Genomic DNA, 288,358 nt, shown 5'->3' with positions numbered 1-288,358 from the left:
TATTTCTAAAGCCCTAAGGAAATTTCTAAAGAGTCTCAGCCCTAGATATCTCTTATTATTTCCTTTATTGTCAGTTTTCATTTCAGGTTTCCTTTCATAAACTTAAAGCACCTTTTTCTGTGTGTGTTGCGGGGGTCAGATATTTGGGAGAAATGGACATCAAGATTTAGCTGGTTTTGTTTCTTTATATCTGGAAATGACATTTGTATTCCACACATTACTGCAAATATTCCAATCTGATAGTCAAATACTTTAAGATTAGTGAGAGAATCCCACTGCACCTCCTTTCCTGGGACATGGAAGGTGATTATAGAACACAATGCTGGAGATGTTTTCATTTTAGTTCAGGCATATTTTATTTCATCATCTAGTCAGTAACCATGGTTGACTACACAATATTTTTGTACATCGCGATGCAACCATTTCTTCACATGGCCTTGAGAAGTAGTATCTGCATTGCATATCCAGCTGAACTGGTGCTCCTATGAACGATGGCAGCAAAATTTTAAAATATGATGGTTTAGAAAGTTATATGTAATAGTTTTCATTTCATAAATATCTAATTAAAATATTTTAGTGTGTCTTATGTAATATCTTGCATTTTTATGAACAAAATATATCATGTAACAAATATATAGTAGAATGATTTTTTTTTTAGCATTTGGAGTTTTCAAAGCCTTTTTATATGCTATCTTAATAACAGTTTAAATTAGCTATTGGTAACAATACACAGATGAAAAACCTGAGGTTGAAGGAGCAAGTATTTTATCTGAAATCATAGAGCTGGCAAGTACGCAAAAATGTAAACCCAGGTTATGACTCTAACATCAAACTCTTTCGCTATTGTGTGAGGATAGCAGACAGGGAGGTAGTTCTTTAGGCAGATATGCAGACAAAATGGCCAGAGACCACCAGAACACATGGCATTTCTTCACCTTCTTATAGAGGAAGCCTGAAACAAGATGCTGCTCCCTCAATTCAAAATCAATGAGAAGAACAAATAATTTTATTCACAGATGAGTCCCCAACACCTGTTGTGTTAATCCTCTTCCTTTTAATTCCTTTTATCTCTCTAGTTACAAGCACCCCAGACAAGATCTTAACTTTGTGTTTCCAGCAAAAGTTCAGATTCTTATGGGTAAATCCCTTCAGTGTTTCACAGGGCTCCCAAGTTTCTCAATGAAAGTTGCATAGCTTCTCCTTTGTTATCATCAAGTGGCATGCTTATAGGAGAGATAAACCGTACAATTATGGGATAGAGCTATAATTACTTCTGCTTTCTAAACCACAGTGTAGGATCTTTATGCTACTTCCTTTTTGAATGTGATAGAGTCAATTGTTATTAACTAATAAACCCAACTAAGCTACCTGGTAATTCCAGAATCACTGCATAACAAAGAACCTGGAGACTTAAAGCGTGGTCAGCATTTATGAAATGTGTGAACTGCCATCACCACTGTTGTAACCCATCAAATTGTTGTTGCTCACGTTCAGCCGGGGATTATAGCTCTCATAAAGGCCGTAGGGGCAGTGCAGCATCCTGAGCCTTGTTTTGAAACACCTGGAATATCACACAGGCTTGAAGCCCTAGCATGGCTGACTCAACAATGCAATGTCACTTTCTGGGCTGTTTGTGTGTATTTAGGAAGAGAGTTTAGCACTGGAGTTTTGTATGCACATATGGACTCGGGGCATGTGGGGAAAGAGTAGGAATATCTTTATATTCAATCAACAGGCAAGCCTGCTATACTAGTAATGTTATGTAGTAGAGAGATAGAAGAACTGGTTTGGAAAAGTTAGAACTCCTGTTTATCCCACTCTCTCTGACCTATCACCCAATTTTTTGGAAGTGTCTGGAGCCAAAGTTTTGGAATATTTTCTCCCTCCTTGTAATGAACCTTTGAGTTGTAGAATAACAAACAAGTATCTTTCCAATTATACATTGTACCTGGATCTATGAGTCGATGTACCTTCATATCAGTCTATCTGGGTATCTTTATATCTATGTACATGTTTATTTGTGAACTTATGTATCTCCTTTTATATCTTTATGGGACATGCTGGCATGGATAGGCCCAGATTACTAACTCCAGACTGGAGTTCATTGATAACAAGAGGAAACTCGAAAAGGGCCTACATAGTGTAGAGCCTGAGGCTTTCTGACTTTCCAGAAATCCTGGAACATTTTTTCTCCCCAACACGTAGCTTCTGTGATGTCTCCTGTGTCTGTCTGCTCCAATTGCATCTATGCCAGTGGAGTTTTTTACTCACCATCAACTGGAATGTTATGACAGTATCACAAACAGGCTCCCTGCCTCCTCCCATCTAACATCCTAAACCACATGTCCTAAGTCCTGTTGAAACACTGTTGGTGATTTCCTAGAGTTTATCTGGCTGTCCAAAGCCTTCTGCGAACTTCCTTCTATTTCCATTTCCAGCTCTTTCTCGTTATGCCCTGGTCAGGACCCTTTAACTCCCACCAGAGTGGCTGCTGGTTTTGAGATATGACGTAGCACCTTCTTTTGCTATGCCTTTCAATGAAAATACTTTTCCACCCATCTGAATATTTGAGCCCTTCTTGAGTGACATTTCTGATGTAAAAATGTCTTCTTTGATTTCCCCTGAAGAAATTACCTCAGATAGGCCTTATATGCCCTAATTGATGTCATTCTGTTACAGTCATGGACTCTCTCAATGTTACAATTCTAAGTATGTCTCATGTGGGGTTTTTCCTTCCACCCTCACTGCCATTGCTTTAGTTTAGGGGATTGCTTATTTTCTGTAGTATTGCAAATGATATTCCTTATCTCCTATCTTCCAACTATCCATGCATATTGTTACTATATGCGTTTAAAATGCTAATATAATCATTTATTTATTGACTTTTATTTATTTAAAGTGCTTCCCAGTTTAGGGTCTAATAAAATATCCCTTGGCAGCTCTAGTAGTCTCTCTTCCCGATTTCCCGTGCCAAGTTGTCAAGCATGTGCTGAGCGTATCCTATGTTCTAGGAAATGCTAAGAGCTGACTTTGGATAGACTGATAGTAGTAACGCAAATCCTAATGTCTGCCCCCACCCTGTCCAAAACCCTTAATGAATTGCTCCTTGTAAAAGAATTAAATTCAAATTGCATTGCATGACAGTCATAAAATCTTATATGACTGACATTTTTGTTCAATAAAAAATTTTTGTTCTCCTTATACATGAAATATTCTTTTTGCTTTGCCAGACCTGATATCATGTGCCTTATTTAGCTCCCTCCTTCATGTTCTAACTCAAAAGCCTCTTTACCACAAAGCTGAATTTGATCACTTCCAAATTGGGGGTTTTATTTTCTCATGGACTCGTCCATTTTTTACCACATATTATTTTTGTTCATATCTTATTTTATCTATTGACTATAAAACAGTTTGAGGACAGGGTTGACATAGGGCTCTTCTTCCTATTTGCTAACATGTTTTGCACTTAATCACAGGTATTCAATAAAAGGTTGGAGAATGGGTAAGTAAGTTAGGGCAATGGGCCACTTAAATCACTTGTCATAACAATTCTAAATCAACCAAAAATTCAGGAATGTTTTTTCTGGTGTCTACTTGTGATTATGGGAAGAAATACAACTCATGGCTCATTGGGCTGGGGAGGGGAGAATAGGGGCTGTGAGATTTTTTGATGGTTTCCTTTTGGATCAATGCATATGACTATATTAGCAACTCAACATCAAGTCTCAATTGGCAAAACATCAAGATAATTAATGTAGCAGTATTATAGTCCAGTTTGTTCTTCATAACCTTATCCTTTGAGAACTACCATTTTAGGAGATGAACAAAGACCTAGATGGCTTGATAACAAATAAAGACATTTGATTGGCACATGCAGAGTACATTTAATTTTCTTTCAAATAAATATTATTAGTAGGTGTCTTTAAGGTCATGGAAGTGGGAAATTTTGAAGATATTTTAGAAACTTAAAACTTCATTTAATAAAAAACTCCCAGCTCTGCCAATTCCTAGCTAGATGACCTTGAACCTTAACCAAAGCCTCAATTTTCTCATCTGTAAAATAGGAATAATTATACTCCATATTGTTGTAGGAATAACAGTTATTTTTAATTAAATTTTTTAGTCTAGTACTTTTTGTTATGCTAGTAAGTGTTTATTTAATGTTTAACCATTATTATTACTATATACCACAGCTTTAAAAATATTAAATTTGCTTTTTTCCCTCTTGCTTGATTTTAGGCTATGTGAAACACTTATTTGCATGTTGCAAGTGCTCAGACTATATTTGTTCTCCAAACGAGTGAGTCCTGGCCTTCTCTCATGCCTTGTCATAGGAGAGGCTTGGACTGGAAAGCGTCCTGTAACAGTGAGTAATGTTAAAACACCAAAATGAGAGACTGAGGAGGAATGTTTTCACGCAGGTGTTCAGGGTTAGGATAACTTATTTGTGTCATCTTAGGCAGAATCTTGGTAGAAGCAGCAGAGAAGACTAGAAGGCAAATGAAGTCTCATCTATTTTATAATTTTAAAATTGCAAATATAAATTATTGAACAATATAGATAATTCTGTCTCCCACCACATTTCTGGTACCTAAGTTATCTGCTTGGAAGAATATTGATGAAATACCTTTAAGGCATGACGCTTGCTAGACTTCTATAACCTAACATTCCAAATAGCAGGCTCCTATTTCCCTTAATATTGAAATATAAGACAAGAACTGGCAACAAAATACATAAAAAATACAAAGGCAGTCACTTAAAGTGCTGAGAGTCTGCTTCATTTCCAAATGTACCCTCTTCTGGTTGCTTCAATGCCTGAAACTCCGTAGTTATAAATCTAATCTTTTGGGGTAACTCATTTGACCAGAATTGCCTCTTCCAGGGGTATCAAACTCATTTTCACTGGGGTCCACATCAGCCTTGCAGTTGCCTTCAAAAGGCTGAATGTAATTTCAACTCCTTAACAGTTAAGGAGTAGTTACATTTATACAGTCCTAAAATTACTTCAGCCCTTTGAAGGCAACTGAGGGGCTGATGTGGCCCCCGGTGAAAATGAGTTTGACAGCCCTGGCCTATTCCTTTTTAATTTGATGTTAGTACAAAGAGGGTAAACTTTAGTCCCAGAACCATTAAGACCTTAGAGATGCTGTCTCAGCAGTGAGAGATGAAAACAGGGCATGGAGAAAATGTTAATTTTCCATGAAATAAGGAGGAATAGGATACTATTTGGCTAGAGGACACAGGACTTCTTATGCGGGTAGGCCACAGTGATTCAGTGTGGCTTTGGTAGGCAGAGTTCAGGGGGAGGCAGGTAAAAGTAGAGACAAGAGGACTGAGGAGGAGTTGAAGGGAAAATCTCTGGCTTCCTGCTGTTGCTGAAAGCCAGATCTCATGACACTCATACATCAAATAAAGGTGTTGAACAAGAAACAGTGCTTCTCAATCCCTTTGTATTCTGACCCTGCACCTTTCCCTGGATGAAGAAATGGAGGAGAGGTTTGGGTGTGCGTGTGGGTGGGATGAAAACCTGGACCACAGCTATGTTCAAGGTGGAGGATGCACATGGGTCCTTATTTTTGCAGGTGCCTGCCTTCCATGTCTGTGTGGGGGGATGAAGATCCCTTCTTGCTATAAACCACTTGGATTCTGTATACTGTTCTCAGCACAATATTCTGCCATGTTGTTGTGCTAAGTACATGAGTTTGATTGAAATTTCTGACCAGAACTATTTTCAGTAACTTAAAACTACCACACAGGTATATATGCATGTGATGCCATAAATGGAGCCCATTATAAACCAACACTGGAAAAACAAACACCAGGAGAATTTAACACTTTTTCTTTACTTACCTCTCTCTATTTCAAGTACCAGAGGTTTTTAGGATCTGATTTAACTACATAATTGTCTCAGCATTTCCCTTCAATTTCTCTGTGGAGATAACTCAAATTATGGCAACACTGCTAATGCCCCTCAATTTCTCTTTGGTTTCAAGATAATAAACATTTCCTAACAACTTAAAAAAAATTGAGATGCCCCTTTCACTTTGACCGTACAGATAGGAAAATTGTAAATAACAGATTCTCGACATGCTTAAAAAATAAAAAGTGATGAAGAGTCTAGTTGTCTGATTACAATTCTCCCAATAAAATCTCACCTTACCTATTCTTACCCCAGGGGTAAAGGGCTGTGCACATTACGGACTTTATTTTCCTTTTGAACATACTCATATCTTGTCAAGATGCCATCAATACAAAGACTTTGACATTTTTAATGCAACAATTGGGAAGCAGGTTGAATTTTTCAATCCTCCCAGCCAATATAAGTCAGTCTGAGATACTTAATTTCTATTTGAGATCCTTCATTTCTATTATAAACAGATCCCTCAGTGGAAGATAAATTTCGTGGTAACAGTTTGGACTTTTTTATGAACCGCCTGCAAGTTTTCTGCAAACAACATGTTTTATGGGAGCTCAAGGCAATGTTCACCCATCAAGACCTGACAGTAAGAGGAGGATGGATGGGGCCTTATCTCAGGCACACATGTAACCTTCCTTGTCCCCTGGCCTGACCTCCCTCTGCACTCATTTATGAAAATGATTCATCTTTAAAGAGCTTCCTCGCTCTGCCTGCAGGCTGTAGATCTTTTTGCACTGGACTTGTATAGGCTGAGGTTATAAACTTTAGTGTGTGAGCCATTTGGGGGGGCTTAATTTTGAATATTGGAAGGAGGAAGGTGTACAATACATGCGTTTCCTTAAAGAAACAGTCCTGGGAGCATCTTCTACAGAAAGATGCTCCAAAGGGATTCTATTGAAAAAGCTTTGCTGGGATTCAACTTTTATTTATGTTGCTGAAGTGTCCTTACCATTAGCACATGTAAGTAGAGGATTGATTGAGCTTGGAAAATAGTGCTAGCATGGTGGCGACGTGCACATGCCACCCTCTGTATGCAGAAGGAGACTGCACGTGCTGTTCTGCACTTGCAGAGGGCACCGCAGAAGTGTTTGTGTCAGGACTAGTGGGGATTGCTGGGTTCCTTTATTTCCACCATTCTCAGGAATTGGGTCACCCATCAGAATATGGCAGGGCACCCTGGGAGATAGTATGTGAGGGAGCTTGGAGTTAAGAGAGAGAGAAGCTAGAAAATGTGAGGCAAGTCTTAAGTAGAAATGAGATGTCCTCAACCAGAGGTAGGCAAACATTTTCTGTGAAGGGCCAGATTTTTGCAGGCCATGTGATCTCTGACACTACTACTCAACTCTACCATGGTAGCCTGAAAGCAGACATAAACAAAATGTAAATGAATGGGAATGACTGCTTTCTAATAAAACTTTATTTATAATGACCTGAGGCAACCTGGGTTTGACCTGCTGGCTACAGTTTACCAATCTCTGTCCTAAACTACTCTCTTTTATTATCAAGCTTCAAACAGTCCTGAGACTGTTTCCATGTTCCTACATGGAGACCAGTGACTGAAGGGAAGTAATAACTAAGGAGTAGCATTTTGCTACATAGCAAAAATGAGTCCAACAAGATGCCAGATGATAATTGGTATTACTTAAGATTTCCACGGCTAAGTGAGTTTGGTAAACGTGGGCAAGTCTTCTTGGGAATTTTACTTTTTCAAATGCATTGAGAATGTCTAAGGGGAGATGGATGCAATATTTCCCAAACCTCTTTGTCCATAGAACCTTTTTGTGCTCATGCCTATTACCATCTTTGGGACCCTAGGGTTCCTCAAACACACCTTTAGACAACAGTGCCCAGGTAGATTCTCCAGGGAGGTTAGAGTCTCTTAGGATTTTCTATCTGCTCTGCCACAAGACAACAACTGGATTATTGCTGTAGGAAGCCAGATATCAGCCCTACACAGTTGCCTCAGACCATTCTCTTAATCTCTGGAAGGCAGTAGAATAAAACTTTTCCTATGTCTCCTGTCCTGATGGCTGTTTTTCTTAGGCCAGTTTACCCTTCTCTGATTGGTATTTAGTCATGTGCTCCACTGGCCTAACTGAGAGTTGCAAAATAGAAGTAGAAAATAGTTATTTCACCCTATATTAACTCTTTCTAAACTACTTATTAGAGATATCATGAAAAGACCCAGAATGAATAGCCTTTTGGAAATCTCTGATGATGTGATGTCCTTTCCGAGAAAATATATCTTAAAGGGAATTTGCTCATCTTCATGGAGAGCAGTAATCAAACCCAATGGCTTTGAAAATTCATAAAGTATGATAATCGTTCTCTTGTAGTACGTTCTGTGTTATCTCTACCGAGAACCCTCCATGTTCACAGCACAAAGAAGCTGCTATGGAAATTAGTGTAATTAATAAGATATTGTTCTCATCTCTGAGAAGATCTAAATTATACAGGTGTTAATGAAATACACTTGAGCAGTAGTTTTCAAATTGGGGATCTCTGGATGTCTAAACCCAGCTTCAATCAGAGTAGTTCTGATGTTATGTATTTTATATACTAGAAAAGTAAAAATCACAGGAGTCAAAAGACACATCTCTTCTACCTACCATGATACCACTTAACTATTCTGAGCCCATTTCCTTATCTATCAAATGTGGAAAGTACCCAGGCTTCACAGATTTGCGGTGAAGATTAAATGAACTAGTGCATATGAAGCACCCAGGTCAGTTCCCAGCACATGGTAGGGACTCAGTAAAAGACAGCTAAGATAATAAAGTCAAATGTGAGAAAAGCTAGAAGAAAATCATAAGATGCCCCATACTTCATATCAAGAATAGTTAGACTTAGGAAATATTTGTTTAAAAAATTGAATGAAAGAATTAAAAACAGAATAAATGAGAGAAGGGACCGGCAACCTCTGGCTGGGGGATCACAGAGGGTTTCATAGGAGTCAGAACATTTGAACTACACTTTTCCCCCAGCTCCTGAGTATAGATGGAGGGTCTTCTGCAATCAGTTAACCTTAATAGAAGGATGACACATGTAGTCTGGACCACTTAGATTCCTTAAAATCTATGGGAGTCACCTTTAGTGTTTATAAAACCTGGAGTCCCTACAAAATGGCAGGTGATATTATAAAAAGATTTTCCTAGAAGAAGACAGAAAATGATGGAGGTGTTGGGAGGAGAGAAAGAGACAGAGAGAGACAGAGAGAGACAGAGACTACAGTTCTAAAATATAAAATAACACCCAGGTGGAAACTAGAAATATCTGGGGGAACTCTGTAAAGTATATGATTATCTAATCACTCCGCTGTATACCTGAAACCAATACAAAATATTATTAAAAGTAGATGATAAATGAAAAATAAGAAAATAAAAATAAAACTTTATAAAATATAATTCTAACTTCACTATTTAATTTTCCTTCTAAACAAGTGTATTAAATTTGCTATGAGTCTTTACTGTGTTATCAAAATAAGTGGGCTTGCAATTATATTTCATAGTTATCAAATTTCTTCTTGGCGAGTACCTCTAACATAAAAATTTTGACAAAATACTTTTGAGGTCTGGTACTGAATTTATTCCAAATCCTCATTTCCAAAGTATCTAATTGAATGGGATAGCTCTTTTTACTATACACATTAAACAAATTTTAAGGTAATATCATAACATCTGATGGTGTCGATGGACAGAGGCAAAGGTAGGGAATGAAGAGTGGAGGGAAAGGAAGAGGTGAGGCTGAGAAGGGTCTCCTGGTTTTAAGGAAAGTGAAGGAAAGCCATAGCACTCACTGCTGTCTCCTCAACTGAGAAGTAGAGCAGTTATTTTATGATTTTCCTTCAGTATTTACCTATACGAAGTATATCTCCTCTCCCAAACTCATTCAGTGAATATCATTAATAATTGTAGTTCATTTGCTATCATTTCCTTTTACAAAATAATTATTATGGCAATATTGTAAAATAAAAAATCACTACCGGAAACCTGGTTTTTGTTGGGTTCTATTCCCATCTCCTTTTTAACTTCCTGGACCAATTACTTCCTCTCCTCCCCCATGCTTCCTCTTTAGAACTGGAAAATTTTAGGGATATTTCACATTTACTTACAAAAACCCCATCTATGTGCCTCACCTCAGAGTTCGGGAATGTCTAACTTTCATCCAGCTTCAGTCTGTTCCTGACTGGCTGCATCTTGCCTGCTGGGGCCCCTGCCGCTCTGGTCATGCATTACTAGGACTGGTTCTGACATGACATGGTCATGACTTCTGGGCACCCTGTTCAACCAGGAAATACTGCTCCTGCAGATCTGCCTGTGTTCTAAAGGGCTTCAACCGTGCACTCAGTGCTAAAGACTGCCTCTTTCCTCTTACCCTGTTACCATCCCAGGCTGACAAAGTGTCTTATGGGGGTTAGGCTGGTAGGTAAGTCCATGTACCAGATGCCATGTGGTCAGAATTGTTTGATCCTCTAAAATTAAGGCTTTCTAATTGGGCCAAACTTGTTTGTATAATTCTTTCTACTCCATGGAATAACCTTTTAGCAGGAGTTTCCTCAGCTTTCATGCAGATAATTTTTTTTGCCATATCATTATTTCTGTAAGTATACCCAGGCATGTCTTTAAATTTTTGTTGTAGTTAAAGCTCAATAAGAGATTTTTTTTTACTGTATATAAGAATTAAGAAACTTTTAATTGCAGTAACAATGGTACCATTTCCAGTTAGCTTGCTTCAAATATTGGGTAATACAGAGAGACAAATCTTGGAGTTATTTCTAGATTCACAAATACCTATTTTAGTTTAAAAGAAAATAAATAGAATCTGAACATTAGAACTAAAAAGGATCCTAGAGATTATCTCATGAAACACTCTAATTTTACAAACAAGGAAACTGAGGTCCAGAGAGACCACATGTTTTGCACAATGTCCACCAGCTATGTTATTATAAGATTGGGCCCAGAATTCAGGTACTTTAATACTTGGTCCAACAAAATTTTTCATTACATTGTGTTGCCCATCAGAATTGTGTAGGCACCCATTGTTCTAAGGATTTTATTTAACATGTAGGCAGAAAAAATGAAGGCTGTTCTGACGCTCCACTTTTTCAATTAAGCAGGCATACGTGCAGGGTGATTTGTAGTGCTCTTATAGTGGAAAGTCTCCTAAAGACTCAAGGCCAGGCTACCTCACTGGATGCTTACCTAATGACTCCTTTCTCCTCCTCCTCCTTCAGACTCATTGGCTTTTGCCTAAGTCTTCATTGTTGCTTTGTACTTCAACAAGAGAAGAGTCAGGGGAAATAAAAAGAGATAAAAATCAAAACAATATGTGCAGCTCTTTGGGAGGACAAGCCTTGTGCAAAGGTTTGGGTAACCTGCAGAGTGCAGTCAGCTGCGTTTGCTGTGATTACGAGGGAAGAGATATGAAAGCTGAGATCTGAGCACATCAGTCTTTAGCTGCAGACCTCATCAGTGAAGACCGTGGCTTTTTGTAAGAAAATGTAATCTAGAGACTTCCGATCAAGATGGGGGCATAGGTAAACATGCATTGCCTCCTACTATGACCACAGAAAGAATTACAACTAGACCTCAAAACAAGTAATATCCAAACCATCAGAAAATTGACCTGTATGGAAGTCCAACAACCAGGGATTTAAAGAAGTCACATTTATCCGACAGGGCAGAGACGGCAGAGATGGGTGGAGTGGCGCAGAGACGTGGTGTGGTGTGGAAAAGCAATGGCAACAGAATGGGCAGTCCCATATTCACGTGTGGTGGATAAAAATTGTGAGGGATACCTTGGGAGTGAGTGATCCCAGCCCCAGGCCAGAACACACAGCCCAGGGTTCTAGCACTAAGAAGATAAAGCCCCAGAACTTCTGACTGTAAAAACCAGAAGAAACGGCTGGATTTTCAGGAGACTCTACTTAAAGGGACTGACTGGACTTAAAACATATGCAGATCTATCCCCTCATGGATTCAGCACTAGGGCAACAGCTAGGTAACTGCTGGGTAAACCTCCAGAAACCAGGCAGTGTCATGGTCCCCTCTCTGAGCCCTCCCCCAAAACAGAGCCACAAAGTGGTGAATGAAGCAGGTTGCCTTGCACTGATGATTACTTAAGGCTCTTCCCCACACAATTTACAGGTCCCTTTTCTACAATAGGCCACACTACTAAGACAGGGAGTCAAAGCAGCTCTACCTAATCACAGGAACAGACACAGGGAAGCTACCAAATTGAGGAAACAAAGAAATATGGCCCAAATGAAAGAACAGAACAAAACCCCAGAAAAAGAATGAAACAAAATGGATAATCAACAGATGCAGATCAGATGCAGAGTTCAAAACACTGGTGACCAAGATGCTCAAAGAACTCACTGAGCACAGAAACAAAATAAAAAAGACCCAGGAAGAAATGAAGTTTACACTAAGTGAAATAAAGAGAATCTACAGGGAACCAAAAGTGGAGAGGATGAAGCTGGGATTCAAATCAACAATTTGGAACATAAGGGAGAAATAAGCATTCAATCATAAGAGCATGAAGAAAAAATAATTTAAAAAATAAGTATAGTATTAGGTGCCTCTGGGACATCTTCAAACATACCAACATTCAAATCATAGGGATGCCAGAAGGAGAAGGGGAAGAGCAAGAAATTGAAAATTCATTTGAAAAAATAATGAAAGAAAACTTCCCTAATTAGGTGAAGGAAATAGACATATAAGTACAGGAAGCACAGAGTCCCAAACAAGTTGGACCCAAAGAGAAATGCATCAAGGCACATCATAATTAAAATACCAAAGGTGAAAGATAAAGAGACAATCTTAAAAGCAGCAAGAGAAAAGTAGAGTTACCTACAAAGGACTTCCCATAAGACCCTCAGCTGATTTCTCAAAAGAAACTTTGCAGGCTAGAAGGGACAGGCAAGAAGTATTCAAAGTGATGAAAAGCAAGGACCTACAACCTAGATTACTCTAGCCAACACAACTATCATTTAGAATTGAAGGCCAGACAAAGTGCTTCCCAGACAAGAAAAAACTAAAGCAGTTCATCATCACCAAGCCATTATTACAGGAAATGTTAAAGGGATTTATTTAAGAAAAAGAAGATCAAAATTATGAACGGTAAAATGTCAACAAATTCACAACTATCAAAATCTGAATCAAAAAAACCAAAATAAGCAAACAAACAGAACAGAAACAGAATCATAGATATGGAGATCATTTGGGGGGTTATCAGCTGGGAGAAGGAGGAGGGAGATGGAAAAGGTGCAGGGAATAAGAAGCATAATTCGTAAGTACATAATAGATGGGGATGTTAAGAATAGTATGGGAAATGGAGAAGCCAAAGAATTTATATGCATGACCTATGGACATGAACTAAAGGGGGATTACTGGAGGGAATGGGGGTACTGGTCTGAGAAGGCAAAAGGGGAAAAATTGGTGTAACTGTAATGTCACAATCAATAAAATATATTTAAAAAACAAAAGTGTAATCCTTAAAACCCTTAGCTTAATCTCACATTCTTTCAGGTGTAATGATTTATACTATAAAGAGGTTATTTCTACAAAAATTAATTCTTAGAATAATTCTTTGTGTGCAGTGCACTTTGCAACACACATCTGTTCTATAAGGTGAGATATTCTGTAATCAGTAGTATGTTCTGCTCTATTTACTTCTAAGGTATTTCTTTCAGACCCTTATTCTTGGCTTTGAAATATCCATCAACAAATCTCCCATCTCATCACTGTTTTTGTACAATTTGCACAGTGCCTTCCTTCTTTCCAGTGATCTATGCTTCATTACTGATATACAGAGCTGTGTAATTGCTGTGTAGGAGTGAGTTGAAAATTGACACAGAATGATAGAAAAACCTGCCCATACACTGGCTGCGAAAATGCTTTTGCCTTCGGTCCAGTCTCAGTGTTAACAACGGCACTCTAGAACTTTCCTGGTGCTTTTCATCCTCAAAGTTCTTTGCATACATTAACTAATTTATATTTATTACATGCTTGCCAGGTAAGAGGTACACTCATGGTGGATTGGAATATTAGGGGATCCAGAGGTCCCCACAATATTAGATACCCAGTATCCTCAATAATACTACCTCTGAACAGAAGTCCCTTCAATGGTAACTGAGTCTCTACAGCATTGTGCTTTCATAGCAGATGCTGTCTTTGCTTGTTACAAATTTAAGCCTCAAAAAAGTGTGTATTTTAGCAAGACCACAAACTATTTACCTGTAAAATATCTACCTTACTGAGTTGCTAAATATTGTTATACTTTTCCTTTCATTAAAAATTTTAGCTATAATTTACATAAAGTATAATTCACTCTTTGTAGTGTGTGTCTCTGTGTGAATTTTCACAAATGTATGTAAGTCGAGTAACCACCATTGCAATCAAGATATAAAACAAGTCCATCACCCATTCCGATTGCCCTGCCAACCTCTCCTCCTGACCCCCAACCCAGGTAATGCTGTCCCTGTGGTTGTGTTTTGGCAAGACTGACATATAAATGGAATCATATAATATGCAGCTTTTTAACCCTGGGTCCTTTTACTTAGCATTGCTTTTGAACTCCTCTGAGTTGTTGAGTGTGTTAGGAGTGTATTCCTTTTTATTGCTAAATAGTGTACCATAGTACGGATGTACCGTTGTTAGTCTGTCCATTCTGCATCTCAGGGACATTTGGATTATTTCTGGGTTTTGGTGAGAACAAATAAAGCCACTATAAATATCCACGTTTAAGTTTTTGTGTGGATGTAAGTTTTAATTTCTCGTGGGTAGGGTTATACTTAAAATATTTTTTCAGATGGAAAAGTAAAGGTAAATATGGCACTTGAAACAATATACAGGAGAAATTGTTATTGACACCTGATATTTAAATTTTTGAAAAAGAATTTCTTAAGATCTTAACTACAAGGCACCCAGAACAAAGAAAGAAAAAAAAAGTGTGTCTTCAGATTGCTTCCAAATACTTGCTAACTTAGCCACTTTTCCAGTCACTCAACAAATATTGACTGACTACTATCTGCCTGCCACTCTCTAGGCACTATTCTTGACAATGAAGAGACACGGATGTTTCTGAACAAATAAAGATGCACATTTGCGGCCTTTATATACCAGTATTCTCTATTCCCATTACTCTTTTTAAAGTCTCTCATGCAGAGAGAGAGAGAGAATCCTTTCTCAGAGATCCCTTGTATCTTGTAGTAAGAAATAATTAATTGCATTTCTAGTATCTGTTAATTCCTTGGAAAATTTTGGAAAGCTTTGTTTAGAAGCATGCACTAATCTCTCTTATTCTGCCCTTCTCCCCAAAACTGGCCGATGGATTGTGAACCTATAGCCAGCTGGTGATAGGAATGTCATTGGAGTAAGTGAGGAGGTGGCTGCCTACTAGTAGGAGGAGAGATCCTTGGGAGGGTCCTACCAAGAAATTGCATCCCTACTGTCTTGTCATAAATGTGTGAGATACTACTATTAGATACATACTGTCTTGTGTTAAGCATTATTATAATTTATTGAAATAAAATATCCCATTGTACTGGAAGAAAGCATATATACACTAGCATTATTTTATTCATGTAAACTGAGAGAAATCTGAAGTCATGAAAATACTTCCAAGGAAGTAGCTATGAGGAGGGGAGAAAAGAGAAGAATGTACTGGGAGTTTAGTATGGGGGTATATACAGGTAAACTCTGTCTATTTCACATTTTTGCCTATGATTGGTTTTCTGGAGGGGGTGGAGTGGAAGGGTAAAATTCTGTGTCCAGTGATCTGTCTATTCAGTCTCCAAAGTGCTTAATTTTACAGTCAAATCAAGACATTAGCTGGGCAAGTAGGTTCATTGTCAAGCCCTCAATTCATTGAATAATTTTGTGGTTCTAGAAAAAAAAATAAAGTATTTAATCAAAGAGTTATTACATTTATAATAACTGGTTTGGGAAGCAGGAAAAGCTCTTAACAAACCATTAAACAGAATGTAGAGAAGACATTTGAAATTATGGGGGCAGCCTCACCATGAAAGTCGGGCATTTACTTTTTAGTTAATGCACACTGAAGTTCTGCACTTGGTGTGAACATGTCCCATTGAGATACTTAATTATCTACAGTTGTCTGGGCTGTGATTGTTTGTTTTCATATCAACACACTTGAGAGCCAATTTCTTTCATCCAAAGGGCCAGGATCCTTCTTGCTATTCAAGCCCACGGGGACTAATATTTGTCTCCAGCGATATGGAAACCTCAGGGTGACAAGTACAGCACTTTCTGGGAACCATCACTTACTCCTTTTCCTGATGAATTGTCAGGCCCTTCTGAGAACATAACCCATCAGTGCTCTGAAATAGAGAATCAGATAACTCAGTCATGCTCAGCTGATTTGCCAGCCGATAAATGACTACCTGCCCACAAGACTTTTGAGAAGAAAACGGCCAGAGTCGGAGATAATGAGGCAACAGGACTTAAAACAGAGTCATGGTTTTCCTTGGCCCACAGAGCAATAGTGGTAATTTCCACGTATTCATCAGCATCCTATTTGTACATTTCACTGGCTCAGCAAATGCTGCTATAGCAGACGTGACTAGAGAACATCACGGTGCCAGAGACACAGTAAATATTCAGTAAGCAGTAGAGAAAAGAGCTCACAGTGGTGATGAGAGCTGTTCTCAGTGGTTTAAGTAACGCAGCATTCCACACATGGCCTGATAATGAAAACCTGTAAGATAAAATGTGGTTGTTCTCATTCACAGAGGTTCATCATGAAGGTTCATCATGATGGTTTTTGTATCTCCGTATTCTTCCACTGACCTATGAGCATTGCTAGCAGCATCAAAAAGCTAAGGACAGGCAAGTAGAATGTTGGTAACTTGCAGATTTGAAGGTGGCCCATTTCTGCAGGACAGCTTGCTGGAGACACACAACAAGGATTTTGTTAGGTGCTGTGCAAGGGAGATTTTTTTTTTTCCTAGGATGGTGAGAATATGGAGTAAGTAGAATTTTTTTTGGGGGGGGAGGTATACTTGGGGTGTGATAAAGCAATAATACATAATGAGGAGAGTGGGGAGGTTATTACAAAATCTTTTATGTTTACCTCCAAGGTACTCAGTCAGCAGAGAACTGCAGAGGTGAGCTTCAGGAGAGGTATTATTTTAACGTTCTTACCTGGGGCGATAATAATGTTGATAACAGTAGCAGTAATAATAATAGTAGTAGTAATAAGAGTTAACATTTATGGAGAGTTTACAGTGTGTTGCGGAGCTGTGGTAATTGCTTAGCATGTATTATTTAATTTAATGCCTACAACAACCACCCCCATGAAATTACTGGTATTACAATGAGGAAGCTGAGTCAAGTAAACTGCCCGAGGCCACGGAGCTTGTTAAATGGGGCGATTCACACTAGATTCTGAAGTGGGAGTGTGTGGGTTCGAGTGACATATAAACAAGAGTGACGGACACCAGTTTTTAGGTTAAAATAAAAACAATGTGAATATGGCAGAAAAAGAACATCGTGATTCACATTTCTTTCCAAATGTCTTCGTTTTAACTTTCTTTCAGTCCTTTTGAGCTAAGGTCAAGAAACTATGGCTTGTGGGCCAAGCCTGGCCTGACGCCTATTTTCATAGGGCCTGTGAACTAAAAATGGTTTGTATTTTTAAATGAATAGGGACAAAAATCACAGAAAGAATATTTCATGGCTCATAAAAATAGTATGAAATTCAAATTTCAGTGTCCATAAGTAAAATTTTATTGTCAAATAGCAAAGCCCTTTGGCCTGCAAAACCTAAACAGTTACTATCTGGCTCTTTGCAGAAAGAGCTTGCTAACCCTGCGTTTGATTATTTATGGTAAAGGAGTTGAGAAGCTGGGCTTTGACGTCTCATGCTGGGTTTGTATCCTGTGTCCCTCACTTGCTATGTCAGCTGGGAAAGGACTGCTTCACCTTTCTCTGCCTCTGTTTTCACACCTGTACAATGGGGCTAAAGGCACCAACCTCAGATGGTTTTAGTAAGGATATGAAATGCGATGCTCCATGGAAGGGTTTAGTAAAATGCCTGGTGCATGGTAAGTACACAAACCAATAGTAACTATTACTGTCCTTATTATGCTAGCAGGTTTTCCCTACATTTGATACAGATCATTCTTAACACCAAATAGCCCCAAGACTGATTGTTCAATTAAGGAAGGCGAGTCTCTTCTCACCACATCTCATTGACCTACATTATGAGAGCTGGAATGGTTGGTTTCCTTGGCTCTTCTTGCCTCAGGTCAGGAGCTGGTGAGGCACAGGTAACAAATTCACACCTTGAGGATTTGGAGGCTAAAGCATGACTTCGTAAGTGTGTTCAGAAGTCCAAAAAGCAAGGAGACTTAGAAGGCTTTCCTTGGGTCTATAAACAATACTAATGGAAATGGGCTGTTTCTATGAGGTAAGTTTTAGGGGCTCCATCACCAGCTAGGCCATATCAAATCCTTAAAGGTTAAGCAGGGGGTTAACTGACAATCTCAAAAATTCAAAGTCATCTTGAAGGTTAGTGACTGAGTTGGAAACTAGGACCTATAAACCTACTGACTGTCATTCCCCTTCAAGGATTCATTGATAAGGAAGGGACACCTGGAAGAAAGAGAGGGAGTCAGCACTAAATTCCAGTTTTGCCCATGTTAGAGTGTTGTGGCCCAAAGTGTTAAAAGCAAAGATGATTTCCTCCTTAGAGCTCCAAAGATGGAACCTTTCTAGAACATTATGAATCTGACTGTTAAGTAGGGTAAGGACCTGACATGACTATTTCAAAATAGGTCATTACCAACTAATTATAGTCACTATAACTGGACTGCCCATTATCACAAAAGAGTAGTGAAACATTCTAGTTTGTTAATCAAAATCCACCATCTACATTTATCCAATGTTTTATTCTGTCTTTTGCGGACCTTTGTTTTGTTTTATTAACTAGAATGGAATTGGGAGACTTGGTGTATAGGTCCTAGATTCCAACTCAATTACTAACCTTTAAGCTGACTTTGGATTTTTCATATTCTCAGTTAACTCTCTCCTTAATCTTTAAGGAGAGAAGGGAATGCATACTGAGGCATTGCGGTTAAATGTATGGACTCTGGATTCAAATCTAGTTTACCCAATTCATATCTTCATGATCTTGAATAAAGAAAGTCACCTTTCTGTGTCTCAATGTCCACATCTCTAAAACAGGATTGTGGGGCTGTCTCTCCCATGAGACTGTTGAAAGGATAAGTGAGCTAATGTAGGCAGAATGTTTAGAATGGTAAGTGTCATCAGGCTGTTTGTTATTGTTGCACTATTACCTCCTGAGGAGCAGTCATTCTGCTTAGGTCTGAATATATTATTACAATGAATCTCTGCAGTGGCCATCTGAGATTGATCTTAGTCCAATAGATGAAATCATGGCTTTGTGAGGTTGAATATTTGCTTAAAGTCACACAGATGGGGAGCAAGAGAGCTGATATTGAAACCTAGTCTGATTAACCGCAGAGCCCAGGCACTTTCTGTGAGTACTGTTACAGTTCTAAGGTTCACTGATTCTACACTCAGATTGACTCTAATAATGTAAGCTATGTTAATTACTTGAATACTTAATAAGGAAGCACACTATCACTTGAATATTTTCATGTAATGTGTTTGCCTTACATTCCGTTTATTAAGAAGTTAAAATGTGAAGTCAAATAGTGAATTATGTTTAAGATTAAGCTACATGACTTATAGGACTAAGTTTTTAGGTTTTTCTTTTCCTACTGCCAGACACTCAGCAGGAAAGCTATAGACATTTTATTTCTTATCTGTCTCCTGTGAGTGCCAAGCAAGTGAAGCTTATATGAGCTTGTAAACTCAGAGTGAGAATGTGTGGCCACGTGGAACATGTGATTGAATGTTGGTGGAAGTGGGAGTGGGAAAAGAGAAAAATGTAATTAATTGCTACCAGAGGAAAAAGTTGAAGTGGGTGGAGGTTCAGAATGATTCATCTGGATCTTTGACTCAAGGGACTTAATGAGTTTCTGCAACGCCTTCTGATAAAAGTTTGGCCAAGAGATGGTATTTTGTTCAGGGTGTAACCACTCCAAGCCTTGATTACTATTCAGAAGCAGTGACTGCCATTTTACAAAATGATGATTCAAAGATGGAAAAGCAAAGAAGAATGGCTCGTTTTAACTGGATTGCTGATTGAGGATTCCAAAAGCACAAGCTTTAGCAGATTAACCTACCAAGAATAAAATTACATGCGTGTGTGTGCATGTGTGTGTATATGTGTGTCACATATATGTCTTAAAAATACCCAGGAGCTAAACTATGTTTTTAAAATGGGGAACAACAACCCAGAAGGTAGAAAAACAGATCAAAGTAGAGGAAACATGCCTTTGTTACAAAAGCATCCAACCCAAACAACAAAAAGTGATGGAAATAAATGACCTACCTTCCATTGAAAAGAATGGATTCAACAAGCACTGCAAGTCTTTTATAAGATGTTTTAAATCATCGTCCATCTTGCTTGTACTTGGAATCACCTATTTAGTGTACAAAACTTGGGTGATATCCCTTGCTATTAATTTTTGAGCTATTTTTTTGTTATATCTAATTCCATTTTATGAATGTCCCAGAGGGGAAAGTCGGATGGTCCTACTCACCAGAGGTGTCACTTACAGTAAAACAACTGTATTAAGACTTTTCTTAAAAAGCTGTAATGGTTTGCACTTGAAAAATAGAGTCAACAATTATTAGCATGACATTTCAATCTTTTAAAAACTGGTGATGGCTAGTTTTTTGCTTTGTATCTTATCATTTCTTCCTGCAAATTCTATACTTTAATCACTCTGAGGTATTTGACCTTTCCAGGAAAGTGTTCTTAAGCTTTTGGCCTCTCTGCAGCCGAGACTCCTGCCTGGAATGTAATTCCCAATTTTTCCCACCCGAGGAATTTCTGTTTTTCTTCAGAAGCCAGATCCTAACTCCTCTAAAAAGTTTGTGTGTTAGATGCATTTCTTCCTGTGTCCATTTAGTGATTTCTAAAAACATTTTTTTTTGGTGTGGTTAAATAACAGTATGCATATATCAAAATGTATTTAAAATTTTCTCTAATAAGTAGAGAGTTACCATTTTTTCTCTTCTAAACATTTCACAATAAATAACCTTGCACACAATCCATCTGAGCTTTACTGATATATTTAAAAATATTTTAAAAGTAAACTAACTAGATTAAAGAGTTTTCATACTTTCATACCCTTGGTACATATGCCAAGTTGCTTTCTGTAGAGGTGGATCCATTTACATGTCCACCGGTAACACAGCAGTACTTGTTTTAACAGATCTGCCTCAGCTCTGGGGCTCACTTTAAAAATAAACAAGGAATGAAAGAGAAAGAATTTGCTTATATTGTAAACAAAAGAGATGTTCACATTTTATATGTATTTCTTTGACTAGTAGTCAGTCAATGTTATTTTTCTATGACTAATGAACATCTGTATTCCTTTTTCCATGAATGATCTTTTCTGACCATTTGTCCAGTTCCTACAGGACAGTGTTTATTACTCTATGTTAGCACTCAAGCAAAAAAAATCTTTTGAGTTCTTATAATATTTCAGATACTTTTCACTGATTGTATCTCCTCATAATCTCATGAAGTACACACTATCAATTATACCCACTCTGAAGATCAGCAGGTAGATGCACAGAGCAGTTAAATAATCCCGTATGCTGACATGGTCAGTAAAGGGGGTGGAAGAAATACACATTCTAGCAGCCTGACCTGAAAACATTTACTATTATCAAATACCCTAGGCTGTGTCATGTAGCTCTTCTTAAAGTTCGGCATGCTGAGATAGCATCCATATTTAATAAAATTTCTTCTTTTTAGGTGTAAAGCTCTATGCATTTTGTCAACATATGTAGTTATACAACCAGCACCTTGGTCCAGATACAGAATACTTCTATCACCCAACACTTTCCTCTCGGTCTTCTCCTCGCCCACTCCTCGGCAATCACCTATCTGTTGTCTGTTAATATAGTTTTGCCTTTTCCATAAGTAATATAATGAATATAATATAATAAATATAATATGAATCATACAGTATACAGCTTTTTGGATCTACCTTCTTTTACTCAGCATCATGCTTTTGAAATTCTTCCATATTGTTGCACATATCACTAGTCCATTCCTTTTTATTGCTATGTCATACTCCATTGTGTAGATGTAACTTATGTTTTGCCGTGGCTTTATTTTATTATTATTATTATTATTATTATTATTATTTTAATCCTTACCCAAGTATATGCTTATTGATTTAAGCAGTTGCTTCCCCTACATGCCCCGACCGGGAATCAAACCTGAAAGCTTTTTGGTGTATGGGGTGATGATCCATCCAACTGAGCCACTCAGCCAGGATGTGGCTTTATGTTTATATTTCTACCTCTCATTAAATTGTGTTCTCTTGGAGCACACAGATGGTATTCTGTTTATCCTTTTGGTCTTCAGTGTCGATACAGCACTTGGCACACAGCTGTGGTCGGTAGATTTCCACTGTGTGGGTGAAGTGGTAAAGGATCGTGGTGAACGACATGCAGTCTCCTCATGAAAACTACACAGATTCTAGGTACTTTTATATGTCAATTGACCTAGCAAAACAAAGGGCCATAATTTAAAAAAATCATTGCAGGCTGGCATATAGGGGGATGCACATTCATTCATGACTGCCGTGGTGGGCAGTTATAACTTGGTTGTGTAAATGTATACAAAAGAGAAATTTAAGTGAAGATATTCTTGGAAAAACTATCTACAACGCCCTTAAGCTTATTATAAGCTATTCAAACACTTCCAAATTAGAAAATATGTAAACTCACTACACTTTTATAGCATGACTGAATATTGTGTAGATTAAAAATATTATGACCATTGTTACATAAAAATAAGGAAGGTCAAAGTACTTAGGATCAGTAAGATTTTACTAATTTTTAAAATTTATAAATACTTCAGCTTATAATTAAAAAAATAGATGTTGGAAAGTTGGTTCACCAAATCATATTTATATTATATGTATATACATATACATTTTTATTACCTGCATTATTACTTAAATATGATTACTAAAGTAAAATAAAAAACCTCTTTGTGGCAATGATAATTCTGATGTTAACATAGATAGTTATATTGGAACAAAAGACCATTTGGAAAACAAATAACACCATCTGATACTGTGGCTCTGGCAGTTACAATCTGTATCAAATCAAAGAAAATGGTATTAACTTTACAGATTTTTCAGGTCAACTTCCTTATCTACATCTTTTCTCATATATGTGTTTACCTTGATTACCAAACATTTTGTGTAAGATAAACAAATTAATTAAACATGTATTTTAATAAAAAATAAACAAACAGGACAATGGACCTCAATATAGTATACTTTCTTAGAAAGATTTCATATTTGCTTCAATATTTATTTTTATTTAATTCTAGGTCCTTCCCCCTTGGAAGACTCTGCTAGTTTGATAAGGGCCATTCAAATTTCTTCTGCCTAGGAAGCCCTGAAATGACATTCCCTGAGAACATTCATGCTAAGGGTTCAAGCTGTATGAATGTGAAACCAAGATACATCATGTTATAACATCTTTGATGCTCTAGCCAGCTTTATCCTTTGTAACCTCCTTCTTTCTAAATATGTTTGAAGCATATTAGAGATTTTTGTTTATTATGGTGCAGTCCATTTTGATTCTCATGGATTGCCTGTCAGATCAGTCATTTGTTTGGGTTATTACAAGGGGAGATCCCAAAAGACCCCCAAAATTTATGTATAAAAGACTGTGTACTTATTCTTACATGTTTAAACTTCAGTCACCTTTAAAGTACTCTCCATTTGATGCAATACACCTATTGAGACTTTTTTTCCTCAAAACAGTTTTTGAACTCATGGATTTTGATGCCTTTAGAGCTTCTGCCGTTTTTTGTTTCACCTCTTCCACATCGGCAAAATGTTTCCCTTTGAGGACTTTTTCATTGTGGGAAACAAAAAAAAGTCACTCAGGTTGAGATCAGTTGAATAGGGAGGTTGGGGCACAGGGGTCATGCCGTTTTTGGTCAAAAACTGTTGAACACTCAGCACAGTGTGGGCAGGTGCACTTGTAAATCACCCATCATGAAATGGTCAAACGTGTTGAAAGGGTCTTCAAAAAAAATTCACTGAAGCTGAACACAGCCTCTCATAACAACGCCAGCAGGTAGAGTGATACAGATGGGTTCATAGAACACTCACCCAGCAGGGGAAGCCTGTCCTATAGGGGCCCATCCCCCAGAAGATAATTCTGGTTTTTATAATATGACTCTGCAGAGCTAATAACAATCTGACGAATTCTTTCCCTCATAGATGAGAAAACTGAAGGGTTCGACATGACTTGTTCAACATAAAAGAAGCAGCCCTAGATTAGGGTGATATCATTCATATCTTTGGTCGTAAAGACCTGGTGGTCTCTCCATAGGGCACATTCTACTCTGCCCTCCTGTCAATAACAACCCTTGCTAGATGGAAATATAATGAACAGTCTGTCAGTGTTATGTGAGAGTGAAGGGAGAAAGACACCTGATGAACTGTGATTCCCCGGAGCTGTGGATGTGAACAGTGAAAGTGATAATGGCACATCTTAGATAGACTTCTGTGAGCCTCATCTAACTGCTTGTGAATGTACGAGGTCAGGGGTAACTGAAGATTAAGAGAAGTGATGCTTTCCCAAGGAGTTCAACGTTGATGTTGGGAGACATTATAAACACATGCCTCACCCTCACAATATTTATTGACAACATTCCAAAATGTGAACACGATGCACATCATTTAACAAATACATCGCAGAGTCCTTAGTGCAGGGTAAGACTGACTAACATACTAATTTGGGAAGATTTTCTGAAATAAACACAATTTGTAATATGCAACAGAATGGAAGACAGGATATTTCAGGATGAAGAAAACTATGTGCAAAGACGGAGGCTTAGGTAAATGCAGCTCACCTCATATAACCGCAGCAAAATTACAGCTACAGTACAAAACAAATGTCACTAAGAACCATCAAAAAATCAAGCTGTATGGAAGTTTGACAACAAAGGAATTAAAGAAACCACACTCATCCAGATAGGTAGGGAGGACGGAGGGGTGGAGACACAGAGACGTGGAACTGGCTGGTCCCAAACTCACATGTGGTAGATATAAAAATGGAAGGATATATTAAGAGGGAGGGATCTGAGCCTCACACCAGACCATCCAGCACAGGGTTCCACTGCCAGGAAGATAAGTCTACATAACTTCTGGCTGTAAAGACCAGTGGGGATTGGGTCAATGGAAGAAACTGTGGTTCTCAGGCCTCTCCTCTTAAAGGGCCTTGCACCACACATGACTTTCTCAGATTAATTCCCTCTGGGCTCCAGTACCAAGGAAGCACCTTGAAGGGCACCAGTGGCATACAAGGAGCTACTGAGGGTCTGGCATCAGAGCAAGAGCTGAGGGACAGCTTCCTTCCAGACAGAACTGCAGGCAGCAGCCATCGTACCTTCTCTGAGCCTGCCCTGACCCAGAGCTACAGTGCAGTGCCACCATATCTGAATTTGCATCAACCTGGCTTACCACGTTAAGACCCGCTCTGACAATTTTATCTAAGGGTCTGCCTCATCCAACTTACGAGCTCACCCATGCTGGTAACAATGGCTTTTGCATATGAAGGGCTGGGCTAAGCACAGGCTTCAGAACTTCCTAAATCCACTTAAACAAGCAATTGCTGAGCCCAGCACCCATCCCTCTCACTGAGTGTTCCTAGGCTTGGTACTAGCAGCAGTGATCTGTAGATTGCTTTATAGCTTACGCCATGCCCCAGAGAGAACACAGGTGGAGGCTGACCTTGGCCTGCACCACCTGGGAAACCTGAGATCCTGCACACCCATCAGACAGCTACAGACCATGTCAGAGCACCACCCAAGAACCTCCACAAGCCACAGAGGGAGGTGGTTGCTGGCCAGGGGTCACTGCCAGTCCTACCAGCTGTCTGGTCTGGGTAAATCCCTCCCATTGACCTGCGGACAACAAGCAAGACTCATCTACAAGAGGAGGGAGTACCAGCCCACACAGAGGGTGTACCTTGAGCACTCAGCTTGGGAGATAGGGGAGTCTGTGCCACTGGACTACTACATTAGGCCATGCTACCAAGACATGGATTCAAAGCAGCTCTACCTAATATATAGAAAAAAACCACAGGAATACTACCAAAATGAGGAGGTAAGGAAATATGGCCCAATAAAAGAACAGAACAAAACTCCAGAAAAAGAACTAAAAATGAAGATAACTAACTTATCAGATGCAGAGTTTGAAACACTGGTTGTGAGGATGATCAAGGAACTAAGTGAATACTTCAACAGCCTAAAAATGATCCAATCAGAAATAAAGAAGACACTAATTGAAATAAAGAACAATTTACAGGGAAACAACAGTAGAGAGGATGAAGCCAAGAAACAAATCAATGATTTGGAACACAAGGAAGAAAAAGACATCTAATCAGTATAGCAAGAAGAAAAAAGAATCTAAAAAATCAAGGATAGTTTAAGGAGCCTCTTGGACAATTTCAAACGTCCCAACATTTGCATCATAGGGGTGCCAGAAGGAGAGGAGAAAGAGCAAGAAATTGGAAACTTATTTGAAAAAATAATAAAAGAGGACTTCCCTAATTTGGTGAAGGAAATAGACATGCAAGTCCAAGAAGCACAGAGAGTCTGAAACAAGTTGGACCCAAAGAGGACCACACCAAGACACATCATAAGTAAAATGCCAAAGGTTAAAGATTAAGAGAATCTTAAAAGCAGCAAGGAAAAAGCAGAGTGTTACCTACAAAGGAGTTCCCATAAAACTGTTGGCTGGTTTCTCAAAAGAAACTTTGCAGGCTACAGGGGACAGGCAAGGAGTGTTCAAAGTGATGAAAAGCAAGGACCTACAACCTAGATTACTCTAGCCAGCACAGCTATCATTTAGAATTGAAGGGCAGACAAAGTGCTTCCCAGACAAGAAAAAACTAAAGGAGTTCATCATCACCAAACCATTACTATATGAAAGTTAAAGGGACTTATTTAAGAAAAAGAAGATCAAAATTATGGACATTACAATGGCAGTAAAGACATAACCATAAACAATCGAATCTAAAAAGCCAAACTAAGCAAACAAGCAGAACAGAAACAGAATCATAGATATGGAGATCATTGGGATTAAGAAGTACAAATTGGAAGTCACAGAATAGGCAGGGAGATGTTAATAGCAACTATAGGAAATGGAGTTGTCAAAGAACTTATATGCATGATCCACAGACATGAACAAAGGTGAGGGGATCACCAAGGAGGGTGAGGGGTGCTGGGTGGAGGGGGGAAAGGGGGAAATTTTGGACAACTCAACTCATAGTCAATTAAAAAAACTATATATGGAGGAAGGGGATTAAGTTATTTATTTATTGAGAGTGTATTACATACCAGACATCATGGACAATGCTCAAGCAGCAAGAATAACTGATAACAACTTGGTGAAAAACTGGTTCTGATCCGAAGGAAGTTTCAAGCTACTGGGGTGCATAGGCAAGCAGAAGGCAATTAGAAGAGAGTGGGTGAATGTTCAATCAGGCTAAGTGTAGGGCACTGACTAGTCAATTTTGGAAGAGAGTTAATAGGGAAATTTTCCAGGATACCTTGACATCTAAGTTGAGGCTTGAAGGAAGGAGAGGGTAAGAGGGGATGGATGATCTGGATGAGGGGGGCTCTGGCTGCATGTGAAGCAGTTTGGGTGCATGGTTCATCTCACATCGTAAATCTCCTTTGTAGGTGGAAATGGGGAGCCAATTAAAGGTTGACTGCCAAGGATTGATAGGATTAACTTTGCATCTTAAAGGGATTACTGTGGTTACAGAGTAAGCCAGGGACTGGAGAGAGGCAAAATGAATTTAGGGAGTTAGTTAGAAGACTATGGCAATAATCTACACAGTGGAGGGGCTAACCCCAGCTCTTGAACATGGAGATTTATGGAAGTATATGAATTGATGAGATAGAAAGGACACAGAATTAGCAGAAATCAGTAAGTCTTGAGGAAAGGTATAATCAAGATTGACTTCTAGGTTTTTATTTTTCAGTGTAGTGTGGATGTCATGCATATTCTAAGACAACACATAAAGAGTTGCAGATTTCCAACAAAAATGTTGGAGATGATGTGGAGAAAAGGGAACCCTGGTACATTGCTGGGAATGCAGACTGGTGAGGCCACTGTGGAAAACAGTATGGAATTTCCACAGAAAACTAAAAATGGAATTTCCCTTTGACCCAGCAATTCCACTGCTGGGATTTTACCCTAAGAACCCTGAAACACCAATCCAAAAGAACCTATGCACCCCAATGTTCATAGCAGCACAATTTGCAATAGCCAAGTACTGGAAGCAACCTAAGTGCCCATCAGCAAATGAGTGGATCCAAAAACTATGGTACATTTACACAATGGAATTCTATGCAGCAGAGAGAAAGAAGGAGCTTATACTCTTTCAACAGCATGAATGGAACTGGAGAGCATTATGTTAAGTGAAATAAGCCAGGCGGTGAGGGAAAAATGCCATATGATCTCACCTTTAACTGGAACATAATCAACAAAAGAAGAAAGCAAACAAAATATAACCAGAGACATTGAAGTTAAGAACAATCTAACAATAGCCAGAGGGGAATGGGGAGGGAATAGTGGGGAGAGGAGTTTTCAGGAACTACTATAAAGGACACATGGACAAAATCAAGGGGGAGGGTGGAGGTGGGGGAGGGAGGTGGGTTTGGATGGGGTGGGGTGGAGGGATGGGGAGAAAATGCAGACAACTGTAATTGAATAACAATATAAATTAAAAAAAAGAGTTGCAGATTTTAGGATGGGGGTTCTATGAGAGAGAAAGAGATCACAAGTACAGTTTTGGTTTTCTTTCTTTTTTTAAAAAAAATCTTCATCCAAGAATATGTTTATTAATTTTAGAGAGAAAGGAGTAGAGAGAGACAGAGAGAGAGAGAGAGAGACATTAATCAGTTGCTTCCTGCATATGCCCCAACTGGGGATAGAACCTGTACAGGATGATGCTTCAATTGAGACACCCAGCCAGGGATACTTCTGGTTTTCTTAATTTTGAGTTTCTTGTGGATCATCCAAGTGAAAATGCCTCAAAGAAATTTAGTGATGAAGAAATGGTAAAGATCTGGATTTAGAAAAAAGGGACATGGATTTGAACACTTTTAGAAGAATACAGGAAAGTTTTTGAAGAGAGATGGAGCTAAATTTATGGATCCAGGGATATAATTTATGCTAATGTAGGGTGCAAGCAACTACAGAGGACAGAGTGATATTTTCAGTGTGTTGCTTTATATTAATCCCCAAGAATCCGCTTTAATGGTGCTTAAATAAAAATTTAGAAATAAATGAGATCTTATTTGGCTTCAAGCTACTAACTAGAACAATGAAGGATCTCATCATTAACTTCACTTCAATCATTAGCTTCTAGGTAACTTAAAACTTTCATCTGTAAATAAAAGTAAGAATAACAACCTGATATACAACACTATGTAAAACTGATCAATTATACCTTAAAATTAACGTTGAGTCTTGATAATTTCAGAATCTCTTCACTATATTTGATATAGAATCTCTAAAGGTAGTATTTCTTTTGCATAACAAAGAACATTCCTGTTTGAAAGATACTTCACTTTATATCCTTTCAAAGATATTACATCATTCAGTCCTCACAGTAATCTTGTTAAACAGGTAAGAGAGTCATTATTATTCTTTCAGTTTTACGGATGAGAAAACTGAAACTGCAGAGGTGAATGGACTTGTCCAAGATAAATCACTAGAAAATGATAGATTTGGAAATTTATTTCAGGTGTCTGGGCCACAGAGAACATTACAATTTTTATAATTATTCCCTAAAAGTCAATTGCTCTTTGTAATTCAATTAAATGATTTTACTCAATCAGTTAAAGTATTCAGATTAGCTAGTATAATCAACTTCAGACAAACGCAAGGCACTGTGTAAAGTGATGGGCAGACCTAATGACAAATACACAATATCTTGGGAACTGATAATTTACTTGAGGCATATAAAATAGAAATGCCCAGTCAATTAAAGAATAGTAACAATAATAGAAAATGATAGCAATAATCCAAGACATCACAGATTATGTGGAATGAGTGATCAGTACCATAGGGGTTCAGAAAGTTGTTTGCAAAAACTTTACGGATGGAGCATGACAATTTAGCTTAGGAGATGAGCAGGGAGAAAAATGAAAACATGTCTGGCCGAGATAGAGGGCAGACAAAGGTAAAGAGAAGGGAAGGTGGAGACATGCTTGGCAGTCAGTAGACTAGGTTGGCTAGAATACATGGTTCATGCAATGATGTCTTGCTGAAAATTGTGTAAAGGTCAAGTGGGCCAGATGGAGAGCCTTCAAATATCTATCTAAGGAAGTCAGTGAAGTTATGGGGGTTTTTTCCTGAATTATTTTGTAAGATTAGTTTAAAAGTTGTATGATTAATTCAGTGAAAGATTTCAGAAATTCCACTGCACTGATTGATTAAATTGGTTAAACTGATTGATTTTATTCATTTTCCTAATCAGTTTGGAAAAACCTTAAGGTTCTGGCAGCAATCAACTGCATTTAAATAATCAGAATTTTATGCAGAATTTATGTGCTATTTTCTATTAAGTTGCTAAGTCTTCAAAAAGGAATTTATTGAGGGTCTTTGTAAACTCTTTCATCTGCTAAGGGAGGCATGCCCATTACACTTTTCTTGGGACCCTTCCTGAGAATTTCCTTGAGGTCAGTTTTGTTAGACTAATTGGGATCAAGGACTAACATATTGAAAATAGCAAACTTTTTCAGCAGGAGAAAGCAATTGTCAAAGCTGAACATAAAGTGAGAAAGTTCAGCAAGTCTTTGGCATATAGTTATAGAAAATTAGCACCTTTGGCATTGTAAGTCACCTGTTTCAAAAAACAAACAAACAAACACACACTAGTATTTAAGAAAGCTAAACCTGAGGCTTCTTAAAAAAAGAGAGAGAGATAAATCTTATCAAAACTACTACTAGGAAAAAGATAACAAAAATTGCTCTATGTTCACTGATAGCCCTAGTCTCTACTAATGTCTGACAAATTGTATAACCAGTAGACACCTTGGGTTATCTCTTGGTGATATCAGTGGTATTACAACCTTGAGGATGGCTTAGCAATGAGCAGTGACAAGAAGCTAAAATCTTCTGTACTGACATATGATTATGTAATGCTCAAGATGTGCCCAAAACTGCTAATACTGATGAGGGAGTTCTGAGCAGTGAAAAGGAAAATGCATTATCTGCACCAGCATAGGCTCTGAGACATGCATTGGGAGACATGTTTCATGGGCCGATAGGAGCTCTGTGGTTGGTAGCACTTCTGTGAAGGGAGACTACTTCCCAGCTAGACAAAAGTTTCACTATCACTTGAAACTGAGTCAGGTGCTATTTGAGTCAAAGTGAACTGAGTCAGGTGAACTGAATCAAAGAGGTATCCGTATGTATAAGTAGCCAATTCTTCTGATTCCATGGAAGAGCTAATTTCCGTTTCTGGAATACATGTGGACTCTTGAGAAGATGAACTTAATTCTACTCCAGTGTAAGGTGAAATTAAAACCTGAAGAATAGCTTGTCCCCTTAAGACACTCTATTTTTAAAAACAGGTCTGGGTCATATAAAACAGGGTAATAAAGAGATTGTTGACTTCTGTTACATAAACAATTTTGAGACTGGCAGCATTCTCAATCAAGACATACATACATTTGTTGATATGTTGATAATATGATGGATCTTTATTGGCTCTGGGAATAACTTCTAAGCACATTTTCATTGTATATGACTCTGAACCTTTGGTATCTGAGCTCTAGGGTTTTGGTGGTTGAACCTGTTTATTCTCAAAAGCTCTGTTACTATGCTTCCAATAGCATGATAATCTTAGCTACTGTTAGACCTTATTTAGAGGCTGGCAAAGAAAATATATCACATCTAGGGCCAGATCTGTGTGATGCCTGTTTGCAATCTCGAATTGAGTTCTGTTCTTAAGTGATTTACCCATAATTTGTTCAGGTAGAAGTTGGTAAAAAAACAGAGGTGCTCTAATTTCCATCCTTATATTTTCCTACCATTGTCATGTTCTCAGTTTTATTCTATATATGTCTTCTCTATCAAGTGACTACCATATTATATTTTTATTTCTTTTTTAGGAAAATAAAATTTGTCCATGTTCCAAATTGATTTCCCTTAATAAAACTTGGTTGTATAAAACTCCCATCAACTTTCTTAGGTTTTGTATAAAAGTTGAAAGATCTTGCTGCTTGATTTTAAGTTAAAATAACGGAGTCATAAAACATTTAAAACATTTATGGGAAAATCTTTTTGCTCATTATATTCACAATTTTCATTCCAATAGTCACCTGAGATCAATGCTTTGAATAAGGAGAGAAGAGGTAGATTAAAAAGGAAATGGCATTTTAACAATTCGATCGTGACTTTTATTACTCTGTGGAGTGGATATTGTTTATGACCCACCCAACACCCATTCCCCTGTATTCCTTCATAAAGACTAATTATTTTCGAGTTTGCCTCCCCCTCAGGTGACAAAGGAGCAGCTGACTTCATTCTCCACTCTAAGATTCACTGCTTAACCTGAGGCAATGAGTTCCAGCATTTCTCTTCTTCCTCTTATTGGTCCAGGGGTAAGCTCTTATTGGAATTGACCCAGAAGACTGAGAGAAGGATAGGTACTGAATATTAGGAGGACAGCCTTCTCTCTTGGTCCTACAAAATAGCTTGTCATTCTAATTTCCACTGACAGCCCTCTGACAACCATTAGAGCAACCACTCTTAAGACCAAGCGCAGTGCTGAGGACAGCCGAGAGGAGAAAGAAAGTCTTTGTTACATTCCTGCACTGCTAACCATACTGTGCCTGGAACTCTCCTGACACTCTGCACTTCTAGTTATGTGAAACAATAAGTATCTTTGTTATTGAAGCCACTGTGTAATGGGGTTTTTTATTACCTTCTGCTGAACACATCCTAACAGATATTCTGCTTGGCTGAAAGATGAACAAGAAAGGTGTGTTCACCTGTAGTCCCTTCTCCTATGTTTTCAGTTGAAATATGTAGCTCAGGAATTATCCTAACTACATTAACAAACAGTTAGATTGGCAAAGCATTGTTCTAGAAGGCCAAAGCTTTGATGCCTGTCCTGGCCCTGACATATTTTTGGGCTGTGTGGCATTGGTCAAACTGCTTAACACCACCAGTCTTCTTCCTTCTCTTTTAAATGGGCATAACAATATCTGCCCCACCTGCTTTATAATGTTTCTGTGAAAATAAAATAGGATAATATATGGGAGACTACTCTGAAGATTACCACACAATATATTTTATATGTCAATTACCCACTACCAAGAGGCAGGCTGTTTAATTAAATATGTTGTCAACTAAATCCTCATCAAAAAGTGTTGCAGGTAAGTGGTGGTGTCCCCAAGGTTAGATGGGGAAGCTGAGCCTCAGAAAGCCTGAATAATGTATCCAAGATCACACAGGTGGCATAAATGGAAAGGGAATTCCAATCCAAGTCTGACTGACTCCAAACCTATGTTTCATACATTATGCATCCTATGTGATGTGATGAACTATGATTGGGAAACACCCATAAAAATCCTAGATATAATTAGAATGGGCATTAGGAATCACTAACACACCTTGAGCATGCCCTCTATACCATGGACTGTGCTCCACTTCCATCATCTCACTCTCTCCAATGGCCCTTGGAGGTAAGGCATTATTATCCACATTTTATAGGTGTGACAACAATGTACACAGAAGTGAGAATGTTTTGCCCAAAGTAGTCTAGCTGGCAAGTGGCAGAGGTGGGATGGAAACCTTATTTGAGGTCTGCATGAGTCCTAATTCCTGAGCTCGTTACCTTCTAGGTTGAAGAAAAGGCAGGGGATGTGAAGGCCAAAGGAAGAAGTCACTACAAGGAGGTGTAAAGTGAATGGGGCAAGAGTCTGAAGTCAGGCTTACACAGGAGGTATAGCTGCAGTCAGTGTGGATTACTTGGCCTGGTACTCACCCTATGTCCACCTCTCCACTGGGAGACAAAGAAAGTTCTGGATAAAGGGTGGTGCTAATGATGGCAAGTCAGGAGAGAAAAAGGCAGGCCAGTGAATTAGACAATAACCTGTGACATTTTGCCCATGATGAGTTTTATAATCAGAAAATTGATAACCCCCTAGACTACACAATGCTAATAATTTTTGATAGAAATTGTTCTAGAATTAGAAGCTGCCTTGAGCAGTTTACTAAATATAATTCAAAGATTTTCAATGATGTGATGTCATGATGATGTACATGGATGGCATTCTGTGATCACAATTTTTTACTCACTTAATGTCAGACTTTCTTCAATCACTCTTGCTTACAAGGTCATTTTCTTTCAACATTTTTTTTCTTTCTAATTTGAGTATCTAATCTGCTGTAGGGTGAGAAATGGGATAAACACGTTTGTTAGAGTTGCATGGAAAATTAGGAATCAATAAGGCCTGGGAGCTGACCAGCAGAATGGTGAATGAGCTTTGATTAATAAGATCTGAGGAGGGCTCCTTGTGGCCAGAGATTCAGGAGGCTGAGTTATTTATTGGTTGCATTCATATGATGGTTTTCCTGAAGACTGAAAGTATTCATGAGGTCACCTACTCTGACCCTCAGCATGAGAAGATTGTGACTCAGAGCTCATAACAATGACTGGCCAATATTTGTTGAGGATTTTTGATGATTTAAACAATATTTTACACTGATTATTCATTTGACCTTTGCCACATCCCTATGAACCAGAAACTATTATCATCCTCCTACAACAGATAAGAATGCAGAGGTATGACTTCCTATCAAGATGGAGGCATAGGTAAACACACTGTGGCTCCTCACACAACCCAAACAAGGACAACAACAAATTTAAAAACAAAAACCACCAGAACTTCCAGAAAATTGAACTGTATGGAAATCTGATAACCCAGGAGTTGAAGAAGAAACATTCAATCAGACCGGTAGGAAGGGTGGAGACAGGTAGCTAGGCAGAGAGGCCTCGTCGCAAGGTGGCAGCTGGAGGACCAGGATGGGCAAGGCGGTGGTCAGTGGAGCAGGAGGTCCCAGTTTTACATGCAGATAAACTGGGAGGAACAACTTGGGGGTGAGACTGACCATGCAACCCAGGGTTTCTGTGCGGGGAAATAAAGCCTCAAACCTCTGACTGAAAACACCTGTGAGGGTTGAGGCAGTGGGAGAAACTCCCAGCCTCACAGGAGAGTTCCTTGGAGAGACCCACAGGGTCCTAGAATGTATACAAACCCACCACCCAGGAATCAGCACCAAGACAAAAAAAATGGTACAAATGAAAGAACAGATCAAAGCTCCAGAAAACATACAACTAAGCAACGAAGAAAGAGCCAACCTATCAGATACACAGTCAAAACACTGGTAATCAGGATGCTCATAGAATTTGTTGAGTATGATCACAAAATAGAGGAAAAAGTGAAGGCTATGAATAGCAAAATAAAGGAAAATGTACAGGGAGCCAACAGTGAGAAGAAGGAAACAGGGACTCAAATCAATGGTTTAGACCAGAAGCAAGAAATAATCAACCAGAACAGAATGAAGACACAAGAATTCAGAAATATGAGGAGAGGCTTAGGGACCTCCAGGACAACTTTAAACATTCCAACATCTGAATCATAGGGGCGCCAGAAGGAGAAGAGAAAGCGTAAGAAATTGAACACTTATTTGAAAACATAATGAGGGAGAACTTCCCCAATCTGTCAAAGGAAATAGATTTCCAGGAAGTCCATAAGAAACTCATAGAGTCCCAAACAAGTTAGCGCCAAGGAAGTACACACCAAGGCACATCATAATTACATTAGCCAAGATTAAAGATAAGGAGAGTCTTAAAAGCAGCAAGAGAAAAGGAGACAGTTACCTATAAAGGAGTTCCCATAAGACTATCAGCTGATTTCTCAAAAGAAACCTTATAGACAAAAAGGGGCTGGAAAGAAATATTCAAAGTCATGAAAGTCAAGGATCTACATCCAAAATTACTGTATCCAGCAAAGCTATCATTTAGAATGGAAGGGCAGATAAAGTGCTTGCCAGATAAGGTTAAGTTAGAGTTCATCATCACCAAGCCCTTATTATATGAAATGTTATAGGGACTTTTCTAAAAAGAAAATAAAAAATAGGAACAGTAAAATGACAACAAACTCACAACTATCAACAACTGAACTTAAAACAAAACAAAAACAAACTAAGCAAACAACTAGAACAGGAACAGAGCCACAGAAATGGAGATTACATGGAGGGTTATCAGCAGGAGAGTGGGAGGGGGAGAGAGGGGGAAAAGGTACAGGGAGTAAGTAGCATAAATGATAGGTAGAAAATAGACAGGGAGAAGTTAAGAATAGTATAGGAAATGTAGAAGCCAAAGAACTTATATGTACATGACCTAAGGTGGGTGAATGCACATGGGAGGGAGGATGGCAGAGGGGAACAAAGGGGAGAAATTGGGAGAACTGTAATAGCATAGTCAATAAAATATACTTAAAAAAAAAGAATGCAGAGGTATAAGCTGTTGAGTAACTTGCTCAAAGTTACGCTATTAAGTGTTTGAGGAAGATTGAAATCAACACAACTTGGCCAAGAGGGGCCTTCTAACTACCAAGGGGCAACATGAAGTGACTTGCCTGAGGCCAATCAGGAAATCAGTGAAGGGCAGAGATTAGGAATCAGGTCTTCTGATTACCAGCCCAGGGTGCTCTAATGCTAAATTGTGCTCTGATGCTTAAGTCCAGTGTAAGTACACAGACACACATATAGCCATTCTGGCTTATAAACTTTTCCAAAGTTATATTTCAAATCACCTGTCCCCTAACCCCTCATCCCATCTTTGCGCCACTTTACAATAATTTTCAATATAGGTGTCAGGCTGGGATAGAGATTTGGGCCCTTATGCAGAATTATCCTGAGCATAGCAATCAGTAAACATTTTAGAAAACAATATACCTGGAGAAACCATCCTTAGTATTAATTCCATAAGGAGAGACCCAAATCAGTGTGTGAAAGTTTTCATCAAGCTAGTAAGTTAAAAAATTTTTTAAGAAGAGATTTCTAGCCAAAAATTAATCAGCAGCTAATTAAGCTATTCCAGTCTTTCCCAGAGCTTTGCGCCTGGAGGTCTCCCATGGTATCACTTTATTTCTTCTGTCAAAGTTCAAAAAGTAAAGGTAGTACTTGTATCAGAATGTCATCTCCCTCTTCTGAGGTTGCCAGCAGTTGTCCTAAGTATCTTCAGGATTATTGTGTCAAGTTAAAGCTTATTTGTAAAAGTGACTGGCAGTTAACCACTGTTCACATTTCTCCAGTAGCTTTCGGGAATAGCTCAGAAGCTATCTACTGCACAAGAAAATTGTCGCTCTTGATGAAAATTGCCTTTAAGTTATGAATTCTGCAGGGTTTTATTCTTACTCTGTGAAATCAATATTTTGCAGTAGTTTTGCACATATTTCTTTACCCTTCATTAATAACGTTATGCTTTTGAAAAGATTTCCAGTAGAACATTTTTTTTCAAGTTTAGAATTTATATAGGATTCATGTGTTTGGTATTTTGGACCTCAAATATAATTGTGTATATTGTTTATATTAGAAAGTGCTGGTGTGGTTAAAGAAATAATGCTAGTTTGGGGAAGAAGTCGATGAAACCTCTTCTCTTGAGCTTATGGGCTGTCATACACTATGTGTTATAGAAGAATGATGGAAAGGTTTTCTCTGTCTTCCTTGAGGACTGTCTTTCTTAAGTGAGAACTCCCGAGTCCCCATAGATGTGCTCTCATCCATCACGTCAAAAGTGCAAGAAAGCAGTCAGTTCAGCGTGGCTGAGTGTAGCGTAGATCAGGCATAGCCACAAAGGCATCAGAGAACAGGCGCTTGGCTATTTCAATTCTCATCCATTCTTCTTTCCCTTTTTTCCTTTTTCCTCTTTTCTACCTTGCTCAGGACACATTTGTATCCATACACGACTTGAATGTACATTAGGGGCTGGTCCTTAAATGGGAACAGTGTCCTTTAGATTGAATTTGCATGTATTCCTGCATAAGTCCTATGTAGCTCCCATAGACAAGCACACACACACAAACACACAGATGTGTACATGCATACAAGCACACAAACACACAGACACAAATAGAGCCACATTGTGCAGATATACACAAATGTATACAGACACAACTTACAGAGATATACAGAGAAATGCTTGCATACATATAGACAAACACACCGTCAGACACACATAGACATATACAGAGATGGACACACATATATGGACACATAGAAATTGAGACACAGAAGTGCACAAGGGCAAAGACACACCTACTTGTGCAGCCTCTCCCTATTCTACCTCTGTTGGTCACAACCACTTTAATGAAACTTTTATTTCTCTCAGTGTGGGAAATGGTAATTGTAGCCAGAAATTAGGATAAAGGAGTTAGGTTAGGTGTAACCTTTTACCATGTGCACTGTAATTATTTTTACATGTCACCATATGAGAAACACCCTCTTGACTGGCTCCTGGAACCCAGGGGCCTCTATGACCACTGAAACCAGGATTCCAACTGCGTTTTAGGAGCAGAGTAAGGACGCCATAGCCAGAGGAAGGGGACAAACATCTGCAAATCTGTGCAGTGGGCCCCGCCCCGCCTTGTTGTGTGAAATCTGGGAGCCACACTCCCTCACGTGTTTGGACTGCCTGCTCTCCTGCTCTGAGAGGCAGAGATGATTAGACTGAGGAGAAGAATATGCAATAGAAATAGGCTCTGACGGTTCCCCAAACACGTGGAGTTAAGTTTCTGAATCATAATGTATTTGGATGTGCTTTATCTAATTACAACTACACGACTGTAACATTTTTCTTTCAGTCAGCATGCCTATCCGAGTTTCCATCTCTGTATCTGCTCTAACAGATCTTTCTAAAACAACTTTCACTATCATATATATGTGCTTCCTTTCAAAGCTGATTATTAAGTCTAGGGAATACTAGCTTAAGTATTTACTATTTCCCAATTGGAGTTCTGTACAAGATATTAGTTCTTAGCATTGCGGTTTGTTTTGTTCGGTGAGTGGGAACACTTATTTGCTTTCTAAAGTGGGAGTAGACACCTAAATGCAAGATAGGTCTGATAGTGAGGAAGAAAGGGGATAATCCAAAATTAGTTAGACATAAACAGTAGCTACCACTTACTGATCATCTATTGTGTATTGGCCTCTGTGCCAAGGGGGTTTTGCATACGTTATCTTAATCCTCACAACAACCCTACAAGGCAGAAGGGTGTTATTTACATTACATGGATGAGGAAACTAGGGTTCAGTTCTTCTTGGATATGAGACATATTTGTTCATATGAGGCTTTTGATGTAGAAAATTTGACACATGGGTTCGGATTCTCAGAATTTAATGATGGAGTCTGGGAAATCACTCCTCAACCCATTTGCCATTTTTTTACATGACTCTCAGATTTAGAAGTTTTACTGGATCAGATGTCACAAATGTGCTGACTGCAATAGGACTTTTCTAAACAATGTTCTTACATAGTTTTCAGTGGAACAATAGGAGTTAAGAGTGTAATAATTAACAAAGGGGACCCAAGCATACAATGGAATTAATAAATGGGGCTGGGAGAACTGGAATGGTACATGCAAAAAACTGAAACTAGACCACCAAGTTACACCATATACCAGAATAAACTCAAAATGGATAAAAGACTTAAGTATGTCATAATACCATAAAATCCAAGTGGAAAAAACAGGCAGAAAAACTTCAGATATCTCACATAACAATATTTTTGCCGATATATCTCCTAGGACAAGGGAAATAAAGGAAAAAATAAACAAATTGGACTCATCAAATTAAACGGCTTTTGCATGACTAAAGAAACCGTCATCAAAATAAAAAGGGAACCAACTGTAAGGGAGATCATATTTGCCAATGATTCATCGGACAAGTGTTTAATCTCTAAAATATATAAAGAACTCATGTGACTCAACACCGGGAAGACAAACAACCCAATTAAAAAATGGGCAAAGGACCTGAATAGACACCTCTCCTAGGAAGACGCACAGATGACCCTCAGGCATATGAAAAAGTGCTCAATGTCACTAGCCATCAGAGAGGTGCAAATTAAAACCTACCAAAATGGCTATCATTAGTAAGTCAACAAACAACAAGTGCTGGTGAGGTTGTGGAGAAAAGGGAACCCTACCTAGTTCCACTGTTGGTGGGAATGCAGACTGGTGCAGCCACTGTGGAAAACAGTATGAGATTTCCTCAAAAAGTTAAAAATGGAACTGTCCTTTGAACCAGCAATATCACTGCTCAGAGTATACCATAAGAATCCTAAAACAGCAATTCAAAAGAATTTATGAACCTATATGTTCATAGTAGGACTATTTATAGTAGCCAAGTGCTAGAAACAGCCTAAGTGCCTATCAGTAGATGAGTGGATTTAAGAACTGTGGCACATTTCTACAATGGAACACTATGCAGCAGGAAAAGGAAGGAACTCCTACCTTTTGTGACAGCATGGACGGAATTGGAGACTATCATGCAAAGTAAAATAAGCCAGTTGGGGAAAGACAAATACCATATGATCTCTCTTATAAGTGGTATCTACTGAACAAAATAATCTAGTGTTCAAAATAGAACTAGAAACACAGAAACATGGAACAGACTGACAGCTGTAAGAGGGAGGGAGGAGGTGGGGACTGATTGAAAGAAGGTGAAGGGATTAGTCGAAGAACATATAAGAAGCACCAAAAGGGGGGAAATTGGGACAACTGTAATAGACTAAACAATAAAAAAAAATCACAAAAATAGCAAAAAAGAAAAAAAGAATATATCTGCAGTCAAGCTACCTGGATTTTAAGTTTGACTATGGCACTTACCTGCTGTGTGACCTTGGGCAAATCATTTAACTTTGCTGTTCCATAACATTCTGGTCCATAAGGCGGGGAATTATAGCATCCACCTCACTGAATTGTGATAAAGATTGGATGAGATGATCTGGGCAAGACTCTCAGAACTGTGCTTGGCACATTGTAGGCAACGTGTTAGTCTCAGTTATTATTTTTATTTTTAGTTACAATTTTGTTTCTCCATTTCCTTGCAAGTTAGTGGACTGTCCCTTCTTCAAATGTAGATGTGAAGAAGGAAAAATAATTTCAATACATCTCTTAATGAGCGGAATGCTAAAATGGAGAACACAGCCCCAGCAGCACTTTCATTACGTAAAGGACTGCAGCAAGAGTTCACGGTCCCACAGGGCCCTTCAATCTCAGACGCGTCTGATTAGCTAGATGATCAGGTTGAGCTCGTGAGAGAAGTGGAAGCAACAGGAGTGTTCAGGGCCATTTCATTGCTTTTGTTAAATGGGATGAAGGCAATAAGTTAGTCAAACTGAGACTTGACTAAGAGACAGATCATAATAATGTAACAAGAAAAACGAGCAAGACATATGAATGGCAAGGTTGTGTGGGTGGGAGGCTTGTTGAAGTAACTGGTGTTATAACTTTATTGCACTATTATTTCAGTCAGGAAAAATACCTCTGACAAGCTAAGACAGAGCCCTAAAACAATATATGCTTACTGTTCTTTTTTCCTCTCTTTCTTACTCCCCCTTCCCTACCTTTCCTCCTGTTTTCCCTGCCCCCTACCCCTACTCCTTTTTTCTTTCTTGTGGGAAGTCAGCTCTTCTGCATTTGTGATAGCCGTTGAAATGACTTATGACCCACAGTTGCAAAAGTGTAGGTTTGTATCTATCTGCCATAGGCTTAAAGAGACATTCCTGTCAGCAGTGACTTGTGAAAAATGTATGGTGGATAAATTGTCTGAACACATTAAATCAATGTTGGTAACAAGTATAGAATTGCGGAGAAAGTTTGGGCTAAAACAGCTAGACATAACAAAGGAACTCTAAAAAAATGACAAGTTGAATGCAGTCTTCACTTCTTCATTAACTTTGTTTTTGCGAATCTGCACCGACTTGTTCCAACCCCATTGCTGTGATATTGGAATGGTGTACAAAGAAAAACAGCATAATTACTCAGTGTGCTCAGGGGTTTCTTAAACACCCCTGCCTCATCCTCAGGATAGAAGTCAGCAAATTCAACCCCAAACGTTTCTTCCAGGAAGGACTAAAACAAATTAAACAAATGAAAAACCTAACAAAAAGAAAAACACCTCTTAACATTTGTTCCTATTGCCACTTCCTTTGTGATGATGAGCTCACCTCTCAGCTTTCCATTGGCTAGGGAGTGTTTTAAATGAATGAAGGAGAGTCAGGAACAATGAGATATCAGGGTAAATTCTTCATATCAGAAATAATTATTGTCCTACCTCCAAACTACTTCAGATCTTCAACTGTTTACAATCCATGATTTATGTCTTCCCAGTCATCTTAGGAGCCTGTGATCTCATTTTTCTCAGAAATCCTATGGGAGGTGTTTATTGCTACAGTTACAATTAAGTTGTATACCTTTCGTGTGTCCCTTTTTCGGCAAAGACATTCTCGTGTTTAAATCTTGTCTACTCATAGAGCTTATCAACTCCTTGAAGGCCAGGCCATAGCTTATACTGATTTATCCGTGTGGCAGTGTCCTACATACACAAATAGATTCTCCACAGGTGTTTGATGTCTGAGTGGGCTTGTATTCAACAACAGAAGGACAAACGTCCCCTTTCCAGGGGCTGCGTGGTTGCCATTTACTGACTTTTCTGTTGTCCACAAAATGATACCAGGATGGTGGGTCCCCTGTCTGACTCACCCTTCCCCTGCCCTAGAGATACGATGTCTCCATGCACAGAACTATCCACAACTGCAGCGATTCCTAGTTTGTTTCACTCCAGAGTCGGGAGAATTAGGCTCTTGACTACGAATTCTCAGGGGGTTTACAGCTTTGCCCTGCTCATACATGTGGCTTGGTAGAGGTGGGGATAAGGACATGAGAATGACTGAAGAATAACCTCCTTGGGTTGCTGTCCGGTCTCCTTCCCACTCTCCTGCAGTCAGATCAGGGGAAGTGAGAAAGAAGCAGACAGAAATTGAAGGTTAAATGTTATTTTCACAATGAATGAGATGTTCTGAAGGTTTCAAAGTGTTGTCTGTGTTGAGAGGGAAAGAAAAAAAAGAGAAGAGGCAGCTACATCTCCTTTTAATCTCCATTTGGAAATAGAAATTAAGGTAGTATCATGACTTCAAGCTATGAATACCATCTGAACAATTTTCCAGACTCTCGTTTTTTAATTTTAAAGCCAATCTTTGAGTGGGAATGTTTAGTCACAGCATACAGGTAACAAATAAGCAAACAGACAAGGTTGAATTTATCACTGAGTGTTCAGGTCATCTGCTAACTGTTCCAGGTATCTGATTCCAAAGTAAACATATCATATAGCTATTAGGATCCCCTAGAGGCATTTAAGTGAAGTGAAAGGGCAAGCAATGATCTGTGGCACAGATTGCCACAGCAGTCAAAGTCACTAAAACTTCTGGAGGTGGAAATTTCATTTTCTTACTTTTGCATTCAATTATTCATTGTGGTTTTTCTTGTGAAATTTTATGGGAATGCAATTATTTAATTGGATATACAGAAAAAACAAATAATTATAGTAATTGCTCTTCTCTCCCTGATTGCCACTGGGTCTTGGTTTCTCTGAGACAGTGACCAGCTTCACGGATCTGAGATGAAAGCCTGTTCCAGCTCCTGTGAGTATTGGTGAGTCAGCAAACTGTGCCTCAGTTTCTTTGTACTAAGGTGATAAAAAGCTATTGGTTTATTAAATATTAATATTTTTCTGGTACATCAAAAAAGCATTACTTTTAGTAGTCATAGCAATTTATTCAAAAGAATTCTCTGGAAAAATATCTAGAATATTAATTGCATGCTGTAATAAAAGTTTGCTCACTTACACCCCAATATGCCAATATTCTGTGTATTTGGTGGATATGGGGGGTGGAAAGGGACATTTGACCTATAAGAAGTATTACGTTAGAGGAGCTTGTATTACAGGAAGTTTGTATAAACTGGGCTAACTGAACCTACACTTTTTTTTTTTTACTTATTTGTTATATAAATTAATGCATAGGCAGACTGGATAATTTTGCATTTTCTGCAGAAAAATTAGAGTTATTAATCATTGTAGTGTGTAGTGTAGTTGGGTATAGTTTTCTTGGTCAAAAGGTGAAATAAAAATCATTTTCTTATATTATTGGCATTTCTTGGCTTTATAAAAAATATTATTTTCAATATAGAAGTAATAATCCAGAAAAGAAAGCACTATATTTTATGACTGCACTATTCCATCTTACTCAAAACATCTTTCATCTTTAGAAGTTATACTCTTTGCCGTCTACATGAATAGCTATATAAACACTCATTTTGCGTAGGCTCACAACTACATGAGCTAGTAAGTTCACTGCAGCGGGATAGTTTCTAATGAAATACCAAGCAGCTACTGGATAATCAGATATCACTATTTGATTGAATACTTTTTCTTTCATTTAACAAATTTTTGCCTGTTATGTTTGAGGTTCTTCAGTTACAAATTTTTATGCTGTGGCTTCCCTAAAGCTTTTGAGACAGCTTTCCGAAATGTCTGCCCGTGTGTTTGTGTGTATTCAGACTGGGCACCAACGGCTGACCACTGTGCTGTGTACAAACCTACTAAATAATTTTTATATTAAAAATTTAAACATTCTATTCATGTCATACAATTGGGGGAAAATGCATTCCTTTTTGCCTTTGCAAAATCATAACTTTTTAGAGCAATATCCAACGACTGCATCAAGACCTCTAAGATCATGCACTGATGATTCTCCTTACAGTTACTGAAGATGAAACAATCTCAGACTTGTTAAAAATGACCAAATTCACCCTGTCACTTGCCTCATGGTCCATAGACCTGGAAGAAATAGCCTCACGGACCATTTTCAGTTTCATCTGATACCATTCATACTTAGTTTATCATTGAGAACATGGGCACAATCAGGGAGGTTAGTTTGTAGAATTTTTAACCACTTGGGAAAATTTAGAATTATAATGGCGAAGAGGTAGAAGCGGCTCTGCCTTCCTGGGTGACCTCATGAATATTGAACGGCTGTTTCTCACTCTCCTTTGCGCTCTGTTGTGAAATAATGGCCAAGCTTGTTTTTCTTGCCGGAGTTAACCACAGCCAAGCCCACGTGGACAGAGACTAAACTGACTTCCTGAAAGCACATACAAAAAGTTTACTGGATGTTTTTTCCTCGATTTTCACAATTTTATTAGTCTTTAATAAGCATTTTCTCAGAGCTTGGTGGTTTCTGAAAGTTTTAAGATCATTTTTACTAGCGACTTCCAAAACACACCTGTGTGGTAAGTCTGTACATTCAGCCATGTTTTTACGGGACATATGTGACCAAAAATACAAAGAGGGGAGGCAGAGTTTTATTTTTAAGCTCTGTCCTGGACTGTAAACCACAGGGAGAAAGAGGGAGGACTTGCCTGCTTGTTCACGTCTAGCATTATGTAAGTGGTATAAGTGATGTGGTACCAATATGCAGGTGCTTTAATTTCATTGTGTTTCCAGAAAGAGAGCCTCCTCATAAATATAATTTATGGTACGTTTGGGAAGGCAACTTCTCCAACTTATTAAGACTAAAGGTATGGCTTAAAAGCAAAACTAAACAACAACAAAAACAACAACAACAGTCTTTCAAAAAACTACTGTGTGATTCTAGTCGTTGAGAATAAAGTCGGCAATGGGAGTTTTCAGTTCAGGCATAGGATAAATTAGTATAATGATATAATGAATTGTGTACATTTTTTCTTTACACGTGAGGCATTTAACTGACTGAAATGAAAGCTTATGATTAAAATCTAAGATTTCTTATGAATAACTTTCTGATTCTTCAGCTCACTCCTAGAAGCAATCCTTGCTTGACATTTGGCCTCTCGGAGCTCTCACAAAAACTAGCCGTCCCAATCCCAAGTGTGTTCCAAATATTTCTTTACAGAATCTTTCTCTAACTCAAAACCTTCTCCAATCGCTTATTGGGCATTTGAAAACTTAAATTTAAAGACCTAATACCCCCTTTTATTCCCTTCTCTCTTTTACTACACTTCAGACACATAATTATGAGAAAATGAATTTATTAACACTGAATTAATATAGAATATACTCATATAAAGTAGCTTGGCTTGTAAAATTTATAAGCTTATAAAAGCATAGACTCTTCTCTCTTCCAAATCAATATTTAAGTTAATTGGTAGCAGTTCCTTGCTTAGTAAAAAAATGTTTTCAATAAAAACATTTTTGGAATGATTTTTCCCAAACATTTCAATATTTTGGAAAATGGAGGGGAAAGCTCAAGTGACAAAAAGATTTGTCAAATTATTTTTATTTTCAAAAACATATATTTTTACTTTATTTTTATTTTTTAGAAAATTGTAATGTGATTTTTGTGACATTAATAGTTGAATTTCTCTCTGCCTTTGTTGGACTGAATTAAAGTTGCTTTTTATACTTTACCTTTTATGTATAAGGTAATAAAACACCCAGTCTAGCAAATGGCAGCTCAAATCACCCAAAAATCTCCAATATAAGGTATGAATGAAAGTAGAAAATATGTATTTATAGTTAATGCCCTCTTAATTTAGGGAATTCACTTCTTTTACCAAAGGAAAAATAAAAATTTCTATTTAGAAAAATGTATTTGCTCTTTTCCTATTCACTCAGTCCATAAATCAAAAGCAAGCAAAACATATTTCTGGGACACATAAAATTATGTGCATACATATATATTTAACATAAAGGTAAATGTATGACAAAATAGGTTCAAATTTTTAAAAAAATTTCAGCATGACCACACATACTACCATGTATATTAATATATTTTAATTTAATTTTTCCTGGTAATATTTTTATTTCACATATTATAGAAATGTCTTATATTTACCTCAAATTATGAATTTCAAAATGATGTAGTTAAAAAGTCAATGTAGTTTAGTAATTACTCCATTGAAAAATTTTAAGGGTAACTGTGTGAGATAAGATAATTTCATCCAAAAAACATGAAAAAACTAAAATCTAAGTCGAGTTTGTTGAGGTTGTTATTAACTAAGTAGGGCAGAATCATTGCACGATCACTTTTAGATCAAGAGTTCTGCCCTGAGATGAATCATTCTTCCTCGTTGTCCCTCTGTTTTAATTAATACTGATCATCACCACTATTACTGAAAAATTGACATTCCCAATTTGTGGACTGTTTACAGGACTTTCCTTGTACATCAGTGGGGCGGGGGCGGGGGGGCCAGAGCGCTGCTGACCTCTCCTGCTGACACAGCCTTGTCACAGGCAGGGCTCTGGGCTCTGACACGTTTGGACTCATCACTTAGGTCTCACTACTTCTCAGTCTCTTCTGCGGCCAAAGGCTCAAACTTACCGTTTAACAGGAAACACTCGATATTTTTTTTTCTGTGCAACTGAATGAAAAGAAAATGGAAGTAAACTATCTTATAGAAAATTGATTTCCCTGGAACTAGGGTTGACTCTCATAGTATCTTTTAAACTATTGGACAGTAAGGGGAAGGATTTTAGCTGTAAAGTAGTGATTTCTCCCATTATATGGGATATAATAATTCAATATATCATTCAAGAATGACAACGTTAAAGATATAATTAGCCATCATTTTAGTCAAGTTTACGACACGTCCTGAGAGTAAATATATTTATGTTTTTCAGTATTTTTGAAACTCAGGTGCAGTCGTGAGAGTCGATTGCTCAGGAAGATCTTTAGAAGGAGTGAGTAATCATTTCCTAGGGCAAGAGGGTCGGACTTAGTTAATTTATGTGCAGTAATAAGCCTGACGGAACAAATCCAAAATACTAACCACATATCCAAGGAACACAGAATGGAAAGTGTCACAGAGAACAATCTAGTAGCAGTGATTCAACACATACATATCAAGACATTACCCCAAGAAGAAACACACAGAACCCTTCCAAAAATGCTCTCTCAAGGCATGCACATGCAAACAAAGAGAAATCCAAGACTCACAGTTCATTTGAATTCACAAGGGAAAATTTTCGGGATGAATGTTGCTTTGACGTTGTCTTACTGATGCAGAGGGAAGCCAAACCTGTTTTTAATTGCAAAGCCAAATGGTTTATGCATGGGCTCTGCCATGCTTGTGAGAACATGTTGCTTTTACAGCCCCCTCCCCCTCCACGAACACGAGACTAGGCTTGCCGACACTGTGTTTGAGCATGGTCACATTTAAAATGAGTAGTCTTGTAGGTATTTTTAAAGGGGAGGTGTCAATCTGTCAGGGATGTCACTATAAGTGGATCTATCTGCCTATCTGTTACCACTTGCTAATTATGGATTTGGGTGATAATTGTCATAAATCTTGCCACAAAATGTGCAATAAAATGCATTTTCTGGGGGTGATGTGTGGTGAAGGATGAAACTAGAATCTAAGGGCTTGTGATCAACAGATCACAAAGCCTGTGCTGTAGAACTGTTTCACTGTTTAATATTCCAATGAATACACATATTGTTGCATGTGTCAGGTTGCTTCAGGCAACATTGCTGGCATTCCATTATAGGAATGGTGAGTGTACACAGAGCAGGGTCTGCAGAGAAGTTTCTTTTCATATGGCCAAAAGGGCCTTCAGGAATACTCTGTACTATTAAAGCTGACCTGGAGAGGACTAAGAAAGGAAACAGAATAAATGACTAATAAAATAAGTGTTGGGAAGGAGCCGACCAATCATGGCATAGTTAGATCTTGAAAAAAATTCTGAGATGGCTCTTAAATATTTGTTGTTCTAAGATTTCTTACAGATAAGGAAGAGAAAGCCCGGAAAGAAGTCTCACATATGTAAGGTAAAGCTATGCTTTTCTGAACAAGGGTCTACAATAAAAGAAGGTGTAACCTAAAAAGAGTTTCTGCTCGTGTCTAGTTCTTTAAGTCCCTGCTGCCACCAGCTGCTGACTCATTAACTGCCACTGTCACCTTATCTCCACACACACACACAGCGTTCCTCACTTTAAACATTAATTTTACACAGTTTAAAACATGGGTTCAAATGTTGAGTGTTAGAAGTCCACTCTCTCTTTAGAGAAATAAATTGGTACTTTATTCTGATATTCTATGAAAATTGTTTTTGTAAAGGCAGAGACATTGCCTTATTATCCTTTTGTCCTCAAAGTAAGTGCTCCCTAATATGGAAGAATAAAGGACTCCTCCTGAAAATACTTCTCCTGAGAAGTAGGATTTTTGAAAGATTTTATTTATTTATTTTTAGGGAGAGGAGAAGGGAAGGAGAAAGAGAGGGAGAGAAACATCAATGTGTGGTTGCCACTCACACAGCCCTTACTGCGGACCTGGCCTGCAACCCAGGCATGTGCCCTGACTGGGAATCGAACTGGTGACCCTTTGTTTTGCAGCCCACACTCAATCTACTGAGCTGCACCAGCCAGGGTGAGAAGTAGAATTTTAAGAGCAAGTGAACACTTGGCCATCAGAAGATCAGTGTCCACTGAAATTTGATGCTTACCACTCTTGATGTAATTAAGCAAACAGCTCTTGGTCTACTAGAAGAAGGTAAAAATAGAATAAAGGAAGTATAGTTCCTACCTATAAGTATTTTATATTCAAATTCAGAGAACAGAGTCTAAGAAAATATATGCCAAATTCTTTATTGATACAAATGCACATTTAACAGGATTTACTGGCCAAGGCTTAGTAGTGGCTGGTTCATACAACTCAGAGCATTCTAGTCCAGAATTCAGTACAAAATGTTCTTGAGTAACTCATTCTTTTGTCCACTGTTCACTTTGTGTACATAGATTGGTATGACCACGAATAAGAACACAGTCGTACTTTGCTCACATGTCCCTCCTAACCTGGACTGCCTACATTTTACTCCTCATTATAGACTAGAACTCTTTATGTCAGGCTCCAGCTCACCCATGAAATTTTTCTCAATAAGAGAAGCAGGACTTAGTCATAGTGCTTAAACCTATTGACTACCTTAGGGAACAGATGGTCAACTGGTGTAAGACAAAGCTCTGGTCTTTGTCTTAATTAAACATTCAGAGGATATAACATCAACTTATAACTTAGTAATATAAACTCCTTGAAATGAGGATAATAAAATCAGTCATATATTATGTTTCTACAAAATATACAGCAAATATTATAGAAACAACATGCGTATATCACAACCATACTATCCGGGGGAACTACTATCACACTTGTTTAATAAAACGAAGAAACTGAGGTTCAGAGGACTTGAGAGGTTGGCTAAAGGCATGTGCTAAAAGCCAGTCTGGTCTATAAAACTCTATACTGTCATTTATGTCTTCCATTTCTTTCATATATGTGGCACAACAGACTGAAAGGTGTCATGAGATGGAAGAAAGTGTTTTGTGTTGGTTACTAGGGAGCATTTCTTCGGTAGAATCAGATTATTTGCTCTTGTATTTAATTTAATGGGATAATAAAATGACAAGAGAAACAGTTCTCTCTGTGCTTAAGGACAAGGGAGAAAGGGTATTGTTATATATGTATGGGTATGTGCATGCTGGGGGATGAGAAGGTAGACTTAGGAAGAGAAGATGTAATTTAGTTTAACAGTGTTTATGAGTGACTTGCCATCTGTGAGGCCCTTTACGCAGGGTCTGGATGTGGCAAGATGAATTATACTGGTTCCTTTTCTTCATCATCCAAGAGCTTTTTAATGGTTCAGGGAGGAAGAAAAAAACAAAAGAATTATGCCAACATAAGATAAGAAATGATCTAGTAAAGCTCACCAAGGACTCTGGGGACATAAAGTAAAGTGATTTAGTCCAACCAAGGCAAGAGAGGTATTCCAGCCAAGGCAAGAGAAGTACAGGGAATGAAGTAGGAGGAATAAGGGATCCAGTCAGTTCAAAGCCACAGCAGTGGAATGGTCTTGCCTCCCCCAAACACACCAGGGGGTCTCTGGATTTAATAGTGACCCAGGGCTTTTGGGAATGAGCTCAAACAGCAAAGAGGTGCCTTAGAAACACTCTTGTTCTCAGGTACATGGAACTTGTCTACTAGGTCTGGCTATATACATAATTCACAGACCCAGTGCAAAATAAAAATGCAGGGACTCTTGTTCAAAAAAGCAAGAAAAATGTGCTATGAAAGGCCCTAAAATATAAAGCTTTTTCTTTTTTCCATGAACTCTCTCTCTCTCTTGACTGGTCATGCTGTTATTTGCTATTTGTCACTCTAGGAAAAAAAATTTAAAATTTAAACTATTTGTATGAATTTTACCATTTATCTTTATATTGTTCAATGCCAGTTTTCAGTGCAAATATAAGAGCATTTAACTTGTATGCCCTGAAATTTCATGATACATATTATGTTGCTCATATGTGCCTTTGTAGTTTATTCTTACCAGGACAGTAAAAATGCTACAGATAACTAATTCAACTATTTTTATTTCAGTTTTTGTACATGCATGTTTTAGCAATATAACATGCTTATCTTTTGCTCTCCCTTGAGTCTCTCTGAATTCCATACATTGTGCGTCATGGGGCATCACAAATGCTGTATGTGAATGGGGCAACAAGGGATGGGGAATATTGTGTATGTCTCCTCTGCTCACACGTATTCTCCATTGTCTCGTTGGATGTCACTTATAAAACATCCATTCAAAGATAAAATTATTAAGAGTTTTGAAAAGTGACAGCAGAGCATTAAATCAAGCACAGGGTTCCTTCTAAGCATGGAGTCTGGGCTGATCATACAGGTTACAAGCCCATGAAACTTGCTTTTCTGTCAACACAATTTCATCTTAGATAAAAAAGCAAGGTCAAAAGATCAAACTGAATTCTATGCTCTTTGACTCATAGGCTGAGAGATCAACCATCCTTCATCTTGCAAAAGTCCAAACCAGAAATACAAATTGATTATTCAGAAAGAAGGATAAATTACCGGCCCAAATTTATTAGGGTGAACTTGAACAGGAGACCCTCGTGTCCATCCTCAAGGTTCTCTGCACTGGACAGCCCAGATTTTTCTCATAGATAATAATAACAATAGGGTAAGGAAAGAATGAGCATCCTCTGGTTGCTTCTGTCTCTTCTGGGAACTCAGATGACAAGATAAAGAGCCTGGGAAACAATGGAAAGGGGAATTCTAGGAATATGCCACATTGCTTTCCTTTCCTCCAAAACAGCATGCTTGCATAATTTGATTTTCCCACCGTGCTTGATTTCCAACTACAAGCTGTGTCCCAGGCAACTTTTTGTTCAGTTTCCTCCTGGTCAATAATTCTCTTTAATTTCATGCACCAGAATACTATATCCATTCCCCTGAGCACTAGAACTCCCTAGTGCCCAAATCTAAGTTGAGTTATCCTTAAAAAAAAAACCCTACATTTTTAAAGATGTTGTTTATTTGATTTTAATGAATATTTCCTAGAACATTGACTATGCAAGTTTTACTTTTTCACCAGCTCTGTATCTACCATATGAGAGGAGGAAGTATGGTCTTATTAGTACTATACAATTAGTTAATTGTTATTAAATATCTTTAGTTCTAAGCATTTAAAATGCATTTTAAATAAGCATTTTAAAATGCTTAGTTCTAGCATTTTATATATGTCAACTGATTTTGATAGAATAACTCTGAGTTTGGTGTTATTGTGAAAACTATTTTAAGGGCAAGGGTTCTCCCTGGTTTAGCTACTGTTAGCTGGGAGGTTGTGGTGTGGACAACCCAATTACTCTGTGCCTCAGTTTCCCCATTGACAAAATAGTAGCTGCCTCATACATTTGTTGTGCTAAAAAAGGTCATAAGTGTAAAATGCCTACAAGAATGGTTGGCACATAGCAACATTCAGTAACTGCTAGCTATGCTTATTACTTGTTACTCCTTTTCCTCTAGCAAGGGCTTTCTGTTGAGTGGCTGTGTACCTTTGGGTTAACTATTTAGTCTCTCTGAACCTCTTTTTCCCCATCACCAAAGTTTAAAAAAGTGGGATTCTGATCAAGGTTACTTGAGGTCATGTGTGGAAAAGTTCAGCACAGACCTGGACATGGAGTAAATTTTTGTCTATAATTATGAGTGTTTTCTTAGGAAACTCCTACCTATTCTCACCTTTTTGATTCTTGATGAAATGATGATGTTTCCTCTTTTTTTAAAATTGAGATTTAATTAGTATATAGCATTGTGTCAGTTTAAATTGTATACTGTTGATTTGACACACTTACATATTGCAATATGATTTCCACCATAGCTTAACCAACACCTCCATCACATCGCATATCGTTTCTTTTTTGTGTTGAGAATAATTCAGATCTACTCTTCAATCAACTTTGAAGTTTACAACACAATATTGTATTACTGTACATTAGATCTCCAGAATTTTTTCTCTACTAGTTCTAAGTTTGCACCCTAATGTTTATTCTTCTCTAATCATTAAAATATCCACGGCATTGTACATGCAGTCTCATGCTTAACATTTTTTCCTCCTTTCTCTGTAGATCCTGATTTCTGTTAAGTTTTTCCTTTCACTGTTTTCCCCTCTTTCTCATCAGTCACTTCTACTTGTGTTTTTATGGCATACCTCCTACCACACCAGTGTTCTGTTTTCGGTTTGGTTCCAGACAACGACCTGAGTTTGTAATTAATAGGTGTCTCTGAGCTTTACCAGGGTGGCTGGCCAGCATTCTAAGAAAGCATTAGAGAGGATGCAAAGGATGGAAGCTGGACTCTAGAGGAGAAATTTAAAATATTGAAGTATGCTCATAGATGGTAGGTTTTAAATGTCCTGCCTTTAAGGACATTTCCCTCTCACCTTGGGATGTATAAAATACAGTGGTACCACTAACACTGATTTACCATCTCCTTCCGTCATCATAGTTGCTATTTCTTTTTTCTTCTCCAAGTGTTTTTTCCTCTTATTTTATAAAGCGAAGAAAAAGAAATCTTATTAGATAGTTTTTTTAGGTATATTTAAGATTGAAATAGTTTGTGTATTTAACTGATGTCGAAGGCAAGAGTTAAGTTTATTTCTGTCTCTTGAATACTACTCCTGATCAATAACTCATAATTAACAAATTTAAAAATGCAACCTTTACATTCTACTTTAGGTTACTTACCTTTTTTTTTTTTTAACTCAGTTTACCTTAGAGAAAAATGGTACAATAAGACTTTATTGTGGAGTGTGATTAAAATGAATTAATTCAGGTCTATCATGTAACTGAGTTTAAGTGGACTTCTTAAAACCTACTTTGAATATAACCATCACTATATTTTACAACTTGAAATGTAATTTTTCCTCCAAAGCAGGTTAGTTCAGAGCTAGCAATTCCAGATCACTGGCTGTGTGAACATAACTTGCTCAGGCTCACTCCCTGCCGCATCTCTTCGCCGTCCCGAGGCCTCATTTCCTCAGCCTTCACCAGCCACAGGCTCATGAGTCATCTAACTGACTGAGGGAGAGCCACCTTTTCCACACCCCCAGATTTATGTTTTTAAGAGCATATGAATATAAAATTTGTTACAAATGAACACTTAGAATTTACAAGCTGCTTCATAAGAGTGATATTTACAACCTGTACTAAGAACTCATATTCAAAATATATCAACAGCTATAAAAATTTTTATGAGATAGTGGAGTTCTCTCTTAGGAAGCGAAGGTCTTGGTTTAGCTACAGTTCAACCAATATTCTAATTTGTGATCTTGTGTTGATGGCATATCCCAGTCTCTTTACCCATGAAATGAGAAGAATAGTGTTTCTGGTAACTTTATAGAGATTGTATGACGATGCAAGAATATAAAGTATGTGGGGGAAATTTTGCAACTCCATAAAACAGTCAAGCCCATGACAAGTGTTTTTAGGACCATCTAATGTAATCTGTATGTACAAAGCAAACTGAAGATCTGAATAAATTAGACCCTCACTCTTTTTGCTATTCTACAACCTGACATATTGATCGGATATCTGGGACAAAGTGTTTTTAAAATATATTTTGGCCTCTGCTTTCTTGTGAAAACCTCAGTTTGTTATTTCATTTTATGTGTTCCATCACCACCTGAGATATTTACTGCTAGAGTCTTGTTGAATTGTTTCTATGAAGAAAGAGGCCTATAAATGAATTCCGAAGTTATCTTAAACAAAATCTAACTTGCTCTTCTTTGCATAATACAAATTCCATTTACTTGTTAGTTTATTCTTTCCAGAAGGGATATTTAATCTAATTGACTATTTTAGAGTTAAGATTCTTTCCCCAGAGAGCAGAGCAGACCTCCCCTTATCTTTGGTCGATGAGTTTGCATTGAAAAGGCAGGAGCACAGCTGCTGGGAGGCCTTTCCTGCACCCCTGAAGACCAGCCTTCTCCTTCTCGCTGTTGTGGTCGTCCAGCTGGGAAGACCACCACAGGACAAGACGTGGAAACTCGCTACTCAGGAAGTTGTTAGTATACAAGACTTTGGAAATGTCTTTTCCCCGGAGTCCTGTACCAAGGCAGAAAGGATCTTAACTATGCTCTCCATTAAGATTTTAAAAACTAATTCTTGGAGGGATATTTTTCTTGTTTTATTGATAAATATTTGACATACATCCCTGTATAATTTTAAGGTGTACAACAGGATGGCTTGATTCGCATCACAGGGTGTGGCAAAAGTAGGTTTGCAGTTGTTCATAGAAATGATAATACAATAATTAATAAGTAATACGAGAATAAACTGTTTCACATACTCACAATTGTGAACCTACTTTGCCTCACATGTATTGTGAAATGATCACCACATTAGGTTTAATTAACATCCATTGTCTCATATAAATACAATACAGAAATATTTCTCCTTATGATGAGAAATCTTAGGATCTACTCTCTTAATAACTTTTCTACATATTATTCTATACATGATATTATAGTGTTAAGTATTGTCTTCATGTTGTACATTATATTACATTACAACCTCTTCATTCATATATCATCAAGGGACATAGGTTGTTTTCATCCCTTAGGTATTATAAATAATGCTGCTATAAGTATAGGGGTACAGATATCTTTTTGAGTTAGTGTTTTCATTTCCTTTGGATATATTCTTAGAAGTGGAATTGCTGGGCCATATGGTAATTCTATTTTTAATTTTAGGGGGAAGTTCCATATTGTTTTTCATAGTGATTGTGCCAATTTATGCCCCACCAACAGTACACAAGGACTCTCTTTTCTCCACATCCATGTAAACATTTGTTATCTTTTGTCTCTTTGGTGATGGCTGATAGTCAATTCTTGTCCTAATCCCAAAACATGTCTTCCAAAAATATTCTATTATTTGCTTAGCTTTTTCATTGCCAAGTCCATCAAACCCATTCTTTCATCCTTCACTTTCCATGATCCATCTCCAAACCTACTGCAACTGTCTTAAAAAAATCCTAGATGACCCTGATAATTACGTCCTCTCTAAATGTTGCCCCCCAAACTTCTTTATTACCTTGAGTTTCCATTAACTCTATCTCATTCATCTGCACCTTCTGGATATTAATTAAACAAGGGAAGAAAACGTGGGTAAAAGTAGGTGGTCACACGTTATGAGTGAAGGTAGATGTCATGAGACAGAACAAGAAGAGGGAAGGTTGGGCTGAATGATCAATTTCAAAGCTGAGGAAGCTGGAAGAAAATAGTGAAAGATGGAACTGGCAGTCCACGGAAACACGGAACAAACAAGTGCTGCTGATTAACAGAGATTTCACTCACGAAAACAACAGAGGCAGTGCTGTTGGCAGTCGTGGAATTATAACGCTTCTGGATTACTCGTATAGACTTAGGACTCAATTCATATGTAAAACAATCTCTTTACTGTGAAGGTAAGTCACTCACAAAGTGTTCATTTGCTTGCTGACCCATTTGTTTTATGCCAAGTAAACCTAACGCAGAAACACTCCTTTAACTCCAAATATATTTGCAGCAGTTCCTGTGTAAACATATCCTTTATTACCTGATTACCTATATGCCTGTACTTTTACCTTTGTTTTTACTGTAAAAATTTTAGATGATCCGAGGCCCCACAACAAGGCTATTGCCAGTTCTGTCCTCTTGGGTTAATGTTAAGCCACTGACGATTGCTTTCTAGATGCCTCTGTCCAGTCAGCTGTGCACCCACTGAATAGTTGTGTGGTTTAGATTAGATCTCCCCAGTTTGTTGATGAGAATGTCAGGTAGGACAGAATCAAAGGCTTACAGAAGTCTAGAGAGATTACATCTATTGCATCCTTGTTATCTACAAGGCCTGTCACTCTATCATAGAAGGAAATTAAATTGGTCTGGCATGATTTGTTCCTCTAAAAGCTATGCTGGTTGCTACCCAGTTCGTTATGTTCTTCTAGGTGATTGCAAATTGATCATTTTGATGATTTATCTCAGTAACTTCCCTGGCATTGTGTTTTAGACTCGCCAATATTTCTTTTTCCTTCTTTTAAAGATGGATATTTCATTTACCTTTTTCTCTTTTTTAAGGATTTTCTTTCATATGTATAATTTTTTTATCATACCTGATTGAGGCCTGGCAACATATTTTAAAACATTCACTCACGTATGGTTACAATCTGACATTTGTGTAATTTTCAACAATTAACTATTAATTCAGCCTGTATTTATTCATTCCCTCCATCAATTCATTGATTCACTTATTTAACATGTATTGATAATCTAGGATTTGAGAAAAATACATTTATAAACAAAGAATTCATAAGCCTCTTGAGAAATATGTAGTCAGTGCAGGAGATATACAAATAACGAAGTGATTATAATACAGGGCTGAAAGCTCTGTAACAGGGGTAAGATGGAACACTTACAATAGGCATTTATTCCAATAAATCAGGGAAATTCTAGGAGAAGGTAATGTCTAAACTGAATTCTCATGATTCAGCAGGAGTAGGTAGATGTTAGAGAAAGTGGTGGGAAGAGAGAGTGAGCAGAACAGAGAGGAAGGAATTCCAGGCAGAGGGAATAGACTTCACAAATGTACAGCTGTGAGGACATAGTGAGTTTGAGGACTCATGCATGGCAGTTCAGTAGGATTACGGCATAGACATTCTACGCTTAGGCATTGGAGAAGCAGGGTTATAATAGAGCTGGGGAGTATGGCAGGGGCAGACCATGCAAATCTTAAGTGGCAACAGAGAAAGCTTGGGATTCTTCTTGAGTGCCATGGAAGATATTCAAACCTCATTCAGCAAACTTTTTATTGGGTAGCTATTATTTTAATAGCGTGGTCTTAAGCATTAGAAGGAGATAGAAATGTCAGAATATAATCTCACTCCTTCCGTACCTTGCCAAGTATGGAAGGAGTGAGGACTTACAGACACAAAGCAATTACATTACAATATAAGTAGTTTAGGTAAGGGCCAAATAAGTCTCTCTGAGAAGTTACTGGGAATTTAGAGAGCAGTCTTGTAGTTGGACTTATCTATTTTATTTAAAGTAATGAAGAGGTAAGAAGCATCTCTGGCTTCAATTATTTGGGAAGACTCTAAACATCATGCATTCAAATTATAAATGATACTTACATGCCTACAATTGTTCACTACAAGCTACAAACTTAGCTTACCCATGTTCTTAATCCCCACGGTAAAGATTGGACAAGAAAGGTAAAAGCAAGTGGGAATGGGGTTACTTCTTCTGATAATAACTTAAATAGTTTAAACCAACTCTACTTCTGAGAAAGAGCAGACTGTCTGGAAAAAGTAGTTTTAAAAGCATGCTTAAATGTACTGAAAGATGGTAAGCAGGAAATAAATTACTGAGCCAAGATCTGGGATGGAGGTGTAGGGTAATAACCTTAGTATTGGCAGATGTTTTGAATCCTACTGTTTTACCCTCTTTCTCTCCCAAATATGGAGAGAGCAAGTGGCACTTTTGACAGCCTTGCCAGACCAAGAAACAGTATTGATGAGCAGTACTCACTCAAACTATGGGCACCTGTGAACACTGTTACTCTAGTTAGGACCCTAAAAGCTTCATCCTGGGAATACAAGTGGATCAGGAATAAGTTCTGCAACTGGAGAAGCTCAGCTTAGTGCCATATCAATCTGTAATATTAGAAAGGTTACTGGAGTATTAGTACTTCCAGGCACCTTTCAATTAATGCAGTTGCCATTTTTAGAAAATGTCAACAAGAGAATACACATTTTTTTTTCAGGGCACATAGAACATTTTCCAGATAGACCATGTTATGGAGATAAATAAATTTCAAAAAGTAAAAAATTAAAGTCATAAAAATGTTCTTTCACTGCAATGAAACTATATTAGAAACCAACAGAAAGATCTTTAGAAACAGTCTCTAGTATTTGGAAATGAAAGAATATACTTTGAAATAACCCATGGACCAGATAAGGAATCAAAAACAAATATTCTGAATTGAATTAAAGTAAAAACACAGGATATAAAAGTTTGTGGGACACAACCAAAGTAGAACTTAGAGAAAAACTTACAGCATTGAGCAACAAATTAGAAAAGGAGAAAGGCCAAAAACCAATGGCCCCAGCCTCTAAATTAAATGACAAAGAAATAGAAAATAAAACTTAAAGTAAGCTCAAGAATAGAAGAACTAGAGGAGAGGTTTCGCTCTAATAAATATCAAGGCATATTTCTAAGACACATGAAGATAATCTAATGTTGTCACAAGGACATGCGAATAGAATTAAACAGGGAAAGAAATAGATGCGTGATTATTTGGACACTTGCTCTTGACAATGTTAAACTGTAGATCAGTGGGGAGAAGATGGTCTCTTCAACAAATGATCAATTGGTTAGCCATATAAAAAAATTACATTTATCCCATCTCTCACCATAAACAAAGCTATTCCAGGTGGATCGTACTGAACTATAACTTCTGCAAGATCATATAGGAAAATGTGTTCATGATATATATGATTTACTAAGTAAAAATATATAATATATGAAATTACTAGCCATAAAAGAAAAGATTAATAATTTAGATTACATAAAATGTAAGAAATTTTATTCATCAAAAGACACAAGAAAATAGATTGCAAGCCACAGAGCAGGAAAAGATTTTTCAGCATATACAAGTAACAAATATCCAAAATGTAATGTGCTCTAACAAATTAGTCATGTGAAAGACATACAAACCAGTAGCAAAATGGGCAAAAGTCTTTAAGTGGCACTTGCTAAAAGGGGATGTACTTGTATAACTGGCCTATAAACTTATAAATGTATTTAAATTCATTAGTAATAAGGGAAATGCTACTTTAACAATGATCATATCACATCATTCATTCACCCGCAATGCTAAAATTAAAACACTGACATTACCAAGTGTTGACAAACTCAGAAATATGAAAACTCTAACCATTGCTTGTGAGAATGGAAATCGGTACAACTATATTGGAAAACATTTTGGCATTATCTATTAAGATTAAGTGTTTACATTTTCTATAACCTGTTATTCCACTCCTTGGTATGTCCAAATGAAAAGCGTGAATATCATAAACAAGTATGCTAATTTCAGGATTAATTTTGCTTGTTAAACACTGGAAACAACTTCAGAACCATTGACATTATACTATGTAAACATGTCCAGTGGAATTTATACAGCATTGAAAAGAATTAAACCTCTGCTCAAAAATATAGTTAAATGTCTCAAACATAATGTTAAGCAGAAAGAGCTAGACTTTAAAAAATGTTTATGTATGATCCTATTTACATGAAATTTAACAAATAGGCAAAACTTTAATAAAGAATTTAGGAATGTATGCCTAGTTAATAAAGTTATAAATAAGAGCAAGGGAGTGATAGCTGTAAAAGTACATTGTCAGGATATTGTTCGTACTAGGGGACAGGGCAGCAAGGGTTTGAGTGGGAGAAGGTAGAAGGAAGCTTGCAAAGTGCCACAATGTCTTCTTTCTTGAAAATTAAGGGGTTTAATAATAAATAGAAGAAAAAAGGAAACAAAATATAACCAGAGACATTGAAGTTAAGAACAATCTAACAATGGGCAGGGGGGAGTGGGGAGGGGACAGTGAGGAAAGGGGATTACAGGAACTACTATAAAGGATACATGGACAAAATCAAAGGGGAGGGTGGAGGTGGGGGAGGGAGGGGGGTCAACTGGGGTGGGGTGGAGGGATGGGGAGAAAAGGCACACAACTGTAATTGAATAACAATAAAAAATTAAAATTATTAAAAAAATAAATAAAAAAGAAAATTAAGGGGTTTACATGTGTTTCTGTAGATATTTAATTCAGATTTAAATTTCAAAAGAAAGTGTAATAAGATCTATTTGCCATTTAGGAAATGACTGTACAGTGATGTGCATTGTATAAGAAGAATTGGTAAGATGTAGCTTTGGTTTACTGCGCTCAAGTTTTGGTTCTCCTAATTAGTAGCTACTAAACTGTGATAAAATTATTATTTTATAAGATTCAGTTCACTCATATGTAGAATATAGGTAAAAATACTTATCCCCAAAAGATATTATAGGGCTAAAATGATATAAAGCACATGTAACTGTAAGAAATAAAGATTTAGATTCACAACAGAAGGAAGAAAATTGGACGTAAGAGGTAAGATAGACTAATAAGAATGTCACGTAGGATGAAATCATTGTTTCATTTAGCTGGTGTTCCCTGTTTCACACTGTCAGTATTTTGAGCAGCTGCCTCACAATCAAATTGCTCGTTGTCATTCTCAGAGGCTCAGAAGATACACATGGAGGACTGCTCACTTAACTTTTGAAAATCTTTGTGAATTCATCATCCATATTTGCATCTGAACTCCTGATCTGTGATTTCCACAGGAGAAGAGTGCTGGGCATATAAACAACCACAAATATTTGTTGAATTTGTTTGAATCTCTTTTCGAACCTCCTTATATCTGAACCACATCTTGAGATGGAATGATCTGTGTATGTCTTATCTGCTAGGTAAAGTGCATACTTTTATTTTTCCTGTGATGACATCATGGGATTTAGACTATTCTCCCTAGACTTAGGATATAAGAAGGTGACCCACATCATTCGAAGCCATAGTAGACACTGAGGGAAATTTCAAAAATTTGTCTTTGAAGTCCTCAAGCATGAGGCAAAATATATCTATTGACTTATTTACACATAGTGTTTGGTATTTTTTAAAATAGTAATGACTCTACTGACTCATCGTAGACTTTAGAGCCTCTATGAAATGATCAAAAAAACAATCAGGTCAATTTTTGATTCCATCTGCTCAGATTCATTGACATCCCTGTGGCATCATGAGACTTGTAGCCAGGATGAGGGATGCTCTCTGTGTTGACAGTCATTTTACGTGAGGAAACGCTGTCTGGTCCATGGGGCAAACTGTTTCTCCACCTTGTCCTTGCTAGCTCCATGCCACTCAGGCCAATGGGCAGTGCCATGGGCATTTAGGAGCAGAAGAGGATTGGAAGCCACACACGTACCTTGTTTATAAATAAAACTTACCCTTTCCAGCAAGAGCAGTAGTTGTATAACCATGTGTAATAAAATAAAAGTATGTAGCTTTTTGCACTCCTTCAAAACTTCTGTTTCAAAGTTTCTGGTGCACATCATATTAAAACCATACATACACCTTCAAGATAGCCTCTCTCTTCTCTGTGACTCTGAGAAAGAATGGTGGCCATAAATTGTGGCTCAGAATCTCTGAAGGAGAGATAATATCAGGAATTGAATTAGCTGTGTAGGCTGCTTGGCTTTGGTCTGGCCAACCATTTGGACAAATAAAAGAATCAATAGGACATGCCTCAGTGGCTCATCCTCAGGAATTTTCCAGCTGTATTTGTGGAGCTCTTCCTACAGATCTTTAATTTACTAAGCTATTTAATTTACTATTTAAATTTAAATCAGAGGGCTACTCACCTCTTGGATCCTGGCTTTGGGTACTACATTAATCAAAAGCAAAGACACGTTACATTATCTGGATCTCTTAAATTTACAAAGGCTTATCTTTTCTAATGTACAATTGTATTTTTTCTATGACAGAAAAATCTCAATATATTATTTATTACTCTCTCCACTACTGGATGGTTTACCTTTTATCTAAAAAATGAGAGGGAGCTGAGAGAGGGTGTAAATAGAACTGCCTTTTGCGTGGTTATAGTTTTTGTACCTTTCCTGGAAGTTTTCACTTTCTGCTTTTGTTCCCACCAATGAAGACGTGAGCTGGTTGTGGTTCTACTGTTTTTGGCCCAAAGGGTCAGGAGAGCTTGTAGATAGAAGCATAGTTGGTTTCATGGTGACCCAAAATTATCCTGGACTTCAAAGAACTTCCTCTTCTCTCTGCATGAAGAACTCTTTAAAGAAGTCCTTTTGCCTTTTACAAGGTGAATGCTTCAAAGCACGTGGGAGGAGTATTTCCTTCTCAGTGTTTACCTTTCAGAGGTGAGGAGTTCATAGACATTTCCCTGTTTGTACAGTAGGATCTAATCATTGGCTTTGAGGCGAAGGCTCTCCCTGCTGCTGTTCTACTGTCAGGAGTTTCTCGTGCTCATTTTTCACTTACTGATGCACTAAAGAAGCTGTGCCAAGAACCCAAAAGAAGCTGTGTTCAAGTCCTCTGGAGTGTATTTCTGTCAACGTTGTGTATCACTAAAAAAAGAACTGGGTTCTGTTTTCAAAGCCTTGCTTTCTTTCACAGGTTACAAATGTTCACTGTGTGGCCAGAAATGACAGGCAAAGTGGATGAGTGGGAAAGTCCATATATTTTCTCGCTAGGCATGAGTGAAGAAAGGCCATAAAATAATGTAACAGATTTTTAATGCATTCACATGGATTTATGCATTCAATTGAGTATGAACCCCTCAATTAGGAAAACCTGGACCATACTGTCTGCAAGATATTCAAAAATATGGAACATGGTATGAAAACAGTTTTGGAGACATACTGATCTCGCGCTGTGCCATCTTATACCATCTGTGATGTCATTTTATCTGCCCCAGGGAGCACAGTACTGGTTTAAACCCTTCCTTTCAAGAATAGAACAATGACTTTTACTTTCTTAGAATTAAAAATAATTATTTTTATATTAACTAATGCTCGAAACTAACTTTTGAGTGAAATTTCATTTTTGGAAACAGTTAAACACAATTGAAATGGAATTTGGTAAAAGATCAATCTCTGTAATGTTATTTAGCAAAAGCAACAGATAAAAACATTAATGGCAAGAATTATACATCTATACTATGATCATGACCAAAAAATGTCATACCCAGAGAAAACCAGATGAAAGAAAACACACTAAAATGTTATTTTAGAGTGGTAGGATTATGAATGATTTTTACTACACATTTATAGCAGAAAAATCTCAATTCATGTTTGGAAAAAATAATGAAGGAGCCTTTCTTTTCCAATGAATACACTATTTTAAGCAACAAACTATCATTGCAATAATGAATTGAAACTTGAGATGAAGGTATCTGCTGCTTATCGAAAAGCTACTGTATGCCAAGAACATTGTTCTATGTTGCATGCCGAAGGTCTCTAACCCAGAAAATACCCTTCAAGGTGGACATTTTAATTTCCCTTTTGCACCAACTGAAGTGTAGGAAGCTGCAGTGACTTGCCCAGGGTCACACGCAATGTATGGGACTGAGTGCAGGCCTCTTCACTCCAAAGCCTGCATGGTATTTTAGAGACATCAGACAGCCTCTTCCTGTGTCCAGTCAGTCTTCCCATTGGCCAAAGGCAACTGCCTTGACATTAGATGCCTTTTATATCCTGACCCCAGCGAATTGTCTTACCTTCTTCTTCTTCCTCTCCAGTCAAACTGGTGACCCTCTCTCCCCAGGATCACGTCAGACATTCCCACACTCAGCCCTCTTCCCCACACCACCTGCAGTGCTCTCCACACTCTTCTAGCCTTGTACAGCCAATGCAAGTTGTCCAAAACCATAAAAATTCTAGGACCTCCCCGACTGGCTGGATTTGTGCCTACCTTCAAATTTTTTATTGATTCTACTATTCATTGAGCATCTGCCTTTTGGCAGCTCTTATGTTTTTTCATATCATGGTGTATATGTGACTTTCACCACAGCTGAAATGTTCTCTCCTTGAGGTCGGGCATGTGTATTTTATTGAGTTTGCATTTATTATGGCATGCCATCATGGTTAAGAGGACAGAACCTGGACTCGGGGGTCAGTGGCTCCACCGCGTTTTGACTGTGTTGCCTTCAGCGAGTTATTTAATTTCTCAAATTGTAGTTTTCTCGTCTGTAAACTGTGGCTAATAATACTAACAACTTCATAGATTTGTTGGGAGAATTAAACAACATAGTAAATGTAAAGCAACATTGGTACATTTATGAGATGTTGAAAACACCCAATAAGTATTATTATAATTATCATTAGTTGTAGTATTCTTATTAACAAAAAATAAACATAAGAACCTGTATAATAACCATCAGAGAGTGACTTGATTTAGTAAAACCTCACCAATCTTTTCACTTCTTTTCAGATCTTTTCAACATACATAGATATCTTTGTTTTATTAAAAATTACTTATAATTATTACATCCATATTACTTAACACTGCCCTAAATGTTTAAAAAGCACTTTATACACATTTGCAAAATGCATATGAGTAAATGTGAACATTCTCAAATAACAACCAAAGTGAGAAAGACAAAAAAGAACAGACAAAGGGAACAAAAAACCCCTCAAAATGAGAACTTTCAAGATAACATTATGGTTGGAATTAGAGCACTGATGGATTTAAAAATTTAGGTAGACCTGTGCAAAGACACTTAATAACAACAAATGGGCCTTCTGAGTGCCATGGTCTTTGCAAAGTAGCCGTTCACTGTGGATGATTCACAAGGGAACAGGTGGGACTCGGTTCTTTCTTGTCTGTTGGTCAGTAACTCACATAAAACTCTTGGAGTGATTATTGTTTGTGACTGATGTTTCCGGGCTGACAAATGATTCTAAAATATTTCCCAAAGACTGAAGATGCGCGGTGAGGCAAGCCCATTTCTTACGACCGTTACTGGGGGTGATAAAAGCCCCGAGAGCGAAACACTAAGCCCCTGTGCGTGCTCTAAGTGGTGCCCAAGTCGATGGAATTCAGTTTCAGCCTCAAAATTTAAAAAAGTTACAAGCAAAGCAATTTTGTTTTATTGGCACTAAAGCAAAGCTACTCAGCATCCAAAGAAGACAAGAAAATAGCTGTGGAATCTCCAAGCTCTCAGCTTTCACCTGCAGTTGGTCTGTGGGGGTTTATTCTGCTTGAGGCTTGTGCCTGAAGTTTTGTGAATGGAAGAAGGAAGGTGACAAGTTTAGGTTACAATCTTGAGTAATGAGGGCGATCAATCAACTGTCCTGGCTATTACTAAAAACAGTCAGGTATTTAAAATACCAATCTGAATTGCAGGGGTTCTTACAGTGATAGACTTACAAGGAGCCAGAAGCTGCTGTGCATTAAATCCTGCATGTGTCTGAACAACATCACTAGCCGTGGAGCCGTCTTTCACATGTGAAATTGTTATATTGTTCAGAATTGCTTCCACTATTCCTGCTGGTGAGAAGAATGCCAATAACATAATTTATGATATGTTAAGTAACAATGTTAAGTAACACACACACAGTGCTTCAGTATGGAACAACTCCACTAAAAATATCCCCTAAACAGAACATAATCAATAAGATGCAAATGACACATACCTATAAGAGACCCATTTCAGATAGAAAGACACACACAAACTGATAGTAAAGGGATGGAAAAAAATATTTCATGCAAATGAAAACAAAACAAAACAAAAGCTGGGGTAGCAATACTTTTATTAGACAAAATTGACTTTAAAACAAAGGCTATAAGAAAGACCCAGCAATTCCACTTCTGGGTATTTATCTGAAGAAATCCAAAACACTAATTCAAAAAGATATATGTATCCCTATGCCCATTGCAGAATTATTTATAGTAGCCAAGGTACAAAAGAAGATAGATGAATAGGCAAAGAAGGTGTGATACATATATGCAATCGACTATTACTCGGCCATAAAAAAAGAGTAAAATCTTGCCATTTGCGACAAGGTGGATGGAACTAGAGGGTATTATGCTTAGTGAAATAAGTCAGGCAGAGAAAGATAAATACCATATGATTTTACTTACATGTGAAATCTAAAGAACAAAAATGAAAAAATAAAACAGAAACAAACTCATAGACACAGAGAACATTTTGATGATTGACAAATGGGAGGGGTGTGGGGGGATGTGTGAAAAAGGGGACAGGAGAAAGATGTACAAATTGCCAGCTATAAAAATAGTCGTGAGGATGTAAAACACAGCATAGGGAATATAGTCAACAATATTGTAACAGTGATACTGGTGTCAGATGGGTACTAGGCTTATCAGGGTGACCACTTCATAAATTTTATAAATCTCTAATCACTATAGTGTATACCTGAAACTAATATAACATTGTCCACTGTAACTGAAAAATAAAAAATATTTTAAAAATAAATAAAAAACATAAAAAGCTAAAAAGATGCAAATGATTTAATAAATAATACCAGGTATCACTTATTGGAACCTGCCAAGTGCCAGATCCTTTACAGGATGACTTGTGGTCACGTTAGCTAGAGTGATCTCCCTAAACCGAACATTTGTGTGTCACCGTTCTGTAACTTCTCATGCCCTCCAGACGTGCTCCTCAGCCGGGCGGGCGTTGGAACTGCCCTCCTGGATGGGACTACTTCTTATCTCTCCACCACCTGGGGCTTAATCTCTTCCCACCAACCCCCTCCTCACCCTCCCTTCTGTCTGATTTCGCTCAGGTCTCCAATGTGCCCTGCTCCGGCTTGCCTCCAGGGCTTGATCAATCTTGAGGTCCTCTGTGTGTTGGCACCCTCTTCCCCCAGCCCATTCCTCTGTCCTAACCCCAACTTTTTGTACATATATATCTCACCAGAAATGATTACCAGAATAAGTTTAATTAACATCCATCACCACACATAGTTCCTTTTTTTTTTTGTGATGAGAATTTTTAAGATCTATTGTCTTAGCAACTTGCAAATATGCAATAGGGTATTGTTAACTATAGCTACTGTGTTGTACATTCCCAGGACTTATTGTCTTATCCAGGTGTTTCAACACTGAGGATGGGAGGGAGCACTAAGTGAGAGTGTGAGAGCCCAGATGGGGTGACAGGACAGGGCATGCAATTAAGTGGAAGCAGCAATAGTGAGATTAGGAAACGAACAATTCTCTGCCTCCTTCCCTCTCACTGGCACCGTCACTTGTACTCTTACTCCACAGAAGAGTAATTGAATAGGGAGAAGTGAATAGGGCAGTGCGTAGGGTGAAGAATGGGGTGAGTGTGGGAGCTTCCAAATAGGAAAGGGGTTTTTAGTGGTGAGGAAGCAGGAGAAAAGAGAAAGCAAAGAGAAAAATCCTGTTCTATAACAATGGGGGAGATGGGTGTTTCTATGGAGAGCCACTTTCTTATGATGACATTTTCTGGAGAGTTCAAGTAAGGGAACGGATGAATAACTCGTATTTTAGTAGGCTTATTGTTTAGAAGATTGTTAAAATATAGACTTGTGGTCTACACATTTATGTTTTTGATTCAACAGGGAATTGGGACCTAAGAATCTGAATTTTAAATAACACCCCAGGTAATCAACACTTAGCTGGTTTATGTTCCAAACTTCAAAATGCATTGGCTGTCCCTGTTTTTGAGATTCAGAAGTAATTTTGTGGTCTAAAATAGTCAGATGGTCTATGCTTTCCTTTAAAGCACAAAGTTACAGTCTATTAGTTAAACAATAGCATTTAATTTAAAATAGGTACAGAGAACAAAAGACCTATTTTTGCACATCTAAAGCAGATATCATTTATCTTATTGTTGAAACTTTTGTGGTAATGTTTTGGCTTTTGTCCAAATAATTGGCATTGTGACATTCTTCTATCTCCACTTTTTAATGGTTTTATATTATTTTTTTCTTCCTGTTTCAGCTTCCTATTTAATCTGCTACTGCCTGTTAAATCAGCTTCCCTTCACAGCAAAGACTGAGGCTGCTCCTGTTAGATTAAACATTCCTTTTCTATCTGACCCAGGTTTCAGCTCCATCTACTTAGTTATGTCATTGGTTGGGTAGCAGAAATTGGCAGGATGTCACCCAGTGGGAAAATCAATTCACGAGAGAAGGGCGAGTGCTGTGTATTTGACTATAGAGCATCTTTTTTTCTTTCTTTGAGCATATCTGTCTCAGCACACCTGGGTATTCCTCCCAGAGCTACGAAGAAGTTTGAATTGCCCTGCTCTTAATTAGCATCATCCTTTCCTCTTATATTACAGGTGAACACGATTCATTCTGTTGTATGTATTCCTAAGAGAGAGACTCACTGAAAAAGGACACATCATTGCAAAGTGAAGAGGAGGCCAGCGGTGAGGTGCTTGAAAGATAATTTCTCTCCATTGTTCTAAGAGGTTTTTAAAATAAATGTTTCTTATGATATAATCCAGCATTCACTAGGAGTTAGGGATGCCTTTTTTCCATGAATTTAGATGTTTCAAAGAATGATCCCCAACCCCAGAGATTTAGTATCTCTAGCCTAGACTTTGGTTTAACTCCATTGGTCTTCATCTGTGTATATGGCATCTTACGAAAAACATAGCACATGCAGGCTCCGTTGGGTCTATAAAATTTCTGAAATTTGTGTATTGTGTATATACTTTTTGTGAGGAAGTCTTACATTGCGTAGGTTTCTCTGTGGAGTGTGTGATGCCAAAAAGATGAAGAACCGTTGACATAACGGACTGACATGGCCTATGAAACGTGAATCCCATACTGTGTTAGCAGCATTTTTCAAGGGAACTCAGAGTTAATTTCCACAGGAAGCTAAACTTAAAAGGGAAGGTTCTTCCTCCTCAGGAGAACTCTTATTTTAGAAGGAATTGTGAGACATTTACCGCCCCCTGAGCCTAAGGGGCCATCTATCTCTGAATTAGATTCTGTGAAGTGGTCTGTGATCATCCACATGAACCAATTGTAGGAAGTTTAATTGTAATTAACTCTCATGCTCAATTTTAAAGTATAACTTTTTAAAGTTCATTCTGACTGTTGATCAGTTTTTAAGGATGGAAAAAGAGAAACAGGATAGTAGAAAAATATAATACATAAAAATCTCCCCCCTTTGCTCCTATACTATAAAGCTTTTTGATGTAACAATTCTTTATTCTAAAAATAATGTAATAGTCACATGGGCAGGTTATTGGCTCTTGTGTAAAGACATCAAATTTCAGATGGATATTGAATAGAAATGGTGGATTTTAATGACCCTTTAAAATTTCTTCATTATTATTTACTAGCTGAGTTTGACCTTAAAGTCATCTGGCACACCCTATAGGATTTAGATTACAATAAAACCTAGCACTTCAGTTCTTCTCATTTCTAAAATAGGAATAATAATACTATCTTTTGTGTGGGATTTATGTGAGAATTCAATAAATAATCTTATCATAATATTTAAAAATGAGCCTGGTCCATATGTATTCAAAATATTGTATATTTGCTATGATTATATTACAATATTTACTGAATTAAAAAATTGAGAAATGGAACAATGGGATACTTGAATTAACAGTTCTTTTTCACTTTTTGATTACTCTGTGTTATGTTTGAGTTTTTAATGCCTTGTTGAATTTTAGACAGAGTAATCTTTTAAAGGAGTAATCTTTTGGCTAAATAGATGTTGATTTCACATTTTCATGGATCTCTTGTCCTGATCTAAGAAACTTAATCTGTTCTGAGTTTAATTTCCTCAGAATTCTATTCCTTATACCTCGGCAATTTTTAAAGATTGTCATCAATGCTGTGAAGTATTTTGTGATACTCTGTGAGCCATGATAGGTTTTATGTCTTTCCGATAATATTTGCACTTAATTAGGGCTTTTTGGAAATTATGTTTGTTGGAAGGAGAAACTTGACTGATAGAAATTTGGGACACATTGAGCAAGTTATTTTAAAGACCAGTAGAACTGTCAAGCTGAGGACTTTGTAGAAACACCGTTCTGAGCACTCACGGGCACGATGAGCACGCTCTACCCTTAGAGTAAGGTCAGCCCTTAGTTCCGGCCAGCCTGGATTTTATATCCTGACTCCAATTTACAAGCTGAGTGACCTTAACCAAGTTATTCATCCTCTCTGTGCCTAAACTGTCGCATCTCTAAAAGATAAAGAAAAAAAGAGAGTACTAACCTCAGAGGGTTTTTGTAAGAGTTAAAGCTAATATAATGCAAAACACTTAGAATAGTAAGAGGTACCTGAGGGGTGTGCTTGCTCTCATTATTTCCAGAGCAATCCTAATTCAGCTCTGTTGTCACAAAGTACATTTCTAATCAGAAACGAAGTCCTTGTCAAACCAAGTATCTTGACTCTGAGTTCAGATATATCAGGACATTGTTGTTGACTTTTGTTTTCTCTGTATCTCTTGCATTAAGATAAACAGAATCAAAAACTTAGATATGACTAAAATCATCTTAAGTTTTACCCCAACATTACACAGTGTACTTACTATTCAATAAAGCATGGGCACATTATGATCATTTCTTAATATAACAAAAATATCTGAGACCATGCTTCTCTATTTTATCAGAAGGGGCAATAAACAGATGTATCGCCACCCAAGGAAACCTACGTTAGTTGAGTAGCTAGTACTCCTTTTTCTAAAGCAAGATAAACATGAAAAGTAACAGGAGCAAACCAAATTCTACTGACATTGTATTAGATCTCACCACAGGTACAAGGAATTTCCTCAACTCACAAGTTTCTCTTCCAATTTATTTCTCCTATGCCTCTTTCCCTTGTCTTATATGTTTAGAGAGATGAGATGAGTGAAGATAAGTTACTTCCTTACCACTTTAACTCAAATCAGATAAAACTATCCACTTAATATGAAAACTGTACCACACCCAAATTTGTGTTTAGTCACAACCTCTCAAACATTTCTTGGCCTAAGTTTTCCATTTCCTCCTTGCTGAGAAGTGCAGAAAACAGGTTTTCTTGGTAGTGTTTTATATCCATAACCTAGTGAATCGGGCTACTGCACTTCTGCTTTTTAGCAATTTGTAATTAACCTGTGAAACCCTCAATGCTAAAGTATTACTGTGGCGCATGGCATGGCATGTTTCTAACAGGGATTAAATGTTAATTTGTGAGAAAGAAGAGTCTTTGTGGTCGCTCTACTTTGGGTAGAATTACATACCTATCAATCTTAATTCTGCAGAGCATGAAAACAGGAAGTTTTTTTCCCCTCCACAGACTATTGTATTGCCCAGTTAGGTGTATTTTTGGAGCACTACTTCTATATGGGAGGAAAGGATGGAAAGTAGAAGACCCAAACTACAGTGAATTCAATCAACCTTTCAGTGATGATATCTGTATTAGCTCATATCACGAGTTTTCTATCTCTGCCCTTGGGCACTGAGATGATGAATCACACCCAACACTTTTCCATTTCTCCAGGCAGCTATCATTTAAATTGTTGACATGTATCTTCGTGATAATATGACAGCATGGAAATACCCAGACTGCAGCTACAATATAACTGACACACAATGAGTGACATGTTTGGGTGTTGTTGTTGTTCTTGTTTTTTGCTAGCTTGAGAGAAAAAGAATGAAATTGGTAACTTGATGGTCATCCTCTTAGCCAAATATTTTGCTAAAATGGAAGATTAAATCTTATTACTGAACTGAGAGACTAAATTTTTTGGTTTGTTGTTAAAGTTGTTAACTGATTGATTCATAGCTGGGCATCTTTTGGGGATGAGAATTGTTGGCACATTAAATACAAAACTAGTTTTTATATGAGAATGCTTTTTGGTGGCTGCTATTGATAAGAATAATAACGTAATCTCTGTACCTGAACTATCTAACACAGCACAGGTGGCTAATGAGCACTGAAATGTGGCTAGTCTGAACTGACATAGGTTGTAAGTGTATATTACATTCAAGATTTCATAGACTTAGTATGAGAGATATTGCAATCATTTTATATAAGTTTATTAAAATAGTAATATTTGGATATATTGTATAAAATAAAATTTACTATTAAAGCTAACATCATATTTCTTTTTTAACTTTTTAAGTGTGACCACCTAAAAATTTAAAATTACACATGTGACTCACATGTGTAAATTACACATGTAACTTGCATATTTCTATTGGACAGCGGTGCTCTAGATCAAATGATCTAGTTCAGGGGTTCAAACTTCCAAGTTAACAATCTTAGCTGGAACAGGCACCAAAGAACACTTCTCAACATGAATACAAGTCAGAACATCATCTGTATTCCTGCAGCTGGAAAGGAACAAAGTGACTTACTCCAAAAGACTTCCTTGGTGAAAGTGCTTCACATTTTCCAAGTGTCACCTACTGAATATGCACAGAATCAGAAAGATTGCTTTTTTAAAACTGAAGTTCTGGAGGCAACATAGCTCTGTTTGGTGAAGATGTGAGTTCTGCTTGACACCTAATGAAAGCCATTTGTTCACAGTAAAAGGTTTGCTTAGAGGCAATCATTAGACAGTGATGAATTGAAGGTGCATGTGTGTGTCTGTGTATGTGTGTTTGTGCATGCACACAGGTATGCCTGATGTTTTCTGTAAATCTTTCACAGATTAAAAAGTTGGGGGATTTATCCATTAAGTCTGGTGCTGAAAGGCATTTTTAAAAGTGACACAAAGTGGAATAACTAAGGACTCATTTGAATGTTAAGATTCAATAATCAGGTAACTTAAATTAGGTTGCATTATCTTGAAATAATTTTTAAATTATCATTTGATTGTCAAAGTTCAACAGAAGTTGAGCAATGAACTGGAATCATCCTAACATGGATGCAAGTATTATGTAATATCTAGATTTGGAATGTCAATCAATCAAATGATATTTGACCAATACTATGAGCAAGAATGTGTTAGGTATAATGACAATTTTAGGCAATTACTTTAAATAGTCAAGACCTTATATTCCACATCATTTGAAATGCCCATGAGTAAATTGTGATACAGAATTGTATCCCATAGAATTTCAGAAAGGTTCAGAATCAACGTTTCAATATAACTTCTAACTTGTACCTGTTTTAGAGATTTAACAAATCATCTTTTTTCATGAACTGCCCCACATTTCTTAAACATAAGTTTTAATTACTATTTCGGAGGAGATTGAAACCTTAACATCATACACTGATAGTAAAGAAAATTAAAATATATATACATGGCTGTGAGTTCCAATTGCAATTTGATGGCAGATGAGTAGTTCATTGTTTTTCTTATCTATAAAAGCTTGGTAAACTTTGTTATCTAATTAATGGGGCTTTTGTGAAAGAGAAGTAATGAAGCCCCAAAGTATTAAAGCATTTAGCACAAATAAAAGTTCCATATAAACCAACAGAGAAGCAATGACTCATGAAATGAGAGGTTTTCACTTCTGATTTATGCTACAGTGTGATGCAAGATATGGTCAGAGGACACTGGGCAGAGGAATTTATTAAAGAGAGTCAAGAATCATCTCTTCTGGAATTGATAAAATTGTGAGTGAACTCAGAGTAGATAAGTCTATTTTAATTGTCATAACTAGTTGAGTTAAAACTATTCTTTTTCCTCTAAATTACTACATTAAGGATCAATGCATAGTTTTTGATTTTCAAATATAAATATAAATAATGATAAGTAGTATGTTTTCAGGTCCCAAATCCCAATGCATACAGTAATATAAGACACTAGTATATTGTAATATGGCAAGGATAGAAACTGTAAAAATGTTCTGACATGACACTATATAATGTGTGTGCTTTATAGTGAACTCATGGATAAAGGTGAGAGATGGCTAGGGAAAAAATCTAGTAACCAACCAAGCAATAATAAAACATAAACTTGCACAGTAAAGCCAAATGATGTGATATGAAAATGGAGAGGGTATAGTGGCTGAAGAAATGGGAATAGCACTTCAGGACCCGAGGTAAGAGGGAATATGACGAGATTCAGAAACTGAAAAAAGCTCAGTCTAGTGTCTATGCTTAGTATGGGGAGTGGCATGAGGGAGCACAAAGTGCCCTAGGCTCAGAATACCTGGACATGAGGGCAGGCTTTCATCCTGAGACTTTGTACAACTTTGGGCAGATCTCTTCACCAACCCTCAGTTTCATCATTGGGAAAATAAGAAAAGTAAAACTCTGCTCTGCCCACTTCAAATGTTGTGATCGAATTAGGTGATAAGTAAATACACTCTCGAGGCTGTAGTTTGAGGTGGCAGAGAGAGTCAGGGGAATGGAAAGGAGCTCAGTGTTGTAGGAGCAGAGGTTGCACGGTGGTAAATGGCAAGACACACCGGGAAGTGCGTGTGGGCCAGATCTTGTAGAGCTCTGGATATTGTGCTATAGGATGCACATACCTCTTGTATTGTTCTGTCAGTTACAGGAAAGCATAAAAATACTCAAGCGGGGCGATGATATAATTGGATTTGCATTTTGCCATTTGCAATGACCACATGCCCAGTGGGTTGGCTGGTGGTTGACAGATAGGTGAGAACAAAGGCAGGGAGATTAGCAAACTGGTCATTGCAATGATTTCAGTAGAACATGAGTTGGGGCAATGACACTTGTGACACACAGGGGAGGACGACTTTGTGAGCTCTTTTCGGGGAAGCAAAGGTTAAAAAGGGGGCATGAGTGAAAGTGGAGCACCAGCACTTGTCCAGGTTTCTGTGTGGACAAGTAGGTGAATACAAGAGAAGCACATTTACAGGAAGGGAGAGACAATGACTACTGTTTGGAACTTGTTGGGTTTGAGGTGTTTGTAGAACATCCAAGGAGAGTAAGTTGGCAGAAGAGTGGATATGCTGAGTAGCCTACAACTCAAGATTCCATAGAATTCATTGCACTTCAGCATGAAAAAAGGCCTGAAATGTTTACACACACTCAGTGGGAATGGAAAATGGTGCAACCGCTTTGGAAAACAGTTTGTCAGTTCCTCAAAACCTTTAACATAGAGTTGCCAATGGCTCAGAAATTCCTCTTCTATGTGTTTCCCCAAGAGAAATTAAAACATATATCCATGCAAAGTCTTGTACACAAATGTTTATGGCAGCATTATTAATAATAGTTAAAAAATAAAAATAACACAAATGTCCAATGTGGTAAACCAATACAATGGAATATTACTCAGCGATAAAAAAGAATGAATATATGCTACAACATAGATGGGCACTGGAAACATTGTGTCAAGTGAAAGAAGCTAATCATAAAAAGCCACATATTATATGATCCCATTTATATGAAATATCCAGAATAAGCAAATCCATAGAGAAAGAAAATAGATTAATGGTTGACTAAGGCTGAGAGGTTGGAGAATATGGGGAGTGACTGCTAATGGGTGTGAGTTTTTTTGTGATGATGAAAATGCTCTAAAATTGACTGTGATAATGGTGTCACAACTCTGTGAATATGCTAAAACTCACAAATTGTATAATTTAAAGTGTGAGTTTTAGAGTATGAATTATAACTCATTAGAGCTGTTAAAAAGAAAAGGCCATTGCTATACAAGTAGGTAAACTATTCCTTTTCTACCGTATTTAGCTCAGGCAGTAAGAACACATGATTTAGGAAAGAAGATCTTTGATTTTGGCAACACAACAGTCTAAGCTAATAGACAGATCTTCCAGCTATAATGTCTAAAAATGCTGAATAAAATATAACAAACCATTTTTAAGATGTCATCTGAGCTTACAGGAAAGACTGGAATTCCATAAGGGCCAGATGTTAGAACTGCTAGTATTCTTTAAGCAGGTGAGCAATCTTGGCGGGGAGGAGGCTGGTTCCAAAAATAGCATGGGGATGGGTTTTACTGCTCTTCCATAGGTGGCAGGTAAGACCTCATGAAGAGAGATCTGTAATGGAACCCAACCCGAGTTTAGATACAGATTTCTGAAGAACTAGAAAAAAAATCTGCTCACTTACATGAAACCAAAAAAAAAAAAAGAGTCTTAATTCTTGGTTTCTAGGCAGAGCCAAGTTCTCTTGTAAGCAACCAGAATGCTAGTCTTGTTCCTCAAATAGGATTGGATTTCAAATTTCTTGCTTAGAAATTAACATAAAATTGGTCCAAAGCCAGTGTTTTTCCTGGGACATCTGGAAGAATCAAACCCAAAATAGCCTCAGAAGGACCTTCCTCAATCTAGGCAGTTGAGACTTACCACAGAACAAAATCCCACTGAAGACGAGCTCACAATCAAAAACTGAAACAGACACAAAGAACAATTCCCTCCCAATTAAAAGTCTATACATTCAACAAACAAGAATATTACTTCTTTACTCCCAGAACTTGACATAGTAAAATCACATCTGAAAGAAACTAAGATACAAATTTTCAAAGTGATGAATTATTAGGTAGATTAAAGATATAGAGGGATACATCTTAACATGGATAGGTCTTAAAAAGTGTTGAATTAAAAAAAATACGAAGGTAACTTCTTTAGCACAATGCCATTTATGCATGGAAGAAGAGTAGGAGTGGAAGTTAGGATGAAAAATTAAATTAAATTAAATAGTAACAGGCTCCTATATGGACTGAAGATGCTAGCAGGCCATGACCGAAGGCACTATTGTGTAACTTTCAAAGTACTCTCCATTTGATGCAATACACCTATCAAGACATTTTTTCCACTACTCAGAACAGTTTTTGAGCTTTTTGATTTTGATACCTTTCAGTACTTCCATCATTTTTTCTTTCACCTCTTCCACATCAGCAAAATGCTCCCCTTTGAGGACATTTTACATCCGGGGAAACAAACAAAAAATTTACTAGGAGTGAGATCGGGTGAAAGGGAGGGCGGGGCATGGAGGTCAGGCCATTTTATGTCAAAAACTGCTGAACACTAGTCTGGTGTGGGCAGATGTGCTTGTAAACCACCCATCATGAAATGGGCAAACACAATGAAGGAGTCTTCAATAAAAAAATCACTGAAGCTGAATGCCAGCCTCTCACAACAACGCCAGCTGATACACTGATACAGATGCATTCCTAGAATGCTCACCTAGTGGGGGAAGCCTGTACTACAAGGGGCCTAGAAGATAATTCCAGGTTTTTGGGGGGTGCCCCCTCATACACAGGCTTTAGAACCAGATGGCCTCTGTTTAGATCTCAATGCTGCCACCTAATTAACTGGGTCACTTGGGTTAGACAAGTTACTTAATCACTCTTTACCTCAGTTTCCTCACTTCTAAATGACAGTTGACCATAGTACCTAGCTCATAGAGTGTGGAGAAAATAGTGCTTGCCACACGCCTTTAGCTGTTGCAGTGGCTGCTGTGAGGTACTGCCAAGACTCCCCTCAGAACTGGAGGACTTCCTCTCCAGCTACTGGGAGTGCTGCGGACAAGAAGTCCTCAGTGGAAAGCCCTTTGAGGAAATGCCTCCTCTGAAGACAGCAGCCTCATCCAAAGTTACCTTTCCTCCCTGGGGTAGACTGCATCCAATCGTGAGATTGCAAAGGACTGAATTCAGCTCCTGCTGGAGACACCTGAGAAGGAGCAGGTTCACTCTGCTTTCCATGGAGGCACCACAGCTCAGCTTCTCTCCCTACTCTTTCCTGCATCTTTCTCTTCCCTTCTGCAGATGTTGAATTCTCCCTAGTAAAGTCCCTTAGGTCTAATCTCTGCCTCAGGTCTGCCTTCTAGGGAGTCCAACATGTGGCTGCTGATACTACTGTATGAGATATATGCTTAATTCAATTCTCTGAAACTGAGTCCAAACTTTTACAAAAATACATAAAGTGAGGGAGAAAAGAGAAAAAAAGACAAGAAAGCACAAGTAAAGGACAAGTAACTAAGAAAAGTAGTAGATTTGGAAAACACCCAACCAGGATATATATATATATATATGGAAATTAATACCCAATAGGCAAAATAAATAGTGACTTAGATGCAGCTGACAGAAGAAATTCACTGGAGGAGAATAAACTATAAGTAAATTACCCAGAATGCAGCACAGAGAGTTTGAAAAATCTCGAGAAGTTAAGAGACATGAGAATAGAAGAAACTGTGACACACACTATAGGAAAAAGAGTTCAAAAGGAAAGCCTAGTGAATGGGAAAGAAGAAATATTGACAAAGATAATGGCTGATAATTTTCCAAAGTTATGAGAGGTACAAATCTTTAGAATGAAGAAACACATTCCGTCCCAGAAGGATACATAAAATGCTCCTGGCCGTCTAAGAGTTAAGTTGCAGAACACCAACAAGTAAATTTTAATGCAATTTGAAGGAAAAATTTATCTTAAAAAAAGGAATAATTATACTGACAGCAAACATAGCAAAAGTAACAGTCAAGAAAATAGCAGAATGACCTCTTCTTTGAGTTCAGAAAAAATTACTGTCAGTTGAAAATTCTGTATCTAGCTATTCTATGATTTAAGAGTAAGGGAAAACAAAGACTTTCTCAGACTGAGAGACTACTTGCAGGTCATATTGAGAATGATTTTGCAAGGAAATTAACAGAGAAAGAGTTCTGGGCTGACATGTACTAAATAATTTTAATCAAAGAAATTGGTAGTAACATGGGTAAATTTTAATGCCTTAATTATAAAACCATTAATGATAATAACACCACAAGATAACAACAGAAGCAACTGCAATAACAATTATGATTGATTTCAGAGGGTTAAAAATAAGTAAAAGACAAACAGACTAATATAAAAAAGAAGAGAGAAGCTAGAAGCTATATATTGATATATATAAAATATTTATATATTATGTATAGTGCTTATGTACACATCTATGGGTATATAAAAATATATTATACACTGCTTATGCGTATATACTATGTATATATACATATATGTGTCTATGTGTGCATTATATGTACACACAAATGCATGTAACATATACCATGTGCACACATGTGTATATATGTATATGATTATACATATATGTGCAACACACATGTAACATAAATGAGTGTTTACTGTAACCCAGAGACCATTACAAATCACTGAAAAATGGACATACTATTTAAGATGTGGATCTCAGATTATCAAAATAGAGAAACATCTCTACTTCATGTATAGAGACCTAAATACAAAAAAAAAGCTTTAAAAAAGGTTAGGCAAGAACATGTTTATGATGTGTGAGGAAAACATTTCTCAAGCAAGACTCAAAAATTAAAAAGAATATTTTGAAAATATTGAATCATCCTGCATGCTACAAACTTAAAAAACATACCAGCGACAATTTAAAGAAGACAACTGAATGGCCAAGAAACATAGGACATGATGCTCAACCTCTGTATGAACCAGGGGATTGTAGCGTGATGCTCTGTCACACACACTGCACTGGCTGCCCCTTAGAAGTCTGAGAACTTCAAGGGTTGCTGTGTTTGTGGTGAAAGAGACTTCACTTAGTGCTGGCAGGGCTGTACATTGGGACGTCAATTCTGCAGTACCTAGTTAAGTGAAAGATGTACCTAATTTTTCTTTTTACTTCAAATTTTACTGCTAGTTATTTTCCAAAGAAAAATACTAGGAAATGTACAGAAGGAGATAGGCAAAATTGAGTATATTATAGAATTATAAGCAATAGGAAAAAAAAAGGAACTCCTAATCATCTATCAATAGTGGAAGTTTCATTTTGCAATACTACACAGGGTAAAAATAAATATACTAGATCTACATGAAATAATATGGATAATTGTCAAAAACATATATCAAGTGGAAAAAAGGAAAGTTTTGTAAAAGGATGTGTATCAGATCATGCTTTCATAGAAGTTTTTAAGAATCTGCTCATTGATTTTAAAGAGAGGAAGGGAGAGAGAGAGAAAGGAAAACATTGATGTGAGCTCATGTAGTTGTCTCCCACGCATGCCCCAACTGGGGACTGAACCGCAGCCTAGGTCTGTGCCCTGACTGGGAATTGAACTTTCAAACTTTTGGTGTACAGGACAGTGCTCCAACCAACTAAGCCACACTGGCAAGGGCGCATATAAGTTTTTTAACCTCGTAAACCATCTAGTATAATGTTTGTGAATTTATAACGATAAAAATAAAAAAGAATAAAACAGGTAACTCTCTGTCCTGGTTATCTGTACCTAGAGAGGGGGTGGTAATAGATGGGGTGTAGTTGTGGGTGTGGGCCATGTGCTTTCATTTGTAAATTGCTTTACCCCTTCTCCCAGAAGAAGAAGGAGGAGAAGAAGGAGGAGGAGAAGAAGGAAGAGGAGGAGAAAAAGAGAAGGAGAAGAAGAAGAAGAGAAGGAGAAGGAGAAGAGAATGAAAGCTGAAGCAAACACAGCAAACAGTATGTCATTCATTTGGGTGATAAAAAGGGTTTCTTTATTTTATACACTCACATGTGTTTCAAGTATCTCATAATTAAAAATAAAGTAAAGCATGATGTGTAACCTTCATTAGTCTGAGTTGCTTATTTTTTTTCCCCATCAGGATTTCTATAATTCTTCATCTTAATCCCAGGGGCCTTCACTGCGCTTGTGCTTTCCAGATGGCGGATTTCCACACAAATGTACACTTTCATCACACATTTCCTCACCGTGCTTTCCTTTATAGTAGACATATTTTTTAAACAAATAACACTTAGTCTCCATTTTAAAACATAAAACATTTATTTTTTATTTCCTCATTTTACATATATTCATCTATTGTTTTTGAAAAGTTTCCTATGGTAATCGCCAATCACCATCTTTGAAACATCTTCTCCACATTGTTGCTCTTTATCTAAATCAGTCATATTGTCCATAAAATCTGTTTTCAGTTTTGTTTTTTCTGGGTTTCTTCCTGTCAGCTCCTGGATTTTACTTTAGGTCTGTTTTGGGATGGCATTCCTGGTCTCTGGGTAGGTATTTCCCACCTGTTCTTTGTAAAATAAATGCCTCTTGCCAGTCAGTATGCTATTCATTAAATCATAATTTAATATGGAGAAAGACTCCTTTACTATCTGTATTGGAATTATTTTTTCAGTATGCGTAAATCGCTCTACCACTGACTTAACTAATCGTCAAAACCCCCATCTTCTCTGAAGTCAGGCTCTATGATGAAAGAGAAAAGCAGATACTACCTGTGCCCGCAGGTCCCTGTTTCCTGACCTGAACTTCAAAGTCTCAAGTGGTATACTGTCGATCTTTAATGACTATATCATTTGTTCCTACATGAGTCAGTAGAAGTGGGCAGTGATCACCGTCTGTTATTCCTGGCAAGTTTTCAATCAGAGCTGCGTCTGCGATCCAGGAAGGTGGCATACCTCCATTTGCTTCATCAGAACTGCGCATATTCATCTCCCTGTCCACTCAGCGGGGTGTTACCAACTACAGTGCTGCTGCTTCTCTCTGGCATGCAGGATAGTGACATCCTGTTTCATAATTGCTAGCACCTATGGAATTATGTATTCACAGGAACAACGATCGGTGTTTCTTCAGCACGTTACAGTTATCATAAAAGAGGCAGTGTGATAAATTGGAAAGATCATGGAGCTAAGTATCAGACAACCAGGGTTTCGTTCCATTCTTTTATTGTAGTGAAATGAGAAGTCAGTATTATTTTAAGATAAAATCCTAAGTCTTGGAAGAAATTTCAAGCTTTTTGGAGTCTTCTGTAGGTTCTGCCCCTGGCCACACACCAGTGGGAAGATTGAAAGCATTGATATATGTAAAAACTTTTTATAAACTCCAAAGTTGTAGGTACATAAATTCATATTAACTGCAGGAAATTATTTTTTCTTCCTTTTCACTGTTACATATTCCTCCACACTCCTGCTAATTGTCATTCCTTGCCTCTTGTCTTGAAAACATTTTCTTTCTGGAATTTTTCCTCGTTTTTTTTTTTTTTTTTTTTTGCCTCTTCTAGTCTAAAAAGCCTTCAGTGCAATTAATAATCTGGATTGATGAAAGGCATTATTTGGGGCCTTTGCCTTCCTTGTTAGCAGGAATATGAGCTTCGCTAGTAACAAACAGAATTGGTAATCACCTCAGACAGGAGACGCAGGACATTTGCCATCTCTGCAGGCCACTTCATCTGTTCTTGTCCGTTCCCTGAGTCTATTTGTTTGTGTCCTTAGCGGAGCTCAAAATTTTTAAGTTTCCCTCCATGGACTCTCTTAGAAATTTATTTGTCACTGTAGGTATAGCAAGGTCTTACCCCTCAGCAATTAAGCTCTGGGGAGAAATTTCAGGTTGCTGGGAGAAAGTATAGCTTGAAACCCAGAGGCCTCAGTATTTCCACAAGCACCAGACAGAGAGACCAGCTGCCCTGACTCATACAAACTCACCCTCTCTTACAAAAACTTGAATGAGGACAAGGCAAACTTTTGCTTTGAACAAACAAATGATTGCTGTCCATCAGCAGTTTATGCTTTCCCAAACGTTTGCCTCATGATCTAGTCAATATGTATTTCAAACAAACAAAAAGGGCTTTTTCTGTTTTAAAAGGCGTTTCTACTCATTGTAGAAAATTTGGAATGCACAGAAAAGCACAAAGATGAAAATACAAATTTTCAAATTCCTATCTTCCCCCAAGAGCAACAGGACTTTTAGTGATAAGAGACCAACAATAAGTAATAGAAATTATGAACCTATTGCCAGGCATTGTGTGGTCATTCCAGTGACCTGGGCAGTCTGGCTGTACATCTGTGTTCTTCATCCCTTGTTACCGACAATACTCTCTGATATACATGCTCTAGGGGCCTAGAATAATCACAATGCTAACAACAAAATTATGACAATGGTTTAGAGTTACTAGCTCTTACTCTATGCCAGGCTCCCCACATGCATTATCTTAGTTAATCCCCACAATAACACTTTCAGGTAGTTACCATTATCATCCTCATTTTTTAGATGAGGAAACTGGGGCCTAGAGAGGTGATACACTTTCTCAAGACCAAGTTTACATAGTGAGTGAGCAAGGAAGCTGAGATTAAAATGGGCCTTTTGACCACAATCTTTCCTCTCGGGCACCATGATGAATATTTACTGCTTTCTTGAGCTATTGGAACTGGAAGGGATCTCAGCAGTCATTTTTTCCAAATTGATTATTTTATAGAAGGACAAGTAAGAATCAGAGACATGGAGAAAGTTGCAAGGATATAGAGTCAGCGAGTGGCCATAATCAGAACCAGTTGGGAAAAGTGCAAGTGGTGTTTGCGGCCACTGGGCAGTTGAGGAGGACAATTTTAGAATAGTACCTAAACATCATTTCCTATATCATTATTGCTGGTCATCCCTTGGGACACACACAAATTCTCATACTTCATTTATGTTTTTCATATGGCAAGAATTCACCCAGGAAAAGCTCAGTTCAGCCTCTAGGTTTTTTCAACTCCAATTCTGAGAAACTAAAAGTAATGTCTGGAAGCCAAAATTCCAATCCCACGTCAGTCATGAAATGGAATTTGGATTCTCCAGTTCCAAATGAAAATATATTGCTTATGTGCAGAGGTGCATAAAAAACAAGAGAAAAGAGCCTGACAACCATGTTCCTAGCCACAGGAGGAGACCCTTTTTTCTTTTTTTTTTTTTTTAGTGCTAAATAGATGAAAGGTTGTAGACACGTTAAACTTGGCTCTGGTGAGAGATATCTGGGTGAAGTGTCTTCATTCAGAATTCTTTTATTTTCTATCCATTTTTCAATCAACAGAAGCTCCCTGTGAAGAAGAGCAGAGAAAGGCACAAAGACAAAGGAGCCAGGCATTAAGGCAAATATTTAAAGTCACAAGGTGAACAAGTCTCAGAAGCCAAGAAAAGAATTTCAAAGGAATCATGTGCAAGACAAAATGGATTATGACTACTCCAAAAAATGTTCCAAATGGACAAGCTCATGTTGGGCAATCTCAAGCTTTCTTCTTAAACTTCTTGTTCTTTGTCTTTGCCTCTTACCCTTTTACCTCTTACACAACATATTTCCTTAACCTCATATTTGCATTAAAGAGTAGGGGAAAGGCCCACCAAATCTGAGGTTCATCAAAAATCTAGCCAATGGGATATTAGAAGAGTGGCCAAATATTGTTGTAGGCTAGGCTATGTATCGAGTGTGCATTGCCCAATGCAGCTATTGCATTTCCTGCGTGTACCAGCTAGGCACAGTTTTCCTTTCGTATCTAAGCATCCCTAGAAAAAAAGGTCTCCTCAGCTTTGCCTGGGTCCTGAAATTTCTTGTCTCACTCCTCCCTGTAAATGATACAAAGCCTGCCCATTTACTGTCTACCTGTAAATTTTTAATTAGACATGTGCTTTGGAGGCATTCATAGCTATTAAACTATTATTTTTTTAATTCACGGAAAAAATCTTCAATTATTTTGCTTTTTGTGTCAAGCTTCATTCTTAAAGGTTAGAAATGTTTTGTAGATGGAAAAGAAATGTGTATTATCAGCCAAACATGTATTATGTTACAAGTGACATCAGTTTCATGATTTTAACAAAGAAAAAACATCTGGAGGTTATAAATATGCTTGCCAATAATTAAAATAATAGTAGCTTTATAGACCAATTTATTTGATGTATTACAATATTTGATAGGTGAGGAGAAAGTCTCTGATATTAAAAACTTCAACATCACTTAAGGAAAGTGTCAGAAGATTCGCTGTTTTGTGATGTTTTGCCTATTTCAGTGGTCAGGTCACTCTTACAAGTTTGGCACAAGGTAATGCATTAAACCTTTAACACCCCTAGGGTACCTCTTTTCCATTTTGAATATTTGATGGTGGGTCGGTTTTCAAAAATCTACCAAACATGTTTTCTCCCTCATGATAGTTTATCCACTTAATTATCATTCAACTAAGTAGAGTGGCCTGAAATTGCCTATGCTTCCTGAGGAATTGAAGATAACCATCATCAATAAATATTTATTGAGCACTCTTTTTATGGTTAAGAGACTGTGCCAGGCACTGTACAAAATTGGATTACAAACACAGCTACTGCCCATAGGGGCTGGCAATCTAATTATAGACAACCAGATGAGATAAACACAGATGACAAGCTCTGGCCAGGCAACCCCATATTGTTCATCTAAGAGAAAGAGATAAAAAAGAGAGTGCACTTTATTGGGTTAAAAAATTACAGCTCCAAACTATCCTTAGTGTTTATCTCAATTTGAGTTTAGGAAAATAGCATTGATTTGGGTAAATGTTGATATCAATGAGGCAATGAAGTCTTATCCAGGAATGATAACATGGGAGGCACACTTCATAATTTTTCTTTCCTTCTCCCCCCTTTTCTTCTATACACCCCAGAGCTCAAGTATCGATTCCATTTAAAGCAGGAACAGTTTGTTTCAAAGAAGTAGCCTCTTTACAAGCAACAAGGATCAAGGTCTTCTGTACGTTCTGAGTCACCAAGATGATAGAGAGGTGAGCCAAGAAATAGAATAATGAAGAGGAATTCATAAATATCCCTGGTATTTTATAGCAGTTGTTCTCCAAGAGGGGTCCTTGACCAACTCCATCATCACACCATCAGACTTATGGAATCAAAACCTCAAGTGGGACCCAACAGCCTGGGCTATAACTAGCCCTGTATTTGACTGAGGCCACACACCCTTGGAGAATCTCTGCTGTAGATGTTGAACAATCACAATGGTTTGAGACAATTTTGTTGCTACTTACACATGTTGTGGAGGGTATAAAAACCCCAGAGCAAAGGCACCCCTAGACTGTTGTTTGGACTTGAAAAGATGTCTCTGTGATTTCTAGATAAATGAACTTAAGCCTTCAACAAGGAAGGACTGGAAAAATTGGGGGAGGAGAGAGAGAAGCCCAACACGCTTTCTGAAGGAATTTGTTCCTTAGATGGGCTCCAATTTGCTTTTGAAAAGTCTGAAGGTAAACAGAGAGACAGATGCCTTCAACAGTTGCTGCGGTTTCTTTCTGGTTCCTATCAGGATCTTTATAAGGTGTAGTAGTATTATCCCCAGTGACTGGAGATATTGATCCATCAATGAAGACATTGTGAATGAATATGATCTCAAATGGAGGAGAGGATTGCCTGCCCGTACCTGATGCCAGGGATTGCAAACCTGGAGGTCTAAACTTGGGGAAAAGAAGAAGAAGAAGAAGAAGGAGAAGGAGAGGGAGAAGGAGAAGGAGAGGGAGAAGGAGAAGGAGAGGGAGAAGGAGAAGGAGAGGGAGAAGGAGAAGAAAAGAAACAGCCAAGGCAAGCACATAAGCAAGACCAATCAGGAGGAACAGGAAGATACTCTTCAGAGAAATGAAAATATAATTATGTGACTATGAGTGGTCCTTATATAATATATTGGTTTATGACTTGGTTATCCAATAAAAGAATGAAAGAGAAGAGGGAAGATAGAAAAGTATAAGGATCAATTAGATATTTAGGGGCCGGGTCAAGAAAGTGCTAAGAACTTTATATCCATTATCTGATTTAATACATTATCTCATTTAATCTTCCTGCATTTAGAGAAGTTAAGTGACTGGTGTGAGGTTCCTACAGTTTGTAAATATGGGAGCCAGGACTTGCACTCAGGTCTGTTTGACTGCGTGCACCCTGTAGAAACCAAACATGTACAAAATTTCCACTATATGGGAAGCACCGAGCTAAGAATAGTGAATGCTTACTTCACTAAATCTCACAACGACCTGCTTTTTGGTAGTGTTTATCAACCCCAGTGTAGCAAAGAGGCTGGGAGAGAGAGGAAATAGTTTCATCAGCAGTAATGAGGTTACTGAAACAGAGCCCTGAGCTTATATCTTCAACTATGAGTTGTTGGAGGAGTCAGACCTCCAGTAGCTGTAGCGCAATCGTGGATTTCAGTAAAGGGAAGCCACATGGATGTGAGTGAAGACACTTTATGGTAAAAGCATTAGGCTATGCTCTAATTTCTTTGTGGGGATGGATCTTACATTATTATGAGCAGGTTTCCGGAATCTAGATAAGCACATTGCCTTTAATGTCTCATGGGGTTGATGGAGAAGAGAATAACTAGAGTAAGCTCTTGCATTCAAGACAGTAGGGCACTTATAGAGCCCAATCCTGCTCTTTCCAGAATCACTTAAGTGGCTACTTCCAATAAAGAAAAGACTGGTGGGGGAAATGACAATGACACTAAGACAGGATGAACAAGCTTCATGATTTAAGGTCTCAAAAAAATTTCTATTCCTAGAAGGACTTGCTTCAAACTAGGAGCATCTTTAGAGACCCCTGTAAGGACTCAAAAATTACTGAGACAACTGGGAGTTCTGATATTTTTGCTTCTCAAATTATTTTTCAAGAATAATCTCTTAGGAGTAGGTAAGCACTTCTGTAAATATAGGTCTTGAAAACAAATAGGTCATTCTGTTAAGAATTAACTAAAAAGAGAAAGTGTGTAGTTAATGTCAATTTAGATTAAGAGGGGTATATTATTATACACTGGTGTTTTAGGATGCTGAACAAGACTAACATTTAATTTTTAAATGAATGTAAAAACTTCCCCCTCCTAATTTTTTATATAATATAATTTTAAAATATAGTTCATTTAGCTATATGTGCCCATATATATTCTTTAAGATAATTATGTATATGTGCCACACAGCTATCCATTTATAGAATTAACTATGCATAGTTTTACAGATTTAAGTATATACAAATATAATATTTATTAAGACAATATTAAACACACATATATTTATGTATGGCATTAATGTTAAAATGTGAAGAAAAGCATTGGATATTTTCAGTTTATTCTGTGTTATAACTTGAGGAGGCACAGTTTAAAGATTTGTTTGCTTTAAAATACCTCAGTAAAGTTATCTATTAGTATTGTACATTGGTTTTCTCAATAAAGAATGATGCCATTTAAAGAAATACTGGGCTATTATATCCTCATGACAAGCATAATTAGGAATGTCTGTCTCCAAATTTCACAAGAATAGAGGAAAAGTTGTTGTTCAATGGAGTCAAATCATGGTCTCTACCCCATGGAGTAATTTAAGCCCAGGCTGAATTGGGACAGGGACAGGTGTAATTGGCTTAGTGTCTGCTCCTTCCAGCCTTGCAATTACCATAATAAGATAGACTCCAGAGAGGTCAGAAGCTAACGGCCAGTTTGCCTGTAGCTTTCTAAGACTGTCATCGGTGGGAGAACAAGGAGTCCATTCGATCAGAAGGAAAAGCTAAAAAGAAGTTGGTAATTGGCCTAGTGACAGGAGTGTCTGTGAAGACAGCAGAAATAGGCAGCAGCAGTGAAAGATGAAGTAGCAAACTTGAAGTCATGTGGAATGAATGACTTCAGTGAATTTTTAATTATATCATAAATAGGCTGGGGAATGGGGGGTTGTCTATTTGAAAAATTGTGTGTATTGATTATAAACTTGCCAAGAAATACAAATGTGGTCCCCTTACCAGTCCTCTTGATTTGTACAAAGTGTCCAGGTCATCATGCAAACCTCCATGGAAGAGAAAGCTGTACCAGTCGATTTGCAAAGTGTGTACAGACATTTATGAAATTTCATAATAGACCACTATGGGCAAGTGTATTTTAGAATGGGATTCAAAAAGGGGACTCTCTTTAAACACAGACTGCCTTATTTTTCTGAGAATTAATGACACTGGAGATCGAGGGTGGTCAATTCTCCCAGTGCATTATGTTCAAGGATGGGGATCGTTGGCCTTAGCTTTTATTCTACTTGCTGTGAACCTGCGAGAATCCTTCTAGAGTCAGCATCAAGAGCCCATCGATAATTCTTGCTGCTTCCACCCTTTCCAATGTAGGTCTGTGTATATCTGTTATCTTGGTCTCAGTTTCTAGGGAGAATTAAAGTTTGAAGAATTCTTTACTGATGGTTTTCCATCAGCCTTTCCCACTGAGTATGAATTCCTGTTCAACAAAAACTTTCTTCATGGTGCATCTTTTTGATAACTCTCTAATGATGAACAATAAGTAGTTGGTATAATAAAACTCAGTTCTACCACAGTCTTCCACCAGCATACCACTATTGGATTTCTAGAATAAATTCCTCCAAAGTAGCTCATCTCTAGAGGAAAAGGAAATTGGGTGAGAAAGGGTAATTGGCTAGTCTGACTTTGGCCTTGTTGACTATGAAAATGGCTTCATTTCTGTTACAACACTCACACTTTGTCTCCCTCCACATTTTATACAATGTTTTACTCTACTAGTCACTGAATAAATGATTCTTGAATGAATGAACGAATAACACAAAGAGATGTCTAAGTGCAGGATGTTTGTGCATTAATACAGGCTGACCAATCATTGAATGTTGCTAAAGTCTTTCCGGGAAATTTCTATCATCCTGAGATAAATATTTACATATATATGATTATGGCAGGGAACCATACCATATATGATTATATATGTTTTTGGTAGGGAACTGGTTTATGGCTGCTAGATTTAGAAAAAAACAAAAGAACAGGGAACCCAGTTAAATCTGAATTTTAGATAATAATGAATAATATTTTGGCATAGAACATACCTATTCTAAATCATTATTTGTTGTTTATCTGAAATTCAAATTTAACTGGGCTTCCAATTTTATCTAGTAACGCCATTCTTGTGATGGTGTGGATGATGGGTTTGAGGCAGGAGGCATAGAAACCAGTTGGGTAAGCAGTGAATGGCTTGAACTAGGACAGGGGGTATGAAAATACAAGAGGAAACTGAGGCTCAGCTGGCTGAAGGGACTTCCCAAATGACCTTAGCTAGGCAGAACCATGTTTGATCCCAGGTCTCTTTTACCTGAAAACCCATGCTTTTATACAATCCATCCTTTTTTCCTATAACTCTTATTCACCTCCTGTCTCCTTATTAAAATTGCATAATTCAATTTTTCTAAAGATTACATCATTGTGATTGCGCAAATTTATCTCACTGGATATCAACCAACCTCAAGGATTGATCAATTCATGGCCATACCTTATTCAAGGTCAATTTAGGGTTACTTCTCTCAGCAGGTGCTGCAAGCATAGCAGATTCTATGAGGGACCTACTTAGCTTCAGAATAAAACTGGAAGAAGTTGAAGAACTTAAGAGTAACTATTTATTATGGTTTGCTCTTTTCTGCATTGCTAATGGAGAAAATCCTTGTTGACTTACTATGTTCTTGACATATAATCCTATTGCATTTTCACATCAACCATAGGAGGTAGGCTTTATTATCTTCAATTCACAGAAGAGGAATCTGAACTACAGTTAAATTAGGTAATTTCCCCAAGTAAGCAAGTTGGGGAGCTGGGGGGTTAACGAAGCCTCTAATGACTGTCTATCACCAAAGTGTATGGATGTGTAAAGATGAAAATAGGAAATGTTTAGGATTAAAAGTTATCCACAAACTTAAAAGCAATTATTGAAACAGATCTCAAAAGTATAGGGATATAGACACAACTTGGGAAAGGCTTTCTTATTAGCTGTATAGCTTGAGAAGTTTACTAAAACACTGGGATCTAAAATGGGAAAAACACTTGCTTCATAGGCTTTTTACAAGAATTGCATGCTTTTAAAAATTGTTTATTTATTTTTAGAGGGGAAGGGAGGGAGAAAGAGAGGGAGAAAGACATCAATGTGTTTCACATGACCCCTACTGGGAACCTGACCCACAACCCAGGCATGTGCCCTGGAGGGGAATCGAACCAACGACCCCTTGCTTCACAGGCCAGGACTCAGTTCACTGAGCCACACCAGCCAGGGTTCATATGCTTTTATAAACCAAAAGATTCTTCATAAAATTTGTTATAACATAGTTTTAGGGTGATTCTTTTTAACTTAATGGTAATTTCCTACATATGAACTAAATGGCATAATCACAATTTGAAATATTTAAGTGTCCAATTACTAGAAGGTAATTAAGATAATTTGTGATTTCTATTAAGTGATTCAAACAGACTTTATTAGATGGACTCTATTAATAACAATCTGAGCCCCAGTTTTTCCCTAATATATTTTTATTATATTTTTTATAAGTGGAACTTTTAAGGTTCATCTCCCTTGGATCTCAACAAAGGGGATTTAAATTCTCGGATTACGAAAATGATATCATTAAATGTATTATCCACTACCTAAGGTATCTTTTGCTATGCAGCCTAGACAGGTTAATGTAAAGGCTCCTGTGTATGTGCCTTTGACCTCATTCTCTTTGTAATAAGACATATTAACTAGCCCAATGTGATAGACTCAACAAAATGTTCATATTAAAAAATATATTTGTATGGGATGACCAAATTAGTCAAGCTGTGTGTATTCTATATGTTGATTAAATGAATGTTCCAATTCAGTCAGACTACTGATACAGCTAGGCCTTGAGGGATACAGTAATATAAACAAGACTGAAGCTATTTAGGGTGAAAGTAGAGAATTCTTATATGGCATTTCAATTATCTTCACCTCTCCACACTTTTGTATTTTAAAATGCTAATGATTCAAACTTTCCTAAATAAATGCATGCTTAGCTTTCTTTTAATCTAAAAATGTTTTTGAATTAATAGAACCTACTAAAATACTGTTTCTAAAAAGAAAATCTTTACTTTCTGGGAAGTATACATTTGCTTTAAAACAATATTTTAAAACTCTTTATCATTTTCTCTGGAAGTTCATGAAAAGTCAAAGAAATAAATGAGACAAAAACTACCGTGTGTTTTATTACATCTGAAAGTAAGCTGCAGACCTTAGGTCTGAAGGCTGGCAGCTCTGTATTATTTTAAGCATGGTTGCAAATACAGGTAATTTAATAAGACAGTTTGTTTCTAGTTTTTCTGGACTCTATAGCCCCTGTCCTTTCCCTTCCCTGTACAAATTCAGAGGCCAACCCAGGTCAAACTTGGAGGACAAGACCCGGTAATATAAATATGTGTTGCTGGGCAATGTTAAGAATGGAGTGTGAGATTCATGAACCTGCCCTTTGGCTTTTTATTTCTTCATTTTTGGAGAGAACATTGATTGAAGTCTTTAAAAGCATTTTGGGTTGGCATGCTTTCAATTTCTCAGCCCAAGTGGCAATTATCTGGAGAAAATTAGCTGATTGCATCAATATGAGAGATTTTTCATCTGGGTTTGCCAAGGTATTTTTATTGAAATGAATTAATTAACTTTACTCAAGTTAAAGGTAGAATAATGCTTTTTATTATGCTTAATAGAAGGATTATGCCATGCAGCTGGGAGGCTTGGTGGCACATTCACGATGTGGTTGTCGGGATCATCAACAGTAGTGTCCCTAGAGTCCAGATTGGATGTGCCAGTCACCAGTTTGAAGGTCTGAAGACCCGTTAAAGACAAAGTCAGACTGAAAGGAGTCACATACGTAATTTAATTACCTTTTGTCTCACCGATTTTATGGCTCAGACCTACCTGTGGAAATTTTCCCCATCTTTGGATGTAAGAAGTGGAACCTATGATAAATCTATAGTGGCAAAATCTGGCCACAGCTTTCTGTGTTTTCTCAAACTGCTGTAATTTGTGATATGCTCAATGGTCTTGTTCTGAGTATTCTGATATTTCAATAAATTCTTCAATAACTGTGCCTATTGATAAAATATCTGTCTGGATAATTAAAAACTTTCTACTTAGATTTAAAATGTATTATGACATGCCCTGGCTGGTGTAGCTCAGCGGATTGAACATGGGCCTGCCAATCAAAGGGTCGCCAGTTCGATGCCCAGACAGGACATATGCCTGGGTTGTGGGCTAGGTCCCCAGTAGAAGCATGTGAGAGGCAACTACACATCGATATTTCCCTCCCTCTCTTTCTCCCTCCCTTCCCCTCTATCTATAAAAATAAATAAAGTCTTAAAAAATAAAGAAATAATATATATTATGACAATTTTAGTAACTCATTTACCTTTCATAATTAGACACATCAAAATGGGCTTGCATTTCTGAATAGATTAACAGGTAGAAGAAATATTACCATGTTAGAAAATAAGGTTAGGGTTGAACATTTTTTAGATAATTGATAAATTATTTAAGGAAGGAAGTGGGTGTTGACTCTACTTTTCTTGCCTTGGTCACCAGGACTAAAAGGAGGCAGTTCCTTTTAGTTGACTGCTGTGTGAGTTGCTATGAAGTGCAGAAACTGCTGTTGATTAACTCCCTCTCTTTAATTTCTGAAAATGATAAAAAAGATCATGCTGAATTTTGAAAAATAATAAAGAAAAGATGATATATTATTTAGGAAAGTAATTTTTGAATAGAAAATATATGAAACGCTTTAGATGTTTAATAACAAAATTTCTATTCCTCCTAAAAAGGTAAAATACAATTAGTGACACTTTCATTTTGAGGATATACATTTGATGTATTACTGGTTATATAATAGTTCTTCATCAGAAGGCCTTGGTCATTGTGACTCTAAAGGAGGGTTTGTAGAGTGGCAGTCTCTTTTCCTTAAAGAGCTTTTGAAAATCCTCATCACTCAAGGACCTAGTTATCAGTTGCCTTATGAAGACCACACACTTATCAGAGTTCTTCTCCCAGCCTTTTCCCCATCATGGCCTGCAGACAAAGATCTTGTCACTTGATTTGATAATTGTTTTTGTTAATAGTTCAATAGGTCATGTTTCTTGGTTTTGATTTTAATAATGTTGTATTATTTGTGATTCATAACTTAAATAAAAACTTAGTTCAGTCCCTGGTCCAGGCTAGCAATTAGGCAATTTGTTCATTCATTCATAAACTTCCCCCCAATTAATATCAAATGGTATATTGAGTGAAGACAATTTTTGGTCTTGTTAGCACTTTATCTATGGGTGTAATGTGATTAGGTGGCTGTGGGAGAGGAATCAGAGTGGCCCAGAGGAAAAAGGACAGCCTTGGATTCCAAAGTCCTGGATGTCTGGAAGCCTGGCTTTGCTACTGATTGACTGAGTGGACTCAGAGCAGTTAATAACCTACCATTGACTTCATAGGTTTGTAAAAATGGGGATACACTAGTGTCTTGCCCAGAAGAGGTATGGAATAAATAAATGTTAAATGCAGTTTCCTTCTATCTCTAAAATTCTCTAATTCAAAGTTTATTATTATTATGAGATACGGAATCTCAGGAATTGAATGAGTTTTGGGGAGAGAAACGAGGAAAGGAAAATTAGGTGTGTAAGTCAAAACAGCAACTCATTCTCTTTCTTTTGTTATAATCTACAAAATATTTTCCTATGCTGCACTCGTGAATCTCCCTGAGATCACATATAAATGTGGCTCAACTCTCCCTGGTTGACTTTTATACCAGTTGTATCTGAAACTCTTGAGTTCAATTACCTTAAGCAATTTTTACTCACTTTTTAAAATTTTTCATAAAATCTGGCATGGACAGCAACTTTGGTAAGTTGGATGTTTCTTTCTGGTTTTATTGATTTGGAATTGGCTCAAGACCCTCCAGGTTTGTCACACATTTGGTTTCTAAATTAAAACAGGAAATACTGAAGCAGATTAAAATGGAAACAGCAACACAGTGGTATTTTCCAAATATGAATAAAATGTTGGTTTAAAGTGGAGGGGATTTCCATTACCAGAAACTTTTTTCATTTCCCCAACTCCATAAGAATTGTTTTTTTTCCAATCTGGAATTGTGATATTCTACTGACAGGCACTGATGAAAGATGAGCTGGAGATAAAGAGATGCCTCAGGAAGGAATGGAGCCAGAAGTTCACGCCCAAGGGAGGGGCATGGTGCACCTGAAGATTGTCCAGGTGTCACAGGGCTTGGTGTTCAGAGTGCTTTTGTTTTGTTTTTAAAGAATGCCTCAACTCTAAGGCATATCTCTGGCTTCATGACTGTGTTCAATACAGGGATGTGACTTCACTAGATGAGACCTGAAGTTTGGACCCAACTTCTGGGGGACTGTTTTGCAATACTGACTTTACATCACCAGCATAGAACTGCTCTCTGCAAACATGCAGTGAGCCAAATAGTGTTCTTTCACAGTATAAATAGTTGGCCTGAGCACTTTTTATGGCACTTTTTCTATGGTATTTTCCATTCAAGATGGCATGCAAATAAGTGCTTTCTGGAAAAGATATTGCTATCAGGAAACTTCCCCCAAAGTCCTAGAATTCAACAGGTTAAAAAAATTTAAATAGTTTCAAATCTTTTAAAAAATATGTGGTTAAATGTGTTGGTAAGGAATAAGGAGATTTATTCTGAGAACCATGGTGGCTTAGCTCCTTGATGATTGGAAACAGTATTTCTGGTGTGTTACATCTACAACATTAACATGACTTAATAAAGATATTTTAAAAAATACATGTTAAACCCATTGGTGGAGTTGAGAGTCCAAGAGGAATAGTTTCACAGATTCTCTAATTCAAACACTTTGTAGCCAAGATTAAGTATACATTTATGTACCGATAATTTTTTTTTAGCTCAGTGGAATAATTTGGTTGAATGGCCAATTTGTGTTATTTTGTGGAGTTACTTGAGGGAAATGATGTCTTCCTGGACAAATTGTCATGAAGTTGATATTGTGTGTTTCACTTGCCACTGCACTTCCTTTTTTAGAAGATAAGGTTCATGGAAGCTATGCTGTCCAATGGACATAGTCAGAGGGTTATTTGGATTCCATTTGGCCTTCTGATGAATCAATGGAATGAAATTGTGTATGTGAAAACCCTTTCATAAGTATGCAGTTCTAAATAAATGTATGGCATTAATTATTATTGTAACATTTCCACTGGAGAGTACAACATATTCCCAATGTCAACCCTTCAAGCCGATCTTTTTCAAGATAAATATATCTAGAAAAGCACTGTCTCCTTCTTTTCTTTTGTTTTTGGTCTTGCATTGAGTAGATTGTCTTTATAGCAAATTTAATGTAATTATTGGCTAAAGTCTAGACAAAGAAAGGTATGTTAGCAGAACTAAAGAGGTAATTACTGTGTATAGCTTGTTAGTAAATTAATATTGACATTTGCCATTTCTTTTTAGATGGTATAGTTCTCAGAGAATTCACCTGCTTTGCACTTACAAATCAAATAACACTCTCCCGAAATATAACAAGGCATGATATTAGATGACACTGCACGCAGTCACTTGGTAAAGCCAAGAAGCTTAATCTTGCCCCATAAGCATCCACTGAGCTCTACTTTCACAGGAAGTAGATCCTGTGAAAGTAGATCCTTGGAAAGAACATCAACAAAATATGTATTATTTAAGAGAAAAATGTATATGATAGAAAGTCTACTGCTGTTATATAGCTCATGATTTCATTTAAGGACATTTACCATAAAGGAATAACATGGTTTGTGCTTTGGAATGAACAGAGTTGAAATAAATATTAGTGCCTGCAACTATTAACATCAAAAGCCATATGAATTTTTAGTGCATTGTTTCATCAGAGCAATATGCTGACATTGTGTTGCAAGACACGTGGAGTAACAAGACACTAAATCTTGGGTGCTTAGGTTCTATGTTTCTTACTTTCTTTGTTTAGGGGATTTCTCACAACATATTGGTGGACATGATCTTCTTTAGAGAGATTGAAAAGTTTGCTAGCTCTTTTGGGATGCAGGCGACAAGGCACAGTAATATTAGTGAGGCTAGGAGTATCTTTCTCTGCTTTTTTTTTTTTTTACAATGAAGATGTTGAAGAATATGCAAACTTTTGGCTAAGAGAAAGAAAACCAAAGAAAAATGGCAGAAACAGATTGCCAAGAAATGTAGGCTGTCCTCTCTAAGAGCTTCCAGGTCTAGTCTGAGTCTAGTCAAAATTGATATTTTCTAAGAGTAACAAGTAAATAAGATCAGACATTAAAAAGATATATAATTCCTCATAGTGAAAAGTAGATATATTTGATCTTTTTGTTTGCCTCTTGAATATCAAGCAGCAAACATTTATTTAGAAGTTATAAGGGCATAGGCCCTATGAATAAGGAGATATCCCTGTGAAGTGATTCAGTCTGGAGAGAGAAAGAATTAAGACACACTAAACAAACCATGGCAAGGGCTGTAATCACTTTCACGCTGGGGCGCTAATCTGTATGTCACTCTCGAGAACTCTGGGAAATTGGGTCAGGCCACTTGAGACTATACATATGAGGATTCCATATATAAACAATAAAGATAACATGTGTCACTTTCTCCCAGGTTGCATGGTTAAAGAAGCTCAAAGGAAAAGTTTTAGAAAAATGTGACTTAGCCTCTTTGAGAAGTACACCAAGAAGGGAATGAATTTACTCTGAAAGGAGAAACCTTTGGCTCAGTGCTGGACCAGTGGTTCACAGCAAGCAGGGAGGGACACTCTTGAGGGTAACACAGGAGGAAAGCATTCCCATGTATTTCCACGAGTTCCCTGGAGAATCTGATCGTAAGTTCGGGGAGAAGAATAGAGAGATACATAATGAACTGAATGAGCAGCTTGTTTCTTGGGATCATAAAAAAGCTACATTCTCCAGTTGAGGAACATCTTATTCATCTTGAGCTGCTATAACAAAGTACCATGGACTAGGTGGCTTAAATAACAGACATTTATTTCTCGCAGTTCTGGAGACTAAAATTAAGATCAGGATCCTGGCATGGTAGGGTTCTGGTGAGGTCTGTCTTCTGGGTTACAGATTGCCAACTTCTCTTTTTATTCTCATATGCCAGAAGGACAGCGAGCTAGTTCTCTGGTTTCTTTTATAAGGGCACTAATCTCATTCATGGGGCCTCCATCCCCATGACCTAATTGACTCCCTAACACCCTACCTCCTAATACCATCACATTGGGATTAAATTTCACCATATGAATTTTGGGGCACACAAATATTAAGTCCACAACAAGGTATTTAGGTTGTGTCGATAATTTGTGCCATTAATTTGTGGTTTTAATCTGTTTATGGGTGTATCTTTCCTTTCCCATCCAAGACTTTGTATAATCCTAATTCTCTGTGACTCTTTATAGGTTCCAAATGTAGGAGCTCTAAATTTTATCCAAGCTTTTGTTTTCTTTATAAACCCAGGCTCTTCAAGAGCATGTCTCCAAGGGCAGAGAATGAAAGCCTGTGTTTGGAAGGTGGGCAAGTGGAGGAAACTGCTTCCTAATGGATCTCTACTTCTCCCTTGCCCACCACTTACTCCACACACAGCTGGAGTGACCTGTCTGCAATTGAAATTGAAACTTAAAGTCCTCAAGGGCCCCCATTAGTCCCAGGAAAATGCCCATACTCTTTTGCATGGTTGAGAGCCCCTTCAGGAACTGAATTTTGCTAATCTGTCTGTGTTCGTTTCTAACACACCCATTAAATGTGCTTCCTCCTCCATGCCTCGCATTTGATGCTTCTGTCCTACCTTCTCTGTCTCTGCGGTGGCCAGGTCCATTGCTCCCTTTTGGTCTTTTTATGCCCTATCCTTCTTATTCAGTGTACCTTTTTGTTCTCCTCTCTTACTAAGGTTAGTCTAAACATCCCTCTTCTAGGAAGCCTCACTTGACTCCAGGTTTGTATTAGTGGCCCTTTTTGTAGAGCCCACCAAGCACCCTGCTTGTATTTATTGTATAGAGCACTTACCACCTTGCACGTATTTGTCTGGTGACTTGTATTACTCACTAGCCCAGAAACTTCATGAGGTTCATGTAAAATGATGGCATTGACTTTCATTCTAACTCCTTAGCTTCAATTGTTTTCATGCTTTTTATTCTATGAGAAGGAGCAGAAAGAGAAATATTACATTCTTTGATTATATGTAAGCAACATAAATTTTCATTATTTACGTTTTCTTCTAAGATATGAATATTTCTATTTTGTTACTGAATTACATCTTTGTCTGCATCCATGGTTATTTCTTTAAGAAAAAATATTATTCTACCATTTTGATAGCATCCCAATACTGTTTATTGGTGGTTTGTATATAAACTCTTCAAATGCTCTCTGGTTTCTACACAATCTAATTTCTTTCAAAGGGGCTATATTCCTTTTTAATTACTATTGTACTTTCCTAGTGCACCCTTCGAGTAGGTTCATACAGTAGATATTACAGTGCAAAACCTTGGATTGTTAGGGAGAAAATATGAATTACATTTTCTTTTTAAAAGTTATTTCATATTACATTTTAATCCAACAATTCCATTTAAGTAAAACAATCAGAGGTATGAGTAAAATGTCATGTTCAAGGCTATCCATTTTTAAATTATTTAAATTGGAAATAATGTAAAATTCTAACAGTAAAAATATTCACCCAATGATGGCAAATTTTGTTACGGACTATAATATACAATTAAAATAATATTGCAGGATTGTAACATGTTTACAATATTTTGCTAAGCAAACAAAGCAATGCAATCCCATTTTTGTAAAGATGTAGCTATATCTAGCATGGATGACTCAAAATTTTAGCAGTATCTATTTCTGAAGGAGGTATTACTGTTGATTTTGCTTTTTAATTGCCTAGGATCTCTAAGTTTTGTGCACTTAAAATGTATTCCTTTGTGTTTAAAAATACATTTTTTCCAATTATTTTCGAAATGCACCTTCACTTTATTAGCAAAACGTCCATCATCTCAGCCTCTTCTCTGACTCCTAAATCATCTGTGACCACTACGTGACCCACATAGGCCAGCGCTACTTCCAGATGTATGCTGGAGGAAAGAATGAAAAGTTCTGGTTGGTCTACTAAGACCGTTTTTGAATGCTGCTTTGGGACCTCATTCAGTTTCCCGAAGCAGATGCTTTCAACTGCTGAGGTGATATCTGCATGTTTTTGATTCTTCCCAATATTGCAGAAAATGCTCTTGTAGCTCATACTCTCCTGATGGTTTCTACTCACAAGAGCACAACGGTGAGCCAGGATGAACAGGTCCAGCGAGGCTTGTCTCCGTCGGCTGCGTGACGGCAGTAAGACAGTACTAGCACCCCCCTGCAGACTCCCACCCCACGTTAGCCCGATTGACAGCCCAGACTCTCCATTGCTCTAGCGATGTTGGTGTTCTTTTCTGCCAGGGAAATGTAGTTTTTCTCAAGGTATCCTCAACCAGGTTGTTGAGGATAACTTCAAAGTCTGCAAGAATGAAGTGTGTGGGTTTTTAAGTTTTCCTTTCCAGAAATCTCTTTGTGCACATTGACCCAAGCTCAACTTTCCTCTCCCCTTGCTGTGACTGGTCAACATTGCCTAATGAAATAAAATATTCTCTGACAGCCTTTTCTCTTAAATAATGAACATCCAGTTTCTTCCTGTTTGAATTCCTAAGAGAAACAACTTAGAGTACTTTTCAAGCAAGTTCTCCAGCAAGCTTTCTGCCAAAAAAAAAAAAAAAAAATCTACCAGGTTAACACAATTAAAAAAAAAACTTTTATGTAAAGAATCAAGAAATGTTTTGAAACTGCAGTTGAATTTAAAGACAGTGTAGTTCAAGGCTCTACTTTTAGAGATGATGAGTCTGAGTTCCAGAAGTAAGTCACATGTGTCAGAGAGCAAATTAACAGAGGCATCAGCAACAGAATCTGAGAGTGTTGTTGGTTGCCTGGTCACATAAACATGTATGGTCAAATGTGGCCAAGTGGAATGTCTTCTCCAGTTTCTGGCAAGTGCCACTATAAACCACTACCAGCTTTGGCCATGGGGATATTTTTTCTATAGTTATGCAAGTATACGTATAAAAATGTAAGATTGGGCAACAAGATAAACCTTTTGTGTACATAATTAATAACTCACACTTGAATTTCTGTATCTCATTAGAGGTAGTTGTCTCACTTTTAATTGGAGAAGACAAGCTTTATTTTTGTAGTGCTTTGCTCTATTATGTTCAACAATAATAATTCACTGTGACAGATGTAATCCACCAAACTCATTATTTTCAATCCTTATCCATTTATTTTGCATTACCAATACAATTTTGATGCCTATCATTCCCTGGACTGCAGGGCTTGATGAGATGTTTTATTACAATATGTCAGAGTCTAAATAATTAACAGCAGGAATAAGGTTGAAGTCGTCCAAAGTGACTGCGTGCATTATAAAACCATGTGTAATGCACTCTGTTCTCCCAGGAACATGTCCTAGAGCTGTGGTTTTGATAAGATGATTACATTTGGAAAAAGAAGAATAGAATATCTCTCGTATAGCAGGCCACATCCCTTCAAAGATGAAAAATAATATATGTACTCAATCTATCAAAGGGAAAAGTAAACAGGATTCAAGCAGAGCTAAAATCTCCAAAATCTATTGTGAAAAACCCCACTCATATTTTAACATATTGTACCGCAAAAATAGTTTGCCTTTTCTTCTTGATTTATATTCTGTCAAAATCCTGTGGTGGGGTAGGAGGGTATTGTCGTGTGATAGACAGTGTAGAGCTATGTGACTTCCCTTGACTTTAAAGGAATTGCAGGAAAGTTTGAATTGCAACTATTCAACCTTGAAGGGAGAGAAACTAAATGAAACACCTGTTTTTCTGATTACTGTACCACAAGCCCTTTTAATTAGTTTGTGGAAATAGAAGTTTTAGTTATTGAAGCATATGGTGGTTTTCCTCTAAGAAAATGGACATGTGACTACACACCATTAATTTGTGATTGTTATTAAAATAAGAATGTAATTTGAAGGACTATACATTAATAGATATATTTTCTAGGCTAGAAAAGAGTTAGATAGGAGAATATCCATATGAAAGTTTCAATATTTTGTATAAGCACCACCGATAGACTGTTGTTTAGAATACATATTTACTCACATAAGAACTTCAGTTAGAAATGTTGAATAAAAGTTTTAATCATTATTTTATGAGTATTTATCCCTAAATCTCATGTAACTCATTTTCCTCAAAGATTTGGAGAGCAATAAATCAGTGCATGGAACAAAGAATAGGAAAATGGAATGGCAAAGGTAAATATATTCTTAAAATATTTCCTCCATATTGTATTTACCATATTGAAGTGGGGATTTCTCTCCAATATGTTCTAGTACCTTAACATAAAAATAAGAGCTTTAGGCATTTCTCCCAATCAGCTAGATGTCACCCTCAGGTCATCTCAAGGACTTTAACTCTTTAACCTAATTGTTAAGAAAAGCAGAAACATTTTGGCTCGCTTCTGATTTGTTCAGACCCCTCTGTGATGAAGTTGTCAGAATGTAACCTGTGTTGGTGATGTGTAGAGTATCAAACACTGATACTACATAGGATGCACACACAGAGAAATCTTAGATTTTAGATCCCAAGTGTGTGAGATACTAGCAACTTTTTGATCATATCTTGTATTTTCTTTTTCCCCCAGCACACCCCTTGTTTGGGTATAAAAGAGATTTGGTAGGAATTTGAGGTTTGAGTTTTCCTCTGGGAGAGGCTTCTATTGAGTTATTGCTTAGCAATGAATGAACGAAGCACAGGTAACATGGTGAGAGTGTAATAACTTAAGTGCAAAGACAAATATTGCAACCAAGAGAAAATTTTGCTATTAATATAATCATGAGAAACTACAAATAACCTACAAGTGTTCACAGTGGCAGAATGACTCAACTATTGTGAAATTTGAATTTCTTTCATTGTTTATGTCTAAATAAGAAACATACCTGGCAACGGCATGAGACAGAACATGCCTTCTTATTTTCCATATAATTTGCACCATGTGTTTGGCCAAAAGTGCTGATTTCAAAATAGGACTGCAATTGGATAGCATAGCATTATGGATTTCCACACCTATAGCATAGGGCTTGGTTTGTTTTGATTAAAGAAATAATTGTGATCCAATTTCATAATGTTGATCACAATTTCGTCACCTGTGCCTGGAAGGAGAAGAAAATATATGAGGGGAGTAGCGAAGTACAAACTCATTAAAAATTGTCTGTAAAAATTATGATCATTACATTTAAAACAAAGTTGTGGTATTATGCTTAATTAAGTAAAGTTTCAAAGTGTTTTGTGAATTTGGCTTGGCTCATGCGAACTTAGACAAGCACTATATTAAAACTTATGTTGAATGGAGTATTTTGAGAACATATGACTTGGGGAGCAGATAGATAAATTGTCATGAAAAAATTCCCTTTACATTTTGTTTAGCAAAAAATCTTATTAAAGTCTGGTACAGGATGCTCATTTAATTCTTAATGTCAAAAAACAAACAAACAAAAAAACAAACTATTTTTGTTCATATGATGTTTATAAGAAAAATAAAGGTATTGTAACATATTTTTCTTTGGTTATAAAATAGATTCCTGGAAGATAACGAATATTTAGCAACAAGCTTTGATTTCTCATGATGTTATTACACATAGGCTCTTTCTCAGGTAAATTTTTAAAAGCTGATGAGTAAAGGTGAGTCCTAGGAAAACATGGTTACACTTCAATAAATTGTTGCTCTCCTCAATCTCTTTACTCACTGTCTTAAAAGAGCTCTAGATGATGCTAAAGATATAGCAGACTGAGCCAGATATCTTTTCACTGTCAATCAAACTATTTGGCCTGAAAAATATTCCCAAGTATTTGAGGGAAAAAAATTAACTTTATCTGTCGATATGCATTATTTTCAGCAGAATCTGCATCCAATTTTGTGTTGAGATTTGTCATTCAAGTTGTACCTGGAATCATTTTTAAATAGATAATTCAGTTAATCAGTCATATGGCAAATTGCATTTTTTCTCTGTTCTTTGGCTAGAGGGCTGTATTAATTTTGAATACATGCAGATAAAGTATGAAATATAAAAGATAAAATTTTAACTTAAAATATCCAAAGTAAATTTTAACACAGTGTATAAATATTTTAAATAATCTTCAAGTTAAGAATTTTAAATCATTGAAGTCATTTTTCAATAATTCATTTACCATAAGGAAGCATCTCATACCAAGAGGTGTGGAGAGGAAGAGGAGAAAGAGGATTATAGCAGTAGTGTAAAGGGAAGGGTCACTTGGGATGAAAATACAGCATGTTAGGTACCTCACACAGGTGTGTGCAAGGGCCCTGTGAGATGTGGATTGGAGGTGCCATGGTCAGTAGGGCTGGAGGTTTACTATATGGAACCCACTGTGTGGTTGTTGGGGCGAGGGCATGATAAACTATGCCAATTGGTACAAGTACCTACGAGGTAGGATCTCATGACAAATCAGAAATCGATGAACACAATGAGTAAGTCAGAAGGTCAGAGGGAAAAGCTCAAAGTTGAAAGACCCAGCTGTGGGGTCAGAGAAGATTTTTGGGAGAAAGTCAAGTTGTTTGTTCATTGCAGATTAAATAATTGTAACAGGTTGGGAGAGGGTCATCATGCATAAACATGCAATTCTAGAAAAGAGGGCAAACATAAGTGGATTAGGGAGGCATAATCTTACCTCATAGCTTTAGAAAACATTGCAGCTTCTGGAACACTTTCATGAGCAGTATCTCATACAATCCTTACCATAACCGGGTGGAACAGGTGGGACAATTGCTATTGCACAATTTCACATTGTACAATACAAAGTGCGGTTCAGTGGAGCCACCACCAGCCCAAGGTGTGACCTCAAACACACGTACTTGACTCTCTGAAGCTCACTACGATAGCTAAATTATGCTTTGAGGGATGTCATATTTATTGGCTTAAATGGAAAGATGAGAAGGGCAGAAAGAACCCAAATTCATTTAAAAATGGGAAGAAGTGATTTTTTTAAACCTAAGCATAATCTGAAACAAATCATAAATTTATGGTAACAACTACTAAAGAGAGATACTTTTTTTTTTACATTTAAACTTTGTTTTTCAATTAGAGTTCACATGCAATATTTTTTGTATTAACTTTAGGTGTACAGCATAGTAGTTAGCCAATCATATACTTTACAAATTGTTCCCCCTGATATTTCCAGTACCCACCTGGCACCACACACGGCTATTACAATGTTATTGACTGTGTCCCCTATGCTGTACTTTATATCCCCGTTGACTATTTTGTAACTACCTACTTGTACTTTAGGAGATACACTTTTAATAATTATTTTCAACCTAAATCTGGAATGAAGATGCGCAAGAAAAATTTTAAAAACTAGGACAAACATGGTAAAAACAAAACAAACAAAAAGTACGGACAAGAACAGTGAAATATATCAAGACACAGCAGAGAGGCCTGTGTGCTTGTATTTTCTAGCTTTCAGGATCCTAGTGAACTGTAGCTTACCTGTGCTAATTCACTGATATCCATTCATTAAAGGCAGAATATTACATACGTACCTTTCACCATGGACATAAGTGACCTTGATAACTGAAAATGTGTCACCAAGCATAAGGCCATCTTTCCAATATGTTGACAGAAAGAGATCATTTAAGTAGACTGGCATAAATTTTGAGGCCAATTTGTCTACCAACATGAGTTCACCTATCTCAGAACAACATACAGAGAGGCAAGAGTTTAAATTAAATGAAAATATATTCAATCCATAATCAAATGAAAATGTTTTGGGACTAGTGCCAGAAAGTGTTTCTGAATTTGACTTTCTTCAGCGCCCAAATTTAGCTATCTGGCATTCTATTTTAAGAACCATTCAATTTTTTTTAAATGAAGGATTTGCCTTTTAATGAGGAAACCATAATTTCATTGTAAATATGGGACATGTCCTTGACTCTGACTGTACTGAATTCCATATGATAAAAGAGGGAACGTCATTAGCCACTTGTTTCACAGCTAGTAGTGAGAAGAGAAATTGTCAACCAAAAAAAAGTATTGTTCTGGAATATTGGTAATTGTTGCAGTTAAACTTATTGATAAAAAGTTCAATCTTGTTATGTAAAGGGATAAAGAATTATGAAATATAATCAGTGTACTACAGGACATTTTGTGAAGTGTTGATTATGTGGGAAGAAGTCTGAAATTTTGTTACAGGAGTTAGTGTTCTTGCATTTTATTTTCATAAGGATTACAAAGTGTACTTGTAGTGGCATTTACTATAATTAAAAAATTTGATGTTAGTACGAGCATTTAATATTAATACTATTTAAATACCTAGGGCACTTTACATTCAGTTCAATACTCCCAAAGACAATTGTAACTAAAATGTCTTCAGGAATATCATTGTATGACATAGAGCCTTCATTTATTTAACAGATACTATTATTTGACTATCACAATGTCAGATATTACTCTAGGTGTTGAGGCTGCAATTATGAACAAGAGGAACATAATATTTACCTTCTTGAAGCTTATAGTCTACTGGAAATTACAAAGAAATAAATGAGCCATTAAGACAATATGGTGATGAGGTTCTGACATAGCATGATGGAAGGTGAGCCCATAAAAATATATGCTGCAGACTAAATTATTTTTAAACAAACTGCTAAGATTTGTTCTAATTCTCTATGTGGATTAAAGTTTTATCGTATTAATCATAATAGTGTCTGTTCTTTCTCAAGCACCTTATTAAGTCCTTTGCGTTCATTCACCCATTAAATTCCCACCAATAGCTGTATTAGTCATCCCCTGGGAGACTGAAGCTCAGCAGAGTAAAATAGCTCACTCTGGTCATATTTGGCAGCTAGCTGAGAGAACCTGTGAATTTCACACTATGTCACATAAGCTTCCTGAGTTGAGTCAGTTTAACATGTTGTAGAATAAGTATGCTCTATTGACTGATCTAAATTATTGATTACAAAGACATTTCATTATAAAGATTTTATATAAAAATAACTTGATTTTTTAAAACTAAGTTTTAAGCCAAGGGTATTAGTTATCTATTGCTACATAACACATTATCCCCAAACTCAGTGACTTAATTCCACAAGCTTCTATTATTTCATGTAGTGTCTGAGGCCAGGAATCTGTGAAAAGCTTAGCTGGGTGGTTCTGGGTCAGGGTTTCTCAGGCAGCTGTAATCAAGTTGTCAGTCAGGGTTATAGTCTCTACTGAAGGCCTGACTTGGCTGGAGCATCTACTTGCAAGATCTCTCACATGGCTGTTGGCCAGAGGCTTTCCAGCTCCTTACTGCATAGATATCTCCAATTGCTGCTCAGGTCATGGCAGTTAGCTTTCCCCAAAACACATGGTCAGAGAACATGTGACAAGACAGAAATGGCAGTGTCTTTTATAACCAAATCCAGCAGCGACTGGGTCTCGGTTCAGTCTGGACAGAGGAACTACCCAGAAGCTGACTAGGGAAAGTTTACTATAAAGAATCATTAATTGGACCTAGCTGGGTTGCTCAGGTGGTTGGGTTGTTGTCCCATGTTGTCCCAGGGCACGTATCTGGGTTGCAGGTTCAATCTCCAGTGGGTATGCATATGGGAGGCAACCAATGGATGTTTCTCTCTCTCATCAATATTTCTCTCTCTCTTTCTCTCTGTCTCTCTCTCCCCTTTACTCCTTATCTAAAAAAAATTCAATAAATATATCCTCAGGTAAAGAATAAAGAAAGAAAGAACGATTAACTGTAACAGAGTACTAGAATAATGAGAGATTAAATAATAAGTAAAAAGAATTCCGGAGAATATAAGAACAGAAGAAATAAGGAGAACTATTACCTCGAGGACTGAAAGAATACTCAAGGAAGAGACCCTTCCCCAGGGCTGATATCTACACCTTGTTACAGAAGGTGTGACTGTGACACATTGGATATCAGGAATGTCTGCATAGCATTGCACTTGTAGAACTTTCCAGCAATCTACTCTCTGGGACTTGCTGGAAGTCTACCCTCCAAGGGGAAAGCTATTCCTGGGCTGTGTCTCACTAGGGACACTCGGAGCTATCTACTCTTCGAGAGCTTGGTGCTAGAGAAGCAGGCATTATGGCATGAATAGGCTCTAGAGAACCACAGGTGCTCCAGCCAGCTAGCTGGAACCAGGAAGTGAAAACCTTTTCCTTCTGCAAAGTCTCTATGGCGCCCTCTATGGGCAAAGGAAGACCATTTGGAGGGCCCATATCCGTTTTCACTGAGCAGGCAAAAACGGTGAATTTAGATTGAGGGAGAATATAACCTATAGCCCAGTAATGTACTGTTACTTCTACGACACTTAATTGGTCACACAGATTATGTCTAGTAAACTCTTGGAGGGGATTACCCGAAGGTATGAATGCTAGGAGGTAGTCATCAGTGTGTGGGTTCTAAGACTTTGAACCTCTCCAGCAAGTGTTTGCATTCAAGGAGACAGGGGGCACTGGGGAACATCTTGGATGCTGGCTACCATGTAAAGTCTTGGAAAAGTACTTTCTTTGTTATTGTTTTTAAAGGATTCTGAATATTCATCTAAGGAAACAGCTATCATGAAATTAGAGTTGAAATTAGCTTGTCTCCTAATTTGAAAAATAGCTTGGTAAGTGTATATGCAATGTTTTTTTACATGATTTATAATGGAATTTTCTTAGCTACCCAATAAATGTAAGGATACACTTGGCACAAGAAAGATGTATAGATTTAGGAGTTATGGACACATTATGAAATAAAACTTTCATGAAAAGATTTAATGAATTTTAGAAATTAGTTAATCTGACTCATTTAGGCAAACATATTGAATAACTTAATTTATTGGCCTATGAGTTTTAGAAGTTTGCTTCTTTCACATACTCCTTAGTTTTAACTTACTATAAAGCATTTTTCTGTCAGAAACTACTTTATTTGTATTCTCCCATCACTCACAAGTTACTCCCAATTCAAGCAACAAAAAGTCTATAGTTGAACAGTATTTTTCACTTCCACGTTCCATTTTAAGTGGGCTTTAAAAAGCATAGCACATTAAATTTAATTAAATAATGGATTCTAGGTGATGATGAATAATAGAATGATGAATGACTATAGGAAATTAATACAGAGGGAAAGCCACAGATAATCTTGTACAGATAATGAAAAAGAAAAACCAGTATTATCTTTGATCATTTAAACTACCATGTTGCATCTACATTTTCAATATCTTCCAAAATATCAGTTTTAACCTAGAATACCAGTTATTATTTTTTGGAGGATTCAGTCTCCTTTGAGAATGTTGTAAGAGTGATGGCCACTTCTCCATCCCCCCCCAAATGCACATATATGCAATTCATGTAATTCATGAAGCCATAAATAAGCTATATTGTATTTCAGTATACCATGAACTTCAGGTTTAAAATTATTAATTGAGTATGAGGAGGGTCATTTATGCTAACACCTGTTTCTTAGTGATATTACTGGTCGAGAGAGAATTAATCCGAGGCCAAAGTACCAGAATATAAAGAGAACATTTACCACAAAATTAAGCCTCTATATGGAATACATGATATCAAACAGATCACATTAGAGGATACCAAATATTTCATAGTTTGTTGGTGAGACAGCCCTGATTTTTTATTTTAGATGCTTACTCTGTATGTGACATCAAAAACAGTCTTCCTACATCACCATACACACGTATTTACTAATTTTCTAGCTTATTCAACTCACGTAGAAACTAGGCTGGACAGATTAAGTCAAACTCCTTTAGTGGTTTTGTATAACATCTGAGTGAGAAATTTCCAGAAGGCCAGTTAACATTTCTGTAGCTAGCTTGTCTCATGGACAACATGGAAAACAAAACAAAACAAAAAGGAATAAAATACAAAAAAGCTACTGATACAGTCATTATGGTGTTAGCTTTTCAGAGAGAATTAGCCCTGGAAAGAAAGTGTAACCTAAAGCGGGACAAGCCAGGGCAGAGTTCTGCACATTCCAGCGAAAGTTTCCATGCAATTCTGTCCATGGATATACCCTTAAAGGATGTGACCCAGGTGAGACTTACCTGCTGCAGGCAACTAATCTACAATGAGCAAATTATCCTCCCCTGAGGGGCAAGCTATAATGTCAGCTACATGCTTCAGAATGAAAAAAATCATGTTCTCAGAAGAGGAAGAAATCAGGGGCTAGCAAAGGCTTGCCTAGAAATGGAATTGAAATATAAGCTGGAAAATTTTGGTTGATTTAAGTGGAAAGGGTATTCCAATAATGTTATTAAATATTTCTGACAGGCAACAGATTCTAATAGGGGGACAATGATGGCTTCCCACATAAAGGAATTTACTAACACATTTTGGCACTTTAATGTGTCCTAAGGAGATGAGTGATGGAGATGAACTTTTAAAATTGGGGTGGCTTTGGCTCCATGTGGAATAGCTTTAAAAAGTAAGCATATTGACCACCTAACATAAACTACTTCATCTTTATTTCTCCAACCACTTTTTTCTTTCCACAAATATATGTGCATGTATGCGTGGCTCCCACCACAGCACACTAAGTACCATGCACTAATAGAGGTTGCACAGTGCTGAGAGATTTGAAAGGATGCCTGAAGGTGTCACAAAAACACGAACTCCCACTTATTGAATCCAGAAGATAGATCTGACACTTCTGTGTAGTATGTGTATTTATGGACAGCAACAATGGTAAAGAACTACCTTATAATATCATTTAGATACTCACATAGGTGTGAGTATCTAAGCGAGGGAGGTATGCTTGTACCATGGAACTTTTCAATGCTATTTTGTAAGTGCAATGATGAGATTACGTGAAGAAAATTGTCAAATGATTAGAAATGCCATTTTATTGTTAGACACAGTCATTGAGATTTTTGGTTTATTTGGTTTTTAGAAAGGCTGAAGATATTTAAAATCAGTGTGTCTACATCAAATAGATGACAGATAAGGGATCATATCATAGGCATAATCTTCAAGCTATGTTTTGACACTGTCTAGTGTAAACTGCAAATAGCTCAACAGATAATATTCACATGGCTGACCTTTATATCAACTGTTTAGCTTCTATTTGCTTGCTATAAATATATACCCTTCTATCATTTCCTGTAGAGCAATCGGTGGCAGTCAGAAAGAAAAACAGGACAATGAAGTCAACTTGTTAGTGTGACATTACTAAAGCAGTTGCTTTGGATAAATAAATCATTTTAACTAGGTCAGTTACTTTCCTTGCCATCATCAAAATTCTGGCAGTTTCATGATGATGAACGATAGGCAAACTCAAATATAGATGTAGACATAGGTATAGGCACAGGTATAGATATAGATGATATAGATATATAGGTATAGATATATGTGTGAATATTGAGACATACAGATATGTACATAGATCTGTTAAACATGCATAGACTATATTAAATTTAATTCCTTATATGTACCAGAGATATTCTTTATGTTCCTTAAATATAAGGAAAATTTATTTGTAATATACTTCCTCATTTAATTAACCATGTGATTTTTATCTGTTTTCCATGATAATTTGGTAAATTAAATTGTTTACACATAACATTTTAAAATCTCTTATATTCTTTTATTGAACCTTGGAGTCATTTAATATATAAACTAAAATCTCCTTTAAAATATTGTGGATTTCCTGTGTATCAAATTATAGTCAGATACATTAGAGAAAATCCACACTCACAAACCTCTTCAAGACAGGCCCTCCTCTACTTTGGCTTCTGAGTGGAATAGTGTGAGATGGTACCCTTAGAAGCCCTTTGGTCAGATAAGATAATCTATGATTCACTGACTCTTGTTATTCTAAGTTCTTCACCAAAAAATTTGCAGTTACATCTTTGAATTAGTCTTGATCCCAAGACCAAGTTCTATTGGCAGCCTTGTATTTTTTTTTTTAATGTTCTCTTTGTTCATTTTGTTTTTTGGATTCAATTGTTGATAGATATGTATTTATTGCCATTTTATTGTTTTTTCTTCTTCCTCCTCCTCTTCCTTTTCTTCTTCTTTTCTTCTTCTTCTTCTTCTCCTCCTTCTTCAAGAAGACCATTTAATATTTCATTAATATAATACCACTTTGGTGATGGTGAAATACTTTTGCTTTTTTCTTCTCTGGGAAGCTCTTTATCTGCCCTTCAATTCTAAATGTTATCTTTGCTGGGAAGAGTAATCTTGGGTGTAGGTCCTTGCCTTTCAAGACTTTGAATACTTCTTTCCAGCCCCTTCTTGCCTGCAAGTTGCCTCTTAATGAGAGTAGAACACCAACTCGCACCATACACAAGAATAAACCCATGAAATTGGTGAGACTGCAAATTGGTGCAGCCAATTTGGAATACAATATGGAAGTTCCTCAATAGATTAAAAACAGACATACCATATGATCCAGCAATCTCACTTCTGGATATTCATTGAAAGAAAATGAAAACACAGATTCAAAAAGATAAATGCACCCTTATGTTCATTGCAGCATTATTTATAATAGCCAAGATATGGATGCAACTTAAGTGCCCATCAATAGACAATTGGATACAGAAGTAGTGGTGTATACATACAATGGAAGATTACTCAGCCACAAAAATTACTGAAATCTTACCATTTGAGATGACATGGATGGACCTAGAGGGTATTATGCTAAGTGAAATAATTCCAACAGAGAAAGACAAATGCCACATGATTTCACTTATATGTGGAATCTAAAGAACAAAATAAACAAACAAACAATCAAAACAGAAGCAGACTCAGATAAGGAGGAAAAATTGATGGTTGCCAGATGGGAGGAGAGTTGAAGGGCTGGGTGGAAAAGTAAAGGGATTAAGAAGTACAAATTGGTAGTTACAGAACAGTCACGGGAGTGTAAAGTACAGCATAGGGCGTATAATCAATAATGTTAGCCTGTCTATGTATGGTACTGGGTGTGTACTAGACTCAGTGTGGTGATCACATGGCAAATATAATAATGCTTAACCACTATGCTGGACACCTGAAACTAATATAAAACAATATTAAATTCAACTGTAATTGAAAGATTAAAAAATAGAACTACCATACAACCTAGTATTCCACTTCTGGGTATTTATCAAAATAAAACAAAGCACTAATTCAAACAATACATATACCCTCCACTGATTGCATTCTTTACAATCACCAAGTTATGGGAACCACCTGGGTGTCCATCAATAGAAAATGAATAAAGATGTGTATAAGCGCTCTAATTGACCCACTTTCCTAATTTTCTAATTAATTGCTGATGTTCTTTCTTTAAAGACTTTTATAGAATACTGTAAATAACAAATGTTTACACAATGGGATATTATTCAACAATGAAAAAGAATAAAATCTTGCTACATTTATATCTGTGACAACATGAATAGACCCAGAGGGTATTATGCTAAGTGAAATAAGTTAGAGAAAGACAAACACAATATAAGATTTCACTTATATGTGGCATCTAATAAAACAAAACAAATGAACAAACAAACAAAACAAAAACAGACTCATAGAAACAGAGAAAAAACTGACAGTTGCCAGAGGGGAATGAGGTGGAGCGTTGCGGAAAAATGGTGAAGGAAATACAGTCAATAGTATTGTGATAAGTTTGCATGATAAGAGGCGGTTACGAGACTTAGTGTGGTGACCACACTGTAAGGTACGAAAACCTTGAATCGCTCTGTTGGACATCTGAAACTCATATAATATTGTATTCCACTATACTTTAAGGATTTTATAGTATCCAGGGACTTTGTTTTTTATTTAATAATTTTATTGTATTTTTTCATTACCCTTTAGACCCTTATACCCCTCCCCCTGCCATTCTCACCCTGTTGTCCCTGTCCATGAGTAATTTTCCCTTTTTGCTCAATCCCTCCATCCTCTACCCTCCCCCACCTTAGTTGTCACCCTGCTCTCTAAATCTGTCTCTATTTTGCTTGTTAGTTCGGTTTAGTTCATTAGATTCCACATATGAGAGAAATCATATGGTATTTGTCTTTCTCTGCCTGAAAAATATAATTGTTTTTAATGAACAGAGAGAGTAACTTCTTCCTTCCTTCACTTTTTTTGTTCTATTTGGTCCCTCAATGGATGGGATGGTGCCTGTCCAAATCGATGAGGTGGGACCTTCTTTACTGATTCTACTGATTCCAATTCTCATCCCTTCTGGAAACATCCTCAGAAATACATAGAAATAATGTTTTACCAGCGTTATGGGCTTCCCTCAGCCCAGTCAACATAAAGTTAACCATCATACCATGATAGATTTGAGGGTCTGAGAGTAGAAAAGGTCTTTGTAACCTTTTTGGATAGGGACCAGGAGATCAGCAAGACCCTGGAGTGAAAAAGAAACATGCTCACTGTGCATTACATAGAGAGGTCAAATTCGGCCACGTCTGTTGTAATAAGCCCTTCAGGCTACTGTGGTGCAAGCCCAAGTTTGAGAACCACTGGTCTAAGATAATCACGACAAGTCCATTCTTCCTGCTCATGATTCATATAGGATGCATGTATGACACAATTCTGGCTAATAAAATATGAACAAGAACTCTCTAGAGGGTTGTTTTGAAAATTTCTTCCCTCTTGAAAAGGGAATCTTGGAAGGGATATGTCCTCTCTTATCCCCTTCTAGAATATGAAATTGTTGTTTGAACTTGTGAGTTGCTGCAGCTTTTGTTTGTTGATGAGTGGACAAGTCCCAGGGGCGAGACGGACATACTGAGGGCGATAGAACAAATGAACAGAGGAAATTTCGCTCTTGATTGACACTGCTCAGCTACCAGCCTTACTGGCTCAGGAACCTCCCTATCTCTGAATGCCTTGCTGTGTGAATTGAAACATTTTCCTTGTTGTTTAATCTATCAGAGTAAGGCTTTCTGTTATTTGCATCCAAAAGTATGATAACTTTGTTACCCATGGTCCTATGAAGGATGTATGAGGGCATTCAGTCCTCAGTGTAATTTTAGAGCAATTATTACCTCTTCAAGAGCGTTTGTATTTTAGATCCTCTACTTGTGAATAAATTACATATGCCTTGTTACAAGAATTTGAGTAGCAACAGAGGCGATTGCATTGTAGTGATTGCACATGCACCTGTGTCTGGGAGTGTGGGGACGGAAGACTTGATGGCCAGCCAGGCACTTCTAGAGCTATTCCCGAGCTCTAAGTATTGTCAAAGATGAATTCCACACCTGGGGTTTAAGCGGAAGCTTATATTCCCAAAGCAAAAACTGCCTGTAATGTTACACAATGAAAATAAAAAATAATTCCGGTTGTTTGAAAAATGATTTTTCCTGTTATTATGGCAGCAAGAGAGCAGAACAGAAAGCATGTTGAAGATGAGCACCTTCCAGGAAGAAAGCATTTTAAGGAATATCTTCAAAGATCCTGAGAGTCAAACTGGGCATCTTATACTGCACCAAGACAGATGGAGCGGGACCACCCACTGATGAGAAGATAAACATGACCCCCCACGGGACCAAGGATGTGTGAGCAAGACAAGACTGGTGCCAACCGTGTGTTCCCTCAGCCCCAGGCAAGGGAGGAGTGAGAACACTTAGAAGTGCTTGACTCCCAGAAGAGGGGTGTGACAGCACAGCATAATTTATAAACTAATTAGGCAGACGCTGTGACTGGTACTTTGGGGTATATACAGTCTGTCAACTCTCAAAAAAGGAATATTTTTCTCATTAGCTTAATGAAAGAACAACCTAATTTTCTAGGTTGGGCTTGGGCATAAGTACAGCCAGAAGGTTCTACCTCCCGAGCAGCAGGTCCTGCCTTACAAGCGGCTTAAAGAGATACAAAAGTTTTGACAAGAGATTAATTGATCTGCAGTTGCTTGTGACCCATAATGGTCAATAGTCAATGCACTTTGGGGGCTTGTTTTGTGAGCACATCAATCCTTTTCCTAACTTCGGCCCAGTCCTCAGATACTCTGAGAAGTTGATCCAAGCACTCCAGGGCAGATTTAAAAGTTTATAACCCCCCTTAAAGGAGCACAGGCCTTGGGGAAACTTGCAGATGACCTAAAATAAAGGTGTGTTTTTTCCCTTAATACTTTTATCATCTGCTCTGCAGCAATATTGAAAGTATTTCTTTACCCTTTGCTCCAAAACCACGATCATGTCCCCAGGGAAGTAGAGGGCAGTGTGCCACGGAGTTTGCTGAGCATCAGGAACAGACTTGCTGGAGTTCCTGCAACTTCCAATTTTCTCCAAATTTTGACTAAAAACAACTTTAAGATGAATACAGATATTTTTTTATTTAAATTTATTTATTTTTATTCAGTTACAATTGTCTGCATTTTCTCCCCTTCCCTCCACCCCACCCCAGCCAGTCCCACCTCCCTCCCCCACCTCTACCCTCCCCCTTGATTTTGTCCTTGTGTCCTTTATAGTAGCTCCTGTAGACCCCTCTCCCCACTATCCCCTCCCCACTCCCCTGTGGCTATTGTTACAATGTTCTTAATTTCAATGTCTCTGGTTATATTTTGTTTGCTTTTTTCTTTTGTTGATTATGTTCCAGTTAAAGGTGAGATCATATGGTATTTATCCCTCACCACCCAATACGGATATTTTATAAAATAGCAAATAAATTGCACATAAGTTTTAACAATAAAATATGATACTTCCAAGATTTTGCTTGGCTTTAGGTAGTTGAAGTGTTCTTATATCTGGGAATAAGGGTTTATTCTCTGAGACATTGAAAATACTGGAGAACTGCGTTCCATTAGCTAAGCAGAGCCATAGTTGGGCTTGAATGGATTATCTCTATAAAGTAGTTATGCACCCAGCACTCACATTTAACTTAGAGATACTTGTCCACATTAAACTTTTGATTTTACATTTTTTTGACTCCTTAATTTGAGCTCCACCATCATTTTATAAAATATTCTTTGGATTTTTCCACATTTTTTTTGTAGCTGCCTTCTTCCCTATAATCACTCTGGCCTTTGCCACTGTGGTGCACAGCCAGCACCACCATCTCCAAAATCACCCAAACCTGAGTTAACTTTTATTTCATGTTTATGACCTGTAAGCAAATTTTTTTCTTGGTCACTTAATCCTACTGTGTGCTGGGTACTGTGCTCTGTGCACAGTATGTTCTGTATTTCATTTAATACTCATAACCAGTCTGTGAAGCAGGTCCTAGGAGACGTGTTTGGGGAACCACACTCACGAGTGGTAAGTAAATGAGCTGAACCCAAGTCTTTCCAAAGGTGATGCCTATGCCTGGTTGTATCGATGGCTGGAGAGCAGAGGGGAAAGGTGGAAAAGAAAACCGCTTAGTTTATTTACTGTAGTGAAGAAAAAGAAACATGTCAAATTGATTGACACTCTATAAACTTAAAAACTAATTGAATTTATCACTTTTAACAAGATGTTTGGCAGGCTAAGAAATGCAACAATGTGAAGTTGACTGATTTTTGCCATGGTGATAAAACAAAAATATGTTTGTATACAAATTGCTAATGTCAAGGGAAAGTTACAGCTGGGCTCTTTTGTTCAGGGTACAAGCCTGTTCCCTATGATTTCATGCTGATTTCAGAGTAAGTGACCATGAACTAAGTCAGCCGGATACAATGCCAGAGAAATCTAAATAATATGCATATCAGAATATCTGAACAAAATAATAAGTTGTAGCTTCCATTGTTCAGGGACAATAGTGACTAAGGGGACATTTGGACATTTTCTACACAATTTTAGGAAAAAAAGTTATTGTTTTAAACGTATGTTCTTTAATATTCTTAATATTTCATATACACTTATATTTAGGCCTGAATGTTGGTCCTATAATGGTATGGCCTAATAGAATTGCTGCAGTGTTATCAGATAAAATCTTAAAATATTTCTTAATCTTCTAGTGGGTTTTATGCACAAATCATTATCCTTGTGCCCCCATATTGTATAAATTAGTTAGGGGTACACATATGTGTTTAGGAGTATCCAAAAGAGTAGAAATCTAATTTAGGGAAGCCTGATTGACATTCCCAGAGCTTCAACTGGTACGTGAAAGATGAAGCAGTCTGTTTTTATCCATGGGGTATTCACAAGTAGGGTGATCATTAGGTTTTAACTGTATAATCACATGTTGAATTGTATAATCTGGTCATGGAATTTACTGAAAAATCCAATATTGTCATGAGTTTGATGGAGGTATGAATTGAATTAGACCTCATAGGGTGGGTAAACTTTCAATGTTAGTCCACATAACAACATTCATAATAATAATGAGAATGAATTAACTGTTTGGTTTTTTTTTTCAGACTTGCGATATACCAGGGGGTCTTCTAAGTACTTCACATGTACTAAGTCATTTACTCTTCACAAAAGTCCCTTTTGACCCAGAAGAGAGAGAAAGTTTTAGTGACTTGTCTATACAACAGAAAGATTCAGTAACTTGTCACAAAGATTATACGCAAGCCCATCCCCTGGATCATATCTGCTTAGATCTGATTCTTAAATTGTATGAAAATTCCTTGAACCTGTAAAAGTTTTATTTTTAAATCTAAAATTCAACCTTATATCTACACATTTTTCAAGATTAGATAAGGGAAGAGTTCATAAATTTCTTTTGGTAGGCTCAGCCTGGGAAGTATATATTTTTACTGCGAAAAATTTTGAGATTGATTAAATATTTATGATCCATAGACTATTTTAAATACCCTGTACCAAAATATCCCAGGATTATTTGTAGTGTATTTTAAGAACAATAATAAAAATGTGGACACTCCTCCACCCCCATGCTTTTTGTTCCAACAATGCTAATGTTCCTGTAATTTTTGAACTGTGGAAATACAAATAAATCCACAATTGATTTCCACTGGGGTTTCTCTCTCATCGTGTTCCTCCTCCCGAGCAAGAGACTAATTCTGACTCTGGCTCTTTTATTTGACCCCAGTGATAAAGTAAACAGTGGAAAAAGTTTTTAAATATAATGAAATCCTGCTCTAATACAAGAGCACCCATGTACTTTAAGAAGAAAAGCAGGCTCTATAACTCTAAACTTTGTATTGCAAAAAGAACACTTTTACAATAGTATTATACTGGACAACAGGTAATAAACCTAATTGAATTACAGTCATTATACGCTGAAAGAGGAGCAGGGAGTAATTTTTTCACCAAATGCTATGTAATTTACCCTGTGTCTATTTAGACTTGATGCATAGATCCAGGTCAATTACTGTGACTCTTTAGTAACTTACAACCTTGTAAGAAAAAGCAGCTGTGCAAATGGGGACTTGTTCTGGCTAAGCAACTATTAAACCAGTCTCTGGTAACTTACGTTAATAGAAAATGGTTAACTTTTATCAGTAGCCATATAACTGACATGTGAAACAAGGTATAAGTCTACTATGAAGATGTCTCTTCAGCAAGGGTTTTGCCAAGTGGTACAAATCTATTTCACTGAATGCCCTTTATTTTGATAAATACATCTTAAGTTAAATGGGAAGAATTAATGAGATGCCTGGGCAAGCAAGCACATTTTCCCAGAAATTTAAAAATATTATCATTTATGAAAACCAGCAAAGTAGAATGCTCCCTCTGCCCCATCCCCCCAAAAAAGAAAAAAAAAGAATGAAGTCAGAGAATTTTACACAATGAGAACACAACTGTACCAAAGAAAAAGACTTAGAAACATCTCCAGAGCATCATTTAAAGAGCACACCTTTCATTTATTCCGCTAAAAAGGAATAATATATTCTGTTAAAGGAGAGGAGAAAGAAGAAAAAGAGGAGGAGGAGGAGGAAGAGGAGAAAGGCAAACTTTTCCAGGGTTGTATTATTTTAAATCTCACTAGAACCAAGTGGGTATTTCATTTAGGGAACTCAGAGGTATAACCGAATGTCCCAAAGAGGGCTGGCAGGGCAGGATTTAAATCAAATGCTTCTGAGGCGTCTGTACTGCAACTCATTTCTAAAACAAAATCACGCTCTGAGGAGAGGTAGCACAGTGCCGTGCACAATTCGACACGGCCAAAGTCTGGGCCATGCCTTCAGACCGTGACCTGGAAATGGCAGTCCCGCGGTGTGAGCTCTTTAAAACTCCTGGTGAGAAATCAGAACAAGTAGATATTTGCCGCATCCAACTGTGCCTCCACAGAGTAAGCCATAGGGACTAAACAGAAATAATGCTTTTTAAAAAATGTTATCGTTTTAATAATTGTTGAAATACATTTAATAAGTTCTAATTGCGCAATACAAAATTTTAAGCATTTTAACAAGTAAGTGTCTCCCAGTAAAGCCCAAATCATAGAGGTAGGTACTTGTCTGACGAAAATGTCTGACACTGGTCTTGTCTGACTCAGTGATTGGCTTAAAAAACAAACCAGCCAATTAAAAGCCTAATGTATGTGGAAGAAGAGAAACAGAAATAGTACAAATGACAAACACATGGTGACCACAAGTCTTGGCTTTTTTTCAGAGTCCAATGTTTTAATTTTATGTTCTGTCGTCTTCATGGTTAACTGTCAGACCAGATAGGCACCTGGATGTGCCCAAAGGCGTACAGGTGATGGCAACCTTGCCAGCGTCGTCATCTCCGTCTCTGCAGTGGTCAGTATGGCAACACTTTAACCTCAAGACTGTTGCGAGGATTGAATTTATGTGTAACTGTGGCAGACAATCCATGTTTATCCATTATCCTGTGCTTGAGGCCAAATGCTTCCCGACTAAGAAGATCAGAAAACCAGCTTAGTCTTGGAGAAAAATGAACTTCTGAAGAAGCTGAGCTCGGGAAAAAATAACCTTTGGTGAAATTTCAAATATGTGTGTCATCAAAATTCCTGAAGTTGGAAGTGGGCTGAAGCACTGAATGGTTCTCCAGGAGAGTGGGTCCTCCAACACCCACTTCATATGTGGCCAATTTGGAAGATGGACAAGAAAGAACCCCCAGGGGGTGGCCGGGAAGCAGCAAGGAACCCAACTGAGGCATTTCTCAGACCTCAGGGCGGAGGCTTCACAGTGTCTGCCAACAACATTTCAGAATGGCCTAGGACCAGGGCTGCTTTCTGTCTTCCGTTCCTCTTTCTGAATGAAGTGCCCCTTGGGGTCACCCTGCCATTGTTTCCTTGTGGTTTTTTCAGTGTGAGTTTGTGGGGGGAAATGTGTCTTTTAGTCCATACATCGCCAGATGAAGAAGAGCCCAATCTAGTCTTGATGGAGACACCACCGAGCATGGTCCAGGTGCTCATTGTCTGCATGTGACTGGTCCAGGCCAATGGACTGGGAGGACGAGGGGTGACTTTGGAGGCAATGAAGAGCCACTGGGACTCTTCTATCTCTTTCTTTCCCTGTGTCGTTGAACTCGGGTGCCCCATGGCCAGGATCATGTAGCTACAAGGTGCATGCCTTTACACAAATGGGGAACGATTCTTTGCAATTCTTTACCAAGGACATGTTCTTTCACTTAAAGGCCAGAGATAAAGCTTTAAAGACAAATACCTCAGTCAGACAAATACAAAGAATAAATTCAAACTGTTCTATCAGTGACAAAGATAGATTATTTCTTGATATCAGGTTCTGTTCTTAGACGGGCAATGCATATTTAAAATGAGAAGGGAAAGGAAAGAGAGAAAGCTGAAAGAATTGATAGGGCATTAAGACATATTTTGTATATTTAACTGAGCTTTGCACTGGCCCCGAATATGATAGTGACAAGAAAAAAGTCGTAATTGAACTTTTTTGTCACTGGAAATGAAATTAGCTTTAGTATTCATAAATGCCCTAAACCTAAATAGGGTTATTTTAAAGGAGGGTCTCAAATAGCTTTGTAAATTGCAGACCACACTAAAGATCAGAATGTTTTCTTGATTGATTCTATCATGCTGTGTTATATATGTAGAGGGAGTTTCTAACATTTTATTGAAAAAAAGAGAAATAAACATTCACCCAAAATTAAAGTAATTCAGGTGTACGTAGGAAAGCCAAAAAAAAAAAAAATCTTGTTTAGAGAACAGCGTTTGTTTCATAGGTCTGTAAAAACAAACCTGACAAATGTATAACTTTTGAGTCACTTAGGACACATGCAGTTATTTTAGTATTGTGAATAATAAAAGTTAAGTTGTATAAAATTGAATATAGTGAAGTGTTAAGATATTTCACCAGGATTAAGCTAATCCTTCTCCAACACAAGGAAAAAATAGTTGCCAATAAACTCTCTATTTTTAACAGCCACTTAAGAGAAACAAGATGAGACTTATAAAAATCCCTTTCAAGAAGTTTTCCAGTACAATAACAGTTTACACCTAACACATACATAAATACATTTCAAAAAGTTTGCCTCTGCCAAGCTACAAAGTCTGACTTGTCAAAGTTACATCATGTTTTTAAAGCACGGTTGAAATGAAGCTTGTCATACATTAGACTTCAGTGAATCTGGAAAGGATTGTCCTTTTTTTAGAAACTTAATGGACCGCATTCCCTTTGAGTGTTTCAAACACTTATTTTAGTCTCAAAATTCTACACATGGATTGAAAAGCAATGGTTTTTGATGCATTTTTTTGGAATATACTGCTTTTACTTATTTCCCATACACAATGGGCAACCCCTCTCCCTCACCTTTATAATGCTGATGTCAACACACAGGATAAAACCACTATAGAGAAAACACTATGAATCTGATCTCTTCAATGTGGACTTTCTGTGTTGTAGTGTCAAGGGTGGATCGTGACCTGGACTAGCCATAGCAGGCAATCTGACCCTGAGTTACAGGGTTTGCTTGTGGGAAAGGAAATTTAAGTGAATGGTCAAGGTAAAGGACCAGAGAGACAAGGCAACTCTGATAGCAAGAATTAATTTGAAAATAAAAGACCTACTAAAAACAGGTTAAAGTTGCATTCTCTGCACGTTTGCTGATGTGTTTGTCATTCACAAAGGTGGGCTCTGGAGACAAAACCCCCCAGGATCGCATCCCAGCCCATCAGTTTAGCATAGTGTGATCTTGGGGTATGTGTCAAAGCTTCCTAACCTATTTATTAATATTTTTACCATTTCCTAAACATTTTCTTAGCACTTACCACTGTCTGTAATTATAGTCTAGCTGTGAATGTTCAACTGTTGTTTGTAATTTCTATAGAGTAGAAGCTTAGTGAGTGTGGGTTTTGTCTGTTTAGCTCACCATCATATGATGAACTTCTTGCTCTGTATTGGCATTTTGTTGCCACTCAGTGCAAGGTTGTTAAATAAGAGAATAAGTGAATTAATAAATGAGATTTTCTGATTCATACCCGTCTTTACAGTTGGGTTATACCTGACCTCAGGGTAGTATTTACTAGTTCTGGCCTTGGGCTGCCCAAATGATATTTAAAAAAAATCTTTCCTGGAGTTAAATTGTATCTTTTCTTTGCTTAAAACTTGCCCTGCTTAAGCAGACATTGCTAAGGTTTGCTTGTGGGATCCCCCTTTCCTTTGCTTTAGGAGCTGAGCAACACATTTCTGTCCACACATTCTCTCTATGGGAATATTAATATATACAGTCCATTGTTGGCCTGGAATGGACTATATCTTTTGAAGTTGACTTTACATGTTTTTGTGGGATTTATTAAATTTTAATTTAAAGCTTGTTTCTCAGATGACATTTCCAATTACTTAAGTGGTAGAAATAAGTGTTTCAAGTATTCCCTACATAAAAACAATACTAGTGCATCTCTATTATGGCCATAAATCTATTTTTAGTGATAAATATAATAATTGACTAGAATAGATAAATAATGTATATTATTATATTAGGGATTTGTGAGTAATGAAGAACAATGAAGAAGAATTTTAAGGTAGTGTTGTTTCATGGAAAGAGAGAGAATTTTATTTATGGGGTCATACTTCTGATCAGGTAAACAATAAATTCCTAGATGTTATAATCCTATATTAGGTACTATATTAATTGAAAGAAGGCCAAATTGAGACTAGTTAAAGTCTTCTAAACTAGCAGCAAAAGGATAGCCTGATAAGTGTTTTAAATTGGTACTTCCTCTTTCATCTGCTTCTCAGCATCTGTCTTCCAATTCTTAATTTCAAGCTCAAACATGTCAATCTTAGATTACAATTTTTATGATATAAACATGAATAAGCATGCTTCACATTTCAAGACCTCTTCTTATGATGGATATTTCTGTATGGCCAACTTCTTAATTTTTACTTGTAAGCAGGTAAGGCAAATGAAATGATTGAAACTTCCTGAATTCTGGTTTATCTTCCCAAGATATTTGTAAGAGATGTGGCTTAACACTCACTCACAATGCCCACAGTAGCCATAGTGATTACCATCGAAAGTCAATAGAGATTATGTTTTTAAAACAAATCAGTCTGAAAGTAAAAAAAGAAAAAAAAAAGACTCCTGTGTTTGAAGTTCTGTGAACTCTGTATGGAAATTCTTTGTAGTAGATAAAGATTTTTCATTTTCAGTAAGGAAAAAAAGGGTATTGAGGGCATCTTCACTTTGATAGTCTTTTGAAGCACCTTTTAAAAAATGATATTAACAGTGAAATTTTGACTTAGTGACCTTCAAGTATGTAGATCTACTTTTGTTTATAGCCAGTAAGCTCCACTTGGCTTAACCTTATTGCAGATAACTGTATACTCTGGACAAAACAAAACAAAACAAAACAAAACAAAACAAAACAAAAAAGCATGTGAGAGCGTTGGAAGGAAGCTTAAAGCAGGCAGATGTAGGAGGTGAGCTGACACTGGGAGACGTACTGTGTGGTGTGAGTTTCCTTTTTCTATGGCTTTGAGGCTATTGGCAGGTCCCAGTCTTTATCGTGCTCAATGGCTAAAACGCAGTAGAAAGCCCACAGATGTTCTGGCTTGAGAAATCAGATTGAGAGTTTGGAGCAACCTCAGCTGCTCAGAAGCTGTAAGTTAAAGGAGAGAGCCGGGTTGTTGTGCACAACCTTCCATTTGATGTTTAAGAGATGACTCCTCTGCAATGAAGGAGTCGCAGTGTGATTTCTACTGGGAAAATTTCTACACCAAAATAGAGCTAAAGATCATAAATCAGTACAGTTTAATATCTATGCCATACAGATGACTGTCTAGCAGCTAGTATATATATATACATATATACATATAGTATTTCCTGTGCTGAGAGATACACAATCCCCTCTTCTCAAAATATAAAGGATACACCTACACGTAAGATTTTAGGAACAAGCTTCTGAATGTGCAACTATTGGGATGGCCAGTTTGTTCATTTCTTCCCCCAAAGATGGCTCTAGTAGCTCTTAGTTGTCTTTAATTCAGAACTATTTTGTTAGGTTGTAATGTGATAGCTGTCACATAAGCATGCATTTTAAAGAAAACTTATCAAAATTGGTGAATTTTTGTGTAGCCATTATAATATTGAAGATGGAAGAAAATAAGCAACATTTTTGGTATACTATACTTCATTATTTCAAGAAAGGTAAAAACACAACTGAGACACACACATGATTTGTGCAGTGTGTGGAGAAGGTGCTGTGACTGATCGAAAATGTCAAAAGTGGTTTGTGAAGTTTCGTGCTGGAGATTTCTCCCTGGACGGTGCTCCATAGTCGAGTAGAGCAGTTGAAGTTGATAGTGATCAAACAGAGACACTAATTGAGAACAATCAACATTACATCATGTGGGAGATAGCAGACGTACTCAAAATACCCAAATCAAGCATTGAAAATTATTTGCACCAGCTTGGTTATGTCAATTGCTTTGTTGTTCCACGTAAGTTAAGTGAGAAAAACCTTCTTGATCGAATTTCTGCATGGGATTCTCTACTTAAATATTAAGGAAAATGTTCCATTTTTAAAACAGATTGTGACAGATGATGAAAAGTGAATACTTTACAATAATGTGAAATGGAAGAAATGAACCATCACCTTCATCCAAGGAAGGTGATGTTGTGTGTATGGTGGAATTGGAAAGGAGTTCTCTATTATGAGCTTCTTCCAGAGAACCAAACAATTCCAACAGGTAATGCTTCCAATGAGACCAACACTCAATAAGCATCTGGAATTAGTCAACAGAAAACACATCATCTTCCATGAGGATAATGCAAGATCCCATGTTTCTTTGATGACCAGGCAAAAACTTTTACAGCTTGGCTGGGAAGTTCTGATTCATCTGCTGTATTCAGACACTGCACCTTCGGATTTTCATTTATTTCCATCTTTACAAAATTATCTTAATGGAAAATAATTTCAATTCCCTGGAAGACTGCAAGAGGCACCTGGAACTGTTTTTTTACTCCAAAAAGATAAAAAGGGTTGGGAAGATGGAATCACGAAGTTCCCTGAAAGATGACAGAATGTAGTGGAACAAAACAATGAATACATTGTTTAATAAAGTTATTGGTAAAAATGTGTCTTTTATTCATACTTTAAAACTGAATGGCCTTTTTGGCCAGCACAATATGGTTAATCCTTATGCACCTGTTGACCAATCTGGAAACATCCACTTTGATGTGTGTTTTTTTAGGGTATGGTCTTGCCATTTATTGACTAGTAAACCACTGTTGTATAAAACCTTAAGGAGGAGATATTTCTTTAAATGATTCATCACTTTTTTCTTTGCTTTTTTAATATCAACGCACTGATCCTGGATGAGAAACTTTGTTTTAAATGTCTAACATGATTTCTGTCATGGGTCTTGAATTTTTATCTACTACATAACTTGGCCAAATAACTTGGCAGATGACACCCACCTCTCTAGTTGAACTGCTACTCTGCCTTCTGACTTGGCTTAATTAAATTCCTTTTGAAGCTTCTCTGCTTCACAACCTGAAATGTATATCCTTAGTAAATACACAAGTCACCTCCCTCCATTAGATTGCACTCATGTGGAGTCTAGCCCACCATTAAGTGCATAATAGGTTTTTGACAATTGTTGAATAAATGAATGCATAATTAAATTATCTAGAAAAAAAGACGGTGTTAAAAAAACTAGAAAGGGCCCTGGCTGGTGTAGCTCAGTGTACTGAGCGCGGGCCTGTGAACCAAAACATCACTGGTTTAATTCCCAGTCAGGGCACATGCCTGGGTTTCAGGCCAGGTCCCCAGTAAGGGGTGTGCTAGAGGCAACCACACACTGATGTTTCTCTCCCTCTCTTTCTCCCTCCCTTCCCTTCTCTCTTAAAACACAAACAAACAAAAAAACTAGAAAGGAAATCATTCCACTAATTAGATTTTATTGTTTCACTAGATTCAGGCATTAGACTTAGCTTTAAATAATCTATCAGAAGAGCATGGGATATATCAGTTCTTTCCTTCTTTTCTTTAGAATACCATACTCTTTGTCTGTCAGGGAAACTAGAAGAAAACTCCAGTCCTCCTCCTACCTTGCTGAGTAGGAGGCGACAGGCTCTCAAGACAAACAAAATGGAGTTTAGACTTGGTTCTGCCACATACTAACCATGTGGCCTCATGCAAGGTATTAATCCTTGCTGAGTCTGCCTTTTTCAAGTGTGAAGTGAATGGGTTGCTCTCAGGACTACATGAGAGAAAAACTAAAACATTCCTAATAAAATAATACCTGGCACATAGTAATAATTATAATTGAACCTAATTGAGTTTTCCTGTGCGTTGGGCATTTTATATACATTACTTCAGGCAATCTCCACAGCTGGTAGGTACTAGTTTTAGGTTTATTTTACAGATTAAAAACAAGTGGTTATTGGCCAACTCTACGTAGTTGAGATTCCCACCCAGACTTCTGTAATTGGATAGCAAAGTCTACGCTCATCACCACTTCCCCGTGTTGTTCCTTAGAAGACAGGAGTTGGAAGCAGCTGTCATCCTCATTATATTACTTACCTTATTTATAAAAAAATAGAGATCCCTTTATTCTTATTTCCAAAGGTAACTATAGTCAACTTTTGGATTGGGGGATGGGGGCTTTGGGAGATGGTTAAAGTTGGTATTAGCCCCAAACCTGTAAAGATCTGTGTGTGACAACACCTCCCTCAGAGTCCACAAAACTGCGTTTTCACAATACACAAATGAGGAGATCATTTTCCCCCAGAGTACTGTTTTTTTAACCTCCTGCTAACTCCATAATCTCAGAATTTATGTCTCTGTGTGTCATAAAGATGTTTAGAATATGCTGAAGTCAACAAGGATAAATTTTCCTTGGAGTAACCATACTCAGAACGTGGCTTGTCTCTTAAGATCTCATCCAAAAAAATACCCACAGTGTTAACTACAGGGCAATGTCAACTTGGAAACCCTAGGGGTTGGGTCAATTATACTAATATTTGAGATCATGGTTCCAAGGAGTCTAGTTTTCTCTGACAGACTGGCTGCTCCAATAAAAGGTTGCCCTCCCTCTGCACCCCTGCTTGACAAATGCGTATAAAAGAGGATATCCCGAAAAGTGACATTTTTTAGAGACATTACTGTTCATTGGCTTTAAGGATTGCTTGGTAGAAGACAAGCTCAAGCCCTTTAACTCCACCTCCGTGCTCTGAGGCAGGATCCATCAATTTTCTCTTTCCATAAAGATGTCTTAGCTGTCTCTTGAACTAATTTATGCTTCTGTTCTTATTTGGCAATTTACTTTCCTGGTTTAACATCCCGAACAAACAAAATCAGCTTTTCTGGAAATTCTTCACTATCCCCACTTTATACCACTTCTTAAAGTTATAGAACTCAGTATTTTGTACTTTATCAAATGATCAAATGCTTGCTGAATTTTGAACACGATGTGGTGGGAGTATTTCCTGTTATTATTAAAAGCTCAGTGAGAATCTGCTTTAGTGTTTTTTGAGTGTTAAATATGGAAATTAAAAATATTATGGTTAGGCATGAAGACTTCAGTAGCTTTGGTTTCTAAAAATAAATATTATTAACTAAAATAACTAAAAGATCAAGATTGTGGTATGGTTTTCAAGTATAGAAAGAAGTCTTTGACTGGTTTCTAAGTGGGGAGATTCCATTTTACTGTACTTATGATTACCCCTCCCCCACTTCTATTGTAGTTACTAACTTTACAGTATTATTTATCTACTTATGTGTAGGTCCAATTAGGCCAGGAAGGTAAAAATTATTGTAAAAAATATTTGAATTTTAATCTTGCAACTTGCATCTGACATGCAAGTTAAAAATGTGGGAAAATGAAGCAATGTTTTGTAATCCTACTTTTTCCCTCAGCAGCATGGATTTATACAGGATGGATACACCTTAATGAGGTTGTTTTTTTATTCATTATGTTATTACAGTTGTCCCAATTTCCCCCTTTTCCCCCCTCTGCCAGTACCCCCATTCCCTCCAGCAATCTCCCCACATTGTTCATGGTCATGGGTTGTGCATATAAGTTCTTTGGCTTTTTCATTTCCTGTACTATTCTTAACCTCCCCCTGTCTATTTTGTACCTAACAATTATGCTTTTTAATCCCTGCACCTTTTCCCCCATTCTTCCCTTTCCCCCTCCCAACTGATAACCCTCCAAATGATCTCCATCTGATTCTGTTCCTATTTTGCTTGTTTGCTTAATTTGTTTTTTTAGATTCAGTTGTTGATAGTTGTGAATTTGTTGCCTTTTTAAAGTTTTGATCTTCTATTTCTTAAATAAGTCTCTTTATCATTTCCTGTAATAATGATTTGGTGATGATGACCTCCTTTAGCTTTACCAGCCCTTCCATTCTAAATGATAGCTTTGCTGGGTAGGGTAGTGTAGGTTGTAGGTCTTTGCTTTTCATCACTTTGAAAACTTCTTGCCAGTCTCTTCTAGCCTCCAAAGTTTCTTTTGAGAAATCAGCTGATAGTCTTATGGGAACTTCTGTGTAGATAACTTTCTGCTTTTCTCTTGCTGCTTTTAAGATTCTCTCATTATCTTTCACCTTTGGCATTTTAATTATGATGTGTCTTGGTGTGGTCCTCTTTGGGTTCAACTTGTTTGGGACTCTCGGTGCTTCCTGGATTTGTATGTCTATTTCTTTCACCAAATTAGGGAAGTTTTCTTTCATTATTTTTTCAAATAAATTTTCAGTTTCTTGCTCTTCTTCTCCTCCTCTGGCACCCCTATGATATGGATGTTGGTACATTTGAAGATGTCTCAGAGGTTCCTTGTACTGTCCTCATTTTTTTGAATTCTTTTTTCTTCTTGATGTTCAGATTGAGTACTTATTCTTCCTTTTGTTCCAAATTGTTGATTTGACTCTCAGCTTTATCCCTTTCACTGTTGGTTCCCTGTAGATTTTTCTTTATTTCATTTAATGTCTTTATTTCCTTTCATTTCTGCCTGGGCCTTTTTATGCTGTTGCCATACTCAGTGCATACTTTTAGCATCCTAATCACCGGGGTTTTGAACTCTGCATTTGAATGGTTGGTTATTTCCATTTCGTTTTCATTTAGTTCTTTTTCTGGGGTTTTGTTCTGTTATTTCATTTGGGTCATATTTCTTTGTTTCCTCCATTTGACAACTTCCCTGTGTTTGTTCCTGTGATTAGCTAGGGCTGCTTTGACTCCCTGACTTAGTTGTGTGGCCTATTGTAGAAAAGGTACCTGTAAATTGTGTGGGGCAAACTGTTTCACTGTTTTGTGGTTCTGTGTATGGAGGAGGGCTCAGAGAAGGGACAATGCTGATGACTGGAGGTTTGCTGGGGAGGGAGCTATCTCTTGGCATTCACCTTGTTTTCAGTCACTTTCTCCTTGTATGTCACTGGTGCCCTTCCAGCTGTTGCCCTGGTGCTGAATCCCAGAGGGGCTGGGTCTGAGTAAGTCCTAAGTTGCTGCAGGCCTTTTAAGAGGAGTCTCCTGAAAATCCAGAAGTTTCTTTCACCACCCTAATCCCCATTGGTTTTTACAGCCCAAAGTTATGAGGATCTGTCTTCCTGGCACTGGAACCCTGGGCTGTGTGGTCTGGCCTGGGGCTGAGATCCCTCGCTCCTGAGGTATCACTCCCAATTTTTATCTACCACACGTGAATGTGGGACCACACGTTTTGCCGCCTCTCCAGACCACACCACATCGCTGTGCTTCTCTGGCCATCTCCGCATCTCCATGTCTCCTATACATCTAGATGAATGTGGCTTCTTTAAAACTTGGTTGTCAGATTTCCACACAGCTCGATTTTCTGACAATTCTGGGTGATATTTGTTCTGTGGTCTAGTTGTAATTTTTTCTGTAGTTGTGCAAGGAGGAAAAGCGTGTTTACCTATGCCTCCATCTTGATCTCACCTTAATAAGATTGTTAAGAAAGTGAGTAGATACTGTTAAACTATTGCACACATTAGAACAAATGTGTGCTAAGGGTTGTGTAAGGTACTTTATTTTATTTAGCTATGGAAGAATTATTTCAGACATTATTGGTTGGACTTAAAATGTTTACCCCCATACCCTGAAGCTAAAGAGAGTGATGCATTTGTCAGTCTTTGCGGTTTTCTTTATTTCTTCCCTCAATCTGATTGAAGTAAGGCCAAATTTCTAAGCCCAAAAGACATAACAAAATAATGGATCATGTTTTCTAAAATAGTGGAAACCTGGTTTGAAATAGGTAGGATTGGGGAGCCCGAACTTTTATCCCTCATTTGTCAGGATCCATCCTTTTTCCTAATTGTCTTCCTGACTTTTGGGGCCAATGAGAACCTTTCCTTAGAATTTTCCAAACTAGTACCAATGAAAAGAGTCCATTCTTTTCTAAAAGGTATACAATTCACAGGATGATAGTGGCTGTGGTGGGTAGACTTTAAGGTGTTCCACACCCCTGGATGTGGTGTTCATGTGTTTGAACAATATAGTCCCTTTGAGTGTGGGTGGGATATGTGACTGGCTGCTGACACATACAGTGTACAAAGGCAATGGATGCCACTTCTGTGACATTTTAAAGCAAGCTGCAATGAATCTTTCTACCACAAGGAAATGAATTCCAACAACCTGAGGGAGAATGGCAGCAAACCCTGCCCCAGGTGAGCTTCTGCTGAGGTCCAAGGCCTGGCCAGCAGCTTCATTGCCATTTTATGAAGCCCTTGTCAGAGTACAGAGGCAAGCTATTCCTGGATTTCTGACCCGTAAGAGTGTGAGATCATAACTGTATTCTGTTTTGTGTTTCTAAGTTTATGGGAATTTTCTACTTTTTTTTCCCATTTTGAAAAGCCTAACCCTGAAGTCATATGCCAAAACTGCTCTATGTTTCTAGGTACCAGTAGATGGGATGACACAGGCATACACACACACTGCTTAGAAAACGTGTGTGATGTTTTGGCTATTAAACTTAAACTGAGGTTGTAATGCTGGTTGTATACTAAATCTAACAGTAAACACATCCAAAGCATTGATGGTACATTTTAAATTTAATTTTATGACATTTAATTGTATTGATTTTGGGAATTAACATGTAAAAACTCATGTTCCTGTAGCCATTTTCCTTTTTTCCCCCAAATCTTTCCTTTATTTTCTGAAATTTTAGTTTGAATATGATTCACCTCAATTTCAAAATTATTTCATTCTCTCCACTGAGTAAATAGCAATAACTCTTCAGTTAATAAATTCTTAGCTGTCTTTCTCAGTCTCCTCATACACAGTGGAGAGTAGAAATATTGTGAATCACAAAGTTGTAAGATCAGCATAAATCATGAGAATTTAGTTTGACTTCCAAAATTATTTAATAATTTTATAGGATTATAGTTAATTTTATACTTTCTATTCTTTTTATTCCTGGACATAATAGCATCTGCTTATCTGGTCATTTCTTCCCTCTCTTCTTCCCAGAATGCTAGAAGTGGTCACTCACAACGGTTTAGTTCTCCTAGTATCAGTATATTCTAGAAAGAAAAATCTGGTTGAAAGCAAACAAATAAGCAAGATCTCATCTTATTTCCTCTGCATCAGTGTAGTGGGGAAAAGACGGGGCTGGGGGAGAGCACAGAGGCTTCCCACACACATTCTTCACTTGCTCACATTTCTGTTGTAAGATTTAGCCTTAAAGGCAATGAGAAACAGATAAATTGTTAAAGATCATCATCACATATTCATTTATCTACTCATTCAAAAATTGTCTATTAAATAGTAAACACAGATACATAAACTACATGTTTAATAAATATTATTTGTTGATGAACAAATGAGAGTCTGGAAATTTGTTGAATTTAAATTAGTGAATATATGTAGACATTTCTATGTGGATTCTTTTCTTTCTCCATTCAAGGAATACATTCCCACTGTGTACTATTAGTCAAGTCCTTATCATGCAATAGATGAATGAGCTCCATAGATGCTTTGATTCATAAAGATACATTTGTTGTTCCTACCAGGCCATTGCAGATAATTTTATTCCCATTCTATAGGTATAGAGACAATAATCATAACATCACAGAAAGTTTTGTGTGGGACAGATCTCAAATTGTGTTCCCTGAGCCTCATATATATGATATCCCGTTGGATGTTCTTAGAAGAAAAGGTTCCATGAGCAAATAAGTTTGAAAAATACCTCTAGTAGAATTTAATAATAAATATTAGCATCTTTTAAAAGGCTCTAAGAAGCTTTAACAAATAAAATTAGATAAGAAAGGATAGAGAAAGGAGAGAAAATGAACGAAAGGAACTTGTTTAAAGATTATATGATCAAACAAATTGAAGTAATGTAAACTTGTTTCCAGTACACCTCCTGATATTCTTCAGCTCCCAACTGCAAACTTGTCCTGTGAGTCTATTCCCAAAGCTTTTCTCTGGACAGCAATATGAGAAGCCAGGCCTAGGGTCATTCATTTACACAACAAATATCTACTGAGTTCATGCTCTGTGCCAATCACTGTTGTAGGTACTAGAAATTTGATGTGGTGCTGGAACAATGGCTCCTGCCTGCACTCCATGAGAAGAAATTAATAGAGGAATGAACAAGTAGTTGCAATGAAATATGATACAGCAGACAATCAGGGAAAAGTGAAGGATATTACTAGAGTCCATTAATGGTGAGTGACATAAGAATGTACGGGAGGGGGCATGGAAGACTTCTTGGAAGAAGAAATATTTATGCTGTATCCTGAGTCATAGGTTTATACTTACAAGGTGAAAAAACAGAGAAGTGTCTGTTACAAGAGTAGTTTTGTTACAAGACAGAAAGCTGAGAGGAAGATTCTTTGAGTATGACAGGAGCTGCCCCTGAAAGTGTTGTTGGGCAGGCCTCAGAGATTAGATGGGGCCACATTTTGTAGGGCCTTGAAGAAACATTTTTTTCTTTTAATGAGAATTATCTTTCCTTGATTTATGAATTTAACTTTTTCATATGGACTAGAATTGTGCACATGCATAATTCTCGAACCTATTAACTGCAGACAGGACGATCTCAGTGGCCTTCAATACTTTGAAGTGTGTGTGAGTCTCCAGAAGATTTACACCCACCGATTCTGCTGCGTGGGGGACATCAAATGACTTTTAATGATTTCACTTCATGTTAAAATTTTATAAAACCTTTATTAGGTATATTTCCACTTAAGCAAACTTGTAGGTTCCAGTGTCACCAAACATCAAAGCCAGAGATGCCCAAATTTTTCTCTGACTTTTTGCTAGACTTGAGAGGATTATATAATTGTTCATTTAGCAGCAGTCTCTAAATCAGAAAATAACACAACACATGCTTGAATTTTTTCAATTAAATTTTAAATGAATGCAGAAATCTGGGCGCTTACTCCCTTAAAATGGTTTAAATTTAACAATACATTTTGCATTGTGCAATAAAGAACTAGCTATAAATGCAATGAATATTTGTTTATGATGTCTTGGTGGTAATTGGGTTTAGCAAGGCATGCGAAGAGCTGTTTTCTTCAAATGACTTATGGGAAATGTGAAAGGAGGACAAGTCTCCTTTCTGTAGGCAGGCTTCCTTTTTTCAATTCCAGCAATGGTATTATGAATACATTGCAGCACAAATTTAATACCAAGCATAAAAGACCCTTGTCCCAGATGCATGGACATAACTTATAATTACTATACTATGTAAAGTATGCTATTACTATTTGACTTACATTTGCTATAATTACTGGGTATTATTCTTCAAGTAGCTAGGAATAAATGATCATTAACAGATGATGTCCTGTGTAATTCTGATATATGATAACCAGCACAAATTTATTCCTCCCTCTGGAGGCAAAATGCTTAGCTTATAATAACAATTTAAGAATCAGGGTGGGGGGAGTTAGGGGGAGTTGGAACCTGCTTCCTGAAGGATCACTGAACATGTTTTGCTGCTTCCATAAAATTCCAGTAGTTTATTTATTTTCCTTTAACATGTTTATTTTTAACCAGTCTGTGTTTGTGTAGTTAAATCATGACCCATCAGAACCTACTTTGGTCCAGCTGTGATTCAACTGGGTTGCTGTTTTATTTTTATTTATTTTTTATTGCTGTAGGAAGACGTTCACAGGATGACACGCAATTGTCTTTGAGGTTAGAGATTTCATCCTTGACAACTAGGATGCCTTTTTTTCCGGTGACTGAATTTTTACCTTCAAATCCCAGAGGTCACACAGAGGTAATGTTTTCCTTAAAACATACCTATTAATGTGACCTAAGCCTTAACATAAACAAAATCTTTTAGAATGCAGACACCAGAAAAATCCAGGATTTCAATCCTGGCTCTAATGTTTGAATATGAAAAGGAGAACAAGGCATAACAAAATTCCTTTTGAAGCAAGTCTTCTAACCTTAATTTTAAAGAAGTAGCCTGATTTAATCATGGCCTCCACCCCCAATGCATCCTCAGTTCAAATTTTCTGCCTTTATTGGAAAAAAAATAACTCATCAGCTGTAAATATTATACTAACTCTTATCAATTATCATCTCTATCCATATAGTCCCATGTGATTTATTTCTACTGTGTTGACTATTAAGTCATTAAAAAGGAAAAAAATCCCAACCTTTAATGGCCTCAACTTTCCCCAACAATATTATCACAAAGGCAATGCAAACATTCCTTCCACTTTTCTGGCAATTTGACTCAGCTATAAAAGTTTATAGATACATGTTGTTTTAAAATATGATTAAAGTAAATAAGGAGAGGAAATAGAAACTAATGTTTATTGAATACCTACTATGTGTTGAGCATGTTTATAGAAATATCTTAGCTATTAGTCACTTTGTTTATAAGAAGAGAGTTTAGATAGCCTGCACTATTTTCTCAGTCTTATTTCTTATGTGACTTGTGGTTTCCTGGACTTTGCAAGGTTCTCACAATCCACCTTGTAAATTTGCTGAAGGGCTATTTGTCTCTCAAGCTGGAACTGCCCCAACATGATGGACATGGAACCATAAAAGTGGGATGACCTGATTTATTGCAGGTTTTGTTGGAGGTGGAACCTGTGCTTCCAGTTCCTGGATATGAGACCAACTGAACAAGACATTGAACTAACTGAATCTTATCATCTAAAATAATTCTGTTACATTTTCATAATACGGGCTTTAATTCTACAAACAGGAACTCAAAATCTGAAGACATTTGGGAGAGATTCGCAATGTAGGAAATACCACAATCACTTATTTTGATACCACTGGAAACAAGGGCAGCAAACAGTAGTAGTGGGGTATTAAGTTCCTTATTCTTGTTTGTATTTTATTTCAAAAATATTTTTTTCTGATTGTAAAAATAAAATGTGCACATTTTAGAAAACATAGACATGTAAATAAGAAAAAATTGAACACAATACTTCCATTAAAAAATAACCACAATCACTGAGGTATAACTATGAGTATATATTTAAAATTATTTATTTAAACATTTATTTAACATACCTGATTTTTTGACATATTTGATTTGAAACCAAGTTTTTGTTGTTATAAGTCATGCTGCAATGAACTCTCTTAGAAACTTCAAGAGGAATGGTCTGGTTCCTGGTCTGGTTCACGGCTAGGTCATAGGGTCTAGCCACTGGCCAGCACAAGGTGAGTGTTCAATCAAAATGTTTGAATTAAGTGATGTTTTTTTGAGAGAAAGAGAAGAGACACAGACATGGAGAGAAGGAGGACCATGTAAAGATACTGGGAGAAGACAGCCATCTACAAGCCAAGGGGAAAGACTTCAGAAGAAAGCCTCCATCTGGAATCTTGTTCCTGGACTTCTGGCCTCCAGAAATACGAGAAAATCAATTTCTATTATTTAACACGCCCTCCTAAAATAATTTTTTCTCATTTTCTTACTTCCATCAAAAGATTTCTAGGAATGGAATTACAGGGTCGAAGTTAATGAACTTTAATAAGGCTCCATATATGGAACTCCATTTCTCATCCATGGAAAGTGTGACTGATTCTTACTGAAGCTATTGACATGGACTCAAGGTCCTTTGTATAACACTGGAAACTTCTTTGATTTATTAATTCTCTCTGCCACACAAAACCAACCGAATTTAATCTTTCTTTTATTTTTTATTTTTAATCTTTATTATACTTTTTTCTATTACCATTTAGTCCTCTTGTACCCCCCAGGAATCACCACATTGTTGTCCATCCCTGTGAGTCCTTTCTTCTTTTTGCTCAATCTCTCTAATCTTCACTTTGAAAAAGGTACCTCAATGACTTTAAAAAAATTCCAGCAAAGCTATCATTTAGAATGGAAGGGAAGATAAAGTGCTTCTCAGATAAGGTCAAGTTAAAGGAGTTCATCATCACCAAGCCCTTATTATAGGAAATGTTAAAGGGACTTACCTAAGAAAAAGAAGATCAAAAATAGGAACAGTAAAAATGACAGCAAACTCACAGTTATTTATGACCACACCTAAAACAAAAACAAGAGCAAACTAGGCAAACAACTAGAACAGGAACAGAACCATAGAGATGGAGATCACATGGAGGGTTGTCAATAGGGGAGTGGGAGGGGGAGGGGGGGAAGGTACAGAGAATAAGTAGCATAGATGATAGGTGGAAAATAGACAGGGGGGGGATAAGAATAGTGTAGGAAATGTAGAAGCCAAAGAACTTATAAGTATGACCCATGGACATGAACTATAGGGGGGGAATGTGGGAGGGAGGGGGTGGGCAGGATGGAGTGGAGTGGGGGGGGATGGGACAACTGTAATAGCATAATCAATAAATATATTTTAAAAATTTCCTCTTGAATTCCTCAAAGTTCTTAGTAATAATTATATAATCCAAAATATTATTTCGTGTTGCTGTTTTTTCTGTGGTGGTATTTTTTATGTGTGTGTTTGCTGGCATTTCATGTGGCAATGTCTTATTTACCCCACTAGATTGTAGACTCACTGAAGACAGAAAATTGTATTGATTAAGAACACAAGTGATATGGCTGTAATACTTAATGGCTCTGTGACTCTGGGCAAGTGACTTAACTGTCACTTTTCTCATATATCAATAGGATCAATGATTCCTCCCTCTTATGGGTATTGTAAAAATTAGATGAAGAAATGTATGTAAATGCTTAGCATAGAGCCTGGCATATATAAAGCACACAATACATTTTTATTCCGTTTTAAATCTGTGGTTGTCTGGAAGCATTAGACATATTTTGGATATTATTGCTTTACTCAATAAACTGCAAATACGACCCATTGGATCAACATTTAATGTCCTATTAGGAACAAATGAATAGGAAGAAGATGAAAATGTTTCCTGGGATTTTTATTCTTACCTCTATATGTTGTGCAATAAATACCACCGTGGGCACACTAACTGATGATTCTTTTAAGTGCCTGAGTAGTAATCTGTGGTCAGAAAAATGGGAAGATAGGATAATGCTTTCAATCAAGTTCTCAAAGCGTCTCAGAATGCACATCTCAAAGCAAAGCTCCTCTCTGGGAACAAAGCTGGATGTGGACTTGAGATCACTCTTTCACTGAAGGAAAATATCTTGTTGACATTTCTCCTGGCATTAAAAAAAAACATTGATAAAAACATGTTTACTCACTGGTGATATTTATTGCTTAAACCTGTTTACCAAGATCCCTTTTGATGAAATATTTGGAAAAGATTTATAAGGCATGGAATTCTTGTTTTCCACTTTTTGCATTTGTGGTCAAATTACACTACCTATCAAGAACCAGGTCCGCTTCAGAAGATCACTCTGGATCACCTGGATCCCTCTCAGAATTCTATTCCCAGCCCAATTGCAGAAGCCCAAAACCTGAACTGGAAAGCCGCCTAGCCCTCCTGGGAGAGAGCTACAGCTCTCTTGGCCCTGTTCATTTCTTACTGATGTTTAGGAATTAGAAGGCTTTTGGTTTTTGCTTTTTTTAATGAAATAAAACAAGGGGTAGTTTAGAAATCTTAAACATTATATTTTAATAATAAAAAAGTAATTTCCAGCAAAAAGTACAAAAAATGTTGGCACCAAAAATAGTAGAAACAAGAGGTGGAAAAATGAGAAAAATATCTAAAGGTAAGTTTTAAAAAATAGGATCCACATAATAATAAAAATTTATAGGTTAAAACTTGGATTTCACAATTTTATATTTTGCTTTATAGTAAGAATAAAAATCTTGAATTAGAAACAAATTCCAACAACCTTGATTTATTTCTATTAGTTTCAAGTAATTATTGTCCAGTAGAAAATTTGCAAATGAACTGAAAGAACATGTGGGTGTTGCACTTTCATATGATGGAACAAGTGTTAAAATATTTAAGATTTACAGATTGAGAGATTTAGGGGGTGACTGAACATCAATCAAAAAAACCCAAATGGATCTTTGAGGTGCGGTATTAGGAGTAATAACATCAGTTTAGAAGTATTCCTTCTTTCCCCATTCTACTTCTTTGTATTTTTTTTCTTCTACGAAAAGTAGCATCACAAATGCAAACACCAGTTTGTTGGAACAGAGGGACCCCTGTGTTGGGAATGACTATGGCCTAAGGGAAGGGAACGCACAATGCCAGGGAAAATTCTAAGCTTGATTTTTTTAATTGATAGTCTGGTGATTGTTGAAAAAAGGCTATTTTCCTGAAGGGGAAATTTTTATAGAAAAATAAAACATCAAAGCAATATGACAGCTAAATCAGCCTTGAAACTTTTGCTACATGTCAGGTAGAAAAAGGAAACTGTGCTGGAAGGCGGAACTAAGACAAGTATGGAGAAAATTTGGAAAGACATGTATGCTGAATTTATCAGAGACCATTTCACATTTGTATACTTAGTTATCAAGGGCCATTTTTAAAATTAAAAAATTATTTTTATCAAGGGCTTTTTAAAACAGCAATGGGAACAGGCATTGTTTCATCCTCCTTACTCTATAGTTAGTGTCATTTCATAAACATGTGGATAAAGTCGGATGGAAGGCATTGTAAGGCCTTGCCTTCATTCATAGACACAGCCTATATTCTTTTGGTTTATGACCACATTTAAAACTCTAGGTATTAGAATGTTAAAAGAGGCAGTGACAATTATTATAGATTAGTATTAACCACCACTTAACAATTATATGGTGACAAATTCTGCAGCTCCTTCAGTGCTACGTAGAACTGTGTACTGATTTTTTTTCTTCACCTATTTCTTAGATGATGAAACTCAGGCCTGGAGAGGCAAGACTCACACACACACACACACACCCTCCACCACCAACAAAACCAACTTTTATTAGTGATTAGCGATGTATGAATAATCTAAACTGTTTGAAAACCTGCTTTGGAATTTGATGGGCCTAGTGTTAATTCTTTCCTCTGCTGCATCTCTGTGCAACTTCAGGCGAGTTACTCCATGCTTCGAACCTATTGCCTTCTCTGTGAAATGCAGATAGTAATGCTTCTCTCAGAGAGTTGTTTTCAGAGTCAGATGCAATGCACCTGAGATGCATGTGAAGTGCCTGCCTGAGCGCCAAGCATATAATGGACACTTGGAAAGGTGGTGGCAAATGTCATCACCTCCCTAACAGTAGCCTTTTCTCAATATAAATGAGACCTTGGGTTGTAGGTCTCAGAAAACATTTTTTGTTCCTTTAGTTATATCATGAATATTTTAGAAAATTGGATGCCAATTTTAGAATATTAAGGAAATCCCATCACAACCATCCAAATCTGCTGCCATGTTTTCTACATTTTGAACATGAAGAATTTACTCACACGGGAGTAGAAACTCTGCCTTTGTGTTGTTGTTGGCTTGGCACGGCGTCCTCAGGGAAGGGATGGATGCTGTATGAAAATGCCACAGCTGCTGCTATGATAACTGAACTCACCCGAACAGCATTCACCCAAAGGGCTTCTGTAGATTCAGCATACATGAGCAGAGGACCTGGGAATCACAAATTACACTTACTGAGAAGCACTCAATTTGCAACTAATGCGTAGGTAGGTAAGCCTCTACTAAAAAAAGGCATTGTTTTGAAATATCAGGGGCACTATCTCACACAGTTGTCAAAAGGAAACCCTGCACAGCCTTTGGTAAGAAAGCAGAAAGAGATGACCCTTTCGTGGGTAACTTCCCTTTGGCTTTGGTTCGGTTAGAGACAGTGACTGATAGTCTGACACTCACCTATAATACACTTCCTTTTTATTTCTTTTGGAAAATGTAATAAAAACACAAGTACCTTGTATTCATGGGCTTTGCTATTATTATTTCTATTATTACTATATAAATATTGAGAATTTGTTCATACTTTGTAAGACACTGAATTAATTTACCATTCTCTCTATCACCATTCTTCTAGGCTTGTTAATTCTTTTGACTTTGATAATTATAAACATTCATAAAATCGATGTTTTTAAGTGGCTGTTTTTAATAAGTACAATATTTGTTTAGTTTATAACTGAAATAAAGCTTAGGGAAACTCTTCCTAGTAGCTGCTATTATTTTTTACAGGGTAGAAATAATGTTGCTTTCACTTTAATGACATCAAGTCAATGGTATTTATTTTCTCTGGAGCACAGGCTAAAGCAAAAGGAAGTTGTTCTTTCTGGGTTGGAGATTCACCCTTTCTGTGTTGGGGAACACTGTTGACCATGGGATTAAGTTCAAACTTTGTGAACATTTTCTTTGTACCATAGAACTGACCATGTCATCCTCTGTAATCACACCAAACCCTGTAAAGATGTTTATATTGCATCTATATAATTTTATTATACTTATTTGCATATACCTACTTCTATGTCTGTCTACAATATATTATCTATCTATCACCTATCTATCATCTATCTTTTTACATACACTGTTCATCCACTTGTACAGAAGATTATACCTTCCTTAAAGGCATGGACTGTATGCTGAATGTTTTTATATCCTTAGAAACAAGCACAGTGTCTGGTTCTTGAGCTAGGTGGAAATCAGTATGTGCCTGATGAATGAGTTTTCTGGCCCTGACTAAACTATATGTTAGGGGTGGAGACTGGATAGTACTTCTATTTTACATTCCTGGTGTCTAGCATAGCATCTGATATGCAGTTGGTCCAACATGTGCATTTGGTAAAATAAATGAGTATGTTAAAAAAATAGAAATGAAGTGTTAAACTTAGTTGTCATAATTACTTTTGGAAACTATTGGACTTGTAAATTTTGTCATATTTCTGGCTCTTAATCTTTCAACAGGATAGAAATTAAAATATTTCTAGATTTTCCTTTTCTGATGATTACTTACAGAGGTAATTCTGAGTTGGTGGGCACATATATATATGAGTTGATTTCTGTGACAAACTTTTGTTGTTGTTACTTGGATAAAGCAAGGAAGATTTTGCATTGGCATTTGGGGACAACATAGAAATTATACTTTAAAGTGATATTTGATCCCTTGTACATTTCCTTGTTAAAAGCTAATTGAGCGTCAGTGTAAGAATTGACGTCTGAACTTTCAGTTCCATTCCATTGATTTATGAACCTAGCCAGTACTACACTTTTTTGGTATTTGTGGCTTTGTGGTAAAATTTGAAATAGGGAAATGTGAGTTCCCTATTTTGTTCTTCTTTGTCAAGTTTTCTTTTCTTTGGCTCGTGGGTTTCTTGAATTTTTATGTGAATTTTAGAATCAGCTTTTCAACCTCTACAAAAAAGGCAACTTAAGTTTTGAGAAGGGTTCTCATCAGTTTGGGGGAGCACTGCCATCTTGATGAAATTGTGTCTTCAAATCCCTGAGATCACAAGACCTTTCCATTTTTTGGTTCTTCTTTGATTTCTCTCAGCAATATTTTGTAGTTTTCAATATAGAGATATTTTACTTCTTTTGTTAAATTTACTTCTTAGTATTTTATTCTTTTTGATGCTATTATAAATTAAATCTTTTCTTTTTATTTTCAGATTTTTTTATTGCTAAAGTATAGAAATACAATTAACTTGTATATTTATCTTAAATTCTGCAACATAGCTGAACTTATTTATTAGCATTAATAGTTTTGGGGGTATTTCTTATAAAATATATGTATTTGTAGATATATATATACATATATGTATATTCCTATGTATATACATATATATATATCTGCAAATTGTTTTACTTGTTCTTCTCCAATCTGCATTTCCTTATATTTTTTCTAATTGCTATAAATAATTTAGAAATTAAGCAGAGGGTTGAAAAGCCTTTATACTTTGTTCTCTGGAAACATTAAACAATTTTTTTTATTTAGACAAATGAAAAATGTTAATTTAAACATCTTTCATTCCCAAAGAATAATGTTTTTTTGAGTCCTGGCCAAGATGGAGGCGTAGGTGGAAACCCTTTGCTTCCTCGCACAACCAAAAGGAGGATAACAACCAATCTAAAATCAACAAGCAACCAGAAGTGCCAGAAAATCAAACTGCATGGAAGTCCTACAACCAAGAAATTAATGAAAAAGTCAATCAGAACATCCAGACTGGTGTGTCAAGATGAATAAATATGGCCCAATGAAAGAACAGAACAAAACCTCAGAAAGAGAACTAAATGATGAGGACACAGCCAACCTATCTGATGGAGAATTTAAAGCTAAAGCCCTGGTAATCAAAATGCTCACAGATCCGATTGAGCTTGGTTGAAAAAAGAAAAAAACAAATGAAAGTTACCCAAAATGAAATAAGGCAAAATATTCAGGGAATCAACAGTGATAGGAAGGAAATCAGGACTCAAAGCAACGATTTGGAGCAAAAGGGAAAAATAAACATCCAATGGGAAAAGAATGAAGAAAGAAGAATTCAACAAAGTAAAGAGAGTCTTACAAACCTCTGGGAAAATGTGAATGCTCCAATATCTAATTTATAGGGGGGACAGAAGGAGAAGAACAACAGCAAGAAATTGAAAACTTATTTGAATAAATAGTGAAGGGAAACTTCCCCAATCTGGCAAAGGAAATAGACTTCCAGGAAGTCCAGGAAGCCCAGAGAGTCCCAAAGAAGTTGGACCCAAGAGGAATACACCAAGGCACATCATCATTAAGCTACCCAAGATTAAATATAAAGAGAAAGTCCTAAAAGAAGCAAGGGGAAAAGAGAGAGTTATCTACAAAGGAGGGCCCATTAGGCTATCAGCTGATTTCTCAAAAAACAACACTTGTGGGTGAAAAGGGGCTGGAATGAAGTATTTGAAATCATGAAAAGCAAGGATGTATATCCAAGAATACTCTATCCAGCAAAGCTCTCATTTAGAATGGAAGGGCAGATAAAGTGCTTCCCAGATAAGGTCAAGTTAAAGGAGTTAATCATCACCAAGCCATTATTATATGAAATGTTAAAGGGACTTATCTAAGAAAAAGAAGATCAAAACTATGAACAGTAAAATGACAACAAACTCACAACTATCAACAAATGGACCTATAAGAAAAGAAAAACAATGAAGACAAAAACTAAGCAAACAACTAGAACAGGAACAGAATCAGAGAAATGGACATCACATGGAGGGATTTCATTGGGGAGAGGGAAGGGAGGGATGGGGGGGAAGGTACAGGGAAGAAGAAGCATGGTTAGTAGGCATAAAATATATGGGGAGAGATAAAAAATGACATAGGAAACAGAGGACTCAAAGAACTTATATGTACGACCAATAGACACAAACTAAGGTGCAGGGGGATGCTGGAGGGTTGGGGGGCAGGGTGGAGGGGGCATAAAGGGAGAAAAAAATGGGAAAATTAATAAAAAGTACTTAAAAAAGAATATTGTTTTTTTGTATGCTTATTGGACATTTGTACTTCCTCTTTTGTTTATTTTTGGAATCACTTTTATCATTCAGACCTTTCAGATAAATACCATAAAGTTGTTTAGGCCATTGTTTTCATTAAAAAAATATTTCTAATTACAGTTGACATACAAAAATTAGTTTCAGGTGTACAACGTAGTGATTAGATGTTTATACACCTTACGAAGTGGTCCTTTGATACTGCTGTAGTGAATTCCTTTTTATATCATTTACCCACATGTGCCATTCGTATTTTTTGTATTAATTTTTTAGAATTTATATGTTAAGAATAATAACTCTTTGGCAATGAAATAAATTATACATATACTTCTTCAGTTTTTAAAAATTTAACTTGTACTTTTTTTGATGTGTAGTTGTAATCTGTTTCTATGTAATCATACCTGGTAGTCATTTTGTTACCATAGATAGTTAGCTCATTTTTAACAAAGGGAGAAAAAGGAATTAGACATTGGGTTTAATAAACTGGGGGGCATATACCTGCTTGCTCAGCTGGGAAGCTACAGCATTTATAGACTCATTCACACCCTCCTGGAGACTGCTGCTGGGCAGACTTAATCCTAGGAGCCCAGAAAATCTCCTGAGGAACACGGTTTGCCTTCCAGTATCGGATTGTTGGGGGCTGCAGATGGAGGTGCTGGACCATAGAGGCCTGTCAGTCTAACTCAGTGGTAGACTCATCGAAAGCCCATGAAAGCTTGGAAAGGTGATTAGGTATCTTGAAAATGCCCCTGGTATAACTGTAGGGCGACAATGAAGCTCTCTCTCTCACTTTGTAACCCACACTCGCCTGTTTGTTCCTGGGCTCTCTTGTCCAGGAATGATATGACCATGCATGTCTAGCAGCTACCAGGGTCCATGGCAGGTTGTGTGGGCTCCAAAGGACTAAGCTTTAATATAAAACAGAAACTCTGGAACTTGGCCTTTAGTTAGCCTTGCTCAAGACATGGTTGAGCTTTTTCCATGGAGAGTGATGAGAAATTGGAAACCCAGGGGCAGGTCTCCATCTGAATGAACCTTGCTATATCACAGTCTCCCATGAGTGGGTCCTTGGAGTGCTTTCCTTGCAATCCCGTGGAAGAGCCTGATTTCTACCCATAACAATTTGACCTTTAGATTCTGCTTTGGGTGTCATACTTAGGAAAGCCTCTTCCACCAATAAAATTATAGAATAATTCACTCATATTTGCATGTCCTTTTGTGAATATTCTATTTTAGAGAACATACTTTTTAATGCTAATAAAATATTGCAGGTATTTGAGAGTGTTAAGTGAGGAGTGTTGTGGACTTCCATTGTTTATGAGAAATGAGTTATTAGGTGACTCCCCTGGGCTCTTTCCTGAGGCAATCTTCCCCTGTGGCAAGATCTGAGGAAAAAAAAAAAAATCTCCCAGATGGAGTCTCAGCAGTTTGCCTTGCAGTCAATTTCCTCTGAGAGAATGCCACCTTTGCTGACTCTAATCACAAATACAATCCAATTAAAAGCTATTATGTTAATGTGAATAGAAAGGGAGATAAAACAAGACAGTGAAATGTTTCATTTAGGCCAAAATGAGTTGATTTCTCAGGGCATAAAGAATCCCCATTAGGTTGGTTGCTGCATTGACACAAGAAACATGCAAACCAAGCTACTGATTAAAATCTGTGAGAGAGAGATAAAAGGTTTATCAGTGTGACAAGGACTGTTGATGGACTATTAGATGACACGTTTGTATGTTTGCTTGAAAACCTTTCGGCTTCTGTCATGCATTGTCATTGAAAGAAACTGCTCTTTTCCATTAAGTTCACATAGTTCTTATCTGGAAAACAGAATTGATGGATGGTGCCATGAAAATGACAGCATCATTTCTCTGCGCGCACAGCATTTTGTGTATATGAGGAAGGTGGCCGAAAGGGGTCATTATAATAGTAAAGAAGTTGATCTCTTCCCCAGCATCATTGAACTCAGTGATGTAATATTACTTTTGGAGAATAGATATCTGCATTGAAGAATAAAAATATTGATTTAGACATTTACATTTTTTCCCTAAATTTTAAATTATATAACTATTGCTTTAAGAGAAACATTCAAGATTTTCATAACCAAGATCTAAGGGAATAAATGAAAATGGATTATGTTGATTCTTAAATAATTTGTTTTTTGGTCTGTATTTCATCCTAATTTCATGTAAGATTAAAATTTCCAGAAAGCTAAGAAAATAAATCTGTCATGTAAAATTTATTTTATATGTATCATTTTAAATATTTTTGTTTTCATTTTCTTATGTGCTCCTCATAGTAAGTATCATAAGTATTATAAAATGACATAAGCATAGTGGGTGTGGTGGGAACTAAATGTATCTACCATAATCCACTTTACTTTATTTCTCCATGTGAAATATAAGTGCCAAGCATATGTCTGGAAGGCTAGAATATGCTTCCCAGTCTCCATTGCGTCTGATGAGTTCACACAAGTAAGTTCTAGGCAGTCAGGTGACGGAATGATGTGTGCCTCTTCCGTATCAGACCCAGGCTCTTTCCTCCGTGTCATCGTCCACGATAAGATTTGGTGCAGAAAGGACTGGTAACAACTTCTGAACAGAGACAAAGGAAAAAATAGGAAACATGAAGAGGAACAGGATTAGATTAAAATAATAACAACAACAAGGAGAAGGAACACAATGACAAAAGTTATTTTGTAATTTATTCCTGAATCCCAGATTGAGTGAGATTGAGAAATGCTTCCTGTTAATTTATAGATGAGTAAATAGATAAAGGAGATTTTTAAATATCCATCTTAAAGGACGCTACTCATTTTTGTCCTGATGTCACAGAGTACATTTAACAGGAAAAAAGAAAACACTCAAGGCACATGCACGACTACCTGAGGCTCTCACTGCTCCTGAGCTTCTTGCTACGCTTGTACGTTAATGAACGTTGAGCAGTCAAACCTAATTTGCAAGTGGCGTATCCACCGTAGACATGGAACAGTGGTGCCAGAGAACGAAGTCTTTTTAATTTTCATGTTCAGATTTTACCCAAAATGTTTAGATTCTGTGTTCAAGTGAAAATGTTGTCATTTATCTTTTGGGTCTGGAGTAAAAATTTCATTCTTTAAAGAAAACCTGTGATTGCTAGTTTCCTTTAAGAATCTTAAAGATTACAGTTTATTGAGCCCTGTGCTCCCCTCTGGTGAGGCTAAGACGGGACTGTGTGTGTCTGTTTGCTCTTTCCTCAGCACTTGGCACATGTCTGTCATGCAGAAGGCACTCAAAGGAGTTCTTGACCAAGTGCCTTAATATAGTTCAAAAAAAAATCCAAATCATTGTGTAATTTTGACTTTCTCTGTTGACACAGGAGTGTGAGCCAAATATTGAAGAGAAAAGCCAGAAAAAAGCAACTTTACTTTTGAAGAGGATGAATGGGACTTGGACTCGTTTCACAGAGCACTGCCAGAAGTTAGCAGCTTCACAAGAGTTTGCTGGGAAAGGCCTCAGTAGCAGGCTCAAGGGTGCTGCCCCCTGTCAGAATTTGCCACCAACTTTTGCTTTTGACTTAACTTTGATGACATCTACTCACTTTCACTAAGATTTTAACCAGGTACCTTCTAGTTTATTTTAACAGCACACTGCTGATGCAAACTAGTAATTCCCCCTCTGTGTTATTGGTGTAAAATGCAGAACGAGGCAGAGGTGGGCTTAGCATGCGTGCAACCTGTTAGATAGTCACCTGGGAGCGTCCTCTGTGTTTGTCATCACATGATTGACATGAGGTGTTCAGGTATGGCGGTGGACCAAAGACACATTTAATGATGAATAGTGGCAGCCAGAGTAAAGCTTTTTGAGTCTTTGGTTTACATTTAAGTTCATTAATTCACTCACTCTTTCAACAATATTTAGTGAGAAATATATGCAGTGGATTTTGATAAACACTGCACAGTGTTACATTCAGTAAATTATGCTAGGTACAATGTCATTGTCCTCAAGTTGTTTCAAACCGGGTAAAGAAAATATTTTCACTAAATGGCGTTTCCAAGGGCCATAAAAGCAGTATACAAAAGAACTAAAGAGGTTTGGGAAACAGGGGTCACATCTAGTTGAGGATAGTAGTTGGCATATGTGGAAATAAATGTTTGATAATATATACATTGAAGATGCTCTCAACAAAATATTAAAGGACATGCCCTGGCTGGTGTGGCTCAGTGGACTGAGCACTGGCCTGCAAACCAAAAAGTTGCTAGTTTGATTCCTGGTCAGGGCACATGCCTGGGTCGCAGGACAGGTCCCCAGTTGGGGACGTTTGAGAGGTAACCAATCGATGTATCTCTCGCACATCAATGTTTCTCTCCCTTTCTTTCTCCCTCCCTTCCCTTCTCTCTAAAAATAAATAAATAAACTCTTTAAAAAATATTAAAGGGCAAAGAAGACCCTATCACCAGATATACCTTCTTCCTTCCATTCCCATTGCACTGCACAGATCTGGTCTTCTCTAAAGCCTTTCTCAGGTTTGTTAAACACTAACATCTGATTGTAGTCTAAAACAGCACAGAATTCCATTCTGCACATGCAAAGAAAAATGTAGACAGGCAAATACCTAACTTTGCATGTTTTATAATACTTCTTTAATACATATCGTAGTTAATATTTATGACTCACACCATCAACATAGATTGCACGACCCATAGTCCAGGGTGCTGGTGAGTGCTGTATGTACTATGTGCGGTGGTATACTTTATCTGAGTTTTGTGGCACTGCCACATGGGTCGGTTACTAATCGACAGATCTTGAAGAATTGTTACTATTTCAGAGCACTGTGCAAAGCCTAAATTGTGATGTCCTAAAAGAATGTGAGCTAGGTAAAATACAGTTGATGTTGACTCTACTAATCGCATAATAACAGGGCGTATTAAGGTTTAAGGGTGGAATGTGATACTTGCAAATTGCTTCACAAAAAGCCATTGTCCCCTTTGGGATTCGGGCCACTGTTTTAACAAATATGAGTTGATCTGCATTCCTTTTGCCCTGCCACAGAGTGCTAATCTGACTCTACCAATGAGAGAACATGTGGCTTAGCAATTTATATTAAATGGGAAGGCACCATGTGCCTGAAGGTCATCTTTCCCTGGTTCACTGCACTACCAAAGGGATAGGGAATTGGGGGCTTACTTAGAAGAAGTTGGGTGTGGAAAGGAAGAAGCAAAGGCCCCAAACTGCTGACTAAAGAGTATCACAGTATGTTGGATGACAGTGCAAAGGAAAACAAAGCACGGGCATGCAGAGGAAGAAATCAAATTTCCATTGCATTTTTGGGAAGGGAATAAACAGCTAACAGCTGTAGCAGGTTGATACATGTTATACAGTTGAAGAAGATGAGCCAACCTTTGTCACAGTCACTTCAATTTGTGGTGTCACTCCTAGATCTTGCTGAGGGTATCTATTAAGGAGTCATGGAATATATTTCTGGAAGAGGCATCAGAGATCACCTGGTGACAAAGGGTTGATAAGTCCTTTGAATGACCCCCATCTTTCTTTATACATGAGAAATTTTGGAAGCTTCCAGCAGTATCTTGGAGCTCCAGGTACACGAGGACTTCTCACAGGTTTTTGTACCCTTGCTGCTCTCACGCTTGTTTCTGACTGGCTGCCACACAATAAAGATGGGGAAAGTCTTGGTGAGACATTTTCCCCTCCACACCCCCTTCACCACAATCTTCCTAGGAATTGAAGCACACCTGGATTTCGGCTGGCTCCCAAACCTTTTGGCAAGCCCACTGTCTACTTCTTTTGAGTGGAGACCCTGATCAAGGAACTTTCTTGGGCACTTATTTATTTTTAATCCTTACCCAAGGATATGCTTTTCTTTTAGAGAGAAAAGAAGGGAGTGAGGGAGAGAAAGAAGGAGAGAGAGAGAGGAAGAGGGAAACAAGGATGTGAGAAAGAACCATCTTGGTTGCCTCCCCAAAGCATCACAACCAGGGGTCAAAGTGGCAACCTGTTTGGTTGAAGGGAGGATGCTCTGATCAACCACCTGGCCAGGGGCTTTCTCAGGTATTTTAACCTCATGCTCCTTGCTGACTCTGCAGCCCCTCAGGTTATGGTGTAATTGTCATGGCTATGGTGGAAAACTGGCTCCTCTATCCCTGCAAACAGTTCCCACATCTATTATTTATGACGTAAATGTCAGCTTTTATACAAAAATAAAATTCAGGATTTTTTAATTCAAAATATCCTCAAATTATTGTTTTAGCCATAAGCTTTTTTTATTTATTTTTTAAATTTAAATGTAGTTGGTATATAATATTGGTTATATTAGTTTCAGGTATTGAAAGCCCAGTTGGACATTTAAGAGCTGAGAATTGACTTTTCTTCTGCATTTTAACTCTGTACTTTTCTTTTTCTTTTTTTAAAATATATTTATTGATTATGCTATTACAGTTGTCCCATTCCCCCCCCCACTCCACTCCATCCTGCCCACCCCCCTCCCTCCCACATTCCCCCCCTATAGTCCATGTCCATAGGTCATACTTATAAGTTCTTTGGCTTCTACATTTCCTACACTATTTTTACCCTCCCCCTGTCTATTTTCCACCTATCATCTATGCTACTTATTCTCTGTACCTTTCCCCCTCTCTCCCCCTCCCACTCCCTTAATGACAACCCTCATGTTCTAGTTGTTTGCCTAGTTTGCTCTCGTTTTTGTTTTATGTGTGGCCGTTAATAACTGTGAGTTTGCTGTCATTTTTACTGTTCCAATTTTTGATCTTCTTTTTCTTAGGTAACTCCCTTTAACATTTCATATAATAAGGGCTTGGTGATGATGAGCTTCTTTAACTTGACCTTATCTGAGAAGCACTTTATCTTCCCTTCCATTCTAAGTGATAGCTTTGCTGGATACAGTAATCTTGGATGTAGGTCCTTGCGTTTAATCTTGGGTAATGTAATTATGATGTGCCTTGGTGTGTTCCTCCTTGGGTCCAGCTTCTTTGGGACTCTCTGAGCTTCCTGGACTTCCCGGAAGTCTATTTCCTTTGCCAGATTAGGGAAGTTCTCCTTCATTATTTGTTCAAATAAGTTTTCAATTTTTTGTTCTTCCTCTTCTCCTTCTGGCACCCCTATAATTCGGATGTGGGAACGTTTCAAGGCGTCCGGGAGGTTCCTAAGCCTCTCCTCATTTTTCCAAGTTCTTGTTTCTTCATTCTTTTCTGTTTGGATGTTTGTTTCTTCCTTCTGGTCCACACCATTGATTTGAGTCCCAGTTTCCTTCGCATCACTATTGGTTCCCTGTACATTTTCCTTTGTTTCTCTTAGCATAGGCTTCATTTTTTCATCTGTTTTTCGAATAGATTCAACCAAGTCTGTGAGCATATTGATAACCAGTGCTTTGAACTGTGCATCCGATAGGTTGGCTATCTCTTCCTCGCTTAGTTTTATTTTTTCTGGAGCTTTGAAGTGTTCTGTCATTTGGGCCATTTTTTTTTTTTTTTTTGTCTTGGCGCGTCTGTTACTTTAAGGGGCGGAGCCTTAGGTGTTCACCAGGGCGGGGTAACACTGGTGGCTGAGCTGTGATGCTGTACCAGGGGGAGGGGCCGAGTGGGAGCAATGGCGCCCGCCTCACTCTCCTCCCGATTTCAATCCTTCACTCCGCTACCCACAATCAAACTGGGCCCCTCTGGTGCTGGTTCCCGAGTAAGTGGGCCTGTGCACACTCTAGGCCCCTGTGGGTCTCTCCAACAACCTCTCCTGTGAGGCTGGGAATCTCTCCTGCTGCTGCCCCAACCCCCACGGGCGCTTTCAATCAGAGGTTTGAGGCTTTATTTCCCCGAGCTGGAGCCCTGGGTTGCACGGTCTGCTTCCTTGCCTGCCGTTCGTCAGGTTTATCTGTGGGCGAATTTGGTGCCGCGGGGTGCTACCCGCTGCTCTGCCTGCCGCACTCTCCGCCACTCTGAGTCCGGCCCTCTGGGTTTATCTGCGCAGATGTGGGGCCTCAGGGTCTGCTAGTGCTTGGACTGCCTGTGCCATTTGTCCCACACTCCGCCAGTCTCAGTCCCGCCACAGCCACGCGAGTCCTCTCCACCCCGGTGCCCGTCTCCGCCCCTCCTACCAGTCTGGATGAATGGTTATTTTCTATTTTCTTGGTGTTGGTCCCCCTTGCTGTTCGATTCTCTGTCAGTTCTGGTTGTGCGAGGAGGCGCAGTGTGTCTACCTACGCCGCCATGTTGGTTCTCCTGTACTTTTCTTTTTCTTAACATCCACCCTGCTCATGGCTCAACAGTAGTAGTTGTATAAGAAAACTCCTTGGAGGACACCTAAATTTTGAGCTGATTCTTTCTTATCCATGTATATTCCCTATTCTAGAGGAAAATTGTGACAGAGAGAAAGCATGTCACTGCACTTGGAGACACCTGTTTTTGAGACTAGAGAAGAGAACATACTTAGCTAAATGCCTCATCTACATTTCAAAAGGCAAGTGGGACTATAGCTTACTCGAGTCAAGGTGCACCCCAGGGTAAAGTAATTTTACGTATGACCTTGTTTTATCCCACATAGATGAATGCATTGAGCTAAGTTGTCATTATATCTTACCTTTACTTGTTTGTTTTTAGTTGCACAGTGATGAAGCAAATAGGGCCCTGTCGGAATGTCAACCTGCTCACCACATTCAGAGGTAAAGCTCTTGACATTATTTAAAGTTCATGACCAATTCTCAGAAAGTTTTTCAGTAAAAACCTTCTGAACTCATGAAACTAATTCTTGAGAAATGTAAATGTTTTGTAAAATAGTTTTGAACTGTGTCATGGTTGTTAATGGCTTGTGAAATTTGTCCAGTATGGCTATTTTATAACATTCCCTGTTTCACCTGTTTCTGACTAAAACAGTTTGGGGTGGTGTCACAGAGAGAGCTGATACTACTTAAAGCTTGGAAACAACACATTCTCTTAGAATTGAGTGTATGGCTAGATGACATTACCTTTACATATCTTCTGAGACCTACAATTTATCTAGAGTTATGCTCTTGCAGATGCAAAAGTGTTTGTATCCTAACAAAAATTATGGTTGTGTCACGATGCTAAGCCATCTTTGGTAGAAAAAAACCAGACAATTGTCTGTTGATTATTCTATTCACTTAGTAACCGAAAGTAAATACCTAAATATTGCAAGAAATCTTTATCAATATCTGAATGTAAAGCTGTACTTATCAATCAGTGAAATGTTTTATAGACAAAGCATCTCTTGGGCTGCAGTTTGGATGACAACTAGCAGTTTCTTTGGGGCCAAAAATGTTTCAATGAAAGTAATGGCTTCTAATGCTCACATGTGGTCTCTCAGGCATATTTTTTCCTTTATCAGCTAAGTACATGATCACTGCCAGAAAAAGTGCTCCTTGCTGCCAAGGTAAGTTCAACAAATGTAACTACTCTGCTCATTCTTTCTTTTGAGATTGCACCAACGGTGAAATATATGAAGGTGACATCTATTAATTCTCCAGACTTAAAATAGTCAATTATCTACTTACAAGATTAATATGTTTCTTTTTTCAGTGAAAAAGAACTTGGATTTGTGACTGTGTGTGGCTGACATGGAAGCAAAATAAATACCAACAGAAGCCCAAGCGCTGTGAAGAAGATGCGTCCGTTAACTGGAACTATGGACTTGACAGCACCTTGAACCTGGACCCATGTCTAGACATGTCTCTCTCTGGCCAAGCACAGTTTGCAAAACTCTTCACTATTGAAGTGATCAACTTTGAATTTTAAAGATTTCTAAACTTCCCTCTAATATCCCTGAAAGGTGGTGGAACATTTTTCAAAATATTATATTTATTATGTCTTTGTATTCATAAAGAATTTTATTATTATTACCAGAGCATTTTTATGCTCAAGATAAAAATTTCAAATAATAAGGTGCAAAGCAAAAATTATCTTCTCTACACTTCAGACTCGTAGGCTTACTGCCATGGTTAACACATTTTTTTCAAAGAAATAAAGAGTTTTCATTCTCTCTCTCTCTCTTATATACACACACATAATACACTCACACACGAACACCACACACATTGTAAATAGGATCATATTTTTACAAGTCAAAATTCATCTGATGATTTATCCCTAGTTGTGGTCCTTCTGAATGTTTCACAAAATTAGATGCCACAAATCCTATGACCTCTCAATTTCATTCTATCCTGTATACAGTATTATTTAATCAGTACAAAAAAGGAAAATCATCTGAATATATATCTTTCAAGTTGAGGTATTACAAAACACAACTGTAAATCTTTACAAGTAAATAGAGTACATGGTTTAGTTCTCAACGCTCGCTCGCATCTTCCTGTGTACAAATATTGCTACCAATAACTGCAGTTTGCCTAAGTCTTCAGGAGGCAAATTATTTTGTTGCTCCAATGCTTAAAGATTTCTGACTGATTTTGAACAAAATACAACAAAAACATAGATAAATCATTTACAAAAGTGCATACAATTATAGAACACGTTAGTTTATAATAAATTTCTTCAAAGATTCAAATGTTTTTAGAATCCTAGGATGATGGAGGAAAAAGATCAAAGACTGGGAACCATGGTAAATTGTGTATTTGTGTGTGCGTGCTTGTGTTCAACAGTGGCTGCATCAGAAAAACATATGTATTGTAAAAGTGTTTGTAGATTTTAAGAAATTTGGCTAACATTTCATTTGGTCAAGTATCATTGCTCTATAGATTTCTTAATTTAGTAAAGATGTTACTTTTACCATGATTCTATATTCACTAGAATTTATATTTGTATTATCACCTTAAAAACAAATAACTTCATCTTTAGTGTTGAACTTTTCAACTGAATAACATTTATAATAATATCCAATATTTTGCCATAAATGAAATAAACTTCCATCTGGAGGTGGGGTGAAAAATTGAATGAATTTTGGAAGTAACTGGCTTTAATTTGAAACAGCTGATGACATTGATATAAAATTTTTATTTTTAACTTTTTCCAATTGTCACTTTAATTTTTGCAAACAGAGCCAAAATATTAAGAGGTATCACTTTTACATGTATGGAGAAAATTTGGAATTCAAAATAAGTAAAATTAATTTAGAAAAAAGAATTATTTGATCTAAATGAAAAGTCATGCTTCTCAGAGGGCTTGAATATACAAACTTTTTCCAAGAGCACATGTTCACCTTTTCTCTTTTAGAAAGTCTTTTCCACGTAACTATCAACTTTGAAGTAACTGTTATATTTCTTCAGAGTGGTGTCTTGTATTTTTCCTATGGGATAATTAAAACTATTTTTTAATGATATCATTATATGGCCTCTACAGAGAACAGTAAATGCATTAAAACATTTTGTGACCCTTAGACATTCATTATCAAATTTTTTGAGGAACAGAAATTCAATAATTAATTTTTCAATTGAATATGGCACTTGTTTTTTGAGCTTATCATGGCCTAAAGGGTTTATTGTAAAAGTATAACCAAACAATAAAGTGAATAAATCATAGTAGATTTATACACACTATAGAGTAGAGGTTAATTCAAGGTATCCTGACATTTTATTTTGACTATTAATACTCATACATTAAAAACACCCAAGACCATTCTAAATACTAAAGCATTCAGGATACTGGGGCAACAGGCATGGTCCAGGATGGTCCTGGGCAAAATGAAAATCATGTTCACCTTACCTACAGTGGACACCTGTTAGTTTGCCTTCCCAGTTATCCCTTTTCTTTGAATAATAATGCCTTAATTTTTTCCTCAGAGAACCATACTCTTCCACTCTCAGTCCATGTGCTTTAGGTGGTGGTAACCCTATTCACTGGTTTCAGGGACAGGTACATGACCCAGGAGATAGATAAGCCCAACACTGAGTCCTTTAACCATACGTTTGGTTCAGAAACAGGAATGTGACTAACAGACGACAATCAATCAGTGCTCTCTTCCGGCGGGGGTGTGGTTGGCTAGAACTTCCGGGAAAAGAAAACTTCCTTCTTTTGAGTATGAAAACCTAGACTTCTTGGCTATATTTGTGGTTCAATGGGAAGAACCTGTTTAAGAGTAAAGCCAAAACACAGAGAAGTAGGGGCTGAGACTGGAGGAAAAAAAGAGGAAGCCCTAATGACAATGGAATTCCCAAATCCAGCAGTTGCCGAAGCCAATCCTCTTTTTTGATGATCCCAGTTACATGAGTCAGTAAATTTCACCACCGCTTCTTTTAACGTTAGTTTAAATTGTATTTTTATCACTTGAAGTCAAAAGAATTGTGTCCAATATAAAGCTAAAGGCAACTCTTTTGAGGTGGTTCACATTAGAATAATCAGGTTATTTTAGTTTGTATTTATGGCAAAACTACCAGCCCTTTTCCTATGTGGGAGGGAGTAGGAGGGCAAGGCTATGTGTTTTTGGGGAGGAGTAGTGTGATGATAATACTTGGAGCCACAGGAGGAGTAAGTGACAAAACTTACTCTTGCATTATGGTGATTCTTATTCTAAAAGAATGGCTTAATTACATATCACCATTTGTTTAAGTTGAGAATGGGATAATTTTGAAACATAAATTAGAGAAAAATAACAGCTAAAAGGAAAGGAATGTAATCAATAGCAATGGAAGTGCTATTAGTGTTTCTTTTAGATATGTTTATTGATTTTAGAGAGAGAGGAAGGGAGGGAGAAAGAGAGAGAGAGAGAGGGAGACATTGATGGATTGGTTGCCTCCCATAGGAGCCCTGACCGGGATCGAACTGCAGCCTAAGGATGTGCACTGACGTGGAATCAAACCCCCAGCCTCTTGGTATACAGGATGATGCCCCACCAAACTGAGCTGCACCAACCAGGGCTATCAGTGGTTTTTAGTGAAAATGTACCTAAGTTACTCTAGGTGGGAAAAGAGTTGTGAGTTCTTTTCTACTTGAACTACAGAGAGAGTAAAGCATTGGGTTTTATTGTACTTCTGGAGAATATTCCTTTAGAGAATAGAAAAGAAAAAGGGTAAGAGAACTTCCTTGTGAGAGAAGAGCAACCTTCCACATCAAAAACTTATAGAGTAGGTTATAACACTAACAGGTATTTAAAAAATCCTAACACTATACTGTATAATATTTTAAATACAGAAATTTTAAGAGCAACATAGATGTTGAATGAAAGAAAACTATTCAATAAATTCTATTACCTCCATGGTCCAGAACACTAAATCTTTTTTGGGGGGGGTGGGAAGAAAAATGAATGACACAGAATATGGATATAATAAAATATTAGGTGAATAGAATTAGGCCCCAAATATGTAAATACCTTTGATTCTACTGAGAAATATCCATCAATATGTTAAAAATTCCTTACTGAAAGGTGAGATTATGAGTGAGTTTTGTTTTCCTCATTGCCATTTTTACATATTTTAAATTTTCTACAATAATAAGAAAAATGAATCTTTACAAATTATCTCATAAAGTCTTATTTGTTAATGTCTCAAAGAAGAGTTCTTTTTTAAAAATATATTTTATTGATTATGCTATTATATGTGTCCCAATTTTTCCCCTTTTCCCCCCTCCACTAGGTACCCCACAGTTCTTCTGGCAATCCCCACTATTAGTTCATGTCCATGGGTCACACATATAAGTTCTTTGGCTTCTCCATTTCCTAAACTGTTCTTAATATCCCCCTGCCTATTCTGTACCTACCAATTTGTACTTCTTAATCCCTGCTCCTTTTCCCCCTCTTCCCTCTCCCCCCCCCAACTGATAACCTTCCAGATGATCTCCACATCTATGATTCTGTTCCTATCCTGCTTGTTTGCTTAGTTTGTGTTTTTAGATTTAGTTGTTGTTAGTTGTGAATTTGTTGCCATTTTAATGCTCATAGTTTTGATCTTCTTTTTCTTAAATAAGTCCCTTTAACATTTCATATAATAATGGCTTGGTGATGGTGAATTCCTTTAGCTTTACCTTGTTTGTTTGTCCTTCAGTACTAACTGCTGGCTTAGTTGGATAGAGTAATGTAGGTCATAGGTCCTTGCTTTTCATGATTTTGACTACTTTTTGCCAGTCCCTTTTAGCCTGCAAAGTTTCTTTTGAGAAATCAGCTGACAGTCTATGGGAATTCCTTTGTAGGTAACTATCTGTTTTTCTCTTGCTGCTTTTAAGATTCTCTCTTTATCATTAACTTTTGGCATGTTAATTATGATGTGTCTTGGTGTGGTCCTCTTACGTAATAGCCTAGGTGGGACAACCCATGCGACCCAAGCTGATGGAGTCTCGGATATGGTGTTGCTGCTCTGTGGCTGTCTGTGTGTGGGAGGGATGCGAAGGGGACAATGCTGCTGCCTGGTCTCTGGAGTTTTGTCCAGGAGGAAGCCATCCCCTGACACTTGCCTTGAGGCCAGACACTTCAATTTCCCCCTATTTTCCAGTAGTGTCCTTCTAGCTGCTCCCCCTGTGCTAAAGTCCCAAAGTGAGTGAGTCTGCGTAAGTCGAAAGTCCACTGCGGGCCCTTTAAATGGAGACTACTGTGAATTTCACATTTTCTTAGCTGCCCAACCCCCACTGTTTTTTTTTCAGCCAGAAGTTATGAAGACTTATCTATCTGGCACTGGAACCCTAAGCTGGTGTTCTTGTATGGGGCCAGGATCCCTCACTCCCGAGGTATCCCTCCCAATTTTTATCACCACACATAGGTGTGGAATGGCCCGTTGCACATCTCCCTGTCTCTGCACCTCTGTGCCTCTGCACCTCTCCTTGCATCTCCTCATTCCCATCCCTCCTATCTGTCTAAATGAATGTGACTTCTTTAATTCCTTGGTTGTTGGATTTCCATACAGCTCTATTTTCTGACAATTCTGGGTGACAGTTGTTTTGTAGCCTCATTGTAATTTTTGTTGTGGTTGTGCGAGGAGGTGAGCCCTGTTTACCCATGCCTCCATCTTGACCAGAAGTCCTCTAAGGAAGAGTTTTTAATTATTTTCTTCAGAGTTCATTCTAAATGCCTTATGCAAAGGCAAGAGGAAATTCCAGAATTTAAATGCAAAATAAAGTGACACATTGAGCCCAGCTGAAGCTAACAAGGGCTGCTCTTTGAGTTATCTAGCACATTGCTACTTCAATTATGGTTCCGGGACCAGCGGTGATGGCCTCACTGGGTGCCTTTTAGAAATGCTGAAACTCTAGCTCCATGTTAGACCTACTGAATTAGAATCTGCATTTTAATGAGATCCCCAGGTGATTTGTGAAACATTGTACTTTGAGACCACTGATGTAGAACTCTGAATTATGGGAGTTTTAGTTGGCCTATTTTATGCTGCCCTCGGGGTTGTGCTGTTGGGACAGATATTGCAAATCAGAGCTGCTTCATTTTTGTGAATTCATCAGTGAAGATGAAAAGAAACAGCTATTGGGATCACTGCTCATCTCCTTTGTATGTTAAGAGCTATTCCCAATCAAGTGTTCACAGTTTTGGATTATACAGTTTGGAATGTTACTGGAGAAGAATCTTCTTTGTCATTTACAGTCCTCATTCCAAACACCTCTTTGCTCTTTTTAGTTCCATTTTACTAAATAAAACACTTCATTTAAGGCAAAGCAAAGTGATAAAACTGATTGCAGATTTCATTTGCTTCCAAGCTACGGTGCTTGCTAGCCTCAGAGGCTGAAATTCCTGCTCAGATGTCTTCATGATTTTGTTTGTATAGAGGCATGCCTTTTTGTTTTGTTTTGTTTTTTGATTTGTTTTTCTTTTTGTCTTTGCCCCAACCTGAACACAAGGTCAGGTTATACTGGCGGTTGCATAATAGCCAATTACACCCCTATTTGGCCAAGGATGTGGGCTGAGGAATAAATTAGGGTCTTGATGGTTCAGTTCATGCCACTCTTGGTCATTAGGCGTGTGTCACTGAGCAAAGTTCTGATCAAAGCCGGCGGTGAGGCAGCGAGGGGTCACGGAGCGTGCCCATGCCTAATTGCTGGGCTTCGTACTAAAGGAAGTTTGTAATAAAAGGCCATTAACTACTGGCCTTTCCGATCAGTGAAGCAAAAATATGAGAAATTATGTTTATCAACTGACGATTTGAAGGAAAAGCCTCAATGTAGATGTTTTTTTCCTCTTTCTACCCCTTACTTTTAAAAGAAAAAGAAAACCACAGGATATACAGTCAATCTAATTTTAAGTTAAATGGAATTCACAAAATTTACTTTTTTAAGGGTAGGGAATAGTGTATTTTTTCTGAATCATTGAAATTTTCTTCCTTAAAAGATCTATAACTCATCTAATTTTAAAAATATGAATTTGTGAAGGAAAAATTGTTGCTGTATAAAATATATTTATTCTGGAAATCAACTCTCACAAACCATTTATAATGTCTAAAATAACTCTAAAACAGTTCTCTGTTCTTTCTCGTCAACATTCTTTCTTCTATTGATACCTTTTCCATTCTGACACCCCAAAACTATTGGGGTAAAATTTAGATAAAATCTTAGTTTTAGATAATACTATACCCATTGTCATAGTTATGAAATGTAAAGTCACTCGATGTGGCAGCTCTGAACTCAGCCATACGTGGGCAGCTGAGTGTAATTGCCAAACTGCACATGGAGAGGTGCCAGCCCCTGTAGCAACTTGAGTGTTGGCTGCCATCTTGCCCTTTGACATAAGTGAATACTGGTCCAAGTTATAACTGACTCATTGGTTAACCTTATTAAATAAATTACCCAAATTATATTTGTTATACTCTTCTTAACATTTATTAGTGAATTATAATAGGGTTTGTGCAATGTATTAAAATGACAGGTCCTTTTCCTAAAAAAGAAAAAAATTCAAAAGCATGCATATACCAAGTTTTATTTTCGATGCTAGGGCTTCATGGTCTAACCACTTAAATCTCTTTGGTGAGCCTCTGGGGGCTCATGAACTGCATGCAGGCAAACAAACTTTCAATTAGAGGGAAGAACTAAGAGTTGGGATCCTGGAACAAGTGCCTGCAGACCTATTTCCCTGTTCACATAGCTCAATTTTCTAACCAATTAGTTTTTGAAAATTGTCATCACTTAAAAATAAGTGATCGATTTATATTGATTTTTATCTAGCTTAAAACCTAGTCCCCATCACCAGAGAATCCCAGGACTCTGACATGAATACAGTTACAAGCATCTAACAAACTTGACAATTCTGCATTACCTGCAATCCTGGTTTGATTTCACAGATATCATTTATTTTAAGACATTTAACCACTGACATCTGTGTCTTAAAAGTTAAACATTGTTCAGTTGTGAAAGTAATTTGACACAGGTACATACACAATCTGTTACATAACTAAAAACACTTAAATATTGTATAAATGAGTGAATCTCTCATTTTGATCCAGAAAGAATTTCTGATGACTGTTCACACGAGGAGTGTCTGGAAAAATTCAGCCATTGTTAATCAAGCAAGAACAGTTTACGTGACATCAACGTGTCCTGGCAGCCAAGGAGTGTGAACTGGAATGGACATGCATGAACAATAACGATTTCACTGTACTAGTCGGTGGGGTGGTAGATGCTGTTGAGTGAGCATGCGTACTGTGGTGCCATTCCATTCAAAATGACTGAGCGAGTAGAGTGACGAATCTGCATCAGATTTTGAATTAAGCTTGAACATTCCTCTGTGGAAACTATTCAGATGATTCGGAAGGCCGCAGCTATAGGAAACTGGTGATTGGCAACTTCATCATGACAATGTGCCCACTCCTGCCTCACATCTCATGTAGAGTTTTTTTGGCAAAACATTGGATCACTCAGGTGACTCAGCCCCCCTTCAGCTCAGATTTGGCACCCTACAGCTTCTGGCTTTTCCCAAAACTAAATCACCTTTGAAGGGGAAGAAATTTCAGAGCATCAATGAGATTTAGGAAAATATGATGGGGCAGCTGATGGAGACTGGGAGAACTGTGTGAGGTGCCAAGGTGCCTACTTTCAAGGGGACTGAGGCGTCATTATCCTGTATACAATGTTTTTTGTATCTTGTGTCTTCTTCAATAAATGTCTCTGTTTTTCACATTACATGGCTGGATACCTTCTGGTCAGAAGTTGTAGATATATGTCTTGAAGAAAGTAAGTATATTTTTAAATTTAATAATTAAAGAGAATTATTATGAATTATATTAAATAAAAATTTAGATGCCATGTTAAATAATGCTTCTTTTCTTTTTTATTTTTTGAAAGATTTTATTTATGTATTTTTAGAGAGAGGAGAAGGGAAGGAGAAAGAGAGGGAGAGAAACTTCAATGTGTGGTTGCCTCTTGCGTTCCCCAAACTGGGGACCTGGCCCGCAGCCCGGGCATGTGCCCTGACTGGGAATCCAACCAGCAACCCTTTGGTTCATGCAGCACCACTCAATCCACTGAACCACACCAGCCAGGGCCTTTTCCTTTTTTAAATTTTATTTTTCATTTACAGTGTGAATTCAATATTATTTTGTATTAGTTTCAGGTGTGCAGCATAGTGATTAGACAATAATATACTTTACAAAGTGTTTTCCCTTGATATTTCCAGTACCCACCTGGTACCTTTCATAGTGATTACAATATTATTGACTATGTACTCCCTATAGTGTACTGTAGAACCCCAAGACTATTTTGTAACTACCAATTTGTACTTCTTAAACCCTTCACCTTTTTCACCCAGTCTCCCAACACCCCTTCTATCTGGCAACCATCAGTCTCTGTATCTATGAGTCTGTTTCAATTATGTTTGTTTGTTTTGTTCTTTAGATTCCACATATAAGTGAAATCATACTGTTAAAAACCATTTCTACATATAAGAACAACAATAACAAACACTTAGAGAGAGCCTTTATTAAGAACAACATCATATCACTTATACAATGTACACATATATATGTGTGTATCACTGTGTGTATATTTGTGTTTCAATTCAGGACACATGTCAAGTTTCTGGTAGGAGTAGTTGGGCAGATCATGATAGAAAGCTAGGGGGAAAAACCTATAGGGACAGGTTGATGTTCAAACGATGGAGACTGATAGATAGGACTCCGGCCATCTGGAGAACACATGCCCATGTGAAGCGAGCAGGTTATGTTCTAACCCTGTCTATGGTTAACATGGGGGATTTGAGGTGCGGGATGACCAGATGTTTAATTTTTTTCAAAAAGTCTGGAATATGGATTTTTATATATTTTTAAAAATTTTAGGTATCAAATTCAAAATTGTATACAACATTGGGTTAACGAAATGAAACAGAGAGAAAGCCCAAATTTGGCTGGAGTGTCACTGTTTGCTTGTTTTTTAATCTCTGGGATAGGTGTTACTTGCTAAGGAAGAAAACCAGAACAGAAATAACCACATATGTAAATTTTCATTTTCCTTCTTACTGTTGCCTATTTTCTAGTTGCTAAGGCTTTAGCATATATTTAATTTAGTACCAAATTTGTGCCTGGCATGTGATGATCATTTCTGTTGAATCACCAAAGTGTGAGACTAAAGAAACTTTTCACAGAGCAACACAGTAAGTATGTATTGATTCTGCTAGGAGTATAGAACCTAGAAAAAATTCTCCCATATTATCTTCCTTATGGTTTATGGCTACATGATTGTTAGGGTATAATGTATGTAGTCTGTGGATACGCATTTGAGTGTTTGCAGAGTGGGGCGATCTTCAGCAAGATCTTTATTGAGCAGGAGCCAAATTTAGCAAGAATTGATACCTACCCTGAAGGTTTTGGAGGATTACCAAGGTGGTAGCCAAGGGACACTCAGGAATTCAGAGTCTGACCTACTCTTCAGTTCTTTGAGGAAATATATTTATTGTCCTTTCCTGAAAGAAACATACTTTTACTCTCATGCCCCTCAGTGGTCTGTCTAATCTCTTGTAGTGAAAGAAATTTAATAATCAAAGGTGAAAGCTTCCCTGATGGCTGAGGTGAGGGTCTTGAGTATTCTTTTGAGAGAAGTGGAACTTATGATAGAATAGAAATTCAAAAGAGTCATAGGTTGTGATGCTTGAATCTAACTGACGTGAAGACTCTGTTGACCAATGGTTAAAAATGAGGTTTATATTCCAGTTCTAAAGGCAAGTTTTGATTATTTTAAAAGATGACACAAATGACCTTGCTTTACATTTTATTCCTTTCAGATATAGAGCTTTGACATGACTAAAATGGACAAAGTAATCAATTCTAGTTCTGACATTTTACTTTATTTTATTTACTTTTTAATTGTTTTGTTGTTGTTCAAGTACAGTTGTCTGCATTTACCCGCCACCACTCCCACCCCCACCCCAGCCATCCCTATCTCCCTTCCCTGATTCCACCCCCCTTGGTTTTGTCCATGAGTCCTTTATAGTTGTTCCTGAAAACTCTTCCCACCTTTCCCCCGATTATTCTCTCACACCTCCCCTCTGGTTACTGTCAGATTGTTCTTAATTTCAATGTCTCTGGTTATATTTTGCTTGTTTGTTTTTTTGATTAGATTCCACTTAAAGGTGAGATCATATGGTATTTGTCTTTCACTGCTTGGCTTATTTCACTTAGCATAATGCTCTCCAGTTCCATCCATGCTGTCACAAAGGGTAGGAGCTCCTTCTTTCTTTCTGCTGCATAATATTCCATTGTGTAAATGTACCGTAGTTTTACCTCTTTGGTTAGGTTTATTCCTAGGTACTTTATTTTTCTTGTTGCTATATCAAATGGGACTTTTTTCCTGATTTCTGTTTCTGGTATTTCATTATTGGTGTACAAAAAAGAGTTTTGGCATTTTATTAGCCAAACATGTGATAAGCTCACAAAATACATTATGTTTTATTTTTACTTTTATTAGTAAACAATATAGTCAGTCATTTAGCAACCAAATGCACAAGATAGCAATATAATTTTCACTTCATCCTGTTCATTTACTTGCATATAATCATTATTGATCTGTGATCACCAGGAACACATGACCCATGAGCCAGCAGAAGCAACATGAAACGTGGAAAGTACTGGAGTTCTACTCCCCAGGTGCATATCAGAACTCTGCCCTGTAATAGCTCTGCGGTCTTGAGCAAAACATTTAAATTTGGTTCTTTCATCTGGAAAACAGAGATCAATCATACTACTTCACAGAGTTGTGGTGAGGACTAGAAATACTGAGTTAGCATGGCTTAAAACATCAGTAACAATCAATTAATGATAGTCATTCTTTATATTGTCATGTTTAGGATTTTGGAAATGCCCCTTCATACACCCACTAAATGCCTTTTTGGAAACTGATTGCATCTGACCAGTGCTCCTGTGAATAGCTTTAAATTTTTTATATCTTTAAGAATACTTTTTAAAAATGGGAGATAGACTTCTGTGTGCTTTTATTTTTTATTTTCTTGGCATTTTCATTTTTTATATTTTACTAGTGTTTGGCATTATGTCTTAGGTTTTATAATTTTTAAAAAAAAAACTAACTAATTGCACAACTTGTGAGAGCAGAAATACTAGTCCCTGTTTTGTGGACATGCATGTCTGATTGTAAGCAAGCTTAGGAGTGGACATAGAGATTAAAATCTCCACTTTCCTATTTCACAGGTGACTTACAAGAAGGTTACATTATTGAGGAAACCAACTGGGTGAAAAATAGCTTCTCACACTCTTGCAAAAGTGAATGAAAAAGTTCCTTTGCATCCTATTGGGAAATATTGAAATTGCAATCTGAAAATCCATACTGTTTTTATTTTCTACACATTTGTGGGTATTTCAAGAATTTTCTGTGTAAAACAACTTCTATCATGTCAAATATTGATGTTTATATTTAAGATTTCTCAAGGAAGGATATTCATATACTGAGAAGCTACCTCTAGTTTAGAAATACATGTGTATTTTCTACTTAAATGCTAAGCAGAGCAATAAGGTGCGTATGTGCAAAATTGCAAAATCAATTACAGTGTCTGTGTGATCTTTCAAATAAAGAATAATTGGAGATACCTTTTCATATTTACATGTTGACATACATGTGTTTCATTTCTCACATATCTAATTGACATTTCTAGATATGCTACAGATATATCATCAAACTGAACATTGTATAAAAATTTACATTTTTGTAGTTTGCTTTTTGTAAATAATTATTAGGGTCAAAAATAGGACTTTCATTTATATCCGGATATAAAGTTATTTAATTGAGCTTAATAGATAAATTCTAGATGAACAAAATTCAGAAGATTCTTTGTAACAGAACATCTTATTCTGGATTTCATAATTTTTAAAAGAAAACACCTTAGAGAGGAGTAAATGGAATTTATTGATGATGTTCATGGTTGTCTGTTTATTTAGAAATTATACATGAGTGAAAAGGGCTTTGAAGATCATTCAACAAAAAAGTATATGAAAACAAGACAAATTTTAATAAATTAAAAATGGAGTTTGGAAGCCATTTTGAAAGAAAGTGTAAGGAATCATAAAGGTCAGATCTTTATCACAATTGAAAAGTAAATATGTTCAAATATTCCTAGTGCTCAATGAGACAAAAATATACTGATGAACCAACTTTTCTAAAAAAAAAAACATTATGGTTATTTTGCGAAGCAGTTAGAAAACTTATCTTTGAAATATTTTACCACTGCATTTAGGTCTGGCTACAAATTTTATTCTGCTCTCCTTTCTGTAATTACATCAGATAGCATTTAGCCAAGATGTCAATGGATTCCATGCCAACGAGCAATATTGGATTAGATGATTTTCTCTTGTTTATAAAGCAAGGGTCTCTAGGAAGGGGAACTCACCATCACACTCTTGCTAGTTTAACATCTAGCCATGAGCTAAGAAGAGGCTTGAGCATGGTCTCCCAGCTATAGTTCTTTGGATAGCAACTACTCACACTCATTGAATACAGGGCCTTACAGGCAGCACATGACCAAAAAAGTATGTTGAACTGAATTGAAAGTGTGTGGAAATGCTTGAGAAATAGGTCAGTGCTACTTAAAAATATATATGTTGCCGTGGCCTCACAAATTGAGGTTCTCATTTTCCTTTGCTAGCTCAGATCCTGGAGTAATTGAAGCAAGTTCAAATGTTGTCTCTGTTAGTTACAAGCTTTGTGATTTGGGGCAAGTTTCTTAAACTTGCTAAATCCAGTTCCCTCATGTTTAAAACTTGAAAAATAATGCCACCTATCTTACAGAGTTACTGTTGAAATTAAACGTGATAATATATGTAAAATGCTTAACATAACACTTAGCACCTGGTAAACAGTTAATAAATATTATTTCTAATATAACCACTTGGATGTTTGATAAGTAAATGATCACATCTGTCTTTGAAGTCATCTTTTATAGAATGGACTGATGATTTAAGAATTTAGACTAAATAAACATTACAAAAATTCAAAATATAAAATGTTATAACTAAATAAATCTTTACTTAAAAGCAGACTCACTTTATTTAGATCCTAGTTTGCAATGAGTAATTGAGAATTTTATCTGGGTTTCAGTATACTCAATTGTGAAAAGAGGGTTTTGGATTCAATAATCACCAAGGAGCTAATGTTGAAATTCTACTGAGTAGTAATTTTTTAATTGAAACATTTATATTTACATTCATATTAGATATCTAATTTATTACTTAAATTTATTACTTAGATTGACCCAGAAATTCAAGGCAGAGGTTTCTTAACCGAATATAAAACCAGTTTATCTGGGTAGAGTATAGAACATGTATGGGGCAAATTTTGAAATAAATTTCAATTAACATTGTAAAACCCCATTAAAGTTTCTTCCCATTGAGTATGTTTTAACTGCACCATTGTGCTTTAATTCTTTTTATATATTAAATTTACATTGGATTATAAAATTATATAGGTTTCAGGTGTACAATTCTGTAACACATCATGTACAGACTGCATTGTGTGTTCACCACCCCATGTCAAGTCTCCTTCCATCACCATTTATTCCCTACTTACTCTCCTCTACCTCTCCTTACCTACCTTTCCCTCTGTTAACCATTATACGGCTGTCTGTGTCTATGCATTTTTTTGTTTGTTTGTTTGCTTAATACCTTAAACTTTTTCACCAAGCCTGCAATTCCCCTTCCTTCTAAGAGCAGTCAGTCTATTCTCTGTATCTGTGAGTCTGTTTCTATTTTGTTTATTAGTTTACTTTGTCATTAGATTCCACACATAGATGAAATTATATGGTACTTGTCTTTCTCTGACTGCCTATTTCACTTAGCATAATATTCTCCATGTCCATCCATGCTGTCACAAAGGGTAAAGTTTCCTTCTTTTTTATGGTTGAATAGTATTTTATTATTTAAATGTACCATAGCTTATTTTAAATTTTATTTTTAATATATTGTATTGATTATGCTATTATAGTTGTTCCAATTTTTCTTCCTTTGCCCCCCTCTACCCAGTACCCCTTTTCCTCCAGCAATCACCCCCCTTAGTTCATGTCCATTGGTTGTGTGTGTAAGTTCTTTGGCTTCTCTATTTCCTATACTATTCTTAACTTCCCCCTGTCTATTCATACCTACCAATTCTGCTTCTTAATCCCTGCACCATTGCCACATTCTCCTCCTGCCCCCTCCCAGCTCATAACCCTCCAAATGATCTCCTTATCTATGATTCTATTCCTGTTCTGCTTGTTTGCTTAGTTTGTTTCTAGATTCAGTTATTGATGGTTGTGAGTTTGTTGCCTTTTTAGTATTCATGATTTTGTTCTTCTTCTTTTTCTTAAATAAGCCCCTTTAACATTCCTTGTAATAATAACTTGGTGGTAATGAACTCCTTTAGCTTTACCTTGTCTGGGAAGTACTTTATCTGCTTTTCCATTCTAAATGATTGCTTCACTGGATAAAGTTAGCTTTTCGTCCTTTTAAATGCCTCTTGCCAGTCCCTTCTAGCCTCCAAAGTTTCTTTTGGGAAATCAGCTGATAATCTTATGGGAACTCCTTTATAGGTAACTCTCTTTTTTCTTGCTGCTTTTAAGATTCTCTCTTTATCTTTAACTTTTGGTATTTTAATTATAATGTGTCTTTGTGTGACCCTCTTTGGGTCCAATTTGTTTGGTACTCTCTGCTTCCTGGATTTGTATGTCTATTTCTTTCACCAAATTAGGAAAGTTTTCTTTCATTATGTTTTTAAATAAGTTCTCAATTTTTTCTCTTCTTCTTCCCCTTCTGGTATCTCTGTGATTCAGATGTTGTCACATTTGGAGGTGTCCCAGAGGTTCCTAAGCCTATCCTCATTTTTTTGAATTCTTGTTTCTTCTTTTTGTTCTGATTGAATGTTTATTTCTTCCTTAGGTTCCAAATCATTGGTTTGAATTCCAGCTTCGTTCCCTTCTCTGTTGGTCTCCTATGGATTATTCTTTATTTCACTTAGTATAACCTTCATTTCTTCCTTTATTATTATTATTTTTTTTGCTGTACTCAAGGAATTCTCTGAGCATCCTGATAACCAGTATTTTGAACTCTGCGCCTCATAGGTTGGCTATCTCCATTTCATTTAGTTCTTTTTCTGGGATTTTGTTGTTCTTTCATTTGGACCGTATTTCTTTGTGTCCTTAATGTGGCACCTCCCCTGTGTTTGTTTCTATGTACTAGGTAGAGGTGCTTTTACTCTCTGTCTTAGTAGAATGGCCTGTTGTAGGAAAGGCACCTGTAACTTGTGTGGGGTGGAGCCTTAGGTAATTGCCAGGGTGGGGCACCTGCTTCATTGCTTTGTGGCTGTCTGGGGAGGGCTCGGAGAGGGGACAATGCTGCCGCCCGCTTCTTGTGGTTGGCTCAGTGCTCCCCCTATTTCCAGTCACTTCACCTCCTTCCTGTGTGTGACTGACACCCGTTCCAGCTGCTGCTCCAGTGGTGAATCCCTGGGTGGGTTGGTTTGTGTATATTCTAAGACCTTGCTGGCCCTTTAAGTGGTAAAACTCCTGCAGCTTTTCTGCCACCCTAACCCCAACTGGTTTTTACAGCTAGAGGTAATGAGGGGTCTGTCTTTGAGGTGCTGGAACCCTTGGCTGAGCGGCCTGGGGCTGTGATCATTTGCTCCAAAGGTATCCCTCTCTTCTCTTCTGCCACCACTGCTGTTGCCTCAGCATTTCTACACCACACCGCCTCTCCACCTGTCTGTCTGACTCCACCCCTCCTATCCATCTGGATGAAAGTGGCTTCTTTAAATCCTTGGTTGTATTTAAATCCTTTAAATACTTTCATACAGCTCAATTTTCTGATGATTCTGGGGATTATTAGTTTTGAGATCTGGTTGTAATTCTTTCTATGGTTGTGCATGAAGGTGAAGTGTGTCTATATGCACTTACATCTAGACCGGCAGTCTTACCACAGCTTTTTTATCCACTGCTCTACTGATGGACACTGGGACTGCTTTTAAATCTTGGTTATTGTAAATAATGATGCAAAGAACATAGGTGTACATATATTTTTTGAATTAGTGTTTTGGGTTCCTTTGGATATATTCCCAGAAGTGGAATTGCTGGGTAATATGGCAACTCTATTTTTAATTTTTGAGGTAACTCCATACTGCTTTCCCCAGGGCTGTACCAGCCTCCATCCCCATCAACAGTGCACGAGAGTTCCCTTTACTCCACATCCTCGCCACCACTTGTTGTTTATTGATTTATTGATGACAGCCATTCTGACTAAGGTAGGGTGATATTTCATTGTGGTTTTCATTTGCTTTTCTCTGACAATTAGTGATGTTGAGCATCTTTTCATATGTCTGTTGTCCATCTGTATGTTCTCTTTAGAGGAGTGTTTGGGTTTTTTGGTGTTGAGTTTTATAAGTTCTTTATAAATTTTAGATATTAACTCCTTATCGGATATATCATTGATGAATAATGTTCTCCCATTCAGTGGGTTGTCTTTCATTTTACTGATGGTTTCTTTTGCTCCGTAAAAACTTTTTAAATTGATATAGTATCATTTGTTTATTTTTTTCTTTTGTTTCCCTTGCTTGAGGAGATATATCAAAAAATACTGTTATGAGAAATGTATGAGATTTTACCTTCTATGTTTTCTTATAGGATTTTTATTATTTCCAGTCTAACATTTACATCTTTAATTTATTTTGAGTTTATTCTTGTTTATGGTATAAAAAGGTGGTCTAGTGTTACTTTTTTGCCTGTATCTGTTCAATTTTTCCAACACTATTTACTGAATAAACTATCTCTACCCCATTGTATGTTCCTGCTTCCTTTGTCAGATTTTAATTGACCATACAGGTGTGGGCTTATTTCTGGTCTCCATTGTACTTTCCTATTGTAGAGGAAAACAAGGAAGCAAAAGTCATAAGATAACTGTTGGAAAGAACCAGGACAGAGAGATACTGGAACCCTTTTTTTCCCCCCTTGACTATGAAGATGCATTTATTAAAGCTGGGGAAAATGAATCACGGAAGGGCTTACCATAAAAGAAGCAATAGGAGAGCCTAGACTGGGCTGCCATTGTTCCCTGGGAAGTCAGAGATTAAGGTGGCTTTGGGAACTCTTGTCAGATAAATTACTGGGGTAGATTTGCAATCTTATTTCTAGACTCAGATTGTTCAGTCAAAGTCAGATAAACTTCAGAGTAACATTGTACTTCATAACATTGATCTGAAACACCAACAATTTGTCAGTTCTCTATCCCTTTCTTTAATTTTCCCCAATACAATTCCATGAGAAGTGTGTTCTTCACCACTACTCCAACCACTCTGGTATTTGTTTGTATGACAATTTAAAAAACATATATCGTAAGTTTGAGCAAATACAGTTGAATGACAGATATTTGACTCTTTAAATGTATTTGTTGCCCTGACCACTGTGGCTCAGTTGGTTGGGTGCTGTCCAGCAAAGCAAAAGATTGCTGGTTTAACTCCCTGTCAAAGCACATGGCTGGGTTGTGGGTTCCGTCCCTGGTCAGGGCACATACAAGATGCAGTCAATCGATACTTTTCTCACTCTCTTTCTTCTTCTCTTCCCCTCTCTCTAAAAATAAATAAAATCTTAAAATTAAATTTATTTGTTTACTTATTTATTGCTCACAATGACACTGATATATACCATATCCACTGTTCCTTAGACCCTCCCTCAACCACCCAACCAATGCCTGAATCCTACATTAAGGTCTTCCTAACACCCTCTTATTTAGATACCCTCTTATTCCCCATTGTTACAGAGCAAGGGCAGGGGGTGGTTCATGATAAATTATTACAGAAAGGATCCCCCTTTCTGTCTCTGGAGGTTCCTTCCCCCACGCCCACCTGCTAGGTTCGAAATGCCAGCCGCCAGAGGAAAGACGTCTCTCAATGCCAGAGACTGGTGAAAAGGAAAGGAATTGTTTATTTAAAAGTTACACAGACTTAGAGTAATGGCTTAATGTCTTCGGTAAGATACTAAAGTCCTTTAGAATACCCACAGATGCACAGTCCTTCCCTCTCCCTGTGCCCAATCCGGGGTACCGTGTCTCAGGAAAAGAAGTAGAAGTCCGTGATTCGGGCTCCCGGCACCATCAGCTGTGTGGCTGCTGCAATCTCCAGTTAATCCAAAGCCATGTGGCACCTTCTCATGGCCCACCAGCAAGAGTCCTTTCTCCCCTTTTTCTATGGCTGCAAAGTCTCTCCTGCTGCCTAAGCCGCGTGGCAAAAAGAAGCACTCCAAAACCTCGTGGTGCTCTCTACTCTCCTTCAGAACCGTGTGGTCCTTTTCCCCACTTCAGAACCTCGTGGGTCTACTCTTTCCTTCAGAGCCGCATGGTCTCCTCCTTACTTCACCAAAGCTGCCTGATCCTGGCCCTCTTCCTTTCCCCTCAGAACCTCGTGGTACTCTACTCTTTTACTTCAGAACCACATGGACCTCTATCTATCTACTTGCTTCAGAACCTCGTGGGTCTACTCTTTCCTTCAGAGCCGCATGGTCTCCTCCACACTATGGCTGCCAGGCCTAGGTTTTAAATCCCAGTGCCCATCGTCCTTTGCAGACCCATTTCTGACTCCTCCTACAGTCAGTTACACCTGCCAGCATCCCCGTATTCTTCCAGCTTTACTGGGCTGCCATAGTAAGTCTGGGCAGGTGTGGCCCCATGGCATGGAGCCAATCATCTCTAAGCTCTCCCACAGGCCCTGTAACCAGGGGGAGTTGCTTCCCAGTCCCATCTTGGGTGGAGTTTGGTCCCATCCCCCTGGCTCAAAGCATGGCCACAGCTACTTAACACATCCATGAAACCAGTTAAAGGTTATAGATATGTTAAATGACTGTGCCAGGGGTTAGCTGCAAAGCTCTTGCTACCCAAAACAGCTCTGAATGGCCCTGTTCCATGTGTCCCATCCCCCCTGGCTCAGGCTTGTGGGGGTGAGGACATCCTGCATACATTTTTCTAATATTTCCTGGACACCCCGAGTCCTGGACCCCATTACAAATCCCTTCTTGGGGCCCTCCTCTTGGCTGCACCCTGCTTCACCATTGCCTGTGTTGTTGCTATAAAAAACTACAGTGTTGTGCCCAGTAGTATGTGGCTAAAGGATACCAACAGTATTGTTTTGTTTCTGAGATAAATATTTAGTGATTTTCCTTACAGGACGCATCTGGGGAGTGGCAGAGCTGTATAGGAGACCGTTCTGTGTGCGTGGGCCCAGCTCCCACTCGGAGAGGCCAGTGGAAAGTGAGGTCTGGCACACAGGACCCACGCCCATGGATAGGGGAATCAGGCCTGCATTGTGGCCAAAGCCGCTTTGAGACTTGCTTTTTGCTAAAACTCCCCCACCCTGAATTGAGGCAGCAAACGTTTACTGCATATCTTTAAAGTAACTTCCTAAAATCTATGCTAAACCTTCCAAGGACAGTGTAACCAGTTCAACCACTTTTCCCTTTACATTTGCAAATATCCTTTTTTTGATGTATTTAGCAACATCCTCTCCTTTGTTTTCTGTAAAAGGTAACCACCTAAAGTGAACCTATGCATAGTAAATGAGGACCATCTTCAGTGTAATGTGCCCAGAAAAGCAATAAAAGCCTGTCAAGGCAAGGGTTGGGGTGCTGTCCTCTTGAGAGAGTGGCTGTGCTGTCCCTTTTCCTCCATAGGACTCGGTAGTCCATGTGAATTTTTCTCATGTCAGCCATAATGCCACGGGCACTGCAGGCTGGTGTCTGCATCAGAGTTGGGCTGTCGACTCAGTCTGAGTTTATAGTTTCTGCCCTAAAATATACATGGTAGTTGATACAATTGGAAAAATTGAAATGAGCCAGGGATAAGGTACACATTATTATGAAATGGGCTCAGAAAGAAACACTAAGAAACACAGATTTAAAACAAGCTTAGTGGAAGACAAACCAACCAAAATGCCTGAAAACAGAGAGTAAAAGATGTGGAATCAACTGATTCGTTATCGTGGAATTCTAGGAGAAGAGTACAGAGGCTGAGGCCAACATTTGTAAAGGTTAAGAATCACACGGGGTGAGGATGTGACAAAGTCTTTTCGTAACTAGGGAAAGAGAGACAAGCTAGAAATAACAGGTTCTGAGGTCAGTCTAAAGAAGTGATTCTGGACACAGGTACTTTTGTCTATGTGCTAGAGGAGACAAGTAAGGAGTGAGCGATTCTTATCTAATGGAAACTCTTCTGACAGTAAGTAAAGGGGAAGTTATCTACTGAGACTAATGGGGGACTATGGGAATTGGGAGTTTCAGAACACTGGTGAAGACTCTTTAGAAAAATTTATGCACTTTTTCTTCTAATTGAGTATTCTCCACCCCTATTTCTAGATTTTGCTTGGAAGGTAGAAGATTGAAGCTACTGGAATAAAATTTAATGAGCCAATTTCTTCTGTGCTCAGATAGTTATTAAACAAAGCATCAGTAAATCATTCAATTTTACTCACTTAAACCTGATATTATGGGAATTGTGCAACTTTTCTATAACATACAAGCACCATCTTCTTGTTAGGAAATATCTACAATGATGAAGTTGGGTCATACGTCATATTCACACACTGTATTTTCATTGCAAACCTATAGTAATTTGTTGGCTGCCTATTCTTTTTGGTAACATGAGGATGTGATAAGTTGTCATAGGAGCAAAGTTTCTCTCCATATTTCAATCCAATCCATCACTGAGAGTAGGCTAAAATGATTCATATTTCTGCAGAAAAGCAATTAAATTTGCCAGATTAAAATCAAGACATTCAGTTAAATTTGAATTTTAGAAACAAAGAATATTTTTTGAGTGTAAGTATGTCCAAAATACTGCACGGGACATACTTATACTAAAAATATATTTGTCCTTTATCTTAAATTTACATTCAAATGCACATCCTGATTCTTGATTTGCAACATATGATTACTATAAAATCATCACTTCTTACAGGACTGGGTCAATGAATACAGCTCTGTGAAGTATTTGGCCAGGGACCAGTACTGACCCTACGCAAACATTCTCCTAAAAGAAAGTTCCAACACTCTGATCCGTTTATTTATCCATGAATCCATTGCAGTGCTTTTCCTTTTTAAAAGATTCCACTATGAGTAACACATCGAATGACAATATTTTGGGTTCCTATTTTGTTTCTGAGGTTATTACTAGTCTTTGTTTGGACCACCTCCAACCTGAGATAGCTGAGGAACTAGATTTGATATCAAAGGGAGAACTCATAGTATCAACAACAAATGCGATTACCTGTTCAGATTATTATGTTATTCATGCCACAGTCATTTACTCAGAGGAAGATTCAATACTTTTATTCTCTTCTTTCTTTTCAGTAACATGCTCATTTTAAAGTGAGATTGCCCTAGGAGTTCATATTCTGCTCTCCCCTCCCTGTTTCACCTCACCCGTACACACACACACAGTCACGAAGCTGGAGAACTTTGACTTGTTGGAATTTCTATCTCTTTATAAATATATATATATTTTTATTTTCCATTCTCTTCATTCACATTCTCATTCTTTCTTCAAGTGTGATAGAAATCATGTCCCTTTCTCTAACACCCACTCTTCTCTCCAAAGCAAGCTTTTACCTTCCTCCTACCTCAACAAACACTCTCAGAAAAGGATATATCATCCTCTTCACTCAAAGGTTGAAGTGATTGATAATGCTTAAAATTTCATATTTATTTTCATACTTTTTCATAACAAGGCTAAAGAGAGAAAGAAACTCTAGTTCTGAAGAAGGCCTGTGTTAAGGGTGGAGGGTGGGGAAGAATTACAGAGAGGAAGTCTTCCAAGGACTCAGTAGACATTAGTTATGTCACATTAGTTATTAGACATTAGTTATGTCACATTAGTTATAGTCTCTTCATATAACACCAGTTCAAACTAAAGAGATGCTTTGGGAAAAACGTACGTTTACTTGTTTGTATTTTTGACCTCTTCCATTGCTATTCAATTGGCCATGTCATGATTGAGGGATGAAATGCCTGATAACCAGGTAGTTGGATGCTCAGGCTCTGCATATACCTGCTGATGACAGAAGGTACTGTGGGTGCTTTTAGACAATCAAGCACCCGTGCATACAGGATGTGGTAAGATGCACACGATTACTCCTTGGGTCACAGAGCTGGAAGAAGCCTCTTTAATTTACGAAGAAGGAACACAAGACCCAGAAACAATAAGTGACTTGTTTAAAGTCAAGTAACTAGTTAGAGACAGAAAAAAAAAAATCACCCCTCCCACCGATATCTCAATTGCCATGGTTAGTTTTCATGTGAAAGGCTAACCTATCTCACATGTACCTAAAAATTTATTTAAAAAAGCACAGTTAGCTAAAAAGTGAGTTTTAAAATAGAAGGATATATAACACTAAAATATTTTATCAAGAAAATAAAATAAACTTATTTTGAATGCTATTTTAGGCTGGTCAGAAATACAACTGTTTTAACCACTGCATTTAATTATACGTAATTTTACAATGAAAACTTATCTTTGCTTTGAATAAATAATGGCCAAACTTTGCTAATATAGATTAGAGCCCAGGCAATTAGACTTGTATTCAAAGAAATGTCCAGATTTCCATTAATTAAGTTAAAATTATTTCAAACACTTTTTTTTTTCCTTTAATTTAGTAATGATTAAGAATGGCGTGTTGCTCAGAGCTAAGGAATGAAGAGCAGGTATGCTGTCTTACGATTAGAGAGTATGGCTCAGAACATGTGAGCCTAATTAGAGAATTTTGTAAAGGGCTTTGAAGATGAAAAGAGCTATAAAATCCCAAAGAATATTGATATTGCCAGGCTTACTCCTAGTTCTGTCACTAACTTGCTGTGTGGTCCTAAGGGGGGGAAAAAAAGCAATCAATAATCACTCACTTTGAACATAAGGTTGCAAGGATGCAAACATAATTTTGCTTCATTTTGTCAGTTTATTTTTTAATTTCAATATAAACTTAACAGGCATACCAAATATAACTGGAACAACTTTGGCACCTTAAAAATGTATTATAATAGGTTTTTATTACCTATGCTTTTATCTGGAAAATATCTCTTTCCTTGTACTTCCTATTTTTTTAATATAAGCAGGCCTCACTTTTCTTTTTTTGCCATAAGATGCTTCTTAAACTGACCCTTAGAGATTAATATTTCATAAGCATTACCTGATTACTGATTAATTAAAAGTACAGATTTCAGAGCTCTTCATTCCATGATTCTGAATTGAAAGCTCTGAGAAATAGCCTGGTAATCCCCACTGAAAGAGAAATATCTTGGGGGACTCTAGCGTTCCAAGTGCCCCAGTTTCAGAACTAATGTGCTACATGCACCTTTACAAGTCGATTACCAGAGCAGCCGTGTGGCCTCTGTTGTGGTCTAAATCTGCTTGTTGTCATTTGATTGACGGACACTAGAGGTTTGAATCTTTGAACAACTATATTGTGATGATTACTATTGGTTTTTAGTCATATGGCAAAATAAAGATGTTTTAAAAATGGGAATTGGTCCAGAAAAAAACACTTTTCCTTAAAATTTCCAAGTACGTAAAAATAATGTAAAATCCTTTAAACTGTGTAGACCCCTCAAACGTGGGAAGGCATTTTGATATCATCTTACTTAGCCACGCTTGACATATTTTTCATGACCCTAAGTTCGTAGGCCCAGTGTCCACATGCAACAGAGAAAACTCACCTTCAGATTCTGGCCATTTCCCTCGTAGATGACTTCCATTTTTTCAAAGAGGCAATGTAGATACTAATGTGAAAGAGACAACTTAAACAGATGATTCCTTTTGGAAATAAATGTTTCAAAGGTCAGATCTTATTAGTAGTAGTTTAACAGTGTCAATGATAAAGATCATAACGCCTCAGTAATTCGGAACCCATATACAAGGCACTGATCCTCCAGGACTGAAAACTTGGTTTGAAACTACCAGTGAGGCTCTGTACTTCAGAGACAAGCACACGTCTCACTGTACAATACACCTAATCTGGGAATTGAGAGGTAGGGAGTTCCCAAGCTGCACAGAAAGCAATTTTGCTTTCATACCCGGTGTTCTTGTGTGCCCTGACTAGAGGAATCCAAGTACACGAGTTGTAATCTTTCCAAGAGCAGTAGGATGATATCAAAGACTCCTCAGCGAAGCAGGGAATTGTGGCAGTACTTCAAGGAGTGGGATCGCAATTAACTCTTACATACAGATTGAAGGAACGCCCTGCTTGTTTGCTGAGGGCTTTGCTTCTGCTTCAGAGGTGACTGGATCTAAAGAACAGAGCATGCAGAGATGATAACTTGCCAGGCTACAGAGAGTGTGGGCAGGGCGAAGAATGACAGAGTTCATGATAACATGTACATCTTCATGATAACATGTACATCTTCTAATTGTTTTGGAAATATTTTATACAATATGATAAACCAGGGACTTTGTTTTCTAATTCTATTGATAGGAATCAGAGAGTTAAACAAAAAAAAAACTCCTGCTGTTATTGTGTGTGCGTAGTGTGCGAGGAGAGATTAGAGAGAGAGAGAAAGAGAGAGAGAGAAACATTCTTGCTACAGGGTGACTCTGTTATGGGTGAGGAGCCACATGTCAATAAACATCACCCAGTACAGAACTCTGTTAGCAACTTTTCTTGGTACAAAGTGGCAATAGTGACAAAAGATTAAGGGAGGGTAGAGCAGTAGATATGTCAAAAATTAAACTAAGGGAACTATTGTCTAATAGGAAATGCATTCCCTCATCTCTCAACGTCTTAAAGATAGTGTTATTCTTCCATGAGGAGATTCCAATTTGATAAAGAGCTTTCCCAAACTGATGGCAGGGATTCAACCTATTCAGGACGTAAACTCAATTGCATGTAATCAACTCAAATTACCTTTTTACTTAGTAACAAATTAGAAAACCACCTCAGTAGATGTAGACAACTTTGTAATGTCACTTTTGTTTCTCACTACTTGTAGTTTTCAACCATAGCAACATCATCCAGTTCTCTGCAGTTGTCTTGTGTTCCATTGTCTTCTGGTGTCTGGCCAAAAGTGGAAGGTAATTAAGGGGTAACAGCTTCAAGGGTGTTCTATCTTTGTGCCAGGGATGTGTAGCACCAGCCAACTGTTTTTGATCATTTTCTGAGCCCAGGCTTGTTTCTTGTCGTAGTTGGGAATTCCAGGTAAGGACATTCTATGTGTGAGTGAGTATGTATCTGTTGATCTGATTGTGTAGTTGAGAGAAAACACTCAGTGTAAGCATTCTGCTAACATATTCAGGCAACTGAAACCAGAAAGAAATCCATTATAGAAGGAAAAAGATAAACTGTAACCAAAAGTCCTCTTGCATTCTGAATAGCTGCAGTGATATGAGTATGTTTTACTGAGCAATAATTGGTTGCATGGACAGTCAGAATAGATCATATGACTGTAGGGCAGCATATTTTATATTTTGGAAATCTTTTAAACTTGGAATTTATATCATTGAATGTGTAAAAAAAAAATCCCAGAACATTTTCTAGTGCCCCATTTAGTGTTTTCCTGGTTTAAACTTATGCCATAGTTTTATGAGAATCTTTTGCTGCCAAAGCTGGCTAGACTGACCCCTCACCCATTCTGCTGTCTTCTTTTTGCAGTTTCAGCAAATCGACATTTAAAACACCTCTCTTCCCACAGAACTGACTCTGTCTTCCTATTTGAAGTTCATCATGAGTGTGATTTTATATTCATTCCTTAGGGAGGGTATTCTGAGCCTAACCGTGTCAGTTAGGATGAGTCTTGGCTCCATAGTGAGAGAGACCCAAGGATAGTGGATTAAATAGCATAAAAATTTGTTTATTTTTCATTCAAGAAAAGTCCAGAAGGGATAATGGTATAAGTGCTTATAAAGGAGTAACCATACTGTACATAACAACTTAAAACTCTTAAAAAAATAAAGAGAAGAAAAGCAACTATTTGAGAGTCTTAGAAACCCAAAGCAGGCAGAATCTGGAGGAGGTTCAACCTTTAAAGAAGGAAGCCACATTGGGATAGGGCCATGTTTGTAGAGCTTTCCCCCCAAATGCACTCTTCAGTCCTTAAGCTACAGCATCTAGAACTGAACCAGAATGTGCTGTTGATGTGAGATGTCTAGAGGATAGTGTTCAGGACATCTGTAATATTTGGATGGAAAGGGACAGAATTTTAAATAGCAGGAGAGGAAAGCAGCATCAAAACCTGCATTAAAATACTCATCAGATCTTTGGCTGGCTCTGTGCATTCATGAGGGAAACACAAGAAAACCAACGGAGAACAGCAGGAAGCCTGACCTGAGCAGAGATTTCAGGTCTTCCTCGCCACAGGCAAGATCGAATTTGAAATCTGAGTGCTGCCAATTTAGAAAACACCTCAGGAACTGACTGAAAATCCAGAAGGACTAAGCCTTAGGAAAGAAGACTTCGTCTCGTTGTAACAGGGTGCAGCCAAGAGGAGGGCCCCAAATAGGGATTTGTAATGGGGGTCCAGAATTCAAGGTGTCCAGGAAATATTAGAAAACTGTATATAGGATGTCCTCACCCCCACAGGCCTGAGCTGTGGGGGGGATATATGGAGCAGGGCCATTCAGAGCTGTTTTGTACAGCTACAGCTGTGCAGCTAACCTCTGGCATGGTCATTTAACATATCTATAACCTTTAACTGGTGTCATAGATATGTTAAATAGCTGTGGCCATGCTTTGAGCCAGGGAGATGGGAGTGACTTCCACCCAAGATGTAACTGGGAAGCAACACCCCCTGATTACAGCGCCTGTGTGAGAGTTTGGAGAAGATTGGCTCCATGCCATGGGGCCACACCTGCCCAGACTTACTACAGCAGCCCAGTAAAGCTTGAATAATAGGGAATGCTGGCAGGTGTAACTGATTGTAGGAGGAGTCAGAAATGGGGCTGCAGAGGAAGACTGGCACTGGGATTCAAACCCAGGCACAGCAACCATACAAGAGAGAGGACCACGTGGTTTGGGGGGAGAAGGGGGAGAGGACCATGCGGCTTTGGCAGAGTGGGGACCCTGTGGAGGCGACACAGCTGATGGTGCTGGGAGCCTGAATCACAGACTTCTACTTCTTTTCCCGAGATACGGTACCCCAGACTGGGTGGGGGAGAAGGAAGGATTGTTTGCACCTGTGGGTATTCTAAAGGACTTTAGTATTTTAATGAAGATATTAAGTCATTACTCTAAGTCTGTATAACTTTTAAATAAATAATTCCTTTCCTTTTCACCAGTCTCTGGCACTGAGAGACGTCTTTTCTCTGGCAGCGGGCAACTCGAACCTAGTAGGTGGGGGGGACCCCCAGAGAAAAAGGGGGGTTCCTTTCCATAGTAGTATATCATTCACTGTACCCCCGCCCCAGGTCTGTTCTGTAACATTGGGAGTAAGGGATTCATGTTAGAAGATGGTAAATACCAATAGAGAGCCCAAAGAACAAAGTTGAACTCATTCTTCCACAAGCTTATGGTGATCAGCCAGAAATGAAATTGCCTGCTAGGTCAAAAATCCACATTCTTATGGTGAATCTACAGTCTCTATAATTCAGGGATCCTAAAAAGTATCACCTAAAATTTCCAATATAAAGTTAAAATTATTAGATATGTGAAGAAACATAAAAATGTGATCTATATTGAAGGGGAAAAATCAAGTCAAAAGTAAATAGACTCAAGACCATGATGTCAGGTTTAGCAGATAAGACTTTCAAGGAATTAAAGGAAAAATGGTGAAAATGAGTGAACAGATGAGATTCTCATAGAAACATAAAGTTATAAAAATGAAATAAAAATTCTAAAAATGAAAAGTACAGAATTTGGAATGACAAATTCATTAGATGGGTTTAACAGCCCCCAGAAATGAATATAAGCCCTTGAACAATAGCTTCCAGAGTCAAGATTCTAGGACCAAATAAGAGTCTTTGGCCTAGGATTCCATGGTCTTTCTGTTACTAAAAGGCTTCAGTTATTTATTTTTTTTTAATGCTAGCCAACCAGACATTTCATTCATTGTGTCTAAATGGTTACATGCAACTTTTCTCTCCAGACATGTTTCTGAATGATTGCATATAACATTTTCTATTAAGCTATATTTTTAAAATGTTTATTGACTTTCCATAACATTTAGGAAATATAGTTGGGTAGAAGAAAACTAACATAATAGCATGATTATAATAAAAATGCACTTGTCAGTATACTTAAATTTTGCAAGATTTTAAAATCATCACTTACAAGAAAATTGAAGGATTTACTCATACTCAATAGCTAAATGCATTAACAAAGAGTGTAAGATCAACCAATATGCTAGTGTTATGTTTTGATAGGATAATTAAAACTTTAGCACAAACTGAATCTAAGAATGTAGAAATTTGCTCATTTGAATCGGAGATCTGATTTAAAATCAAGCAGGATAGACATGGTGGGAAGGGAAAAGCATTTTGCAAGTAGTTTTCCAGTATAATTTAGAGATTTTGATGGCATATTTATAAGTGGAAGTTCATTACCTTGTTTTCTTCTTTCAGAGATGTGCAAACTGAACCCTGCTCATTATGTAGCAGGGTACTGCTTAGTTTTAAAATGTCCTAAATGTAACTCTGCTTGCAGATAATGTAACAGGGGAGATTAAGAAATGAAAGAAAACAGTTTGAAGCCTTAATCAAAACACTGCTTTCCTCTAGGTACTTGAAATTTGAAAAAAACAAAAACAAAACCAGGATAATTATCTCATCATTTAAACTAGAAATAAAACGCAGCCTTCCAATGAATTATGGGAGAGGATGTAAAAATCTCATGATTTAATATCTTTGTTGTCTTTTTAAAAAGACGAATTAATAACAAGTGGCCAGATAGTCAGGCAATTTGAATTTTAATTTCAGTGCTGTTAATAAGTAACTGCATGACCCCAGACAAGAACCTTAACCTTTTTGGGCTTTCATCTTCCCTTCTGTAAAATGATGCAAGTACATTCATTAGATTATTCAATGTTCTATGATTCCATGAATTTTCACAAAAATAGTAATTTTCTAAGCATGGTTTCTGCATGAATACTTTATATTCAACTTATATAAAAATGTAGTCAAGGAAGTTTCTAGTCATCGTTAGAAGCAATGAAAATAGGCAGGGTTAATTCTCCTTATTCCACATGCTGCCACATGTAAAGTCACAAAATCTAGAGTGATTTTTTTCAGCACAAATATAAAGTAAATATTTAAGGTGAATGTTGAGAAAACAGCACCAAATTACAAAGAGAACCAACAGTATGGGAAAACATATTTCCTAATGATACCTCAGACAAGGGCCTGATCTCCAAAATATATAAAGAACTCACACGACTCCACTCCAGGAAGACAAACAACCCAATTAAAAAATGGGCAAAGGACTTGAACAGAAACTTCTCCAAGGAAGACATACAGAGGGCCCAGAGACATATGAAAAGATGCTCAGCATCACTAGCCATCAGAGAGATGCAAATTAAAACCACAATAAAACCTCACACCAGTCAGAGTGGCCAACATAAACAAATCCACAAACAAATGTTGGAGAGGATGCGGAGAAAAGGGAACCCTCGTGCACTGTTGGTGGGAATGCAGACTGGTGAGGCCACTGTGGAAAACAGTATGGACTTTCCTCAGAAAACTAAAAATGGAACTGCCCTTTGACCCAGCAATTCCGCTGCTGGGATTATACCCTAAGAACCCTGAAACACCAATCCAAAAGAACCTGTGCACCCCAATGTTCATAGCAGCACAATGTACAATAGCCAAGTACTGGAAGCAACCTAAGTGTCCATCAACAAATGAGTGGATCCAAAAACTATGGTATGTTTACACAATGGAATTCTACGCAGCAGAGAGAAAGAAGGAGCTTATACCCTTTGCAACAGCATGGATGGAACTGGAGAGCATTATGCTAAGTGAAATAAGCCAGACGGTGAGGGACAAATACCATATGATCTCACCTTTAATTGGAACATAATAAATAGAAGAAAAAAAGGAAACAAAATATAACCAGAGACATTGAAGTTAAAAACAATCTAAAAATGGTCAGGGGGGAGTGGGGAGGAGACAGTGAGGAGAGGGGATTGCAGGATCTACTATAAAGGACACATGGACAAAAGAAGGGGGAGGGTGGAGGTGGGGGAGGGAGGGGAGTTTGGCTGGGGTGGGGTGGAGGGATGGGGAGAAAAGGCATACAACTGTAATTGAATAACAATACAACATTAAAATTAAAAAAAAAAAAAAGAAAGTCTTGAGACTGTACAGAATTCAGGTTAAGATCAATGCAAAAGAGCTCCGGTATTCATGTCTCACTTTTAGGCTTATACTTTCTCTGATGACGGCACAGGTGAAACTGACACTTGGTAGGGGTATGGACTGTAATTTTGAATATGGAATGAAAGGATATGGTTTACGAAACACAGAGCGCTGAGTAGAAAAAAACTTAGATTCTAATTCAGCCATTACTAACTTTGTAACCTTGGACTTTTATTTGCTGTAAAAAGAGGTCCCTGAATCTACTAATCTTTAAGTCTCTTCAGATTGAACACTATGAAAGTTGTGTTGCATTTCAGTTTAAATTGTGGGTTTGGCACTATTTTCTGTGTTGCCATTTGAAATAAAAAGTATGATTCAAATATCTAGTATTTTATGAACACCAAATTAAAGCATTCAGTCATAAAGATGACAAAGATGGAAAAAAAAACATTCTGAAGTATTTGGAATAGTTTCCCCCAGAAACAAATTTAGCAAAAAAAAGTGAGTTCAATGTAGATTTTATACACAATTTAACAAAACGAAAATATTAGCACTAATGACTCATGAAGAGTACTTGATTTCTACTTCTGTGAGATGATTTTTTATCATATCCATGAAATTTCTTTTCAGGTATATATATTACCACAAAATAACCTGATTAGTCCGGGAAACTAGATTACCTACTGAGGTACAGTATATCTTATGCTTAAACTACTTTAGTACTGACAGTAAAATTATTAAAATGATATTTTACATATTGTTAATTTTGAGAGGCTTGACATTTTTGTGGAGTGTTATACACAGAAGAGCTTATTAGGGGTAAGTAGGTTATATTTGGATATTTTGCAATGTCTTCTTTGTTAAGCATTGGTTATGCGGTGCCATCTCAAATAACTTGTTAACTTTTCTAGGTATAGATATATAGATAGAAAAGAAACCTCATTTACGTTATATCGGGGCAGGATCTCTAGGGCGAATGACTAGATTCTTATAATTAAATCTGTTTGAGCCTTTGCCAGTCACGGTGTTTTAACTGCAAACCCTTTGCCTACCTTATGCAGGGGTGACTCATGTGGACGCAATGCGGGAACCAATGGTGCCATTGCAAAATCAGGTTGTGGTGTTTTGTTCACGAGAAATCATTATGCACGTTGAGAAACTGTAATGTACAGGTGAACAATTATTTCTTGTTGGGTGGATGTGAGTGTGTCTGGAGGTTACACTGGGATTTTCCATTTTCTACTTTGGCTTTTTCCAACATGTTCTTTTTATCCACCTTTAAAAAATAACTTGCCCTTTCCAAACTCTATTGTTCTATCTTGAGTTAAGAAGTTCTTTTACTATGGCACTGGGGCAAAGACACCACTGAATCCTAGGCCAGATACAAAATAAAGAAACAACCAGACACATTCAAGTGCAACTCCAGACACCAAAGACAAAGGAAACAAATCTTAAAAGCAGCTAGAGAAAAAAGATAGATTAGCTTTGAATAACTGACAACTTCAAAAACAGCTGAGTTCTCAAAAGAAACAAAGCCAGAGGAAAGCAGATTTAATGCCCAATGTTCTGAGAGTAAACAATTGAAAATTGGGAATATATTTCAAGAAAAAGGGTAAATAAACTTCTAAAACAAATATAAACTGAGAGACATTGCCACAAATCGACCTCACTACAGAAAATTTCTGTTTATTTCTAACAGCAAAAAAGAAAAGATCTCAAATGAAGGTCTGTGAAGCAGGAAAGAATAAAAAGCAAATACACCAAGATATATACAGTTAAGTCTTGGTAAAGTGAGACTTCACAAGACAATAATACTAGTGGTATGATAAGTAAAAATAATACATAAGATGACACTAAAATTCATAACAGCGCTATCATATGCACAAGGACTATTGGAACTTGGGGAGAATGGAGTATTTAAAGCTTTGGACGGAGGGTAATGATGTTGATGAAATTTTTACGTAGACACATCACGCACAGAGAACACAGACAGACACGACTACAGCATTTCTGTCCGAAATCCATGGTCAAGAAAGCAACAGAACAACTTTAAAACAACTTTAAAACAACTTAATGTTAAAACTTTAAAAATCATTTTAAAAAAAATAAAGATGCAGCAAAAACATTTTCAGAAAAACTAAAGTTGAGAGAACTGATTCTAGCAGTTCTGTGCTGTAAGACATGTTAAAATGAGTTTTTCAGACAGAAGAAACGGATCGTAGATAACAGGGACCTATACAAAGACATAAATAGCATGGTAACTTGTATGTACACAGGTACATATAGCGTACCTTTGTTCTCATTTAAAAATTTTCTTTAAAAGATAATTGACTATTTGAAGCAAAATATCCTAACAGTTATTATGAGATTTATAACATTTAGAAGTAAAATGTATAAACAATAGCATAAAGAACTAGCAGGAGAAAGAGAAACGTATACTCTTTTGAGAGCCTTATAATTTGATGTGAAGTGATAATACATTTTTTGAAGATAGATATTGTAAATCTGAGGACAAGCAGTTAGAAGGTGAAACTAAGAGTTACAGTTAATAATCCAGTAGTGTAGGAGCATTCCTTTATTACTGCTGCTGTAACAAGTTATGCTGTTCAGACTACAAGAGTCCCCCCTACAGCTCCCAGAGTTTCACACCCAACCCACAGGCAAAATACATTCACCATTTCTCGATTTCCCTGAAATTATCAACCCATTGCAGTATCAACTCAAGCCCAAACATCTCATTCAGTTCTTATAAACTCAAAAGTCCCAAATCTCATAATCTAAATTATCTAGATTAATTATGGTAAGAATTTGGATGTAATCCATTCAGGGATCAAGGTTTTTTTCACCTGTGGATTTGTGAACCAGAAAACTAGTTGACTGCTCCCAGAATACAACACTGGGCCAGACATATATAACAATTTAGACATTTTCATTTAAAAGGGGGAAAATTTAAAAAAAAAAAAGGATTCACTGGTCTCAGGCAGTTTTGAAATCCAAGTAAGACCTTGTGATTCTTTCAAGGTACTAGCAAAGGTTGTCTGGCACACTTTTCGCTTTCTCTCTAGAGCATGAATTTTGACAGTAAACTTTTACTTAGAATCTTTTATAAGCGAGAAGGCTGAAAATTTCCCAAATTGTCAAGTCCTGGTTTCTTTATGCTTAAAGCTTCTTCCCTCACTTTCTCATTTTCCTCTCACATTTTACTATGGGCAGCAAGAAGCCAGTCTATACCTTCAACACTATGCTTAGAAATATCCTCAGCTAAATATTAAAGATCATTGCTTACTAGAGGTTAGGTTTGAACATAAGTATAGTATTAATTCAGGGAAACCTGTCTGATACTACATAACGAGGATCTGCTTTCCTCCAGTTTCCATGAACACAGCCTCATTTGCTTCTGAGGCTTCACTAGTAGTGCTTATAACAAACACTTCTACCAACAGCCTTTAGTGATTTAGATATTCTCTAAGATGATACTGGTTTTCTCCCCTGTGCTCCTTACTTCCTTCTGAGACTTCACCAACAGAGTTTTTAACATCCATATTTCTATTAACAGTCTAGTCACTTTTTCTGTCATGTGTCTCAAATTTCTTCCAGATTTGTTTCCCACCAATTCCAAAGTCACTTCCAAATTTTGAGGTATTTGTCGTGGCAATGTCTCACTTCCATTTACCAACTGTGTAAATTCATATTGCCTCTGTAACACGTTACTGACAACTTGCTGGTTTAAAAGAACACAAATTTATTCACTTCTAGTTCTGGGGGTCAGAAGCCCAGAATAATTGTCACTGGAATAAAGTCAAGGTTCCAACATAAGGGAACCTTACTTTTGTGAGAGGTTTATTTGAGAGGCTCTCAGGGGAAAATTTTTTCTTGCCTTTCAGCTTCTAATGACTGACTGTGTTCCTTGTCTTGTGTTCTCTTCCTCACATCATTCCAACATCGCACTTCCATCATCACATGTCCTACTAGTGACTATAACCCTCCTGATTCTCTCTTATAAGATTGTATTTGGTGATTACATTCGGCCCGCCTGGAAAATCCAGGCATATCATCCCATCTCTATTCCCTTAACTTCATCACATCTGTAAATTACTTTTTAACATGTAGTGTAGCATATTAATGCATTTTTGGGATTAGGATGTGGCCAATTTGGGGTGCCATTATATAATCTACCATAGTAGATAAAATTAAATACTAAAATTACTCAAATTGAAAAAGGTGGAAAAGAAGGAAGACTATATGGGACAAATAGAAAACAAATATAAAAATATAGCATTCAAGCCAAACATATCCATAATAAGATTACCAGAAAAATGTCTAGATTCTCCAAATTAAGGGAAGACGAAAGCAGATTGTCAGGGCTGGTAATTAGGTTGCAGGAGGCTCTTCTCTCCTCCACAGAGCCACCTAGAGACAATCTGAGAGGGATCCTTTAAGCTTCAATATACGGCTCCCAAGGGTCAATTTGGTGTTACTACCATTGCAAATTAATATAGTACAACTCACCAGATTTCCAGATTGGAGGAAAAAATCAAATGCAGACACAGAAATTCATAAAGTTCAATATCCAGTATGACAAAAACAAAAACATTTGCAAATTAAAAAGCAAAGCTATTTTCCCACATTTATAAATGGTATCTATACCACCACCCTAAAGAAAAACAAAACAAAACAACAAAATAGAACACACATCATAGTACAAGATAATAATAATAATCTACAGAGTATAGAAAGAAAAGAAAGAGAGATAAATAAGTCTGAAAAGAATGAAAGCAAATGACATTCTTTTCCAAATTGTAAAAGAAATTAATGGCTAGATTATTGAAATTTATGAAGGTCTTTTTTGTGACTAGATAAAAATTAATATTCAGAACTCAATTGCATTTCTATGTATCAAAATACTTAGAACATTTGCTGTATTTTAAGAACATTAGATATTAAAATAATTTAGGAATAAATTATAATATATTTTGATATACTATATTTAAAAGATTTTATTGAAGTACATTTTAAAAAGATAAGTCTTAGAAACCTGAGAGTATTCCAACAAAATTAATATAAATAATATTCATATAGGTTTGGAAACTTGTGTTAGCAAAGTATAACGTTTTCATTATCCAGGCCTTGGAGGGCTTCCAAGAAGTTGAACAGTCTTTGAAGTACTACACAGACTTTTTCTTTGGTGAAGCCTGGTTACTTGCAGAAGAAAAGTTTATTTGGTGTACCTTTGAGGCATTCAGAACTTACCTGTATTCCTAAGATGTCAAACAGGGCACCAAAACTGCATGGGACAGCATGAAGTACTATGTACTCTTTATCCTATTCCCTGACTCAGTAGCTCTCATCTCATGAAGATCTCAGGACTAATGCTTCCTGATTCCAAATTTAAATTTATTTTGAATAGTCTAGAATACTGTGTTTTAGCTTCCCTTTTTTCCTCCCTCCCTCCCTCCCACCCTTCCTTCCTTCCTTCCTTCCTTCCCTCTTCTTGCCTTTCCATTCATTGTCATTGTCTTTTTCTCCTTCCCCTTCCCTCCTCCTTTTCCTCCCCCTCTTCCTTCTACTTCTCCTCCTCCTCCTTCTTCCTCTCTCTCCCTCTCTTCTCTTCCTTTCCATCAAAGGCCTTTCTGAATTTATATAGTTTATATAAATCTCAATATATTAAAGAAAAGTTGGAGCATCCAAAGTCTCCTCTGGTCAGCCCCCCGCAACTGATCTTTCACAGTGATCCCTGAAGTACTTTTGAAAAACATTTAGGGCTCTATGGTACCCATTTAAAAAATATGATGTAGGATGAAATGAAACCTTATGATAAATGAATATATACATAAGGTAGACACACATATTGAGAAATCTCAATAATAATAAAAATAAATGGGAGACATAGGATTTTGCTCAGTCAGGAAAATGGAAAATGGAGAGATGTACATTTATTAAAAACAATCAGTAGAAATAGAATTTTTGATATTCTAGTATTTGATTTACATAATTTTTTATTCTTAAAATGAAGCAGGGTAGACCATATAGTACAGAAAGTCAGTGTTGTTTATGGAAGAGCTTAGTGCCAAGACATCTGGTTTGGCTTGAGTTAATCTCTGTTCTACGGCCCTAGAAGGATCAACCAGTGTTCTAAATTTCCTTGTCTCCATATTGGGATTGAGAGCCATGGCTACCCACATGTGAGAACAGTTCAGAGAATTACATGAGGTGATATATTTGAAAGTCATTTGTAAAGTACTGTGCCAAAGACTATAGAGTAGGTTTTGTTTAATTCTCATTTCACCCACTCTAGCAACTTTCAAGGAAGGTAGTGATTGAGTCTCTTTTTCTTGACAATGTATTAAACTGAAATTTTAAAGTTGTAATGTCTTTAAAATTTATGAACTCCTCTTCCCCAACAGAGCATCAGACTGAAGGGGAAAGGAGAGAGGTAAGAGTATTTTGCCATGACAGCAGCCTAGATATGAATAGAGTTTTATTTTATTTTTTTTTTACTTTTGCTATGGTGCTAATCTAAGTATTGTGACATGCCTGGGGTTCCTCTTTAGTGGGTGGAAAAGAGCAGGGTTTTCTGAAAATGGTTTATAAACAAATTGTGGCTGCTCTGAAACTAGGGCAACTGATATCATGGGCTTATCTGTTTAGTATTTTAGACCTAGTCCTGATGGTACTGTTCATGTATTAAAGATTGGCTCCGGGCCTTCCCAGTGTTATTACATGCATATGGATAGCCGTAGGTCGTTAACCATAAACGTTAATACTAAAACTGATCATTTTTTCGTGAGTAGAACCACTGAAATTAAAAACAGCAGGAAGGTATAAACAAGATATGTTTACTTTTTTTTTCCCTTTGAGACTGAGAAGTTTTGAAATGCAAATGTAAAAGATTAAGGCGATGTTACAGGTTGAAATGGCGGAAACTTACTTTCCTAAGTAAGTCTTGGAATATTTCCTCTTGGGTAAAATGAATCTGATCTTTTTTAAAAATCAGGCTCAAGGGAATTTAGAACTATATAAATATGCTTCAAAGAAAATAGTTTCTTAGATAGCAACTTCTATTTTCAAATGGTTTCAGATGAAGTTGTTGAAAGATCACATTCTGTTTTTTCAAAGTGTGAAATTCAATGAATATTTTATTAAAGATTAGTAAATAGAATGCTGAGTATTTTTCTATCGAATCCTAATACTGTCTGTACTGTCAGTCTAAATGTGTCAGAATGTTGCTGAGAAATTTTAAACTTCCAGATTCAGTAGATGTTATTATATGTAAGGCATTATTGTTCCTTTTCTATATACCAGGTACAGCAAATAATACCCTCCTTTGTGTTAGCCAAACTCTGACAAACTGATGGTTGAAAATTACATAGTCATGAGCATTCTTATAAAAACATATCAACAAAATCTAGTATATTTCCCATTTTCACTTGATTTTTTTCTAATTTTAAATAACTCTTTAACATATGGGGATAAAGTAAAGGATTCTCATACGACATGATATTCAACTGGCAATGTTTATTTGTATTTAGACACAAGTCAACTTATATTTTTTGTGCTAAGGTTCTATTTTCATAAGTTAATTCTGCTACACTTTAATTTGACAAAAACAGTATAGCAGAAAGATGGAAACTGAAAAGAGTATTTTCATTTTTTTCAATATAATATTTTAAAGTGTTGCAGTTGCTCCTTAATATAATACTTGGTTCTTATTATATGAATCCAAGATAATAAATAAATAAATAAATAAAGTGGGACTGACACCATAAACATGTAAGATTTGCATTCCTGTAGTTAGCTTTTACCATTTAACTATGAGGTCATCTAGGGGCCAAAGTCAGGAAATTCCTAGCAAAATGCCTGCAGAACATGCTTTCATTTGACTGAATTTTAAAGCTATTTTGTTAATATTCAGTGAAGAGGAATTATATTGCTTTTAAAGCAAGTATACCCTATCATTCACCTTCTTCCCCAAATGTTATAAAATTAATATAAATAATTTTGTTTTGCTTTTTCCCATTATATTATTGACTCATTCAAATTTCTGATCATAATAAATTAAAATCAGGAATTTTTCTAAAGTGAGATCCAGTGTATTGTAAATTATGTTAGAATAACCTGATAATCGTCTTCTTAGAGGCTGAAATCAGTCATCACTACAATTTTTCTCATCATTGACAACACTGATTTTTTTGCACTAAGCCTACTGCTCAGATTGTTTTCCCTTAAAGTCAGATATATCTGCTCAAATTTGAAAATGCTTTCTATTTCTCAAATTAGTGAACAGAAACACCAGCCCAGAAAGTCTAACTTTTTAAGCAATTATATGTTAGCATCAATTCTCACATTTATATACATTCGTTTAGTCAGTTGAATATAGAATTCTTTGCTTTCCTAATATTGAGAATGAATTTTTAAAGTGTCATAAGTCTATAAAGAAGCTTTTTGTACAGAATTGTGTAAGATAAGGCTCTAGCCTGGAAATTAGTATGATGAATCAAAGCTCTTAGAGTGTTAGAGTTGGTGAGGTCCTGAAATACCTGGTACCGGGATGGCAAACCCAATGCCAGACTAGGCTAGAACTTACACACATAGTGGCTGAGAATAAGACAATAGGAATGGCAAATAGGAGTTCAGGTTTAGGGAAAACTTCATAAATTCATCCAAATGAAGCACTGGTGTTGGTTAGTTCAGTTCACCAGCCACCAGTCTGACACTGAGATTCCCATTCAGTGTGACCATTCCTAATGTGAGGAAATTGGGGCCAGAGGAGGAAAATGAAATACCCAAGTTATATCACACTATAACTTAGTGCCTCAACTCAGACACGTTTTCCTGCTCATAAGTGATTTTTATAAGACAGAGCAAGGTATTGTAAGTCTAGTATTACCTGCATTCATTGTGTATTCATTCATCCTGTGGCACTGTGATAGGTGCTAGGGGATTATCTAATTATTTTAAATATAAAAATAAACAAGGTGGAATGTACTGAGTCAGTAAAAGCGGTAGTCCTTAAGGTCCAGTGAAATTTCTCTCTTCTTTTTTCTTTTCCTATGTTTAATTAATTATTTATTCATCATCAAATATTGGGTTTCTCCTCTATGCCAGGTAATACGTTAAACAAGGCGGGTCACAGTGATAAAGGGAGAGATTCTGCCAGCCAGAAGTTTATGGATGCCCCTGAGATGACCAACTTACCTCCCCTGGCTGCTATTCCTCCGAGACTAGAATTATTATTTTTTAAAATTGTTGTTCAATTACAGTTGTCCCCATATTTCCTCCATTACTCTTCTCTGCCCTATCCACCCCCTACTTCCCACATTCAATCCTCTCCCCCATTGTCTTTGTCCATAGGTCCTTTATACACGTTCCTTGACTTGCCCCCTCCCCTTCTCTTTTGAAGAATGGAAACATATTCTGAGTTTTCTCATCTTCACGTGTAGCCATATAGACCTGTTGTCTACTTAAATGAGAATGATAATTATAAAACACAAAATGTTTTCAAATTTTAGAGAAAATGAGCTTATTCTCTCATATAGTTCAGATGTGATTTGTTATACAAGGTAACACTTAATACATTTGAATTAGTATATTCCAGCACAAAAATTTCAGGTACTTTCAAAAGGTCACAAAAATATGTAAAATATGTATTTAAATGTTTATTGATTTTTATTTATTTCAATGAAGGTAACATATTATGTCACTGGCGTCATGATATCTTATATAAATCATGCCTCAAGGATTTTGCCAAAACCTAAAGCATTAACAAAGTAGTGCTTACATATAATTTTATATTACGAAATTTACCTTGAAGGTGCATTTCATATTAAGTAATTCAAATGGTAGCACTGCCGTGCTTTTTAAAAAAAATGTTAACCAAAATGTTAACTTAGGAAAATAAAATCTCTGAAGGAAACATCACAACTGTTAAATTTATAGTGGTTAAAAAGAAAAAAAAAGCTCTGATAACCTAGCAAGAAGCTACATAGGACACTCACTTTTATGAAACTTTATGAACCTTTAAGACTGGCTTCCTTACCTCGGTTTGCTCGTAAGCCAATCTCCAGGAATAAGGAAAGAGAAGAGATTTTGAAGAAAGTGATCCAAGGCTCTGATAAGTCATGAAACACAATGTGTAATTTGCACACGTTCAAATTTGCATGCATAGCTTAAAAACAAAAACTATATTGTAGGTTGAGGCTGTCCTTTGCATATTTGTATAGGCCAAAATGTGAATTTTTCATTATTTCCCCAGTTTCATAATTAAATTAAAAGTCTGTAATTTCAAGAATTCAGTATGTAAATGTTAAACCAAACTTGATCTGGATATACCTCTTTTTCTTATTTTGTCACATAACTGTATAGCCTAACATTCCCTCAACAAATAAGCAAATAAGCAAACAAAGAAACATAAACAAACCCATTTCAATAACGATGGCAGTTTATTGTAAAGCTGATTTGTAGGAGCCGGTACACCAGCATGCAGATGGAAGAGTCTCAAATTGAAGAAGGACTTCTAAGAGGCTAAATGTCAACACATCCACATGGTTATTAGAGTAAAACGTGACCAACTAACTACTATCAAGTGGTGTCTTACATTTCAAGCTTATTCTATCAGGTAGATTTCTCTCAGCAACGTGAATAAGCTTGGACCAGCCTAGTGGCTGTTTCTCCTTACTCCTAAAACTTTTAAACAAAATTATGTGTGTGTGACAGTCAGTGGCTTTACCTTTGAAGTAGGAGATAAGTTTAAATCATCTAGCAGAGTGTCTGGCAGATAGCAGGGTCTCACTATTTAACAGTTATTAATACTGATGCTAACGGTTTGGTATTAACAGACACAGAGAGAGCTTACAATTGAAGTCAAACTTCTGGAGATACTTTTTTCTTATATAGTTTCACTTTCATAGAGTTTTTATTAAAATATTTTGTCTTATTTTATTAAATTACCTTGCATTTATAATGCAATAACTGATGTTCATTTTTCCTAAAACTTTATACTAACTTTACAAATTAGTATAATCTCATAATTTCAGAATTGAAATAAGTAAATTGAAATTAAATTATGTTGTAGACAAGTACAACATGGTATTGAATATTCTTACCCGGTTGTATTTTGCTACTAAATTCTCATACTGCTAGTAGAACTGGTTGTTAAACATGATATAGATGAGTAAACAAATTTATAATTATTGGTATTTTTTTTTCTCTCAGTAAACTCCACTTACTTTGTAACAGTTATTACAAAAACAAACCCAACAACATAAACCATATACAGCAGTTAGTTCAGATATTAATGTTGGTGTACATTAACAAAATAATTTAGGTAATTGGAATTTTTTGTTTCATATCTTTTAATATTTTACTACATTTACTACATTTTTAGATATTTTAGTATTATACTACATTTCTAAATTAAACTACATTTTCAATGATGTTGCTACCAACAGCCACAAATTTACTAGAAGTGTTTTTAGTTGAAAAATTTAACATACCTTAAGAAAAAAATTGTCTTTGTTTTATTAGAGCTTGACCCAAATATATGCTCAGAGCTAAATCCAAGAGTGTGAAATAAGTCTCTTATTTATTAGAAATAGGAAATTGGATATTGCAAAATAACAACTGTATCACATAAAAAGAAATACAATTTGGTTTAAGCTTAGAGATTGCAAAGAGTATATAGTACTTATCCTTATTGCATCAAATTTGCTAATTAAACATTTATTTTGACCCCAAATACCTGACGAGTATGTGTCTATAAATAAACGTGTGTTTAAATCAGAGTATTTACAAAGTTTTCCTTCTTTGCTTATCTGTCAGGAATCAAATTTAATGTTTTTCTTGCTCCACTGGATAACATCCAAAGCAACAAATCCATTGAAAGGACTTAAACTTCCGTTGCCAGTTGAGGTGATAGTGACCTCATCGACTTCAGCACAGGAAACTGAATAGCTTTAAACTCAGCTGTTTCCAGGAGGAAAAAAAAATAATTTTCAGTCACTGCATAGTAATTTCCTTTTAACGTATTTCTTACTTGGACTTTTTGAAAATTATAGATCTGAAAAGGCTCTGGGATTTTGTAGTCAGTAGCATGTCTATTTTACAAGCAAGTATAAGTCATAGGAAAACATGATGATTAATATTTATGAATAAGAACTGTGTTCACCTTTTTCAGTTTTTATGTGGCAACAAAAGGAATATACCATGGAAAGTAGGTCTTCTTTTATCTGTAAAATTCTCTCTGTTGGTCTTAACATATTCAGTATTTCTCATAATCTGAGTCTTTATAGAATGCTACTATATCTGTTCAAAGGAAGAGAATTTGTGATTTTTGTGTACATCCACTCTATTGCAGCTAGTAACACTATGTTGGATGAATAGCAAGGGGACTGGAATCCACAATGCACAAACAGATGAGACAGCAGCCAGCCCCTTCCCTAACACAGAACTGTTCTTTCTCCACCCACCTTCCACCATCGTCACTTAGTGCAAATTCTTTCTAAAATATTAACTTAATATCTAACATCAGCAAAATAGCATTATATATTTGCTATGTAATTTTCTGCATTTTACTAAATTATAAGGTGAAATAAAAATTAAATTCTGTCTTACTGGATTGTTAATGACATCATCGATGGATTTTTAACACTTTTGCTATCCAATCAGCTCAGGGCCCAACTGTTAAAGCTGTTAGGAACAAAACTTGATTATTATATAGCTTATGTCTTCATCAGCTCATAGGGAGAACGAATAAATAAAGCAAGAATACTAAATTTCACTTCTTTACTAACTATAAGTAAGTGAGGAGTTGATTTCCACATCTTGAAAATGGAAACATGTTTCTAACCCTTCAGCTGTCCTTGAAATGTCAATCATTCTAACAAAAGAAGGCCATTTCCCAGGTATGTGGGCTAGGAAAATATCCCAGGCCCATTTATGACTCAGCAGTCACTGGGTAGCAGGGCTCTTGCTCTCCACCTAACTCCTGATGGAAGTGATTACTACGAACTTCTTTGCTCAAGTGAGTTTTTATTTCCAAGATGATGAGCTTTCTGCAACAAGCAAACAGCTTAGACATGACAAAAAAAAAAAAAAGGCATCCTCAATATTGAGCAGAGACCCAAGGAATCACATGAAAGCACCTAAAATTAAAGGTGAGGGTGAAAAGTGGAGAATAACCACTGAATAATTCTGGATCCCTGCCTATAAAAAATCATATCAATTTGCCTTTCAGATGGTCTCAGATATAGGAAAACAGTTGTGTTCACGCTACTGGGCAGAAGAGGCCTTAGCATTTCCATGCTCTCTGGGCAGCTTGGTGAACTATGCAATTTAGGGAAAATAAAAACCTGTTTATTTTCCTGTGTAGGTATCCTTAGTATGTATGCGGCACAGGGATAAAACTCCTGTCTGAATATTACTTTGAAAACTTGAATATAAGTATAAAATGGGGCCACATTAGTATGATGTAGATTTTGGCAAATGTGCTATGAACCATTATCAACAAATGATTCTACACAGGTGTACAAATATATCTGCTTCCACAGAAAAGTGTTCTGTACAGTTATGAAAAAGTACAGTCCCCTAGTAAATTTCATGTTGGGAAGATTTCGTTTAACTTTGTGACTTTGTTAGATCTCTTGTCCTTTGCTTTTGAGAAGGCAACTCTTATTTACTTGAATATGTTGCTTATAAAAATATCACATATAAAAATCAATTCTATATATTATATGTGATACAGTAATAGTAATTTAGAAACAAAAAACAAAGAAACTAAGAAGATGTTAATCTTTTAAACTGTGATCTTTTTTTCATATAAAAAGTTGTTCATGTTTATTATATATGTTTTACATTGTCTAAGTATTTCCACAATTAGAAAGTAAATAAGTACATTTCTGTATAGTTTCATGTTTAAAGTAATTCCTCACATTTAAATGGTGAAAATATAAGCTATTTTGCATTCATTGCATTATGAATTCATGGTTTATAGACTTTTTATTAAGTATTAATGAAATGTTATATGATGTACATTTCATATATACTAAAGTTTTAGAAAATGAGTACATATTTAAATTCTTTAAAGGATCTCAACCTTAAAACTGGAGAATTATTTCTATTTTTCTTTTTATTTATTTTTGTTTGTCTTTCTTAGATTGAACTGTATTATTTTAACTACATATCAGAGATATTGAGGATATGTATATTTCTTTATTAAGAGTTGTTTTACAGGGTCTGGCACAAATAATGCCCCTTTTTATTACAAAATCATAAGCATATAATTCTGTAACATAGCAATTTTATACTCAATTATACCATATGACATTTTAGGTGAAATACTCAAATTAAAACTATAATTTATTACATCCATATTATTAACCTACCAACTATACTCAAGCAGGCACTATGTCTGCTGGCCCCTGTATGTTTCATGAAAAACATGGATTCAGATTATTTATATCTTTAAGGGTTTGACTGTTTTAGTCTTCCTCCAATGAAGTCATTTCTTCAAAGGTAAAATGTGTTAATCTGGTCTTAGGTAAGATTCCTAATTTTTCTCCAGGCCACCATTGCTCAGTGGGCACCAATACTTGATCTATCCCTTGCTGTGGAAATACCGAGGCTTTTTACATATTTTTAATTTTTAATGATTTCCCCCCCAACCAAAACCCTACCCTCCAAAGCTAGTAAAGCTAAGATGTACTTACTGAGCGCTCACTAAGTGACAGATACTGTACTAAGTATCTTACATAAAGTAGATCATTGAATCTTTTCATAAACTCTACTGGGCTTTTGTTATATTCATTTCAGTGATTAGAAAACTAAGGCACTGAGGTCTTAAATAATTTGTCGGAGGCTATATAGCTAATGCACAGAAGAAAAAGCTTTAACTCCTTTGTCTGACTCTGTAGTATAAATAAATAGTTCTATGTAGAATGATGTCAGAGATGTCCCTGACTGCAGTTCTGTGAGGAATTACTCTAACTACCTTAAATAATTATAAAATACTTTCTATTTTTAAAATTTTTATTGCTATTCAATTACAGTTGTATGCCTTTTCTCCCCATCCCTCCACCCCACCCCAGCCGAACCCACCTGCCTCCCCCACCTCCACCCTCTTCCTTGATTTTGTCCATGTGTCCTTTATAGTAGTTCCTGTAATCCCCTCTCCTCACTGTCCCCTCCTCACTCCCCCCTGCCCATTGTTAGATTGTTCTTAACTTCAATGTCTCTGGTTATATTTTGTTTCCTTTTTTCTTCTATTTATTATGTTCCAGTTAAAGGTGAGATCATATGGTATTTGTCCCTCACCGTCTGGCTTATTTCACTTAACATAATGCTCTCAAAATTTTTTATCTTTTATTTCAAAAAATGTTTGTTAAATTTATCGAGGCAACATTGGTTAATAGGATCATACAGGGTTCAAGTGTGCATTTCAATGATACTAGGTGTGTGTATTGCATTGTGTGCCCACTATCTAAAGTCAAACCATCCGCTGTCACCATTTGTAGGCCCCTCTCACCCTGCCACCCCCTTTCCTCTGGCAACCGCCACATTGCTGTTTGTGTCCATGAGTTCCAGTTTTATAGCTCACATATGAGCGAAATCATACGGTTCATAACTAATAAACATTTGTGTCTTTGTTTTAAATCCTTTATTTGTTTCTGATTTTAGCATAAAGTTTAGATTCAGAAGAAGATCTTAATATTCTGGTTTTGGTACACCTTTCTAACCAAATCTCTCATCATATACCACAGACTATGTTTATTGTTTTGAATGCCATATTCTTTGTGTTGTTTTCTTGTCCAGGATAAAATTTTTTCCCATTGTGATTCCTTTAAGATCTATTTCAAGAGTCATCTACTTTCAGAAGGTCTTCTACTGAGTTTTGTCCTCTTGTAAACATTTCCTCCGAACTTCCTTAATATTTTAGGCATAATTGTAATATAAATGTATCACACAATATTATGATTATTGTTTTATGTGTCTCCTCTAGAATATTCTGATATTTTTAAGGGCTGAAGACTGTTCTGATAGTGACTGAATTATAACAAATGGGCTCAACCCCATGATTTCTTAAATATTTATATATATAATAAATGTCCAGTAGCCACAAGAACAGACTGTACTGAATTTAACGCATCCTTTAAAGCAATTCTGATCATTTAATTTTTTTGTCAACCTATACATTTTCCTTTCTTTCTTAGTGTTATCAACTATAGTCACCATGTTATACATTAGCTCCTAAAACCTTATTCAGACTTATAACAGAAAGTTTGTACCCTTTTATCAACCTCTCCCTATTTCCTCCCAATTTTCATATATAGCAATTGCTTAACAACAAATATTTGATGTTGTGTAATACATGTTTTATTGTGATAGACAAAAAAGTAGAAATGAAATTAACCCCCTGAGAGGATATAATTTAAATCTCTAAATTATTTGTCATTTGTTCCTTTTAAAATGTTTTAACAAAATATAACCAGAGACATTGAAATTAAGAACACTGTAACAATAGCCACAGGTGAGTGGGGAGGGGATAGTGGGGAGCAGGGTTTACAGGAGCTACTATAAAGGACACAAGGACAAAATCAAGGGGGAGGGTAGAGGTGGGGGAGGGAGGTGGGACTGGCTGGGGTGGGGTGGAGGGAAGGGGAGAAAATGCAGACAATTGTAACTGAATAAAAATAAATTAATTAATTAAAAAATAAATAAAATGTTTTAACATGTACAAAATAATTTGAACAGTATATCAGTATGGAAGTCTACATGATTCTAAATTATATTAACCAAAGACAAACATATAAAAAGAAATGATTTTATTCAATATGAGTTTTACCTATAGTCACTTACTCTCTTTATCTTTTCCAGGTAGTAACTCAAGTTTAATTTAAAAGCATAGTTCGCACATTTACTAGGTGTCTCCCTCATGTTAGAAAGCTTCAGAAGCTGCTGCAAATGGCCTTTATATAAAATGAAGTGCTCCATATTTGATTAGAAAATTCAGGGCCGCTCTGCTTTCTCAGTAAATGCTGTATTTGGGGGGAGACACCTGAAAAATTTTAGTGGTTAATGTCTAATCTATTAATTCCTCAGCATGACAGCAGCAAACAAGTTTTCAAGGGCTTCCTGAGTATAAAATCTGGACCCAATATCTCTAGCTATATAATTTCATCAGCAGGAAGTGCTTTTTGCAGACCTTACTGCTGGTATGATAAAACCACTGATTCTGTGGCTGTTGATAAACTCCCTACATTAAAGTCTTCAACATTTAACAATTTTCAATTCCAAGCAAAACCTAACAATTTTATTTTCTGTGTGCTCCTCATTTTCCCAGAGTAATATGCTACCCTTTCCCACAGCGTATCAAGTTAGCTTAGCTCACGACGATGAGAATGTTTCTTAGGTTCATTTTCCAGAACATGGGTTGCTTGACATTGACTGGAGTGAAACTCTTCTTCCCCCAGACTAGTAATGAAGGTACCTTTACATTTTCATCCATGGTGGCAAGAAAACCTAAGACCAAAGGCTAACAGAGTTGAACTTCCTTCTAGTCTGTGGATTTTCAGAGAAAGCTACTGTATAAAGCTCTTTTAGGACTTTGAGAACAAAAGGCTGAAAAACAATAGAGAGAAGCACCCAAAGCTTTTATTATTCAGTGTTTTTTTTGTTTGTTTGTTTTTTAAATAATAAGAGGTCTACAAGACAGATCCAGGGTTTGGGTAAAATCCATTAATGATTTTTGTGTTAGCTATTTTTCCCCCCCAGAGTAGAAGAAGTGGCCAAACTGGTTTTGCGGGGTGAGGAAGGGGGAGTATGTGTCAATCAACGGTTTCCAGTGCAGTTTCGCAAACAGGTTGTGCTATAAACTGCGGTCTGTCCTAGGCAATCTAAACTGGCCTGTTAACTAAGAGATCAATAATCACAGAAGAGTCGTGAGAAGGTGGGTGCTACTGTCAAGCGGGATCTGAGCTGGGATAGAGTGGAAAGTTTTGAGTTTGACCTCTGGAATCAGATATAGCTGCCAGCAGGCAACCCAGCACAACACAGGGGCAAATTCAATGTAAACTGAGGCCAGGGTGCTGCATTTCAGACACACTGAGAATCTAGTTCAGTTTTAATGGGGTTGGAAAAGAGGTCTATGTAGATTTACTTCTACTTATTAAGAGATGTTTCTGTAGGGTAAGGCAGTACACAAGTAATTCTAGACAGGTTAGGACAGCAGTTCATGGAGCTTATTTGCGTCAGAGCATCCTTTGAACAAAAAATTTGGCATGGATAAGCATTTTGGAGGTAATGGTGGTAATGGTGAGAATGTCTATGGCTTTTGCCCGAATCTCAATGTCACAGGCTCAGAGACACCCTGTGTCACATGCAGGGAGCCCTGCTCTAGACTATAAAATGAGTGGGGTAGGTACAAGTGCATATATACGAGATAGAGCTGTTTTCTTCTGTCTCCAAACTGAAGGTTTACGTTGGAGAGGAGAATGTGGGAGAGGGCATTTGGAGCAGCATGCCAGCTTTCACTTCCTGAGTTTCAAGATGCATGCTTTAAATACCAGAGACATGTTGGGTCCCAGTATTACTTCAGATTGGAAAAGGCTCATCAGCTTAGTCATATGTTTAGATACCCATATTAGTACATTTGAATTCAAAGCACATTTGAGTAGACTTTCTTACAGTACTTATGTCGAAGCCCCTTCATGGGAAGTTTGGTTGTTCTAGTGCAGACTGAGGTGGGTGCAGTGAAGTTGGCAATGAGCTTGGTGCTGTTGTCAATAACCCCTGACCTTTTCCTTCCTCAGCCTGGTCACTAACATAGGCCTCTGTGGCCTTTCCCACATGACAGTCAGTTCAGCTACAGCGAAGCCATTTACTAGAGCTTTCTCATTTCTTCAGACCATTGTTGTGCTTTTTTTTTCTTGTTTCACAAGCACTCAAATCTTGTTTATGTACCAAGAAGAAGGAACATGCAAGGATGGAAACTATTTTACTAGATTATATGGTGAGAAATGACTTCCTAAGGACCAGTGTTGAAAAACTAAAACCTTAGGGATCAAGGTTTTATTCCAAGAGGCAAACTCTTTACGTGTGAAGCCCTAGAGGAAAGAAGCAATCAGCTGTCGAATAGTGTAGTCCAGTAAACCTTCCTTACATTCACTCTTAAGATTGAAAATCTTAAATTTAATTTCATTTATTAAATGCAGCCAATAATAACTAATACCTCCCAATTTTTTTAGAGTAAAAAAAGAAATAATATACAAACTTTTATTTTTTCAGGAAAATATCTTTACATAAATTTAAAAACACATTCTCTCTTTCTGTTAATTTACTGAATAAACATAGCAGTGAAGGAGAAATACAGAAGAAGATAAAAATATTATTTCACTACTCCAGCACATGAACTCTTTTTCTTGTTTTCCTATTCCCTTCTAGTTGTTTGCCAATATATAAAATTCTCTACAGGAGCTAATTTTACATTAGCTCCTGCCCTTCCTGTGGCATGCTTTCCCATCTTTTCTACTGAAATCTGGGTTTGCAGAGCTGTCTAGACATTCGCTCTCTTCCACTTCAACTCCTGTCACTTCCGTAGCATTGACTCAATGGCTCCTTCTTCCACAATGGACCATGTAATTCCTTGATTTGCTTTATTTGCTTGCCCGTCTTTCATTACTATTAAATAGTAGACAAATAAATACCAGAAAGCGGGGCAATTTAGTTATGTGTGGTCCCTTAAGGGAGAGTAAGTCTTAAGTTTTACTCTTCATGGTAAAAAATTAATAACTCTATTGTAAAAAATAAAAAACTCTAGCTTCAGAGTATAATGCCATTACTTCAAAAAAAAGTTACAGAATGCAGTATATCCCAAGTTGCCAATTTAGAGGCTAACTTCTGAAATTTCTGAAAATCTACCATAATTGCCTAAATCAGCTATATGTCATAAAACAAAGAAATTAATCACAAACTCTTAGAATTTGTTTGCTATATCCGAAAGAAAAGTAATTGTAACAAAACCCTCCAGACATACAAATAAAAAGTTCAGTTCTCATTAGATAACCCAAGCAATAGTACTGCCTGGTATTCTTCTAGACAAGCGGGTACAGTAGTGAATGAGCCTGGCAAGTTTTGTATGCTTGAGGACAATAAGCAAGTAGGCAGAGAAACAAATTCCTCATTCCATTCCAGAGGTGAAGAAATTGAAGTCAGAGGGGTTGGATGACTACCTTGAAATAACACCCCTGATCTGTGGTAGAGGCGAAAAGAGAAGTCAAGTACTGTGACCATACATCATTGCTGGTGTGTTTGCTTTTTCTAACATGCTCTCTTTGTCATATGATTTTCTTAGTAGTAATTGGGAGTATAAATAAACAGTGGGTTCACACATACACACATATATGGATGACTATGCTAATTTTAAAGAGCATAAGAATAGATTTAAAACCTGGGCCACTGCTTCTATATAAGAAAAATCAGTGTAAAAATTCCAGGAAGGATTTATATTAGACATAAAGGAGATTATTTGAGGGATAAATTGGACTACTGCTCAGAGAAGTGGCTGAATTCTTTAGGGAAAAGATGATTTTAAAACACCTTTTCAAATTAGTTTAAATATTTGTGTAGTAAAGATGACAAATGTGGAAGATGACTTTTCAAGGCTTTTGCTGGGCAGATAAATTTAATCATCAATATTCATATCAAAGCATTTTATTAAAATGTAGAAAACAGACTTGTTTACTTCTTCACTCAAGAGTCTTTGTGTCATTGAAACACGTGTAAAACAATAATTTTAAATAAATATTTATAATGAAAGGATGAGCTCTTAAATTTCATATGGTATAGTATGCAAATAGAAGTGATTTTTTTTCATTGTTTAAGGCCAGGATAAAACAGATAATTCAGAACAATTATTTCAAAATATAAGTATAAGAAGCCTCACTAGCACCATCAAGGGTTTTACAATTCATCAAATGAAAATCATAATTTGACTTTTAGACAGTCAGTTGCCCTTGCATTTTTTCCAAGTTCAGTTATTGTTGAGCTTACTCAGTTATCTCCTTTTGCCAAGTACAGACAGCCAAATTTAAAGTCACAGCATATAGAAAAATAGATTTGAAGCTTAGCCAGGGCCACTTTGGATATTTCCAGAAAAATAAATACAAACTTTATTTTAGTTGGTGGGTCAGGGGAGGCATGCATACAAGATAAGTAAAATGCATTTTCATGACAACTATAATAGGCTGGCATAGAAATAGTCTTTTGGATTTCAGGAGTTAGAAAGAGATGTAACTATGCCCCTTCTTTAAAAAGTAAGGATAAAATAAAGGAAAATAAATTTTCTTGGAATTCAAAAGGATGATCATCTAGAAAAATTAATGTAACTGTGATGTTTTCCCTAGGAATCACTTTGAGGCTAGAGTGGCAGTTTTGTCAAAGTTAGCTGAAATTAAAATGGTCTCCATCTAGTTAGGATCCTGTTAACACTGGACATGTTTCTCTGCACTACCTTGGTTTTTATTGAAGGTCTTTGAGAAAGAACAGAAAAGCAGACAAACAAACTTGGAACACATTTCCAATTTCTGGGTAAAATTTCACTAACTACAGTTGTGGTGCCAGTGCTGTGGATAGAACAGCACAGTTCAAAATATGTTTATATAACATGGCTGCATGCCTTTGAGATCCTTTAAATTCCTCCCTGAGAGCTTCAGTCACTCAATATTCACTCATCCAAAACCCTTTATATTCTCAAATATCTCTCAGTTTCACCATAAAAGCCAAGCATTGAAATGAAGGAGAAAATAAAACAGAGGTAGGTATTTCAAAATTCTTATTTTCTTCTCAACTCTTAAAGACTAAGTGCAGAAATGTTTCACACAATAGTTCTGGTAGTCTATAATTAATAGCTTTCAATATCACTTTATCACACAAAATTATAGAGTTTGGCTGCCTCCTGGGAATCATAATTTCTTTTTCTTTTTCTTTTTTTTTAGCATCAGAAAAGACTTTGACTTCATTTGTATTTTGCCATTGAAGAAATTAAGACTCATAGCCTTCAGGTTATTTAATTTATCCACAATCAGGTGGAACAAGAATCTAGTCATTGTTATTTCAAGCTCAATGCTCTTGGTACCACATAATGCTACTCCTCTGTTCAACTCGAAGCTCTCGTCTGGCCCAGAGTCATAAATATGAACATTTCTTGTTACCGAGATGTTCAACAAGCAATGTAAAATGAGTTATATTCATCCTAGGTATTGGTTGTATTCTGAAAATCATTCAATTGATAACAATTAGCAGTTTTAGATGAGTGGATGAGTACCATAGAGTGAGGATTGAAGCTAATTAATGAGGAATTCTGGGAAGTCGTGTTCTTCCTTTCCTGTTGGATGGTTAGACATTAAACCTTGGGGTTGTCAAATGAGTACCACCCTTGCATCAGTATTAAATTCACACACAAAGAAAATTAATTACAGGAAAGCTGTCTCAAACCCACTTTGTCAACTCTCTCGACAGGAAAGTCGCAGGCAGGGAAAGTCAAGTACTGCTGTCTTAAAATATTCTTGTTTTTATAAGCCTGAGCGCTCTCTCTCGCTCTCGCTCTCATTCCCGCTTTCGCTCTCACTCTTTTTCTCTATCTCTATGCTTCTAAAGGAGAAATGATAGCAGAGAAGCTTTTATTTATTTATTTATTTATTTATTTATTTATTTATTCATTCATTCATTCATTCATTCATTCACATTTCTTTGTGTTTTTGGATTACAGGAAGAAAAACACGTTTATCTTAAAGATTAAGGTTTAGTGAAACAACAAACCAGATTTTGAGCAAATTCCAATTACACTGTCATCAAGTGGTGGCCCCATCAATGCAAATTTAAGAACTTGAACTTTTCTGTTCAACCCTGAATCCATGCTCAGTGATCACTGAGTTCTGGAAAGAGTCATGTTTTGTCTTTTTGTTTTTTTGTTTTGGTTTCTTTTTTTTTTAATGGCTAGCAAGGGACCATGTAAGAGCGGGTAAACATAATGATTAGCTAAAGTCATCCTGGCTCATCTAATTTTTATATGAAAATTTCCATTAATACAATTTCACTTAACTTTTTCTTCTCAGATAATTACATTGAGACACTTTATTCTTAACCTCTAACTACTCAGAAAAATTTTCAAGTTTGAGTAAATATAGTTTGTGAGGGTCAAACAAAGATATTCTGAATTTGAGGGCTTTAACAATTTTGGTAAGGGTATCTATGGCAGTAATTCTCAAGTCCCTTGCTTAGTATCCTAATAATGTTCTGGGAATAATTACCTCAGATCTCTGTGATAACTCAATATTTTCTATATTACGCAGCTTGCCCAACTTTCCAAGGTGGACATTTAGTAGCAATACCTTCATTTGCTATTAACGTAAAGGTATTGACCATGGATACTTTTGGTTCTGACTGAAAGGATATGTCATTTTACATTAATCTCACATTTGAAAAACCCACCACCCAGTCCCAATTTTGAGATGTCTGGTATTTGGAAAGATACCTTTTTGGAAAATCTCCATGTATCTTTAGGTCTCAGTAAAATAACAGTAGCAATGCATAGACTTGATTGAGCATAAATTACACATTTATTAACAGTTGAAAGCTGTTTTAGATAGTAAATTTTGGTTTTGACTCAAGATTAACAGTGTTAAATTAGCAGATCATCTTGTGTTTTCAACTGTTCATCCCCTAAAAACCCATTTAGATGATGGGAGAAGCTCTTGCTTAAACCTACAATACTGTCTAATAACTATATTAATAAAGAGAAGATTAGTAAGATTATAATAAATTAAGAAAGCTAGATGTATATTTATAAATTTCATGAGTTAAATTTAAGGTCATATTTGAATTCATATTAACAAAATAATGGAAGTTGTATAACTCATAAAACAAAATAACAGATGTTTTATAACTCATAAAACAATTGATTTATTTTTCAGTTTTGCAACTGAATAGAGTATGTGAATTTAAAAACTAAAATCTTGTCAAAGAAGGTATTTTTTATATACTATTTTTTTGCTGATAAACTATTATTCATTTGAAAAAGAATGAACATATTTTTAAATTTACTAGTCAGCAATAATGTAGTTTACCCAACATTTGATTATGAAATCTCTGTAAGCATAATGAATGGATTGTAAAAATGAGCCTTGAGAAGGATCAGGCAGAGTGAGAGAAGGAATTAGGAAGGTTTTAAAGGGTGTAACAAGTTCCATTTTCCAAAATATATCTCACTCATTTGTAGAGAAATGCCTTTCTGCATAGCACATATAAAAATTAAAGATAAAATATATGAAACATCATTCTTAATAGCGTGGATGAGGGAGAAGAAAGTAGGAAATAATCACAGGTAAGAAGAGAAGCTTCAGTTCTTTAAAGATAAGGTAGTATTGGAGTTGGCTTTGGTCTTGAAAGATGTACCAATTTCTGGTGGGCTTTGGGACTGTTTTAATGGGCCATGTGTATGGGGGGCAGGAGACCTAGTCGTTCTGTGTTAGAAGCATCCTGATGTGCTCAGAGGAAGGAAACACAGGGTTTCTCCAGGAACGTATATTTAAAACTAGGCCTCAAATTACTTCTGCTGATACAATTCTGAGGAAATTACCTTCCACTGGAAAAATCAGTAACTAGACATGAAAATAAGGCTTCATGAGAGTCAATAGGATCAACATTCTTAGCTATGAGATCTGCAAATATTTCAGACATTTAAATAATAACATAGAATACAAAATAATTTTATTTTACCTATTAAATAAATATTTTGAAAATAAAACATCATAAACAAGAGACCAACATTTTCCAAAGAGTTTAAAGTATAAAATGGAACATATGGAAATGAAAAGTGTAGTAAATGAAATTTTAAAAATTGAGTAATTTCCCAGAATGTTACAGATTAGATTATTTGGACCAACCCTGACACTGAAAATAAGTAGATAAAGGTGTTTCTAAAATCTTAAATTCATGAAGTAAGAAATTACTGGATCAAAAGCTACAGGAGTCCAGAGAGGTAAAGAGGGTACTCAAGCCATTTTATCCTTTAAATCACTTGGAATTTTGGAAAAGATGGACTTCATTTCTGATGGAACTTGTAGGGGAGAAATTAATAAATTGAAGTCTAGAATTAGTAAAATATTCTCATCATATTAAGCTGAAACCCCATGTAGCTGTAAATTTAGAGAAAAGATGAATTAAATATAACTTCCAACCTCAGTGGTCACAATAAAAGTTGCCTTTGCATTGAACATAACAGTAGGAAAAAATAATGCTTTCTAATCCTCTTGTGTATTTTTGGTACAATTTGTGTTACCCAAATGCTCCAAAATATTCCAGCTATGAATTTAGTTTAAACCTGACTGATAAAGTCCGTAAGTGTCTGACTCAAGGAAATGCACATCATTTATGGAAGAAGGCATTCACTTTCATTGTAGGTCTCATAAAGACACCATAAATAATTTCCAAAGAAGTGAGTACACACAATCAATAAATAATAACTATACAAGGGAATCTGAAACTGTGGCAATGAATTATTAGGGAAAGAAAACATTACAGAGAGCCTAAATGTAAAGATGCCAAATATTAGAAATATTAAATACAAATTCTAAAACAGCTATGCTTACTATGTCTAAAAAAACCTTCTAAGACAACACTGAAAATATCTGTGCATAACAAGGAAATATAAAGTGACTTAGCATTTTTGAAAAAGACCAAACAGGTTTTCCAGATATGAAAATATAATAACCAAAATTGAAAACTTAACAGATGGGATTAATGTCTTATGAGTCATAGTTAGATAGAATTAATGAATTTGAACATATGTAATAAGATATTATTTAAGTATAGCATGAAGAAACAAAAAGATTTAAAAATAGTGAGAAATTAGGATCTATAAAGGGTAAGAAGAACATTTTTACAATACATTTAATTGGAGTTCTAGAAGGAGAGAAGAGAGGGAATAAGGAAGATGATGTATTTTCAGAAATAATGGCTAAGAATTTTTCACAAATGATGAGATAAACAACTCACAGATTAAATAATGAAACAAGTCCCATACATACATATATTCATATATGCATATTTATATGAATAAAATGCATATGATGAATACATAAAATTAAATAAATAAAAGAAATTATTTCTTAGACATAGCATAGTGAAATTCCACCCAGGGGAAGGAAAGGGATTGTCTTCAAAGAGTAGAAGAGAGAGGGACAGCTTCCCTTTCATAGCAACAAGAAAGCCTAAAGAAAGTGGAATGCCATCCTCAAAGCCCTGAAAGAAAATAGATTTAGCTTAGATTTCTATACCCAGCCAAACTATCTTTCAAAATTAAGAGTTAGATAAGTCAAGAGGGAAAGTGGAAGATGCCAGGCCTCATAAAACCTAGACTTGGGACTAGCACAGTATTATATCCACTGCAAGCTATTGATTAAACCAAATCACAAAGTCAATATGTATTCTGGAGGGAAAACAGACTCCAACTCTTGAAGCAGCAGAATTTGAAAACATATAAGGACAGCACTGGTTGTGGCTGTATTTGGAGGCTATCTACCACAATATAAAGAACTTTTCAGGATCATTATGACAGTGACAAATAACAAAAAAAGGAGGGGTGAAAAACATGAATGTAAAATATTATACATATGCCAAATATCAATTAGTGGTAGAGTGGTTAACCATTGTTTATATTCCATAATTGAAATACCATAGGGTAATAAAAATAAATAACCTAAAGCTATACTCAAAGTATTAATGAATTTCAAAAGAATCCAGATATAAAGAATGCAAACTGTTATGTGTCATTTATATGCAGCTCAAAACTAACCTAATTAAACAATATATTGTCTATTTATGTGTAAATATATGGCAAAACTGTATAAAAAGCTTTGGGATGATTAATCCAAATTCAGAATAGTATAGCAGAGAAGGAAATGTGAATATTCTAATTATTAATTTGTGTTATGGGTACATAAATATTTATTTCATATTATTATTCAAATTGCACATGTTTTATACCCTCTATTCTATAGAGAATATATTTTACAATGGAGGAAAAAGATAGAAGTAAGTTACAAAATTACCAAGTTTGGGGTAGACATGGGGAACAGAGATACTCATACATTTTTGGTGACAGTAGAAGTTGGTATCACCTTTCAGAAACATCAATAGTTAGTGTAGTTGACCCTGCAAACTGACTCTGACCCTGAAATTTTGCAGAGAATCTCTCACTCAGGTATAAAAGTAGATGTGTGTAATGCTGTTTATTGCAGCATTGTTTATATATAATATAATACTAAAATGCCAATAAGAAGGAAAATGGATTTTGAAAATTAGCATAGTCATACAATTGTGTGCTATAGCTAAAATTTTAGGACTAGAGTTCAATATAGATAAACCTGGGGAAAGAAAATTTAGGTAGTAAAAATTCCAGAGGGATATAAAGTATGTGATATCACTTAAGTAATTTTTAAACATATAAAATAGTTCTGTGTATTGACTATAGATAAGTATGAATTAAACATTTAAAAGAACACACACTGACTTCATAATAATGGTTAGCTCTTTGAAAACCTTTTCTCACAGAACTCAAATTATATTCTCCATGTCCCACAGCATTTTGATTTTAATGTCAGTAGTCTTCAAACTAGCGTAGCTGTAAAACTTGGAGCTGAAGTACTATAAGGACACAGGTAAAAATGGAGCTGGGGAATCGTGTTTATGGGATGCGGGAGATGGTCCGGACAGTGAGGCAATGAGGCATGTCTTTCTTCCAGAGTTGTCCCTGTCTTCCTGGATGCAGGAAGATGGAAAAGGAAAAGGAAAAGAAGAGAAAACCTGTTTGACAACTCCATCTGTAGTCTTTGACAAGGTTACTAAAATACTACAAAGGTTACTATATTTTTGTTAATGTTTTATTTCTTCCAAAATACTTTAACATATATTATTCACTATGTTCACAAACTATTTTCCTAATATTACCATTGGGAACCCGAAGACCACCAAAGTAATGACTTATCCAAGATAACACAATGAGCTAGAGTTGTGGACTATAGTTCTGGGTAGAATTCCATTTTCACTTAAAATTGCAGTGGTTTTCATTTGGCAATCCTCACACCCCCACCCTGTTGACCTCTCTTCCAATTCAAAGAGACTATCACATACATTTTTATCTAACACAGTTTATTTTTATGTTCAGGAAAACTTCGAATGGAAAGAAAATAGGGTCATGCATTCAACTGATATCAGAATGTAGCAAAGGAAGTTCATAAATCAAGTTGACAGTAAATCTTCAGCAGTATATAAACTTGGGAATGAATAAAATACAGCTTACACTACTGGGATGATGAGATCTATAAAAATGCTGCAGAGTAGTGTGGACAATGTTCTGCCACACCTGTTAAATACCAGATAAAAAAGCAGGAGCTATTTAATCTGCATTGTTCCGGGGAAAAGCCCACTCTACACACTCTTGCTTGAAACCTAAGTGACCTGAGTTAAATAAATCTCTTAAAATGCAATCCCTGTCAATCTCTCTTCCAGAGATTAAGCATTTGGGCTCATATGGTGAAAATTATATATTTTAATTATATTCATTGTGATTTAATAAATTCTGTATTGGTGTCTCAGGTCATGGGAGATAAGTTCTTTGACAACCATATTAAATTTAAGGCTAGTCTGTGAAGTACTCACGTGTATGGTATTTTAACTTTGTGAGATATATGTTCTGTACAGTTGAATATGCCAAAGGGATTGTTTTCTAGAAGGTTTTGTAGAACAGATTCCGGTATATGAGTAATCAGAAGAGGATGACCCCCTTAATCTCAGAAACCTTAAATTTTTTTTTTTTTTTTACTATAGGTGGCCTTTATTATTAGACAGAGGTTGAATTTTCAAGAGAGCTATTTCTGATCTATGTAACTCAGGGAAGCTCCTCCTATACTACAGTCATTCCTTTTCACTTACCTATGGAATCTAGTTCTACTCATTTTTATCATGTTCTATCAAGAAATTTTTCAAGGGATGAGAGAAAGGAATGAGGAAATGGGTGGGCATGGTGAGACAACAATGCAGGGGGGTTTAGGGAGTCTAAGTTGGTCTAAGATTTGCAACATAGCTTTCCAGTTTAGAGTTATATTCTAAAATTCAATATGCTGGATTCAGTTCTCAATTCTCCATATGTGTGATGTGATATTTTGCAACCTGATCTTCACAGGTCTCTATTAATTTATCTGTAAACTGGGAATAGAAAGAGTATTTTCTTTATAGAGATGTTGCAAAAATTTAAGGGTATAATGCATGTAGCAAGTAGCAAAATGCCTGGTTCTTAGCATCAATAATCATTAGAATTTTTATTTCTTCTTAAAGCAAGTTGTATTATTGTGAGCCTGTTTTTATGGAAGTGCCCACTCATTTCACCACAAAATGACTCCTTTCCCTTCCTTATCTCCATTTATAGGATACTTACAACCAAAGAGAACTGGTTACGTGAACAAATTCCATTGAGGGCGACAATAATTTAAATCTTAACCAAGACTGTAAAATACTAGTAAATATTGAAAACGGTATTTAGGAAGCTCATAATTTTTGCTTCAATTCTGCTTGTCATCTAAGGAAATGTTTTATGATCAACTGATCATAAAGGGGTGTGAACCAGTGACAGCCCTTTAACTATGAAGCTCAATTCATTAATATGTATATATTAATGGCCATACTACACAAAGCAATCTATAGATTCAATGCAATCCCTATTAGAGTACCCATGACATATTTCACAGATATGAAGCTCAATATTTTTGTGACCCAGCCTTAGTCCCACAATGCCTGACCATACACCAACAGTACCACACCTGTAGTTCCCAAGTGGGAATTTTCCATTATGAAATGTGCACATTGCTTAAACTGAAAGGCTTTCTTCTTGAGACACTCATATATTTAATTGCATCTTGTCCATCACCAGTTTTGTGAAAATGATCTAGATGTTTTTCTTTTTTGTTTAGTTTCTCCTTATCATATATTCATTTCAGCACTTCTCCAAACGGTTCTAAAAGCCTGATAAGAGCATTTAATGAGTCAAGAGCATTGCTGTTTGAAGAAAGGGCATGGTGGCGGCAAAGTGGAGACAACTGTACTTGAACAACAACAATAAAAAAAAAAAGAAAGAGCATGATGACTACATAATAGGTGCTAACTATGGTTAACTACTCTAGACATGGATCAGAGGATTTTCTGAACGTCTGAGAGACTCACTGAACAGGAATTTTGAAGAAGTTTGTTCTGATTGTCATTGAGGTAAGCGCTTTTATTTTATTTTATTTTTTTAATTTTTTTTCTTTTTTTTAATATATTTATTGATTATGCTATTACAGTTGTCCCATTCCCCCCCCCCCACTCCACTCCATCCTGCCCACCCCCTCCCTCCCACATTCCCCCCTATAGTTCATGTCCATGGGTCATACTTATAAGTTCTTTGGCTTCTACATTTCCTACACTATTCTTACCCTCCCCCTGTCTATTTTCCACCTATCATCTATACTACTTATTCTCTGTACCTTTCCCCCCCTCTCCCTCTCCCACTCCCCTATTGACACCTCTCCATGTGATCTCCATCTCTATGGTTCTGTTCCTGTTCTAGTTGTTTGCCTAGTTTGCTCTTGTTTTTGTTTTAGGTGTGGTCATAAATAACTGTGAGTTTGCTGTCATTTTTACTGTTCCTATTTTTGATCTTCTTTTTCTTAGGTAACTCCCTTTAACATTTCATATAATAAGGGCTTGGTGATGATGAACTTCTTTAACTTGACCTTATCTGAGAAGCACTTTATCTTCCCTTCCATTCTAAATGATAGCTTTGCTAGATACAGTAATCTTGGATGTAGGTCCTTACGTTTAATCTTGGGTAATGTAATTATGATGTGCCTTGGTGTGTTCCTCCTTGGGTCCAGCTTCTTTGGGACTCTCTGAGCTTCCTGGACTTCCTGGAAGTCTATTTCCTTTGCCATATTAGGGAAGTTCTCCTTCATTATTTGTTCAAATATGTTTTCCATTTTTTGTTCTTCCTCTTCTCCTTCTGGCACCCCTAGAATTCAGATGTTGGAACGTTTCGAGATGTCCTGGAGGTTCCTATGCCTCTCCTCATTTTTCCGAGTTCTTGTTTCTTCATTCTTTTCTGGTTGGATGTTTGTTTCTTCCTTCTGGTCCACACCGTTGATTTGAGTCCCAGTTTCCTTTGCATCACTATTGGTTCCCTGTACATTTTCCTTTGTTTCTATTTGCATAGGCTTCATTTTTTCATCTACTTTTCGAACAGATTCAACCAATTCTGTGAGCATATTGATAACCAGTGCTTTGAACTGTGCATCCGATAGGTTGGCTATCTCTTCCTCGCTTAGTTGTATTTTTTCTGGAGCTTTGAAGTGTTCTGTCATTTGGGCTTTTTTTTTTTTTTTTTTTTTTGGTCTTGGCGCTTCTGTTACTTTAAGGGGCGGAGCCTTAGGTGTTCACCCAGGCGGGGTAACACTGGTGCTGTGCTCTGACACAGTACTGTGACTCTGTACGTGGGGGAGGGGCCAAGAGGGAGCAATGGCGCCTGCCTCACTCTCCTCCCGATTTCAGTCTTTCACTCCAATACCCACAGTCAAACTGGGCCCCTCTGGTGCTGGTTCCCGAGTAAGTGGGCCTGTGCACACTCTAGGCCCCTGTGGGTCTCTCCAATGACCTCTCCTGTGAGGCTGGGAGTCTCTCCTGCTGCTGCCCCAACCCCCACGGGTGCTTTCAATCAGAGGTTTGAGGCTTTATTTCCTGGAGCTGGAGCCCTGGGTTGTGCAGTGTGCTTCGTTCCCCGCCGTTCACCCGGTTTATCTGTGTGAGAATGTGGGGCCCCGGGGTTCTACCCACTGCTCTGTCTGCCCCGCTCTCCGCCACTCCGAGTCCGGCCCTCTCGGTTTATCTGCACAAATGTAGGGTTGCAGGGTCTGCTAGTGCTCGGACTGCCTGCCCCCTTCGTCCCACACTCCGCCAGTCTCAGTCCCGCCACGGCCACGTGAGTCCTCTCCACCCCGGTGCCTGTCTCTGGATGAATGTTTATTTTATTTCTTTGGTGTTGGACCCCCTTGCCATTCGATTTTCTGTCAGTTCTGGTTGTGCGAGGAGGCGCAGTATGTCTACCTATGCCGCCATCTTGGTTCTCCAGCTCTTTTATTTTTTAAATTGCGATTTAACTATTTTTTTAAAATAGGCTACTCATTTATTCAAGAGTGTCTGCCAGGATGGCAGATTAAAAATAACACAAATCCTCTGATATTCCTCCCATCAGGAGATGAGTTTAATTTCCCTCCCCTTGAATCTGCAAAGCTTGTGATTTGTTGCAATCAACAGAGACAGGTGGAAGGGATGCTGCGTGGTTTCAGAGACAAATGAGAAGATATCTGATGGCTTCTGCCTTGGCCTCTTGGGCTATTCCCTATCAGAAACTGGCCATCACCCTTTGAGGAGCCCAAGTGTATAAATTCACAGCTTCAGGTGAGCTCCTAGTCAACAACTACCATCAGCTTCCAGCCAGGTGAGGATTCCATTTTGGTCATATGGTGCAATCAGGCAACTGCCTCAGAGACCCCACACAAAAAGCCACTAAATGATGAGCAAATAAAATGTTTTCTTTTAAGGCACCTAAAAGTAATTTTATTGTGGTATAGTTTATATGTCATATTCATTCATTTAAAATATACAATTCAACACATTTTAGTAAATTTATAGAGTTGTGCAACCAGCACCATAACCCTATTGAGAACATTTCCTTCACTTCAAAAAGATCCTTCGTGTCATCTGCAGTAGAACCCTGTTCCCACCCTCAATCAAGGGTAGCCAATAATCTATTTTTTGTCTCTATAGAATTGCATATTCTATACATTCCATATTAATGAAATTATATAATATGTAGTTTTTTGCCTTTGGCTTCTTTCACTTAGAATAAAGTTTTTGAGGTTCACCTATGTTGTATCAGGTGTTATTGGATTCATCCTCATCTTATCTTAAGGCCTTACAACCAAAACTGAGATTGTGAAAGAATGAATTCTCCCTCAAAACTATAACAGAAATCCTGCCTAAGTTTTCAGGCTGCTGACCTGCCCCATGGATTTTCATTTGCCAATTGTATCAGCCAGTGTCTTAAAATAAATGTGTGTGTGTATGTGTGTGTGTGTGTGTGCCCATCCTACTGGCTGTGTTTCTCTAGAAAATCCTCCTTTAGGAGATTGAAGGAGTTCACTTATACCCCTAATTTTAAAAATATATTTTTCAGGAACTGGTGTTGGAATTTTTAAATAATTTTTCTGTGTCTGTTGAGATAATAGTATGATATTTGTTTTTGATTCTATTAATGTACTATAATATACAAGTTGAATTTTTACATGTTAATCAATCTTGCATTCCAGGGGTAAATCCCATATAACCATAGAGTACTGTGCTTTATATATGTTGCTTTATGTATGTTCAATTTGCTAATATTTTGTTAATGGTTTTTTATATCTATATTCATTAGGAGTTACTGTTCAGCAGTTTTTGCTTTTTGTGTTGTCTTTATCTAGCTTTGGTATCAGGGTAACAGTTACCACGTAAGATAAGCTAGGAGTGTCTTATGATACTCAATTTTTCTGAAAGCGTTTCTGAAGTATTGATATTGTTTTTTAAATTGGTAGAATTCACCACTAAAGTCATCTTGGCCCGGGTTTTCCTTTGTGGGTAGGTTTTTAATTACTAATTTAACTTTTTTACTCCTTATGGGTCTGTTTAAATTATCTATTTCTTCTTCTGAGTTTTGTTAATTTTCATCTTTCTAAGATTTACTCCATTTCACCTAAATTGATACATTAATTGACATAAAGTTGTTCATTGTATTATATCATAAATCTTTTGATTTCTATAATTACAGTCACAATATTTTCTCTTTCATTCCTGATTTTGGTCGTTTGAGTCTTCTCCTTTTGGTTCCTGTCAGTCTAGCTGAACCTTTGCCAATTTTTCTCATCTTACAAAAAATGAACTTTTGCTTTCATTGACCTTCTTGATTGTTTTTCTCCTGTTTCATTCATTTTCACCTTACTCTTCATTGTTTCATTCTTTACATCTGCTTTGTGTGGATATCTAGGATCATGTCTACTCCCTCTGTGTGTGCCCGTATCCTATGCATGTGCGCAGGATTTTATCAAAGCCCTTTGTTGTTTTTTTTACCCAGCTTCCACTGTGAAATTCCTGGGTATCCTGTTGGTTTGACATTTTCCCCAACCGGGTCTCAACCTCACACTTGACCTTCCTTTCCTTATTCATGAGCCACCAATATTTTTACACTCTATGGCAAGGCCTAGGGCCATTGTGTCTGCCCACATTATGCTCCAGGACATGTCACCCCCTCTTAGGTAGAACTGCTGGTTTTCATGGCTTGCCTCATCTAGTAGAACAATGAGTTGACCAAACTGAGTGAGAGAATTGGAGAAATATTAGAGATTCCCACTAGTTTTACCATTCAAAAACATTTATTTAAAAAACTGTTAAATGTCAAACTCTGTGGCATACACTGGGGATTTAAGATCTGATTTCTATTTTCAAAGATTTGAATCATTTTTATATTTAAGAGTATAAGATGACGGACTTAACGAAATATAAAATGTAATTTTATATTTTCATTATAATTTAATATTTATTTGACTCACCATGTTTTATACCAGGGTTTCCCAAATGTATTCTGAAGAACACTAGTTATGCTAGTATTATTTCTCCAAAAATAAGTTAATTAGGTAGAGATCACCCAAGTGCCTTTGAGAATTAAAAAATAGGTTAGATGTATTAAAAAGAGTCTAGGTTACATAAAGTTAAATAGTTACCTTTACAGTATGATTTCTCAGTCTTCATTATGTGATTGTGCCTCACAATATCTGACAGAATTATGTAGAATTCAGAGTCTTCCAAAATCATTTGAACACAGACACCATTTACTAAGAAGCATCTCATGTCTAGCATTCTGAAGAACATGATTATCAAGATGGGCAGATAGCTTTCCCATATTAAGAAAAAAAAATAACCATTTATAAAATAATTTAAATTACCAGAAAACCTCCCAAATTTAAGGGATGTGAATAAAGGGGTTTAATTTCTGAATTCATATTTGTGACATAAGAGTCATTCCTTTTTACTTTTGTGCACCTTGAATATTTCAAATTTATTTTTAAAGGCTATAAGTTATAACCTTCAGGGATTGAAAGATAGACCTGAAATATGAAGCATAACCTACCAATAGAAATAAGAAATATAATAAGGAGATTAGAAGTTACCACCCTAATAGAAAAAGTGCTAACTAAATTTGTAAGAGTTACTTTTTTTGTCTCCAATTGTTATGTATATATTTTCAAATTTTATGCAGGCAGGAGTATCTACCACTACTTGTAATTTTCAAAATAATAAAAATTCATTGTGTGATTGCAACTCCAGCATCTTGTAAAGAAGTCCAAGGATCTTAATACAATGAGTTTAAATTTCAACATTAGAAGATCAAAGTTGTTTGCTATATTTAATATACTTTCAAAATATATCCTACTCTGTTTATACTGTGTAGATTTTCCATTCAATAAAGCACAATATTTAAATTTAAATTTTTAAATATTTAATGCATTTTCTATTTGATAGATTAAGCTTTTTCCTGACTACAGTTTCCTTGGAATTAGTAAGTAGCAAAGGAGTTGAAAAGCTAGATGTATTTCTTCATGTAAGATTTAGCACATACAACCTGATGGAACAAGATATACAAAATTTTATATGAAATTATAATCTTTTATACGAAATTATAAATTTTGAGTTTGCCCTCACAATGATTAGAATGAGTGTTATGTGTTTTTATAGAGGCAGACTTAGTTTGTTGAAGAATAAGAGAGAGGGATGAATAAAAATGCAGTCACACACTGTACCATACTGTGTTGTATTATGTATTTTAACTACCATTATAAGACAAAAATACCTTCAAGTCTAAGAGCTCAGGAGAAATGGCTCCTGGTTCTAAACTTGGTCCTATCAGCAACTTTCTATTCTTCTACTCCAGTTTTGCCTAGGTCATTTTGATTAGAGTCTCTTATAGAAAAATAAAAGGTGATAGCATAAGTATATTTTTCCTTACATAGAGATTCAGAAGGCAAATTGCTTGCTGATTGTAAAATGTTGTCGAATGACAAGAGCTTCTCCATAAATGTGCATCTTCATTCATTTTTATGTAAAACAGATCACATCAAAAGAGACATTTATTCCTTGAAACTATATGTTGCATTCTTGATCACCTCTAAATTGAAATCTTTGTGTGAGTGGCTAGTAGACAGTGGAGCAAAGATGAAAGAATAAGACTTCTCTCTGGGCCCTAACTTATCGGAAGGAGAATCATCACTGAATCTGCTGCTTCAAAACTCTTCCTGAGGATCAAACACCCATCCAGCCGACCTGATGAAACAATGACGATGCATTTTGGCCACCCCACATATGACACAGTTTAATTCTGTCAGCTATTGATTGATGTGAATAGCTCTGATGAAGCCTGTGATTCTAATAACATCACTGGAAAAGAGTGATGAAATCTGCGAAAGATCACAAGAATGGGAAATCCCTCAGTGACCTGCATCTTCGTTGCTTTACAGATTTCATCAACAATGGAAAGTGACCTTTAATGAAGGAGGTGTAGGATGGAATTCTAGTCTCTTTGATTTGTTGTTTTTCCTGTTTGAATTACGACAGCACAGCAGCCATAGCACGTAAGAGTTGGGTCAGTGAACTTTCCCCCAAATGATCTTGATCTCCCTTTAAATGATGATCTGTACAATTATTCAGTCCCCGAAACCCATGCTCAAAGCACTGTATAAACTGACACTACTAAATCAGAACTGAAAATTGTTCCAAATGAAACCTGTGGAATCACAGATAAAATCAATTTTTTAGGGCAATTTCAAGCTGATGACATAAAAGGCAGACATGTTATTTTTCTGATAATTCATTGAGCTTTTTAGTTCTTGCATTGCAAATAAGCTGATAACTTGGGGAAACATTCATTTCTCTAGTTGATATGATTTACTTGCTTTTGGACCTTTTTAAAGTTTTATTTTGAAAACTTGGTATTGAAGTGTGACATACAGACAGAAAAATGGACAAATTATAAGGGTTCAGTTTAATGAATTTTCATAAAGTAAACATGCTTGTGTGACCTGTATGCTGATAAAGAAATAGAATCCTATAAGAATTCCAGAAGGTTCCATCTGCTCCTTCCCAGTTATTTCCCTTCAAAGAATATCTACTTATAAATTAAAGGTTACCATTATCTAATTTTTGATTCTGTGTATTAGTGTTGAACTCTACATATAAAGTTATATAGAATGTATGCTGGTTTCTTTTGCTTACTATTGTGTGACTAATCCATTTGTGTTCATTATCACTGCTGCATAATATCCCATTGCATGAACATACCAAAATTTATCAATTCTATGAAAAATTGACACTGAGTTGTTTCTAGTTTTTTGCTGTTACTAATAACAACACTACAGTCATTCTTGTACATGTCTTTTGGTGAATATATATGTATCTTTGGGTACATACTTATAATCAGAATTTCTGGGACACAGGTTAAGTGAATGTTTCGTTTAGAAAATATGGATGAATAGCCAGGTGATTTTCCTTCTGGCAACCTTGAGGGATAAAGGTGCATCTCACATTGACTCAAATGCAGGAGCTGAACAGAGATTAAAGATTGGGTTTGCTCTACAATAGGATTGCAAGTTTGTACTTTTACACTGTGCCACACCGAGGAGCATACAGTTGTGCTCACCATCACGGCCCAGTGTTTCTTGCACTATTCTGAACATTAGTTGCTCTTCCAAAGTCACTGAGTGTTCTGCCATAGAAGCAATGAAATACTGTGGGAAGACAGCTTTCTGATGTAGCTAAATTTGGTATTGGTAGTTGACATCACCCTTGTTGTTATTTATACATTGACAGTGTTGAAAGTTAACCTCAACAAATATCAAGGAGCCTCTAATTGGAAAAGGAGAATAAGTTGTCCTCAGGGGGCCCAGTTTTGTCAAAATGATCCAAAAGATTCATGATATGGTTGGAGTCAAATCAAATCTAAAGACAAACCCTTATTTCACATCAGAAAAAAGAACAAAGATTTCAACTATGCAGGAGAAAAGTGAAGAAAGAGCTAAGGGTAAATCTCTGGCATGAAATATCCGGTGAAGCCTGGGGCTGGATTGGAAAAGGATACGAAAGAGAAGAGTGTCTATGTGCTGGTTCTTTCCAAAATGAAGAGTAATGATGTTGGAAGACAGTCTTTTGATGTCACTAAATTTGGTCCAATCTAAAACTTACCTATTTGCATGCAAATTTAAATTACTAGATTACAGAAATGTTTTAAAATCACCTGGAAGGGTATCAAAATATATCAATAAATAAAACCACTTTTAATGAGTGAGGGATATAGCACGTGCAGGGTCCCTGTACAAACTTCACATCTGTGAGGTATACCCTGCCTCGTTTATTATGTACTGTTTAGGCCCTGCAAGGCTCTGATGCACAACTTCAGGAAATGAATAATTTAGTGACCCTTCAAAGATATTCTGGAGAATTTCTAAAGGAAGATGGTAGAATTGGCAGTGTATTCTATAATTTTTTAAAACAATAATAGTAAAAGTTAAATGATCATTGAGGAAAATATAAACAAGAGATTTTAAAGGTTTATACTGTGATGGATTCTGTACTCTCTTTGGTAAAATGGATTTTTATTGTGTATAAAATTATCCACTGCACTTAGAGAGATTTCCTTAGAAGATGGGTATAACAGTTATTTTGTTCTACCCTTTTAATAATATTGAATTTAACTGACTTAAATTTCCTTGATTTATATTCCTACCTAACTCTTCCAAGGGCATACGCTGCAACATAACTGATATGGATTTTTAAAATTTATTGCCTTGTTTAAATGGCCTGGAAAAGAGAAAAAGATCATTTTTTATATTTCAAAATTTTAGAGAAGAAAATGTTAAAAAGGAGTCCGTTTATTGATGTGCTCATGGTTATGAATGAAAGAATGGTCATGTTTAATTTGACCGTATATGAGAGACAGCATTTCTTAGAAACCATTTTTAAATTTTTTTCATCAGAGTCAGAAAAGATTATACATGCAGAGTGGTAAAAGTAGAAGCACAGGGATATTGTTGTACAGATATTTAGAAATATAAATCTATTTAATTTGTAGCTAGGTATTTTATTAGTTGTTGTTAATTGCTGGTAGGTATTAGCCCAACTGCAGTCTTTAAAAACAACACATACATTTTGTTTCTATAAATAAGATATGATATTTACTACAAACAAGTTAAAATTTCCCAAAATTTGGCAAAAGGAAGGTAATAAATTCAGATATGTTCTTTAAAACTTAAATCTCTATTGATTCCATAAGAATTAGATAGAAACGACAAGCCACTATTCTTTGTGCTTTAAAAAAAAAAAGTGCAAGAAACTACTATCACCAGCATATTAAAATGATTACAGTCTCATTGTTCTTGGGAATACAAAAGTAGTAAGTGTTAAGTTAATGGTAACATTTATTGCTTTATTATCCCCCTAAAATTGCACTGTTAGTATTTATATTTACTGTCATAATGCTGATATGTACAAAATTAATGTAAAAATGATAGTCTTAACTACTACTTACTGACAATCTGCTAAATCCCAAATGCCACGGGAGTATATATATATATATGTATATATACATATGTGTACATATGCATACACACATATATAAATGAAAATACTGTTGATTTTCATTTACACTTGGCCAAATTTATATGAAATCTTAGGTATGGGTTTAATATGAGAAGCTGAGAATTATATTAATTCTTATTCTCATAATGTATAAAAATTAAAATATAAGCATGTTTTAAGATATTACTTTGCTTTTATCTTTAAATAGTTTCATATATAAAATAATAAAGATACTATCGCTGAACATTGATTATGTTAAGCACTGTACTTTGTATCCAATATACTTTGTTAATAATACTCCCAAATGCCCTTTGCTAATGGTGTTTCAAGCGGGGTGCCTACTTTGTGCTAAGATCTTTGCTGTTTTAATTACAACAGTGAATGGTTCTATTAAAGACCCTACTCTCTAGGAGATTGTATTCTGATGAGAGAGATAAAAATAAATAGAAATCAAATAAATAATATATAACAATGATATATTGTTGTTGTAAGTGCCATAAATGACAATAAATAATAAAATAAGTAACAAAACAGGACAAGGAAAAACGGAATGATGGACAGGACAGCTAATTGAGAGAGAGTTATCAGGGAAGGCTTCTCTGAGGAGGTGACACTAGAACAAAGACCCAAAGGAACCAAAATGAGTTGTGTAGATCTGGGGGAAGCCATTCCATGCAAAGTGTTCGAATAGAAGTAGAAGGGAGCTGAGCATTTTCAAACCAAGTTTTCCAGATGGCTAGGATAAAGAGCCACGGAGAAAAAACAAGACAGAATAGCAGGAGCCATGCCTTACCAGGGCCCTGGAGCCATGGAAAGGCATTATAAATCCATTCTGAATGCGATGGTGAGACATTAGAGAGCATTAACTGGAAAGAAAGTGACATGATCTAATCAGCATTTTAAAAATCTTGGCTCTGCGGAGAACTGGGGCGGGGGCTAGAAGCAGGTAGATCAGATAGGGGCTACAGTGGAAGTGAGGGATGTTGGTGGTTTGGACCAGGGAGGAGACTTGAAGAAGGTGGGAAAAAATTGAACTCTGCATGTATGTTTGCAGCAAAGTTTCAAAAGCAGACAGATGGTACACCCAAATCCAGATAATTTAAGAAGAATCTATTAACCAAGAGATTGTGTACAGAGCTGTAGGTTTAGGGGAACTTGTGTTTTACCTTCACCTTGCTCACACTTTGGTAAATTACTATGCATGTTAAATAGCAGCACAATTTACAATAGCCAAGTACTGGAAGCAACCTAAGTGCCCATCAGCAAACGAGTGGATCCAAAAACTATGGTATATTTACACAATGGAATTCTACGCAGCAGAGAGAAAGAAGGAGCTTATACCCTTTGCAACAGCATGGATGAAACTGGAGAGCATTATGCTAAGTGAAATAAGCCAGGAAGTGAGGGACAAATACCATATGATCTCACCTTTAACTGGAACATAAGCAATAGAAGGAAAAAGCAAACAAAATATAACCAGAGACATTGAAGTTAAGAACAATGTAACAATAGCAAGGGCGGGGGTGGGGGGTGGGGGCGGGGACAGTGGGTAGAGGGGATTACAGGAACTAATATAAAGGACACATGAACAAATCCAAGGGGGAGGGTGGAGAGGGGGGAGGGAAGTGGGTTCACCTGGGGTGGGGTGAAGGGATGGGGAGAAAAGGCATACAACTGTAATTAAATAACAATAAAAAAAAAAATTCTCACCAAATTACCCACTTTGAATTTACCTTCTATTTCCTGTCAGGTTCTGATGGATATGTTACTAAGTCCCCAGCAATAATCTGGTACATTATAGGTTCTTAGTAACTATTTGATGAATGAATGAATGAATGAATGAATCTTCAGAAAATCTAGTGGTAAGAAAAAAAATACAATTTGCCACAGTACTTGGCACATAGTAGTCTCTCAAAGTGTTTTATTTTTCCATTGTCAATATTACTTCTCCCAGACTTTTCATTCATCCACTCAAAAAATTCATCAAGCAGGAGGCGCAATATGAGTCACTGGGAAAGTTAAAGATAAACGTTCAATCCTGCCCTCAATTAGCTTATACTACTTGAGCACCTGCTGTGGGTGTAGGGAGGTAATTTCCCATAGCCTGGGGTGCCATGGGCATTATCCGGGAAGGGCTCAAAGAGGTGACATCCATGATGGATCTTGAAGGATATGTAGGAGTTAACCACTCAGTCAAAGGAATAATTGCCAGGGTGAAGTCAGATATATGAGGGGCTAGAACAAGAATTGTCTAGTAAAGAAAATAGAATGTGCAGAAGTAAGAAGTGAGATGACAGTAGTTTTTCTGGGATTCTAATTGGGTTTTTGTTGGAATATTGGCTAGACCCATGAGAGATGAGTTGAGAAAGGTAATCTGTCACCTGATTATTAAGGGCCTTAGAGTCTTCATTAAACATCTGTGCCTTAGCCATTTGCATTAGGCAGTCATTAAAAAGATGTGAAGCAGAGAAACATACTGCACTGTTAGGACAAAGTAGGATTGGGGTGAAGTAAGACTTTAGGAACTTGTTGTAGCAATCAGATGAGAAATGATGAAGGCTTAAACTAGAACATTTGAAACAGGAATGAAGCCAAGAGAAAATAATTCAAGAAGGGGATCAACAGGGCTTCATTATTGAATAGATGAGAGAAATGGGAATATCTCTGAAATCTCATTAGAGTAATTCATAACAGGCCCTCAATCATGTTCCTCACCTTAAAATAAACATTATACTAGTTAATAACATGATTTTCCAATTGGTGGATTATAGGAAATTATATGAATAGCTTGTTAAGAATTTAAGAATGGTTTGTACTATTTGATTGTTCTTAAGACATACCAAGTACCATCAACTTCTAAGATTAGCCCTGGGGAAGGTCTTGGTGGGATTAAAATAATGACTGTTGGTATGGTACAATTAATTTGTTTTATGTCTGAGAACTCTTAGGCTTCATTTCACTTGGTAGTTTCTAAAAAAAATTGCATGGACCTATTGAAATGAAAGATTTTTTTTTCCAACAGTACCAAGCAAACTTCATGTGGAAACAATGGAATGTATAAGCATCCATTAGACAAATAGGTTCTCATAGTCAAAATTCAGTGGTTACTGATCATTCATCTGTTGGATTATAAGGTTTTTTTAAGTATGAAAAACATCAGGTTTTCTTTTTCTGGGGTAATAATGCGGAAACTGGACAGTTATCGCTGTTTCCTAAAAACCCCAAAGTTCCTGAAGTGTAAAATACCTTTCCAGTTCACAAAATCAATTGATCAAATTGATCATTCTAGGTATGTTTTTATGATGATTTTATTGTGTGTATTCTTATTCCTTCACCAGTTGAGTCACTGGATGACCCCACTGAGACATGAGGTCTGTTTCATCCTGGCTCTGCCGTGGTTATTCTTAGGCAGGGATAGGCAGCGAGATCACACTCACCTAGATATTCATTTTGGTGTTCGGTTACTACATGTATGTGAAGTAGAGGTAAAATACTAGACTAAATTTTAAAGGTGCTTGTGAAATATTTACCCACTTTCTTATGCCTTAAAAAAATACTTGAATACTTTTTAAGATATAAGATTTCTATATCATCATTTTGATATGTTATTGAATGTACCTTGTGTGCAGATTTTAGACAAATTATAAATAACTATAAACATATATTTACAACTTATGAATGCACATTTATATTTTAGTTCTTCAGAGTTGATTAGATCTACCAATGAACCAAAAGATGTCAATGATCTTCTAAAAAATTATAAGAATTATCACTGCTCATATTATAATGTTCAGCATAAGTCCTTGTACTTCTGATTCTGTCGTTCAGGATAAAGTAGATTTTCAGAGTTTTTGGTGGGAATTTTCCTTTTCAACTCTGCTTTTTTTCCATGTACCATGCGACTATCATATTCCACCTCCCAACAAATACCTCTCTCATATTTTGGCTCAAATTCTACATTTTTCTGAAGAGAAAGACTGCATAATTGTAGTTGAGGTGGAAAATGCAAACACCTTTAGATATCAACATGCTAAGTTAAATGTACACTATAGACATGCTATCAGAGGTTTGTAAGAGAGGAGTCTTTAGAGGTTTGATTTACACTTGAAAGTGGGATATAAAGAGAAGGTATAGAGCTGAATGCACAAAACTGCTCTGTTGCATTGCAGACAAATAATTGTATTTGCTCCAGATTGTATTTTTAAGTACAAATTATTGCTCAAAGCCCTACTTTTTTCTATTGACATAACTGTAATTCATTTGCCTTACTTACTTAGGCTCTATAGGCTTTTTCATGTATGGTCCTTAAGTTTATAAATACCGAGTTCCTAAATTTTCACTTGGTGCCATGATGAGATAATAGGGCTTAAATTTATCCTCATGCCTTAAACAAGTAGAAAACCAGTCAGAATATGAAAACAGTAAATTTCAGATTTTGGAAAACAAGCAGCACAGAACACTGATACCCAGGAGAAGGAAAATGAACAAGTCCTCCAAGTGCTTCAGCTCACTGTCAGGTGAGTTTCCAGCGTGCAGGTAAAGGAGGCAAAACCCAAAGAGCATCTGGTAGTCTCACTGATTTTAGAACAGAGGGTTCAGAGTTCTTGGGAAAATTTGCAGAGCAGAGTACCCGGGAGAAGATTGGTATGCAAAGAGGCAGACTATGCTTCAGAAATCTGAAGAGGGCATCTCTTCAATTTTTGGCTGTGAACTCATCCACATATGTCTGTAAGGAGAATGAGAGCAGGGAGAGGATCACGAGAAAGAAATGAGTGAGATAATCACTGGAGAACACACAGGGCTGGTAATGTTTTGTGTCTGTGGCAGACAGAGAGATCTCCTACAACATGGGACACTGTATAGTATTGGAGGGGTATTGCCTCAGTGGTAGTGACAGATTACCCCCAGACTAACGGCTGCACTGGACCAATCTCAGCACAGTTCAAAAGCAACATAGAAAGAATCGAACTAATTCCAAGTGACATACTGTATGTATCACAAAAAAGCTGAAAATAAATTTTTAAAAATCCAACATTCAACAATGTAAAATTCATGGTTTCTGATAAAATATACCAGACATGCAAATATATAAGAAAATTTATAACCAAGGTAAAATAAGTTAGTAGAAACTGAGACAAAAATAAAAGAGATGAGAATTATTAGACCAGGATGTTAAAACAGTAATTATAAATGTACTACATATGTTCAAGAATTTAGAGATAAGAATGAATATAATGAAGAGACAAGAAGATGTAATAAAGATGCATATTTAACATCTAAAGATGAAAATTAACATATCTGTAATGAAACTAAAACTGGATGGGGTTATTACTAGATTAGACACTGCAGAAGAAATTAGTCAACTTGAGGATACAGTAATATGCAATATCCAATTTGCACTGCAAGAAAATAAAAAGAGTAGAAAAAATGAACAGAACATTAATGAGTTTTAGGGTAGTATCATGTAGCCCAAACATATATACAACTGGCATCTCAAAAGCAGAGGAAAAAGATAAAAATATTTGAATAAATAATGATGACAAATTTTTCAAATTTGTGAAATACCATACATCCATAGATGCAGGAAGCTCAATAAAGCAGAAGAAAAAAGGAAACTGTGCCAAGGCACATCATAGTCAAATTGCTAAAAATCAGTGATAAAAACAATGTTTTAAATTAGAAGGGAAAGTAACACTTCTATGGTAGGTTTTTACTTCTGTGTAACAAATTACCACAGATTTAATAGCTTTTTAAAAACTCACTTATTAACTCACAGTTCTGTAAGTCAGAAATCCATTCGGACTCAGAGATGCGATCTCTGCTTAGGATAAATTCAAGATGATAATCTGATATTTTATTTGATGGCTCTGGGGAGGGGTTTTCTTTCAAGCTCATTCAGGTTGTTGGTAGAATTTAATTCATTGTGGTTGTAGGACTTAGGCCTCCATTTTCTTGCTGACTTTCAGGGAGTCTGTTCTCTGCTCCTAGGGGCCAATTATATTCCTCCTTATGCTACAAATTTCTCTGAATTTTTCTATTACCAGTTTGAGAAAACTCTCAACATTGGACCCACCCAGATAAGTTCCCTTTCGATCAACTCAAAATCAACTGATTAGTAAGCTCAAGTACATCTGCAAAATCCCTTTTGTCATATCACGTAACATAATCTTGGGGTGATATATTTCTTCATACTTACAGTTTGGAGCTTACAGCAGGAAATCTTGGGGAACCTCCTTCAAATTACAAAAAATAAATATAAAAGTTGTTAGGTAACAAAAAGCACCTTGTGGTAGATGATGTGGTAGACAGTCATGTCTGTTACAAGGGATAGGACAGACAGAGCAAGGCTACCATCTGAAACCAGGCACCCCAGTTCAGCTAAAATAGGCCCTGGACAGAAGGACAGATCAGGTGGAATAAGATGTGGTCGGGCTGTCGGCAGAAAACTGCAGGTAGCAGAAATCAATAACTGAGAAACAAACAGGCAGTAGTGCACATTGGGGTTTCCAGAACTACCACGTGAAAAATTTTATGACAATTCATCCCCTTGCCTGATATGGAACCTGGTGTATAGAGGCAATGTAATAAGTATTTTTTAATAAAAAATGAGTAATGGAGATAGATTGGCAGAAAGATGTCACACACAAATGGAGGCTCCATGATAGAAGGTTATTGATAAATCCAGGAAGGCAGGAAGTTCAGTTTCATCCACAAACCCATTATCTAGGTTAGAGCTTCTTTCTTGAAGGACAATCTCAAGGGGAGAGGGAAGGAAAGGAAGCAAAGCAATATCCAGTTGGACACTGTGCTAGGTGATTTTTATATTCATTAACTCATTTGAGCCCCACATCAACTGTGTGATAGGAGCGTTCTTTTACTCCCACTTTTTAGTTGTTTTGATCAGTATCAGTAAGTAAATTGCCCAAGGTCTCATACTTATCAGGCAGGTAAGCTAGGATTCTGGCTGCCTGAATTCCAAACTGCATTTTCACCCATAATCCCATGCTGGCTTCCAGCAAAGCCAAGCCCCATTCCTAGCAGCAGCTGCTGAGTGGCTCTCCACATACATGATACTAGACTGTTCATTTGGTCAGTCTGCACATTTTACTCCACATTAGTGTCAGACAACATTCTGGGTGCTGTTAGTTAACATTTTCTTCCATGAAGTACAAATCAAATGGTACTCAGAGAACTTCTCTTCCTACTTATTGCAATCAGGTGCATTCTGCTATTAAAAGACTTCTTTTCTCCTTATTTTCATTTTAACCTGGTTTCCTCTAGATAACATGGCAGAGGGAACAATGGATACAGTTTGAAACACTCCTCATTATATCATGTTCAGTAGCCCATTCTGCAGATGAGTTGCTTTCCAAAAGTACCCAAGGTAGAATGAGATAAAGGGGAGGATCCTGGCAAGATATGGTGAACCTGGGCCACCGAGACACTCATGTTGCCTTTTGAGTTCAGGGGGGACAGGTAGATACCCTTTCACCCAACAGAGAATAAGCTGTACCACATCATATCAGGTACTCACACTGTGTGTTCATATTTGCTGGAACAATTATGATATGAGGAGGACGGCAAGACTGAGATGTTAATGATACCAGAGGATTTGCAAGATGCAGGGGAAAGACCACGCCTACTGGGTAGGATTTTATAAAAATGCCAAGATACATGCAGTTGTGGGTGCTCATGTTTCACAAAGTGGAAGCTTATCATGTTAGGAGATTTGAGATGCTGGCTGTGCTGGGGGCTGGGAGCAATGTGAGGAGGTTCTGAGAGGGAGGGGAGAGAGTGGGTCAGTTGTGACATAAGGACCTTCTTAGTAAGACTTCACGAGAGCTCTAAAAGACCCTTCAAAGATCTTCTTTATTAAAAGATCCTTTAATAGAAAGTCTTATTTGTACTTACATGTAAACCTTTACCTTATATTTAGGCATATTTTAAAAAATGAATGAGGACCTTGATACATATTGTTACATACTGGGTCACTATGACTGCCACTGGGAATTTATGTCCCACTCAATTTGTACATAATCATGAAAAATGGAATTAACATGCAACAAATATGAAGGGTTTTGAATAAATCAGTTCACCTACTAAGTTTTTATTGATGTAGGCACCAACAATAGCCTTGGCTTTTGATCAGACCAAGCCACATGTTAGAGTCCGAGATTTGTAAGGATGCTGTTGCATCTCTTCATCAGCAAGAACATCTCTAATGCAATGCAGTAATAAAAGTATATGAGTATTAATTAATACAAATAAATAAAACAGACGTGAAACCATTGTAGTCAGAATTGACTTGTGATGTAGAATATTCCTTCCGTTGTTTGTACTGTTGACTCGTGATGGATGGGAAGAGACTGACAGGGTTGTGGACGGGACAAGTAGCTGCCTGTGAAGTTGAGCCTGCATCCATCACACACATATTAATTGATTCATTAATATGAGTGACATGCTGTTTTTTCTTCTTCTTGCCATGTTTAGACTCGTTACTAAGAAAAATAAAAATGCCGTGTTTTAAAGAGCTGGGTAGAAATGGCCTTAAGCACAACCTAGCAGTCAGGAAAATGTTAAGTATTGTTCCCACCTGTTCATTTTTTAAATAATTTCAACATTTCTTCCCTCTTTTTCCAAATGTGACATAAAGCACAAGATACACACTCGGGAGTATTATGGATTTACAGGGTTTTTGGTCACACTGTTTCTAAATAAAACCTAATGTGCTGGTAACCTTGAAATGAAGTAATAAACACGTGATTGTGCTCTTGTGGAATTCCTTCTTCAGGCAACAAATACTCTGTTGATTGGGCATATATTATTTGTTTGGCAAGCGTTGGATCATCTGGGCAACACAGAAGAAGCAAAAGACAAGATCTTTACCCTCAAATTTTTATGATATAGTTGAAGAGATAAGGGAAACACATGAAAGAATCACAGACAGCAAAAGAATAAAATAACAAATGACACGGTGAGCTGAGGGATGGAGAAGAACAAGTTCATGGGAATCTTTGTGAACCAAGAACATATTCTATGATAAGAGATTCAACATGAACAAAAACCCAGAAATAAGTGTGAGATAATCATATTGTGTGATTAATGAGAGCCCTGAATCTGAGCTAAATATTGGAATGGGTGAGCTGTGAGGAAGTTGGATGCAAAGCAAACATTACTTATACTGTGTGACAAAAATATTTAGCATCTTATGGATGTGATAGAATATAAGAGAAAAATAGAGTAAACTATGCTTGAGTAAACCAAAATCCCTTCACTTCTTAGGGTACTTTTATCCTGATCATATGACAAATTAAAGTGTAAATATTTGAAGAATATTCAGTTTTATTTAAACTTTGTCATTTTATAAGTAGGCTTTACAACTTTGTTACAGAAATAAGAGGCTACAAACAGCATTACAATTCAGACTGTCTAAAATCACCGGAACTTGTAAACATTTTGCTTTGCTTGAATAAGAGTTAGATTCTTATTTATTTTGCATGTCTACATTCATGGCTATTCTCTAATGATGCTGAAATCTTTAACAATGTGAATAATCACACACTTTTCTTCGCATTGGGTTTATCAACACCAAATTCACCTACCCGTGTACTCACTCTTTCTACCACTATTTATTCACTTGCAGTCTTTGCGTCAGAGGCACAGAGGACACATTCAGATGAACTGAATTCTGATAAGTTGATTAAATGCTTTGGTTTAATTTGGAACTAGGACAGGAAAGCATGGTTGAGGTTCGGTTGCTATTCTACCATTTGAGAAGTGCCATGTAAAGTAAAGGGGACACTAACTTCAGATGTATCTCTATTACACACATCATACAGTAAGTGGACTTTGATGTAAATGGATATTAGACATTTTCCATTCTCTTAGAATTGGAGGAATAAACTAAACATATTTTCTAACTTTCATGTAACTGTGGGAATACATATTCTATTAATCTATAGAAGAGAGATATTAGAAACTGGCTGGAGAGGCTTTTTCTTGTGTTCAAAATGGAAATTTGATTACTACAGGGTGGGGTGAAAAGTAGGTTTACAGTTATGAATACACAAAACAGAGTTTCTTCATGTATTATTATTTATTAATCATTGTATTATTTTCCATTACAAATAACTATAAATCTACTTTCCCCCCACCCTATGTATCGGGAGGGTGAAATTTATAGCAAAACAAAAACAAGGAGAATCTCAACCCAACCTCTACTTGTTCCTCTCACCCCCAAAACAGCAAACAGGAAAAACTCCCTCCTTTCTGAGTTAGGTTGAGCCTGGATGCATAGGTTAAACCTGAGTACAGTTTAGCTTAAGAAGTGTTTTGTTTTTTAGGCTTACAGATGATTACAGGGGTATAAAGACAGGGTGCAGATACTTGTTGCAACTCAAAAAGTCCATTGGGGTAATGGCAGTGGATGTTGAACAACATCTGACTTGTTAAAATATACTATCTTAAGGTTATTTTAATAAGTATCTTCATATTTTTAGTAATTATTATAAGGAGAAGGCTACTTCATTGTTTTGGACATTCAAGCAGATTGGGCAAACACAAAACAAAATGCAATTTTTTGTTAGGCTCAAGGTATAACTGCGTCGCTTCAGCGATATAGTAGCATGAGGGATTAAGAGCAACTGTGAGAAAACATTGCATAATTATCTCCAAAAGTGCCTTTAAATGGTTTACGCATGGACCAAATGCCTACTACACTTTTTTCAATACCTATTTATATAAAAAGATAAGTTAGGGTGAGTCCAGTTATTGAACTCTATGGCAAACAAGAGCTGATGCCATTGCTGTAGACTTTCAACCTTTTTCACCTCATGGCACACAGAAACGAATTACTAAAGTTCTGCAGCACACACAAATATATATGTTTTGCCAATCTGACAAAAAGTAGGTATAATTTGATTCATTCACACTGGATGGCTATTGTTGTATTGGCTGCTGTCATTTCTTTGTCTGACAATCTCAGGGAAAAGAGGTCGGTGCCCCTGGCTAAATAGTCAGGTACTGCAAGTTTTAAAAATCCTTGTGCTACACCGGTTGAAAATCACGGCTGTAATCTAATCTCAAATGTTAAGGAGAGTTTAATAAGGTGTTCAGCCTAAATGTCATGCTTAGGGTTAATAACAGTCTCTGGGCTTAAAGAACTTAAATCATTCCAAGGACGGGACAGTAAAAGGTTCATCATGAGTGTGAGCGCCTTTCTTTTCAGAGGCAATTATTCATCTCGTTTCGTATGGATTCTTTGGGAAGATACAGCAGCTGCTGCGGTGGGGGACCCTGCCTACTGGGGAGTTGGAGTCACTACAGTTTACGGTGAAATTCACTACTATTTTTTATTTCCTCGACAAAATTGAATGGACATTTTATGCCACGTCTTGACTATTCTATATCATTCTCATATTAAAAAATTTAAAAATGCAGGTCAAATCCAATTTTAAATTACTCTTTATTAGAATTGGAAGAACAAACTGAACATATTTTCTAACTTTCATGTACATGTGGGAATACATATTCTATTAATCTATAGATGAGAGATATTAGAAACTGGTTGGAGAGGCTTTTTTTTTTTGTTCAAAATGGAAATTTGATTATTACAGGGAGACTAGAGAATGACTAGAGAATGATTATCTTTATAGGGTAAAAAAACTTGGTCAAAAAGAAAGAAACACACAAACATCAAACATATACATTATAAACATAAGTATGTGTTCTTGTCTTTGAGGGACTTGCTGTATACTTAAGAAAGAAAATCTCTTTCATATTGTCTATCTATATATCCATCCACCCTTCTACCTATCTGTCTCCTTCTCAGTTCACCTATCATTTATAACATGAGTGGCAACAGGTCCCCCCAAATGTACACAGGTAGTACTAAGGGAGTTAGGAGAAGTGAGAGATTGCTATGTGATGGAAGAGCAGCTCTGTTATTCCCAAAGGATTCAGAGCACAGGTTATTGGAGCTTGGGTCTGAGAGCTATAATTATAATTGAAGAAAACATAAAGAAAGAAATTCTTGGATTCTTGAATTTCCACATTCTTGTCCTGGTCCAGCCATTTAGTTGTGTGATCTTACACAAGTTGTCTTCATTCATAAAATGGGAACTATTACAATTTCTATTTCCTGCACATGAGTGGCCTTGGTAACTCTACAAGATGAACATTATTTAGTTATAGTTTAAATATTAGGCTACGGAGGGTTATGGAGGTTAAGTGCTCTGAATTCATAAAGATAACATGCAATTATACCCTAAGAATCCTGCAACACCAACTCAGAAGAACCTAGGCACCCCAATGTTCATAGCAGTGCTGTTCACAATAGCCATGTGATGGAAGCAGCCTCAGTGCCCAGCAGTAAACGAGTGGATCAAAAACCCGTGGCCCATTTACACAATGGAATACTATGCAGTAGAAAGAAAGAAGGAACTCGTACCCTTCACTACAGCATGGATGGAACTGGAGAGCCTTATGCTAAGTGAAACAAGCCAGATGGCAAAAGACAAATAGCCTATGATCTCAACTATAAATGGAATCTAATCAACAAAACAAACAAATGAGCAAAACAGAACCAGAGACATGGAAATAAAGAACAAACTGACAGTGACCAGAGTGGGGGAGGTGGAGGAAGGGGGATAATGGGGGACAGAAGGGGATGGGGCAAGTCAAGGAACATGTATAAGGGACACATGGGCATGGACCGTGGGGTGGGGCTTGACTGTGGGGATTGAGTGTGGAGGGGTGGGGGGCAGGGCAGGGGAGAGCAATAGGGAAAAATGTGGGACAACTGTAATTGAATAACAATAAAAAATAAATAAAATAAGTTTAAAAAACCCCGGTCTCATCAATTTCAGCTTTAACTTCTTCCCACCAAATCCTACTTGTTCTTCTCCCAGCACTGTTATGATAAAAAAACCCCACACTGTACAATGCTACAGGAACGTGTTGTGTGTATGCATTGCTATGAAGATGACTAGAGAATGATTATTTTGCAGCAGCACGGGGGGAGGGGAGAGGACATTCCAACAAATGTAAATGATATTGCAGAGACCTATCTTAACTCATCATATGTTCTTTACAATTTTAGTGTTTTACGAGTAACACAATTCAATAATAAAAGTACTTTTAATTTCTATCTTTTTGGTTATGAATTTTATTATTTAGCAAATTGTTTGTTGTCATTACAAGTGTGCTATGTCTCCAGGTTTCTGGAAACATTCCTCTAATTATTTAAGAGTGTTCAGGTGTCTCCCTGGAAGACCCTATGTCACAGACCCCGACTCTCACCACAATACTTTTGAGTTAGTTACTTCTTCAGCTAATGAAGTTCCCAGTTAACTTTTACTGATGCTCTGTGTTGGAGCTGTGAAGAGGCTGGTGTACGTCTGAATGCACCCCCAGCCTGCTAATAGCACAATGTTTACCTATTGTGAGTCTCAAATCAATCACTAGAGTCCAAAAGGAAGGATAATTGTAAAAATTTGTGAAAAGTACTAGTTGTTACCATTTGTTTTGGGTAAATGTATTCAAAATTTCAATTTAGTGTCTGCTAGTGTTTGGGAGAAAAATACTGATTTATTATTCTGGAGTATTATATAATGTATTGCTAAATGTGAATGTCTTTTTGGGCTACAAAATTTTAGAAATACCAGAAGTGCAATTTTTATTTTTCCATAACGTTTATAGAATATTTTTGGATTAAATTTTTCAATGGTCCATTGAAAATGAGTAAAAATTGCTACCTATAACCCTTCAACCAATCAGTGGCCAAACTATACCACACTCTTTGGTAAATGTGGGTTGCATTGCTGGAAAAAAAATCTTCATTTTGTGATGTCTGCTTAGCCGCAGAAAATGCCTTTTGTGACGTTAAGTGAATTCCATTAATGATCTAGTCATGCTGGGTTGGCTGAAGGCAGGATTAATGTTTGTGTGCACGCTTAGCTCTCCTTGATCGATTGTAGATTCAGGAATGATGAGACAAACCTAGGAACTATCAAATCAGAGCACTGAATGATAGATTCTGTAATCTTATATTTCAGACCTGATCTACAGTTGGCCTTCCCTTGAATTATGACAAAGATATACAACATTCTCAGGACTAAATTTGATTCCTTATTTAAAATAATTACCTAAAGACCCCTTTGCCTAAACATTCCCTTGGAAATTGACTCCTACATTAGTTCACCTGTTGGTAGAAGCATGCAGACCACCTAGGAAGCTTTTTCACTAGGACGTGACTCATAATGCAGATTAATGGGGACCCTGCATATTTTTCAGTAACACAAATAGCATGTAGCATTCTCACAGCAAAATTAAATTTCTGTCATCAGCTAATTCAGAAAAACAATTGCTTTCAAATGATGAAATATTGCTATCTCCTTAAAGCAATTTGAAAAATTGCACTGAAGTCATTTTTGTTCTTTTTAACCCTGTGGTTGTATGTAATAGTTGTAGTAGAAACTTCTCTGTTTCAGAAAGAAGAGTCATAAAAACCACCTTTTCTAAAGAGATGATTGGTCTTTTATGTTTTTTTATTGTCTATATTACATGTGCACCTAGAACTTATGCAAAATAGCAACACTTAGAGAGGGTCAGTGTCCTGGATTTCGCCTTCTCTAGGATCTCTTTCTCGATTTTCTTACCTGTATCTCCTTCTCTGTCTGGGTGTGTGTCTCTTTGTTTCTCTCTTTCTCTCTCTCATGTTAAAGACCATAGATTGCAAATAAAATTAAGGCCAAGTGTAAAATAAATCAGGTTACTTGAAGTTTTTAAATTTGATTTTTAAATATCATTTTGTATTAGTTTCGGGTGCACAGCATCGTGGTTAGACAATCATACACTTTACAAAGTGATTCCACAGACATTTCCAGTGTCCACCGTGCACTGCAGTTTTTTAATGGCAAGAATATTAGCAACTAGTTGCACATTTTGTAAAGGGTGAGTAAACAAAATATTTAATGATAATTTCTTTTATTTTATAATTTTTATGGTAATTTTACTCTTCATAAAATTTGATATGGTTTATTATTTTACTCTAGTAACATACAGAATGATTGTATTAGTGATGTAAGGGTATTAGAGATCATCCATCCTAGCCCCTTAATTTTATAGAACAGAGATAGACTCTAAAGTAGTTTCCCCAAGGTGACCTGGACATTTTATAACAGAGGAAGTGTGAAGGTTTATTACTCCTGACATCCTATTTATAATTTCTGGATGTGTTATTAGTTTTCCTACTCTTTTTTAAAAACATTTTATTTATTTTTAGAGAGAGGAAGGGAGGGAGAAAAAGAGGGAGAGAAAGACCAATCTGTAGTTGCCTCTTGCACACCCCCTACTGGGGACCTGGCTCACAACCCAGGCATGTGCTCTGACTAGGATTCGAACTGGTAACTCTTTGGTTTGTAGGCCGACACTCAATCCACTGAGCCACACCAGCCAGGGCTAGTTTCCCTACTCTTATATTAAAATAATTTTATGGTTTTGACATATGATTAAAATTTCACACAGAGTGTATCTTAAAAGTGGTACATCCTTTGCCCTTTATCTTCCATCATGTTAATTAAACATAGGACCATCATTTAGCTATGTCAATACAACACTTATTCACAAATTCATGGCCCTGGACAATTATGTGTATAACAGCTTGCCTTAGAGGTGGTGGATTGACTCTCTGCCATAATTTGCATAATCTTCTCCAGCCCTTTACTATTAAGTGTAAATTATTGTTTACTGTGAAAAAATACATTTAAATTAAAAAAATCAGACTTCTGTTGAGATTTCATAAAATTTTCTTTCTTCCAACTGCTCTTTAAATACAATGCTATTTTTGATTAAGTTTCTTAATTTTCAGTCAATAAATTCATCACTGGGCAATTTATAACATTATTACTTCTTCAGGTGACTGAACCTTAGGACACAGATGCACCATTGTTCTGGCCAAGGCAATTGTTTGAAAAGCTGGGGAGAACATTTGCAGATGAGTACCTTTTGGGAAGCTTCATGTAACATGCAAGTATAAATAAGCTCCCTATGCATGACTCACTGCCATATCTCCGCAGGCAGACCGAGGAGAGGAAATAAAAACTGCATTTTGGTAATTCTTTTCTTGCAGAACAACTTGTTAATACACAGTACGGCATTTCAAGTTTTGATTTAAATAGGAATAGGATAAATCAGATGAATAATTGGAGTGCCACCTCCACATATTAACAGGTAGACTATTTGATACTTAACCAAATGGTTCCTGACATTTAAGCTGGTAAAGCCAACGCTACTAATCTGTCTGACAGGTAAGTGCTATTAAGTGAATTGATGAGAACATAAACCCAGGTTTAGAAGGTTTAAGATTTGATTGACAGACACATTTATCATGATGCTGGTCAAAGATAATGAATCAATCAACTCTATTTGATGAAATCACATCCATGTCTTGCTTGTAGTGCAAATAAAGAAGTGCTTTTTTTTTTTTTTTGTAGTTACCCTTCAATTCTGAAACAAGGATGTTTATTCATGCTATTTATAGGCTTAGTCTGAAAAGTTTTTAAAAAAAATTACTGAACGGTATTTTCAAAGCATTGGAGGACTAAATGAAACATGTTCTATCCTCAGGTATGTCTTTGCTAAACGATTCTGTATACTATAAACTACATATTTAGGGCTTTTAAGTTTACTTGCTTTCCTCTTAGATACAAATTCATATAAAATTCAGGTAAAATTTCACTGAAGAATATATAAAATATTTCAATACTCAAGACCCACTTAGTTAAGCCAACAGTTAATTCAGACTATTTAGAAAATTGCATAATATCTGCTAATTATAGAACAATTTACATAATTGAATGCATGGTAATTAAAAAAGAGGAGCCAACATAAGAAACACATATTTCCTGCTGCCACATCTCCACAATGTGATAAAACCAATACACTGAAAGTGGCAATATTTCAGCATCTGTTGACCATTGTCGTGGGAAAATGTCCTTTCCTTTCTCTTTAAACTGGAAGATGCAATTTAAAGAGATGCCAGTGCATAAGATCTCATTCCCTCTTGAAGAAAAGGTGGACGAGGCTCTTACTCGCTTCCACAGTTCAAAGAAGTGGATGTGTAGAAAAAGAATGAGAAGGAGATTGCACACCTAGGGGGAGAGCTACTGAATATCTGGGCGAACGGAGTTGAAGTTTTGTAATGTCTAAATATTTTCAAATATTTTCTTCACAGAAATGTTTTACTCAGTCATTGAAAAAGCTCTTGAAACTCTTACATTGGGATTCTGTTCCCAGGTTGACTCAGTTGAAACTCACAGGTGTATAGCTCGACAGAGATCAGACTCTCTCCCCTTTTTTTCCCCATTCTTGTTATTTGAGTCACCAATTTGAAATGCACCATTACCACTAAATAACTATTTAGTGGTATACAATCACACAATTGTGTGAAGAGACAAACATAATGAAGGACACTAGGGAAATAGGATCCTTTTTTTTCAGGGCACCTATCCCCTCACTGAAATGATTGAGAGTTCTGTAGCTTTTGTAACAAAGTATCCTCTCAACAATTACCTTCAACTAATGGTATGCTAAACTGAACAGGAAATCAGGTTTTGGAATGAATAGATCCATTGGTCCAAGTGACAGAGAGCCCAGCACTGTTTTCAAATTGTTTCAAAAGAGCCAATGTTCTCCTTATATAATTATAGCTCAACTAAATTAAAGAATAGCGATACCCTCTCTGATTTTTTATTATTGCTTTTGCAAATAAATATTAATGATGTATCTTATTGCTTGCATATATGAAGTTAGATCTGGTATTTATTTTCTTATTCTAACACCTTTCTGTTTCCTGGTGTAAACTGTATTTGTGAGCTCAGAATTGGGGTGACCGTTCATGAACCGTTACCATTGCCTTATAAAAATTATTTTAAACATTTGAAATCATTTTCTGTATATCATTTTGATGCAATAATTTAAGTGAATATTACAAAGAGACTCAAGAAAATGGTAATGTTAAGTGCTGAAGGTCAAGTGGTCTTGAAATTCATATCTAAGACATTATTTTTCAGTTAATTGGTGTTTAGCCACATTTAGCATTCAAAGATTTTTTTATTGTATGTCGGAGGGACACCATGTCCCCTTTCCTTAGGTTATAGTTGCATCTCCTGCTCTGCCTGCTGCCAGAGCATGCATTGCTCCATGCTTGGTGAAGTGAAATGGGAAAGTTAGACTGCATGCCCCAGAGAGCACTTGGAGCATTTTCCTAACAAATTTAGGATGGCCAAATCTGACAGGGCATGAAAAAAGAATCATTCCTAGAAAAACTGTACTGTGTTGAAATATGATTCCTAATACAACTGAAAAAATTCTTTCAGAATTAGAATTCCGAAAGCATCTTTTATTCTAGGTAGGAAGATTTTTAGGAAACTTCATGAATTGTTTTGAGGCATGTTGTTTGTATTATTTTCCCCTAGTCACGTAGGAATTAGACTAATTCAAGGACGGACACATGAGGTGAGATATGCACTATAATGGAGAGTAGAAATGGAATGAAACCTGAAATGGGAGCAACCGAAGGTCAAGTTACGGGCAATGAATTGGCTACATGGATTTTATTGGAAGAATTTAATAGTACTAGGTATAACTTCCTAATTCATATGGAATTTATAAGGAATACTCATGAAATATTACACATGCTACCTTTCCGTATTTTGAAAAGACGTGACTGATCTAAAGCTATATAGAGAGTAGGACCATGATGGACATTTTGTGTGGGGCAAAGGAGAAATCTTGTAGGATGTGAACTTGATTTCCTATTTCTGGGCAGCCTAGTTTTTATTTGTAAATAGCATGACTAGACGAAAGACTAGGGAGCCAAAATGCAGAAACTTCCTCTTCCTTTCTCTCCTTATTGAAATCTGTGGTTCTATAGCTTTCTCAGGATGAACTGACTGTTAGGTGAGTAAAACTGGGTAGCAATAGTAATACATAACTTTCTCTACACATATGTTCTGTTTTTAAAATCCTTTCCCAAAGATAGGCTTATTGACTGGGGGGAGAGAGAGAGAGAGAGACTGAAACATCAATTTGATGAGAGAGAAGCATCCATTGGTTGCCTCCTGCAGGTGCCCTGCCACCCTAACCAGGGATGAAACTGCAACCTAAGTATGTACCCTGACGGGGGATCGAACCTGCAACTTTTTGTTGTACCAACAATGAAACAATGCTCCAACCAACTGAGTCATCTAGCCAGGGATGTTCTTTCTTTTTCATTGGACATTCTAGCACATGTGAGAAGTGATGAGATTGAGAAATTCGATGACACAGCTAACATTTCTAGCTCCTTGTTGACATTCTCCGTATGCTAGCTTACATGACAGATAAATTGACTGCAAGTTTTACGTGGTTAGAAATTAATCTTGAGTTGCTTTAGAAATAAAAATATAAGAAAACTCAAACTAAATAATGTTTAATTAATGAGTAATTAAGGAATTGCTCAGTAAATTTTATATATTCCTGCACTCATAGGCTTTCCTTGCTTAAACTAGCGTTCACATTTTCAAGGAACTTTTTTGGAAGCTCCTAAAAATGTAGCTTAGCAACTAAATTGTTTCTTAGTGCTGCTATGCAAAGGAGATCCTTCAGTACTGAGTCTTGAGACTGTTAAGCCTGGGAACTGATGGATTAGATCATTAGGTGAAATGCCTCTATAAGTAAGATTTGCCAAGTTTCTAATGTTACTAATCTTTAGCGTACCGTAAAAATTGCTGTGGATTTACATGGAGCAATTATTTTGAGTACGGGGAAGAAAACCTCATTACTCAGAGTTATTACTAATAATCACCATCATTAACGTTACTGGCAAGAGGGCAGTTATATGGCAAGTTATACTAGGTTAGTACCAGAGACAGAAAACAGAAAAAAAAGAAACCCTCCCTGAGGGCCTCTAGTCAGCGTACGATTTGCATAGACTGTCTGCAGTAATGAGCTGTCTGTTAAGAAGGTCTGTTATGAGTCTCTTCAAGGAGGCGAGTCTCCTATGAATTAGGCAGTTGCTGTAGTCAAGCATCTCTGAAGTTTCAGCTAACTGTAAATCACTTACTGCCTTTATTGTGAGTGTTTTTAAGTAAAGTGAAATTTTAACCTCAGATCATCATTATGAGAAAAGTTTGCTAGTTTCTTAAGGAAATACATTGTGAAGAGAGCAAATGTAACACACTTACAAACTCATGAACCAGACCATTTTCCAAAAAGCTGTGTTCTAAGTAAATTTTATTGATATAGATCTGTTAGCCCAATAACCAGGAAATGTTGTACTTAAAGTGCACTTAAATTGAAGTATGAATTGTACTTGGAATTAAAGGGAAATCTATAGTAAAATTCCTGTTTTGTTTTCTCCCTTTCAGTAGGTGATACACTTAACTCTAACCATAATAAAAAACAAGTATCTATTGTTGTGGCCCCAACTATAAATTTCACTCATTGAGATTCAATACGCTACTTCACCATTATGATGAGTTTTTAAATTTTAAACCTTAAAGGATTTGACAAATTGACGAGAACCTATGACTATGTCAGAAGACTTCAGCTTTGACATCTTAGCATGTACATGATCAGATGAAAGAAAAGAAATGTACTAAACACAAAGATGTTACATTGAGATTAAAACCACCAAGGGCTAGAGTACTCTGTGCATGATAACTATCTTTGTAAGAATCCCAAGAAAAGAAATGCCTACGTCAGAAAGATGGGTTTGATAAAATATAAATATGAGGTAAAACCAATTTGTGGGTTAATTTCAAAGAATTGTAATATGAACTGAAAATTATCTGAAACCTCTTACCTATTTGGTAATACATTTAGAAATATTGATGATATAGCATTTCTTATTAAAATCATATGTAAACCAGCCTTGAAAAAAATATATATATTTAATTTTTTTACTTTTGCTAAGAAGCTGGAATGCTTATGTTCACTTCAATTTAGATTGACATTTCTAGAAAACTACTTAGATAACTGAGGCTATAAATATTTCTGCCAAGTGAGAGACTTTTTCCAGAAAGACATTTAAATAACCATTCTGATATCAGAGAATCTTAGGTGAGAAATATGTATCACATATTCCTTCTCTAAGAAAACATTCATAAATTTTTACTGGCCTTTTTTTCTTTCTTTTTTTAGTCCATGGATTTTCAGTAGTCCAATATACTTCCCAGGGTTTAAATATTAGTTTATCAGATTGTTTATTGATTTGAACTATTTATATTATTTTAAAATATTCATTTAGATTTCTGTCTCAAAAGAGAGATAGTAAAGCATAGTGTCTTAGAAGCTGTATTGTGAGAGCCCTGCGGTAGAGTTCTAGTTTTGTAATTTTGCTGGTTAAAAATTGTTTTAATGATACTACTAGCCATGAGCATGAGGTACTTGGCAGGTAATGAAGACAGTTATTTTCAGAAGTAATTATTATCAGTAAGAGAATGAGTTTCTTTACTAAAATAGACTAAGGTGGCGGTGGCAGTGGAGCCGCTTTCCAACTCTGTGCTGACACTTACTTATTTGCAGCTCTCTTGTGCTACTGATCTACTCAGCCTCCTCTTCATGTGGACTGGGCGTCTGGAGCCCTGGCTGACTGTCTTTTTCCACAAGCTGCCTTGTAATTTAACCTAAATATTATAATTTTAACTTTTTGTTTTTATATAAAAGAAACTGGTGATTATTGGCTTAGGAACTACAGGTATCAAATTCCGATGTTAAAAAGTTGAGGTTAGAAAATAGAGAAAGAGATAATCACTGCTTGAGAATTATTAATCTATAAGGATAAACGTTTATTATGACCTCCTAGGTGCCTTGATTTCCTTTGCTATATTAGTTACCATCTAGTTTTCTGTCTTAGTTGTCACCTCGTAGTGATTTTAATCAAAGGGCTTCAATGAACATCCTTATTTGGGTAAAACTCTCTTCATTGCTTCACTTACTTTTATCATATTATCTTCTGTGTGATGACTTCAAAATCCTAGGAAGGAATTGCAACTGGAGATTTTCAATATCTTGGCTGTAAAATGGAAGTGTTATTTAATCTAATTTCTGCTTAGATCTATGTACTTTTTTTCATGGAGAATCTTAGAAGTACTGTGAAATATTTTTCTTTTAGTATTTCAGAAATTTTACTAAAGCCATAGACCTGCAGAACAAAATGCTAGGCAAACAGCTCAATGCTCGGGTTCTCAATGCCTGCTCTGCATTACACATGAAGCACATTAGACCTGGGTGCTTTGTGGAAAGGAAAATGAAATACCAACACATTTAATTTAAAATAAATGGGTAACTTGGGTTATGCCAGATTCATTTATAAATGCTAGAATCTAGAGTATATGCGTTACCAAATATTGATCAAAAACTTACAAGAAAAAAATCTGGAAGTTGAAAAATTGTATTAATTATCTTATTTTTTGAACAATAATTGGGGGTTTGCTGTCAATATTGGCAGATTGTCTGAGTCCAGTAGATGGAACGCAGATGTTCCTTTGAAGCAGAGATAGAAAACACTTGAAATAGAAAATTTGCTAGAAGGCATGGATTGTAAAACCAATTTGCCATCATTATATTAGGTTTAACTATAGTCTTAATATGTTTTCTCTCTTTAGCCACCATGTACTGTTCGGTTTGATTTTCCAGTGGTTTATAGTGAACTGTATACAAAGATAGGTAACAGAACTTTTCTATGGGAACTGTGTCAGGGCACAGCCTTCAGGGCTCTGAAACAATATGCTCTTAGGTTTAGATGAACTTCTACTGTTCTGAGAGCATTTTACCCATATTAGGTCACTATCAGGTACGAAATATGTTGTTGTTAAAGACACAAACTACATACAAATTATAAGTTGAAATCATAGCATAGGAAATTTTAATTATGCAGAAACATAATTCTATAAATTTCAAATGTCAGAAAGTTAAGAAACTTGCACTGTTTTGTCCCTGGTCACTGGAGAAAACTTCATCATGGGAGAGGTAATATTACCTCTTTCCCTTCAATGCAACTTACATTTATACTCTAACTGAGAATTTTAGAGATAAAGAGGTTTTTCATGGGGTCAGACAACTGCCTTACTTTAATGTTCTTTATATATGTCCAATATAAATAATTTTAAGGCAATTAATGTATTTTAAAAAGTGGGAATGGAAAATTGCCAGCTTCTTCATTACAATTCACAGGAATTGATTTGAAGACTTCCTCGGTCGCCATTGCTTTCTTATCATTTGCCAAAATAGCTCTAACTATGACTCTTTCCTCATCATCCTTGTCTTCTAACCCTTCATTTTTCACTTGAGTGCCTCTTTAGATCTTCTCGAATTTCACTACATCTAAAAAGTCCTTCCCCATGACAAAAGGCTGAATGCATTAACTTGGCATAGTAACTCTCATAATTGTTGTTTACCTTTATATTATTTGATTGCTTTAAAATAATCTCATCTACAAATCCAGAAAATTATAGATCCCTCTGCCCTTGCCTTAATATTCTTTAAACTCCTTAATAGTCCTTAAATTACCTTGGACTCATTTCTAGTTCTTAATGTTTTGCTGCCCATATCTTTAATTGTTTAAGTATCTACTGGCATTTCTGAAACCTCATAGGAAGAAGAGGGAGGAGTAAAACTGGGTTTTTTCTCCCTTCACCAGTTCATCTTATTAAGAATGACTCAAAATAAGTTTAAGCTGATTGCTGCAATGTTCAGACTAAAAGGTCGTTACTTCAAATGCTTGCATTATAGTTAAAATAGGCACGTGCTATAGTTTCTTTTTAGATTATTTAAGATTGTTTATCTTGTACCTATAGTTGTTAAGCTAATGTCACTCAGTGATGAAATTGTGCAATAGCACAAGGATTAAGCATCTAATAGCTTTTTAAAGTGATGTTGGATGCTTCACTATTGTCTCCTTGCCTAATCCATGCTAGTTTATACTATGCTATCTAAACTGCTCATATTTTTAACTGTGTGTTATGTACTAGACTTGTAAATAATTTCTATTTGTCCATTAATATTCCAAGTTAACAGCTCCTATACCATCCTGTCTATTTCTTCACTGGAAACTTATTCAACCTCCTGGAAGCATTCTATATCTATAAAAATAAATATAATGATATAGAGCTTATAGTTATTGTGAAGCTTAAATGAAGTAGGGGACATTTGTAAAATCCCCAGTAGATGAAAGGTCGACATAGGCGACAGAGTAGTTTATAGAAAAACCTTGCTTTCAAGTTTCTAAAGAAGGTGAAAGAGAAGAACATGAAGAAGAGAAAAAAAAAATGGTGCAAGTGGTCTTTCATTATCAGGTTTTCTTTTCTAGAGGATTATCCTAATTTACACACTTCTTTACCCCACCCTCTTCTCTCTCTAACCTTATTATTTGTCTTTAGATAAGAGAAAGTGATCTTGGGTTAGTCAGGGATTTATACTAGAGGCCAACTCCCATTGAGCATGCTTCAAAAGGGACTCGGCAGTGACACAATGGTTAGAAGATGCGATGAGAGGGGTGGAAATGAGCACCGGTCCAGAGCTGGATGGCAGAGATAGGTATGGTGAATAACACATGTGAAAAATAGATTTCTCCTATGAGCTTGGTGATTAAAAGCTCTTTCTGGCTTCTTTTTCCCACACTGTGGATCAGGATCTATTAGTGGGACATGAAATCAGTTTAGTGGGTTATGACCAGAACTTTTGCTTTCCAATAAAGTAAAATAGACTGGAAAATATCATAGTGTTAAGTTTTTGTTCTAGTTATGTGTGTGTGTGTGTATTTACTATTTCACTTACTATAGATTGTGGTGAAAAAAAGAGAAGAAATTTGAGAACATTCTTAATTTTACTACTTTCAGAAATGCCAGGCCTTAAAAATAGAAATATGGAATATTTAGGCTGAAGTCTGACTCTTGACATTTTTAAATATTTGTTTTGTATAAACCAGTCAATTGCTGACCAATATTTGCTTAAATGTCTTTTGTGTGCTTCTTTCTATTAATGTTCCCACTGACTGCTTCTGAAGGCAGGGATGTTATATTCTTTATGAAAATTAGACCTCAAATAATTCAATGAAGTGTGAAATAAAATACTGTGCTTCTACCCCATTCCCCCCGAATGTCAGTGTTTGCTTCAATATAACAAGTAGGATCAAGGAAGTTGCTAGGTAGGCTGGGTAAACTGACAGCTATGATGAGCACCTTGGATAGCTCTAAAACTTGTGGCTTTAGCTAAACTGAAACTAAGGCTACCTTATCTGAAGTTAGCCTAGATCCACAAGATCTAGTACACTCTCAAAGTAGACTCGGCCAATCTTAAAGTGATAGAACTCACTTATGTCAGACCTTTGTATTCATTTCTAGAAGTCTCCTTAGATTTATTTTCTGTGGGTGGTAATCTGTATTTTCTATGGGTAGTAATCCAAATTTCCAAACATACATTTAGACCCACAGTTGGATATATAGGGATGTTCACATCATCCATGCAGTTCCTTGAGTTTCCCTTCAAAAGCCTTCTCTCTCTTCTGGAGTACCATTAGGAGTCAAAGTCTGTGCCTACACACCTCCTTGCCATCAAAATAGGGACTGTCTACTTCTCGTCATGTGCACCGTAGTGAGTCAGTGAGATGTAGTATGAAAAGTGCTGGATTTAAAATTATGTGGGAATGGAGTTCATTCACAGCTCTGTTAATTACTGCTTGTGTAACCTTGGGATACTTATTTAAATGATCTGAAGTCTTAATGTTCTTGTCTAGAAACTAGGACTAGTCATATCTGTCCTATTCAGTTTGTAGATTCTTAATGAAAAGAGATGATTCATGAAAGAGTACTTAGTAAAAGCTAAAGATACTAAAAATTATAAAAGAGTACCATCTCATACACATGCATTTAAATTTTTATTTTTTATATCTAATTATGGAATTAAGGTACTTTGTACAAGTTCAATTACACTTAGGATTATCAGGTAAATGGGATAATAGTTTGAAACTGGACTCTTATTATTCTTTTTTACTTCCTATGGCATCTCCTCCTGGAAACTTCATTGTATTCTCAAACAGAAAACAAGCTATGAGACAATATCATTTATACCTTTAGAAAATTATTCCTACAAGATTCTGTGGAAAATAGCGAATGGAGACTGGGCCTAGGCAGTGTTAGCTCCTTATAGCTGTCTATGTGGTTCCAGAATCCTGTCCAATCTACTCTTAACTTCGTTGTTTAGACTTAACTGCACTTAACTCTTGAATTCTCCTCTCCCTGAGCTCACGTGTGGTCTGTTAAAAATTCTCCTCCCATTTTCCAAAGAACTTTATGCCTGGAATCCAGATATCATCCTCTTTGTGCCTTTCCCATTATTTTCTATTGCCTGAGACAGCTTCTTCCCGATAATCCCGATAAACCACAGTGTGCGGATGGTGTCTATTGTATAACGTTATGATTTCAGTCCTGTGTGTCTCACGGGATAAAAGCCCATGTTTACTTCTTTTATATTCATAGCCTCTGCCTTACTAGCTAGAGCTTGGAGGCACTGGGCCAGGTATTATTTTTATACTTCTTCCCAGCTATTTCTCCTTGAGATCACTGGGTAATTTCTCTATGTGGTTCTTTTCTCTGACATACCTGATATCCTCAATTGTATCTGGGTTTCATTTTTCTTTTTTGGTCTATTTGGTTCAAATTCTTTCAATCAATCAGGCAATGTTTGTATGATTTAATATCATATGAACCCATGCCAACCTGGAGATGATAAGTTGTGGTTTGTAGATATTAAGATGCTTATGTAAGTCCTAAGCATTTCCAATGTTTTCAAAGAATATTTCATTGTTTATTTTGACTCTGGATCCTATCCCCAATCTGAAGGAACAGGTTTTAGAAATCACTATTTGTAGATTCATATCTGCTCGGTAAATAGTTTCTGGCATTTTCTGATTCTTTTTTTCACAGTAAACTCTTCAAATATTTTATTGCTTCTTTTTAAAACATAAGGAAAATATACTAATAATGTTTTAAAAACTGTAAATCCCCAGAAAGGGGAATGTGAGGTCTGTGCTCATATAGCTCCTAACAATGCCTGGAGAAAGTAGCAGGTGGATAGTACCCTATATTTGTAAATGTTAATATATGGTGGGTGAGAGAGAGAATGTAGGGAACGTCAGAGCAGGAGACAGGAGAAACACTGTGGCAAATAACATTGTACAACAGGGAAAACACTAGAGAAAACAGTGAAAGTTTTCATAATAAGGAGAGAAATAAAGCTTTTTTTAATGAATAAATATGGTTTCAGGTCACAGAACCTCATTTCTTCTCAGAAACAGAAACATGTTATCTTCATGATAGTTATTCAGTAACCTCCTATTTAAAAATTTATTCCTCTGTATGATAAATTAAATTACTCTTAATTTCTGACTGTTCTTATTTATCTCCAGAAAGGAAGAGAAGAGAGTACCTTCCTGGTATCAGGGATTAGGCAATGGTTCTGTTTGACATCTAGGCCTTGGATTTGCACACATAGGGTGGTCCAAACAGTGTGATTTGTGGTGTATACACTAGTATTATTCCTTTGTTACAGTCCTGAGGCCTCTTTGAGTGGTGCTCTTTGCCACTTTGAACATGCATATGAAAATTTCAGATTCTTGCTCATAGCCAAAGAAAGAGTTATGTACTAGCCTTTAGGTCTCTTTTCCCAAATCAGACTCCTCTAGTCTTCTTCCCATAGGCCAGATAGCGTTACAGTCTGTGGGGGAAAGTCACTCATGTTGCATTGTGCATTCCCTTCCCATCTTGATTTATGATATAGACCCTATAATCTGAGTCTTCCAACACTTAATATTTCAAGTGAAAAGCAAGCTTTTGTAAATAAATAATGTCTTTTTCCCCTTCCTTCATTAGCTGCTTGATTTAGTACTCCCCTGTGTAAACTTGAACCAGTTACTAAGAATTATAACCTTTTGGGAACAGGTACAGCAAGAGTACCTAATCTACTGAATTACCTTGTGGATTAAACAAAAGTAACACACATATAATCACTAAGTAGAGTTCCTGGCTATAGTAAACTTTGATTAAAAATAAGTAATTGACTTTAATACATTTAGCATTCCTGAGGAGTATCCACAAGCAATAGGATAATTGGGATAGTTTGGGAACAGTTTTAAATGCAAAATTTACACCTGAGAAAAATGCAGTAAATCCTTGGCTTTTGAAATTACATATTTTTAACTTTTGAAAAGTGAATGTGGCATGTAATTTTGCATAACTATGAATCACAGTGTACCAGTTATGAGACTATACAAGAGTGGGTCCCTTAGATAATTAATAAAGCTTGCATTGAGAAATGTTCAGTATCAGAACCTCTGGACAGCTTTTTTTCTTTAATACTGTATCACATTTGGCGTTTTAGGGACTCAGTGGAGCTCCCAGAGTGCATACTGCATGCTGCAGGTCTAATGTAGATGCTTCGCTGGTTCCTGCTTTAACTACTGTTTTGCTCTTGAAACTGGTTGACAGTTTTCTCCTCTTTGACTCAGTTTAGCAAGATCATAACAGAAATAAAAGGAAATACTTGCTGTATTCCAAAGCTAATTGGCAATAGGAAAATGCATTAAGATCCTTAGATATAATTTTAAAAAATAATTAAAAAGAAATTATTAGCATATTAATATATTTCTATAACAATGGTCTCTGATTATCCTCAACTTAATTATTACTCTTAATGGTGTCTTAAATATACATTTATAAAACATTATATTCACCATGATTTTGTTGCCATTATCTTCTTATCCACTGCATTTTTGCTAATTCAACTTTTTATTGCATTTTTATTAGCTAGAGATAAAAATAATTTCAGATTAGTATACCAAACATTCAATCACAATGTAAGTATTCTTGAATTATGATATATTTAAAATATATTTGCAGCTGTCTTTACAACATATAATTAATTAATCTCATCTATACTACAGGTTGATTTCAATATATAAACCATAAATGATAATTGCCTTATTCTCTAAAATTTAATTTTCCTCCATATTCTATTACTGGGTTGGCCAAAAAGTTTGTTTGGTTTTTTCTACAGCATGGCTCTTGTAGCACTTAGTTGTCTTTAACTTCATTAGAAACAATTTTATTAGATTGTATTGTGACAGTTGTCACATCAGTGTGCATTTCAAAAACAAACATCAAAATTGATGAGTTTTTGTGTAGTCCTTTTAATATTGAAGATGGAAGAAAATATGCAACATTTTTGGAATATTATGTTTTATTATTTCAAGAAAGATAAAAACACAACTGAAAGGCAAAAACAAAATTGTACAGTGTTTGGAGAAGGTACTGTGACTGATCAAATGTGTCAAAAGTGGTTTCTGACCCTGGCTGATGTAGCTCAGTGGATTGAGCACAGGCCTGCAAACTAAAGGGTTGCCAGTTCGATTCCCAGGCAGGGCACATGCCTGGCTTGCAGGCCAGGTCCCCAGTGGGGGCTGCATGGGAGGCAACCACACATTGATGTGTATCTCCCTCTCTTTCTGCTTCCCCTCTCTCTAAAAGTAAATAGATAAAATCTTTTTTAAAAAAGTGGTTTGTGAAATTTCATGCTGGAGATTTCTTGCTGGATGATGCTCCACAGTTGGGTAGACCAGTTGAAGTTGATAGCGATCAAATTGAGACTTAATTGAGAACAATCAACATGACACCAAATCAATAGTTTATTGGTGAAAATGAAAAATGTGTGTTTTATTTTACAGAAAAAACTAAACAGGCTTTTGGGAACCCATTAGCTATGTCAAAATGAAGAGATTCTACTTACACTCGATTTTAGTCACCAGATTGGAATTCTGTATATTGCATATTAGTACATCATCAATATAGCTGGGAACTAAAACATATATTGGTCAATATTTTAACAAAACTAAGGTGGCATAACTGAAGAGGTAAGAATTAAATGTAAGTATGTGCAATAACCTGATTTTGTGTGGCCTGCCATTTTTAGAAACTGTCTACTCATTGGTGATTGTGAACATTTTCCCAGCTTGCTTTGTTTATGGGATCTAGTCTTCTGATTACCCTTCTTGAATCACATTTAAAAAATTATAACTAAGGAAGCCCATGACTGGTGTGGTTCAGTGCGTTGGGTGTCATTCCACAAACCAAAGGTTGCTAGGTCGGTCCCCAGTCAGGGCTCGTGCCTCAGATGTGAGCCAGGTCCATAGTTGGGGGTGTGTGAGGCAACAGATCAATGTTTCTCTTGTACATTGATATTTTTCTCCCTCTCTTTCTCTCTTCCTTCTCCTCTCTTTAAAAATAAATAAATAAATAAATAAAATCTTTAAAAATATTTTAGAAATGTAGCATAATATAAAAAAGGATATGTGTAGAGTTTAAAGACAATTTTACAACAAACCAATGTATGTGTCATCCTGATTGATTATTAGGACATTATCAGTACCTTAGGAATATACCTGCTTTTCCACAACTGCATGCTTCTCCCAATATCAAGAGTACTGCTTCTTTGTACGGTACATCATCATTTACCTGCTTTTCTTTAAAATTTTACCATCTTTTTATATAGACCCAAATAATATATGTTAACTTTTTTACAGGTACTCACAGATTTTATTGGGTAAATTATTATTTTTTTAATTTTTTTTTATTCAGTTACAATTGTCTGCATTTTCTCCCCATCCCTCCACCCCATCCCAGCCAGTCCCACCTCCCTCCCCCACCTCTACCCTCCCCCTTGATTTTGTCCTTGTGTCCTTTATAGTAATATATGTTAATTTAAAAAATATGAATAGTAAGCACAAGCCTAGCTGTATAAAGAAAAGGTAATATTGACTTTGAGAGATGAAGAATCCCAGAAGAAAATATAATGTGGTTTCAACTGCTTTGAAAATGTAAGAGCCCCTCTGTGGTGGGTAAGGCTATATGTGAATCTTGGGGTGGATGAAGGATAGAATTTATCAGGCTTGTGTTTCATTATTAAAGTGATTTAACATTGTGAACCAAATCAATATAATACATATAATTTCCAAATATTAATCTTTTAACATATAGCATTGCATAATTGGAGGCAATCTTTAACTTTATCTATTCTAGGGTATCCCTAATGATGGGGATCATATCTAGAATATCCCAGAAATTCTGATGCTTAAATGCTGCCAGAGATGACTTGTAAATGAGAGCACATACATTTTTGAGCACCAAATCTGGGCTGTAGAGGGGCTGAGTCACCTGGGTGATCAGATGTTTCACCAAAAAACTGCAGGAGACATGATGCATGAGCAGGCGTGTTGTGGTGATGAAGCTGCCAATCACCAGTTGCCCCTAACAGCGGCCATTTCATCATATCACATCTGATGAAACTGATGACTTAAGCAGACTGAAATACCAAAATTCCCCTTAAGTTTTCTAATGGTTCTTCTTGAACTTAATTTCATTATTTCACTTTGGACACAGTTTGAACACCTTCATTTTGAGAGTAATTTTATAGTTATCTCTGCCTAAGACATGAAAAATTCATAGACCTCCAACTAGGTTTTAATGTTATATTATACTTGTAGGGTAAATGGAGGCAGTGTCTGGGTAACTAAGAGAAGCAGTGTTCCCATAGCCTTGGAGATGCCTGATGACCAGTGTTCTCATAGCCTTGAAACTGGGTCTGATAAACTGTTCCCATAACATGAAGTGGCTTCGCATGCGCAGAATTATGTTATGTTATGTAATGTTCCAGCATTTTTCTGGCTTTTTTCCCTCCTAGCACTTAAACAAGTAGGGGCTCCTCACTAGGGAGACACATGCAAGGGGACAGGTGCCATGATGGGTGCTATGCTGGGAAGCAAGGGCCACGGAGTGTGACATGCAGGGAGACATGCAGCTTGTAGCATGCGTGGCTCACCCACCCATGAATAAAGGCATGCCAGACATCCCAGTGACTCTGCAAATATTATTCTGTCTGCATGAATACAATAGACCTGCCTGGCCTTGAACGGTTGCAACACAATGCTATAACAAAAAGATTTCAATAGATTGAACAGAATTGATCTGAGCCCCACACTCTGAAAAGACATATTTTTGGCTTTGAAGTAGTTTTGTCACTATTTCTATTTGTGGTATTTAGCAGATCTTTTACATTGGCCATAATCTAGGAACCTTGCTTGGAGATATTCTAAATTCCCATTTGTAAAAAACAAGCAGTAAGGCTTCCAGTCAAGGTGGTGGGGTAGGTAACTGCAATACTCACATCCTCCCACAACCACATCAAAATTACAACTAAACTATAGAACAACCATCATTCAGAACTACCTGAAATCTAGGTGAACTAAATAAGACTATTTTTAGTCTTATAACTAAAAATATACAGAAGAAGCCACATCAAGCCTACCTGTCTCTAACAGGCAGGAGGGGTAGAGACATGGAACAGGCTGGTCCCAAAACCTACGTGTAGTAGTTAAAAATCAGAAAGGATATCTCAGCTCTGGGGTTCCCCCTGAGAACCAAGGTCCCAACTCCATTTAGGCTGTTCAACCCAGGGCTCCAGTGCTGAGAAGAGAAGTCCTCACAACTTCTGCATGTGAAAACCAATGGAGGTTGTGGCTGAGTGAGATGGAGTACTATTGGAATCCCAGATGTTCCTCTTAAAAGGCCCTAGCACAGACTTACTTGCTGATCGATTCATTTGCTCTGAGCTCCAGTGCTGGGCAAGAGCTCAAAAGGCATCAGGTATATACAAGGAAGAACTGAATTGTCTGGCTTTGGGAGAGGGCTAGTGGGGCAGATTTTACCCAGGCAGAAGTGCTGGCAGAAGCCACTGTTTCTTTGTTGAACCCTTCCCTTGCAGGCACAGGTGGTGCCATACCTGAATCTCCATCAATCCAGCTAACACCATTCACCCTTCCCTGGTGATTTCCTGAGATGTTCCCCACCAAACCTTTTCCGTGGATTGCAGTCCCTCCCAAGCCTTTTTCAGTGGATTTTCCATACAAAGAGCTTGTCCACAGTCATACTGTAGACTGTCCTAAAATTTCTCAAGTGTTGACAAACCCTAAACAAGAAACATCTGGCCTCAGCATGCATGCCTCATATCTCTTGCTAAGTGGCCACAGGCCCTTCTGGCCTGGGGTTCACAACTTCACCTCTCCCTGGTACATCCAAGCCCAGCACAAATAGCAGCCATTGGCAGATTTCTTTGTAGCTCATGCAGGGTGGCCCCAGGCAGGGCACAAAAGGTGACTAACTTGGGCCTATACCTTCTGGGAGGCCCTAAGCCAGCTCACACACCAAGTAGACAGCTTCAGATAATGACTAAGCACCACCTAACCACCCTCATGAGGGCCACACTCAAGGGGCAGACTCATCATGCACCACAGCTCCACTGAAGTGAGTCCTGCTCTATGGAGTAAGCCCCTGCAGAGCAGATCCTCAATATCAGCTACCTTAAAGCAATATCAGGTACTTGGGGGTAAACCCCTCCCATTGATGTTCCAACAGCAACCAAGGCTCACCAGCAACAAAAGGGTACACACAACCCACATGGAAGTTGCACCTGGAGTGCCATGGTCAGGTAACCTGGCAGGTTGTGCCACTGGGCCCTACTGGATACCTACATAAGACCACTTTACCATGATCAGAAGATGTAGCAGCTTGACCTAATACATAGAAACAAACACAGGGAGGCAACCAAAATGAGAAGACATGAAAGACATGTCTCAAATGAAAAGACAGAACAAAACTCCAGAAAAAGAATTAAACAAAATGAAGACAAGCAATCTACCAGATAAAGAGTTCAAAACTCTGGTTATAAGAATCCTCAGTGAACTTAGGGGAAGAGTAAATAAACTCAGTGAAAACTTCAACAAAGAAATAGGAAACATAAAAATGGAGATAGAAAACATAAGTAAGAACAAGTCAGAAATAAAGAAGACAATATCTGAAATAAACAATACACTAGAAGGAATACACAGTAGGTTATTTGAAGCAGAGGACAGAAATAAAGAATACAATAATTGTAATGAAGAATACATGAGATGTCATCAATAGCAGATTGAAGCAAAGAACTGAACCAGTGATTTGGAAGATAAGGAAGCAGAATCACCCAATTAGAACAGCAAAAAGAAGAAAGAAGTTTTTTAGAAATGAAGATAGGTTAAGGAGCCTCTGAGACAATATCAAGCTTATCAACATTTGCATCATGGGGTTGCCAGAAAAAAGATAGAGCAAGGAATTAGAAACATATGCAAGAAATAGTAACAGAAAATATCCCTAACCTGGTGAAGGAAATAGACATACAAGTCCAGGAAACAGAGTCCCAAACAAGATGAACCCAAAGGAGCTCACACCAAGACACATCATAATTAAAATGCCAAAGGTTAAAGATAAAGAGAGAATATTATAAGCAGCAAGATAAAAGCAGTTACCTACAAGGGACCTCCCATAAGCCTGTCAGCCTATTTCTCAACAGAAACTTTGTAGGCTAGATGGGATTGGCATGAAATATTTAAAGTGATGAAAAGCAAGAACCTACAATCAAGATTACCCAGGGAAGCTATCATTTAGAATAAAAGGACAGATAAACAGCCTCCCAGACAAGAAATAACTAAAGGAGTGTGTCACCACCATATAAGTATTACAAGAAATGTTAAAGGGTCTTCTTTAAGAAGAGTAGAAAAACTAGATTAAAAATATAAATAAAAATGGCAATAAATACCTATCAATAATTACTTTAAATGCAAATGGGTTACATGCTCCAATCAAAAGACATAGGTTAGCTGAATGAATAAGAAGACAAGACCCTTATACATGGCTGCCTACAAGGGACCTTCTTCAGATTGAAAGTCACATACACACTAAATGTAAAGGGATGTAAAAAGTTATTTCATGAAAATGGAAATAGAAAATGAAAGCTGGAGTAGCAACACATACTAGACAAAAATACTTTCAAACAAAGGCTATAAGAAGAGGCAAAGAAGGACCCAGTAATTCCACTTCTGGGGGTTATCCAAAAAGACCCCAAATGCTAGCTCAAAACCATGTACATCTTGCTGTTCATTGAGGCATTATTTATGATAGCCAAGATATAGAGGCAACCTAAGTGTCCGTCAATAGATGAATGGATAAAGAAGTGGTGTATGTATACAATGGAATGTGACTCAACCATAACAAAGAATGACATTGTCATCTTCAACAATGTGGATGGACCCAGAGTGTACTATGCTGAGCAAAATAAGTAAGAGAGAGAAAGACAAATGCCATGATTTTGCTTATATGTGGAATGTAAGAAGATATAAACAAACAAGCAGAAGAGAAACAGATTCAGATGCAAAAAACATTCTGATGGTTGAGAGATAGGAGGGAGATTGGGGGAATGCATGTAAAAAATGAAGGGAATAAGAAATCCAAATACAGAAATGTCATGGTGATATAAAGTACAGAATAGTGACTATAGTCAATAATATTATAATGACTATGTGTCAGGTGCATACTAGATTTATCAGGGCGATTACAAGTTACTCAAATGTCTAATCACTGGTTTATATACCTGAAACTAATATAATATTATATGTCAACTGTAATCAAAAAATTAAAAAAACTTGAGAACCCAATACAAAAAACAGTGAGTTGCTGGAGTCCAGACTTACGGATGGGGTTCAGTACCCTATCTCATGTAACCTATGGCTATAGTTCCAAAAACTTCTCCCCTATGGTCTCAGCCCCATTGTGGGACAGAAAACTTGAGCTCCTGTGTACTGATATGAGAGTTCCTTTCCATTTCTGACTCATGGAAATTTCATTTCTTGCTTTCAATCCAAATTATGTGTTTTGAATATATGTATATATGAGTATTCATATTTATGAACATAAATTCATAAAGATGTTTTGTGCATTTCCATGTGACTGGAAGAGAGAGGAGGGTTTCCACATGTGCTTGACCTACCATTTTATCTAGGAATTAGAGACATAACGTTTTCAAGTTACATACCTTTTCTGAGGAAGAACTCACACTAGAATCCTGTTTACTTATTTCTACTTTACTATACTCAATTGCCTCATGACTTTGAAAGACATTGACTAAACTTTTGTTAAAACTAAAGTTCAAGAGTTATGTTATTCCCCTGATAAACCATTCTAGTAATGTCATCTAAAAATGAGATTTGTATGATTTGTTTTAAGTAAATTTATGCAGGTTCCCAATGATCACAGTTTGGGTCTGGTTGTAGGTATTTAATTCTCCCTTAAGAAGTTTTAGATGTACTTGGGTCAAGTCTACACTAGCAAAACAGAGTTACCCCACAATTTCACTACAAAAAGTGGTTGTAGAATTGGCCAAATTGACTTTCCAGGCTGTCCAAATGATTGCTCAGGCCTCTGCATTATTGACAGTTTATAGATGTGAGTTTATGGTAATAGCATATCTTATTGCCTATTTCTGAGAGATTAAAGTACTGACTTCACTGTATAGATATGCATCAGATATTATCTTTTTTGATGACCTTAGAGGCAAGTTCTGACCAACCTGAACTGATCACTTGTTTCAAGGAATAAAAGAAAGATTAGGGAAAGGGAATATTTTCTATAATCTCCTGAATTCAGGCAGAAATAGTTATGAACACAATTTTATCATATGTTTTTCCAAGGGGTTCGTAAATTTTAATATCAGCCTCTTTTACACTGTTGGGAAACTTCTAATATTGACACTGTACTTACTATAAAAATACATACTTTATCATGTGGGATATGTCATCCCCATTCAATAGTCATTAGTCTGAAGTCCAGTATTTCTTTCAATATACTGGATTTTTAAAGTCTGGGACAAATAGGGAACTCAAAATCTGTGGAAATGACTGGTGTATTTTATTTTTATTTCTAACATTCAAACATACATAACAGCCTTTAGACTTGCGTAGATAGAGTCAATGTAACTTTAGCAAGGGCAGAAACGCACAGGTCCTTTTCTTTTTCCTAAACCTTCATATAATTCTCTTCCTACACTCTAGATTCCTGGGTAAGCAGTTAGCATAGATTCCTGGGTAAGCAGTTAGCATTATCAACCATGTCAGTCTCTTCTCACTAAAATTTAATACTATAAGTTCCTGCAAAATGGCTTCTAGTTCATCTCCCTGAATGTATTACCAAAGAATAAATTTTAAATGCTCTAAGGTTTTGATTTCTAAAAGACATTTGCCAAAACAAAATCTGTTTTGGTTTTCAATAAAGCAGTGGAGAAGCCAGCCTTCACCTACACTTCATCACCTGCAGGCACATACCAGCCCTTCCAAGAATTCCTCTCCAGAGTGGAGGCTCCTGAAGAGGACCTGCCTCCATGGCTTGTGCACCATGGCTACCCACCAGCCTGCAGGATTTCAGGAAAGGAGACAGCACTGTCCCTTGCAGCCATTCTCCAAAAGAGGTTCGGTGCTACTAGCTAGCAGTGATGCCCTTCTGGTTACCAGCTTAATTTCCAGCTCTACAATCTTCAAAAGTCACTACAGTTTAAAAGACTTCATAATATGTATTTGAATGTAATAATTCTTTTTTTAAAATTCCATGCATTGAGGAGACATTGGCTAATAAAATTATATAGGTTTCAAGTGTACAATTCTATGATACATTATCTGTGAATTGTGTAGTGTGCCCACCACCCAAAGTCAAATCTATTTCAATCACCATATGTTTGACCCCCTTTACCCTTTACTTCCCCTTCAGTCCCCTTCCCTCCGGTAACCTCCATACTGTTGTTTGTGTCTATGAGTTTCTGTTTGTTTTTCTTGTTTGTTCATTGTTGTGTTTGGTTTTATATCCCACATATGAGTGAGATGATATGATTCTTAAGTTTTTCTGTGACTTATTTTGCTTAGCATGATATTACATATACACAATGGAATACTACTCAGCCATAAGAAAAGATGAAGTTCTGCCATTTGCGACAACATGGATAGATGTTGAATGTAAAATTTCTTAAGGCAGTCCCTTCTTGGAAGGGTTTCTAAATTTTGCTTAGTTGAACTCAAGCTGGGTAAAGGAAAGAATGTAAATTGACTTCCATTTCTTTTGTGTCCAAATACTACAAGAAATTGATTCTGCCCATTTCAACTATGTTAAGGGTTCAACTTTGCTTTTTAAGAAGTTAAAATAAGTATTCTTACCAGAAGATTCTTCTCTTTTCACTTGATTCTGGAAAACATATTTCTGTTTCAGCCAATTAATTATAGAATGTCCAAAAATCAGACATTACAATTGCTTGCACAGTTCAAAAAGATTTCTTTCTTTTTACCATATTGCTCCTGCAGAGGCCAATTTGTTTCTGTTAAGTCTTATGCTGTTTGGTAGAACCAGGACGCCTAATATTTGTTTCTACTCCTGACATGTTTACCACTGTGTTGGCCTGCTTGCTACCCCCATTCTCTTGTCTGGAGAGAACAGCACCAAACTGGTTTGGTTTGGGAATATTATCATTTGCTAATAATGTGTTTAAGTTTTTCTCACATGATTTAAGAAGGTAATTATAACATATCATCTCAGGGTAATAAAAATATACAATACCCATTAAGTAAAGTTTTATTCAAGCCTTTAGCAACCTTGAATTCCTTCCAGGTCTTTTTAGGGGAAATTTTCACCTCCAGGGGTTGGGGAACTTGGCATAGAACATCCATTAATTGTAATGAGGGCTTGCTTCCCAGTACGCAGCAATGAGAACTTGCCCTTCAAAAACTCCCTTTGATTTCATTTCAACAGAATAATAATAAAAAAAACACCTCTGCTTTGTCCTCAGTTTATGATGGCACAAGAAAGAGAATCCATGTCTCATAAGGTACCTAGTATTAAACAATTATTTTGTCCTTTTATAATAAATAAATTGTTTTCTCCCACACCTTGTGTTGCAATATAGTAAAACCCATTGGTGTATAAAGACATATGATGAATTAAACAAAAATGTGACAAACATCTATTTTCAGCAATTTATGAATGATTTTTTTAGATCTTCAGTGCCTCGTGCCCCATGAGTGGGCTATGTTAGCTTTCCTTCATGGAGGCTTAAGTGGGCAATGATGGAAGTGGAAGAACACAGTGAGGGGGTTCCTGGCTTTCTACCAAAGCACATATAAGTTCATTTAGACAGAAACATTGTTCTGTCAGTCTCATTCTTAGCATTTCTGTGAAATTATACTTCTAATATGGATATTTTCATCTAATTTTCTCAAATATATTATTAAAATAGCTGTTGGAAATGATGATAATAATGAAATCTTCAAGGGACTTTATCCCAAGAATACTAGTATGTTGAGTCCAGAAACACCCCACCTCTACCACAGGTTAGGTTCCTAGAGTTTTAATTTTCTAGGTTTCAACTATTAAATGAAGTGAACTGATCCCAGGATTGGGGGTATGATATAACTGATCTACTAGAACTTTGAATATGAACAGTGTATATTTTTAAATTACACAGTATAATAGTCTCTCTTTGACTGGCATGACTTGGGAGTTTACCAACATTTCTACACATCTGGAAATGTAAGGACTAGAAGGTAAAGCCTTAAAGCAAAAAAGAGCCAGACAGAGTCTTTATCTTTTCCTTCCCTTCATATTCTTTCCCATCAAGCTCATGTATTTTTGAGAAAGGAATATACCTAAATAGCCAGTTGAAGACTCAAGAAAATGAATTTAAAGGGTAATATTTAAAAATCTTTAAATAATCAAGGGGACATATGATACTTCTCAGAGGTGAGGAGATGTTTATTACCTTGCTTTTGGTGCTGATGTCATGGGCTCACACATGTCCAGACTCATCAAACTGTTTGCATTAAATATGTGTAACTTTTTATATATTAAAGGTATCTTTAAAAAGTTGAAAGAAAAATTTATACCTATATTGTGAAATTCACGTGGTGTTGAAAAGGTACCATATTGAAAATATTACCCCATCTTGGTAGTTAATGCCTGAAATTATACCTTAAAATATACCTCTTTTGGCTCAAAGGATTTGTTTTAACTTAAAATGTAAATTCAACTGCAACAGGAAAAAAAATCTTATATTCGATGGCAATTTTGCCATAAGGGAATGTATCCATCTCTCCTATATCTTGATATTGTGCTGAAATTCCCTGAAATATGAGATTGAAAGTTGTTTACTAAAAAAAGGAAATGGCAAATTTAAAGTCTAGAGTTACGGCACTTTCCTGAGAGCAAATCTGGGAGGGACTTCTGGTCAACTAAAAGTATTTCAATGTGTCACCTGAGAAAGAGATAAAGAAGGGGAGTTTCCTAGCTGGTGAGAGATTAGGATCCTCATGACAAAATTGGCTTCATATCAATTTTGCCTAGACTTGGTATTAGATATTGTTTTAGATTTAGATCTAAGAATGTATTTTGTGCTCACCACTATGCTAGGCATTATCTCCTTTGATCTTACAAGACAACAAAAAAAAAGACAATGACATTGACCTGATTACCTAATTTTAGAGTTTAGAGACCAATCACTTGTTACCTTCTCTTAGACACTCTAATGTTGTTAACCTGCTAGGCTGAGCCTCCACTTGATTGCCAGGCGTTGGAGTTCCCTTACTCTTTATCAATCTTGTGTATCTTGTGGCCCATCTTTCAGGCAATAGTTAAAGGAATGACTAGCTACACAGATAGAGTGAAGTTTCTTGGGCTTGAATTGGCTCAGTTTATCTCTGAAAGGTAACATTTAAGTTTTGAATGTTTTTACATTGTTTTCTTCAATATTATACTATGAATTGTGTAGAAATTGAATAGCCAACTGAATTAAGAAATGAATTAAAGAGGAGTAGGAATATACTGATCTATCAGAGTTGGTTAGTTCTCTACAGAGGTAACCATTGTGCATTAGTGATCAAATCCTGATTTTTGGCCTGGCAAACACTATGCTTCTTAGCCTCCCTTGCAAAAAGATGACTGTATTCTACTAATGAGATAAAAGCAGAAGTGTGGAAGACACCAATAGACATTTTCCTAAGGGAGAGAGGATGTGTTTGAAGAATACCCCTTCCTCTATCCTATTGTAGGACTCACAGGAGTCTACAGTAAGAAATTCAGAGAAATTTGGTGTGTGTATGTGGGGTGGGGTGGGAGTGGTTCTGTGATATATAACCAAACCTAATACTAATTGGAGTGCAGTATTGGAAGCTCTCAGTACTTGTCACTCATGAGCCCCTTAAGATAAAAGTGATTGGAGTTATTGGATGTGCACTAGGGTAAGGTAACTTGTCAGCATTTATTAGTCCAGGGATTGGCCTCTGGCACCAAAGTAACCTTCTTTAATCTGGCTGTCAGCCTAGTATCAGAACTCTGATTGAAGGGCAGTACTTCCATATATGACCGATAGTAATTGGGTTTTCGAAGCACATAGAGAGAGAAGGTATAATGGAGAATAAAGACATACAGTCAAACTATAAAATTATTGTTATATCCTGATCAGAGTTCTAGACCTCCACGAGGCCTGGCTGGGCAAACTGTTCTGCATCTTCATTTCACCTCCCTGCCTCTCTGATGCTTCTGAGGATGGCTGGGCCACCTGATCTAAGGACAGCAGCCTACAACCCCTTTCTATGTGTGTCTCTGCTGTAAATTCAGAGAACCCATCTAAAACAGGTGTGTTTCTGGAGGCCTTCCATATGTTCCCCAAAGGTACTCATCTGTTCTATTTTTAATGCTAACTGAGACAGGAGTATAAAAAACAACTCTACACTAACTACCTTATACAGAAGGCCATGAAAGAAGCATCAGCTCTTGTCTTTGAGGTGAGAACACTGTAAGACTACTTTGTTTTAATATAAATAGATATATTAAATTATATTTAATACATATGTAATATAGTATAAATACTATATAAAATACAAAATATTTTATTTGTTTGGTTTTTCTCTAGTTTTGGAGAATTAGACTCAACCTAGGAATTCTTCATAGTGACTAAGGAGTCTGTTGAAAAGCCCTGTGTAAAAGCAGTGAGCTAGGAGTGAGAAGCACTGAATTCTCCTGCAGGTCTTAAAATAAGTCATACTTATTGGTCCTGATACATAAAACTAGTTAATTGTTTGTAAAACATTTGTAAAATGGGAAATGCACTTATGAACTTAATTGGGTCATTGTAAGGGACAAAGGAGATGGTTATGAACATGCTTTATAAAGGGTAAATCTGAACACAAAAATAGTAGTTAATACCTAAGCACTCATTGGCTCTGCATCACAAGATTTCAGAGAATCACTAAATCTAGTTCAATTTACTTAAATTATAGACACAGTAATAATGGTGGTGCCAAGAGATGAGAGTTCCACACAAATTCACACAGGTAGGCAGAGATATAGATGCCATATTACATATTTTAGCTATATTTCATTTTTAAAAACTGATAAGATCATTTTCATGAAGTCCCATAGTTAGAGAAGGCAGAGATAGCATTTCAGCTCAGGATAATTAGAATCCAAAGTGGTACCTACTTCTTTAAGGTACCTGATATTGAGGGCATTATGAATGGTGAGTAGGAAATATTGGGAGGGTTAGAGTTGGCAGAGGAAATCAATGAAGGCATAAGTATGATATATTAAGTGTCCAATTACTTAGGATAATGTGTGAGAAGGAACTGTCAAAAGATTAGACCAGAGAAGACGGCAAGGTCAAATTTACACATGAGAATTTGGGAGGCTTGGGAAGATGTTAAGCAGGGAGCAACACAATACACTAGGTCCCCTTGGTGACATTAAGGAGGATGGTTTTGAGAGTGACCAGGATGAAGGTAGAGAGACTAGTGAATGATTCATCATTATAATCCAGGTGAGCAGCTATGGGAACCTGACTTACATCATTAGTTTTTGAATGGAGAGGACAAGATAGCTTTGAAAACTATAAAGCAAACATTGGTATAAATGTAACTAATTTGGTATAGGTGACATGGGAAAAGGACACTAAGATTTTCAGATTTCTAGCTGGGAAGAGGGTGTGTAATAGTGCAATAAAATGGAATATTGGAGGAGGAGGAGATCTAGGAGGAAAGGTATGGATTTTGGAAGTGCAGTCTGTGAGATTCCAGGGACACCCAAATGAAGTTGGATCACATGGACTCCCAAGTGAAGGTGTCCACTTGGCAGCTGCAGATGAGTCTGGAATGGAATGAGAGATCTAGAATAAAAAGATGCATTTGAACGTATCCATGGGCAGTTGAAACCAGAGAGTGTGGGTAAGACAGGCCTTTGAGAGACTGTCTAACAGTAGTAGAGAATGCTGGTGCTCTGGAAACAACACATCTGTTAGACTGTATCCTTCTTCAGAGAAGATGAGACAGCCTGGGTGGGACAAGAGGTTGAGGGGATGTTTGGCATAGTCTTCCAAGGTATCTCAAAAGAAGCCCAACTAGGGGATAGTTGTTTAAAATGCTGATTTGGGGACTTAAACTCAGGTTTAATAAATTTGCATCTCTGAGAGAGGAACTCCAGGTGAGAACCAGTGCTCTGGAATTGTAAACCAGTTTTTTCTTTATTAATTAATTAAACACTTTAGCTGCTTCTAGGTAGAGAACTAGACAAGAGAAGGGATTTCTGAATAGTTGTAGACACTGAGGGATCCTTTTCTAGGATTTAGGAACCTGAGCAGACTCAACACAAATCACTAGAGTAGCAGCTATCCTACATTTTCCACCAACTGCTGAAAGATACCACCCTCTTTCTAAGCTACAGGCATTTCCTCTGGTCAGCAGGAGTTAGAGTTCACTTATGACAAAGCATGGAGTTTGTAGCCACGTCAATAAAAGGGATAGAGAGTCAGGACACCGTGATAGTACCGCATGCTCCAATTGCCTCTGTCAGCATCCTGTTCTCACTGGGACAGTCCCTTAATTTCACTGAGCCTGGCTTTCGTCCTCTGTAAAGGGGGATAATAATCATTTTGTTAATTTGTTGTGAGGACTAAATAAGATCATATATCTAAGGTGTGTAGCCCATGGACAACTCTTAATAATAGGAAGATTAGCTGCCATTAATACTTGTATGGAGGAACTTAGTGGAACTGGAGGCTCTTAAACTCCCAGTGGGCAGTTCACTGAGGGAGTGCTGAAAACTTTTCAGATCCTCACACTCCTATGGAGGGAATGCTGTAAACAAAGACAATTACTTTATTTTCCTTTCTCACACTTATTTTCCTAGAAGATGGTTGTCGTCGAGAAAGATGAGAGCCTTTGTAACTTTCAACCTTTAAAAATCAATTATCCCAGACTTATTTTTGTATTTAATGAAAAGCACCAGATTAATTTCTACTGCCTTTTCCCCCTATGATCAACAAGGAAGTCAGCTGGTAGAGAATATGATATTCTCACAACACTGCACATTACCCCTCAGTGTCCTAATTGCCATAATTCTCTATAATTCTGTTCTGACAACCAGCATCTTTTCATACTGTCTTAAAAATCTCAGTTTCTTAATATATGCATGAATGACAATATGCTACTATGCAATTCATGTCTCGGGGTTTACATGCTATAATTCTGCACAGAGAAAAGCCTTAAAATCCAGAAGCCCTGGTCCCTAATGTTTTCCATTCCCACAACACAGAAAGAGACAAAACCTCAGAACAGAGGTGGCATCATGATATCCCTCTCCCATTCGTTATATACAATATCTATGCGCGGCCTTTAGATTTCTCTGTACACCTTTGGAAAATGCAGGAAGATAGATTTGAACCAGTGTCTAGAGGTAAATGATGCCACATTCCATTACCTGAGTCGCTATCTGCCCAAGAGCCTTCCCTCCCTCTCCTTTATTCCCCCACCCCCAAAGAGTACATCTTTGGAAATTGAGAATATTCAGAGAACAGAACTCATAAATCAAATCATTATCATTAATAATCAAAGTGAGACATTGTAAGAAATAGCAAATTAATCACAACTGGCAGGTGAAGCTACTTCCAGCATGTGCTTTCTGCATACTAAAGGGAGCAGAATTTTCCATGGTGGTTTTTTTTATGTATTATTCTTAGTGAATGCTAAACTTTTTGGTTGACTGGGAACTATATCGGAACCCAAGTTTTCATACTACTAATATGTCTGATTCTGTTAAATGGAACTTGATTGTCAGAACTACACTTGATACATAATAAGATACAAAATGATTTAACAAACTTCATTAATACCAACACTGTATATTTAAAATTCAATGCTTTTTTTTTCTAGAGAAGAAAAATAACCAACGATATCACAAATTTGAATTTTGGCATTTGTTTTTGGCACCTTGGATCTTAATTATTTGACAATCTATAATCTAAATGCCTTTTGATAAAAATGGAAAAAAGCCTACATATAATATTTTTTACTATCATTATAGTTGTCACGAGCATGAAATAATGATGCTTTGAATTCTGACAACAGGTTATTTCTCCAAGAAAAAAAATCATCTATTATCATGTTTGCCTTTTTGGCTCTCCTGTAAAGTAAGAACTACTTTCTTTAATAGGGAGAAATGAGTCAAAAACAGTTAAAATTCTGCCCATGCCACATGGCAGTTCTGGGCTCCAGTTTAGAGAAGAACTCAAATTCCCTGATCCAGGACTCAGAAAATGTTGTCAGAATTTTCAGTTTTGATTGATATTTGAAAAGCCATACAAATTTTAAAAAATATGTAGTAGAAAATAAGTACTAGTTTCTGGAATGTATTTTACTTCTATATTTAATTAAAATTCACTCAGTGATAAAATACATTAGAGATTCAGAAGGTATGGAAATATACTAAACCCCATATTTAGGGAGAAAGGCAAACAAAACATGTAGAGATTAGAAGGAAATAGAAATAAAAAGCAAAGGGTACTTGAGGGTTGAGAAACATAATATTTCAGTAAAGCCCATGTGGTTATAAGAATCTGTTCTTTCATGGAGCCTAAGTTAACTAAGAAATGAAAGGGAAACACTGAGACTGTCATTTTCTCTTACCCAGAATCATTTGTCCCTTCCATGACTGTTACCAATTTCCTTAGCTCCATTCAATAACCCTCATCAGTACTCTAGGAGTTTAACTAGAAAGCAACATTAAGGTTCTAAATGTTGGGGTTTTGTGAAGGTAAAGTTCGTAAAATCTTTTCAGCAGATTCTTCAGTTATTCAAGGGTGTCATTGTCTATTCCTTTCATATTACTTATATGTGGATATTTTCTTCCATATAAAAGCATCTGTTTGGTTTTAAAAAAAGCAAACAAAATGATTCTATGAAGTGAGAGACAGATTAGAAAAGTGGTTTAAAATAGGTAAATATATTTTCTGTTTTTAACATGATAGATGTTTGATTACCAATTACTGGAAATTTTCTGGACTTTTTTTTTTTTTTTTAGTTTCTATTTGTGACACAATTTGTTATTCTCCATGAATTTATTTCTTTATTAGCCTTTTTCAGGGAGAGTTAGTAATTTGACATGATGGGGTTGCTTAGGGGTCTGCCGAGCACTTCTCTTCATTGGGCACTCAGTCCTGCTCTTGAGCAGTGTGATGCCTTTATAACCCACGGGTGGTAGGAAGGGCTGAATTCCAACTCTCTCCTCCAGTGATATGGAGACCAGATTTCTCGAAAAATGTGATAGTTTTCTATTTGAATGGTTTATTACGTTAGTTAACTAGGAGAAAGCTTGGCTCCTTTGTGGAGGGACTCTGTAATAATAATTCAATACTCAATTTTAAGGGAGCAAAACCAGAGAAAAAGTGGTATAAATTTATCTTTTGTTTGTTTTGTCATATTTGAAACAACTTTTTAGAAGGCACAATGTCCCTCTTTGTTACTGGGTCCACACTATGCTATAAATGAGAGACAAATGCACACATTCCATAAGGTCTCCCCTTGGATTCTCCAAGTGTCACATTTATACTTGCTTGAGCCTGGAAAATTGCTTATGTGGTTTGACACCCAAGGAAAACTATTTCCTGACAGTCTGTATAGGGGCTAATCTTTCCAAGGATCACATATGCGGCTTTCTTGTTTGTTAGTTTGTATGTTTATTTTCTATCATTCATGACTTGCAAATAAGGAAACAGGTTATTAAGAAATCATTAAATAAGACTGCAAACCATGGGCAAGCAGGAAGTAAAACAGATTTTCTGACGTGACCGATCAGCTAATGCAAATTTCCTTCCTCCTTCTTTTCCTTTCTTTCCTCCCTAGCTCCTTTTCTTCCCTCCCCCATTCATGCACGTCTTAAGTTTTATTTTCAGTAACTCACATAGAGCTTCAGCATAAAGTTATGCTTTTGTGGCTTATTACTTGCAATTTAACTGCATGGATGTAAAAAGTGCCTGAGCAAAATCCACATTGGGTTATTCAATAACAGAAGGAATGTAAAGCGATTTCATATCTCCTTGAATCAGGAACATTAATTAATCATATGATGAGAATGCAACGTTCTATTTACCAGTGCAAGAGGCTGCCAAGATCTTTCTGACTTTAATAATTGCACATGCTGTTGTGGGAGGAAAAATTAATTTAGTTATTAAATTGGAGGGTGCCTTTTTTCTATTCCGAAGAAGCTGGAAAGTAGCCAGGCCGTAACAGTAATATTATGAAGGTTGGAATCTGGATTACTTTTACTAAAAGCTTTCTCCACCTTTATTTAAAGAGAAGTATAAAAAGAAAAGTGTTGGAGTGGTACACAAGGCTTGCTCCTCATGAATGCTGATAACAAAGTATTTTTTTCTCTCACAAATGGATTGCAATGGAATGATGCATGCATGCAAGGATGACATTCTCTCAAGGTGCAGGTGTTGGCTTGAGGAAGTGCGTTGTGTCCTGTTACTGATATTTTCCCTCTAGCACAAGTGTTTTCCCTGTTTCTTTCCCTTCTCTACCCTTAGCTTTCAAATTCCCACTTTCAATGTTTATCTCAAGTGCCTGTACTGGTTGGCTCACTCTGAAGAGATCCTGCATGTTATGTCTCCCTCATCCTTCTCCTTCTTCTACTTTCTCTTCTTTTCCTTCTCTTCCCATTGGTGGAACTCAGTTTAACCTGTGACACTTTTTCAGGCCCAAAATACTATACCATATATGCTCTACATTTGTGTGTACATTACCTTTTATCTCTTGTTAAACTTCTTGAGGGTGGAGATAGATTGCTACTAATCTTTTCAATCCTAAGTATTAAGTGTACTCATTTTGACACATTGGTTTTAAACAATTATTCATTGACTTCATTTGCTAGGGCAATGAAATGGGTGTGGAAGTGGGACAACCAATTCTAGAAATTCATCTCTATATGTCTTTTATCAAGTCACTTAATGATCCTGCTCCTCAGTGCTTTCATTGTAGAGTATCATTCCACAATATCTTTGTGTTACTAATATTGTGTTACAGAATACTGAATGCTTATTTTCATTTGATCCATTCAAAGTGTAGTGTTTTCCCCATGACACTTAGAAGTTTTAATATAAATAGTTTAATAGAAGATAGAAAATAGTTTAATAAAAATAGCTTAATAGAAATAGAAAACCAGTAGTAGAATTTAGGGGGAGGAGAAGACTATGTAATTTGGTATATTATTTGCCATATAAATTTTAAATTTATATTTAGCATTGAATGTAATTTTTCTAGACTTTCTTTGTATCTAAAAATTCCTAAATTAACCAAATTTAAGAGTGCTAATTAGGTATACATGATAATGCATGCTGAATTGACATATATGCAATTGTTATAATATGCACACATTCATATTCACAAAATATTATATATAGAATCTAATTAGTTTTCTTTAGAAAATATGGTGTGCAGAGCTTCACAGATTTTCTAAAGTTGACACATCTTTAAACATTATTTAAGATCCTAACATTCAGCCATGATCTGTTATGTTAAACAATATTATCCCAAATATCCTTCTAGCTCCTCAACTCCACTTGAATAGTCATCTTTACTTCCCATGGAACTTTGAAAGAATTGAAAGAATATAAGCATTCCCCTGCAACTAAAATTCCCACATATCCTTCTCTCAACACACGTTTCATACTTGTGTCCAAAGGAGAGAGAAGAGACCCACCTTTTGAGGGGAGCCCTAAGTACCAGCAATATTAAGCACTTAATATACAAAAAATTGTTGAAAATTCAGAACCTGGGGTAGATAATTAAAGGCAATGCTTCAAAAAAAAGTTTGTTGCAATGTGTGAGAAGAGAATCACTGCTTTGAACTTGTGGGATACTGTTGTGTTCATTAAAGACTGATTACCATAGTCCTGGTATTTTGATAGACTGCTAGATCTTGGAACAGAGTAGAGAGCTAAAAAAATAAAAACAAACCAAGATGGTGGAGAAATAAGTGGAAGCTACATTAACCTCCTCCCAGGACCAATCTGGAATTACTACTAAGTTGTAGAGAAATAATACTGAATAACCAACTGAACACCAGCTAGACAGAAGTCTTATAACTGCAGAGAGACAGAAGAAAGTACTTCACCACAGTGAGACTGATAGGGAGTATGGAGGTAGTACAAGACAGCTGGCCAGGATCCAACCAGCAAAGCTGAAGTGCCAGAGGGATATTTCAGTGGCCAGGGGGTCTGCCCCCTGCCCCTGAGAAGAGTGGTGTCTAAATGCCAAGCTGTGCTCCCCAGCCTACAGCACCAGAGGCAGAAAGGAACCCAGGTGACACCCAGCTGTGAAAAGCAGCAGGGTTTCTGTCTGCCAGGGAGAGGTAGCTGGAGACTCAGCTTCTTAAAGGGCCAATGCACAAAATTCCATTTGCTGCCACTTACACTGGACTCTGGCAGAGGGAGGGCAGAATGGACTAGAGACACTTGAGGAGAGTATGGGGTTGGTATCTCTGGGAGAGAATTGAAGGAACAACAATCAGGATCCCTGTGCTGAGTCATTCCCCATTTAGCAAAAGCCATCTTTCTAAGGTAGAGAACTTCTCTCCAAATGGCATCAGCCTGAGGGGAAGCAATAGCCTCACCCACAGGAATTACTCTGCCCCACCCTGTGCAGCTTAAGCAGGGCCACTGATTACAGTTTGAGGCTATATCATTAGTTAGTTTAACAACAAAGGTGAGAGCTCTATGAGACTTTAGCTGATGTTCCTCCAGGCTTGGTGCTCATAAAAGTCAGCCCTGGTACACAGCCTGGTTCTTTCTACAAACAGTCCCAGCAGAGAAAGCCACATGCTATGGATAACTGGATAACTGATAGCTCCAAACAGGTTGGCCAGAGCATGTCACAAACAGTGTCTGACAAAGGCCTACACCAGAGTCTTTGCAGACCTGCCTAACACATAGAAACAAATTAAAAGAAGCAGCCAAAAATGGAAACACAAAGACACATACCCCAAATGAAAAAACAAGAGAATTTTTCTGAAGAAGAACTAGATGAAATAGAGGCAAGTAATTTATCAGACAGAGAGTTTAGAGTACTGATTGTAAGAATACTCGACAGTATGAAAAAAGACATAGAAACCATAAAAAATACCAGTCAGAAATAAAGAATTCAATATCTGAGATAAATAATATATTGGAAGGAATAAACAGTAGGTTAGATGAATCAGTGTTTTGGAAGACAAGGTAGAAAAAAAAAAAAACCCAGGCAGAGCAGCAAAAAGAAAAAGACCTTTAAAAAATGAGGAAAGCTTAGAAAACATTTTGGACAACATGAAGCATAACAATATCTGTGTCATGGGAATATCAGAGAAAGGGAGAAAGTAAGGGATCAAGAACATATTTGAAGAAATAATGACTGTAAATTTCCCTAATCTGATGAAGAAAAAAGACACATAAGTCCAGGAAGCTCAGAGAGTCCTAAACAAGTTGAACCCAAAGAGGCCTACACCAAGATGCATCATAATTAAAATGGCAAGGCCAAAAGACAAGGAGAGAATCCTGAAACCTGCAAGAGAAAAACAGGTAGTTACCTACAAGGGGACAACAATTAGACTGTCATCTGCTTTCTCAACAGAAACATTTCAGGCCAGAAGGGAATGGTGTGAAATATTCAAGGTGATGAAAATCAAGGTCCTGCAACCAAGGCTACTTCACCCTTCAAGGCTATCATTCAAAATCAAAGGAGAAATAAGGAGCTTCCAAGACAAGAAAAAGCTAAAGGAGTTTATTACCAAACTAGTACCACAACAAATGTTAAAGGGTTTGCTTTAAGAAAAAGAAGAAGAAAAAGAGAAAGAAAAATAGAAAACAGTCTAACAATAAAATGGCACTACATACATATCTATCTATAATCACCTTAAATGTAAATGGCTTAAATGCTCCAACCAAGAGACATAGGGTAGCTGAACGGATAAGAAAACAAGACCCATAAATGCTGCCTCCAAAAGACACATTTCAGATCAAATGATACACACAGACTAAAAGTAACAGGAAAGAAAATATATTTCATGCAAATGAAAAAGAAAAAAACCCTCAGTTAACAGTACTTATATCTGACAAAACAGACTTTAAAACAAACCCTATCATAAGAGATAAAGAAGGACACTACAAAATGATAAAAGGAACAATCCAACAAGAGGATAAAACCATACTTAACATTTACACACCGAATATAGGAGCACCTAAATGTGTGAAGCAAATTTTGATGGATGTAAAGGGAGAGATGAACAGAAATACAGCCAGAGTTGGTGATATTAATGCCCCTCTGATTTCAATGGGTATATCTTCCAGGTACAAAATCAACAGGAAAAACAACAGCTTTAAACAACACACTAGATCAAATGGACTTAATTGATGTCTTTAGAGCATTTCACCCCAAAGCAGCAGAATATACATACTTTTCAAGTGCACATGCAACATTTTCTAGGATAGGCCACATGTTAAGACACAAAACAGTCTCAGTAAATTTAAGAAGATTTAAATCATATCAAACATCTTCTCTGACCACAACACTATGAAACTAGAAATCAATTACAAGAACACTGAAAAACATGCCAAGACATGAAAGCTAAATAACATGTTATCAAACATTGAACAGGTCAGCAATGAGATCAAGGAAGACATAAAAAGGTATCTTGAAACAAATGAAAATGAGGACAAAACAATCCAAAATCTGTGGGACACTGGAAAAGCAATCCTAAGAGGGAAATTAATAGCATTACAGGCATAACTTTAAAAAAAGAAAAGAAAAGAAACAACATAAAATCTCAAATAAACAATCTAACTTTACACTTAAAGTAACTTGAAAATGAAAAACAAAGCCCAAAGAGAGCAGAAGGAAGGAAATAATAAAGATCAGAACAAAAATAAACAAAATAGTGTCAAAAAAGATACAAAAGATTAATGAATCCAAGAACTGTTTCTTTTAAAAGGTATATATGAGTGGCAAACCTTTAACCAGACTAAACCAAAAAAAAATAAAGGACCCAAATAAATAAAATCAGAAATGAAAGAGGAGAAAAAACAACTGACACCAAAGAAATACAAAGGATTGTAAGAAAATATGAACAACTATATGCCAACAAACTGGAGAACCTGAATAAAATGAATAAATTTCTAGAAACATACAATCGTCCAAAATTAAATCAGGAATAATCAAAGAATCTCAATAGACACATTATACTTAGTGAAACTGAAACAGTAATCAAAAATCCCAACAAACAAAAAGCCCTGGACTGGATGGCTTCACAGGTGAACTTTACCAAATATTCCAAGAAGAAATAACACTTGTGCTTCTCAAACTATTTCATAAAATTCAAGAGGAGGGAAGGCTCCCAGGCTCACTTTTGTGAGGCCAACATTATCCTAATTCCAAAACCAGATAAAGATACTACAAAGAAAGAAAATTATACGCCAATATCCCTTATGAACATATGCTAAAATCCTCAACAAAATTTAGCAAACTGAATACAGCAATGCATCAAAAAGATCATGCACCATGATCAAGTGGGATTTATTCTGGGAATGCCAGGTTGGTACAATATTCACAAATCAATAAATGTGACATAAACAAAATGAAGTATAAAAACCACATGATCATATCAATAGATGCAGAAAAAGCATTTGATTAAATCCAGCATGTATGTATGATAAAAACTCTTAGGAAAGAGGGATTAGAGGGAACACACTTAAACATAATAAAGGCCATATAAGACAAACCCACTGCCAGCATCATACTCAATTAGCAAGAACTTGAAGCATTCCCCTTAGGATTGTCTACTTTCACTTCTCTTATTTAATATAGTACTGGAAATTCTAGCCACAGTGGTCAGACAAGAAAAAGAAATAAAAGGCATCCAAATTGGAAAGGAGGAAGTAAAACTGTCATTATTCGCAGACAAGATAATGTACATAGAAAAGCCTATGGTCTCCATCAAAAACCTACTTGACCCAATAAGTGAATTTGGCAAAACGGTGGGATACAAAGTCAATATCCAGAAATCTATGGCATTTTTGTATATCAACAATGAAATATCAGAAATGGAAACTAGGAAAAAAATCCCATTTACTATAGTAACAAGAAAAATAAAGTACCTAGGAATAAATTTAACCAAGGAGAGAAAAGACCTGTACTCTTTAGACTCTGTACCATTCCTACTTTGTTTTTATCATGAATGGGTGCTGGATTTTATCAAAGCTTTTTCAGCATCTATTGATACGATCAAGTGATTTTTGCCCTTCATTTTATTTATATGGTGTATTATGTTTATAGATTTGCAAATATTGTACCATTTTTACATCCCTGGGATGAATCCCACTTGATCATTGTGTATGATCTTTTTAATGCATTGTCGGATGCAGTTTACCAATATTTTGTTGAGGATTTTAACATCTATGTTCATCAGAGATATTGGTCTGTAGTTTTCTTTCTTTGTTGTGTCTTTACCTGGTGTTGGAATTAGGATGATATTGGCCTCGTAAAAAGAGTTTGGAAGTTTTCCATCTTCTTGAAATTTTTGGAATAGTTTGTGAAGTATAGGAGTTAGTTATTCCTTAAATGTGTGGTAAAATTCACCTGTGAAGCCATCCAGACCAGGGATTTTATGTGCTGGTAATTCTTTGATTACTGCTTCAATTTCACCAGTTGTTATAAATCTATTCAGGCTTTGTGCTTCTTAATTCAGTTTTGGAAGATTGTAGTTTCAAGAAAAGTATCAATTTAACTCAGGTTGTCCAATTTTTTGGCATATAGTTGTTCATAGTAATTTCTTACAATCCTTTGTATATTTGTAGTATTGCTTGTAACTTTTATTTCTGATTTTATTTATTTGGATCCTTGTTTTTTCTTGATGAGTCTGGTTAAAGGTTTGTCAATTCTGTTTATCTTTTGAAAGATCCATCTCATGGATTTATTGATCTTTTGAGTTGTTCTTTTAATCTCTATGTTATTTAATTCTGTTCTGATCTTTATTATTTCCTTCCTTCTACTCACTGTGGGCCTTGTTTGTTGTTGTTTCTCTAGTTCTTGAAGATGTAGGATTAGGTTTTTTTATTAGAGATTTTTCTATCTTTTTTTAGGTAGGCCTGTATTGCTATGAACTTCCCTCTCAGCACTGCCTTTGCCATTTCCCATAAGTTTTGGGTTGTTGTGTGTGCACCTTCCCAATACTTTTTGATTTCTTCCTTGATGTCATTGTTGACCCACTCATTATTTAATAACATGTTATGCAGTCTCCATCTATTTGGATATTTATAAGTTTTTTTTTCCTTTAAGATTGGTACCTAGTTTCAATCAATTGTGACCTGGTGTATGCTCTATATGATTTTAATTTTCTTGAATTTGTTGAGGCTTGTTTTGTGTCCTACTATGTGGTCTATCTTTCAAAATGTTCCATGTGCATTTGAAGAGAATGTATATTCTGTTTTTTGGGGGTGAAATATTCTGTATATATCAAGTAAGTCCACTTGATCTAGAGTGTCATTCAGTGGCACAATATCCTTGTTGATTCTTTGTTTGGAAAATTTATCCATTGTTGAAAGTGGTGTGTTAAAATCCCCTACAATGATTGTGTTGTTGCAATATTTTTCTTGAAGTCCTCCAAGATTTTCTTTATGTATTTAGGCGTTCCTAAATTGGGTGCATATATATTCACAAGGATTATATCTTCCTCTTGGACTACTCCCTTAAGTATTATGTAGTGACCTTCTCTGTCCCTTTATGGCCTTTGTTTTGAAGTCTATTTTGTCTGATATAATTATTGCTACCACAACTTTCTTTTCATGTCCTTTCACTTGGAATATTTTTTCCCATCCCTTCACTTTCAATCTGTGTGGATCTTTTGTTCTGAAGTAGGTTTTTTTGTAGACAGGATATACACAGATCATGTTTTCTTATCCATTTAGCTACCCTATGTCTTTTGAGTGACACATTTAACCCATTTACATTTGAGGTTATTATTGATAGGTACTTATTCATTGCCATTTTTTCTATAACTGCATCCCCCCCTCCTTTTACTCTCTTTCTCTCTATTTCTTCTCCTTTTTAGAGCAGTCTCTTTAGTATCTCTTGCAGGGTTGGGTTGGTGGAGATGTACTCTTTTAACCTTCTATTGCATGGGAAGCTCTTATTTCACTTTCCATTTTAAATGGGAGCCTTGCTGGATAGAGTAGTCTTGGTTGTAGGTCCTTGCTTTTCATTACCTGAAATATTTTGTGCCAGTCCTTTCTGGCTTACAGTTTTCTATTGAGAAACCAGCTAATAGCCTTATCAGAGGTCCCTTCTATGTTACTAGCTGTTTCTCCTTACTGCCTTTATGTTTCTGTCTTTGTCTTTAAAATTTGCCATTTAATTATAGTGTCTTGGACTAGACCTCTTTGGGTTCATCTTGATTGGGACAGTCTATGCTTCCTGAACCTGTGTGATTTTTCCCCCCACCAAGTTATGGAAGTTTCCATTCATTATTTTTTCAAACAGGTTTTCTATCCTTCACTTCTTTTCTTCTTCTGATATTCCTATGATGTGAGTGGTGTTATATTTCATGTTGTCCTAAAGCTCCCGTAAACTATCCTCATTCTTTTTGAGTCTTTTTTCATTTAGTTGCTCTGACTGGGTATTTCTTTCTACCTTGTCTTCCAGCTTGCTGATTTGGTGGTCTGCTTCATCTAGCCTGCTCTTAATTCTTTCTAGTGTATTTTTATTTCTGATATTATGTTCTTCATTTCTTCCTGGCTCTTATTCCTGGTTTCTATGTTCTTTTTCATGCCATTGTAGTTCCCACTAGGTTCCTTATAGCTCCCCCAAATTTCCTTGCAGTCCCCACTGAGTTCCTTGAGCATCCTTATAACCATTATTTTGAATTCTATGTCTGATAGATTCCTTGCCTCAATTTCATTTAGCTCTTTTTCTGGGGATTCCTCCTTTCCTTTTGATTGGGGGTTATTTCTTTTTCTCCCCATTTGAGGTGACTCTTTTTGTTTGTTTCTGCATCTCAGATTTCTCTGTTTTGCCTGCTTGTCTTGGTGTGGTGGACTTCTGCGGTAGGAGTTCTGTGGGACTTGGTGGTGCATTCTCTTCAATCTCCTGATCTGGATGCTCTTGGGTTGCCTTTTACTCAGATTATGTGGGCTTCCTTGTTCTACTTGTGCTTTTATTATTGATGGCTCATTCATTGGTGGTTTCTCTCCCCTGGCTGCCTGCCTGGGAGTCACAAACCCTGCCACATCTTGTATGTTGTTGTACAGGTGCTAGTTAATAAAGCAACACTATCCAGACAACCAAACCCACACCAGCAAGTATACTCACCCATCACATCAGCAATATCAACAGCAGCTCAGCAAAGATTAATAAAGGTGGTAATAGTTTAAGAATATTATAAGATAGGAAAAAGGGAGTATGAGATGACTAAAGGAGAGAAAAATGATTTTGACAGGTAAGAGGGAGAAAAAAATAAGAGTAGGGAATAGAAACAAGGAGACGAAAAGGAGAAAATAAAATTTAAAAAGTCAATAAAACAGGGAAGTGCAATGGCAAAATGGAATAAAAAAGGGAAAGAGTATAATATGAGGTTTGAAATAAAATTTGAAAAATAGTGAACAAAAGGGAAACAAAAGGGAACAAAATTGCAGAAAAACCACAACAGGGTCAATAACAATGATATCTGCACAGCAATTATTAAAGATGGAAAGAGAATCAGAATATTATATGAAAGAGAAAAGATAAGTGATTTTGAGAAGATAGAGGGAGGAGAAATAATAAAAGTAAGGAATAGAATCCAGGTTAAGAAGGGAAAAAATAAGATTCCAAACTCAAATTTAAGTGAGAATAGGAGAAAGGCAAAATGGAGTAAGATAGGGGAATGTGAGCTTACTAAAGGAAGGAAGAATGATTTTGAGAGGATAGAGGTAGAAGAAATAATAAGAGTGAGGAATAGGAATAATGCATAGTGTGGGGGGAAATAAAATTTAAACAAAAATAAGAAAGGGAAGGAAGAAGGCAAAGTGGAAATAGACAATGAAAGGGTACAATGTGAGATTTGAAATACAAATCTAAATAAAAAGAATAAAAACTAAAAGACAAAAATAGTAAATTAGTTAGAATACAATTGAAGCAAAAGGAGAATATTATAGACTATACAAAAGAAAAAAAAAAATACTGCAAATTCTGAAGAAGAATGAGATGGAATTTATCTCAGCAGAATTTGGTGTTTGCCTTCTGTCTTCTCTTTCTGGATCCACCTCTGGCTTTTTATCAGATCAAGGTCCTGGAGTGGGTGGTCCAGTTTCTGGCAACACCAGTTGTATCACCTGCACCTGCCTCTAGAGGAGGTTTCTATTGCAATCATTAGGGTGGGACTCCTGGGTCTCCTCTGGGGGGCACTGTTCAGTCTTCTGGGAAAATTTTATGTGTGCTCCCCCTGCTCCTGCACCACCCGTCTTGGTATTTCCCAGCTTATTTCCAATAATGTATAGTTTCTGGTGAACTAACAGTTCACTTAATGTGAGGGGCCAATCTATGTAAAAGGGTCAGCTTTTTCCTGCTTGGTGCTGATGGCAGCTCTGTGTGGGGTGGGGTCCTGATTTTCTCTTGTTGCACTGACTTCGGCTTTCCCTGCTTTGCTGGCCTCAGTGGAATAGGCCCTAGGAACAAGTGTTTTTTGTTTCCCTGAGAGAAGTTCAAAACGGACCCTTTAGGTGTTTCTCTTTCTGGTTTTTCTCTTATGGATATGCACCTGCAGGGGGTTCTTGAGCTTGTCCTGCTTATTTTGTAGCACTTCCCCATTAGATGTGGACCTACTGACAATCTTGCAGGAGGTGGGGGTTGGGTGAGCCCTTCCCTTCCTGGAAGTTTGATCTCTGCCAGCCTGGAAAGGGAACTCTGCTTTGTTGTAAGTAATCTCAGGTGCCCGACTATTGCTGTTCCAGTTCCCAACACACTGCCCCTGCAGCAGAGACAGTTCCAAATTCTCCACTCTGTGCAGCCTCTGGCCTGCTAGCTGTGCCTGGCTGCAGCAGAGAAACTCCCTTGCTGTGCATCTTGCCTGCTAGCCATGCCCAGCTGTATTCAGTGGGAGAAAACTGTGCTTTCAGTCTTTTCCCTTTGCTGGCAGGGCAGCTGCACACAGGGTCCCTGACCAGCACGCTTCATCTCCCCTTTTAAAAGGTCTTTCTGTGCATACCCATTGCAGTACTGAGTCACTGTCATTTTCCACACACACTAACTCTCCAAAAAGCCAAAGTCTCTCAAAGTCATGGCTGGCCACAATTGCCTCAGCCCAACCCAGGCACAGATAGAATCCCTCTGTCTGTCTGGTGCTCTCTCACCTGCAGGGGGTTCTTGAGCCTGTCCTGCTTATTTTCCCATTGCATTTGCCACTGCAGCTGTGGATGTGATGCTTGCTGTGTATGTGAGTAGCCAGAATCTCCCCCACTTTGTGTATCCAAGTCACTCCTATATTGGGTTGGGTGCTTCTCTGCCCTGAAAGGGGAGGGAACTGCAAAGCTACAATTTATGACTAGACTGTCCATAGCTGCAGGCACCACACAAAAGAGTATTTCCCTTTCAACCTATAAAATCTCCTTACCAGTCATTACGCAGCATCTTTTGTTCTCCTTGGCTTCAAAACTTCATATCAGTTAAGATTCTGTGGATTGTTCAGTTTGTTTGTTGGCAGATCAGCAGAATATCTGAACTGGGACAAGAACAAGTGTACTCAGCCTCCACTTACTTGGCTGCCATCTTCTCTTTCTCCACCCATACTGTTAACTCTGACTTTTCTGTATGAATGGTTAGTCTTGGCTCATACTTCATAACTTTCTAAATCCTATCAAACAAGCAACAAATGGCCTCAGTAAGCCCCCAAGCCCTGTACCATGTACCAAGTGGCCATAGGACTAGTACTAGCAGCAACCAACCTATATATACAGCTTGGCTTTGACTGGGAATCTCCCAGCCCAGCACAACTAGCAGTCATCTCAGATTGCTTTATAGCTTATGCAGGGTGGCTATGGGCAGAACACAGGTAAGGGCTGGTTTTGGCATGCATCATCTGGGGATCCCCAGAGCCTGTGCACCAAATGATTAGCTACAAACCATGTTGGAGCACCACCACCCTGCCCCCGCACAGCTGATCCTCCATCATGGGTATATGTTGGTGGTCAGAGGTCACAACCAGTCCTTGCAGCTGACCATCTGGATAAATATGTCCCATTGACCTGCCAACAACAACTAAGCCTCAACTAAAAGAGGAGGATGTACTCATCCCACACAAAGGGTGCACCTCAAGTACCCAACTCTGGTGATGGGGGAGACAGTGCCTTTAGACCCTACAGAACACCTACTATATTAGGCCATGCTACCAAGACAGATAGCAAGACTGCTACCAGGACCATAGCTGCTCTACCTAATACATAGAAACAAACACAGAGAGGCTGCCAAAATGAAGACACAAAGAAACATAGCCCAAATGAAAGAACAGATCAAAATTCCATAAAAAGAACTAAACAAAATGGAGATAAGCAATCTACCAGATGCACAATTCAAAACACTGGTTATAAAGATGCACAAGGAACTTAGTGAAGATCTCAACAGCATAAAAAAGATCCAGTCAGGTGGTCGTAGCTGGTGTGGCTCAGTGGTTAAGTGTCAGCCTGCAAATCAAACGGTCACTGGTTTGATTCCCAGTCTAGGGCACATGCTTGGGTTGCAGGCCAGGTCCCCAGTAGGGGACGCATGAGAGACAACCACACATTGATGTTTCTTTCCTTCTCTTTCTCCCTCCCTTCCTCTCTCTAAAAGATAAGTAAATAAAATCTTTAAAAAAAAGATCCAGCTAGAAACAAAGGATACTCTAATTAATATAGAGAACAATTTACAGGAAACAAAGTAGAGTGGATAAAGCTGAGAATCAAATCAATGACTTGGAAAGCAAAAAACTACCAATCAGAACAAGGAGAAAAAAAAAGAATCCAAAAACATGAGGATAGTGTAAGCAGTCTCTTGTACAACTTCAAGCATTCCAACATTCACATCACAGGGGTGCCAGCAAAAGAAGAGAGAGAGAAAGAAATTGGAAATTTATTTGAAAAAATAATGAGGGAAAACTTCCCTATTTGGTGAAGGAAACAGGCATGCAAGTCCAGGAAGCACAGAGAGTCCCAAACAAGATGGATCAAAGAGGCCCACACCAAGACACATCATAATTAAAATACGCAAGATTAAAGATAAAGAGAATCTTAAAAGCAGTAAGAGAAAAGCAATTAGTTACCTATAGGGGAGTTCCTGTAAGACTGTCAGCTGATTTCTCAAAAGAAATTTTGTAGGCTAGAAGAGATTCACAAGAAATATACAGAGTCATGAAAAGCAGGGACTTATAGCCAAGAGTGCATTATGCAGTAAAAATATCATTTAGAATCAAAGGGCAGATAAGGGGCTTCTCAGACAATAAAAACTAAAGGAGTTCATCATCCCCAAACCATTATTATATGAAATGTTAAAGGGACTTACTTAAGAAAAAGAAGATCAAAATTATGATGATGAAATGGTAAGAAATGCATACCTATTACTAACTGAATCTAAAAACAAACTAAGCAAAAAAGAAGAAAGAGACAGACATGGATATGGGACCGTTTTGATGGTTGCAAGATGGGAGGGAGCTTTGGGGGAATGGGTAAAGAGACAAGGGGATTAAGAAATACAAATGAGTGATTACAGAATAGCCATGGGGATGTAAAGTACAGTATAGGAAATGGAGTAGCCAAAGAATTTTAACCCATGGACATGAACAATGGACATGAACAATTGCCTGAGGGAGTGGGGGGTGCTGGGTGGAGGGGAGCAAAGGAGGATAAATTGGGAAAAGTGAAATAGCATAATCAAAAAAATATAATTTAAAAAAATTAAATAAAGGAAATATACTCCTAAGGACAGTTACATTGTCAGCAGCAGTGAGAGTTGACATCTTATCTTAGTTCAAGGGAAAACATAATTATAAAAAAAGAGAAATAACCACTAAAATTAAGTTTTCTGGTTTTTTTCTAAATTTTATTTAGAATTCATATTTTAGAAAATCAAGCAATGTATGATGTATTTTTTATTTTTATATTTCCCTTTATTAAAATAAGTTCCAGTATCTTATCATCATAAAACCTATTATAACTGTCAAGTTACAATTAATGCTCAATTCATCTGCAAAACATTAGGAGCTCACCAAGTGACATCAAGGTAATGTTTAGTTCTGAAATTCTCTTTGCCAGTGTTCCATAATTCCATTGTTTTACACATGTTGCACCAAACTCTGGGCTCCTAGAAGGCCTCTTCTTACTTACTACCTGCTGTATCTGCTATGGCCTGCATATCATACAACCTAACAGTTGTTGAATGAATAACTAAATCAATCAGTTAAGGAGAGTGTTTATCTTCCCTTCTGCAGAGGTTTGTTTGTTTGAATTTTTTTAAATTGTTGTTCAAGTACAGTTGTCTCCATTTTCCTGCCACCACTTTCCCATATTATAAATATTTGGTTTAAAATTTTAAAAATATTCCTTTTAGGAAACAATATTCCTAAAAAATTTAAAAAAATTAAAAAAATATTCCCTATTGGTAAACTATTATTTGGAAAGTTGTTATGCTGAAAGATTATTCTCTGATACTCTAGATAACCAATGTTTTACTTTAGATCATTTATTATTTTGCAACCCATAGTTTCCTGTCAACAAGATCAATGTTATTGAAACATACTTTAAGCTATATAGATAAATAATTTCAAGCAAGGGGAGAATATTTTTGCAAGTGACTTTAAGCAGAATTACGTAGTAATTTTTATTTAATTCCTTATTGTCATTTTAATACTTTTAAAGGGTACTAAATTGAGAAATGAATATCTTATTCTAAATTCAATATCATGTATAATGACTTTGTATTAAGTTTGTAATCAATAAAACCTAAGTAGGTTTATGCATGAAACATTGTGTCAGCTACAGGAGAGGGGGAGGTAATTAAGTCGATTTAATACTATGTGCTTAGACTGAAAGACTCCCATTCTAGTCTGAAAGTCAAAACACAGCCATAACAAA

The sequence above is a fragment of the Desmodus rotundus genome, chromosome 4 (assembly GCF_022682495.2).
Source record: "Desmodus rotundus isolate HL8 chromosome 4, HLdesRot8A.1, whole genome shotgun sequence".
Lineage (NCBI taxonomy): Eukaryota > Metazoa > Chordata > Mammalia > Chiroptera > Phyllostomidae > Desmodus > Desmodus rotundus.
The sequence above is the reverse complement of the archived record's forward strand: the minus strand, read 5'-3'. Positions refer to the sequence as shown.